General features: G+C 42.9%; 7 protein-coding genes across 9 annotated transcripts; 3 read left to right on the top strand and 4 right to left on the bottom strand.

The window, feature by feature from the left end:
• Nucleotides 1–555: 555 nt before the first annotated feature.
• On the bottom strand, nucleotides 556–22709 carry smoc2 (SPARC related modular calcium binding 2). Of its 3 annotated transcripts, none has more exons than XM_070978340.1 (13): nucleotides 21998–22709; nucleotides 16345–16507; nucleotides 14059–14165; nucleotides 13752–13851; nucleotides 12882–12926; nucleotides 10600–10647; nucleotides 8933–9007; nucleotides 7137–7323; nucleotides 6066–6148; nucleotides 2368–2467; nucleotides 2018–2265; nucleotides 1293–1330; nucleotides 556–1110 (listed from the first exon to the last, which is right to left on the bottom strand). In XM_070978340.1, the coding sequence occupies exons 1-13, from the start codon at nucleotides 22070–22072 to the stop codon at nucleotides 1087–1089; spliced, it is 1293 nt and encodes a 430-aa protein (XP_070834441.1). In that variant the 5' UTR covers nucleotides 22073–22709; the 3' UTR covers nucleotides 556–1086. The 3 variants fall into 3 exon arrangements, with proteins under 3 accessions (XP_070834441.1, XP_070834440.1, XP_070834442.1); XM_070978339.1 differs by having other exon boundaries at nucleotides 10600–10680; nucleotides 21998–22279; XM_070978341.1 differs by having other exon boundaries at nucleotides 12891–12926; nucleotides 21998–22207.
• Nucleotides 22710–24016: 1307 nt separating this feature from the next.
• Nucleotides 24017–29187, top strand: eif3s6ip (eukaryotic translation initiation factor 3, subunit 6 interacting protein). The gene is made up of 15 exons (XM_070977013.1): nucleotides 24017–24157; nucleotides 24504–24546; nucleotides 24736–24946; nucleotides 25070–25149; nucleotides 25502–25563; nucleotides 25682–25751; nucleotides 25861–25934; nucleotides 26226–26397; nucleotides 26654–26808; nucleotides 26977–27147; nucleotides 27372–27505; nucleotides 27857–28030; nucleotides 28410–28599; nucleotides 28693–28773; nucleotides 29015–29187. Exons 1-15 carry the CDS (start codon nucleotides 24134–24136, stop codon nucleotides 29090–29092), a joined length of 1719 nt encoding a protein of 572 aa, XP_070833114.1. The 5' UTR covers nucleotides 24017–24133; the 3' UTR covers nucleotides 29093–29187.
• A 357-nt stretch (nucleotides 29188–29544) lies between these two features.
• Nucleotides 29545–43560, bottom strand: LOC139340894 (cadherin-23-like). The gene is made up of 26 exons (XM_070977011.1): nucleotides 43536–43560; nucleotides 42905–43030; nucleotides 42613–42816; nucleotides 41905–42363; nucleotides 41659–41775; nucleotides 41332–41556; nucleotides 40902–41071; nucleotides 40325–40462; nucleotides 39948–40067; nucleotides 38965–39142; nucleotides 38494–38705; nucleotides 37449–37643; nucleotides 37245–37358; nucleotides 36973–37102; nucleotides 36379–36642; nucleotides 36137–36298; nucleotides 34923–35179; nucleotides 34731–34828; nucleotides 34425–34545; nucleotides 34264–34343; nucleotides 34042–34082; nucleotides 33500–33560; nucleotides 32739–32868; nucleotides 32431–32550; nucleotides 31981–32091; nucleotides 29545–31424 (listed from the first exon to the last, which is right to left on the bottom strand). The coding sequence occupies exons 3-26, from the start codon at nucleotides 42809–42811 to the stop codon at nucleotides 31083–31085; spliced, it is 4044 nt and encodes a 1347-aa protein (XP_070833112.1). The 5' UTR covers nucleotides 42812–42816; nucleotides 42905–43030; nucleotides 43536–43560; the 3' UTR covers nucleotides 29545–31082.
• On the bottom strand, nucleotides 42885–46314 carry LOC139341504 (cadherin-23-like). The gene is made up of 7 exons (XM_070978058.1): nucleotides 46291–46314; nucleotides 45987–46167; nucleotides 45765–45898; nucleotides 44919–45128; nucleotides 44478–44585; nucleotides 43551–43653; nucleotides 42885–43030 (listed from the first exon to the last, which is right to left on the bottom strand). The coding sequence occupies exons 1-7, from the start codon at nucleotides 46312–46314 to the stop codon at nucleotides 42885–42887; spliced, it is 906 nt and encodes a 301-aa protein (XP_070834159.1).
• Nucleotides 46315–48379: 2065 nt separating this feature from the next.
• On the top strand, nucleotides 48380–61235 carry vsir (V-set immunoregulatory receptor). The gene is made up of 7 exons (XM_070978384.1): nucleotides 48380–48647; nucleotides 55568–55984; nucleotides 56194–56244; nucleotides 56330–56440; nucleotides 56705–56732; nucleotides 57378–57553; nucleotides 59250–61235. Exons 1-7 carry the CDS (start codon nucleotides 48560–48562, stop codon nucleotides 59285–59287), a joined length of 909 nt encoding a protein of 302 aa, XP_070834485.1. The 5' UTR covers nucleotides 48380–48559; the 3' UTR covers nucleotides 59288–61235.
• Nucleotides 61236–63763: 2528 nt separating this feature from the next.
• LOC139340895 (cadherin-23-like) lies at nucleotides 63764–175242 on the bottom strand. Its single transcript, XM_070977012.1, has 33 exons — nucleotides 175191–175242; nucleotides 150908–151050; nucleotides 150567–150614; nucleotides 150086–150178; nucleotides 123261–123455; nucleotides 123023–123151; nucleotides 119727–119805; nucleotides 106784–106896; nucleotides 101397–101585; nucleotides 97408–97413; nucleotides 97019–97168; nucleotides 96052–96210; nucleotides 83653–83717; nucleotides 82825–83062; nucleotides 80784–80889; nucleotides 80356–80483; nucleotides 77196–77268; nucleotides 76131–76247; nucleotides 75638–75750; nucleotides 75413–75520; nucleotides 73476–73665; nucleotides 73006–73151; nucleotides 72472–72691; nucleotides 71755–71907; nucleotides 71393–71506; nucleotides 70729–70877; nucleotides 66615–66675; nucleotides 65913–66061; nucleotides 65476–65611; nucleotides 64570–64958; nucleotides 64075–64176; nucleotides 63928–63983; nucleotides 63764–63782 (listed from the first exon to the last, which is right to left on the bottom strand). The coding sequence occupies exons 1-32, from the start codon at nucleotides 175198–175200 to the stop codon at nucleotides 63975–63977; spliced, it is 4080 nt and encodes a 1359-aa protein (XP_070833113.1). The 5' UTR covers nucleotides 175201–175242; the 3' UTR covers nucleotides 63764–63782; nucleotides 63928–63974.
• Nucleotides 175243–208219: 32977 nt separating this feature from the next.
• Nucleotides 208220–252159, top strand: plpp4 (phospholipid phosphatase 4). Its single transcript, XM_070978313.1, has 7 exons — nucleotides 208220–208776; nucleotides 229923–230031; nucleotides 234216–234306; nucleotides 239499–239562; nucleotides 239754–239878; nucleotides 247192–247362; nucleotides 248967–252159. The coding sequence occupies exons 1-7, from the start codon at nucleotides 208688–208690 to the stop codon at nucleotides 249173–249175; spliced, it is 858 nt and encodes a 285-aa protein (XP_070834414.1). The 5' UTR covers nucleotides 208220–208687; the 3' UTR covers nucleotides 249176–252159.
• The last annotated feature ends 26071 nt before the right edge of the window (nucleotides 252160–278230 follow it).

Consider the following 278230-nt stretch of genomic DNA (forward strand, 5'->3'; position numbering starts at 1 on the left):
TGTGTGAAAAGCCATGGTTTAGCGTTTATTAGCCCCAACATAATCAGGCAGGAACAATGTACAGTACTGTAATGTATTGAGGCTGCCCTGAACTCAATGTTGTTCTTTAAGAAAGAATCCAGTCAAACGTCACTGATGGTTCAAGTGTACATTTACTGTATACGTGTAATGGGCACTCATGGTGCACACAGCCGAGATTGGTCCATTTATCTGTCTTCAGTCTATGTGGGAAATCTATGACGAGAGCAGAAATAAGTACCATCCGTTTTTCCAATTCTAAAGTGTTGCCTCGGGGGAATTGGCAAGCTGTCTGAAAATGGGATGATACACGACCTTTGCTATGTATGACTAATGCTTGGCTCCTAAAGACTGTGTCAACAAGGTGTTTTATTGAAGACACAGCAAGAAAACACAAAAAGGCAGAGACATTACAAGATTTATATAAGGAGAGGGAAAACATAGACGACTAATTGGATTAGAGAGAAAGAAAGAAAGGCATTTGCTCACCCAATTGACCTTATTTGACGCATTAAGCCTGACAGAACCATGGAGAACAAAATGTATAAAAGAGTTCTTTATTTCTAATAAACATGGATACATGTGAACATGTAGGACGTTTTTTATGATCTATGTTTAAAACATTCTTGCAAACTGCTGTACAAAGCCCAAGAAGAGATGCTATAGGTCAATACATGGGAGGCGGTATGGTCTAAGTTAGTGTAGCCGTATAGCAAACCATCCATCCATCCGCTTTAACATCATCAACGTGAGAGGAACAGTACGCTGAGGGAGGGGGCACAAAATGCAACATCAGACATGAAAACTTGTACAACTCTGAAAAGTATACGTTTTAGACACACAAAGACACACATACATTGTATGTGTTAAATAATTTTTGTTTGTCAGGACATAAAAAGCTAACTACATCATTCACAGATTCAGCAGTCTGTTTAAATACCTTATCTCTACAAAGTGAATTTACATTTTTTTTTTTTTAAAGTACAAAGTGCAAATACTATGGTTTCCATTATTGCCGATTGGTGAGGGCAGATTCTCCATGCGGGAGGGGAAATCTCAGCTGCTGGCTTAGCCTTGCTTCTTCGAGGGATTCTGAGGAGAGAAAACCGAAGTGAGTTTGACACGTTTCCTTGTTTCTTTGCACTCAGTCTAACAACATTTTTAAAGGCTGTACGTTCCTGCCTCAGTCCACGCTTTCAGAGATGAAACAATATCACAGTCAGACTGCCACTAATTTCTTCTATTCACTAGTATGGAGGGAGTAGTTTACTTACTAATTTACTGGAAGATAAGCCTTCTCCTGGTTTGGCCCCTGTGAGACAAAAAGTGATACAAATCTCAAGAACCATAATATGAGGAATACTGTGGGTCAGTTCAAGCATCAGATCCTCGTCTCCACTAAGTACACTTGTCTCAACCTAGCACTGTATGCAAGTCACAATGACACCAGTGGCAGTTTTACTGCTTGAAAATCTCACTATTTTTTAAAACAATGGGTCCTTGACTTCAGACATACTGTTGTTTTGTCGTCTGAAGTGACAACTGTTGCTAGCAGATTGTATTAGCTGTAGTTAGCGAGCTCATCACTGTTAGCTGCATCAGTTTGTTGTCCCAGGATTTTTTGCGTTTCTGGCTGACTTTGTACATGATCTCATGCACATCCAGTGCTGTAATGATGAAATACTGTTTAATCCATTACTTACATGTTGCTCTTGTATTTTTGGTGATGCAAAAAACTCCCTCCAACCTTTTTATGAGGCCTCAAATGCATCGCTTCCAAATCTCGACTCTGCCTCTTTACCTCCCCTAAGCTATGATTGGACAATTACTGTTTGGTGGGAGGGATTAGTGAATGCAATCACGTAAATCATGTAGCACTTATTCTAATTTACCATCTGACTGCCATGATCATTATATTTTATCCATCAATAAGCTAGTCCGAAGGCTGATTTGGTGCAGGAGAACACATTCGGACATCAGGCTGTGTTGTTTAGCTCACCCTCTTCTTTGGTCACCCCAAGGCAACCCATCAGCTCCTGCAGAGATAGCGCCTTGTCGTTGCTGATGTCGCAGTATTCCACAAACTTCTTCACACACTTCTTTGGCTTGGATTTCTTGCGCAGGAAGCGTTTGAAAGGCTTGATCTCCTTCTTTCCTATGTCCCCACTGGAGTTTTTGTCCAGCTGACTGAAATACCAGTGGACCACCCGTTCCTCCAGGGTGTGGCTGGGGTCGGGCTCAGCCATCCTAAATAACAGATATCAGTTCAGCAGCTACAAATTGCACCCACATCACTTGATCATTTTCCAATAATGTTAAGACGAACAGATCCACTTCTGAATGTCATACCTTCCGGCGGATGCTGGATCTGTGACGGCGTGCACCATGTCTGTCGACAGTGCATCAAGAACACTTGTCAGGAACTCTGTTTTCTTTGCCCCGGGACAGCCTGGAAAACAAACCACAGACACTTGAATGAGTATGTGTGAGCATTCATATACAGTTCATATGGAAGTAAGTCTGCAAATAGGTCAGCAAACACAGAAAAATTATCCCCCAGTCAACAGCATTACAACAACATGGAATGCTGCCATCATAGGTGGCCCAATAAATGTTTGGGGAGGGACGTCATAACAGGCAGTGTAGTTTTAACATACAGTAAAGACGGCAGAGGAGAGAATAAACCCAAACAAGACTCTCATAGTTGTCTTTTCCTCCCTCTCATAAAGTCTCAGACCTCCCCTCATCTGGAGAAGGAAGAGGGTACCTGCCAATCATCCTGAGGCCCCTGAGTGGTTTTGACAGCTGGAGCACAGAAGATGTTACTGAATATTGTATGTACGGACAAGAGGCTCCATACAGCACCTGAGACTCACCTGAGACATCAAGGGGACTAAATTCAGTCCTGACAGACACACTGTTACTCAGGATTTGGTCTGAAGGATGCCTGATTTTAAGATATGCATCCAGTGACCGACACAGCTCAACACCTGATCTTCAGCATTACTATTACATTAAATTACTATTTGAAATTTCATCCAGGAAAGAGATTAGTCCATAAAGCTTTAAGGTAAGCATTGTTATATGCAGAATGACGGGAAAAAAATAAAACGAGGGACAACTGGGGTGGAATGACCCTAATGATAGTAATTGTCTGTTAGGCCATATAGTTTTAAGAGTAAGGAGGCCAAGGTTGTTCTGGAAGAGCTGAAGGCTACGGAGGCCTGAGAGATTCCTGGATTCCCCTCCCGGCTCTCCTCTGCTTTCTCACAGTCCGGCTTCTCTCTGCTATTCAGCCTGTGGAGAGGGAGAAATTCTCCACAGTTTGCTACTCTTTTTATGGCCCAGGCCTGCGGGGCCAGATTCTCCTGTGCTGGAGATAATAGTATGCTTCGCTCCCCTCTAACAGGTGGCGACCAGCATCGGCATAAACACCCAACTTCCACTCCACCTTTCCCCAAGCAGCGCAAGGCTTTAGCACTGAGCTGAGTTCAAACTCTTCCACAGTCTCCTTTGCACGCTGAACAGACTTGCACTTAAGTTTTAGTATGCCCTTTCTGGCTCTAGCCCAGTAAAATATCTGACCCACCTGTTAATGGCCAAACCAGTGCCTTGTGGAGCCTCCTGTGGTAAATTAGTCTAGACAGTCACACAATTTCAACCACAGAAGGCAAAGTGTTTTTATCTGGCTTCTGACTGAAGAGAGATTTGTGGGATGCAGTTGGACTTGTTTGAGGCTTAGTGTTTTTCATGGAGTGCACACGTCCTCTCCGTAATGCTGCAGGAATCTGAGCGTGTCTGCAGTTCATTCAAACGGGAAGCCATCAGGTGAGGCTCCAGCCCCTTCCTCCTGGCAGCAAAGGTTTTCCTGGTGGGGGCGGGACAGATCACCTTCTGTCTGTCTGTCTGGACACCATTTAGCTGAGGGGCAGGACACAAATGTTCCTGCTGTCGTTTAAAGGAAATTGAGTCTGGCCATTTTCCGTTCAGTTCAAGGCTGCAGCAGTGAACGACTGCTGTCTTATTCCACTCGTGATAATGAAAATGCCCAAGTTTGACAGATGCAGGATGGGATCAAGTTGAGCCTCAAATCATTACATTTTTTTCATGTTGAAAAGAGTTGCAGCACTATTGATATGCCTCCATATATGTGCTGCTTGTAAAAAGTTGGCCAGCAAATGCATGTTTGAATGTGTGTGCCCGTGTGTTACTGTCAATAAGAAGCAGTGTTTGTCTATGGAGCCACATGGGGCAGAGCCCTGTCAGCACTCACAGCCGCAGCTCCCAGTGGCTGCCCCAACGCTATCCCATGATCCCGCTCTGGGGAGAGAGCTGGCCAAATACTCCGCTTTCCTCTCCTGCCCCTTTCAGGGCAAAGTTCTCCTTTCTCGCATCTCGCCCCATAAACCTCTCAACACCAGCGCTTCAACAGCAAACGGACTGCAGCAATGTGAAGGCAACATTTATAATTATCCCTGGTTCGTACAGTAACAGGGTTTACAGCCGTTGACGCAATAGCTCATAAAGAAAACATGATGCTGTGTTTTTTGACTGCGTCCCGGTGTATTTTATAATTGGAGACCTGGCTGATACGGTGCAGGTTTTCTCGACAGGTTTAGAATGAAGCCTGTGTACGCGTGTCAGCGTCTGCGCTCGGTGATTGCATGGCTGAATAAGTATATTGTTTTCTGTCCCACCACTATATGTTTAAGAGGTGTTTGGTTGGGCTTGAAGTCTTTCTCATGGGATAGTTGGGGCTGTTTTCTACCCCATCGCCACCTCACACTCTCTGCTGACAGGTACACACTGTAATTACTCCTGCTTAATATCTTAGCAATAATATATACCAGCGGTGCCACTGAAAGGCAGAGATGAGTAACATTTGTTGGTCTACCCTCACTGTTTTATACATACTGTGCAAGAATCCTTAATGTGGAGCAGAGACAGAGTTAGCTGCTCTGCTGCTAAATGCAGCACCTGCGAGCAGAGAGCACAGCTCTGGCCTGGCACGCTGTTACATAAACAGTTGTGGATGGGACGGGAACAGTGGCAGCTCTGTTCATATGCTGCTGGATTATTAACGTGTTTACCAAACCACCAAAAAAATAAAAAGGAAGCTAATTTGCTGAGGACCGTTCAGTGAGATGGTTGTATGCAACACCTGAAAGCTATGTCTGGACTTTGCCATCATTGGTTTTATGATGAGGACAAGTCGTGAAATTACCGATGAAACTAACTATCACATTTATCATCTAGTATTCAGAAATGCAATGAAAACAAAGGTGAATGCGCTTAATCCACTGTAGTGTAAAACTGTGTCTATGCAATACTATGGTAAGAAGATTAGGCCAAAGTTAAAACTGGAAGAAGATCAAGAAGATCAAGAGGACATTTGTAACAGTCATTCCTTTCATTTTCACAAAAATAAGTACTTTAAAGGACTGCATTAAGTCATAGTTGGCTCTATTGTACAGCTGAGGGTAATTCGATCAGTAGGGCACTCAGTTCTGTCATTTTTCATTTATAGACATTTTAATTCTGCACTTCTGAAGCTAAAAATCCAGACTGGCAAACATCCACCTAACACAGCAAACACAGCCTCACCTGTAACTAAGCCCACCCATGGCCACCACCTCCAAATTCCTCTCCCGACCTCAATTTAGTTATCTACACTGTTGTCAGTCTTCCTATCACTACCTGTCTCTGGCATCCTATCATCCATCATCTCTCCCTCTCCTGCCTGCTGTTTCTTCTCCGTGCTATCATCACACTATCCTCCATCTTCCATGTCAGCTGAAGATTAATCCCACCCCCGATCCGTCTCTGTCTCCTTCCTTATTGACCAGTGAGGGGCAGTATCTGGCAATCCTCAAGCCTTTATCAAGCATTTCCTCGACCAACAGTACTAATGATGTCAAAAAACACACGCTCTGTTATCACAACCTTGGAAGCGCGGCAGCAGTTGGAAGCCGACTGCTGAAGAACTTCACCATGTGGTCTGAACAGAGAGGAAAAGCAGAGAGTGAGTTCAGTCTTTAGAGTCCTACCCTGGAGATGTCTGCTTCTGTAATGGTCCTTAGGTTTCGTTGGGTGAGCCCTGGCATTGCCGTCACACTTTGGCTGCTCATACCTGTGACAGAGAATACACCCTGTGAGAAAATGGCAGTTCATTCAAAGTGAAATGGGTGAAAGGGATTGTTTTTAACAGGAAAACGACCCTCATTGTAAAGTCAGAGAGGAATCCCATGTTTTGCAATTACCCCATACAGTTAAATCTCAGGGATTCAAATAATTATTCTGTGGCAAACCAGAGGCTGTGAAACACATCCAAAAAGAGGGGAGGGATTTGGGGCTGGTATGAGGACAGAGAGGGGGAGGGAGGGGGAGAAAGAGAGAGATAGAGGGAGACAGGCAGACAGGGAGCGTGGGACACAAGGAAGCTTTCACGGACTCCCCTGGAGAGCCGGTGGAGCCCCGATTGCTGCTGTGCGACCGCGCCAAAAGCTGGCCTGGGACAAGGAGAGAGAAGAGGGAAAATCCACGCTTCCATATGTGTGCTAATGTGCTGTTTGGCACGCTGCCTGAAGCCTTGTTAATCTGATACCCAGCCTCTCTGCTCAATAAGAGCGCACTGGTGCCCCGCTCTGCCAGCCTGACTGACCTCTGACCTGCCGCTCACCAGACCACTGAGTCACTCCGTCTCATCTGCAATGGAGATGACTGTCTGCCTGCTTATGTCAGACTTATGTGCAGTCTCAAATAGAGGAGCGTCTTTTTGTTCTCTGAAGGTTTATTTCTAACAATTTCCAGTAAATCGAGAGCATTCTATCAAGTAAGCAGACATGCAGATGTTCAGACCTGAGGAAAGACAATGATCAGAATAGTTCTTGGACATTTTTCGTGCAGAAGATATTTGTCAACAAAGAGCATGAGGCAGGGTCATCCAGTTGGACAGCTTGTCTCTCAGCTGGCCACTCTGCTGTAACAGCTGTCTGGGTTGTTTGCTACAAATAATAATCAATAAATTGCAAGAATCTTTGTAAATTACGGGGAAAGTACCAGAAGCTCCAGAATGGTCATATAACATTTGAGTTTTTTATAGGTGAAGTCTCTCCCACCTGGTGGAGGTCCCAGGTATGGGACGTCCAGTGTCCACCAGCACACACCAGCAGTAGCCGGTGGAGGGGTGACACTGGACCGGCTTGTACAGTCCTCCTTGGGCACAATCTGGTACGAATACAGCATCGTTCTTGTGTTGCCTCGCCTCTTCCTGGGCAGACTGCTGCTCCTGGTCACATGATGAGGCTGGAAAGAGGGGCCAGAGGTTATAAAAGAATCAGCAGAGGTGTCAGTGGAGTGGTCAACACATACACACATACCGCCCCTAAAGACAGCGTTCACTTAGGTGGTCTAGGTTGTGTGACTCGGCAAATACACGCCCCAGGCACACACACTCAATGTGAAGAAGAAGGGGGTTTGTTTAAAGTTAAGAGTAAGAGTCACTCCTCATCAACACATTTTGGATTTACACAACATGCAGTATGTTTGAATTCATTTCTGTTTAAAAGCCAAATGCATGCACTGCTGTCTCATTACACTATAAGCATTGCTGAAGAGGAGGAGGAGGTTGGAGCCGGAGAAGACAAAGGGGTGGAGGATGAGTGCTCGGAGACAGTGTGTGTAGACTGCTATATCAGCCCCCCGTGGCACTGTTTACGGACATTAACGGGCTAATGACTAAGTACAGCTCCCTATGCCCCAAGTTAAGTAAATATTTGGACACTCAACTGCCCTCTGTGGATGTGTGTGACAGAGAGAGAAACAGACAAGACAAAGGCAGAAACAGTGGTCAGTCGAGCCTTCGCCTTCACACACCCACACACACTGACACACTGCTGCAGGCAGGGTACTGTAAAGTACCAGGGATCTGCGTGTTTACATGTTCAAAGTTCCCAGGGAAAAATGCAACGCTTGGTGAGCCTTTCTTTTATCCATATGTATAGAGAACGCAGTGGCCTCGATGGGAGAAAGATGGGCTTTTGCAGAGCCTCAGCAGGATCTAATCAGACTTTTTTTTCCTGTGCAGCAGCCTCCCTCTCTGCCGTGCAGCTCTCCAACAGAGATTTGAGCATTAAACTCAGGGATGAAAGTAGAGCTCTTCTGGCCATGAGGGCTTTCTTTCCTCCCTTCGCTGCTCGCCTCAAGGCTCGGAAGCTACTGCGGGATTATGGATATCCCTTTTCTTTGTTTATTTTCATTAGAGATCTTTACCCACACAAAAGAGACCAAATGAAATGCCTCCCCACTTTCTCAACCGACTCTTTTCGCTCCAGTTCCTCCGTATGGGCTCTCTTTGTTGGGGCGGGTGTTTTTTTTTTTCACCCCAATACCCCAAAGAGCACATGGTAATCAAAACCATCAATGCTGCATTTCTCAGACTTTTTTTATTGGTTGTAAATTATGATAATGAGATTCACACACAAATGCACACATGCTCGCAGGGTTCTCATCTCTATGCAGGCCTCAAAATACCATTGTTTTATGCAGAAAGCAACACATTTCCCCCAAAGGCAAATAAGCAACTGATCTGTACAATAAGATAAACTGCATATATGTAAGAGGAGAGCACAACGGGCGAGCCACAAGAATAGGAGATCCTCTGTTTGTGCCATGTGCTGATAATTACAGATGCGCTGCAATGCAAAGAACCACAGAGAAGCAGATCCTCAAAGCTTGACGCACTCCAACACCAAGATGTATTGGTTTCACAAGCCACCATCTGTCCTTAAAAGACAGGAACAGCCCCAAACCATGATTGCTCACACAAGCAGGAAAAACACAGAGCGTGCTTTCAGTTGAGGTTTGCAAACACCCGATCGTCGTCATTAAAGAAAAAGTGGTCTTTGAAACTCACATGGTGCTTTGGTTCTATTGTTCTGTCGGCTGCGAACCTGCTCCGTCCACAGAGTGGGGTACTGGGAAATGATGTCTGAAAGAAATCACCACGACAGCTTTATTAGCTTCAATTGAAAACACACTCGTATATCATGTGAGCCAAACCTGGTGGTTCCAAAAATCACAGACTGTAAAATGCACATCAAGGTTATCATATCTCAAACTGCTGGAGTGGAGGTGGAAAGTAAGTTGCACACGACAGCTGTGGCCAGAAATATATCAGCAGAAAGAGAGGTAGGTAAACTCTGACTGAGTCTCCTCCTGTCTTGTCGAATGATCACATTGACATGGAATCAGAAAACACTACTTTGCAACATGTGATTGCGTCCCATTCACAGTGATGGATTATCTTTGTTGCCATTTTGCCATTTAGACTTTAAATGAATAAATATACAAATACTCCATTACAACTAAAAGTACTGCATTCAAACTTTAGAGCACAGATGTCTTAGAAGGAAAACGTACTTAAATTATCAAAAGTAAAAGTGCTTAGTATGCAGATTTCACCCTTTCAAAGGTTTAAATCACCATGTATCTGGGTTGTCATGATGGATGCAATAACATAAGTAGCATTTCAGTGTTGCAGCTGCAGTAAAAAGCACATCATATTTACTACAAAATGAAGTGGTGTAGAAGTATGCATTAGCATAAAAAGGAAGTATCTCAAAACTGTACTTTAGTAAAGGTACTTTTGAAAGAAGAAAATCTTCAAGGGAAAAGTTACATTTTTACACAATAAAGCACAAACTTGCTCAAGTTCAAAACACTTATGCACTTTGTTTCTTACTCATTTGATCTGACCAGAAGCTAATGGTGGCTAGCTAATGTAGCAAACTTATATATTGCTCATTTACTCATTATATGCAAACTTAATCATTCCTCTCTACTTGTGCAATTGTTTCACTACGTTTTAGCACTTACTAGGATCCTGTATTTGTTCCTTGTGGTGTCAAATCAGCTTTTTAGCTTTTCCTTTACATTTACAATTTATCAATTTAAAGATGTTCTTCTACAACTCTTATTCCAAAAAAAGTTGGGCCGCTGTGTAAAACATAAATAAAAACAGGATGCAATCATTTGTAAACAGACAGTGTTTACAGACTGAGTTTTACTGAAGTGCTCCTGAGTCCATTTGGTCATATCCTTTATACAGTCATGTGTTCACAAAGTAGTGAACCTCGCTCCATCCTTGCTTGTGTTTGAGGATGCCCCTTTCATACCCAATCATGATACTCTCACCTGTTACCAATGAACCTGTTCACCAGTTCTGGGGCATTCCACATCGTTCCCAGTCTTTAGTTGCTCCTGTCCCGACTTGTTTGAAACGTGTTGCTGACATCAAATTCAGACCAAAAATTTATGAAATGAGTGTATGTCAAAAAGCATTAGCAAATTATTACATTCTGATTTATTTATGTTTCACACAGCATCCAAACTTTGCTGGAATAGGGGTTGTATCACATTTTCCCCAATGACCTTTTTGAAGCAGGCTGCTGTCGCTGCCTCGTCCTTTTCCCTTTTAAGGATGTTTTGAAGCTATGCTTTTGAGTCACTCAGCGGTGTCTCAGTAAACACGGGCGCAGCATCAACCATTTTTTACTCACAGTCTGACGGATAAAAACTCACCTTCTTCATCGGCAGCAGGCTGTGGATCCACCACTAGGCCAGTCTCATCTGCATTTAGAATGGAGAATATTTGCAAGGAGACTACAATTACGAGAGTAAGCTAGATTAGAGAACAATTAACTATGTGAGGTTTGCACGTTGCCCGGCCAAGAGGGATGGAGGCAGGAATAGAGGTGAGAATTAGAAAGAGAGAACGGTGTGTGTGTTTGTGTGTTGAAAACTGAAAAAGGTGATTTACAGTAAGAGAACAGAAAAGGAAAATCAGGAGTATAGTGGTCATATATTCCCAGGGTTTCACTTCATGCAACAAGGGGGATCATTATGCTATGGAGGACAGATTGAGGTCAGTTAAAATGAATGAGGAGAGGATGAGGACCAGTTGTCCCTGATGTTCCTCCCCATCCTTCCATTGCCTGCATTTGAGTTATGAGAGCTGTGTGAAGGTGGGAGAGACACAAGAGGTGAACAATGCAGCAGCCAATAAGTCTGAGACAAGCCAATTAACAGTGTGAGAATCAGCTCAGTGTTTGTTTGGTCTCTGTTTGTTTGTTTGATGTGCGGTAGGAGGGAGACGGGGATGGAGGTTTTGAGCCGCTTAGGGTGAAACCACGGCCGTAGGTGTGGTTAACCTCAGCGTGGGTCACTCATTCTGCTCAAAGTAAAGCTTTGTTAATGCATGAGCCAGGGCATTTCTAATGGTCGGCTCCACAAACAGGGAAACTTCTTTTCTTTCACGATGATTTCTCCATTGCAAAATCAGGATTTCACATTTAATGCGAGTTGGTTATGCCAGCCATTCATCTCCTCGAGCATGCTTGGTGGATAAAAATACATACAGTCAGTGTGACTGACTGAGGCAGACATGTTATTACTTAGCTCACTTAACGGATGGAAATGCCATTTCAAAAAGTGTATTTATGATTCGGATTTACGATAAACCACTAATGACCTATCTTTACTTTGTGGCCTTTTACATGACTGTAACACCTCTTTTAGCATCTGCCAGGAAACCCCCGCGCTATTTGTGGTCATACAGCATTAGTTTAACTGCTGTTTGTCAGTCGTCAGCTGCATATGATTCCAGCATGTGAATGAATTTGTCAAGTCAAGCATCAGAAATGGGTTTATGGTAAAGCATTCGGTGTTAAACATTACCAATACTGTGACAATAAAAGTGCAGCAATGGCTGCTGTGGAATGCTTAGGCGCTGATGGGCTTCTGCTGAATCAAAATATTGATGCAATCACTGCTATTTTCAGTGCTGGCACACCACAAATCTACAGTTTATTCTGCTTTTCACCACCCTGTTTATCCAACCAGTTCAGATTGAACCACAACCCCCCCCCCCCACCTCCTTTCCCTCTCCCACCATCCCTCCTCCTCTCTCAAATTTTTCATTCCCACTTGATCTATGTGTAATGAGTTGGCTGGGCTCAGACAGACACTATACCCAAGACTGTTTACAGAGAGAGAGGCGCAGACATAAATGTCACACTGACAGGAATAACCCATGTGACAAACACAAGTGGATGCATACGCACTTTCTCTCTCCCACGCACTCATACACACATCCATGCATGCAAACACACACACGCACAAACACACACATAAGGAATCGATCGGAGTTGACCCAAATTACACTTTTTCTTTGTGAACCTTCAAATCACATCAGTTAAACAAATCATCTGTTAGAAGATGTGAGCAGGATATACAGTATCTGGAGTGGAGCTGGAGGGAAACTTAGTGGTTCTATATCTGGAGGAGGGTAGATGCTGATGAGAGACAGAGTGAAAGTAGGGTGGAGGATAACGCGTGAACATTTCCTGGTATCTTATGACACTGTTTGCTGAAAAAGAACCAAGACCGAGGGAGAGAAGTTAGAGAAGAAGAGCTTATGATAAGTCCGTTTTCCTCCACTCTGGCTGCTCCTTGGCCGTTTGGCTGCCTGGTAAAGACAGCAGGCGGTTATAAGCGCTGCAGCTGCAGGTGGTGTGCATTAAAGCTCACCGCAGCTCTCTCCTTTGACTTGTTACTCAGTAACAGACTGCTTTTATATCAGCCTTCAGGCTGCTCACACTCTCCAAATTGACAAAATATTAGAAAGGCAAGCCTTAACAGGAGACCCACCCTGCACATCTTCGACACAGATACAGGCAAACAGAGATACAAATGAATACACACACATGTACATGCATGCTTAGATAGGTACACACATGCACATGGACAAACGTGACAGTACACATGCACGTAAAGAGTCAATTTTTCTTGAGTTAAGGTCTCACCTGCTTTACCTGGTTCTCTTGTGGTAGCTCTCTCTTGTTTAGAACCTGAAAAGCAACAGGTCCAAATGAATTCAAATTCATCACCACAGGACTTTTTCGTGCAATCCTCAATAATGAAAAAATCTTTGGCATACTTCAAGAATTTGGACTCATTTTGTGGCACAGGAACAAACAGCCACCAGTCTTAATAAAAGAGCGAACCACAGCTGAAAACTGTTTTCTGCCTTTTATATTTTCAAGTGTTATTAATTCATTTGAACTGGCTCACTTCATCACTTACTCGATGCATGTTGATGGAGCTGTGATCAAAGCACAGCTGGCAGTTACAATACAACTACTGCTGCTGCTACTGCTACTTCTGGAGCTTTCTCACTATTGAGACGCACACTTCCGAGGCAGCCCACAGAGACGCACAGGGAGGACATGTGGCATTGGTTATTTGATTGTTTGGCAGACGCCATCCTCCTTACATTCCTTACAGTTTAACTTTGTTGCTCAACTCTGCAGCAGGGATTTTGTATTTGGCTTATTTACACCGCAGCCCCATGCCTTGAGCAACGCTCAGCCCTCGGGTGGCTCTCAAACCATGTGGCCATCAGTCCAGACACTGACCACTTTCCCACAGGGCTGAGGATTACACCCCCCACAAACATGGAATGTCATGCTTTGCTGCATTGAATTCAATCTATCATCATTGCTTCATAAAATTACAGAAACCACATTCTAGAACAAATCAGCCATTTTAAATGGCACACATCTGGCTTATCACAACATGAGATGCCTGTACTAGTGCACTGTAAATACAGTATCCGTGACTTTGTCCTATTGAAAGTTGCCCATTGTAAGACAGGTTGCTGGGGTTTTACCAACCTTGGCATCGAGGTTTTTTGTTGGCCACTGCTGAGCCACTAATGGGTCGGCCATTGGGGGTGACACACCAACAGTATCCGGTGTAGCTGTGGCACTGAACCTGTAATCACAATGGCAATGAAACGGAGTCAGCTAAAAGTAAACCAGGAGTGGCATCAGTGAGAATGAAATGTGAAGGCACAGTGTTAAAATCTCATTAGCAACTAAATTCATACATGAGAAAAGAGCAGTTCTTGCAAAAAGTGGCCTCCCTCGTCTAATGCCTCATATTGAAAACAAGTATTATTCATGTTGTGCTTTTTGTTACCTCACTATATGTGCCGTCAGGGTTGCACACAGGCACAAAGACCTGCGGGAAGAGCTTCTTGGCCTGCTGCTCTGTGTACTTCTTCTCTGCTACACATCTGGATGTATCTGAGGAGCACCACAAATCACCAGAATCACGACACATCACAGAGACCAGTGATTCAGCCCACAGCTCAGCTATTTTCTTATGCTCCACAACTATGAAACCAACATGCTTAAAAAGTCAGCGGAGGATGTTGAATCTCACAGTTGATAAAGAATGAAAGAAAAATGCAGGGAGAGGAGAGACGCAGGGGAAACAATCCAAGACATTTCGGAAGCGGCAGATACTCGTGCGGCTGGGAATAGAACCAACACCCCCGATCTTATGAGGAACAAGTCAGGCAAGCCTGCACAGTGCCTGGTGGTAAAGCCATTACTGAGCGAGGCAGCTCGTGCTGTAGAACATTCCAGTCACCCAAGAAAAGGGCTGATGCACAGGGAAAACCTGACCCTTCCTTAATGTTTCTGAATCTGCCTCACTCTCCCCCGAAACCTTGGCCGTCTCCTCCGTTCAGCCCGAGTCGTCCTCTAACTATTTCTCGATATAAATGTGGTCAGCAACTTTTCACCTATGTGCACCTCGAGTCTTTTCACATCTCTGTGTCAGAGCCATGGCTCATCCTGTCATTCCCCAGCTGCTTCATCTCACCTGGCCAACAGCAGCAGCTGTGCAAACTCTCAGGAAATTTTGGATAGCGATGGGTTTGATGGTAACTTGGTATGACACATTAGCGACCATGCAGTGCCTGTCTGGCTGGCAGGTTCAAATCACATTAAAACAATGACTCATGCAAGGTTTAAAAACGATCACCAGTTTGGGCAGGAGGTTGTGCTTTGCTGGCATGGCTTACAGTAGATTGCCCATTAGACACATGCAGGGAATGTGCACTGGTTTCTCTCTGCCTGGTGTATGTGTGTGTGTGTGTGTGTGTGTGTGTGTGTGTGTGTGTGTGTGTGTGTGTGTGTGTGTGCGCGCGTGTCACTGTCACTGGCGAGGAGAGGGGGCAAGACGCTGGATGTTCCGGATGGAGGAAAACAGCAAGTTGAGGAGCTCTAAAGTTAGCTCCAGTGGAAAAACCCAAAACCATCGTCCTTCTCCAGGGGGCTCCAACCAAAAAGCTGACTGGAAAAAATGACAGGACACTTGAATCATCTGAGCGCAGTGATAGAAAACAAATGTGGTGCCAGTCTCACCATCCTTAAACACAATCCCATCTCTGTGCTTTTAGGCCCTCTGGTTTCTTTCGGCTGCTGACTCTGCTGCTGCTGCTGTGTCTTTCACCCCGGCCGTCCAGAAACAGAGGGGGGTCCGAACTCTTATAGACCCGATGTTATTGACGCATACAATACGACTTTCATGGACTCTCGTCCCTTTCAGCTTCTTAGCTGGAATCCTCTATTCTGTGTCCCGGCGCTGTCCGCCACATCCAGATGTCCGCTTAGAGACGTTGCCATAGAGACCCAGCACGGGCATAAAATCGTGGAATGCTTTTCCATCATATGAGACTTCTTTTTGAGCAAACCCTTTCGCTCACACTCCTTGCATTAGTGATCTAATATTGTAATGTGTAAGAATGGGGCATTGTCCCCAGTCTGCAGAGCGATGAACTGGCAGTATAGAGTAAGTGAGTGGGGCGGGGGTGAGAGGGTTCGGAGCTGCAGCTTTGGGGTGTATGGGTGCTTCCTTCCAACAACGGCTAACAATGAGGGAGTCTGTGAGCCGCCTGACCTTACTGGCTCTCCTTCCCCTTTTGCTTTTCATCACCAGTCTTCCATCGGTCACATACGTACAGCTTTACATCTAGTATGATGAAAATGAGATCATTAATTCTTGTCAAGACATTTCATTCTAATGCCCTCGTCTCTGCGTGATAATTTGATTCTAGAAAGCTGCACTCATTTCGAACCAATGAGGAAGCTGCTGGTTCCATAATGCTGTTGTGTATTTCTGTTGTAACAAAGCATGAAACCCTTCACTGAACAAAAACATGTTCCACTGAAAATGAAATAATTGAGCATTATGACAAATTAATGTACATTTCATCAGTACAAATGGCGTGCCTTATGAAACCAGCCAGGCAGCAACAACCCCCTCGGCCATTCTCACTGTGTCAACCTGACTCGTCCTCCCAGCACTCAAAGAATCAATTATGCTGAAATGAATTTAACCCACAAGTTTCTACTGTGACCCCCTCCGCGCGTTTGAGAGCGTCAGGCGGCGCTGAAGCGTGACTCATGACCTGACCTTTGCACGGCCCTCGGATGACCTCCAGCTGGGGGTCGCGGCATTTAGCTCGGAGGAACTCGCAGCGAGATGTGAAGGTTCTGCCGTCGGAGGCGCACAGGGGCTTGCGAGGAGTTCCGCTGCATTCCATGTTGCACTCCTTATCCTGATCCACCCGCAGGAACTGCACAAGTGAGAAAGCAGGAGATAAGCAGAGAAAACATTTGCTTAAATGATCCATTTTTTGGGGTTATGTCTGAACCAAAACATTTTTAATCTCCACAACAACAGGTGTGATTCTGTGGAGGGATTTATGAGGACTAGGGTTGGAGCTTGTGAAGGGGGCAAAAAACAGGCTGCTACACCAAAAAGTCAGTCACAGGACAGGTGTCCATTGCCAAAGCCACCCAAATTGTTCATTATGTTGCAAAACTTTTGTGCAAGTGCAACATCCTTAGCACTGATACACATTACGACACAGACAGCGATGAGGCTGTCACTACAAGCCTGTCAGGGTACAGCCATGCTTTGTCTTTGTCTCAGGGGCTGGAGAGGACTTGACTGACGCTTCCTCTTTTCTTTGTCTGTGCCAACACCTGCACGGGTATTCACCTGGAATCACTCCTGAGGATGTTTTACTCAGCCATGAAAAGGGAAACAAGGACGGAGACTCCTGGCTGAACGCATCGGATCACCTGTGTCAATGCCACCATTGTATCTGCCATCGTGCTATGAAACCCCCTCGCCAGGCCACACAATGGGGCGGCGGCGGCGGTGAGGGGGTTGGCAACAAGCTGTGACTGCTACAATGAATGAAAAGACAGTGAATGATAGAGAGGCTGAATAAACTAAATGTCAGGGAGCTTTGCGCTGCTACAGTGTGAGGTGTTCAGAAAGGTTGCGTGATTCATTCAGTTTGGTGAAATAATGAGCTGGTCTGAGTGGAAAAAAACAAACTCCATGCCTATGCAGGTGCTGTTTTCACTCATATCCCAAGATAAACACCTCTCTGAGCTCTTCTTGTCTTCTCTTATAATAAAAAATATTTGCGCCTATGCCACTGTAATGGTTCATTCAGGTCTACTCTTTTGTTTTATGACAGTTTTGTTCAGTATTCTGTCTGAATGCCCGCTCTGTCAACTATTCACAGCAGACACAGACAGACAGACACTTTCTCTCTTTCACTCACACACACACAGACACACACTCTTATCACACACATCAAAGCCCTCACTTAAAGGTAAGCCATAAAAATCTGTTATGAGTTATTAAAAGAAGGGGTATGGTGACATACAGACAGGGAAGAAAAGAGTGGGATGATCGCCTATAAAAAAATTTGTTGTGTCTGACGTCTTACAAATGAAGTGAGAGATGATCTTTGGTGGCAGCCCTCTGCCTTCAGACGAGCAGGGCTGCAGGGCTGCATGCACCTGGAAGAAGGTTGGCAGGGAAGGCAGCCTCGCCGTGGGCCGGGGGGGGAGATACAGCCCACTCTGTCAACCCTGCTCATAAATCTTCCTGGGGGGGGGATCAGAGATGAGAGGCCCGTTCAAACACATCGGAAGAGGAGCCGCGAGGGAGGGAAGTCGAGTCTTTTGCTCTGAATGAAATTTTTCAAAAACAAAATTTTTTTCACAAGCCCTTTCTTCCAAGGCTGTTGAAGATCCTGTCAGTGCAGAGCTGTGTAGAGCCTGTGTCCCATACTCTCAACACCCATCCTTTATCTATCTAGACAGAAATATGGAGAGCAATACCACGCCCTCCTTCGGGAATAACAGAATATGTGCGAATGTTTGTCTATTTTCAGGGATTCAGGGGAATTAATGAAGTATTTTCATTCATTTGTCCAAGGCAGCTCTTACAGTGTAGTCTACAGAGGTGGACTGCATATTTATCTTGGATCCCCTGAACAGGTTTTAAGGTAAGTCTGAGGAGTCACAAGATAAAGAAAAAAATTGATTTTTGGCCATTTGAAGCCATCATTTGCAGTAGTGAGATGACAGGAAATGGCAGAGAGAAAGGATTTTCATGTAAAAAATGGTCCCCAGCCGGACATCAGAGGTTCATGGTTGGTCCCTAGGGCCTCCAGAGCACCCCAGATACCAGATATTTTTAGGTCTTGGGACCACTAAAATCTTCAAATTGAACAATCTTTGAAGGAAAAATCCCTTTCACGTCCACATGTATAGGGCTGTAATGTGTAATGATGGGTCATGAGTACTGCTGTTATACTTTGATAGGATACAATATAATATCTACTATGATAGATGGCATAGGAGATCAGCACTACTTGAGTGGGATACTCTCGTTCTCTTTCTAGCTACTCATTTCTGTGCCCATTTCTCTGTAGGTACCGGGGGTCTAACATCGGCGTGCCCCTCCTTGTTGGTGTCTCTGAGTTTCTTGGATTTGCATCACTGAATCTAACTGACAGTCTCCCGTCGGTACCCTCCCTCTCTCTCCCCGTCCTCCCACACCAGTTAGGACATCCTTCTCCGGTGGTGACCTCCTCTCACCCTCCACTCTCTCTTTCACAGGTCACCCCTTCACATAAAGTCCAGCCGGCGTGACAGGCTGGTCTGAGGATGTTTTTGCAAACAGTGCAACCTTCCAAAGCCAGTAACAGCTCTGATGGTGTCTGAGTGCATCCAGCCGTGCTTGGTGGTGGACCGCCAGCCTCGCCACAGCTCATGCTGGCCACCCCAGCGCTCACACTACACCAGCATTATCAGCACCAGCCCCTGCAGGCCAGCGGACTGACAACCCAAACAGAGTTATTCAACAGCCCAGCATCCTGCTAGATGTCCACTGTACAGCACACAGCAGAGTGCCAAGTGCGAATTTACGATACAGCTCCAAGAACGCAGCATGGAAAAACACAGCTCGCCATGAAATCAGCCACCCATGAAATCAGCCACCCAGATTCACAATCAGACATCCAAGTGTTTATTTCAAAGCCACAGTTGGCCACACTGAAGGAGGAGAACAAATAAGACGTGAAAGCAGTGAGAGGAAGAAGCGTCAGAGACTAATGGTGTGTTGAGGACCTCTTCCTCCTGTGTACTCCTAATGGTAGTTAGCTGTCTACTGCAGATCTCTGTGTGTTTGGCCTGTGGTGATGGATGGGCGAGGCTGAGGCAGAGCCCTGACACTCCCCTGATGTCTCATTCCAGTTACTCCAAGCCTGCACCATTGCCATTCGCAGCAAAACGGTGGAGAGTGATGGATGGCCTCCGCCTCACATGCACAAGCTTCCACCCCGATTTATCATAAAAGGAGACTCATACAAGACAGAACACATATTGTGACTCAAATCCATTTATTGCTCAAATCCTTTTCTTGTCTACTTCCAGACAGTTGGCTCTCACTATCTCTGTTTGTCTTTATGTCGCTCTTTCCTTTCATGATTCCTTTTTTTCCTTCCGTGATCGGTCTTGGAAGATGCTTTTGCATCTGCTCAAATAATATGAGAGGTTGGCAAAGGAACAAGAGACAGGCGAGAGGGCGAGGAGGAGTGTAAGGGAAATTTTTTTTTTCCAAGACCAACCAGCAAAAAAATCAAATCCTATTACCTCCCCCTGGCTCTGCGGCATTGTGGGATTGAATGGAGAATGGAGGAGGCGAGACTCCAGCAGAGAGCACATTGTAGGCTGATAAGGGCCTTCTGGACTGGGAGGCCCCCATTTCCAGCACCCTAAGAGGCCCCTCACACCACGGCCCCGCAGGGTCAATGGGGGCCCCAGCTGAGAGCCGTGGCAAACGTGTTAAATGGCCTTGGCGGGAGTTTCCTGCGTGGACGCTAGGATGCAAAGGGGATCATTAGTTTCCAGCATGGTGGAAAGGGAAGAAAGTGACAGCCTTTAACCAGGCTACTAACTCAATCAAAGGAAAAGGCGTTTAATTGCTGTGAAAGATGTTTAAAAGAAAGAGAGGCGGTGTGAAAAGCCTCTGATAGTGGTAAGAAAAAAATCTCTCTGGGCAGGTGCACAAATTTATGAAATCACAGGGGGCAAAGGAGGCCATATTTCATGCTAAAATGGCTTTCTCCAGGTTTGCAAAAGAGGGAGCCAATGTTCTATGCTCCCTCATCTTTTCACACACTATTTCATACTTCCATAAACCATGGAAAAAGTCTGCCTGGTGAATAACCTGGGCAAATATCCCATATATTTTACTGCCTGTCCGACCTCAAACATGCACAAAATATCACATGGAGACATTTTCTTGAAACCAACAGTAACCTCTCTTGTGTCATTCAAACAATAAGCCATTAATCACTCTCAAAGTCCTGCAAAAGTACAAGTCCAGTGCTCCATGCGCTATTCCAATAAAGAAGGTGTAATGAACCACAGCGGAAAGGTCTGACACAGACACAGTTACCACTGAAGCACAAAATGACATAGATATGTTTCTCATTCTTACAGTCATATCCTGAGTACATTGGATGCTGTGTCACATCCAGAAACACTACACAGCTACATCTGTGTCACCTTTACATCAGCTGCTGGGTTCATATGAAACATTAATAAAGGAACACACATTATTTGTACTCTTTAAGTATTTGTATACTTTGTGTGTGTAAATGTGTGTATAATAATTCAGGGGAGCATCTGCTCAGTGCCACACTTCCTCCCACATTCCACAACTCCATAATGCCGTCAGGGAGAAAGGATCTCCGACCCTTCACCTGCAGGTTAACGACTCATGGCCATTTGTTTCCAATTGGATATTAAGGCATCTTCACGCGGACCATAAATAACGGTGCTGAGGGAGGCGGCTGTCACATAAACCTGTAAATCAGGGGGTGAATCCTGTGACAGTACACATTCCGCTCTCTATTATTCCTCCTTCAGCACTGTACCTGCACTTGATCGTGGCCATGAAATTCCCCTCATTTCAGAAGCACTTTCTCATGCAGCTTAAGATTAAATAGACAGGATGCACTGCTCTGCTGCGGCTGTAAACAATGCCATGTGCTCTGGAGCAGCAGACCTGCTGACACTGGCAGAGTAGCCTCTGCACAGCCGCTGGCACAACAAGAGCGAACAGGACAGAGAGGCCGACACGCTGAGAAACTGGCAGGCAGGTGAAGGCACTAAAGGCAAAAAACCACCGTACACCATTCAGCTCTTCACAGGCAAGCCAGAATCTCTAGCATCTCAGACACACTGTGCAGAGACTCTGAAACACAGTGACATGGAGTTTACACAACTGATGGTGAACACAGAGACCTTTTTATCCAATGTAAACCTCTCAAGTTGATGATCTATTGAGTTTTGAATCCCTTCTTACTGTATATTCAGCCTGAATCTGCCAGATGTGAAACACATTGAAATAGTCAAACTCTTGTTTTGGTGAGATAATCTAAAAATCCTAGTGTCAGCATGGGCCATAACGTCCTTTAAAGGGATTTGAAATGTATCTTCATGCTAATTATTTCCACATGTCGCTGATAATTAGAGGAAAAACCTCACAAGAAGAAGTCTTGTGAACTTAATGACTTTTTAAAAAAGACCTGTTTCAGAGCTACATTTCTGCCATGAAAAATGAATTTGCCAGATTTGTCTTTCCAAATATTACGCACGGAATGTATAATCATATCCTTGACTTAAAACCATGTTTTATCCATGGATACGAAAGAGACGTATTCTGGCAGTTGTGTGGCTCTTCCTACCGTGAGAGCGGAGAACTTCTGAGCGCGTCCAGCGCACAGCAGACCGAGGAAGACCAGCAGCGGACAGACGCGCATCCTGACGCAGCGTGGCAATAAACTCTCCAAATTACGCACGGTCCAAAATTCTCTCCTCGGTTATTGCCCGGACTTAACCGAAGCACACAAGCTGCCTCTGGAAGAAGTCGAAAATGTTTAAAACTCCACAGTAGTCCTTGCGCAAAAAATGCTGGTGGTGGAGACGGGGTTGCTGGTTTATTTCACTTCGTCTCCTTGGTTTCGTCTGCCAAACCGTTTGTGTAGACACTCTCCTTATTTCTGGCAGTGCGATAAACCCCCCCGTGTCCCTGACCTTTTCCCCTCCCTCGGTGTCTCTTCTCCCTTTCTCCCTCTCTCCAATTCGACTTCTTTGCTCCACACCCCCTCCCTCCACACTTGATTTTGTCGACTAGATCCCTTATCGGATGCAGGCAGTTCCCTAGGCGGTCGGTACGTAGGAAGGTGTAGGTAGGTGTAGGTTTAGAGGGACTCCGTCTGCTGCTGGTAGCTGAGGCACGTCAGGTATTCTTTTCTTTCACCCTTTCTTCTTCTCCTTCTCCACCAAAACCCACAAAAATATATATATATTTTTTCCCTGAGGACCTTGTAGTGATGTTGGCAAAGAGAGGAGAGGATCAGACAGGCTACTGTCTGCTGGGAGGGTCAGCAAAAAGACGACAGGCAGTGTGCGCTCAACAAATTCTAACACACACACACACACACACACACACACACACACACACACACACACACACACACACACACACACACACACACAAAGTCCTTCGCGTTAACACAACACAGGAATGATACAACCTGGTAGCTCCATGTTAAAAAACTTAAACAATTAAGCAAACTGCCCTTTTGATTGATTCAAATCACACACTGCGCGCAAAGCAGTGCGCGTCATTGATGTAAAAATAGCGTTATCAACACTGAAACCAGATTTGCAGGGACATGATTAGTCTGGCGTTTATTCCTCCTGTTCCTCTTGTGATAACTTCTGTCAAATCTGAGCCTTTTTTATTAATGGAGGAAACGGCACCTTGCGACTATAACGCCACCTAACGGTATTTACAAGTAGTTACAAGTCATCACAGCCCACTCACCATGCAGGCGTGTCATAAAATCATCCATTTTCACTTTTTTGTGCATTTACTGCTGCACTACATCATGAACTGCATTTTTTTCCCACTTTTTTTTAATTGGATTTTTTGAACTAATCACAATTGTGAGACTGTAAGAATTTTCTCACACGTTTATTTTAATAATTTATGATTCAAATGCTGCAAATAAAGCACGAGTTTTTAATCCATGGAACATACGATGACGGTAAAACTAAACAAGCATCTTGCTCCATAAATATAATATCATCTCTGTTTGTGTGATTGGTTATCATCCAACAGTGGTTCCCAAAACTTGGGACATTTTGGCCTGTCAAACAGTGATGAAGATTATGAATTGCTGTAAGGAGACCATCGTTGACGTTATTATTTAAAACAAGTCAAAATATCTGCAGTCAAAGCCGGATTTAGAGAGCAAAACAACATGCTTAGTATCTTAAAGACATGGAAGACAAGAAAAACACACAAGGTGCACACAGGAAAACACATCAGTGAAATCGAAAATATAAAAATGCCTACCTTTGCTCTGGACTTCTGCAGCAATATATCGTGCATTTTGTGGCAGTTTGGAGAAAATTGCACTGCACGAGTGAACAAGAAACATTCATTAAAGGTAATTTCATACATGTTATTGATAATGTTCTCTCAACACAAATATTGTTACTGGTTGATGAACAAACACATAAATAAAATAAATAAAAACAAAAATAAAAAAAATTCGACCCTAGAACCGGGCCATGAAAGTTTAGGGACCAGCTGTCCTCTACTTGTGAGCGTCCATGCTAAAAACCATGCTAATTACAAACACTCAGTTTCCCATAATGCTTCAACGCCACTGTGTTTCACTCGGATGTTTCAGCTTCTTCCTTCCGGTCTCTCCAGCGCCAGCTGCGTGGTTTAGCGGCGTTAGCTAGCCGAGCACACCTTCTAATTTTTCATTCCAGCATCTTATGCGCTTGGACTTATTACTAGCACCATGTCATACCACGACGAGGAAGATGTAAGGACGCATTTTTTCTTTCAGACATTTGAACGCTTTCGTGATAATAACAATGACTCGCCCGGTAGCTTTAGCCGATTAGCCAGATAGCTGTACAGCTACACCGGCACAACAGTAGGTCGTGATGAGCTAGCATGGTATTAATGATCCTTGTATCCTTCTTTCCGATGAGATTGTAACCATAACATCACTGCCTCTGTGATGCCTATGTTACTTTATGTGGTTTTGTGGGGGACTAGCAGATAACCATTCAGCCAGTGCAAGCTAACGTTAATGATGACTGCCTGTTTGACAGACGTTAACGTTGCATCAGTTACAAATGTCTGTCTGCTCTGTCTCCTCACAGTACGATCCTTACACCTACCCAAACGACTGCGACCTGCACACCGGTTAGTATACACACCTCTATTTATCTTAATATATAAGATCTTTCACGTATAAACTCCCCCTGTATACTGTTATATACAATCCATCAGGTATAAAGTCAGTATATGAATAGCTTTACACATTTGAAGTACTTCATGTTGTGGTATTACAGTGCGTTAGTGTCTCCTCCTCATTCTCCCATCTCCTTGCAGGTGACCCCAAAGCAGACCTGGCCTATGAGAGGCAGTATGAACAGCAGACCTACCATGTCATCCCAGAGGTGATCAAGAACTTCCTGCAGTATTTCCACAAAACCATCTCTGACCTGATCGACCAGAAGGTTTATGAGCTGCAGTCCAACCGCGTGTCCAGCGAGAGCATTGAGCAGAAGATCTATGAGATCCAGGACGTCTATGAAAACAGGTAAACTTGACTGCCTGTGTGTAAACCTCTCCATGGTGACGATGTTGCCTCTATAACAGGGACATTAGAGCTGTATGTTGTGTGCAATGAGTACCTTACCTTGCGTATTTTGTTCCTGTTCAGCTGGAATAAGTTGACTGACCGTTTCTTCAAGACCTCTCCCTGGCCAGAGGCTGAGGCCATCGCGTCACTTGTTGGCAATGGTGAGTGTATCATCCATCATCTGTTCTGATTTTGCCTTTTCACAGACGTCATCATTTGTTTTGCACTGAGGAAATTCTTTCGTTCTTGAATTGGTTTCTGGTATGTGATCAATAAAATACACATTTAGGTGTACAATAGCTACTGATAGTTGCTGATACTTGTTTATGTAATTGGAAAAGCAGCTCTAAAGGCAAGATATTTACATGGTTATTAATTATGTTTTGTTAGTGTTTACAGTTGTATTCACTGATAGACCAGCAGCTTTTACAATCTACTGATAAATGAGTTTATCCCTGTGTAGTTCAGCAGTGGGAATGTTTCATGCCACTGTTCGCCTGTTATCTCCTGCAGACGCTGTCTTCCTCATCCTCTATAAGGAGCTGTACTACCGACACATCTATGCCAAAGTCAGCGTGAGTAAATGTTCAATATCAGCACTTATCAGTCTCGCTCTCAGTTACTGAGGAACCTGCAAAATGTGTGAAAACCTTTCTGGCTTTTTGTTGTAAAAAATGTTTTGTTGATAATCAGGGAGGACCCACTCTGGACCAGAGGTTTGAGTCTTACTACAATTACTGCAACCTCTTCAACTACATTCTCAGTGAGTTACCAGAACCATCTTTACATTTTTCTCTCGCTTATACTCATCTTGAAATTAAAACTAATGAAAAATGAGTTATTTGAGAATGTTTGTTTGTTGTTGTAAACAGATGCTGATGGCCCCGCCCCCCTGGAGCTGCCAAACCAGTGGCTCTGGGACATCATTGATGAGTTCATCTACCAGGTACAGTGCATTTTATTCTTTTTTTAAACGTGTCCTTTGTTCACAAGAGACAAACATGAGTAAGAACAGGTTATAAAATGAAGACCAGGTCATATAGTAGTCGTCAGTAATTTCTAGGTTTGTATTAATCAACGAGTACCAGATGGATGGTACATTTAACATGCTTTTCACATACTTCTCTACAGTTTATTTTTTAATGTTACCTAATAAGGCCCATGTGGCTAACCTCAGCTATCTTGCTCCTACTTAATGCCCCGTAGCAAGTATGTTTAAATGCTCTTTCCTCTCCAGTTCCAGTCCTTTAGTCAGTACCGCTGTAAGACGGCCAAAAAGTCAGAGGAGGAGATCGAATTCCTGAGGAACAACCCGAAGATCTGGAATGTCCACAGCGTCCTAAATGTTCTCCACTCCCTGGTGGACAAAAGCAACATTAACCGCCAGCTTGAGGTCTACACCAGCGGAGGTACAGAAGAATGTTTTGGAAACATTTGTTGTTGGGTTGTAAAATATTGGGAACCTTAATGTTTTTAAGACCTTGTGTGATATAAATGAAAGGCCTTTCACCTCGTTAAAGTTACGCAAATACGGTAGATTTCTAGTCCTGTACAACTGTACTTTTAGGTTGTTTTTTTCTTTTCTGGTGAAAAAGTAACTTTAGTGGATTCAGTTTAGGTGTTGTAGAGGCAGCTAACATGTTATTATTTGTTGGCGTGTTGCAGGAGACCCAGAGAGTGTGGCCGGAGAATATGGGCGCCACTCCCTGTACAAGATGTTGGGTTACTTCAGCTTGGTGGGGCTCCTGAGGCTGCACTCACTGCTTGGCGACTATTACCAGGCCATCAAAGTCCTGGAGAACATCGAGCTCAACAAGAAGGTAAGACTTTAATTAGAGCACCTGATCGACAGAGTGACCTGCTTAAGTACTGCCAAGGATGATACTTCTGAGTGTGCTATTTATTTCTCTGTATTCACAGGCTGCACCTTCTTGCCTTTTCTTCTGTCTAGTCCACACCCTCACATCTGTGTGTTTCCTGTCTTTCAGAGCATGTACTCTCGTGTGCCGGAGTGCCAGATCACCACATATTACTATGTGGGTTTTGCCTACTTGATGATGAGGCGCTACCAGGATGCCATTCGAGTCTTTGCCAACATCCTGCTGTACATCCAGAGGACGAGAAACATGTTCCAGAGGTCGACATATAAATATGAGATGGTCAGTCTGAGCAGTGCTTCGTAGACAACTTGGGATGGGTCTTTTATTTCTTTATTTTTAATCTTAAACTATGGATTCCCAATTTTGGATCCTCCCAATTAGTATATGAGGTTTTTGTTTTGAAAGTTTTCTAAAAAAAAATTCAGATATATGTGATGCATAAATAATAAATATCAGGCATGTTCATTAAGGCATATATCACACCTGTATCTGTTGTTTTTCAGATTAACAAACAAAACGAGCAGATGCATGGTCTGCTGGCCATCGCTCTCACCATGTACCCAATGCGCATCGATGAGAGCATTCACACCCAGCTGAGGGAGAAGTACGGAGACAAGATGCTGCGAATGCAGAAAGGGTAAGAAAGAAACTCACCACAGTATGTTGGAACCACTGTCTTTGATGATCAGTCTTTGTTTCATTTTATTGTCATTCTTTATTGCCTTTATTTTATTTATGTGTGTTCCATTACCGCTTAAAAGATCTTTGATGTTTTACTGTTATGATTCTGAAATGTACAATAAAGCACATGCATCTTCCTGCCTGTGAGTCTGAGCACTGCCAGCTATAGCTCCATTAAGTTGTTAGGGATTTAGTACTGGTATGTATGCCTGTAGTGCACTGTTATTGTCACTGTTACTGTCTGTAACTGTGGCACCCAGCAGCAATACTGTCTTAAATGATACAAATGTTCCCTTCTCCGTCTCAGAGACCTGCAGGTATTTGAGGAGCTGTTCAGCTTTGCCTGTCCCAAGTTTCTGTCGCCTGTGGTGCCAAACTACGACAATGTCCATCCCAACTACCACAAAGAGCCTTTTCAGCAGCAGCTGAAGGTGTTTGCTGAGGAGGTGCAGCAGCAGGCCCAGCTCTCCACCATTCGCAGGTAGAGCAGATGAACGTGTGTGTGGCATTGCAGCATATCCTGCTGTATTACCACAACCTGTTGATTAGAGGAATACTGTGACACCATGGTTAGAACTGAGATGACCAGTAATATAATAATAATATAATAATAATAACCAACCAACCAACCGTTGAAAACAGCCCCATACTGCTACTAGAGGTCTGAAACTCCACAGGGACCCTTTTAATGTACCTGCCTGCATGGAGGGGTACTCAGACAAAGAAATTCTGGATGAAGTGTTTCTCCAAACTTTTTTTTTTCATCCATCTGGTCCTTGAGAAACACTTTCTAGGAACCTGCTGACTCAGTTGTGGTTAGGTGTCATACATGTCATCTAAGTCACAGTGTGTCCTTGCAGCTTCCTGAAGCTGTACACCACCATGCCAGTAGCCAAGCTGGCAGGCTTCCTGGACATGACCGAGCAGGAGTTCCGTATTCAGCTGCTCGTCTTCAAACACAAGATGAAGAACCTGGTCTGGACCAGCGGCATCTCAGCTCTGGACGGAGAGTTCCAGTCTGCTTCTGAGGTTGACTTCTACATTGACAAGGTGTGTTGAGGATGATGAGAGAGTAATGTTAGGGGATGATATGGCTCACTGTTGCTCTGTATGTTTGATGAGCTTTTTTTCTGAAACACACAGGACATGATCCACATTGCCGACACAAAAGTTGCTCGTCGCTACGGAGACTTTTTCATCAGACAGATCCACAAGTTTGAGGAGGTGAGTAGTGATTCATCACGCCTCTGGCAAAGAATGGGGAAAGGTCCAGAATTTTGGGGTCGCTATTTATTTAAAGGCATCAGAAGAAAGTATTTAGTCAATGACTCAGAACTACAGAAAAAATCTCTGCTCTTCAGTGATTGGTTCCACTACTCTCCCAAACACCTTTGTTTTAAACATAAGCCTTCCAGTTATATCTTGTGTGTCAAAGACAACAACAATGCCCTCTGTCTCCCTGCAGTTGAACAAGACACTGAAGAAGATGCCAGCCACCGGCACAACTGCAGCATCCGGGAGCGCCGCAAGCCGAGGAGTCTGAGTCCTCTGCCCTCTCAGTCTCAAAATTTTTCGATGATGAAAGCTTTTCTATGTAACCTGGTTATAATAATAAACAGATGGAGTGGTGTGCTTAAACTTTTCGCAGTTTTCTCTAAACATCCACTAGATGGCAGTATTTACCAAACGGTCACACTGCCTCAGATGCTGAAAAACTGAATTATGTAGCACAAAGTAAAAGGAAATGACACATATAGACATGCAGGGGGACAATACTGACATTATTATTAGAGATGGCCAGTTATGCTTTTGTCTGTTCAAATTGTACCTGTGAGTACAACCAAAGGCAACCTATTGATAGTCACAAATATTTAGTATCAGGAGTCATTAAGGTTTCTCACATTGCCAGACATTTCTTAGCATCCTCCAGACTTTTTAATATCCTGCTTAAGCTCGTTCTGCTGCATCGGTTGCAATGTTGTTGTTCTTCGCTGCTCTCCCATCATCCCAGTGACTGAGGTCAAAAGCCGTTGCATATTTCTTTTATTATCACAGATCATCCAACATTTCCCAACACAGATCTCGTAGACTGGTGACAATAATGACAAATAAAAACTTACAAAATGGGAAATATAAAAAAATAACCTTAAAAACACACCACTCATCAGAAACAGTGCCAGTCATCATATAAAGGAAAACAGAACGACGTGTCACCATAGCACAATATACACATACTCCAAACATCCAAAATGATCCCCTACCTATTTGGTAAGCCAGCATTTTTCTTCAAAAATATCTTTTAATTCCATCACATTTTCTATAAAATAAAAAAATAAAGCAAACATGGCTCATTTTGAGCATAACTCTTTTAGTCCCTTGGGTGGCAGTGTAAAGTCTGTGGGCACAACGCCATCTTAACATTTATAAAAACTGGATAATTTTATTTTTTATTCCATCTATTAGGTCAAGGTGTTCTTTGACTGCCTTGTATATCAAAGTTCTCATAAAAGATGCAAAGTTTTTTTTTCCTGCATGTGGCTCCAGTCTTGTTCATCTGTCTTCCATCTTCATTCATCATTTGACAGCTCTTTCGGTTATTACTGAGGACTCTCCTTGTACATGACTAAGTCCAGGCCTAAAATCAAGAGCAGGATCAGGGTCTGAATGTTCACTGTTGCCCTGCAGACTGGGAGTGTTTTGTCTTTTTGCCATTGATCCATAAAAGCTCTTCATCAAACTACTGTAGTACTATTTGTGCAATGGCGAGGACCTCTCTTGCTCTTGGTGTCAAATGAAGACGTCGCTATATAAGCATCTCTGGGGAAGATATTTGAAGTGCTCCTGTCTGCATTAAATGTCCATCTATAATTTTCCAACAACAAAATTAACCTAATATCGGAAAGAAAAGTCTTACTTTTCCGCCGTCACTCCTTCAACACTGATTGCATTGCCTTGCAAAAAGAAAAAACATCAGAACATGATAAGGAATTGCGTCATTTTCTCAATGTCCCATTGATGGCCATCCGCTGGTCTGAGTTTGTGTTGCTTTGTTTTCTTTAGTGTGTGTATTTGTGTTCGTGTGAGTGTATGCAGTCCAGGTATGACTTCAAAAGGATTAGTGAGAGTGAGGCACCTTTTTGACGATTATAAGGTCAGAGTTCAACAAGCTTCTCCCACAGGGAGACTTAGTCTCTCCCGCTCTTTGGATGAAAGTCGATGACACCGGATGGTCTTGTCTTGCTGAAGACAAGTGTCCTGCTTATGATTTTCCATCTCCTAAAGGCCATTTGAATAAACCTTTTCTTGAAGCCTCCAACATGAGACCTTCAACATAAGATCCACTCAAACCAACCCAGTGGTGAGGAAGTCCTCTTGCAGGCTGTCTCACTGATGCACTGAGGTTGGCAGATGGGGTTCCCTAGACTACACACACTCCTCCTCCAGTCCTCCCCAACCTTGTCAGGGTGGCGGTGTGGAGGCACAAGGACACACACGAGTCATGGTTGCGCTCAGACCAGCGAGGCCTCGGCTAGTCATAACTCTGTAATCTCCAGGGGGCTCTCCGACAGGTTGTCCCCGTCCTTGTGACGGTGCATTGGAGTGGACTTGGCCGACTCTGTGCGGGCGTTGCGCTCAGAGTAAAGCCCCCCGTCAGCGTTCAGGGCCTCCAGAGAACGTGCCAGGGCCCGCTGGTCGTCCTCTGGCAGGCTGTTGAGGTCAGAGGTCAGGAGGGTACCTGTGCTGCCGTGGACCACGTGCACACCTTCAGGGCCCTTCAACTCCACAGGAAGCTTGTGCTTGAACCGCAGAGTGCCGCGACCTCCACCCATGCCCAGACGCTCGTCCTCATCATCATCCAGATCACTCTGGATGAGCTGTTGAAGGAGGGCAGGAGAGGAGAGGCAGGGAAGAATGAGAAGATGAGAGTGAAGAATGCTACAGATTAATAACATGTTTATACAACGCATGGGGTTGACAACAAAGCAGCTTTGCAAGCTTCGACAGACAGCTGGAACCAGTGGAAGAAAAAGTTAGAAAATGAGTAGATCCCTTGAGTAGAAGTAGACCAGAGTAGACCAAAGAGTTTTTTTTTTGGAGGGCTATGGATGGGGCTTTCCACATCAGAGCAATTCTGAAGTTTGGGGAAGTGTAGAAATTGTTCTATTACCAGTGAATGTCTCAACTTTCTGGCAATTTCTGTGTGGTAAACTCCATCCTTGGCTGAATGCTGACAAGCAAGTACAAGCTCTATTTCACCCAAAGCCTGGTTCAAGGCAGCAGAGACAGCAGAAGTAGTGAGTAGGTGCCACGTCAGGGCAGCAGACAGAACGGCAGAATGGGAAAGTAAAGGAATGCAGGGTCACTCTCCAGCGGCGTCACACAGGAAGAGCACAGCAGCAGGCGCAGAGCACCAGATTTTCCCAAGCCCACCTCAGTAACTGATGAGTGATCCCCCTGGCTGGTGGATACAGTGACGAGTCGAGCCGCAAAGAGCTTTTTCAGCCTCAGGTAGTCGTCCAGGACCACCTTGAGCAAGGAACCCTGACAGGATGGCAGTCAGGATCAAACAGTGTCTGTAACTCCATCCACCTTATACACACTCACTGTAATCATAAACGAGAATCCACAGCGGGAATGTCTAGCCCTTTATCAAAACTGCTGGGTCTCAAAAGCCTGTCTTCCCATCCTTGGGGTCTCTCTTTGTTTTCTTCTCAGGACATACTGGAGGAGGTCTTAGGTCCCGTCCTCTGACCTCGTCCCCCAATACGTTTTGGGAAGGATGGAAGGAGAGAATACATGACCAGCAAAAAAGAAGCTTTTGAGATTGGACTTGTTTGTGTGTGTGTGTCTCCCTGGATTATCATACATCAGGTGTCTCACCTTGATAGGCCCCTCCCTCATGATCTGGCCCAGTTTAGCTATGTTGTCGTACTCCTGAATAGCTGCTCTCAAGTAACGATCGTCGTCAGGCTTCGCTTGAGGCTCGCGACCAAATGTGCCCTGTGGGGATGGCACACACACAAACACACAGTGAAATGGTGTTGACTTTGAGTGCAATATCTTAGTAACAGATCAAACTTGTGAAATCCTGAGACAGCTTTACTATCTACCTCTCAGCATTGAAGTTTGGGGCAAAATATCATATTGTAATGAAACATAAGCAAAGTCAGATGAGCGTTGGTACTGACATGGGTGCGTGCAGGGCTGTTCCACAGGTCAGTGATCTCACTCAGGTTCTCAGGCAGGTCGTCCTCGTGGTCAGCCTGAGTGGCCAGCTCCAGGTTGCGACAGAATGGATCCAGCCACACTGGATTAGCCCTGCAGAGGCAAACAGCATTATACACAGCATCCAAAAAATGCAAAGGTGTGAGGATCAACAAAAGTAACTAAAATGTGGTTTTGGCTGGCGATTTTGGTTGTTTTATGAGATTAGTGTCATGGGCTCTGCAGTAGATCTGCAGGATTATCTGATGAAGATGAGTGAACTCTTTAGATGATGGAGTAGAATAGTGCAACGTTTTGGGAATTGTGCTTATTTGTATTCTTGCTAAGACCTGAAGAGAAGATTGATACCACTCATGTACTTGTATGCTAAATATGAAGCAAAGCCAAAGCACACATTGAGGTTAAATGGGGAGTTACATACTGAAAATATTTCTTCACTGTGACTTCCTGGAGTCTCGACTGGTTGCTTGGCAACCTCATAGTGACAGCCCAAAATGTTGAACTATTCCTTTAACATATAACATCATTTCTTGAAGTGTGTCTTTGATTTTCATAACTAATAACTCATAACTACTAAAACACTACTGAGGGAGACTTTAGAGAAAACTATACTTGTGCAATGCAAAACAATATTCAGTGTACAATTCCTGTAAGCAATGTGTGCCAAAAAGGTGTAAAATGAAGGAAGGAAAGGAAAGGAAGGAAAATGAAGCTATTATCTTACCCCTCAAATGAGTACTTGTTAGTGTTAGGCATGTCCAGGATATCCATCAGACCCTGGTTTCCTGGACGGTAGAGGACAGATAATTAAAAAGACAGCAGCCTCAAGCATTAAACTGATATCCATCCTCTATACTGCTTATCCCTTTTGGGGTTGGGGGGGGGGGGGGGGGGGGGGGGGCTAGAGCCTATCCCAGCTGTCAACGGGTGGTCACCAGTCGATCACAGGGCAACACACAAGACAACCATTCACGCTCATACTCACACCTAAGGACAACTTAGAGTCACCAATTAACCTAATGCATGTCTTTGGGAGGAAGCCAGAGTGCCCAGAGAGAACCCACGCATGCACATGAAGAACATGCAAACCAGAAAGGCCCGACCCGGGAATCGAACCGGCGACCTTTTTGCTGTGAGGCACGCGCACTACCCGCTGTGCCACCGTGCAGCCCATAAACTTATATGTTGTATATTGACAGGTGATAAAAACCACATCCTGATGTTTCACAGCAGGCGGGACGTCCCCTCAGCGAAGCTGCTTCTCACCTGTCGATCCTGCAACGATCGCTTTCAGCTTCCTCTGGTGTCTGCAACACAGCAAAAGGTGCAAGTCACAAGTAGGTAAACATGTTGATATCGCTGCTCAGACTGACTGCACAAAAACACGGTCCATGACTGAGCATATTTCAGATGACTACACTCAAAATTCAAAATGAATCCACATCAATACCAAATCGCCTGTTTTATAAACTGCTGAAGGATTCTTACACTCTGCGATAGTGCCAGTTCATTGTGACAAACAAAATTCCTGCCAAGCACAGCAGCACAGCCAGGATAATGATGACCAGCTGTGAAAGAGAAAAAGAAGTTTAAATGCACCGAAACACAAAACACCGACAACAGCCTCAGGGTTTCCCGGCCTGGCAAACCTGTAGTGTGGTGATGTCGTCGGGCAGTTTGTCACTGACAGCAGGCTGAACATCCACAACGTTGTATTTCCTGAAAAGGTTTCTCAGTTGCTCCTTATTTTCGTCGATCATCTGAATCACCCTGCAAAACATGAAACACCCACACACAGGTTAACTCATGTCAGGGCGCAGTGTATAAGCTTATTATGAAATGTTTCTATAAGCCAGCGTGAAAGGACTGACAGGCTTTACTACTCATACACTATGTGCATGACTGTTACGATTGTGATTTGGAGTGAAAGATTTATTTCATTAAGGAAGGTGCACCTTTCAACATCTAGGATGGTGTTGGTCTGATTGTTGACAACGTGGATGAGCATGTCTGTCTGAGCATAATTCACCCTGCCCTTCTTATCCACATGGAACTATAGAACAGGAGACAAAGCGGTCGTATATTTAGACAGCACAAACAAAAATACAAAAGTTACAAAAAAAAATATCACAGACAAAAAGCCTAACCTGTATGTCATCTAAATTGACAATGGCTCCAGTGATGTTGGACAGCAGGTTGATGAAATCTTCCTGGTTTTCGCGGACCAAATCGGGGATCTCATTGAAGACTATCTTCACCCTCTGATCATCTCGGAGAATATAAATATTCACATTGGTGGTTGTACTGTGTCCAGCAAAGTCGCACGCCAGGATCTCTAGCTGGAAGTAGCCTGGATTGTAGGCCGTGAAGAGGTCGTACGTTCGGATGATGCCATCTGTCAAGCCTGCAGAAATTATGGGATAGAATATTGTTTCTAATTAAGAGGAACCATGGCTGACTGGGACAACTGGAACTGTATGCACCAGAAGATCAAAGTGTCTGCAGGAAGCTAATACATGTCTACAGGAAGTGTGAGATTCAAGTCATGCTGAAAGTCAATTTTGTTGCATTAAATTCTGATTCATAAACATTTCATTCAGATTCAGATTCAGAGTTCCTTTATTGATCCCTGAGGGGAAATTGTTTTTTGTAGCAGTGCTCCATACAAAATAGAATTATAAATTAGAATAAAATTAGAAAGAAAAAACGAGAAGGAATACATATATAAAGGCAATATAAGAAAAACAGAATATTGATGCTAAGGATATATGTAAATAAGAAATATGCAACACAATAAAATAAAATGTACAGCAATAAAACAAATATATATACATATACTAAGCAATTGGATGTGCAAAAATTGAAGTAGGATGTGCAAAATTTAAATGGAAAATATATATTAGAATTACTATATATACTGAATATTGAATGTGCAAAATTGAATTAGATGTGCAGATACTGAAATTGGAAAATATGGTGCTGATCAGGAAATTAAAGGATAAGTCTGGTGATATTCTGTTATGAGAAACACAAAACCAACAATGAATATATCCTAGCAATAAGTATTGCCTGTGTATCCACAGCCTGATATATCTTGTTCCTCTGTGACACAGAGCTCCATTATTGTCCAAAGGTAGTGAAGGTAGTGAGGCTTTTGAACTTGCCTTGCGTGTCTTTCATGTTCCTAAAATACAGTTTTTATTGTCCAAGCCTATTTTAAAACCTTGTTATAAGGAGTGAAAATGTATCCGAGCCCATACATGTAACAGGTAGATCTGAGCAGTACGTTGAACTGAACAGGCCACGTCTATAAACTGTGTATGAATGTTTCAGCCTGAATGTTGGACATAAGGAAGCTCACCGATGGTGAAGATGCTGCCCACATCCTCACTGCCATTGCTCTGTGACTGGAAGTAGCGGATTGTAACGATATGGTATTGAACCAAGCTGTTGTTGCCAATGTCGTTATCTATAGCCACCACCTTGATCAGGTCTGAGCCCACTTTGGCATTTGCTGCAACTCCTGAAAACAAGGAAGCAAAGGGAAGGTTATGGCGGCTTTACACAGACCAGCATACACATAGGTGAAAGAACGCAGATTACCTGCAGTGTACTCTGCCTTAGTGAAGCGTGGTTTCTGGTCATTGATATCTTCCAGTTCAATGCGGACTTCCAGCAGGCTGGGGTCTCGGGCAGGGTCCAGGGCTTTGGCCCGTGCTGCCCTCTGACCCCGGGGAGGAGTCCAGCTCCTGTTGCTGGAAGCCTTGACAATGATGGAGTAAACCGGGGTCTCCTCCCGGTCCAGATCCCTATGCAACTTCAGCTCTCCATCCAGACTCAAGCCAAAGTTTCCATCACTGTTTCCCCCTGCAGGAAGAGATAGAAAGGATGCGTGTTCAGTCATCTCAAGAGCTAAAGGACTTAGCTTTAAATAGAAGAAAAAGACAGATGGATCTATACAATTGTCCTCATCATTCCTAGGCTTTTGAAGTAAAATGACTTTCATCTGACGACACAAAGGACACAAGAGCTTCCAGACAAACTGCATGGATATAAATTAGCCTCTCCTCTTGATCTCAACTTTGGATGGGTTAACATAAATAATTTAATCGGTGAAGACAATCTTTGTATTACATTTTTAACATGCACTGCAGTATCAAACAACATGCTGCTGTGTCAGTGGGACACCGTTATCACCTGCAATAAAGTAGTAGACGATGGCATTGGTGCCCTCATCTGCGTCCACAGCCCTGGTTATGTTCCCCACCACAGTACCTGGACGGGAGTGCTCAGGCACTGTCAGCTTCTGGTAAGGCAAGCTGCCACGCTGAGGTGCATAAATGTTCAAATTCACCAACACGCACGCACACACGCACACACGCACACACACACTCAGAGTTTAGCAGTTCTTGTGAACAAATAACCAAATTATGAAGTATTGAAGCGTATTCAAGGAGTTTCATACTCACAGGCGGTTTGAGGAAGACAGGTTCATTGTCATCAATGTCCAACAGCGCCACCTGAAGAGGCTGTGTGGTCTCGTAAGGCACTGGCTGGCCCATGTCACGGGCCACAATGATAAGCTGAGAAAGTTGTTTGCACTCAGTTAGAGACACACATACCTACACACTGAAGTACATCAACTGCACATACAGCACACACAGCTGACTCACGCTGTGGAGGGCCTGCTTTTCTCGGTCCAGCTTCACAGTGGTTGTGATGACTCCAGACATGGCATCGATGTGGAAGTTTTCCCAGTCTCTGTTACCCGCTCCAGTCTGCAGGAAGGCATAGCGGACCTCTCCGTTCACCCCCTCGTCGGAGTCTGTTGCGTGCACCTCATACACTGGCAGGCCTGGGGGCTGCTCCTAAGTGCAGGACAAAGAGGGTCAGTGTGTGCTTGTGTGAACTTCTGAAAGTGGATCTTAATCCAACATTTGAGGGAAAAGCACAGGAAAAGCATAGAATTCATATAATTAAACCTGTGATAACTGATTTTTTGGCTACCTGCAGGCATACCATGAACTTGTTGGAAAACAGTTGCTATTTCACAAATCCAGTGGACACGGAGTCCTGTTATCATCCCACTGTAGTGTATTTGTGTCCATCTGATGAAGGTAAGTCCAATATTCATTCTACTTTTAGTACCGTTTTGTTCTCCACCAACTCGTGAGGGACGTGCCTGGTTCTTTATCCCCTATAGTAAATGCTCCATTATCTTCACTAGCTAGTCGCTGTTGCGATGTGTAAATCCAACACTAGAACTTTTAGTTTTTTTGTTTCTCTGTCGTGGTTTGTGGTAATTAGTGTAACTCCATGTCAATCAAGCCTTTTTATTAATGCACCTTGGATCCAATATGCTGTATTCGTATCGGCCCTGATACAGACCTTACGAAGCTGACTGGATGTCAGCCAGATGTGACTGATCTACCTTAAATACAATTTCATTGTCAATGTCCTTTTACAATTTCCTGTTTCATTCAAATAGTCCCAGAGGGCCACTGGCTCATTTTTATTGCCCCACGACACTTATTGGTGTCAGATTTGTTCCAATGAGTCCCACATGTGAGGTAGATGTTATGAAGATTGTGATTAGGAGTAAAAAAGAGCAACAGCGTCCAAAGCAAAAATTGAATCATTGACAATACAATTTGAAAAATGAAGAAAAGCACACAGATGTACACAATGACATGCATAGAGACAAGTGAACGCAGCTACCTCTGAGATATGAATGATAGTTCCATTGGCGGGCCTGATGAACACTGGTCTGTTGTCATTGACATCTATGACTGTGATGATCAGGTCTGCAGTGCCCCACAGGGGAGGACGCCCCTGGTCTGTAGCCACCACAGTCAGATTGAAACGCTCAGAAGACTGAAGCAGACGGCGAGAACGCACCAGCCCTGTGTTTGGATCCAGGGAGAACGCTTCTAAAACCCAGAGAGAGATCAGGGACTAAGAATAGATATGAATGCTGAAGCATACTGTGCATGCCTTTTTGCAACTTTCTCTTCACTAACTGAATAGGTAATAAATAAGAACCACAAGGGGGGATATTTACTGCACAACTTAAGGAGGTTTTTAAGATTCTATTGTGTCAAAAGCAAAGAGTTACATGTAGACCAGTTCAATCAGAATATTCAGTAATGCAACCCTACTGAGGCTTTTATTAATATATTCATACAGTACCTGAGTGGGGCCCCAGCATACTGTAGAGTACTGCTCCATTTTCTCCTTCGTCCAGGTCAGTGGCCTTCACTGTGATCACAGATGTTCCACTGGGCTCATTCTCAAACACACTGGTGTTGAACACTCGCTCCGTAAAGCGCGGCCGATAGTCGTTGACATCGAGAACTGTCACCAGGACCTGACATGGTCATGATTTAGAAAGGGTCATGCAGAGTGAGACCAATACATCAACATGGCCACTATCATCTGCATATTTTTACTTATCACATCTTACAAGCACAGTACATGTCAGCCAGTAAAATACTTTATTTTTCCTGGTTACAATAATCAAAGACAACCAAATTTAAGGATTCTTGAAATTTAAGGTTAATTCAAGAGATGTTTGTTTATATTGTGCTCTGTTAACCCTCTATGGTACAGCGTTGCCACATGACAACAACCCCATTTTAAGCCTTCTACACACAGATAATACAGCCCAAGGTATGATGCAATGCATTAAAAAAGAGGTGGGGTTCTAAGTAAACCATTAGCAGTGTTTAAATTTGTCACATGACTTTCTGGAGGCCATTTTGAAACCCTTTTCTGCAGACATCATCGACAGGAGGAGCCTCACCATTTGACTCCTAAAAATTCACCAAAAAAGTGTTTTCTCGAAGTTTTTCAACGGGGAAAAAAATATACACTCAATAATAGGTGAGTTAAGTTCATTATTATGTAGTTTCTTACCCTGTACTTGATTAATAAATAATAGAAAATGTTAAAAATGTGTACGTTGCCATATGGCAACACCGTACCATTATGGATTGCTAGCCTGGCATGTTGATAACATGTTGTATTTAGTTAGAGGCCTACTTTGCAATTGCATTGGTGTACACTGATCTTCTATAGTCTATAAACTATAATAATGCACTTTGTGAGTCCTTTCCACATTGCATATGATGATATTTGACACATCTTTCTTCACTGTGGTCAGTGATCTCTACCTGGACAGAGTTCTCTCGTCTGTTGTTGGAGCTGCCACCAGGGTTGTCACGCGCAACAGCCGTTAAAGTGTAGTGATCCTTTGTCTCTCTGTCCAGAGGTGAGAGGATGTAGATCTCTCCCTGACACAGAAGAGAGGGGAGGATTAGGAAGGAAGTACAGGCGCTGACTGGGAGCGGTGGAGGCATCAAGGCATTTATATGAGCGTGTGACAGAAATGGAGCATGGAGGTCAAATATGTAGATTGTCTTGAGGTCATTCATTTAGGTCATTGTTTGAACTTTACTTCCCAGGCGGGATGACACCTAGCTCTTACAGGGAGTAGGGTGTAGGTGTGAATGCTGATCGTGCTGATGTGCTAGTGTGTAGGTTCACTCACAGTGGATGGTTTGATGGCAAACTTGCCTTCCCCGTCTACCAGGCTGTACTCAATGACTGCAAAGAGGCCAGAGTCAGCGTCTGTAGCGCTGACACGAACGATGGTGGTGCCCAGGTTCACATTCTCAAACACAGGCTCCTACCAACACAGATAAACACACTTTGGCTGGATTGATAAACCAAATAATATGACAATCAGTATTATGTATTTCAGATATTTTACTGAGATCTCTTGTGTTGTTTAACACCAAGATGTGACTCAACTCAATATTTTTTCATGAAAAACAATTTTAAGAAGAATACTTGGCCAGAAATTAACTAGCGACATGAGTGAAACCACACAAACTATGTGGTTTGTTTTTGATTTCATTCGTGTGGTCATCAATCTTATTAGTTACACCTGTGATTTTCCTGCAGCGACAAGCCAAAATGAAGCCTTGAAAGCCTCTTATAATACAACATATCTCAAGGCACAGACATAGCCACTCAAAAACAGTAAATGGTTATACCCTTTTTAACAGCGCTCTTCAATTCTGCTTTGGTGGGTGCAATTTGTTTCTTAATATTCCGTTCAGTACCTGATATGAGGGTTGTAGGAAGACAGGGTTGTTGTCATTCACATCCACAATACGTAGAAAAACTGGCAGCTCGGCTATCCTGGGAGGAGTGCCATGGTCCTGTGCCCGAATCGTGAAATTCAGCCATTGTACTTGCTCGAAATCCACCGTCTGGTTGGCTACAATCTTGCCTGAAAAATTTGTAACACAGTGATAGTTTCAGATCTATTCGAGCAATACCATTATTATAAATTTATAAGAAAACAAGCAAGAAATGACATTATAAGTAACACATCACTTGTGAAACATTCGAAACTTTGGAAACACGTTAAATGAAAGAGAATTCTACTTTACATTTAGGCCTCTGCAGCATTGGTGAATTTGAACATTTGTGCACTGCTGTTAATGTTTTAATCTGCATCAGCTTGTTGGAATGTGCTGGTGGTCATACCAGTGGAAGGGTCCTCCAGTCTAACGTATCCCCCTCGGGGCAGGTGAAGCAGCTGGTAGATGACCTGTCCGTTGGGACCTTTATCCGGGTCTACAGCTGTTACTGATAGCAGTATTGTGCCCGGCTGAGCTCCTTCTAAAATCTTCTCGGTGAAATTGGACACTCCGAAGGGCCGGAAACGAGGGGCATTATCGTTTACATCCAACACATTTATGGTTAGCCTTGCTACAGAGGAGAAGGTCATAATGATAAGAGACATACAGAGTGAAAATTAGATGTGTAGAAAATTGAATGAAGATGCGGTTTCATGTCAGAAAATGGACTTACCGTTGGGAACGCTGCCTGACTTGTCAATAACATCACTGGCATTGTCATGGACAGACACAATGATCTCAAATGTAGCTACCAGCTCCCTGTTGAGCGGGTTGCGTACAAACACTGCACCTGAAAATTCACAAACACATTTTCTCAAAAGTAAGACAGTTTATTCTGTATATTGACAATCTACCATCATCTGTCAAAATTCAACTTTGTAGATCAAGATAGTGAATTGGGCTGATATCCATGTCTCACCAGTGTGTAAATCAATGCCAAAAGACTCCTGCAGGCCATCCACTGGGTTGTTCCCGTCATCTTTTGCCTCCACTGAGATGATGTAATACTCCAGCCGGGGATGCAGATCAGGGTCCTCAGCAGTAAGAGTAGCCACCACCACACCAGGTGGTGTGGACTCATTGACGTTGATCATGGTTAGGGGTTCTATAAAACGGGGTCGAGAGTCATTTACATCATCCAGGATGACTGTCAGGGTGGCTGTGCCCGACATTGGGGGTGTGCCACGATCAGTTGCCATAACGACCAGGCGGTAGGATCCCCGCTCTTCTCTATCGAGGGTAGTGTTGCCCACCAGGACGGCGCCAGAGAGTGGGTCGACCACAAAGCGGTCCTGAGCGCCGCTTTCTAGACGATACACCAGCCAGCCGTTAGCACCAGAATCAGCATCAGTGGCAGACAGCTGAGTCACCACGACACCTGGAAGAGACAAAGTAATGATGAGGACGCAAACACATTTATATTCTTGTGGTCATCCCCAAGCCTAACCGTCACACAGGGGAATTCAATGAAAGTGTGATAATCACAGGAAGGAACTTTAAATTGTTCAGTTAATGAACTATCCCGTCAGTGACAACTTAAACCCAGTGAATGTAGATTATATGCAAGTCAATTTCCTCCCAGCCCACTCATATACACAGATCATAATGCACAAGCCAATCCACAGACCAGTGGGGCTGTTCTCAGGGAGTCGAACACTGAAACTGGATGGACTGAAGACGGGAGGGTTGTCATTCTCATCCAGGATGGTAACTGTGAGAGGGACGCTGCTGTTTAAACCTCCTATGTCCTCCCCAACCAGAAACAGCTCTACCCGTGGCTCCTGAAACGCCTCACGGTCCAACCTGGCCCCCTGACGCACATGCATCACACCTGGTGGGACAAACAGACACATTAACATCTGCATCGCAGGTTTTTCCATTATTCTCTCTGTCGACTTGCTAGGGAGTTTCAATGTTACCAGTATCAGCATCCACAGTAAACAGGTCCACCCTGGCTCCCAGCAGGCGGTACTTCACCACAGCATTGGGTCCAATGTCTTTGTCCTCAGCCAGAACTGGCCCATTTAACACTGTTACAGTGCTGCCTAAAGGATGGAAAGAGATAAAGAGAGGGACAGGTGGAGAAGCAAAATGATCACAGTCAGGTTACATTTTTTTATACTTAGCCAGCAAGCCCCCTGCTGATGAAGCTGCTACAAATACAGTTGATTTGAGAGTGTTCTTGCCAAATGCAAGGTCTGGCTTTCTGTCAGCAATGAAGGCCAAGAGACACAAGTAAAGTGTTACTGCCACCTCTCTGATAACCATGATAAACTAGGACTCATACTCTGCATTCAAATAATCGAACTGACTGCTCTTGTGAGTCATTTTTTTTACAGATTGGTCCACGCTGTGACCAAATCCATTCGAAAATGCAAAGTTGTCAGACCTTCTATCTCACTTATAACTTTCAAAGTGGAAAGAAAATCACTGAATACAGTAAACAAAGGCAGGAAGTGGGTGAGACAGTGTTAAAGTGTTCTGCAAGGATGCCCTGTGCTGCAGTTACAGGTTGCCCCCACTCAAGGGAAAAAAGAAAGATAGACACACCAGCTTGAGTGCTACCTGCTGCAGAGTTCTCGGTGATCTCAGCCCTGTAGCTGGTCCTGGTGAATGTAGGCCTGTTGTCATTCTCATCCAGAATGGTGATCACCAAGAGGTCTGAATCCTGGTGGTGTGAGACAGAAGATGGGTTTGAATGACAATGACATGAGGATTATGATGTATAAAGTAAAAATGAGAATAAAAGTGAGAGGAAGAGAAATGTAAGTTAATCAGCGCTCAAAGAAGTAAACAACTATGAAGTGCTTCACTTAGAGATAGATATAGAGATACGGTTTTTCTGTTGTTGAGCTGTGCACAAAGCGACAGGCTGCTTTCACAGTGCTGGTGGCTGAGTTTTTTTACATCTCTGTTAGTACAGTTTCTCACCTTTCCCACAGAGGCAACACTAAGCATGCTACGTTATTTTTATATGAAAAACCTTGCAGTTGCACATAGAAACGTGCTCACATGCTTGCTTTCAGCAAATAGTGTCCATGAGATTCTTACTATTGATTGAGTAAGATACAAGATGTATGCCAGTAAAACCAAAACAAAAACTACAATAGTGCTTAAGAGCAGGAGATGTTATCGGCCGCAAAAGCCCTGCATAAAGAAAGGTGTCTTATCGCTCTACTTTTGCAATTTCCTGAAATGGACTTCTGGTAGAGAAATATGTTGCTGCGTATTTCACAACTTAAAGCAATGACGTGTGCTTGTGTGCTAGTGATTCACATTTGGGGAAGACTGTACAGTTTCTGAGTTCCAAACTGTTAAATTTTATTATTTGGGGTTGCCGCAAAACTGGTACCAAAATATTCCTGATTGTCTGATTTGAAAAGGTTCCACGTCAGTGGCGGTGATTTGATTGTTTCAGTGATCCCTCCGTGAAACTGGAAACATGTGTGAACACTTGCAGTGCTATGTGAGCTGGAGAGTGAGGTTACCTACCCTGCGAGCGATGCGGTGGTTCTCAGGGTTGTCTTTGACGGTGATGGTGAGTCTGTACTCAGCCACTCGCTCTCTGTCCAGTGGCCTGTTCACCTGCACCACACCTGTCTGACAGATACAGACAGGAAGAGGAAAAAACATGTGTTTGTTTAGAGATTCATTCTAAATTCTTAATCACATATTACTGCTGTGAACCCTGGTAGCAATGCAGTATTTGTATACTTGGTAAATATATTGAATCCACAAATGTGTACGCTGCCAACATCTGCTAATGTGTTAATATATCTGGAACAAGGTTGCACAAGCTTTAAGACTGTCGATGAAAGGGAGCAGGAACACGTCCCAAGTCGGGGTACACTGACAGCCTACTGCTTGATCAAACACCTGCACGTCACGGGTTCAGGTGCTGTTCGGTTCCTCCACACCACCCCTTTATCTCACCGTGTCATTGATGTAGAAGGCTCCATCCTGGTTGCCAGCAGTGATGTTGTAAGTGAGCAGCGCGTTGCGTCCACTGTCGGCATCTCGCGCTCGGACTCTGGCCACAGAAGTGTGTATGGACGCGCCTTCGCTCACACTGGTGTTGTAAGGCAGGTTGAGGATGACTGGATCATTGTCGTTGATGTCTCGGACATGGACCCCCACCACCACCTGAAGAATAAAATAAAAACTTAACATGCCTGTTCACAGTGGCTCTTATTTAGATTGTCTGTCTACATTGAATGTTGAAAAAACATCACATCTGTGTCACATAACTGCTTAGAATTCCATCAAAGATATTCAGTCAGTAGCTGTTATGAAATGTTGGATGCAGACTTTGCTAAATGCTTCATTTGGATCTCATAAGGCAGGAATGATCCACGGGTCTTTTCCTCCCCAGTCTCCTCCCAGTACCTGCAGTAGCACTTCTTTTTTTTTCTCACCTGGTCCCTCCGTAAATATTTTTACATGATCATTCAGTAACATCATAGCTATCCATCGCCGTTGCAAGCTGTTTAGCGATTTGTGGCATTGCTGTACACAGATAAATAAACACTACAGCAGCTAGAATTCATGGAGGTTACAGACTTTTACATTTTAAAGGCTGCCCTGCAGTCCTGCTGTAACCATTGGAGAGTCGGAGCAGTGTCCGTCTGTGGGCAGCACCAGAAGAATACTTCATAAGGATCAGTGTTTAATGCTGTATTGGGCTTTACTGTCCATGCAAGCCAAATTACAGCACAGATGTGAAACTTGCAAGAACGTGATTGTTCAAGAGGATATGGTCTGTCTGCTTGCGTGTGTTACCGAGCTGTTGTGAGATGGGGTTCCCAGGTCTCGGGCTGTGACGGTGATGTTATAGAAGGCCGTTGTCTCTCTGTCCAGCTCTACATCCTTCCTCACCCGAAGCTCACCCTCCACTGGAGAAACCATGAACTCATCTGATGAGGGACAGAGAAAGAGGCTCAGAGACACATGGTGAGGATTTAGCAATACATCACTCTCTCGACAGAACAATCTGGAACTAACTCTGGTGATCTCCTCCAGTGATGCTGTACTCCACTTTGCCGTTGAGCCCAGAGTCTTCATCGCTCGCTCGGAGAGTCCAAACTCTGGGTCCTGGCTGACCCTCAGTCACCTCAAAGGGTCCCTCATAGGCTCTTGGGAAAGTGGGTGTCACATCGTTCACATCTAGAACATTTACCAGCACCTGAGGAGGAAGGGAGTTTTTATCACGTCTGACATGCTCAGTATGTGTGGCAGAAAGAGGATGAACACACTCACAGTAATGTCATTTTCCACATGCAGCTTTAACATGTATGGCTGTCTCTACCGTAATGTCATAGCATAGATACATTCCTGAACTTGTTCGACGTTCAATTTAAACTGACTTTCAAGGGTCTTTCCACAAACACACATCACAGGGTTTTACTCTACGCATGACGCAGGGACACTAGGACGCAGGAATTACGACAGAGCTGACGTTCATGTGTAATCGACCAGTAAAACTGAGAAGTGCTTTTCTGTCAATCAACCAGTCGTTTCAGCTCTAAAATGTTAGATCTTATTTCTGTTTTAAAAACAGGGTAGAGGAGTGCGTCTCATTTGCATAATTACCGTTGTGCTAGATGTCAGGCGAAGAGCAGGATTTGGGCACTGGTCCGTGGCTGTGACGACCAGTGCATAGTGCCCGTTGCTGATCTCGAAGTCCAGCTCCTTTACGGCCGTAATCCTCCCCTAAATGCACACACATGCACATCACACACAGAAAGTTCATGTATTCTTTTTTTTTTTTTTTTTTTTTTTGCAGTTGCTTGAAACACTGCAGTAGAACAGCTCTCACCGTGATGCTGTTTATATGAAAGGTCTGGATCAGGTTGCCGTGAGCGATGGCATATCGCAGGGTGCCATTCAGACCCTCATCTGGGTCGATTGCTGTTACTGTGGCGATGGTGGCACCCACTGTGTCTGGCCCCTCGCTCAACACTGTGACATACTCCTCCTCAGGAAACTCTGGAGCGTTATCATTCTCATCCACTATGTGAACGTAGATGGTGGTTGAGGACTGCGTGAGAAAGAGAGAGATATGGGAAAACTTTGCTGACGACGTGTGCTTCACTTCCTGCATATGTGTCAGCTGGGCCTGCCAGCGAGTCTCAATTTGATCTTGCTGTCCTTCCATCATTATAATGTAGAAAGACGTATCATCACACAGTGATCTTCACTACAGTATGGCTAATAAGGCTTCTGCAAGACAGGAAACATATAGGTTTTGCTGTCTTCACTGATCAGAATCAGAAAAGCCTTTATTGCCACGTACGGTTTTACACATACGTATTTGCTTTGGTGAAGTTGGTGCATGACACATCTAGTAAAAAATAAGCTGTTAAAGTAGTAAAAAATATAACAATATAAATATATATACACAAGTTTTTCTTATTCTTTTTTTGGTCAGGGGCTTACAGTACGTGACATTATCAGCATCTGATATTCACGATTCTTTTAACATGGGAGAAGACAGTAGGAGCGTATTTTGTTACAGACAGAAAGAAAAATATCTCGCGTAAGTGATGTGGAAAGAAGACGCAGCAAGGTAGCCAAATTTCACTCACAAATTGCACTCTGGGAAAAAGTTCATCTCTCATGTGGGTGAAGAGGAAGAGAGACAGCAGTGCATCCTAAAAGAAACCACTTCACCTGACAGAGAAGCAAAAGTATCACTGTTGAGAATAAAGGTTGAGAGTTGAGTTCAGTTCCTGCTCCACCAGTCTGACCTCCCTGCTCCCCTCCATGAAAACATGGACCAACCGAAAGGCACCCTCAGGCTGAAGCCATTAAAGAGGCCGTTACAATTTCACAATATCATTTCTGCTGTATGAGGTGTGTGTGTGGGTGAAGAAAAAAAAAAGCTTTCACAGATTTTGGACATGAACATCAGTTTACTTGGTCATGGTTAGAGCTACGCAGCCTGTTAAACCGCTTTCATAATGTCATCTGTAGCTGTAATAATAAGCAGAAGTCTTTGTTACAAACTCTGTGCTTGGTGTTTACAAGATAAGGGCATTTAGCTGACTGGACAGAACATTAGCTTTGATCAGTTTTGAACATCCTTTTTAAAAATCCTTGCATGCAATGTCGTTATGGAGGTACACTAACTGGAGCATCCCTTTAACACTTTGTGCCTGCTTTATAAGAATATATGCAGACTTTTTTTATTCTTTTGTTCTTTTTGTACCTACATGTTTTGGGGACTGATACTTCATCAGTGGTCCACTCATGGGGTGGGGCAGAGAGAGAGAGAGAGAGAGAGAGAGAGAGAGAGAGAGAGAGAGAGAGAGAGAGAGAGAGAGAGAGAGAGGGGCTGACAGCAGGGGGAGGAGCGTTTCACCTCCGTATCATGTTGCTTTTGCGCTGCAAAGTTCAGACCAAATCAACTTGGAGACAAAGTAACGAGGATCTGTCAACCACCTCTGTGTTTTGGTAGGAAGTGGGGAGACTTTGTAAAGTTTAAAGGACTGAAGGGGAAAAAAAAGTTTACCAAAAGCTACTTTAAGAATTAGTTGACAGTCAAACATTGTGCTGCAGTCAACATCCAGACGGCCATGGAGTGGGGATTTCCCTGTCGGACATCACTTTGGGGAAAGAAGCTCAGGCTTTGGCTTTGCTCTGTTCTCTTGTACATGGCTGGAGGTAAGAGAGAAAAAGCACTCTACCATCCCTCCTCTTCAGCGTTGCTGTTTCACTGATTCATCCAGCTGGTCGGGCGTGTGTGAACTCGTTGACAGCTTTCTTTTAGTGACAAACCAATTGACTGAGGTCATTGATGGGGATCAATAGTGTGTGTTTTCACAGTTTAAATCCTGCAGTTTGGACGTTCAAAGCGTTCAGCTTATCAGTGGGAAGTGAATGTCTGGGTGAAGGTTTATCTGACAGGTCTGATACAGCCTTGAACCTCAGACTGTTTTACAGCCCGTCATTTTGTGTCATGTCTCCAAACACAGGCAGCCTAAAGCTTTTGTTATTTTTAAATAATATCCCACAATATGTGCGTCTGTTTGGACAAAAAGCTTCCATGCAGAGACTGTGTGCGTCTGCTGCTTTCTAGAAACAGCTGCAGCCATTGCTTGATTTCATTTTGCTTTTACGGCGCACACGCATGCTGTCTATGTAAACACTTCAGGAGTGAACGCGGTTTAAAGCCTCTCAGACTTGCCTTGTCACTGCTGTTGTTTTGACACAAAACATCTGGCGTGAAACTGTTTTGAAGCCCCTCCCAGGGGATGCAGCGGAGTGTAAAACCACCTTAAACTAACTTTATAACTTGACCGCAAACTGAACAGCGGACGTTTTTGGACCGACGAGTCTTGAAATGTGCAGAAATGTGCCCAACTTGGAAAACATTCCTGCGCTGTGCGCGCCTGTGCGCCACGACTTTGGTGACCTGAGCGTTCAGTAACTTGCCTCATGACTGAAATCAGTTGGTGATGCATTTTCACAGAAATTCCTTGGGAACTATATAATCAAAATGCGGGGAGTTTTTCTTCCAGGGACTTGGCATTGCTGGAAGTTTAGGTAACTGACTCTTGGTAGAAGCAGCTGTTGCCTCCGGGGCGCAGACTGATTCACTTCAAACGCCAGTGAGACCTTGCAGAGGTTATCAGTTTTCGGCTTTAGGATTCGGTCTTTTTAGATAAGCTCACATGATAAGTCCGTCAAAGGAAACCAGAGCTGTTTGCTGAACCTTTAGGCTGATCCACCGCAGACAAACACATTTCTATTTGAAATGTTTTAAGACAATATTAAAACTAATCCAAAGCACATTTTGTAGCCCATGTTCTTTTATATTCTTTATGCAGGGCCATAAAACTCAACAGGCTCCAATAAAAGACCTACAAGGCCTAACTTTAGGACTCCATGGTGCCCTCCTTTCAGCTCTGTTATGTTGTCTTTGTTTGGAAGTTTCCTTCCTTTCAGCCTATGATGAAAACAGCTGTTTGTGCCACTGCCAGTAATGGCTTTCTCCTCCACAAAACATGACTCGAGATAAACAGGGCAATAATCAGTGCCTCTTTTCCTCTCCGTCTAGATAAGCATTTAGCTCCCTGTGCAGGACAATGGCACAGTCAAAAATGGTCAATAAACCCCACAGGATGTGAGCGCTCACAGTTTCTCTGTCTCAGATGCTTTCTTCTCCTGTTGTGACAGAGCTTGTCTGGTACATTGATCCCCTGTCCCGGATGAATAAGTCATTATTAGGGTGCAACGATGAACAAAAATGGTTTCCTGTGTTGATCTTGAGGATAGGAACTGGCCTGATCTGGGACTCGCAGTCAGCAGCGAGCATGTCGGCGTGCAGCAGATGTGTGGGCAGATGCATGTGCATGAGTAAAAAGAAGACAATGGAGGAGGAGGGTGCTCTCTCATTGGTCTGTGATTTTTGTGGGTATCACAAAAGCCTGTCGGGCATTTGTAGATGACATTTTGGTTTCTGATGATTAATATGCAGTGAGTATGACACGTGAAAAAATCCCAAACACCAGTGACCTTCATACTTCTAGTAAAGATGTTTCTCCCACAGTGGTGATTCTCTGAACAGTCCGGGGACACAGCATTGACCGTCACTGATGGAGCCTTGACTCTGCTTCCAGTCACAGCAACAAAAACAGCCTCCTAATGTGTTGGTGGTTAAAACTTGAAAACTATAATCGAAACAATAAAACAATATAATCACTATGAAAAGCAGAAAGGACCCAAAAAGAGAGAAAAAGCAGACAAACTATTTGATAATAATTAAGTCACTTTTGCTGTTTCTGAAGTACAAGAGGCTCATTAATGCTTGCAAAATGAGATTTCAGCTGCATCATTGCTGCAGTTAAATGAAGAAATGATGTTGTAATGATGTTGTAAACATGTTTCCGAAACTCTTATTACACAAACCTCTGGTAACGTAGCTAAGTGTGTGCAGTATATTTAGAGGAAGTGTATTATTATGTAGCACTTGGGCAAACAAGTTTATCACAAATTAGTCATGGATCTCTGAACATGGTGACCCACGTCACTGACCCATAACCACTTCCTTTTATGGCTGCCATATTTGAATTCTTGTTGCTAAAAAGGTACTTAATGCATCTGTTTGTTATGCTTGAAGCTTCAACTGAAACTATTCTGTCTGTGTGTGTGAGGAGGGAATAATCTGGGACCCCCCCGCTGGTTTCATTAACACCCTGTAATGGGTTGGACATTCATTACCATTACTGTAGGTGTGAGAAAGGGTGGCGTTTGAGGTGTATGTGTTGGGGGCAGGGAGGCAGCCGCTGTACATAGACAGAGAACTTGTGCCAGTGAAAGGTTACTAGATTTACCAGTATGTTCAGTAACCTGTGTTGTCTTAGCAACTCTTAAATGCAGAAGTTGAAATTGGGGTAATTTGGGCAGATTTGACGACACGTTTAATGAATTCACTAAGGCAGTGCTGCATGTCTGAATGTAAGAAAGCTGTCAGAGGCAACATGTCCTAAACAGGTGGCATTCAGGCTCAAAACAAAGGAGGGCCTGTTTCTGGGCCCTGAGGGGCTATCAGGATCCTGAGAACAGAGATCAGAGAGGGAAACTTAGATGTATAACAGAGCCAAAACACAGATGTCTAGTGGATACAAGTGACAGAAATCCTGTCTGTACCCGACACGGGCAAAACTCACCGCCTGTATTTACCTGGTTGGAACCACATCAAGACAGCTCAAATGGAGCTGACACTGTGGTAACTCCATCCAGATGGCACCTAACGTGCTTTCAAAAATGAAATTCATTGTTTCTAAAACTACTTTCAAAAGGTCTGGTCTTGTCGGTAAGCCATACCTGAAATATAGCTGATATGTATGATAGTGTTTCCTAGCTGGCAACCTTGTGTTAATCATGCTTTGGGTTTCAATCAGGCAAAAGTTAAGTAAAATATATTAAACACATTTTACAATATAAACGCTCACTCCTTTGCCAGAAATCTTTCTCTGCTAGCATAAATGGGGTCAGAGTTGTCAAAAAGAAGGGCAGGGAGGAAGGAGGGTGGGTGTGAAACAGGAGAGGAGAAGGGCTTCCCCTCCCATTGTCCCATCATGCAGGCAGGAACAGCCGTGGGGGCAATAGTTTCACTTTAATCACCCTCCCTGGTCTTCCTATTGCTTTTCCTAGCACACAATGGCTAGTGCACAGGTCAGTTGCACATACAGGAACATGGCACGTACCTCACAGTCTGTGACAATTATACAGGATGCGCACATACTGAATATACAAACATGCACTGCTAATCAAAAAGAAAAGGTCATTGGCTGGTCAGCTACTGTATTTCCACTCCAGCAGAGTATAAACCAGCCATTTAAAACTGGGATTGACATTTAGACTGAGACAAATCATATGCTTCCTCAGTAAAGGCTCTTGCCTCTCTGCTGCCCCCTCAGGAAAGTAGTGGTAGTGCATAAAAAACTGCCAACTGCCAATTTAGACCATAGTTTAATCCAGGGGTTCCCAAACTTTTCCATGCCACGGCCCCCCAAACAGCATTAGCTTCTGGCCGGGGACCCCCTTTGCAAACCCACCGACAATGCTACAAAATATGTAAAGAAACATCAACTTTTAGAATGATTTTCTTACTTTTATTCACTATTCAATAATTATTAAATTTGTTTAGCATAAGAATATTAACTAACATGTTTTCAACACTATTATATTCCCACTGAATAATGAACTTTTCAACAAACTGTTGACAGACAAGAAGAGCACAAAAGAAATCAAACCTCTTAAGTGTGTGTGTGTGTGTGTGTGTGTGTGCGTGCGTGTGTGTGTGTGTGTACGTGTGTGTGTGTGTGTGTGTGTGTGTGTGTGTGTGTGTGTGTGTGTGTGTGTGTGTGTGTGTGTGTGTGTGTGTGACAGACAGAGATTACACCAGTGGGAGGGATGGGCTTGATGGTGAATTATATTTTATAATGATGATTTTTGCCCTGGCGGCCCCCACTTTGAAAACCACTGGTTTAATCCATACCGAATCACACAAAGCTGCTGCTCCACTGCTGGGTTTAAACTTTCAAGCATGCTGCAGTCCAATCTGTGATGGAACAGTGTGTGCTTTGTCTTCAGCAGCAGATGAAGATGAGCCTGCAGTGACATCATTACTAATTGGGGTGTGGGCAGAGGTGCAACCTGCTTGAAATTTTCAGGCCACGAAGAGCAGAGCAGTGCAGCAGCAGCAGCAGCAGCAGCAGCAGCAGCAGCAGCAGCAGCAGCAGCAGCAGCAGCAGCAGCAGCAGCAGCTGTTGCCCTTCAAATTCAGTTGAAGTATTAAGGAGTCAAACAGGAGGAGTGGGAGGAGTGTTCGTGTGCCTGAACAATTCAGGAAGGAAGTCCACTCCTCAGATCCCGGCACAAACCAGTCCAGTGTGTGTGTGTGTGTGTGTGTGTGTGTGTGTGTGTGTGTGTGTGTGTGTGTGTGTGTGTGTGTGTGTGTGTGTGTATGTGTGTGTCTGATCCATGGTGCAACTGCAGAAATCACACTTGAATGCATGCTTTTCTTTCACTGCAGTCCACTCCCACACATAAGTGTAATTCACATGCACTCACACGCAGGCTTCCTGTCTTCTTTGCAGCGCTGAGCATTCCGGGATGCGTAACCACACCACAGTCTGTTACAGACAAAGGAGGGTAATGATCTATTTAAGCAGAGAGAGCCAGAGAGTGACAGAGATGCTCTGTTGTTTAAATGCTTTATATATGGGAGTTATTCATTATGTGTGCTGATGCTGCACTATGGATGTGTGGTGTGGGCGCATAGCAGGGCTGCCCAAATTGGGGCCTGTGGGCCAAGGTTGCCCTGCCAGATGTTTCTAGGGGGGGGGGAAATAAATGAATTTTAAAAATTTAAATAGAAATCACTAATTATGTTGTGAGCACGGTGGGCAGTGACACTTAATGTAGGAAGCCAGTGGAATGTGGGAACCGTTATGGGAACCTGGGAGCCATTTTCCATCTTAACAATTCAATACAATAGGTTTGCTTTTGGCCAGTGGCCCACCATTAAGTTTCTGTGGCTTTGTAAGTTGCTTTGGCCCATCGAGGGAAAAGGCTTGCGCACCCCTGGCATAGAGAGTGGTATTGTATAGCAAGGTTTACTGATGGTCTTCAGTCTGCTTAGTCTGAGGATATGTTCATTATGTTGTGTTATATCAGTGACAAAAATCATTGAGGGCAAACCTTACAGAGTTGCTCTATTTGTGCATTCCACTGCTGCACTACAGAAGTCAGCACAGGATGTGGTTGAGAGCAGTATGTGAGAGGGAGAAGCATTCATGCTATATGTAAAGAAACGCCTCACAGCTGTCTGTTTTGTTTCCTGAATGTACCTAAAAGCAACGTGCTGAGTGTTCTGACAAAAAAAGGGGCTATTTCACTGCAATCTCTGGGTATTGCAACCACACAGCAATGGTTAGAGTATAATGTAGAAACAGACCATAGCAGAACATCAGTGAGATTTCTTCACTTTCCCTACTTTGATGGGGAAACAGACGTCACATGGGGTCTTATATATATCTCTCTCTGTAGTTGTCTGAGAAGAACAGCAATTTAACTCCCACAGGAGGTTAGTATTATGTGTTTTAGCCAGCATAGTATTTTGAAGCACAGTACAAATATATAGAACAGGAAACAAAGTGTGCTAACCCCAAATGCACAAAAACCAGGAAGCAAGTAGAGTGCAGAAATAGGGCTTCGAAATGACTTAAATCCATGTTTAGATTGGTAGTTTCTATAAATAGTTTTTGCACTGTGGTAATCTGTGTTGGGACTTTTGGTACCAGGCAGGAATTTCATCCCATTTAACTACAGCTATGAAATAATTTGAACAGAACTGTGATTTACCAAGCAATTTCCTGTGTGAATATATGGTCTTATTATATCAGGGCTATACCTTTGCAAAACTTCACTCTCCTATATTCCTGAAAGCATGAATTTTGTGAGGAACATCATGATGTACGTGCATTACCATAAATGATCTATATTACTATTTAAATGTTTATACTGTTATTTATGGTTCATTCTTTAAATGTTTCCTCCAGTTTCTGAATATAAATCCCCTGGATGTACTTTGGAAAAACTAGCTGTCAGTGCCCTCAAAGTAAACTTATGACAAACATGTGACTGTTCATATGTTTTTCTAAATATACTCCCCTCTTTCCTCAGGTTTTTCTTTGTCATCTGTAATATATATATATATATATATATATATACACACACACACACACACACACACACACACACACACACACACACACACACACACACACACACACTGTATGGGGGATTTGTTATCCCTGGGTTGAGCTTCTTAGGCACCTCCTGTAAATTCTACTGCATACAAATCCTGGATTAGCAGACTTTAACCCAAAACTTTATCATGTCTAACCTAAAGCTTTTGACTGGTAGAGCTGGTTTACTGTATTTCATAGCTAAGGAGGGAGGGACTAAAAGGTCTATCTCAGAGATCTTAATAAATATGTGCAAGTTACCAAAGTTGATTAAACAGTTCTACAAGTTACCTACATTCTTCCATACTTGTCTTTTCTCTCCAGCTAAAGGCGAGATGTCCCACTCCCACTCCACACTGAGTGTTTCAGCCCCCCACCTGTACTATACCTGTCCAGAGGGTGCAACTGCCAAACTGGTGTGTAGCCAGAGAGGTGCCGCCTTGCACCCCACTGATGTCTTGAAGCACAGCTGGCTTTTCACACCCCACAGTGACCAGCACTGTACGGCACGGGTGTTACCACGCTATATTACCTTCAACGGTCATTCCCCTCACAACCACAGCCTGCCACCAGGATTGCAATTTGGATCTGCAGAGCATAGCTTCTGGGTGGTTCTGCAGAATGTGACACGTGCTGACCAGGGTCGCTACTGCTGTATGGTCCTAGACTTCCAGAAGGAACATATGCACAATTCCATCGTGCAGAGACCCCACAGCCACATTGTTCTCCAAGTTACACCACGTAAGGACATCAAATGTATGGGTGTGAATGTGTAGTAAGTTAGTTGAGGTGCACTGGCGGGGGAAGAAGCTTAGATCAAGCATAGAATCTTTTGCAAAGCTACTAACTAGGAAAAGGAACGTATATTACTTACAGAAAATACAGAAACCCAAACCACTGCTGCACTGTGATATACTGTACGTGAGAAACAATGTGGTCTCTCTTTCTAGGGAGAAATGGATCTCAAGAGTGCACTGTCTGGGATCCCACCCCACCTGAAGGTATGTCACCTTTTTCAAGCCTTCATAGCCAATGGAAGACTGGCCAGTTATTCTGTTTATTTAACTCTCTCCGTTGCCTCCCCAGGCTCTGTGCCAGTGGCCTTGGCCGTAGCAGCCTGCATCTTGGCTCTGCTGTCTCTGCCTCTCATTCTGGTGCTTGTGTACAAACAGAGGCAGAGCGCCCAGTCGAGCAGACGTATGTATTACTGATATGCACAAACAAGCACGCGCGTACACACACATACACATAAACAGACAATCATTTCCATGTCCATGCCGTGCTAAGGATAAATCTCTCACACTGGACTCCCCATAGTGTTTTGTCCAACCCATATTTCCTGTCAGTGAGGTGAATTAACTGTATTTCACACAGTAGGAAGCACGTTCACACTTTATCTGTAGTGTTCCGCTCTGTTTCAGTTCGCTCACAATGGCCCATTTCCCATTTCCTCTTTCCCAGGTGCACAAGAGCTGGTGAGAATGGACAGGTAAGTGTTCCCACAGTGTGTCAGGCAGCTGGTTACATTTACCACCTTCAAAACACAGCTGTTCTTCAGAATAATAATACTTTGTACATTGGATGTGGCACAACACTTCTTACACAAAAGGTACTTTCAGACAAACAACCCAATTAGACCAAAGCCTGTTACATAATTCCCGCACATAATTCCTGTGACCTTTTGTGTGGTTAAGATCTTCGTAGCTTTAAAGCATCAGTACACCTTCACTTCATTCATTTGGAGACATAAACTTAATTACTGTACCACAAAAAGGACACTCATTACTTGCCTTCACACTGTACGCTGTGTTGTACGCCACTGGAGCGTATTTTTATAGGAAATCTATTGGATTACTTTGTGGTATAAAGGGACACAGTTTTATGGACTGTACCACCATTAATTCATGCAGCTGTAGTGCACAGCATACTGTAAACCATGTTGGTGTAGTATGTCATGTTCATTTAAGAAATAAAGCCATGATTACTGCTATAATAGTAAGTGACAGACATAAAGCCTCTAATAGTGCAACAGCTGAGCGTTGAAACAGATTATTGGTTATCATGTAGGCAACATCTTGCTCATCTGGAATCTTCTCTTTCTTATATGTGTATCTGTTTGTATGTGTGTGTACAGTGAGGCTCTTGGCCATGAGAACCCTGTGTTTCTTGGGGGATCACCACAGATTAAGACCCGTACTGTGTCTCAGATCATGACCAGACAGTCCTCAGAAACAGGACGCCACCTGTTGTCTGAGCCAGGAACGCCCCTCTCTCCTCCTGCACATGGCGACGTATTCTTCCCAATAGAAGGTAGGACGCACACACAGAACCATGCAGTACATTCTTACTACACGACAGCAATTCACACTACAGACCACACAGTATTCAGGCCAAGACAGAGAAATTGATACAAGTGACACACAGTTCAGTAGGATAGGACACCATCTAGTGATTAAAGATACTTATTTAACAAGATGATAAGTATTAAATCACTCAGCACAGGCTGGGACATGCCATTATCCAACCCATTCTTCTTCTATTCTTATTAACTATATTCTGAACGCATACACCTGAGCCCCTTCTCATTAAATTCTGTTTAATAATACCTAAGTATTGGCACCTAAGAGTATTGCAAAAGGACACAATTCTGGGAATACCTATTTCATAATGTAGAGTCAGTATGGCAAAAGACTGATGCAATCAGAGAACAGCTTTTTTTTTTTTTTAAAACATCCTGTGTTGGCGGAAAGATGCTCACATTTTTGTGCAAAATTGCACGCTCACACTCAGAACAGCTGGGCCTGATGTGAAAAAAAATCCACGGCGTAGGGAGTTTAATTTCTCTCCCCCGCACAACCGAAACCAGCTCCTAATGCTGTCATCATCTGAATTCTTCTCTTGCTTCGCTCGCAAGTCATTCTCCACCCATCAGCACTCTCATTTAACACTAATGGCCCCTTCAACCGTTCTCTCCGACTCAACTTGAAATAATACTGAAACATTAGTTACGGTAAAGAGGTTCAATCCTGAGTGTTTTTCTACCGATTCCTTGGGCACCTGCGCAGACATTCCAAGCATACTGAGGTGGATTGCCCCATTTCCTGGCAGCACGGTCTGTGATGGTACAAGGGAAAGGACAGAAGCAGCCCAGACTGAAAATCCACCCTGAACCCATCACTGTATTTCATTTCTATGACCTTGAACAGTTAAGTGTGAAAACATGGGCGAACAGAAACATAAGATCAAACTGGGCCACCGCCTCCAAGTGACTCCTGATTTAGATGCTGCAGTTTTGCCCCATGTGCTTAAATAGAATTCTGGTAATGGGTAAAAATGCTGAGAGTGGGAAAACCTCTGCTTACAGTAAGCGAGATTGAAACTTCCACTGCTTGATTGCATGTCAGATTACAGCTATGTTCCTGAGAGAGAAAGCCTCAAATATTGATAAAACTATCAAAAAAAAACATATTCTACACATTTTCAAGGTGGACTTTCCCTGCCTGAGCACATTTTCCTCAGTGTTCTCCAAACGTTATGCAGAAAACACAGCCTGGTTGGAGGTTTGGTGTTACGTGGATAAAAGCCACACTTCAGCTTTCTTCTTCATCTTTTTTGGCCCGCTGACCTTCAGCTGAGCGGAATTTAACTAGCAGCAGTTCCCTCTTATCTTCCATATGTCGCAACTCGGACTTAAGGCCTCTTTGTTCCCTTTTTTAATGTGTTTCCTGCAAAACACATCTCATTCTGAGAAACCAGCCTCTCTATGTGTTTGCGCTGCTCTATGGAGTAGGAGGTTTGGAAAAAGAAATGCTGTCGTGTGTCTTTTGATAAGATCTTTTCCATGTTTTGGGCAGGAAGTGCAATTCTAAATGCGTAAACTCCCTCATATCTACATTTCCACGTGTCAGCACACAGACGTAAAATGTGCAGTTGTACAGGGTGATACATGTGGAGTAGCTGCTATCGTTTTCATGCTCTCACTGACCTGCACTGTTCTTTATTCCAGACATCATCCCTGAGTCTCCAGAGTTCCTGCAGGTTTAAAGGGGGTTGAAATCTCATTCATTGCTCTAACTGCTGATCTGGAGACAGTCCTGCAACTCTCTTCCTCTTCTGTCTGCCTCCAGAGCGATGTTGCCCTTACAAGCTGTCTCACAATAACCTCTGCTGGGACTGTCGTCTGTACATTGTCTGGACCGCAGGAGGGAACGAACTCCATTTTTTTTTGGTTAAAAACTATTTCCACCTGCAACAACAACTGGAAGCCAAAAGCAAACTTTTGCTTGTGAGCACTTGTGTGGTTGCAGGTGTTGGGTATATGTGTGATGTTCCCTCTTAACGCTGACAGTGGTTTGTGGACCAACAGGTGCTTGAAATGAGCGTTGAGGGTGGGGGTCCTGCAATGTTGGATGAGGTGGCACATTAAGAGGGATAAAACCGTTTCTGTGGCCTCTAAGGCTGCTTTCACACCTAGCATGTGTGCTGCAGTTCAAACTGTGTATCAGAGAGTGAAAGAGGGTTTAAACCTCGTGTGTGTTGCTTGCATCCTACTCTGTATAATTTGGCAGGTCATAGCGTAGCAGCCAGGATATAAATACAAGACTTCTTGTTTCGGTTCAGTTTCCTGCCATTCCATCATTTATGACAGAAGTGATCAATATTATTTATCACTTGCCGTCAGTTCCTGGAGTAAACGTTAAGGTAGCGCCGATGAAGGATGAGAACAACCAAAACTGTCCAGTGAATGAGTTATTTGTCTGTCCACGTGACATCATGTCAACATGTCTCACTTCATTTGTAAAGGCAGTTTGAACTGAAACTGGACTGGAACTAAAGGAGGTTTTAACCAAACCACAGGTGTGAAAGGGCCCTAAGGCTCTCTCGCATCATTGTAATAAAGTGCTCAAATAGCTCCATACCAAAAGAGGCTCAGCCGTCAGCGATGTTCCAGTATTCTTGTACAAGTTGACAGTCATTTGTTTTTATGGCATTACACTGTTTTTCCACTAGGCCTCGGCTTCATTTCTCCTCCGTCTTTCCTACCTCAGTTACTGTCTGTTGCTCTGTAATACTCTCCTTCCTCTTGTTCTCTCAGACACGCAGCACTTCACAGTGGCCTTAAATATATTCAGAAAGTGCTGAAACGTGATAAGTACGTAGAAAAAAGTTGTCACTTCTTCATGATGATAGTCGTTCATGACTGCTCTTCATGCTCATGTACAGATTAATAATTCAATGGGTTTTCTTTTGAATGTAGCCTAACTGATTCTTAATTGAAATCACCATAACTGCCAGCAGTTTTTTTTTTTTCTTCATGTTTCTTGATTGAACTGTCGGGATATTGTATGTTAAAGTTCATTTGTATTTTTGACTGTGCAATGGGATGCTAAGAAGTAAATACTATTAATCACAGGTGTGGAGGAATGGCATTGAAATGTTAACCAAATCATATTAATGCACACTGAGAGAAAATGACAAGCAATTGCAATGATATTATGACTTAGTCTGTGTTTGTGCGTGATTGTGAGAAACCACTGGTGGTTTTTTCATGTCGAGGTGAGATGTGTGCAGCAGGTGCTCAGCGGAAATCACCTCCAAATGATGTGTAGCAGGTGTGTAGGACAGGGTATTATGTACTGCAGGTATGTTTTTTTTTTTTTAAGATTTGAGTACTTTGATAAGTAGTCAAACCGAGATCATAAGTTTGCATATTTGTGATTTGTAATTGTGATATGTGTGGTTTGTGTGTGTGTGTGTGTGCGCGCGTGCATGTTTGCAAATATTGGGTTATACTTTCAAGAATAACTTTGTGGTCAGGTATGAGTATGTGTGCATACTTGCATCCTTTTTTTTTCTGTATGTGTTTTGTACTGTATAAACTTGTATTAAACACACACAGAGCAATGCTGTAAAAGTGTGTTCGTTCTGTATATTACATTTAAATCGTCCTGGTTGTAGCTTGTAGAATAAAGTGGAGCTCTTAAACCTTAAAGCCAATGTGTCTAGTCTTTGAAATCATTGTTCCTTTGAACTGGCAGGTCTCCAAAACTATCACTACACAAGAAGAAGCACTTGCTGCCTAGGGAGCCATTACAGACGGAACAAGGTTGTTCCACTTGTGTGCTTCTAAGATGGTGCACACCAGAGGGAGCCTGGCATTGAGGAGAGAAAATGATAAAACAATATTAGTATCTTGTTTTATGAGAAGAGACAGAGAAGTGGACGGGAGGAGGGGATGCCTGTTGCTGGCCATTTCCTCTCGCCAGTGCTTTTTTTCTGCAGTCTCACATTAGTGTTTGCCTCTTGTATTAGCAGGAGCTAGTTAAAAATCCAAAATACACACCCAAGACAAGCAACGGTCACGTAATGCATGTGTCTCATTCTGTCTGTGTACATGAACACATTTTTAAAAAGCCTTTTATACGTTACAGACATTTCGAAACAGGAAAAGCAACAACACTTCCTCTTTTTTGAAATTTGAGTTGTGGCTTTCCTGTTTACAAAGGTGTATCCTGCACTGTCACAGTTGATCAGCTCATACAGAACACCAACCAGCCACTGACCAGCTATTCAATTTACTGTGCAGGCAATGCGAACACATTCTTATTGTGCTTCATATCTGATTTGTAGTTTGGCTTCAGGCAGGTGGAAACAGAGGCAGAAAACAGATGCCAAGGATACTCAGACTGAACACACCTTTCAGGTATTATTGTTTCTGACCCATAAGGGCTGCACAGTAAGTAATCCACCAAATGACAACCCCTTGTATCTTACCGACAGCGGAGGCGTGCCATCATCCTCCACAGTGACAGTGAGCCGGTACTCCTGCTGGCGTTCTCGGTCGGGTGGGGCCGGCCGCGTCACCATCTCTCCGGTCACACGGTCCATGCGGAAGGTCAGGTCCTGGTTTCCGGCAGTGATGTAGTAAAACAGCATGGCGTTGGGACCGATGTCTCGGTCGGTGGCCATCACACGAAGGACTGATGTACCGCCTCCAACATTCTACAATTTGCATTACAAAACAACTTCATTATTGATTGGTAACAGTAGAATGATCACAAACCTGTGACCAAATATCTAAAAATCATTATTGTGCAAGCTGAAAATCTTCACTTATAGCAGTGCTTATGACAACGTTCAGTTCAAGAATGAGATACAAAAAACTACAGAAACACCATGCTCCATGTGGTGCGTGACAGCATCCCTACCTCGCTTATGCTGACATTGTAGCCCCTCTGACTTTCAATCACAGGTGCATTGTCATTGACGTCCAGGATGTTGATGGTGAGGGAGTGGTCTGTGTGTCTGGGAGGTGAGCCATTGTCGATGGCACGCACCTGTAACAACATACACATGTGCTGCTGTGCACTAGCATTTAAGTCTGACCATGTGTTTGGACACATAGGGAACAAAGAGATTGAGTGTACTTCTCTGTTTTGTTACTGACGAGAATAAAATTCTGATATGATCAGATCAGTTAAAAGCCTGAAAAAATGGTCACATGTCATTTGGATGGTCCAATGCCGCAATCAATTTATTTTGTGCTGAGGTTAAAAATCGATTGCCGTCTGACCTTCAGTAAGTAGCGGTCTACTGACTCTCTGTCCAGAGGAGCATTGACATAAACCTCCCCATAGGTGTGGTTCACTGTCTTGATCTTGAACACATCCTCCATGTTGCCTGCCACCAGAGTGAAATTGACCTGAGAGAGAGCGCAATGAGTCAGAATGAGGCAAGGAGAAAGTGTGTGAGACAGAAAGAGACAGTGAAAGAGAGGAAATATCCCACTATGACAACAGCTTAGCTTCAGTCAGAAACCCAATCATAAAGTTAGCCATGGCGTATCAATAGTTTAATAATTGTACTTCCCTGTGCATAAATCACAGCGTATGCGAAAGAATCAATGGCACAACTGAGACCCCCGTGGAGTAATATACCCAAACACGAACAAATGTGCAAGAAAAGAAGAAGAAAGCATGAAAAAGAAAATGGAGAAATCATAACAATGTGTAGCAGTCTGCAGCAAGTATAGAAGCAGTAATGAGCAGAAAAATGCTTTGCTTGCAACTTCAGTGGACCACTATGCTGAGATGTCAAAATCAGAGTGAGCTGACGTGAAACTGAGGCAAGCCTCATTTGCACTTAGTGCACTGTAATCTGCTGAAGTAATCATTTATAGCGCGCACGTCATATGAACAGACACACTAACCAAAATGAGTCAAACTCGGAAATGTTATGCTCACTGTTCTGATGCCTGGTAAGACATGGGTGATACTGATTGATTAATGTATAAGAGCCACACATACGATCTTTAAACTTTAATCTGAGATTATGTTTTTCATCCGTCTGAGTGAGTCCTCGTTTTTCCAGTTTCCTTCTTTATCCTCACCAGCCCGTTTAGTCCAGCATCTTTGTCCCTTCCCAGCACAACGGCCACTTTTTTCCCCATCGGTGTGTCTTCTGCGATGTCCACTGAAGTATCAGATGTGATGTCAAACTCTGGACTGTTGTCGTTCTCATCCAGAATGGTGATTGAAACCTGTCAAGAGATATGCTCAACTTTAATCTGGCAACCCATCACTGGCCAGACTGATGTAATACTTACCTCTGAGACGGATCCAATGACCAAAACCTAAAAATACAAGTGACTTCATGCTGCCTTTAAAAGGAACAGCAAGTCTTACCTTCTGCACTTCCCATGAGAGATGCAATGAATAAAAGAGGAATGCCATTAAGTTTTCTACAACAGAACAGACACGACACACACTGTAATAAATAGAATGTTGTACACAATAGATAGCTCAAAAAACCCAATTCAGAATGAAGCATACCACAGTGGAGTCCTTTTTAGGTCCCCCATCATCAGCCACAACGGTCAAGGTGTACATGTCCCCCCTCTCCCGGTCCAGCAGGCCTGTCACTGTGATCCGGCCCTGAAACACCACACACTTCAGCATATATCTCCACCTCCATAAAAATTCCATACATGAGAGAAATCTCCCTAATGTGACATACAGGGAACAAGAAGAGAGATAGAGAAAGACTGATGCATCATAAAAATCAACAAAAAAAATCCCCATTTCTCATCCATCAAAGGAATCAAATGACTTCAAAGCAAACGAGCTGTTTGATCATCTTACAGTCATGCAGCAACTAGAGTGCTGGCTTAAATCACAGAGGAAGAGGTGTTATTGAATCCCGCTGCGGTTAATGGATGGAACATATTTGACAGAAGGTGGGTGTAGTCTTTGAAGTGCACAAAGAAAGAGACATGCACATTGTGTTCATATCATCAGCGACCTTTCCTCCACTGCTCCCCAGCTCACCGTGACGCTGTCTATCTTGAAGAGGGCCAGCGCGGCAGGGGACGTGTCAGGGTCGAAGCGGTAAGTCAACTGGTTCAAGTTGTCGGCCGACTGGGCCTGCACCTGGACCACCTCCGTCCCCGTGGCGATGTTCTCACGCAGCGAAGCCTCGTAACTGGCGGAGAAGAAGGCCACGGCCTCATCCAGCTCATTAAGTAATGTGACGTAGACGGTGCAGAAGCCTCGGTGGAACGGTGGAGCCTGGTCAGTGGCCGAGACGTTCATCAGATAGGTGGTCTTGGTCTCATAGTCCAGGTAGTCCACAGTGGTTACCAGCCCTGTGCTCACATCCACCTCAAACTTGCGGTCCGAGCCGGACACAAGGGCGTAAGCAACAGCTCCACCATCACCTGAGCAGGGATGAGAGTGATGAGAGTTTATAATAGTTACATGGACGATTACACTGAAGCTATAGCAACAATATGCAAAGAGCTCTGTCTTTTATTTCGCCCTGTCGTCAACACAATGTGCTGTTGGCTATGTTGTGTTATTTTCAGTTTCAGGTCTGCTGTAATGCTTTGGAAAATGTATCGCACAGCGTCATAAGGTGTCTAAGAGACAGCATGGGAAGTGAATAGAGGAAGTCTGTATTGTGGAGCAGAAGTAGCGATTTAAATGCCAGTTACAGTAATCTTTTTGTTAGTGTGAACTAACGCAGTTATAAAGTGTTGGTTAAGCGACTTGATATTGCCCATTGGAGTGGTACCCACTAGTGTAAGAGCTGGTGACCTGCAAACACCTGATTCGCACCAGCACCAGAGGAGCAGACGTTTGAAGTCAGTCAGCTAAATGTCTCTTTCTGTTTTGGATATGGAGGATAAAACCTGGTACTGAAGGGTTGACAACAAGTCAAACAAATGGACTCACCTGAGTCGGGGTCTGTGGCACGCACCACAATCACAGAGGTGCCAATGCCAGCGGTCTCCCTAAGGCCCAGACGGTTGTATTGTTGCTGGGTAAACACCGGCATCTCATCATTGGCATCATCCACATATATGATCACCTGCAGGGGAAGATGTTCCTGCATCAACTTTACATATTATCTTTGAGGAAAACCATCTTTGGGAAAGGCTCTTGACTATTTTATCTTGGGAATGCGATCACAGACATAAATAATGCATATCTGAGTCCAATTTCAGGGGCTGGATCCTCTGAAGTCCACATTTCTGGACTAAATATGTTACTGGTCAACAAGACTGTCCATTTTTAAGAAGACACTGCAACATATGGTAAGCTCCACATAGTGGTGTGCACATGTTACAGCGTCCTCCCCATCCCTCTCTAGCGACCCTCCTCCCCCTCACCCTCACGGAGCTCCTCATGCTGCCCTCGTCACTGTTGTAGGCCTCCACCTCCAACACATGGGAGCTGCTGGTTTCTCTGTCCAGAGCCCTGAGGCCTCTCGTCAGCAGCCCGCTCTGTCTGTCTATGCTGAACAGATTGTTGCTGTTCCCTGCATGCACGCATTCACAAGCATGAGAGCGCGCGCACACACACACACACACACACACACACACACACACACACACACACACACACACACACACACACACACACACACACACACACGCACAGAGCGAGAGAGAGTGAGAGTGAGAGGGTAAAGTGAGACAGACAGAAATTCACTTTTCAGCAAAACATTTAGTCTCTGCGTCTAGATAATTTCAGCTTTTTAGCATTTCAAGAACCTGTCATTACTGGTATTTTCACTGTGGTAAGAGCTGCCATATACACACTGACTGTTTCTAGACCAGAAAACTGCACTGGAATATCATACCAGCCCACTGGCAGAATTTTAACAAAAAAGCTTGAATCACTATAATTATGGAAACTCTTGCTTGGAGATCCTGTTTTTGTCACCCATTCTGCAACGACTGGATTAACCACATTTAATGATTCAATTAAGTGCATCTTGAGGGCCTGTTCTCTGAGTTTATTTGTTTGTGAGCGAGGAGACCATGTGCGAAGGCCATCTGTGAGGAAAATTAAAGTGCAGCAGCACTCACCAGTGACGATCCTGTACAGAACTCGGCCATTCTCCCCCTGGTCTGCATCTGTGGCTTGAACCTGTACAGACAAACACAAGCAGAAAGTTTGTGCTTATGCAGAAGATAAAAAAAAAGCCATCCACAAAGTGCAGCAAGGCCACGAATCTCCCTTTACAAGGCGCCCCTTTACAAAGTTAGAACCTTCTTTAACTTTACAGTCTGACAGTGGAGAGGGTGAAAATGAGAATGTGAGAATTGAGCAGTTGGATTTTGTTTCCCAATGTTCAGCTGAATGCTCAGTACTAACCTCTTTATTGTGTTTATCCACATTAAGTCACACGATAGAGAGTACATTTCATAGGTTTTTTTCCACAAACAGATGGATAAATCGGTATTCTTCCTCATTCACCACACATCCACTGCTGCCCAGTGTCTTGTTGCCACAACAACCCCAACATGGCTTGGCAGTAAGTCTGTTATGGCAGAACCTCACTCTCTCTCTCTCTCTCTCTGTGTCTGTCTCACTGTTTCAGGCCGATAGCCAAAAGCAGCCAAAAACCCAAACCCAGCACAGACAGCATGGCTCCACAGCATACACAGATAAATAGAGGAGCATGCTGGGCGGCTGGTGAATGGGCCATGTCATAAGAGTGACTTCTGAATCCAGAGAGGCACAGAGCCGCTGGCACTGGATGAGGCTGACTTCATGTCACACCCCGCTCCTCTGTGGATGTGTCAAAACCTGTGGAGGTGCCTACAAAGTGCATATTCAAGTGCAATACAGAGACACACACTCAAGACACTTGAGCACATGTACGTGCACTCACTTACGCACAAATACAGACACACACTCTCGCAGTCTCTCTCTCCCTTGCCCTGTGTGTCCTGCTTTGCTCTTTCTCGCTCCCCCTGTGAAGAGGGGCCCAACTTCAGTCTCATTAGCTTTATAAAGAGATGTGGAGAGAAGAGGAGAAAGAGGAGGAAAGGGGAGGGGGAGACGGGAGAAAACAGAGGCTGGGGGGTCAGATTGGTGAGTGATGAATAGGGTATTACACAGCGGACTGCACCACTTAGGCCATAAAAGGGGTGTATAAAGTGTAAGACGACATTGCAGAGCCAGATGTTGTAAGTGTAAGCATGTGGAGTGAAAGCACTGAGAGATTATTCACTAAGCCTCTGCATGGCTCAGAAAATACACCATTGTCTTAAGATCCTTGGGATTAAAACAACAGTGAGATATTTCAATTGCGATGCTGTCCCCAACATTTTACCCCCTTTTCCTCCTCAGTCCCCTCTTCCTCCCCAGCGTTTTCGCCTCTGTCTCTGGGAAAGCAGCAGTTTAAGGGGGGAAAAACAAGTGTGTGGAGCCAAGAAACAGGTCTGACCTCAGTTACTGGAATTAAGCGAGGTGCTGCTTTAAAGAGTTTCTAATCTGTGGGTGTGAGTATACATTTTTGACAGGTTTTATTCCAAATGATTTAAGGTTGAGTCTGAAGAGGAAATGTTAATTGCTTAGCAAAGAGTGCATAAACATAATCAAACTCTTTCAAATCTTAATGTTTCATCTCAGATTGCTAACAATCTCATTAATATCTCTTATACTACGTATAGTGTCAGTTGTTATGTCTGCCATGGAGTCTCATTTCAGAGTGAAACTCCTCAAGGCAAGTGAGCCCCTTGACATGTGCTTGAGTAACTGCACATTGTCTAAGTGAGTATGTGGAGACTGTTGCATGCATTGGTTTTAGTATGATTAGGACTTATCTGGAAGGTAGATTCGAATATTAGCGAACAGAGGCTGCACATCTGACATCTACGATCTGTCACTGCATTCCTCGTTCATTTTTTTCTTCCATTATGCAGATAATATAGAGAATATACAGCAGGTTGAAAAATACCATAAATCAGACAGCAATCAAAAGGCAATAAAAGGGGAAAAAAATCTAATAAACATTTGCAAGTATGCTACTAAGAAACTGGAGAACTTGCAAGTGCATAATTGGACAAACTTTACAAATGTGAATAGGTTAGACAAAGTGTGCTTGTAAAGCAGCTAAGAAATGAGTTTGTTTCCAAACTAGCTGAGCAGTCAGATCTGCAACAATGTGGGGTGATAGAGGGGGAGAGCACCTTACAGCTAAGCTGCCAAGCTTAAGAGCAGCGTGCCTAATCATGAATATGTGCTGTACAGTCTACAGTAAGTGCGGGTGGGAAAGAAAGTTTGTGTTTGAATAGTTGTGTGCGTGTGCGTGTGTGCGTGTGTGTGTGGCATATGTGCTTGGAGGCGCTGACTAATGAACTGACTCTCTAACGAGCCATCCTGCTCCACTGGCCTTTTCACAGCTTTCCTGGCATTTGGTCTTAAAAATAATTTCACGTCCCAATGTGTTTCCCTTAAACCGATAAGCCATGCTTTGTCTCCGCTGAATTAAGGACGATGACATTTACAAATGTTACTATGCTGAAGATGGGGGTGTGCAGAATGAGGGGGGGATAATTGGAGACTGGGGTAGAAGAGGTGGGTGCCTTGCATTTTACAAGGGGCATTTTAATAAACCCAATTTGTTTTACATTGAAGAAAGCCTGTCAAGCATTGACTGTTTTGTAGTCCTTGATTTAATAGCTACATAATTGCTGCAAATGCCAAACACTCACCACATCTGCATGTGCATGCAGGCGTTTCTGAACATATTTGTGCATGTGTGTACGTTTATCATAAGCCTTTCAGTGTATGATCCCAGTGAAGTGAAAATGAACCTGCTCAGCTTGGTTAGGCTTGGTTAGTGAGGCAAGAACCTGCTGAGGCAGGGGCTGACCACATGTGCACACACACACACACGTACACAAGCAGACAAACTCAGCAACGCGCACACACAACATCCTGAGACAGACCTCTAATCTAATATTGTTTTCTCTATCCAGGGCCGAGACAATATGAACACCACTGAACCAGGCTCCAACTTCACCTTCACCTCAGAAAATGTCTCTCTGTCCAACCAAACAGCCACCACCATCCCTCCCACCGTCTTACAGCCCCCATCCTATTCTTCAGATAACTATGACCCTGAATTCACCATCATGGTGGTCCTGGGATTATCACTGCTGCTGGCAGGGTTAGCGGCCTTTCTGGCTGTGTGCCGGCCTTCGGAACAGGATGGGGACTCGGAGGCGAGCTGTGGACCAGGGGACAGCTTGACCTGCGGAAGCAGCCGGAACAGTGAGCCCCAGCTCAAGGTGTGGAAGAGGCTGGGCTCCTATCGGCGATCATACAACCTCTCCTTCAGACGACCGCCCTATCGCAGGCCGCATGAGCGTGAGAGCATACATGTTTCACAGTCTGCAGCCCGACAGACACCACAGCAAGAGGTCAACATGGAGCCCCACCTCACGATGCCTTGTCTATTTGACTATGTCACTGAAATCTGACTGGAGAGACATGCAGAGGGCCGACTGACTGCTCCCCGATACAAGCAATACAAGTGTGTATTTTATGGCTGGAGGGTTTGGGTGGTTTACATGTTACGTGGATTAGGTTTACAACAAAGCGAGTGCTTGAAATTTAGGCAGTCAAAAAGCCATTATGGCAGGGTTTACACATTTTACACAGCTCTGCACTACATTGACGAGACAACAACTCATTTTGATTACAATTATCTCAGTACGGATTTGATGCATCATCATCATTCTGCAAAGAAATAAACTGGACCTGATTTGATTACATTTAAGTTTTGCAAAGGAGTATAAAAGCAACTGAACGAACACTGTGAACAACAATTCAACAGACAAAAACCTCACAGCAAGGCACCAGTTCAAAGAATGACTTTTATTCTGAAGGCCAAACTTAAGTTTTAAAGATACTATCCAAACACATTCGAAGTGTGGGTGAAATCATCCCATTCATGTACTTTAAGACAGATACAGGGCATTATTTTAGAGTATGATTTCATGTAGGTCTCAACACATGAGGAATTACCAACACTGACAAATGCAACCTGCCAAAAAGCCAAAAAGGGACCACTCTGTAACCGATTCTTTGTGTTTTGTGACCGTTAAGCAATAAAGTGATGTTTTAAGTTTGACTGCCGAAAGTGCAATTTGTTGCTGGATGTGTTTAGCGGAGTGTGTTTTCTACCTGGAGGACGCTGGTTCCTCGGGGCACGCTCTCCAGTACGCTGGTCTCATAGCTGTTTTGCAGGAAGATGGGTCTGTTGTCGTTAACATCCTGCACCTCAACAATCACAGTGGCTGTGCCTGTCCTGCGGCTGCCTGCTGGGCCATTGTCTGTGAACAGAAACAGACACATTCACAAACACATCAGCTGCAATCAGTCAGGTTAATGCTAATTTTATAGTTGACGCCAGGACAACTGTAAAACTTGGGTCATTTTCAGCTGCTAAATTGGGACAGTGTGTGTAATTCTGTGCTCTTGCACAGTTTTACATTATCTCTGCCTCTTCTCCCCTCTCGTGTGTCTCTGGCCCCCTCTGCAGATAAGCCAGTCTGACTCAGTGGTTTCCAAAACAGGAAAACCTCAGAGTTTTTGTTCTTTCTTTTCAAACAGGAACAAAGGCAGTTGAGCAATAGACTGAAATCACTGCAGATGTGCAGGCATCGCTTTTTTTCATAATTGTCGCACAAAAGTACAAAGGAGCAGCTTTGAAGATCACAAACAAAACAAGTCAGAAAACAAGTCCTATTATGACAAATACACACACACATATCCTCAGTGTAATGAGGATGATAAAAGATGATAAAGGTTTTCCATCATTATGCAAAGGTATGAATTCATGGCACACCTATAGCTTCTACGACCAGAGTGTATGCCGCCTGGGTCTCTCTGTCGAGGCCAACCACTGTCCGAACAATCCCGTCTCTGAAGCCCACACTGAATTTACCGTCCTGATTACCACCTAAAAATACACAATACAAACACATTTCCAAATTAATTTACAGCATATTAGCTAAACACACTATTCACATACACGCAATGCAGCTATAACACTAAAACAAGCATGCAAGAGGAGCTTGCCTCATACACACAGTCGCACAGCGATGGATGGATGGACAAAGGTACTGTACTTGCACACACTGTAGTCCCCATAACTGTGCAACACTGTAGCCCACACACACAAAAACAACCCGCACTGTGACCTCTGACCTGTGATGAAGTAGCTAAGTTCGGCGTTGAGGCCAGCGTCGTTGTCAGAGCAGCTGAGGCGCACTACAATGTGGTCTCTAGGGACACTCTCCTTCAGGGAAACATTGTACACGCGAGGGTTGAAGGTGGGCGTCTCATCATTTACATCCAGAACTGACCCACGCACACAAACACACAGACAGAAAGACATGAGGACACACAAATAGATGTACATGAGGACAAATAAGGCAGCAGGGTGGTGCAGCAAGTGTTTTTTATTGTTACATCAGATTCGGAGATGAGTAAAAGCTTGCAGTTCTTGCTCAGGTGTGCTGTTCTACAGCTGGTCCTTGCTTCTCTGTGAAGTTAAGGGATGTGAAACAGATCTCGACAAAAAAGTTGAAAATATTTTGACGCCTCTGACTCATCTGATCGAGAGAAATTTCTGGCATTGAGAAATGCTAGAAAATCCTATTCAGCTTTTCCATTCCTTTTTTCTGAAGTTCACAGCATTCAGACGGCTTGTCTACATATTGAGGTTTTTCACATCCCACCAGCAGGTGGCAGCATCCTTCTCAGCAGATTCCTGAGAAGTCAGTGATTAACCACTAATGAAGTAGCTCTTGATGTCACGCAAATCCAATCATACCATGGCTTGGCAGGTTCCTACGTGGAGTCATTTCAGAAATCAAACCCTTTTCTTTTTTTTTCGTCATTGTCAGCCATGCAGACTCTCACCTGTGACAGTAAGGGTTGATGTGGACGTGCGAGGGAACCTCCCTGCATCGTATGCGATTATTCTCAAATGGTACTGTCCAATCTGCTCACGATCCAGGACTGCCGTGGAGGTGAGGATGCCAGTGGAGGTGTTCAGGTAGAAGTCGAGGCGAGGCATTCCCATTTGTAACGCCATAGTAATTAAGCCATTCTTGTCCTCATCTGGGTCCTCCACCTGGACCTGGAGCAGAGAGGGAGAGGAGACAGAGGGAGGGAGAGAAAGACCAAGAACGAACACAGGAGGTTATTGAAAGGGTAAAAGAATGCAGATGGTAAAAAGATAAATTTGTTAACAGAAAGTTTTATTTTAATGAGAGAGCAATTATCATGAAGTATTGCCAGGAGTCATATTTTAGAAATGTCCCATCATAAAATAACTTATGGCCAGTGTTCACCTAAAACTGCTCTTAAAAGGAAAATTTCAAAATTTTGAATCTTTATCTTATCCTTGAATTTTTTGATGCGAGCATCCTTGAATATGGTCTAATATTTTACCCTAAAAACTGAGGATCCAATGGACAGTCCCTCTGGCACTTCAGCCACAAAAGGCAGGTTGGTGAAAGTTGGGTCGTTGTCATTGAGATCCAGCAGGTTGACAAACACTGTGGTGCTAGCTGATGCACGCAGTGCAGGGGTACCACCTAAAGAGGGAGCCAGAGGGACACATAAAGACACACACACACACACACACACACACACACACACACACACACACCATAGCTCACGGTCAGAGGAGTTTATTAGCCACAGTAAAAAGTTTCATGGTCAACATAAAACTTGAGGAATGAGGCTTGAAGAAAGAGACCAATCACTCAGAATTGAAAGCTCTCTGCTGAGAATGATATAAAGCTATTTAAACTTGCTTACAGATGGTTTAGGTGTTTCATGAGTCAGGCAAATTTACTCAGTGAAAGGCAAATACAAATGTAAACTGACATCCCACTGCACACATACACATTACTCACGGTCGACGACTGAGATGATAATGGTCCTCATGAGGACAGCGTCTCTGGGGTTGGAGCTCTCCCTGTCCAGGGTTACCCCACTGGTGCGGATCTTCCCTGTACTGCTGTTGATGGTGTAGAAGGGATTTTCTGGACTGATACTGTACATCACTGTCCCATTTTGCCCATTGTCAGGGTCCACTGCCAACACCTGGACAGGGGAGAGAGAAGAAAAACTTTCTGAATATCCTTTGGCCAGAACTTAAAGAAGTGGGGACATGAAGACAGAAAATGTCAGGAGACATGAGGGAAAGAATGAAGGAATGAATTAACAGCAAAAGAATAACAGTAATTGTAAAATTAATGATAATAGCATTAACAACATCCATCTCACGGCCAGAGCATCTTTGCACCCAACGTATTCCAACTGCTCTAACACATCAGTCAGCTAAAAGAAAAATGGTGACGTCTCTTTTCTGACACAAAGTGGCGATGGTTGATGAATGCGTGAAGCCGGGAGCTCAACTAAAACTCGGGCCGATTTTTAAAGAGCTGATCAATTATTCAGTAGGCTGACTAAAAATGCTAGAAACTGGTTAATTGGCCATTAGAGGAACAAAGGTTTTGCAGGTACTTAATTATTAAGGAGACATGGTAGGCAGCATCTCAGAGGCCCATTGATTAGCAACTGCACAGACAAAGGTAGGTGATATAAGATGTGGAGAAGTGTCTAGCTGGGGCCAGTTGAACTAATCAATTCTGGCCTGAGCGGAGCACATTAAGAGATGGTGAGCAAATACATTAGCCTTGTCTATTGAACTGCAGCTCTGGTCTGACTGCAGAGTGGCAGAAAAGAGAATATTGTTTTGAAATGAGTTATCAGAGGCCCTCAGTGTGTATGCATAGGTGCTGAGTGTAAAACGCTGCAGGGGCGATGGGGGGGTGCTCTGAGATTTGAGTGGGCTGATCCTCGCACTGGGTGCCGCAGCCAAATTCATCGGCTCGCTGGACAGCTCCAGCAGGACGCAGCAGGTGGCCTCTTGTCACCATGGAAACGCCGTTTGGACCAAGGCTACACTGGGGCCAATTACAGGACTGCAAGCCTGGGTGGTCTGATTCATTGAAAAATGGTCAGAGGGGTAACAGTGTCTGTCCACTGAGCACAGAATCACATACAGTATGCATTGCATTGCTGGCTGCACCATGAATGAACTCAACTGAGGAATAGCTACAAGAGAGCAGGGATAAGTGGAAAACGCAGCAACATATTAGCAGTGCAGCGCTTGCGTCCTGCATTTCTCGTTCCTTATTATTTCTCCATCCCACTGTCTTGCTCTGCATGATGGCTTCTTGCTTCCTTTTCTGCCTAGCAGCTGAATAATTTGCTATGCGTATGACTGCAGGCTACATTTTAATTAGCAATCGGACTCCCTTAATTACACCCACTGACGCCTCTTTAATTAATGGACAATCAGGGCTTAATTAACAACACACTGCCAAAGACACCAGCAGGACAATGAGAGAGTTTGGGCTAACATTAGAGTGTTTACTTTGTGATGACCTATGCAGTGATGACAATTTGTTCATTAATAGAGGAAGAGTGTGCATGCGGATGCATCCTTCAACAAGGACTGCTTTTCATGTTCATTATGCCTGTGATCTTCACATAAACATTGTGTTGCAACAACCTTCAGTCTTCTCATTTTGATCACTCTGCTCTGAGACCAAGTATTTTTGTATTAAAACACACTTTTTGGGGGGAAAAACAACCACTCAAGGATACTGGACTGCTCTCTACATCACATTTGCATATTAAAATGTAGAGGCCAACATCTCAATAAACAAATCCCCGCTTCTTCAAAACTCCAGCCATCCCATAAGAATCATTATGTTCATTTGCGCTGTTCACATCATCATTTAGCTAACCATCTGCTAGTTAACCAGCGAGGTGCACTCACAGAGATAACATCGGTGTTTTTTGGGCTCATCTCCACTACGTTGGCATGGTATGGCTCGTCTCTCCACACAGGGGCGTTGTCATTGATATCCAGGATGGTGACGTTCACCTGAACACAGTGGGAGTGAGGAAGAACAAGATATACGTGTAATAGAATACACCCCAAATGATTATTGATTAAACATTGATTAAACAGGTGTAGGTTGGATCAGAAGGATGCGGTTACCGTGGCGATGCCAGTCTTCTGCTGAGGGCCCACCCCTCCATCCACAGCTCTCACGATCAGGATGTACTCTGACTTCAGCTCTCGGTCCAGCAGGGCTGTGGTGGTGATCTCTCCTGAAACACACATGATCAAAAGTATAAAAAGTGACATGTCACGTCAAAGCAGCTGCTAATGTGTCAGGATGAAATGAGTTCAAGAAAAAGTAAAAAAAAAAAAAAAAGACACATCCCAGTCACAGTGTGCATACAAGCAAAGTCATGGGCTTAAGGAGGCAACAGAAAAAGGCATTACAGACACAGATCTAAAGGAGTACAGATGCATGCAGTCATTTTCAGGCCAACTATGAAATGACAGCGGGATGATCCCCAAAAATTCTCATTTGAAATAAAAAATGGAATCAGAGCTCAAAAAATTCTGTCTCAATTACAAGTGTACTTTCAGAAAATACACACACTTGCACATGTGCCACACACACACACACACACGCACACACCTGAGCGCGAGTTGAGTCGGAACTGAGAGGAGCCCTCCAGGGAGTAGATGAGCGAGGCCTGGCCAAACTCCCTCGAGGCGTCCAAATCAGTAGCATTCACAAGCAGCACGGTCGCCCCTGTGGAGGAGAGGGAGGGATGAAGGGAGTAAGACAGAAAGAAAGTTACACCTCACGGAGAGGGAGAGAGAAGGAAAAAAAAATGAGCGGAGAGACAGAGTTATGGGGAAAATATGTGAAATCTAGTAAAAAGGAAAGACAGACATGGACAGACAAGCTGCAGAGACAGACTGAAATGGCATTCAGAAAGCTAATTTCTTCACCGCCCCCGTCCACAGCTCAACTGATGGCATGGCAGTGAGTGGGTTTATGGATTAGTGGATTATCAGCTTGTTTGGCACAGCCCATTCTTGGCACAGGCCTGATCAATACCCTGGCAGGCAGGGGGATGATAGGCTAGACAGAGCCGCAGGGCTAGCCCTGAGCTCAGCCTTGCAGCCCAAACCTTAGGCCCCTAGCTCAGGGCCAAGCACTTTAGCCACAGTCCCCTAAACCTCAGCCTTGGTCCAAGCCGCTCATCTGTGCGCTCCTTCAAATCGGGGCCGAGACACAAAAAGTGGCCAGCGTCTGCTGGAACTCAGAGAGAGAAAGGGGCGCTCAAACATTTCATTTCCCTCTAGCGACTGGAAACTAATCTATTGTCTGGGATAAAAGAGTCTTCTGAATGCATGCATGAGAATGAATATAGCAGCCAGTGATTTTGCCTTGAATAGTCAATATCCTGCATTCTGGCTGAGCATTTAAAAACATTATGCAAAATCAGAACAAATAAGACAGTAGAGGCCAGAGGACGCAAATAAAATAAAACATAAAAAAAAACATACCCCCAAGAAAGCAAAGCTATTTGTTGAGTATGCTAATAGCAAGGCAATTCAAGTGAGAGGTGACCGTATGTGCTACACACGGTGTTGGAGCTGTTTGGAGTGTTTAAGTGCTGTGCTGGTTGTGCAGTCTAGAAAATGCATTCTAGCAACTAAACTGTAACCCCAAATGTATAAATTGACTCACCGGCAATAATGTTCTCTGGGATTTTGACGATATAGGACGGCTTGCTGAACTCGGGTGGGTTGTCATTTTCATCCTGGAGGAGGTATAAACATCAACAACAGCTCAAACCAACGTGCCAAACAATGAGAAAATGCAAATGGTGCTAAAAAAAGGGGGACTGAAAAGGGTTTGAAGCTGCCATCACACATTAGCGCTGAGATTAACATTGGGAGTTAAGCCACTGAGCACAAAATATTTTGCTGATCAGCTGATTAAACTGAAATCTTCATGGACCACTTTGTTTTAAGGTTTGAAAACTGTTGTTAATTGCACTGGCTTCTGTTTCAGTCATCTCATTACATCAATATGTATATATACATAGATAAAGTAAATGCAGTAAACTAAACTAATCCCAGCCAGGCAGTGCAGTGCCGTTCATTGCATTCATTGCTTTAGAAGCGCAGGAGTGAGGAAATCTAGACCTGGAAAGAGCGGCATAATGCAAAAGCCGAGGTGGATATTAAAAAGAAGACGCATTTGCAGTGATAGGCGAGAAAATCATTTAAAACATTATTATTAATGACATTGCTTAAAACAAAGGGTAATCAAGTCCTGTGATTTGACAGGAATGAATGACTACAACATGGAGCCGCATCCACTGTCACGTGGGCTTTCCCAGAGCTTTTATATTTCTCACAACCTCCCACTCATTGAATTAGTCTCTATTTCACACCAACACATCCAGTTGTGTGGCTATTCGCAGAGAGGCTCCCCACTGTGTGAGCTGCTGAGAAATGTTAACACTTAAACAACAGTCACTGGCACCATTATCTATCTGGGCTCTGTGTTACACTGGTGCAAAGCATTGTGTGTGCGTGATGCTGCCAGCTACTGATAAACCCCTGTGGTGTGAGTCACGACACTGTGGAGGACAGAGAGAGAGCGACAGAGAGACATAGAGGAAATACAGCATTGTGCGTGTCTCTCCCTGCTGGTTTTTGCATTCCAGCATAGATTCCTTCATTCTTTACACAACATTTCTCCCTTGTGTAGGATGTGTATAGATTTGCTTACTGTCCTTGCGTATGCACGAATACTCCAGCCGGATTCATCCATTCTACTCTGTCATCTCCTCTTTTATGACAAAAAGTGATGTGTATAATGGATGCCTGTCAGGGGAAATGAGCTTAAGGGCCAGTGGGGATGGGAAGACACGAGTTCTAGTTCCTTATTATATTTTTACCGCCGTATTTATAGCATCTTAGCAAAATCTTTCATGTTTACTATTTAAATTTCAAGGGAAAAATGCAGAAACAGATTTTAAAGCTAACCTCTGACATAGTCTGTTATACAAAATAATACACTATGTGCACCACATTTACATTATGAATGGTTTAAATGAACTCCATCAGGACCTTAATAAAAACGCAGAGTAAGATTCTCACTATGCAACAGAGAAATATGACACCACACAGAAGCTAATGGTCTTATTATTTTTCAATTTCTAATATATTGTGAGTGAGGACTAGACTACTTAAATTTAGAGCCTTCAATAAGAGTGACAGGTGACAAAATCAGCAATATGTTATAGTGATACATGTTATTACTAATAGTGAAACATATAAGAAAGATGCAGTGTTGTAAGATCAAATTTATTTCAATTCCTTATCATATAAGGAAAAAAGATATTCATGTAAAAAATATTATGTAGCTTACTATGAACATGTCAACATGCTGTTGTTGACACAAATTGTGACTACAAACGAAACATCTCAGGCCGACTTGATCTCCTCACTGCCTTCGACTAAGTCATGAGACAAAATCAACGCAGTCAGACCCGAGTTTAGAAAGCTATAGCGAGCGCAGAAAACCTTCAAGAGCATGGAAAAGCATTATGCAAGTGACAAATGGAACCATGTAACAGGAGACTGCCGGTAGATGACAACATGACATGGTCTATTACACATGAGACAAGAGAAATGATGTGAATTAGAAAGATTTACAAAAAAAAAGAATACAATTAGTTCGCAGGAAGACATGCAGCAGAAACAGTGGGATAATCTTGTAGAATTAGGACCCAGAACCTTATGCAGAGTTTCTTATTTTCTCAAGTCTTTCTGATCCATTGTGTGTGCGAGTACATGGCTGTGACTTCCTCCAGTGCCTTAAAATAAGACGTTTAGTGATAAGACTGACAAAGGCAACAGAGCTGGAAGCTCAGATAGCTGCACAGGCTGTGATAAAACCACAAACAATGCCTTAGTCAGACATGCCACTCAGAATGTTTCATACAGTGAGAAAATACTGAAATCCAATATGTTAGTGAAGTCGAAGACATATGAAATGATCCACCATGAGCTGGCAGACACCTGTAACACACTGGATCAACATTTAGATAAATACAAGAGGGCTTAGTGTTCTTTCAGTGCACATGGTGTAACAGCTCCTCTCGCAAATTTCTGCATTTTTCAGAGCCACATCTGAGGGCAACTTAAATGAAAAGAGTTCTGCAAAAGTTTGGATATCGTGCCTTTGAACGTGGGGAGACTGTGAGGAATTTGTCACAGGGTGTGTCTGCCGCAGTACCGAGAGAGTCATTAAATACCGTCGGAAAAAATGCCACGCTTGAAGATATGTTAAAAAAGCGTGAATTAAAAAGATGCTCGGCTAAGAGAGGGAAGAAAAACAAACAAGTTTTTAACCGTTTAAGTACCTTTCTGGAGCCAAAAAACAAACACGCTGCCTGCCACATATGGAGGGAAGACACTGCAGAAGCTGTCACTGCAGTGATTGAACACATAAACCTTATACTGAACAGCAGCCCTGCTTACAGAGTTTACAAACTAGATGGACAACAGAAAACTGCAATACTAATGTACATGAAGAAGACCATTGCACACCAAGCTGAATAGTTGAATAGATAGAAAAGGATCAAGTTGCATCCTTCTTTTCACAATATTTGATGTTATTTTTTAATCTGTTTCTCAACCAGCTAATTTCACTGATCTTGTGACTGTTTCTGATGAAATCTTGAGGACAGTTAGATTTCCTCTGCACTTGGTTGAGGACCATGAACGTGGACTGCAGGATGTCTAGCAAAAAAGCTTGCGAGGTTCAGTGCGTGCAAGTAGTGACAGCTGCCACCTTTGGAAGAGTGTGCACTTTGCAGGGTTGTACTTACAATCACCTCCACTGTGACAGGGACGGTGCTGTTGAGGGCTGGGTTTCCCCCGTCTTTGGCCATCACTGTCAAGTAGATCATCCCATTGGGAACTTGCTCGTAGTCCAGAGGTCTGGTCACACTGATCACTGATGGAAGGAGGAGGGAGAGAGGAGGAAAGTGGAGTTTTGTGTTTTTACTTGGGACCAGCAGCAACATCATAGCTTAGGAAACTTGTGGGTTAAATGGAAACACTAAAATGTGTATGAGCATAAAGGGGTGTAGAAACCATTTTAATACTTAACAATGCAGGACTATTACTTGTAACAGAGTATTTTCACAGTGTGGTATTTGTACTTTACTTATATAAAGGATCTGAATACTTGCGCCACCACTGATAGAAACTGATACTATAGAGTGTGGCTTCATCCTCCTCAAGGTGAGCGTACCTGCGTAGCCCTCCACCATGATGATGCTGAAGTAATTGGGGAAGGCCGAGGCTGAAGTGATGGTGTATGTCAGGAAGTTGTTGGGTGGGGAGTCCTCATCTGTTGCCTGTGGGTGGGCGGACAGCGGTGCGAGAGTGGGAGACGGGAGTGCCTTTAACATATGCCTCAGTGACAGTCAAAAGTCCACAGAGAGAAGAAGTTCTGAGTGATTGAGACAAGGTGACAGACAGTGCAACAGGACAGATGCTGCGGTAGACAGTGCTAATATTTCTACGTGTATGTTTGCGCAGCATGGGTGCGTGTGAGTCTGTGCACGTGTGTGCAGCCAGGAAGCTGTCACTTAGTGATGGCATGTTATTGGACAGATTAAAGCTGATTCTGGCTATTAGTGGTGCGGGCGTCAATACTGGATGAACACCAACCGAGCCAAGACAAGCCAATCAGGAAGAGGACAGACGAAACTATACTTTGCAGGGCTAATCCACAAAAACATCAACAACAATGATGACACCCCCTCATTATTCTCAAGTTGGCAGGAACTTAAACATGAGTCCTCCGGCTGTGAGGAGAGTCTACTAGGCCTCACTGGCATCACTAGAGGCTGGACAGGTTGTCAAAAACACTTACTTGTATCTCTCCACAACACGCATATCTCTACTCTTTGATTTAATGCCAAAGTGTTGAGTAAGCAATACCTTTCTTCCCCCACAACTTCCTAAGCTGTGGCTGTTCTCTTCCAGACTGTCTTCCTATATCAAATTTCGACAAATAGTTTCATATTAGATCGTTCACCACTCAAAGGTAAGAGGAGTTGTGGGCAGCAAATCAAATAGATGAGTGGTTAAGGAAGCAAAGGAATAAGAAGTGTAGAGAATTTTTTTTAAAAAAGGTTTAGCTGTTAGAAAGCATAAGTGCTGTAGTAGGTGGCACAAACCTCCCAGGCGCTTTTGGAAAAAGGAAGAAGCAAACAGCAGAAAAGCCTCTCTTTTCTTAGTCTCAACACATCCTCTGCTACCATCTATTTCAGTCTTTGTCCTCTTTCCTCCTTCTCTCGCCGTTTTCCGGAGTAGCGCGTGTGTTTGTGTTTTTGGGTGTGTGTGTAGAGTAGGTTGCAGGGCAAATCGCTGACACACAGAATTGCGCGACTGGCTTCCCCGTTCCTCTCGGGCAGTGTATTAATATCAGCTGCGTTTAAGGTTAGCTCAGACTAATCAAACACAGTGAGCCAAGCGTTGAGCTCAGTCATCAGCTCAACTCCAACAATGGAAAGGCAAATCGCCCCACAGTGCACTGTGGCAGGGCAAGCCGCTGCTGTACCCACTGCCACAAGGGACGTAATAGCCTTTCTCTGGAGGGCGCAATCAAAGGAAACACCGAGCCAATAGCTACCATTGTGCCCATGTACTTCTGCCTTTTGTGTGGCAGTGACTGATGGCCAACACACCGGGCCGACCGGCTCCTCTTGGATACAGTGCGCACAAACACATAACTGCATGATTATAGTAACACAGAGGAAACAAGGAACAAAGAGGAGGAGGGCAGTGAAACCAAAGGCTAGTGAGCGTGAGGACTGGTGGTATTTGTGTCAGTATGAGATCTTCCTGTTGCAGGTTTTATGTGAATGTGCTGTATGTGTGCACACCGTATTATTGCAGGTATCTTTGCTTGAGTGCACAGGCTTGCTGCACCTACATGTGTGCATCTTTTAAATGAACCGCACCTCAGTTCACTGCGACTCTCTGCTGGCAACCTGAATTTTACAATTTACAAACGTGCTGTAGGAATAATTGAATTTTCAATCAATAATAAATAAATATTTTTTGGTCTAGCAATGTAGAACATTTACTGCAGCCATACAACTGCTATGCAACACTAAAATACCATTAAGAGTATTGATTTTGGTTTAGCCTATTAATATTTAAAATCAGTGATGGCCACAGGTGTATGTTTATAGGGTGTTTTACAGCAGCTATAAACAGGACAGTCTTGTACACTTGGCCTCATACGTCTCTTACTCTATACATGCGTGTTTTAAACACACCCTGATTCGTGCCACTGGCTGGACGGCCTGTTCGTTCTCTCTCAGCGAGCCCACGTACGCCTCCTTTTGGAACATCGGCACATTGTCGTTGACGTCCAACACATTGACGCGGATCCTGCCTGTCGTCTCTTCCCCGCCGCCGTCCCTCGCCAGCACTGTCAGCGTGAAGCGCCGCATCAACTCATAGTCCAGATTGGCCCGCAGAATGACCCAGCCCGTCTCATCGTCCAATGAAAACCTGCAAGAGACAAGCAGGTGGAATCATAGGCAAGATTTAATGGTTAAGGGTTTACGGTAAAAAGCACATTGCAATTTATCTCATGATGGCTGGTCAGGATTGTGTCATCCGAGTTAAGATAAGATAAAAAAAAGCTGCATTTCATGAATGTGCAAAAGCACTGAGAAAAGTCCCCTGTTTAAACAAAATAAGTTTGTATGTTGCTATAGGAATAAAAAAAACATTGTTGTAAAGAGAAAATCTTCTCAGTCTGCATGTTTTTCTTTCACAAACCTGCTGCTCTGTGAGAGTAGCAGAGAAACAAATTTAGTAGGAAGCCACACTAATTGTGTTCTTTGGATACTGAAGACAATGACTGAATGGATTATGTGTGTTTCTGTGTGTGTGTGACTCTGTAAATTTGTGGCCTGAAGAGAGCAGACCTAAAGAAAAGTGCCAAACATCATTGTAACTCAGCTGTCTCTGGCGAGGCTGTGTGGCAGAAAAAGTACAATCATTCAAAAGTGGCCAGATAGATGAAAAATGCATGTGATTCTGTGTTTGTGTGGACTATTTGAGTGTGTGTGTGTGTGTGTGTAGCTGCGTCTTACTGGTCTGGCTCATCACTGAAGTAGTAACGCACAATCCCAAATGTGCCTGCATCTCCGTCTGTAGCCTGGACAGAGGAAAAAGGAGTTTTCTTTTAAAATCAGCTTTACTTCCTTGTTAAGTTTTATTGCACATCGAGCTTCTGTTGTCCATCAGCTCGGTTTCTCATCTGGATTTTGTTTTTTTGTCTCTCAAATACTTTGGGTTTGGCTTCATGTGTACCTGTTGAATCTTTCATTCTCTTTCAAGACTCATTTATAAATGTGTTGATGAGGAAAAGGGACCCTTCCCCAACTCATATTCAAGTTTTAAAGTGCGGGATTATGTGTTGCAGCATTTTTTTAAACGCTATTGTGAAAACTGAAGGCAGGGAAGTTATGGCGTCCTTTTAGAGTACCAGAGGCACAATGAGCCAGGTACAAAGTGCTGTGACACCATCAGTGAATTAAATTGTAATTTTGTTACAATCAAAAATTCCTGACTGTGACTGAGTACAGTGTACAGAGTAATAATGATTTTTCCATTTCATGTTATTCGTGTTTGTGTATGTGTGTACGTTTGTGTGAGGTTAACAGCTCTTTTTAAGGACATGACGCATAAAATCATCGTTTCCAAAATGTCTCACTCTCACTCTAACAGCTGTCTATGACTGTATGACTTATGTTAAAACATGCAAGCCACACTTCAGAGGTGTTTATTGGATAAAGTCTGGGAAAACAGACATTTTCCTCATCCACATACCCATCACCACCACAAAAGCAACAACAACTGCCGTCATATGTTTTGCTAATAAAAGAAGTGTCAAGGAAATGCAACATAAAGATCAACACAATCGGGAATCTTGTACTTGATACAGCGCCACATTAACACAATCTGTCTTCGCAAGCACGGCCGCGCTTATGTGCACACACGCACCTACACACACAGGGTGTTGTGTCGGCACTGATGGATCGTGGCTGGAGAGGCTGTTGTAATAGAGTTTCACTTCAGTGGCTCTGCAGTCAGTTGAAGGGCCAAACTCGAACGTGTCTGCAGCCTGCTCTGTCAACCACGATGCTGGTCACTGTGATTCAGTGATGCCCCGATACCGACCCTATTTTGTAGGACTGCATGCGTGTGTGCGTGTGTGTGTGTGTGTGTGTGTGTGTGTGAGTGTGTGTGTGTGTTTAGGCTCCATGCTTTTTTGCATGAGCTTGTGCTTTATACTCTGTGAGGAAGTGAGTGTGTTCATGTGTGTTGAATGATATGAATCTGATGTCAGGATGTAAACACATGTCTGTTAGGCAATGCTGAACTTGGTTCTTCTTTTTTTAATGTGGATGTGTGTGCACATTTGACTATGTTAGGAAATATCTGTGCTTTTTTTAAATCCAATGCACTTATGTTTATGTATGTGTTTGTGTGCGTCTGTCCCATCCATGATGCCTCTCACAGATGGAACAGCGGCTGCAACAATCAATGTGCTTTTCATCCTTCTTCTAAAAATGACATCATGCTGTTCAGCTCAAGCCTGTAATTTCACAATTTCACAGAGAGCTTCCACCACATTGTCCTGGATGGTGAATCAATGTCTCTTTTTAATGTCCAAATGGTCCTTGCTTTGTTGTCAAGTGCACTGATGCGCATCCAGCTGAACGAGTAGAGAAGGAGATGCTAAATGCATGTGAGGTGTTTGGGACTCCAGTCAGGTTCTTGTATTAACCTTTGAGTTTTCATCTGTCGTGTTCGATGACCTCATCATTTAATGCCACTCAGCTGCTTCTCCTCCTCTCTCTTTTTGCATTCTTACCCATCCCTCCCTCCCTCTCCTCCCTTATCTTTCTTTCTCTTACCTCACTTTCCTCCCTGCTTCCTGAGCTCCGCCTCCATCGCCACTGTCTCCCTTCTCCTCTACATATCTCCCTCAGCACAGTCTTCCCTCCTTGATGCCTCCCTCCCCCTTCCTTTGCTCCCTCTCTCCCAGGTGAGTGACAGGCTCATAAGTGCTCCAATGATAGCGGTGGGGGTGTTAGCGTGACAGCTATCGCGGCAGTGACAGGAGCCGGGCTCAGCCTGGGAGCTAATACTGCCTCTGCCTCTGCAGCCCCTCTTGCCATGACGAGAGAGGGAGAGAGAGAGGGAAAGAGAGAGAGAGAGAGAGAGAGAGAAAGAGAGAGAGAGATGATAGCCATCACCCCGCATCATTCACCGAACCGCTCGCTTTCTCCCACCAAACAATCACCATGACTGTGAGGCCCAGTCACTTTGCCAGCCACTTGCCAAAGACTTTCAACTTTAGACGCAGAGGGCTTGCACCAGATGGACGGTAGAGATTGGCTTGTGCGGGGATTTGCTGTAACTTAACACCATGGGCCCGAATCCTTGACACCAGGGTATTATGCATTTGCCCTTCATTGCCATGGTAGTTTAAACTTTTTTGGTGGGGGAATTGGACATGATGGAAAAGTTGGTGAGGTGGGGCGCACTGGGAGAGAGTGCGAGTAAGATTTAATGAGGAACGAAATGACATGGAAATTAAGCTGGGCTGACTAATATGCCTAATAACCTCACTGACGATTACAACAAGCATCCTTAGCACTGTGAAGGTTCACAGGGATAAATAGTTCACATGCTGATGGATTCAAAAGACGTATGTTGGTACCACTGTATTTAAAGGGGTGTCAATAAGAATGACATGACTCCTGCTATGAACAGTGTCATTCTGTCAGTTTTGTCATTAGCAAATATAGTGAGCCTCCAAAATAACTGAAATAAGTTGCAGAAACCAAAAGAAGTATGAAGGATGCACATTGCTGTAAATACTTGCTATTGGCTAAGATGTAAAACCCTGCAGGTTGATTACCTGTTCTCTTTCTGTCAAGTTGTCCACAGATGATACAATGGCAGTGTGTGTGGTAGATGAAAACTGGGCCCAGGCTGCAGTGATATAAATCTCCCCTGTGCTAAGCAGCTGGGCACTGAGGTATCAGAGTCAGCGTTCTGATCAAAATCCAAACTAAGTTGTTAAGGAGTTTCTGCACAAAGAATCAGTATGCTGCTGATTGCCAATATAAACTCTGCAAACCCTTGGGTCCTCAGGCAGTAACTACAAAAGAGAAATTAGTTCTCAGTTGACCAGTTTGGTTAAATGATGTGTTTCTTCCCTTCAGAGGGGTGAAGCCAGCAGGCAAACACAGCTGTGTGTGTGTGTTGGTATGGATGTGGGTGTACCTGTGTACCGGTGCCCTCATTTGTGCGCCTGCATGCCTGTTAATGCAAGTGTGACAGTATGTGTGTGATGACGGGATGCGTGTACCGAGTGTTTTTGAAGGTAAAGAATAGTGTGTACATGGGCGCATATGTTTGTGTGCGCGTGAGGAGGAGACACATGGACAGAGATGCACTGTGTTTCCAGGTTCATTCAGTCTTGGGTTAAATATGCACCCCAACCATTTACAGTATAAACTCCTATTATCACACTCAATTGCTTTCAAGAGAAAGCGGAAATGAGAGCCTCCCCTCATGGGCGACAGACAGACAGGGGCAGTGTGTGTGTGTGTGTGTGTGTGTGTGTGTGTGTGTGTGTGTGTGTGTGTGTGTGTGTGTGTATGTGCGTGTGTGTAAACTGGGGCGGGGTTTGAGGGGGTACAGGAGCAGATTATCAGACCAGCTATCTCATGGACAGCAAAGGAGGTTAAAGCTGCACCGGCTTTTCTATCTTGAGTGAGCTGGAATTTGAATTGATTGGCTCCTAAAATTGCTTTTTCTGTGGGAGCTTTGAGAGGCATGGAAAAGGAAACCAATTACTGGCTGTCGAAGCCTGCTGTCAAAATAGAGATGACCCCCAGTACAAACACAGACAACCTCTTCTGTCTCAGTGTTGCACGCCTAAACACAACCACAAAGAGCAGATAACAAACATACACCCACACATGCACGCATACACCAACCCAACAGTGAAGATGTCCAGTTTTCTGACAATCATTGTCAGGGAGACAATGATGAAGACACGGTTGTCAGGTTATCTTTCTCAGCTTTGGTTCCTCAGCTCTGGTTAGTTCCACTCCTTTAAAGGCTCTGTGTCTCTCTTTCTCACATTTTCTGTATCCATAACAAGATCATAGATCAATCTTCACAAATGCTGTACAAGTGGGATACAGTGAACAGCTATTTTTAAATGAGCCCCCCTCCGTGTTAACACTTTGCATATTGCACTGTATGGGTGTGTGAGACAAAGCAGAATCTTGGTCACGTGACACATTCCACGCTGTATACTTCTGCACAGCAGTACTTCCTCTCAGCAAAATGAAGTGCCTGTGGATCATCAGCGTAGAAGTTCGCGGCTCCCACAGCACTCACAGGCACCATGGGAATCAAATGCAGCCTGCACATCAAGGCTTACAACAGTCAGGCATCGAGAATCACTTTCTCCAATTCATGTCTGCTTGATAATCATCAGTAAGAAAACATGCATGGGCAATGAAAAGAGCTTTGTTGTACTTTGAACGACAGGCTCACATTTTTCAAGTCAGTCTTTAAACAATACTCACACACCTGGTCGCTATAATTGTTCCTCTTCTTCATACTGGTCACGATTTCAGTGTAAGAGCTGGGGAACCAAATCCACAGTCCTTGTTCTGTGCAAAAATGCATTCTAAACCTTAACTAAAGCATAAAGGGGAATGGAGGCTTCAGCAGTCTGAGTTAGTCAAATCAAGAGGTGTAAACACTGCTCAAAACATGTTAGCTTTGACTGCACTTTAGAATGCATTTTTACGTAGTGTGGCAGATAACAAGTCAAATATGTCTGGTCACAGCAGGTATGGCTGAAAGGAGGATGTGAATGAAAGACTGAAAACTTTGTTTTTTGGTGTTTTTTGGTTTCTTGGTGTCTGTTTGTGTGTGCAGAAACTGCCATGGGACTGTGCAGAGCCTGTTTGTATCTCTGATCAATAGTACAGAACGAGACTCAGAGCAGAGCATTAACCTGGAAAAAGCACAGAAACTCTGGAGCTGGGGCGAGATGTGTCCAATTAATGATCACATGTTTTGAACAGCTTCTCGCTCAACAGTCCTGTGACTCAACTAATGAGGGATTTTCTATATTCTCCTCGATTTTGCGCATTCATGAGCAGCTGAAGCTGTGTGACGAAGTGACGTAAAACTAAGACCTCTTCAGCAGAGACAAGATGCAAAATGCTTCACCTGCTTGGAGCAAAACGAGGACCAACCACCCTCGCCAGTCCCCCAGCTGTGACCTGGTGCACCTGCGGGGGTTGATGGGAGCTCTGTGTGTTTTTACTGCGGACACTTTAGTGTAATGGTGATGGCGAGCGTGCGTTTACGACTGCTTTATTTCTCTAAAACATTAACGAGCAGGTGGGGGTGCTCACAGCAACTGCTGCCTGCCGACAGGATTGAACAGCCTGTTTCTATTATCTCCTGACCACCGAGATAACAGTGACACAGAGAGATACAACTGTAACACATCCTTTTAAGCAATGTATGCTTTTGTATAAGAAGACTCTGCTAAAGTGGAGTGGATGTCTTCAAAGGATACCATGTCAGCTTTCAAGATAAACTGTGCTGTTTGCATGCATACACCCAAAGCCACTATATAATGATTACAACCAAATGTGAACCGCTGGAAAAGGCAGCTGTTACCTCTGTACTAAGAAATAAAGAGAGTGAGAGAGAGAAAAAGAGAGGACTATATTGTGGGCATAAGCTGGAGACAGTTTGAGCTGCCAGTGAAAAGGCTTAATGCAGAGCTCTGTGGTTGGCAGCTTCACTTTGCCGACAGGCCTTGGTCCTCCCCCTCTCTTTCTATCTCTCTCTCCGTCTCTGTCCTCGATGAAAGAATGAGATTAGCACAAGCAAAGAGAGGATGTACAGAATGATAAAGAGTTAAAAGTATACCAGAGACGCACACTGATTATATGGGGAAGGAAACAGAAGGCACGTGTGGATGTGCACGGTATCTATGAATTGGAGGTCAGTAAATGACACAGAGTGGACAGGCAGTTGTGAAAACGTCTCATTTGAGGTTTTGAACTTCTGGTCACAAAAAAACAGCAATTTGACCTTGAAATCTTGGAAACTGTGATGGACATTTTCCTATTTTCCGACATTTTATGGACCAAAGGACTCATCAATTAACTGAGAAAATAATGTGTGCAATCAATAATAGTGACAATAAGGCAAGAAACAAAGAAAAAAGGCAGTTAAAAAACAATACAGCACAATAACTCAAGGTTAAGATTCCTGCAGTCCGGAAAGGTGTAGGCTGAAGCTAAAGCTTTACAACACAGATTAATTGATAGGGAAAACAATCAATAGTTGCAGCCCTTGTTGTTTAATCTGTAATTGTAGCACACACCTTTTGCAATTTTTTTAAACGCTGCAACAGTGGTGAAGTGCATTTTCTCAGTGTTTTTAGCAGTATTGTCCGTGAATGGATTAACAGATGACCAAAGAAGTGAGACTCCACTACTCTCCTCACCTTGATTCTCAGCTAAATTTGGCAATTTCTGGGAAAGTTCAGACTTTTCACTAACGTCAGCATTCATCCTCTGCCCTGCACACCCATTCACACCCCCTCTCACGATGTCGGAACACCCATGATAAGGGCCTCATTTCAACAGTGATGCTGTGAGCTACCACATGCAGGAGAGAGCCAAGCCTCACCCCCTTTATTACAATAATGAATTATAATTGCTGTTGTGACTATTACCCTATAAAAGCCTGTCCAAACAGTGGAGGTAGCGGAGCATCCTCCACTCTATAATTTATAACCTTCTGTGTGCAACATGTATCATTTTGCCTTAGCCCTCAAACACACAGCATCTGCATGGAGCCCATAATACACACAGCATGGCATTGGTGGAAGACATAGAAGACCCTAACCCAAGAAGAAGTTGCATCTGAAATATTCTATAAAAGCAAGACCAACTATAGGAAGAGGGGCTGCTGCAGGTTAACTCTACTTCTGTATGCAATTAGACCTGCACATATCCTCAACAAATATAAACATATCCTCGGGGTAGAGCCTGATGGGTAGGAAGAGCTAGAGAGAGTGTAATCTAAGCAGAAACAGACAGGGACCCATAGAGTGAATCAATGCGACACCTGAAAACCATTAGCAATTTAATGGTAAAACAGAGAAAGGGGAAAAACAACAATAACTGAGGGCATACAATAAATACAAAATGAAAGAAGGCAAATTCTCTGAAAGCCAGGGAGAGAAAATCAGAGTGATTCCACTGATACGAACAGCTGCTGGTGTCTTAAGTCTCCAGGGTAAGGAAGAGACAGGAAGAGAGAGTGAGAGAGAAAAGCACCCAGACAAAAGAGTAAATCACAATAAATATTTATAATGATAAGTAATGCTGCAGACCATAAATATTAAACAGCCACTGCCTGTGTGTGTGTGTGTGTGTGTGTGTGTGTGTGTGTGTGTGTGTGTGTGTGTGTGTGTGGTCCAATGTTAAGCACAAGCGTCCACAGGGAAGTGGGAGCGGGCACTGAGTAATGCATTGACTAACATTGTACATAAGCTTTGATCAGATAAGCTATGAATATTAACCAAAACAAAGCATTTCAATTATATTATCAGATTGCCAGTTTGGCGTTTTTTTTTTTGTTTTTTTTTTTAAAAAACAACTGGGAACCAACATGCATAATTTCAATTAGCATAGGTATAAAGTATTATCCAAACATCATCCGGATCCCACCCTGTTTACATACAACCCACATCCACCACATTATTGATACACTGCACAGGTGCAGAAACACTTTCACACTCTGGAAACAGAATGCGCCAGCACTTGAAAATAACTCGCTTCATTGTGGGACAAACTCATCACTCTCAGAGTCATTGTAATAGCAGTGGATACAACTTACTTTGATGATTCTTTCTGCTATTGCTGGTACTAAAAACATGGAGGTCCAGGCTGCCTTACGAGGGTAATTTACTCATCTGTTTGCACTTTAATTACTTGATCTATGGGTGCATAGTAGATGAGTTTTCATTACTGAAAATGCTCTCAAATAAAGCTGTTCTTCAAAACAGTAATGTACAAACAAATAGGCTGTTCCTTACCAAGTCAAAGGGGAAAATCCTTTAAGCTAATCCACAGATGTTACCATTGTGCTCTAAAGTTACCTCTTCAGTGCTGTTGAGTCACTGTGCAGAATGATATTCTCTCATCACTGTCATCAGAGCTATTCTGTGAGCTATCCCTGTCTCCTAAAAATCATAAAACATATCTTCTGTGCTACAATATTTTGGTGTACACATACACGACAATTCCAAAAGTTACCTCCAACCCTACTGAAAGGAAGAGTTCAACACAATTGCTTTCTTTCTCAGAGTAGATTGAGTTTGGTAGGGTCCTGTCATTTAATCCAGCATAGATGTTTCTGTATAGAGGGTGGTGAATGTCCAATAAGAGATTCATGGATAACAAGATATAATGCAGAATGTAATACTGAATGTCACAGGGATCTCTAGGCCATTATGGCTTATGATATCAACTGAGTCTCGGGGGTTGAGAGTGGAGGCAGCAGCATGTCTGTAGATTATAGCACCATAATCTAGGATTGACAGAAAAACTGCCTCAACTACACATTTCCTACAATTCAATTCAATTCCTGACGTCATAACTGTAAGGTTGTTTGTCCCCGCTTCTGGTCTTTATGCTAAAATTAGCTAATCTGCTCCTGGCTCTATCTCAATGCACAGACATGTCAGTGCTATCAGTCGTCTAATCTAACTCTCAGCAAAAAAAAGCAAATAAGCATATTTCCCAAAATGTCTGACTGTTCCTTTACTTAATTCAATGGTGTGTGAGAGGGTATATATATCGAGAAGCGCTGGCCAGCCACCTTGAGAGATTAAGAATAAAAGACTTGTTTTCCCTTTTGGTGCTAAAACATAATTTGACCACCATCTGTTGCACCTCACAGCCATCTGACAGAGAGCACCGAGAGGCTAGTCTCAGCCTAACAATCTGCTTATTTTCTAATGCCTTGAGTTGTTCATTGCACTGAGACAAGCACAGTTTGAGCTGCTGGAAGAGAATGAGTCAGACAGGTACGCAAGGAATCAGAAAAATGAAAAGGCGGCTGTATGGTGAGCAAATCAAATGATACTTAAAAGCACAGGTACAGAGAGCTGTAATATAAAGTTCAGAATAAAATGCGTTTGAGTTAAGTACAAAAGTAGTGTTCTGTAATAACAGAACCAGCTCTTAGGGGTCTCATGCATTCATTTTAGCACAATTAACATTTCAATTCAAAACGCTTTTCTGTGAGGTGATGGACAGATTAAGTTATTAAGTTACCTGGTACTGACTCATGGAGTGGGTTGAGAAGTGTTCTAGCACAAGGCTGTACGTAATCAGGGCTTGTTTTACATTTCTGCAGGTAAGCTACGCTTTAAATATAGTCCAAGAAATTCAACTATTACATTTAGGGACATCACCCCTTCATCATTTCTTCACTTCCAATCCCACTTCTGCCTGAACAACAGGCGGCAGGGAAAAAGTAGTTTAATGGATGTAACTTTTTTTTCTGTGCTACACTTTAGACTTTCTAACTTCCTTTATGCAATACACAGATGCAATGTCCATTCCAAAATAAATACCTCATTATTCACGCAAACAACAAGAGGGGCTTGTTTGATCAGACTGCAGCGTATAAATAAACCGTCTCCGCTATTTTAATTGGATTACAGCCGTTTGTCTAAATTACTAATGAACTAAATTATGACACTCACATATGTAAACAGTCTATGCAAACACATTACTGAGCACACACACAACCACACGTAGTAAATAGTAATCGGATGGGATAACAAATGGGAAAAGGCCTACAATGGCCAAAGACTTTGTCTGGTTTTAGCCAAGGGAAACCTTTAGTCTCTCTCTCTCTCTCTCTCTCTCTCTCTCTCTCTCTCTCTCTCTCTCTCTCTCTATATATATATATATATATATATATATATATATGTCATGTATTGGGTTGTTGGCAACATCTGTTTAATCTGTATGTGTGTTTTGTCTCCAGCGGTGCCTCAGACAGCTTGAATGCCATTAGTGTGTGTGTTTGTGTGTGTGAGGGCAGGTCAGAATATCGAAAACCTCATCTAACAGTGTATATATATATACGGGGGCTGCCATCCATGCCAGTGCAGTCCTCACAGAGAGCCGTCACATCTCATTCTATTTACAGCCTATTCACTCTACAGCCAGCAATCAGGATTCCACGGCGGGCCACACGCTCCAGCACGAGGCCAACATCAACCAGACTTATCGGGTATTAGACTGCCCCGGCAATCTCCATTTCATGAGCACCCAGTCTATAAACACTATTGATTTTCACACTGTGCTTTTTGCACTTGTATCTAGTGGATTGTGGGCGTTCTGTCACAGGAATGACTGGTAATGAATAATAATGCAGAGCTTTGGAGAGATAGTTAGGGATTTTTGGGGGATCTGGTTAATGTATATGCATGCATATGTACATGCATGCATCTTCGCGATGCCAACACGCTGGGTACTGTCCACCAAGGAGCGCTGAGATTTATTTCACATTTCAAAGCCCTTACTCATCATTATTCTTTGTATGTTTGGGTTGCGTCTACCATTTTTCCAGCCTAGTTTAGGTGAAACCACGCCCACTTCCATATGATGAAAGCCTTGATGGCTGTGTTCCCATGGAAACTGCTTGCTGGACCCAAACTAAGCTCCAGGTCTGGACTCATACTGCAAGGCCATTCGGCATTCTGCTGTCAAAACAAACTGCACCGTGCTGCCAATAATATCAGGTAACGTTTGTCATGGCTGCGTCTAATGCTTTTCCTGATTGAGTGTGTGGAGGGGCAGCCCGCCCTGCAGACACCCGGCCTGTTTGCTGTGCCTGGTCCAGAGACACAGCGAAAGCCAAGGAGGTCAACTCCTAAACTACAACTCACAATCCGCTGAGCATCACCGCCGGCCATGTGTTTTACAAACAAACCACAAGAAAAACACAGACACAACCAGAGAGCACAGCCTCTGTGCTTGACTCAAACTGTTAACTCATAGCGCTTCACAATTAACGTTTCCCGTTGCTCAACCCTCTGATAAACACTTAGTTTAAATTCATCAAATTCAGTGCACCGTGTATCCTTTACATTGTTTCCCATTACCTGAGTCTTTGTGAACTGGTCTCACTGGCTTCATTTAAAGCGATTCTAAATGACTTGGAAACAAACACATCTAGCTGTAGATGTTTTGTATTCTGGTGACGTTTTTTTTTTTTTTTAACTTTTTTAAGATTCTTCTTCTCAAATTGTTTTATTTGGTTTATATGTGCAATTGTGTAATTGTTCTGCTGCCAGTCTTGGTCAGGACACTATTGAGAAACAGATTGTTAATCCCAGTGAGACTTACTCCTGGTTAAATAACAGTTTAAAAGAGTAATGGCTGCTGGTCAGGTCAGCGGCTGAGGCTGAACTGTGCTGTGTAGCGGCAGTTGAAGAAGATGAGGCGGAGCAGCCTCAAGGACACTTCAGCTGTGAGAAACTAACGGAAGGCTAACAGACCTGGAGGGAATGAAACGTACAACATCATTTCTGAAAATAATTCTTAAAGTAATTGGATTAGTTTTAATGGAGGTGGTCCTGACATTATTATCGACACCTGTAATATTAATCCAGTATGAAAAGTAAGACATTTAAGATCCTCTGATAATAGCACTCCAGTTATCCAGACATTTCTGTAATGCTATAATGTATTTCATTTTTTACAACGAGCAAATAAGTTTGAGGGAAACTATGTCTGAGCTATGAGCAGTGAGTTGATGGCAATCTCTTGAATCCTGCAAAGGTGACTCTCTACACTTACACACAAAGCAAGCAATTAGGCTACTGGACTTTCCTAAAGAAATGGTATTAACCTTGAAAGGATGACATTTTGACTATATTGTGGTTGATTCAACCTTCATTACCTAAGTGGAAATCACTATTGGCAGCTAATATTTAAACCTACTTTTCAGCACATTTGCATGCTTATGTGATGAAACAGGGTTTAAGACCAAGCCACAGTTGAGTCACACCTTGTTCTGAACATCTAAACGATGCTATCAATACAGATGAGCAGGTTTTTCACTTGTGTTTATTTGTGCTTTTGTCTGAGGCAGTGTAGCTTCAGTCACCATGAATAACAAATCATATGGTGAAGTCTCAAGAGAGTACCGGGTCGCTTGGGGTACACAAACAAGCCAAGATTTCATTCCCTATAAAACATCCCCAATAAAAGCTACTTGTACAAGTCAGGTTTTATTGTAATCTATTTGGATTCCAGTTCAATTTCTCCTCAGGAATAAATCACAAGAATCCACTCTGCGAGTCGTTCTCAGCTGTGGTTTCCTATGATACTCACCAGGATGCGTAACAGTGAGGTGCCAGGCGGCGTGTTTTCAGGAAGGCTGATGTTGTAGAGCGGTCTGCTGAAGATGGGCCGGTTATCATTCTCATTGATCAGCTCAATAAAGACGCGAGCAAAACCCACGTGGTCGGACATGGACTCATTGGCATAAAGCTGAGGACAGACAGCAAGGAATATGTTTACACTGAAGATTCAAAGATAGCCTTAGATACTACAGTTCAGTTCAGGAACATACTGTACAGGTTCAACATTTGTTTCACTGATTTATCGCATATTTTGGTGCCATCCTAAAAAATCTGAGCAGAATTAGCTATTGTGCCAAAGTTAGAACTGACTTGTTTAAGATTCAGAGATCTTGGGTTGTACACAGAGCGAGGCACCCTCTGGTTCTGTAAACGGCTCAGAGGTAAATTGAGGTGACGAAATACCAATTTCACTGTTCAAACAAGTCTGCAGTGTTGAGAAACTGATACAGCCCCAGTCCAACTGAGCCTTGTGTCCAAACAAATAAAAACAAGTCGGAAGAAACATAATGAAGCTACATGCAGTCTTGTTGCCTAGAAATCAGTCCTGGTCCTGAGTTCAGTGAAGGGCATTCTCAAAGAGGGACAACGTAGCTGCTTTGTCTCCAACTGTTCAGTGTTAGGTCATCAAAGGAAGATTGCCTTCTCTTACTCCACTTTGTATCTCTTTACAAAACCAATCTGTTAGGCATTTGCAATGATTGGAAATCTCTTCAGCATGTTGAGCTTCTATGTAAGCATTCAACTTCTTTCGAAATATTAGGTGGAAAGCTGTACCCTGTGGGAGGGGGAGCTGCTCCTCCTGAGCCCTGTGCATTATTTGATTACAGTTATTCTCTTATACTGTATGATTCTCAGGGACTGGAGTTCATCCCAGACTTCACTCTCCCACGCAAACATTCACATGTAGGGATGCTCATAATAAGTTCAAAACTCACAGAGAAGCTGTAGCTGCGGATATGCTCGTAGTCCAGGGGCATGGCCACCCTCATTCTGATGTCAGCACGCCCCTGTACTGCCGTGGGGGAGATGGTGAAGTACTCTGAATTGTTTCCTGTCAGAAACACCTGGAACATGCTGTTCACCCCCTGCCAAGGGAAGGATAAGAGAGAGGTGAGTATAGAAAAAAGGGGATGCTGAGACAGAGCAAGGGCAGGTGTTGATATATAGTCTGTCCAGTGCCAGTGATGAATGGAGATGATTAAATCTATGCTGTGGTATATCCACTGAGCTGTTATTAATAATTACTTGACAAAAGATAGGATTTGTAACAACAGTAAAGATACTGTGTGTAAACAAAGACAAAGGCAGAACGGAGAATTCCCACTAAATTCTAACAAAAGTCAGGATATTGTATAAGCTGTTCATATGATGGATACGAGCTCAGAAAAGGAATAGTAAGGATATACTGAGGAATTGCTAACAGGCAAGCTAACTGTACTAAGCAAATACCTGAATCACTACTTTTTTTGTGTGAGTGTGTCTTAAACAAGATGTTGATAACAAATGTTCTCCATAATGATGCTGATCATGAGGCTTCACAAGCAGCATCAGCAGGGAAGCCGGCTCCGTTCTCTCTTATCAGTTCCGTTCGACATGCTTCATTTCTATCTCTGCATCTTCCTCCATCCTTCAATATCTTTATATACAGTAACCTGGTACTCTCTCTGTAATCTGTCTGTTTTCTGTTCGGTCAGTCTGCACAGCATAAAACACCTCCTATCTTCACATTCTCTCCCCCAAAAGGCTTTACCAGGGTAAAAAATGGAGAAAATCTCGGTCATAACAACAAGTCTTGAACTGTCAGTCATTTAGATCTTAATCTCAGAGGTCAGAGCTTTTGTGTGGGACCTAAACTTTCTGAGCTCTATGCACACACATCAACTGATGGTATAGATTATGAGTTCAACACATTATGAAGTGTTGAACACTTATGTGAGCCTGCTGCATGAAATCATTTGAAATAATAGCCAGCAAAAAAGAATCAAATGATAGTCCATAGCTACACGTTCATCTAGTCTCCTCATCTGAATTCTTCTTTATGTCCGCTACATAAAGCCTGCACTGTACTATCTCATGTTATGCAAATAGAAATTCACTGTATACACTGTCCACAGAGCTGAAGGTTGAAACCATGTGCTTTAATCATCATGGTGTGTGATTAGATGTTAGATGATGATCTCTCATGTTAACCAGGACTATCTACCTCAACACTCTGCTCTGTACAGCGAGGTTAGCATTGTTTTGTTTAGTGGTTATATGAAATTTTGAATAACCTATAAACTTTATCTTCTCAATCTCAGATAAATCCCAAAGTGCACAGGAATCCTGGGTAAATATAAACCAAGTCAGGGTCAAAATGACATCACAGCCCTGAGAGGCCTGTGGCTGTCTTGAGCTGAGAAAACATCTCTAGATCCCTCCTGTCTTGATATATAAAGCTGCAGGGCAGCCAATTGTGGCAGACAGAGGAAGACGGGTGCGGTGGTCGATTGGCATTACGCTGGCGGTTGAAATAGCCCCCTTGTTTTTGTTTTCATCTCTGGGAGAACCATTGTGGCTGATGACTCCTATTTAAAAGACCATCCAATATGCAGGGATGTCACCTCAAACTGCCCATAAACGTAATTGCCCGTCCATTTGCTTCTGCCTTTAGAAGCCCCCAATAAAAGCAGCCTGTCAGACGCGACTGCCACAAAGTTTAGTGACAAGTTCCAGCAGCAAAAGTTTTGTAGATGCTAACCGAGCAGAAGAGGATCTGAAGGCAGCGACAGACAGAGAGAGAGAGGTAACTACCACTTGTGTCATATTCTAAAGAAATGAAACGTCTGCCTATAATCCCTCACACTTGGAAAAAGTACGATTACAGCACAGGTGTAGCGGAGTGTGAGTGAGTATGCGTATCGGCACTGACATGCAGGTTTAAAGGATCAAAACAGCAATACAAAACGGCAGGACACAAAATGTCTCATAGATTTTCCTCCTTGGAATGGATGTATATGTGGCACTGTGGCAGCAGGGTCACAATGCAAGACTGGAAGAGTGCAGGCAATTTCTATGTCGCCAGCACACAACTTGAGAGCACAGCTGCATTTCACAGTTTTGTCTGAGCTTGCTGACGTTTTGTTATATGACAGCGAATAAGCAGTGAGATGTGGCTGCTAATGGACTTGATCTGAGGGAGTGCTTTTAATGCAAAAGCTCTGGTGAATCTGGTTAAAACCATCCCAGAAATACTATAGCGATTCTCCCATTTACGGTTAGCAATCTGAGCTGAGAGGAACTGGGATGTCAAGCAGCTGCTTTTGGTAGCAGTAAAACATTGGGTGCTAACCTACAGAAGGGTCTCTTATCACATGCCAGGTGTCTGGGTCCTCATCCCACCTGCGTGCAGCAACACATTGACGGTACTCCCCTTTCTGCCTTGCCATTGCAACAGACCATCCTTGGAATGGATAAACAGACTTGCTGCTAAATACTCCTGCTATCTCTCCTTCAAATGCTTCCTTACTCTCCTGGCTGCTGCTCCCGCTGTTTCTTCCTGCTCCGCCAATTATTTAGACTTCTGGTTTTGCTCCATTGCAGGCTACTTTTTTGTTCAACCATTTTTCCTCCTCTCCACTCCTCTCCTCATATGTATGTCTGTCTCTTTACTCTCTACCTTTTTCTCTATCCACTTGACTTGCAGTTATCTGTCAAATTCCACCCTGGCGGCTGCTGTGCCTGAATCAATCAGAGTTGACTAGCTTTCGGCTTATCTGCACCCTACGTGATTGATTTTCCTCGTTAGGTATAATTTGATGCTCTATCCCATCTCTTCCAGAGCAAATTAAATTGTAGTCGAGTCCAATGTGCTGGTGTGAAAGAGCATTTGCACATGTGAGGGAGGGAGAGAGAAAGTGTAGAGTGAAAAAGTGTTTGAGTTCTGAGTGTGTGTATGCTGGTGTCTGCGTGTCACTTGATAGATGCAGCTAATGGGAAGTGGCGGACACACTAAAGCACACTTAAGTGTGCTGTTATACACTGCTGCTGACAGTCCGTTCACACACACACACACACACACACACACACACACACACACACACGCACACACACGCACAGCTGCCATACAGGTAGTTTCACGGAGTGGCTGAATGCCTTTTTGCTGCATTTATAAACAAGATAAGTCTAAACCTTGAAATGAAAAAAACCAAAAAAAAAAACCAAAATACACTGTACTCACATGTCCTTGCTGTCTTTTTGAAGTGGCATCTTACCCAATAAAATCAAGAGGGAGGAAAGTCTTGCAAATGAGACTGCTTTTACTAATGAATCTTTTATTGATGCCTTGCGTCAGTTGTTTGTCTCTGAAGTACCTCTTTAGACACCACAAATGCCAGATTGTTCATGAATAGTAATAATAACTTAATCTGTACAAAGAGTTAGGGATGTCCTGATTGTGTTTTTTGGGCCCAGTCATGATCCAAGTCCTTTCGTATCGGGGATCTGCTGATATGGAGTCAGATCCTATATTTGTGTATTTTAGAATTCTTATTACCTGACACACTGAAATAACATCTCCAGCCTACCTCCATCTCCACCTTATTTTTCATGAGCTACTTGATCTACATACTGAAGGTCCAGGTTTAATGGCTAAAATGATTGATCTATAATGAATGGGAGATTAACTGGGGAATGTGACTCCTGAGATTGACGTGAAGCGATCATCTGGAGAGAAGATGTCTCACTCTGCTGGAGGTGGACACTTTAACCAGACAAAAGACAAGTTTAATTTTGGCCTGTCATCAAGTTAGTTGTGGCATTAATGTTATTTAGTCACAACTGACATGATCTTTTTTCATTTTAACCAGTGATAGCAATGGTCACTGCTGGCTGAAAATGAGAAACGGACAGCTGAATGTTTTGCACGCTGCTGTTTGCAAATGAGAGCGTGAGAGCAGAAATAAAACGTGTTTTAGCAGTGGAGCTCAGCAAATACATTTATTTTGCCAACACTGTCTGAACTCCAGAACACCCAGAACAGTTGTTCACATTCACACACTCATTCATTTGCACATTGTGAAATACTGCTCTGTAGAGGCTGGCTGTCGTGAAGGAGAAGAGCGCTGCAAGACGAGCACACTGATCAGCATTATTTGATCTGATTATGATCTATTAAAATATACCTGGATTGGCCCAATACTGATCTTCAGGATCGGCTTGAGACATTTCTAGTAACGACTGTTAGACGCCGAGGCAGCATGGTCTCACTGCAACCTCAGCTGGACAAGGGTATCAGCTTAATGTCTTAGAACACGGTGACTGTGATCCACGCACCTCGTCCTTGTCTTCAGCCTGGATGAAGAGGGGAAGGGCAAAGCCCACCTGGGCCAGTTCAGTGATGCGGACCCGATACTCAGAGCTGTTGAACTTCGGGGCGTTGTCATTTTTATCAATTAGCAGGATGGTAAAGGTGGTCATCACTGTTGCGTCTGATGGACTGCGATCATCTTTCAACTCTGTGGCCTTGTAGAGAGCAACAGAGGGAAGTGGTGAGAGAGGGAGAGAGTGAGAGAGAGCCATGAGATGCATTTGATTGCACCGAAAATGTCATTTTGGATGGTGGCGGTCAGCACGCAATCTCAGTCAGGTATTTATAGCTGTTCATTTATTGGATCAAAAGGTGGACGGACGGACTCGAGGCAATCATAGAAATAGGCTCAAAGTGAGACCAAGAGAGGGCCTGTGAGTGTACATCCACACATACATACACACAATGAGATTTAGGAGAAAGGAGTCCCATTGAGAAGACACAATTACACACTCTTTCTGTTTCTGGCTGTCAGCATCGAAGATGTGAGGTCTCTGAAATGAAAAAAATAGGTGAGAAAGATAGGAATGGGCAGCCGTGGTCTTTTATTGATGGAGGAGTGTCAAAAGCAATAGGAGAAGAGGCAGGAACAACATGCTGGTCGCTGGGTAATCAAGGTAGTTTAGCTTCTCTCGTCCCAATGCCAATGAATCATTTGACCTCCACCTCCACGCACTCAGCACTATCTAAGCCGCTTGAAGTTGAGAAATTAGTTGTATTACTATGGCACACCACAATCAATAGTAGCACCACCTAAGAAAGCACAAGTAGAGAGTGGGAGAGAAAATGTAGAGGGAAAAAATCCATATCTTATAAATACATTTTTGGGTGACATTTTTTCGTTTTCAGCACTTTCGCTTATTCTACTTTTCTATGTAATTATTGATTTCAATTAAACAGATAGACTGGAATATGTAAGCCAGAATCTTTTTTAGTATTAAATCACAGAGACAGCTGTATCTCAATGTGTCACTCATATAAAAATGTCATACAGTTTGTTTTTTATGACCAATAATTGCAGCTACATGAGCAAATGCATGAGTGACTGGTGAGGCCATTAGGTGCTCTCAAAGGCCTTTTATTGTGCCGTACAGGTGCAACCGATTTGACTTGACATGCTATCAAAATCCACAATGTAACAGTGCAGTTACATGGAAAAAACTAGGTCTTTGATTGCAAATCCTTCCATTTTCAGAAGCACTTGGAAACCCATTTCATGCACCCCCTCACACCCTGTGGGTGCCTCTTGGTGTACGACACTGGAAGAGAAGAAAGGACAACACATACAAAGTATTGGAGTGGACAAGTTGGGGAGGCTCCAGATGGGGAGGGAGTGGGGTGAAAGGGCAGGACTAACATTCTAAAAAGCCAAGTGAGATAGACTTCAGGCTCAGTGGGGGGACTGAGGGATTCAGAGACAGCACCTGCTTCAAACAGAAGGAAAAAGAAAGAGAGGGAGGAACAAAGGAGCCCTCAGCAGCGAGGACTCTAAATCCTGCTCCTTTATCTTTGTCCTCCTCTGCTCCCCCTGTCCTCTGTGGCTACTGGCAGTTCACTGAACAAGCCTCTGAAGGGAGGACATTATCATTGAATCACAAACACAGTGCCATCACTGACAAGCCCAATGAAGGTATTTGAATTTGTCAGGGTCACATCTGCGCAGAGACGTATTGACATAGCATCTGTAAACACATATGGTACTGTAGGATCTTGTGTTTAGTCAGTGTTAAGTGTAGTATTGACCTTGGAATCTTTCCTCATTATAGCAGTGTGTATTTACTTCATGTGTAGTACAAGCCTGGATGAAGAACTGTATTTAGCAAGTCTATTAGAGATTACTCCTCCTTGAACTGCCACCTTATCGTGGTGGAGGAGTTTGAGTACCCGAATGATCCTAGAGGCTATGTTGTCCGGGGCTTAATGCCCCTGGTAGGGTCTCCCAAGGCAAACAGGTTCTAGGTGACGGGTCAGACTAAGAGCAGTTCAAGAAGCCCCTTATGAAAGAAATTAAAGCAAGGAAGCGTACGTCGCCCGGATTGGCGTCACCGGGGCCCCGCCCTGGAGCCAGGCCTGGGGTTGGGGCTCGCAGGCGAGCGCCTGGTGGCCGGGTCTTTGCCCACGGGACCCGGCCGGGCACAGCCCGAAGGAGCGACGTGGGCCCGCCTTCCCGTAGGCCCACCACCCGCAGGAAGGATCAGAAGGGGCCGGTGCTATGTGGAATGGGTAGCAGTCGTGGGCGGGGGCCCCGACGACCCAAATCCTGGACAACGACTCTGGCTATGGGGACATGGAATGTCACCTCACTGTGGGGGAAAGAGCCTGAGCTAGTGCGGGAGGTTGAGCGGTACCGGCTAGAGATAGTCGGGCTCACCTCCACGCACAGTCTGGGCTCGGGAACCCAACTCCTTGAGAGAGGCTGGACTCTCTTCTACTCTGGAGTTGCCCGCGGTGAGAGGCGGCGAGCTGGTGTGGGCTTGCTTATAGCCCCCCAGCTCAGCCGCCATGTGTTGGAGTTCTCCCCGCTGAGCGAGAGGGTCGCTTCCCTGCGCCTTCGGGTTGGGGATAGGTCTCTCACTATTGTTTCGGCCTACGGGCCGAACAGTAGCGTAGAGTACCCGGCCTTCTTGGAGTCCCTGGGAGGGGTACTGGAAAGTGCTCCAACCGGGGACTCCATTGTTCTGCTGGGAGACTTCAATGCTCACGTGGGCAGCGACAGTGACACCTGGAGGGGAGTGATTGGGAGGAACGGCCTCCCCGATCTGAACCCGAGTGGTGTTCTGTTATTGGATTTCTGTGCTAGTCACAGTTTGTCCATAACGAACACCATGTTCGAGCATAAGGGTGTCCATCAGTGCACGTGGCACCAGGACACCCTAGGCCGGAGGTCAATGATCGACTTTGTAGTCGTATCATCTGACCTTCGGCGGTATGTCTTGGACACTCGGGTAAAGAGAGGGGCTGAGCTGTCAACTGATCACCACCTGGTGGTGAGTTGGATTCGCTGGCAGGGGAAGAAGCGGGACAGACTTGGCAGACCCAAACGTACCGTGAGGGTCTGTTGGGAACGTCTGGCGGAACCCGCTGTCAGGGAAGTTTTCAACTCCCACCTCCGGGAGAGCTTCAACCAGATCCCGAGGGAGGTTGGAGACATTGAGTCCGAATGGACCATGTTCTCCACTTCCATTGTTGATGCAGCCGTCCATAGCTGTGGCCGTAAAGTCGGCGGTGCCTGTCGTGGCGGCAACCCCCGAACCCGGTGGTGGACACCGGAAGTAAGGGATGCCGTCAAGCTGAAGAAGGAGTCCTATCGGGCCTGGTTGGCTCATAGGACTCCTGAGGCAGCTGATGGGTACCGGCAGACCAAGCGTGCGGCAGCTCGGGCGGTTGTAGAAGCAAAAACTCGGGTCTGGGAGGAGTTCGGGGAGGCCATGGAGGAGGACTACCGGTTGGCCTCGAGGAAATTCTGGCAAACCGTTCGGCGCCTCAGGAGGGGGAAGCAGCTTTCTGTCAACACTGTTTACAGTGGAGGTGGGGAGCTGTTGACCTCGACTGGGGATATTGTCGGGCGGTGGAAGGAATACTTCGAGGATCTCCTCAATCCCTCTGTCATGTCTTCCGTAGAGGAAGCAGAGACTGGGGACTTGGAGGTCGATTCATTCATCACCGGGGCTGAAGTCACTGAGGCAGTTCGCAAGCTCCTCGGTGGCAAAGCGCCGGGGGTGGATGAGATCCGCCCTGAGTACCTCAAGTCTCTGGATGTTGTAGGACTGTCTTGGTTGACACGCCTCTGCAGCATCGCGTGGCAGACGGGGACAGTGCCTCTGGACTGGCAGACTGGGGTGGTGGTCCCTCTTTTTAAAAAGGGGGACCGGAGGGTGTGTTCCAACTATCGGGGGATCACACTCCTCAGCCTCCCTGGTAAAGTCTATTCCAGGGTACTGGAGAGGAGAATCCGGCCGATAGTCGAACCCCGGATTCAAGAGGAACAATGCGGTTTTCGTCCTGGCCGTGGAACACTGGACCAGCTCTATACCCTCCACAGGGTGCTTGAGGGTTCATGGGAGTTTGCCCAAACAGTCCACATGTGCTTCGTGGACTTGGAGAAGGCATTCGACCGTGTCCCTCGCGTCATTCTGTGGGAGGTGCTCCAGGAGTATGGGGTTGGAGGCCCTCTGTTGAGGGCTGTACAGTCCCTGTACAACCGGAGCAGGAGCTTGGTCCGCATTGCCGGCAGTAAGTCGGACCTGTTCCCAGTGCATGTTGGACTCCGGCAGGGCTGCCCTATGTCACCGGTTCTGTTCATCATTTTTATGGACAGGATTTCTAGGCGCAGCCAGGGGCCGGAGGGGGTTCGGTTCGGGGGCCGGCAGATTTCGTCTCTGCTTTTCGCGGATGATGTTGTCTTGTTGGCTTCCTCGAGCCAGGACCTTCAGCATGCGCTGGGGCGGTTCGCAGCCGAGTGTGAAGCAGCTGGGATGAGAGTTAGCACCTCCAAGTCCGAGGCCATGGTTCTCGACCGGAAAAAGGTGGCTTGCTCCCTTCAGGTTGGAGGAGAGTTCCTGCCTCAAGTGGAGGAGTTTAAGTATCTTGGGATCCTGTTCACGAGTGAGGGAAGGATGGAACGTGAGATTGACAGGCGGATCGGTGCAGCGGCTGCAGTAATGCGGTCGCTGTATCGGTCTGTCGTGGTAAAGAAGGAGCTGAGCCGAAAGGCGAAGCTCTCGATTTACCGGTCAATCTACGTTCCTACCCTCACCTATGGTCATGAACTTTGGGTCATGACCGAAAGAACGAGGTCCCGGATACAAGCGGCTGAAATGAGTTTCCTCCGCAGGGTGGCGGAGCGCTCCCTTAGAGATAGGGTGAGGAGCTCTGTCACCCGGGAGGAGCTCAGAGTAGAGTCGCTGCTCCTCCGCATCGAGAGGAGTCAGCTGAGGTGGCTCGGGCATCTCTATCGGATGCCCCCTGGACGCCTCCCTAGGGAGGTGTTCCAGGCATGTCCCACCGGGAGGAGGCCCCGGGGAAGACCCAGGACACGCTGGGGTGACTACGTCACTCGGCTGGCCTGGGAACGCCTCGGGATCCCCCCGGAAGAGTTGGAGGAAGTGTCCGGGGAGAGGGAAGTCTGGGCGTCCCTGCTCAGACTGCTCCCCCCGCAACCCGGCCCCGGATAAGCGGAAGATAATGGATGGATGGATATTAGAGATTATCAAAGCCAGACACTGCATTGATTTCATACACTATCATATCAAAGCTCTCACTTGACCCCACCAGTGAAACATATTTTCGATTCCTTCTCTAAACAGCAACAGTCCCTCCACCCCCGCCAGCCACCTCCCATTCAGCAGCTCACCTTGACAGTGAGAGTGAATCCTGCTGAGTAGAGTGGGTTTTCTCTGTCCAGCTGGCCATTCACTGTCAGGGACCCGCTGATGTAGTCCAGGGCAAAAACGCTGTTGGTGTTCCCTGCATGGATGGATGGTGAGAGAGAGGCAGAGACAGACAGAGATAAGAGAGTCAGAGAGACAAACTCGACCGGTGTTGTGGATAATTCAACATAACCCCTGGGATGCAGCGAGGAGCCTCTGGAAGGGAAGACGGTGGATGACCTATGTGTGTGTCTCTATTTCATGCAATATGGATGCAGCTTTTGTCTCTTTTCCTGCCTTAGGCTGACCCAACACCTGCAACCTGTCCACAGCCTGCCTCTCCTGAATCCCTTTGTTTCATCCGTCACTGTCTGCCCTCCTTGTACTGCTTCTATTTCTTAGTCAGCCTCCCTTCTTCACTTCTTACCAAATGTATGCCGGAGCTATTGCCACTGAAGGTTCAACTTCAAGTTGCATTGTAAATCAACTACAGTTCAAATGTAATTCATGTCATGTAATACCGTGATGTCCTTAAACATGAATCGCGTGTTGTAATTCTTCCTTTCTACAGATTTTCTTTAAATTGTAGAAAAGAATAGATTATAGAAGTTTGACCTAATTGAAAAGAGACACATTTGCTCAACAGTATGCTGAACTGTCCAAGCGTGCTCTGCAGCATCTGTGCAATCACTGTCAGGTCCACAGCATGTCATTCTGAAACGTGATCAACAGAATGAGAGGACTTCATTCTCATTCCTTTTCACTTTCCAGACTGAAAATACTGAATGCTCATCGTATTACAAAACAACCCCATCCCGAATTCTGAAACACCAGCTCAAGACGCTACAAGACTAACTGACTGCTATGTTAGCACACTGCACACTCCTCCTGAAGTTCATCACTTCACATGGGCTGATGAATTGCATTAACTTACTTATAGTCTCTGCACTCCTTCAAACGGGGACATTTCAAATCATGAATGCTGCACTGTTCTCATTAAGAACTTTAAGTGTGCCTGCTGTTCTCTATTCACTTCAATTACACAGGTTAAAATATTAGACCCACTTGAGTCCTCCGCTCATATTTTCTTATTCCCTCTTTTCCTTTTCAAATTACCATCCTTCTCATTAACTTTCTCACCTCTCTTACACTCGTCTTTGACACTCTCAGTCTCAGGCATCTTGTGGTTGTGGTGCTTGCCTGCTAATTATACCCAGCAGATGGAGACAACAAACGAAAATACACCCAATCACCCTCACCTCTCTGCTGTTAATGTTCTCTCTCTTTCCCCCTGCTTTGCTCTCCACCCACTAAAATTTTTCTTCCAAATATGATTGGGATTCTTTGCGCCTTCTGCTTGTGTTGTACGAGACCCGAGGAAGCCCCCGTGCAATCTTCAGATGGTGGCAGTTCATATATGCGAATGCTGACAGAGGCTCAGCCATGTCCACCTGGAACTAACTCACTTATGTCTCGTTTATACGGTCCACTCTTACAGGCCGCTCATCTGTGCTGCCACACACTATCTTCTAACAGGATGATCTCTGGATGAAAAAGAGCAAATATGCTCGGAGAAATCAATTACCGTCAATGAATAAGTGCAAAAAATATGTGAACATATGTTGACAGCAGTGGCTCCTGAATATATAGAGAATGGAATGTCAGAAAATATGAAACAGCTTAACAAAAGCAGACACTGAGCACACATTACAGTTTGATACGCTGCTGCTCACACTACAAGCAGTGGAACCAAAGACTTGAAATTCATTAAAGCAGTACTCTACTGCTGGTGCTGCCATTACTCTGATTTATTAGTCAATATGTGACACAATGCTGTTCCCTTCAAGTCCCTTTTATGGCTTTGGTGGATTTTTTTCTTTTCTTTTTTCTTTTTTTTTCTTTTAAATTGTGACTACTGATGCTTTGCTTCATCACTACAAATTGATTATTGTTGTCTACCTGAAAAACACACATATTATCATCATTATCATAATACCAGCATTATTTTTATATTCAGATTTAAAAGGGAATTCTGCAGAGTAAGTCATGCCAGTCACTTATTCCTTCATGTGACCATGTTGTGTGTGAATTGTGAAAAACAAATCCAACATGCCTCCAAAAAGCATGTTTTTTGAATTCACATTACTTATTTGAAATACACTTTGAACCTTGAGCTGCACTTTGAGGGATTAAGAATCACTCACTCTCAGATAGTTTGTAGTAATAGCTGAGGTCTAGACTCCAGAGAAACATGGTCAGATGGTAAGTCTACAGTGCACAGCGGCGAAGGTCAACAGATTAACCCGTGCCTGTGTTCCCCACTCCCCGCTCGCTGCTCTATTATTGCCCTGTACCTAGCCTGGAATGGCTATGGAACAAAGCACACTGAGGGGGCGTAGAGGAGAAGAGGCTGGCCAGCAGAGAGAGCAAAGCTCTTGGGTAATTAGCCTGGATTGAGGCCAAAAGGTGGAGAATTGGAGGGAAGTGGAATTGACAAAAACTACTGATGATTACAGCCTGCTTCCATAGTCTATTTAATTGTGGGACTGGAGAACAGTGTAAGCAGGAATGCATTGTGATCCCTACATTACTTAAGTTCTCAATGGGATAAAACCACTTAAAATACACAGAAGCATTTACATTAAAACCATAGTATACACAGAAGAACACCTCAGAACCATTGGTTGAGAGGACACTGTTTCTCTTTGCCTTCCAAAATCATTACAAGTTGGTGTGTCACTCTCTGATTATACACCTATGGTTAAGGTTCGGTTAGGTTTCAGCACAAAAAGGACTTGGTTAGAGAAAGACTGGGTGGAAATTACTTTAAGTTTACAGGGATTTTGCCAGCATGTTGACAATAAGAAACACCTGGTTAAGGGTAGTCATGGTGAAAAGAAACCAATGTTAGCGTGACCGCTGGAAGGAAACGTGAAAAGAACAGTTGTTGAAGTCTGATAGTTTTTTTACTTGGTGGCTCTATTCCTATGAGAGAGCTTTGTCACTTGTACATGAACATATGTCATTTTTGGCCATCTGCTGAAATCACTGACGCTCAGTTTTTTTCAGTCTCACAGTCCCAGAAACAGGAAGATGCAGAGGATTAATCAGATTGAGTGTTACCTTGCAAAAAATGACCCTATGTAATGAATTTAATAATTCTACAGTAACCGTTTGGGAAAAGTTGCTTATTAGGAGTATCAGTGTAAGACTGAACCTGGAAAAAACAAAAAAATGCCAATCAATTTGTTTCACCAATGAGAAGAAGCTGATGCAACATTAATTGCAACACTTCCTTTCTGTCTGGATGGGAGGGGGGGCATGATGTTGATAGCGACTGGTGGTGGAGGCGGGTACGTGTATCGGGGTCTCAGACCCACTCACTGTGGGCATCATGCCTCTAAATTGGTTTGTCAGCTTCAGTGGCCTGACTAGCATGCCAATCTACTCCGACAGCCGCTCCTTACCCGGACGACTGGGCACTCACCTGACCAAGCAACGAGTGGCGTTTACACACAAACACACACACACCTGCACAAGTGGTGTGCTGTAATGTACACGTGCACAGCAGAGCGTTGCTTCAACTCTGTATGCATCTGGTAAAGAGGCTCTGACTCACTGCTTCAGGTTCCACAGAATGGCCTTCCAGCTCAGCTCCGCTGTGTGTCGAGTTTGACCGGAGAGACAGACTGAAATTACACAGAGTGACTCACGGGTCCCACTGAGAGGAAAATATAATCATATTCTAATTGCTGATAGAAAGTGTTCTCCAGTGATCTGCCAGGACACTATGATTAGACCCCCAAGGGGTGAAAATGGCTGCACACAGATACACACATGCTCAAATTCAGCACAAATAAATGCACGCTTCCTATTCACATTTCATATTCAGATTTAGTGGTGGTGTTCATGAGTTCCGCGTGTGTTAATGCGAAGGTATTTCAGCTCGGAATTCTTATGTAGATAGAGTGTGTGTGTGTGTGTGTGTGTGTGTGTGTGTGTGTGTGTGTGTGTGTGTGTGTGTGTGTGAGTGAGTGAGTGAAAGTGTGCATGTGGCAGTAACTGGCAGAGTTTGATTCTATGATGTGAGACTCCGGGGGATTAGCCATGCTCTCATATTACTGACAGTACTGGACTGGAAAATGAGAAACCATGCCATGATTTTGTCTAGTGTGGAGTACACACTCAAATGAACTCACACACGCACACCTAAATAAATGCCCACAAGCATGCACGCACTCACAACTCACACGAACAGCCATTATTTCCTTGTGCTGCACATTTAGTGTGTGTGCAATAGCTTCAATAGCTAGTTCTACAATTACAAGATAAAAGTAATCCAAATTATTTGCCACTTTGAATAATCTCAGCATTGCCAGAGCATAAAGAAAAACATGGATGCGGATTTCATATTATCTGTTGACAAACACATTTGAATTCTTGCATCACAAACAATGAAGTGAAGGCTCATTTACTGAGAACAGTTTCCTCATTGCATTTCTCTCCAATTACAAAGAGCAGAAGGGCGCGTGAGAGGGAAAACTAGGGAGGCTGCAAACGGGAGAGACGGGGTGTGTTGAGTCACAAAAGTGGAAAACATACATGTGTAGTTATTAGGGGGGATTGCCCAAGAGAACAGAACACATAAGGCATTTGATCTGATGGGTTCAATCGGACGCGTGACAGGCGGATGACAATGACTTTCTCCGAGCAATGAGCTTTTGAGGACAGCCAAAGCAGGAGTTCTCCAAGTGTAATCGCCATGACTAAGCCAGTGACAACTGTTTTCTCTAGTTTGTGACAACACCATGGGGGCGCTGGAACATTCTAGTAATGTGATATGGCATGCAGCCAGTCCTTAGTGTCTTGGGGCTAAGATTTTGTGTACTTTGCTAAATGTACACAAATTAGTGTCACTTTTAAGGATTACGCCTACAGGCAAATCATGTTGATGATGAGGTTTTAGTTATTGTCTTCAAACTGCACTCCATTTTAAATCTAAATGAACAGCTTCTCACATACCCTGACTGGCTTGTGCACGTGCTCATGTGCGCATCTGTCACACACACCCCTCTGTGTGTGACAGCTACCAGTGCATATGTATGTGTTTTTGTGTGTGTGATGCAGAGTGATAATGGCCCTGTGGGTGTCTTGCCATTGGCAGACATGCTGCATTTCATGAATACTCAATGAACTAGTTTCATCAAAAGTTTTGCTTCAAAATAGGTCCAAGGACAAATATTCTGAGACAATACAAGGCAGATGAAAGCGGCTTCTTTTTTCTTGCCCAGGTATCACACCGCTGTGTGGTTGACATCGCTGGATAGAAGTGCTTCCACTGTCACTGATTCCTCAGCTTTGACTAGCAGCTCCTCCTGCTGCATCTAGAGGAGTTCCCGTTGATCAGTCCTGTTCAGCTTGGAACGGAGAAGTGTCACTTTCAAGGCTACCTCCACCTTGTGACAAAATATCTGTCTGCTTTTTCAAATACCTACAGGGAGGGTCAGTGCAACATGATTCCAAAGGAGACTGTGGCCATAGTTGTGCCCACTGCCCAGAATATTATTTATTTATTATTGTTAGTTAAAATACACTGACCATGCATGAGCACTGACAGAAGGCTGGTGTTATGATGGCAACAATTTCATTGTAAGAATGGAGGAGAAATGAACTGAAAATGTTTTGTAATGTTTAGATTCCATTTGCATTCCTATGGGATGGGTGATGCCTGATTCAACGCTCTTCATCTGTGCTTCCAGCACACACACAGTGGGTATGTTTGTGCGTGTGAGGAGGTTCACGGTATCCCCTCGATTCTAACCCTCCGTCTGAAGACACCCTGTGAACCGGCAGAAGCTGCCTCTTCTGACATGAGCCCACACCTGATTCCCCCTATGGCAATAGGAACACCAGACCAAGCCGGAGGTACCTGCAACTGAACATGGATCTTGCCAGTGATGGGCGGGGATACGATTTTAAAGATTTATGTTTTTGGCCACATACATGCAGCTTAATATGTAAGCTCTTCTCTCTGAGTAATGGCCTACTCATCACAGTGCTTACTGAGAACGAACTGTACCGCAGATATCCTGAGTGTTTCCTCGGTTGACACCAGTTCCAGGAGCCACAGAAAAAGCTAAACTGATTCTCAACCCGGTCACAGCCAGAAGTATTGATCCACGGTCCTCAGGTCTCATGGAAAATAATCAAACTCAGAGCTATTGATTGCTGGCTTTGATCTGTCAGCTCAAGGTGTCACATCTTCTCCTTCCAACAGAGCATTGTGCTGGCAGTGTAGTCTTATCTCTCCACTTGTGTGTGTGTGTGTGTGTGTGTGTGTGTGTGTGTGTGTGTGTGTGTGTGTGTGTGTGTGTGTGTGTGTGTGTGTGTGTGTGAGAGAGAGAGAGAGAGAGAGAGAGAGAGAGAGAGAGAGAGAGAGCATATGTGTGAGAATTTTTGTCTGTGCATCTAAGAGTAGACTACAGTACTTGGGATTTATCCTCCTATCTGATATTTTTCTGCAGTTTGCTAGACGTTACAAAATCTGTTTTTGCACACTCTGTACAAAACAACAGCTGGCTGGAAGACAGCAGCAGAGGAAATTGGGTTTGACATCTGGAAATGTGCTTGTTCAGAATCAGATAGCTTAGGATAACATTTCTCAAAGCCAGCAGCATCCTCTTTATCCCGTAGATAAATGAACGTAAAGGAGAACCTCTAACACTGATAGTAAAGCTGAAATATATGTTAGGGACTTAAAAAATACATCTGGGTGAGTACAACAACCACAATCTAATGTTTTAATCTAAACTGTTTTCTTTTCAACATCTGACTTTGTGTCATTCTAAAATATTTCATCTGAATTTGCAGTATGAACCGTTAAGTGCATGTAGCTGCAGGACATGACTTTGGATTAAATTAAATGAATCAAGTGAAAAGGGAAGAGATCAAACGAGGAAACTCACTGTATGAGACTTACAGTATATCATAGCCCAGTGAGGTCTGCACTTGATACTGAACACAGCTGTGCCACTAGAGTCGACTACACTTTGGATTGTGCTGTGATCAGTTTCCCGCAGACTATCTGCCTTCTCTAAGAGATTACATAGCAACAGGCTGTGGAGAGCCTCCGAGCGTCTAATTGAAAACCCGGAGAAATCCCAGCGACGCAGCAGTCACAATAAGAGCTCCTCATAGAATAACAGGTATTAGCCTTGTCCATAATTCAGCATGCCTGCTGATATGAGTTAGGCAGTATAGAATCAGAGCATCGGGGTGTAGCAGCACTGAAGGATAGAGATTCGTGTGGAAAGGCAGACGAGGGGAAATAATCGCCTTTACGACTTATCAGTTTGTTCAGGCGGGAAATGGTGTGGCCATACCTGTCTGACCCAAATGCCAGAAAGAGGCTAGAAGACAAGGTCAGTCGTCTCCCTCAGACCCACTGCACTAGACGGGGTCACCTGTCTCACACCTGTGGCAGGGGCAGACAGGTGTTCACATGCTGCACTAGCCAAAGGCCATGGAAGTCAGTGGATGCCTGTGGCTGCACTGCGTCTGCAATACGTGGTCTCACTCCACGGCCTCTGACAAACTTCAAGATAGTGTAACATTTTTTAGCAAATAGAAAAATTGAGTTATCATCTTTTATCAGTTTAGACAATTATTCTGGTTGGGTTGCTGCAAATTAAAATCCAATGCGGTCAGGCAAGAGAATGTGAGAACTAGGAGTTGGCTGGCATTGTGTCAATTTCTTTGCTGCAGTTTCCCAACACAGAGACGACGCAACGAGAGAGGAAGAAACGTCCAAATGGACAGAAAAGGGTAGAGATGGAAAAAGGGCTTAAGATGGGATTAGTTGTGCTTGCGTGTGACAAAAGAGATAGAAACAAGCACACACAGATAAACAACAGGCTGATATGAAAGGCTTGGGGGATGTCCTTTCATTCTGTGAGACGCTAGGCTGGTTTTTATTCTGCTTGTTCTTACACTATCATTACAGCACAGTGGAGAGGCTACACAAGCTTTACATGAAGGCTTAACTATTATCCTAACGGACAGCAACACTCTCGGACAAGACTTGTTGGCCTCTAACGCTTTGTGATAGGAATCATAGATAGCCTAGCTCATTTTAGAGAGGCAGAGGTTACCCCCATTGGGCCAGATATGGAGTATTTTCATATTTCTTGAGAATCACACCCTGTTTTGAGCTTTTCTTTCCTTCCGTGTGTGTGAGTGCATGTGTGACGGCGGTCCATCCATGTATGCATGAATGCATGAGTGTGTATTGTGTGGACGTTGTGCCAGAGTGAGTCCGTCAGGGCTTCAGAGTGTCGGTCCCTCAGGTCGTTGATGTCAGTGAGACTGACCAAGGCTGTCTGTGCTCCAGCCTTGTTCGTCCTCAGGGGTGGGTCTGAGTGGATAATGGCTGACATTTTGGGATTTGTTTGTCGCTAGGGCTGAGGTGTAATACGCTGTGAATAAAAGCTCATAACGAAAGTTCATTGGTGAAATTGGTTTTGTCAGGAAACCCGCTCAGAGCCTATACATTATTTGTTCTTTACCTTTTGTAAAAACAGCTGCACACCTGCTCTAACCTTTGTGCCAGTCCGTCCAAGTCCGTCCAACATCATGTGGGAAGCATCAACTTTAATTATCCTTGTATTTTAATTATCCTTGTATTTTTTTCTTCAAACATTCACCAGTTTGACATATCTGTACAAAAAATTCATATTATCATTTTGGACACATGATTATTTACAGCTTTTTTTGTACCCTCAGGTGAGCTGTTAAATTTATTTCAGACTCTGTTCATTGCGCAAAAACATGTAACAACAGGGATCAAAATGGAGACCATGCAGGTGTAAGACTGTCATTTTATATTCCTGATAGTGACAAGAGTCATAGCAACCAGTGAAACAAGACTGATATTTGATTCCCTGAGCATGACTGCTACTACAAACAGATACCTGAACACCTGGTGCATTCTTCTGCTCCCTCTCTGCAGAATCTAATGGGCCAATTACCAGCATGAGAATGAATTCATTTATTTTTTTTTTTAACAGGACTAAAATGCACACTTAAATCACATGGAGCAAGTGTAAAAAGCATTACTTGATATAATATTGCCAGTGGCCAAATTTGACTCACATCCCATTTCTGTTACACAGGAAATTTAGAGTCATTTTAGGTGAAGGTTTCACATCAGGAGAAGTGCATTTGGATTTTATCACGCCTCAAATATTTGGCTGAACATTAGTAGTACCAGGAGAGAGCTAGTAGTGGTGATTATTGCCAGAGAACCTCCATAACTTTTGTCCGATCAATAATGATTTGTCAGTGACTCTGCACAGCTTTCTCAAATAAAAAGGCTTGCAGAAATTACAAATTCATTCATCACAAAAATCTCTCAGATCCATGATTTAATTCCAGTCCAGCATGCCTCTCAGCAATCGAAGGCGTACTAACATGATTACTGGTGGATTAGAACTGATGAAACTATTTTTTCTCTTTATCTTGTTTGTTTAAATGGTTCTGCAAACACACACCACATGGTTAATGCTGCTTTTAAGCTGGTCTCTGTAATAATACTGTAAATCACTATTGAGGCTAGCAGGGGTCTACATCATTAGTGCTACATGCACATTTGCATGTCATTGTATCACATAAGAAAAGAGGAAACATAAGGAGCAATTATAGCAGCATCTACTATGATAAGTATTAGGTCATTAAATCCAAATCACCTCTAAAAATGCCTGTTTGTTTAACTTTGTTAAGGGAAAGAACCACTAAGGACATGCAATAGAATCCTTAATGTCACTGTCAGTGGTAGGAATGTTTGTTATTGTTGAGGCATTTTGGCACAAAATACAAAATACAATCTTAGTAGCAAAAAGCCAAAAGAAAGGTTAGCTTAGTGGGCTTTGGTTAGAGCTTTTGAAATATAATGAGACCAGTAGGTCAAAGGTTCAATAAGGGATACATCACACCCTGTGGACAAGGGATTTACCATCAGAACCACCCCCCTGAATCTCCACCATCATAACAAACTGCAACATTGGCGGCAGAGCGCTGCTGTATCTTACTATCTCTTATACATATCAAATCCCAGATTCGCCCTCTGATTGGAGGAGGGAGAGGAAATCCTCATCTTGAGTCCCACAATCATTAGCATAAATCACAGCTGCAATTAAAACCTCGTTTATCTTAATTACTGAACTAATGAGACGAGTCCCGCAGGAGTGAGCCGCACTCTCCGAGGACACTCGGGGCGAGGAGCGGGAAGGCGAGGGAGGTGTTGTGCAGAGTCTCACTTAAGTCTGCAAACAAGTACGCCCTCACACTAATCTGACTGCAGCCGGTCACAGGAGTCTGGATAGGCAGAGACATATGTGCAAGTACACATGTACAAGCGTGCACACACACACACTCACACAAAACCACACTCATGCTTAGAAAATGCATAATCTGACAACCTCACCCTCCCACCTTTATCTCCTGGCACTGCATCACCCTTCAACTTCCATTATCTATCAAACTTATAATGATTTTATCAAGCCTACAGGCTCCATCTCCATAAGGGCTTAGTGCGGTGCTATAACTCTTGATTTTGCAACGACTGGGAATACATCGCACCACCTAATTAATGTCTTTTTAATGCTCTTCTCCTCTAGAGCTTAACTCAGCCCTTCAACTCTGCAACAAACACAACACACACAACAATACAACATGTGGCAGCAGACGGTAAGTAAGACTGAGTGGGTGTGTGCACTGAATGGGAGCGGAGTGTTTATGGAGAGCTCCATGGAGAAGTGGGCTGGACTGTGCGCACATGCATTTAAGCACTCGCAAATAATACATGGCTGCGCACATGCTGGCACGCATGGACACACACACTCAGGGTCAAATTCCTTCGTTCTGCTGTGAGGTCAGGCAGTGACTCAGCAGATGGCAGAACAATGAATATCTTCATCATCCAAAATTCCCATGGTGCGCCAGGCTTATCAAGCAGGGCCAGCCCTTATCAGCCAGCTGGCAATGGTGTAGGCACCAATGTCCTTCCATCCTGACCATCCTGGGCTCAGCGGGGGGCATGCAGAGTTTAAAGGATACGGTCCACACACGGCGGTAATCCTCCCAACTGGTGTTTACTTTCACCACACAGATCAATGTTTCACACCTGAAGGATCTCAGAGGGATTGTTCGTCCTTCAGGATCGAAACGTTGATTGTGGTGAAAATAAACACCCTACGGGATATTAAAGCGGTACTACATCAGCGCATGGACAGCAGAGTCAAAAGCATTTGTGTTTAACTTAATAGGAATATGGAGTTGATGAGGAGAGGTATGGAAAAAGGGAGGGCTGCATTTTACAGAAGCTCTTGCAGAAAAGAAGCCACCTCCTCATTTTTTAACAAGGACAAACAGCAAATTTGGAACAAATAAGAATGAGCAGTTCTTTTCGTGCAACACTCATATCAAGATCATGACAAGAAGGATGTGTGGTCGATAAAATATTAGCACCACAAAATAAAAGAAGGAAAACAGAAGGAAATACCTTCCATCCATTTCATCTTCTGACCTCTGCATGCCCAATTATGACACAAAAATAACCTGGATGGCGCCACATAGACAGCAGCAGGAGTAATAGGGACAGCTATTCTCGTCAAATCGCAGGGTGGCGTTAATTGAGCTGTGCTTACTCCATTACAAACTCACAGCGGGTAAGATAACCTGGTTAAGGTGTAAACATGACAGCTGCATTAATTGGAGCATTGACTTCGTTTAGTCATAATCACATCACCAGAGCGAGTGCATGAAATCTCAGTGCGTCCTTTTACATGGTTCGTTCATCTCTCACTTTTTGCTTATTGCAGCTTCTCTCAGGTTATAAACAGGGACCATGGTCAGTGCAGCGGAGAGTACCCCAAGGTTTTCACTTCAAACTCTGTGTCATTAAGCAAACAAGCTAAACCTTCAGCATGTAACATTCCTCAAAGGTCGAGAGTAAAACATGGTGTGAACATGAATGTACAGCACGGACAGGTTGTTAGTCCCAAAAACATCTTTTCTGCCGTTGACAGTTAATGTTAAGTGGATTTCTTCACCCTGTAAACTTACCAAAGGGATTTGGAATCATTTCTGTGTTTTCACGTCAATTACACAGATAAGGCTAAATAACAAGATACCTGTCTAATAGTGACAACCCAAGGTATGGACCAATACCAAAATCTATCTCAGAGCTCCTTGCCTCAAGGTAAATCTGTCCACCAAGTTTCATGGGAATCTGTTCATGAGTTTTTGAGATATCCTCCTGGCAGACAGACAGACAAAGTAACTGGCAGGCACAAACATCACATCCTTGGCAGAGGTAAGAAAACTAAGTTCAGGAGTATTAAAGCAGGATCACTGCTATAGCCTTATCAGCACCGCGCAAACTGTAGCTTCCTCTCGTCTTCTTAAAAGTAAAACTCTCAGGTAAAGTAACACAAGTTAAGGATTGTAGGAGGAGGCCCAATACGGCGGTCATTAGCAATCCCAGCACATTTCACCCAAACTGCTTGTGTGACATATCTAATTAAACAATCGCAGCAACACAAGTAGGCGACAACAGAAAATCATGAGATCACCCTCTTCTGCCGAAAGTCAAATTTGTCACTCTGACAAACCGTAATCCTGTTTTGATGGCACGGGCCAACTTGTGAATGATAACACTAAATGATGGCTGACTTTCACACAACTGCACCAAACAGTGATTAATAACTGCTTACAGGCAAGCCTATTCTCCAATTCTGAGGCGCTGCTCTCTGCCGTTATTGACTGTTGTGCTTGATGAGACTTGTCTATTATTGCTGTGGGATTATGATAAGAAGTGATCGATTCCACCCCTCTGTGCTGAGGATGTCAGATTGATTATGTGACTCAGACCTGAGATGATGGTGTAGCCGATGCCTCTCGGTCGGCCAAGATCCTGGTCAATGGCCGTTATCTTCCGCACTTCGTATCCCTGCAGAGACACACACAAAGCATCCTGCGTAAGATGCATGTAAGCTTTCACAGTTGCATTTTCGACATTTTCTACAGTAGTTTCCACTTTAATCTGACCTGTTACCACCTGGTATCGCAGTAAAAAGGCAAATCGCAAATGAAATAAATTCATATTCTATGTTTTCTTTCCTTTGCTATGAACACCAAATTATATTAGTGCCTTACACTGCTGTATATACTAGTGGCTTTTGTTATATTGTAAAAAATATATCGATTTTTGTCTTTTGAAGTCTGTGACTGGAGACATTTTCCACTAAGATAGCCATCATCCAGTGAAGACCATGAGTGAGCACTTCCCACAAATATATCTTGAAACATAAAAACATTGTATTTCCACGCTGGAACAGAAAAAAATAGCACAACCATAACCAAATGTCAAAAAACATCACAGCACGCAAAGCAAATATTTGTTTGTATGTGTGCTTTTGGCATTTCATTGGGGTTTATTTTTCCTTTCAATGTTTAAAAACTCTCCAGCGGAGCCAATGAGTCCGCAACTCAACAAACCACAGTATGACAGTTGAAAAAAAAAAAAAAAACTGAAAAAGAAAGAGAGAGAGAAAGCCGTTTGAAAAGTCTTTGATCCACTGAGCTTTCTCAGCCTTCGTGCCTTCAATCGGACACGGTGATACTTAAAAACACCAGTGCTGCAGTGAGAGATGGTAAGACCCTCCCTACTTTCCAATTTCCTTCCTTCTCTCCTCCTCCCACCCTCCTTCCCTCCCTTCCCTCTCACCCTCTCCCGCTCTCTCCCTCTCACCATGCAAGCTGCCTCCCATTGATCCTGCAAATTGTGTCTAAGGCGTGTTTATGCTCCATTTCTGCCAAAGCATCTCCTGTCATTGACCAATTACAGAAGAATCAATTACAAGCCTTTTAGAGAGACTGATTCACACCAATCACTAGCTGAGAGGGAAATAAACTCACACACACACACACACACGGGCGCAGGCACACACACACACACACACACACACACACACACACACACAGACAAGATTTAGGGACAGTCTAAGAGAGAAATAAGGGATGGAAAGAAAGCGACTGAGGAGGAGAAGTGATGCTGAAGTAATATGAGCAATATTCTCGAGCTGTCCACACAAGTGGAATATGTTCAATCAGCCATCAAAGATACGATCCTCCCTCCTGCAAATACATACACACGCACATACACACTCACACACCAGCACATCTCCCCAAACCAAAGTCACCCCCCTCCCTCATTTCTAGCTATACAGTGCATTACCCCCCAACCCATTCTCCTTTTCTCTCTTTCTCCTCATTGATTTGACAGCCAAATTGTGTTTGTCCTAGAAGGGGCTTAAACGTCAGTCCAAGCAGCATGGATTCACAGCTATAACAGCCGAAAACCCTGCCCTGTGATTTCATCTGAAAAAAGAAAAAATTTTTCTTCTACTCCTTTGTCAAAGTTTTCTACGGATGACGGGTTGATTGGCTGGAGAAAAAGAGAAAGACAGACACAGAGAAACAAACAGGAACGGAGAGAGACAGAGGCAGAAATAGACAGGGAGTTTTTTTGTATGTGTGCGAGTGTGTGTGCACTCACACCTTTGAGAAATGACCTATGACAGGGATCCGAGTTTGATTTCCCTTTACGTGTAAATGTCATGGGCCTTGAGAACAGTTGACACTCGTTCCGTCACTGTACGCCCTCGGCTTATCACCGCCCAACACTGCCTAATGGAAATGACACATGCCTGTTAGAATAGCACATGAGGGCATCGGAAGTGTTTGCGTGTGCGTGTGTGCGTACGAGCGCAGTGGCACCGTTGGCCTGCATCTCACTTTAAGTACTGTTGTTATGCTGTCTGTATCTGCTGTGGGGTCAAAGGGGCTCGGTAACAGATTTTGGTTTGCACGCCTGCCGTGACCTCCTCCTACAGCGTGGCAGTAATAGGATTACACACTGCCCCCTACTGTCAGAGGCAAGAGCTGCAACCCTCCAAGGCAGTATTACTGAGGCTTAACCCTGCTCAGCCGCTGTGAGAAATCTGGAATCCACTGCTCGATGTCAACTTTGTGATCCAACGCTCTTCTTAAACATCGCTCCCCTTTATTCCGTCAACTTACTTTTCCCCTCTTTCCTTTCACCTTTTTTCAGTTCACCCCAGCATTCTCTTCCTACCCCCCCCTCACACCTCCCACTGCTCTCCCTCCTGTTGTGACCTTCCTGGTGACAGTTGATGAATCAGAGAGTCAGGGAGACACCGGGCGTCGACTCCGTCACGCCCCGTTAATATGCATGCAAATGTAGCACTTGACATTTCTACTACGGCGCATGCAGGCCGGGGACGAGGGATGTGCGGGTGGGTGTTTGAGTGGGGGGTTGGGTGAGGCGGGAAGAGACTTCAGGAGAGGCAGAATGAAAACTGATAGAGAGAGAGAGAGAGAGAGAGAGAGAGAGAGAGAGAGAGAGAGAGAGAACAGAAATAAGGACGGACAGTATTATGCCCCTGTGTGTAATTCCCCCTCTATGAGTGGAAACATCAATAGCTGGACCATTAGCCACCTGGGAACCGTGTTTAGAGGGCTGAGTCAGGGGAGTGAACATAATGGTGTACAGGGAAAAAGACACTCAGTGTATTAGATACCCATTACAAACCTACTTTCAATGAAGACAAAGGTAAGGTCATTGTGAGACTCCACTGTTTGGTGCTTCATGCAACATACTGACTTCATACTTCACACACATGCAGCGCATGAGGTAGCATGGTGAGATAAATCCTATAGCCCCAGTGACCTTTGCTAGAGGCCTCACATCCCTGAAGCTGGACTGTAAATCTCCCACAGTAATTACAGTCTCCAACACCTGCAGTGCTGTATGTAGTGTCCCCAGGCTGAGTTTGGGTGTGTGTGTGTGTGTGGGGGGGCTTCACAATGAGGATGAGAGGTGAGACATCTTGCCCTGATAATAACTCAAGTGTGTTTTAACCATATTTCTCTTCTTCCTGCTTCAAACACCTCCTGAATAATCAAAGAGCAGGATGAAGATGGGACAGGAGGAGCTGGGATGAGCAATGCGATGGGAGATAAGTGGGACAACAGGGAAGAATGGGGCAGAAAGGAATGGACAGATTACAGGGTTTCACATAAAAGCTGCATCAAAAGGATGCAAGCTAAGGCAGCGGGACGTCAGGTGTGATTGTATTACTCACCAGGGGAACGTCCTCCTCTATGTTGGTACTGTAGGGCAGGTTGGTGAAAATGGGGTCCATGTCCTGGACATCAGTGATGCTGATGGCTAAGTTGGCAAGCCGGGACAGAGGTCTCAGTTTGTCTTGATCCTGATAGAAACAGAAGCAAAAGTTGCGAATACGCATGTGAATTAATCTGAGTGAGCAAGCTGCGTCTGTGCTAATGCAGACTGAAAATGCCTGCTGTGTGTGTGCTGACCGTGGCGTTGACGGTGAGCTGGTACGCTGAAGTTATTTCATAGTCCAGAGGTCTGATGACAGTGACGGTGCCTCGGGCCCCGTCGATGGCGAAGAAGGGAGAAGACGGCTGGAATGAGAAGAGAACACTGCCTCCAGTGCCCTGATCTGGATCTGTGGCGTTCACCATGAACACTGATCTGCCCACCGGTGTGTTCTGAAAGACACATTTGAGCAGACACACACGTGTGGCCAATGAGTACAAACAAACAGCAACATACACATGTTTTCTGTTGTTACAGTCAGAAATGATCACGATGGATATCGAAGCATTACTGAAGTAGAGACTGAACTTATGACCTTCATGTGGTTTACATAGAAAAGCCACAGTGGAAAATTTAATTTAGTCATAATTTTTGGAACACAATGTTCTAGTTGTGACTGTGACTCTGTATATTCTTCCCCTCCAGCTACTCCTCCAAATTATGACCGCAAATAACAGTGCATTCATGGTGAAACTGGTTAAATAAAGGCAATGATTAACAAACGGTAAGAGCACTAAAACAATTCTACACTTGGCCGTTAGAGAAACAGGTTCCCATGAAATGACAGTTCAGCCATCATTCACTCACATCAACACATCCAGTGAGGCTTTAAGACGACAGTGTCAAGCTGGGCTGTGTGTCAGAACGGCCACATTGCAGATAATGAGACAAATGTTGAAGCCAACTAGCGACTGGTTTACTACAAAACCCCTGGACTATGCTGCGTGATTTGCTCCAAAAGACTGTCTCATTGGCATTTCTGCTGAAATGTTTTAAAGAGGGCTGAGAAGAAACTATCTCAGTGGTGGGGTCCTGCAAAGTTCACTGGAACTTCAACTGATAGGGCGTTGAGGAAAGGTAATGACTTACATTTTCATTTACAACTTTTCTCATCACCACCTATGCACAGAAACAGGTTCAGAAGAGTGACCACACTCAGAGTTTCATATGGGCACACAGAACACATTTACTGTATGGCATCTCAGCCATACAGAATGACACACTCTGCTAAAACAGATTTTACTTTCACACAACTTCATCTGTGTAGGGATGTCCCACTCTCAGAAAAAAATTTGTAAAGATAAGCCTTGCATATCTTTTTTGCCCCCCCAGAATTGCCGTGGATATCTAGAAGCTGAGGGTTAAGAAATATCGACTGAGCAGGAAAGCTGCACAATGCCACATCAGAGTATACTATTTGTGTCAGTCATGGTCATTGTCCAAACCTGGCAAAAAGAGGCAGCCGTACAAAGATGCACAGTCCCCAGGTACTGCAGAGCAACGTGTCTGTAAGTTTGAGGAGCATCCCCATTAATTGGAATTTTATCTCAAAACAGCCACACACATGCACAGACACACAATTAATAAGAAATGAGAATGCCTACAGATACGAGAATAAGAAGGTTGTGCGGGAGGACGGGAGGTATTCCAGGTATATTACTGGGAAGAATTGCCTGCAAATGCCCCTCTTCTCTCCTTCTCGTTGTCACTCACGCTCACCTGCGCCCACACACACGGTCCAGAGTGTGTGGCCTTGTTTACTGCAGGGGGAGAGCGTGACCACATGGGGAGGTCGTGGTGTTGAACTGAGCTGGGCCCTGAGCCAAAGCGAAAGTGACACAGTAAGAGAGCAGTTGACCCCACAGTCTGTCTGCACTGGTGCCAGGGGAGTGTGGAGGTGTATTTGCATGTGCGTGTGTATGTGTGTGTGTGTGTGTGTGTGTGTGTGTGTGTGTGTGTGTACATGGTACCTTGTGCCTTTTATAAAATGTGTTAATGTGTGAATGCTTTGGTTAGAACATGTGTATGTTTGTTTGGATAGTATGAACATGTGGGTGAGACTGTGTCTGTTTATTTGTAATTTGTGTAGCCAAATGTGTGTGTGACTTGTTGTTGTTGTGACCTGCTGACCCACTGTCTTACTCTCAAGGACAGGGGGCCATCACCCAGGTAACACGACAACATAACAGCCAGGTAAGGCTGCCTGCCTCTGTCTACATGACTTAACATTACAGCTGCTGCACGTACACTTCCTCTCTCTGCTTCTGGCATTCTTCTCGCTTGATTTCCCTGCTTTAACTTTGTCCCATTGGTCTCTGCTAATGCATGAGCAGTGCTGGAAACTGGTCTGTCTAACCAGATTAAGGCAGATTGCCACATGGGAATTGAGGGACAGAAAGAGGAGAGAGATCTGAGTAGTGTAGCTGCAGGGGAAGTTGAGGAGAGCAACAGATGCCAGAGAGGGCGACAGATATCACAGCGCTCAGTTTCTCAACCTCGGAGATGGATCTCCCCGATGTATGCAGACAGAGTCGCAGGTCATTTCTGAGACTGAGGTATTGAAAGTTAATGTATTTTAGATCGAAACAAGCAGATGTGAAAGTCAGAATTGCTACTAAATCAGAATTTTCCTTTCTTGTTTAGATCTTAAATGAGTGAACCTCAAACCTCCAACACCCATTCTCAAGTGATGTTTTTTCAGTGCTGTTGACGAAAAGCAAAAGCACTGTGGCTCTCAGTGTGAGAGAGGAAGTCAAGCGAGTAGGAAGCCCCTCTTATTGTCAAAGTAAAACATCTCTCTCAGGAAAAGAAAGGCATAACAAGAACAACAACTAACAGCCTCTTTGGAGAGTCGTCAGTTTGTCGTACTTTGCTATACTCTCCATACTGCAGCACTCAAAAGTGCGCCAGACCTCATCAATAGTTACTCGGTGAAGGAACAGAGTTACTAATCCACTCCCCCACAACAATAACGGCATTTGAATAAACATCTAAGCTGTGTTTCTCTGATATATTTATTATGCTTGTCAAGTTGTCTGCTTACCAGAGAACTGGAAACACCTGTGAAAGGTACTCCACAGCCTGCAGCGTGACACGGGAGCACAGGCGCAAATTAAATGGATAAAAAAAAACAAACTGCAGGTGAATGAATTGAATATTCCTGCTTGGGCTTGTTTATGTGTGTGCACACTTGTATACCTCTATGTGTGTCTGGCATGGGTGTCTGCTTTATCAACTTTGCTTTGATGTCAAGGAGGCAGTTTGACAGTTGAGCATTAGGTGAGCGTGTGTGTGCCTCTTTTAGGAAAGACGAAGCATGTGTGTGGATGAGATCTGGATGTGCGTGAGGAAAGTGTGCGATCTGACGTATCCTTTTCCTCCCCTGAAGCACGCCAGTTTCTATCTCTCTCTACACAGCAGCCTGTGGAACAATGACTCATTAACACCGCCCAGTGTCAAATGCCACAAGGTTCTGTAAATAACGTCACATTCCAATAAGTAAACACACACTCGCAAACACCAGTTTTGATCTCCCAGATTTGACAGTGCCATGGTGTTCAAAGCAGTTCAAGCAACAACAGTTCAAAGCTTTGCTGAGATGCACAGATGACCAGCTCTCAGCAGTGTGTGTCAGTGTGCCAGTGTGCTACTTCAGAGGTTAGCAGGCTTGGCCGTGCACAGGTGAAGATCATCTATGTGCTGCTATTAGACTCTAGAGGCTCTGAGGCCCGCTGACAGAATCCCAATGTAGCCATTACCCATTCACCTTATTCACTCCTATCTTCTAGTTCTCCCTTTATCGCCCCTGGAAGGCTTTCAAGGTCAAAATGTGCCTTTTACATAAGTGCTGCATTCCTGTGAGAAAAACAATAAAACCACCTTTTCGAAACAGTTGCTGTGTGATCATGAGCTCCACCTGATGGATTTCTCTGCATTCCAGCAGTCCACCCACCACACCACGTCTGCTAATCACTGCAGCTCACTGTGGAGCTCATCGGAGAGTAAAGAGCCATCAGATATATAGTCTTCGGCTTGGCCTTTTGTACCTTCCACTGGGTCTCAATAGCCTCGCCATCAGGCCATTGATTGGTCCCGTGTGATTCCAATTACAAGTCAATGTGGGTGACAAGGCGCAAAATGCTAGGCAGTGAATCCCTCTTTTTATTAACCTATAAGACTGTCAAGATACTTCTTCATAAACAAGGCACACAATAAAGAATGCCCAGCAAGGACTGGCGAGACCAGTGGCTGCTAAACTGGGTACCACTGCAAGCTAGCTGAGAAGCACTGCATGTGTCACCACCTACTCCTTCAAGAGCAAAAGCCAATTGGCTCATATTCCCGCGTATGTGCCTTGACAGCGCTTTGTAGCTTTTAAATAAATGGGGGCTATTTCCTATGGGAAGCAGAATGTTAAGTGGAGACAGTTGAGGGATGAAGCGAGTTCCCTGCTGTGTCTTATCTGAAGTGCACTGCAGGAATCGCCCTCTTCTCCATCTGAGAGCTGCTACTTATGGAAGGAGAGGAGGAGGAGGAGAGCCAGTCTGTACAGTATACAGAGAGAGAGAGAGAGAGAGAGAGAGAGAGAGAGAGAGAGAGAGGTCTAAAAGGAAGAGCATTCAGGCCTCACTGGGAACTCACTCAAATTTCCATTCAGTTTACTCTTCATAAATTATAATGGTGTAACATAGATTTTCAATTTTTTTTTTTTTTTTTTTTTAAATTCTGAAATACAAAAAAATTCTGTATTTAATATAATATATTTAGTATTCTGTGCTATTTGCCAGTTTTTGTATGATCCTCTTTGGTCTACATTTAAACGTGTCCAGAGTTTGATTAAAAGCCACCTTTGAGAAACTACATCCAGCAAGAAAACCCTGAAAGACCTGAAGTCCAAGAAAGCCTCAGTAGAGGTCCAGAATGGAGTTGCGTTGAAGCTCAGATCCATGGAGGAGTATAAAGGAATTAATTAAAGGTCTCAGGAGCACGGTGGGCATCATTGTGTAAAGGAAGGAGTCTGGAAACACCATGATTCTTCACAGTCCGTAAACGGGAACAGATTGGTCAGGCAGGTGACCAAAAACCCAATGGCTCTAACAGGGCTTCAAAGTTTCTCTGCAAAGATGGCAGAGCCCATCAGAGGGGCTGGCATCACTGCAGCATTTCATCAATCATATCTTTGCAGCAGTGGAAGCAGATGGAAGTCAGTCCAGACATAACACATAAAAGCCTCAGAGAAGTTTGTCAAACAGCATTTAAGGGGAGACAATATAGGTCAAAATGCTGCCTTTTCTCTCATTTCTTTTGATGCACTGTTCAATTTTGAAATTTTGGGCCATGTCTCTGTTCAGACCAGTGGAAAGAAAACATCCAAAACACACTTTTAGGTGTTTATTTTAGTTCAGATTTTTTGTTCTGTTCCTCTATGTATTTATTCGCATATTTATACAAATAAACATTCAATTGTACTCAAAAAAAATAACTTCACAGAAGTAATCAACTGTGGGGGTTTCAAAGTGATATCTATTAGTTAATATTTTTACCCTATTCACCTGTACTGTGCTTAAAAATGTTACAGAATCTTTAAAGGCCATTTTCTCAAAATGAGTTTTTTTCTGGCCAGAAATCCCCCACTTTAGTCACACTTTCATGCAGCAAAATTTGTATTTTTATTCCAACTGCATGTTCCAATTACAACTCTATAGTCTGAAGGATTTTCCAGAGGGGTTTGTTTATAGGTTATTCATAGCCTGATTTAACATTTTTTACTGAAAACATGGTGAAAATTGGATTTTTTATAAGGCTCTCAGTATTTTCTGATTTATGGAGTGATAAAAAGAGATATCTTAATTTCCCTCTATAAAAACCTTTGACTCTAATAAGTCAGCAAAATGAAACAAGAATTTTGAGCCTAGCTTTATCCAATGTTTAGATTTCTGCTCTGCTAATGAACACATGCTTAATTAGATAATGTCTCAAGTGTATCATTAAAAATAATATTTCAGACTAATACTGTAATGCAAAGTGTGTCTTAATGTAAGTAATCAACTACTCAAGTTTCGCTGTGATATCCTACCTACCCTATTAAGCTGTAGTGTCATCCCTTAACAGACTGATGGCATGAGAGAAAAGATTCTGATGAAACCAAACATGTCCGTTTTTGGCCTGACTGCCACATTCCACATGAAACATCTGCTGAAAGCCACAGCAGAGTTCATCGATTGGTTAATACAGTCCTGTTACACTGACTATGGTGCTTTGTGTATGCTGTGGGGGTGGATTCTTCTTCAGGCAGAGACAGAAGACAACTTGAAACATGAAATAACACAAGAAAGACAATGCTGGATTGGCTGCAGAAACAGTCTGAATGTCCTTGAGTGGCCTCCACAGTGAACCTTGTGAATACAGCTGGAGACACCTGAGGATCACTAATGCACTTATGGATTTGCCAGGAAGAATGGGGGACACTAATTAACAGGAAACATTGCAAGACCAACATAAAACTTGGAATTGCTTCCAATGGTGGTTGTACAAAATAATAAATACAGGGTTTGAACACTGTAGATGTAGTATTTCAGTTGTCCATTTGAACTTGGATAAGTTAAGATGGGGAAGAAAAGAGCGACTGATTTAGTCCCAAACCCAGAGCAGGCACAAAGGGAGGAACAACAATGTCTGAAATGAAAGAGGAAATGACAGACTACAAGTTGTAAGGAGATTGAGAAAAACAAAGACTAAGAGTTAGACAGTGAGAGGGGAGAGAGAATGTTAGAGCATATATGTGAAAACATGAAATTCAAAGCCTGTCACTAACAGCCATGAGACATCTCTAATAAAAAAGGGAGACCCTATTCGCCTTTAAGTGTGCCTCTGCTGTATAATATGGTGGTGTTCGCACGGCTGTCTCTGCTGCCTCGGTTGAAGGCAGCAGTGGAGTGCTCCTCTCCTGTGGGCCAAATTTCAGGTTCAACATGACAGGGAGACCTCTGGGGCCCCAGAGAGTTAAGGCTGGCTAGAACTCGGCACTACGTGGCCCGGCTTCTCTCTGGGACCTTGAAGGCTGACAGGGGCTGAAGTCCACTGGGGGCTGGAGCTTTAAGTATAATGGATTCCAGTGGTTAATGTCAGCTCTCTCTCCTCTAGGGAGTCCTTGAGGGAGTAGTCAACACAGAGTGTGCAGTGTTCAACAACAACCTAGTTTAATTCATTTATACATCAATCTAGTAATGGAAGGACTGAAGCCAGATTCACTCAGACTGCAGAATAAAGTCAAATTATGCTCTTCAGGTGCACAAGCTAAAAGCTCCAAATTAGAGTACAATTTGTTCCAAAAATTATGCAAATCACCCAAACACAACTCTTGCAATGGAGTAAGTACCAGTGCTAATGATAGGATAGGAGGAGACTGCAAGAAATTACTAGTATTCTCCATAACATTTTTCTTAAAAATAATAGTCAATATGAACCTGAATATGAAACAGAAATAAATTAGAAACATCTTGCATTAGTAGAATATCACAGTCACTCATTAAAAACGGACCGCAGAAGTAACACCCCTACTCTAATCTGCACTTCCCCTTCTCTCTAAAAAAAAGATTAGTTTCTATCAGCTATGGATTTATGCCTTGGTGGCAGCATGGAGAACAAACATGGCTCCATCACAGCTTGTACATGTTCTTCTTTTCATCTACTATGTGCATTTTGGATGCATTCATTGCCATTCTTGACAATCAAACTCTGAGTCATGGTAATTAATAACCCAAAAAATGCCCTGAAACAGCCCTAAGTGCTATTTTGGATCCATACCAGCATCCCTCTCCATGCTCAGTACTTAATTTGCACAGGATTTGCTTATCTATGATATAACACTGCATTGATTTCTGGCTCAGAAAACGTTGTGTATTCAACCTGAGGTTTTCAAACCAAATGGTCTACGGATCTTTGATGATAAGCAAAAGATGCTCCTCTTTAAATACTGTAATGTTCTATTGACTGTGCCTGTGACAGAGTGAGCTCATTTACTGATAAATGCAAATTAAACATTTTTCATTGGCAAAAGCATAACGGTTAATGCGATGGGCTGATTTGAAAAGATATGTTGGCTCAAGTCTCACCGACAAAAGTGTCCACAGAGCCTCAATGAACCACACTCTTCCCTCACACAACCTGTGTAAAACTGGTCTTAAGTTGCATCAGTGTTCAGGCTTGAATGTGTTTGGCTCCTGCTGATGGAAGGGGCTATTTAATCATTTGTTTTTGGCTGTTCGGAGGGCCGGACGTCAGAGAGAAACTGTGTGAGTTGAGTTTTGTTCAGTTAAGTGGACTGCCCTGGTCTATAAGCATGTTGTGCTGATGCAAGTAGCCCATTTCTACTAAAATAATTTGATTAAAATGATCTTCTCAAACAGCTTACTCTGCACAGAAAGTAAACTGAGAAGTTTACAGTTGGAGGTTGTAAAACCAGCTTTTCAATCTTTGGGTAAAGATATGATTTTAGATTCCTTCCAGAGCACCATAAATGTCCCACTGAGTAACCATCTACTAAAAATATGACACATTAGTTTGGAAAGCTAGCCAGTTTAAAAAGAAAATACATCCAGGTATTACCAGGGGATGTTTCATCTGACAGGGAGCGCAACATCTCCTCAACTCTGGGTAACCTTATCAAATGCAAAACAACATGTTTCATCATTCATGATGGTGTAAACAATGTTGCAAGTGAAGTTAGTGTCATGCAATTGCATGCACGACCTTTAACTGTCTACTTTGTTAATTAAAAAGTTGTTAAAATAATTAGCTATATGACCTGGTTATAAACTGACTTGCGCGTTGCACATATTTTTTTTTAGATTTCCCTTATTTCTAACCCAATGTTACATTCAATTGTGGCACATTAAAACTATAATTTAGTGCATATAGACAATGATATGGCTCTCAATGTCAGATCAACTGCTACTAGTACGCCAAGCTATGTTGATTCAGTAAGAAAAGGCATTCAAAAGTCAGTTTCATTAATGTTATTTTAAGTCAAGTCAATGTTTTGTTCTATCTGGTAAAGGCCACTGCCAACCCACAGACTTATGAGTGCCACGTTCTGCTCTTATATTGTCAGAAATGTTAAAGACGTGGTGATTTGCAGGGGCAGTGCCTGAGCCCCGGCCCCCTGCTGCTCACAGCTCCAGAGGCCCAGCTGTTCACTACAATAGAGCCATGATTACACCTACACCACTCACAAGGTTCTCAGTTCCTCCCTGGCTGTCTGCTCTCCGCTTCCAACCCAGCAGGCATGTGATTGTACCAGCTCCGCTCACCCTTTCACTGCCTGCCTTTGACAACCTCTGTCCCTCCATCAATGCCCCCCACATGTGGCGCCTTGTCACACTGCCGCTGGCATTATTCTGACCTATGTGAGAGAATGTATTGCAAATGTGGAGATAAAGAAGCAAAGTAATTATATGACACGCAAGGGAAGAAAAAGAAGTCGACTATAAAGACTTTCTTGCATGCAAAATGTTTTTGGTTTTTGATTTGCAGGTGTCTGTTAACATCAGATAAGAAGATACCGAAAGCAAGAGTCCAGTCAATTGTTTAATAGTTATATAAATAACTATAGCTATAACCTATAACTTGAGTCTGGAGAATACTGCATTCATGAAAACTAAAACTTTTTATGTTTAAAAACAGCTCAACAAATGAAACAATGGACAAAATATATAAAATTCTGCTATTTAAATTGGAAATAAACTGCCAAATAATTTACAAGTATTTAAGAAAACACAGAATATCAATGAAATGCTTGTCCATATAACAAGATTTTAATTAAAACAATCCCCACTGATGTCTGACCTAATCCAGGCAGGCTAATCAAAGCCATTTGGAGCACTGTGACATTATGAACTACAGTAAATGTGGACATAAATTACTTGCTACCTCCAACAAGGAGGTCATTCAGTTTGGTTTCTTTGTCTTTTACTTTATTTATTTGTCTGTCAGCAGGATAACGGGAAAACTACTGGCCTGATTTGCATTACACTTGGTAGAAGGATGAAGCATGGACCAAGGAAGAAGCCATTAAATTTTGCAGCTGATCCAAATCTCGGGGTGAAAACACAAATTATTTTCAACTTTTGATAACAATGGAAACAAATACACAAATATAATATCACTAATTCTACTCTTCCTCACATCCAAAGTGAAATTCTTATACTTCTGGAAATATACCCAGACATATAGTGGCTGTATTCGCACATTTGCATATCATGGAAGAGTGGACTATTGGCCTTGGTGGTGGTCTGCGCCCTCTGACTGCCCCTCTAGTTGCCTATAGAATGCATCTCTCCTTACTATTGCTTCTGAAAGCATACACCATGCAGCCCTTTCTTTGAGGAACAATTCAACATTCTGCTTCACGACTTACTCTTTGCCATTTAGTACCGAAATCTTAAGACAGGAGAACCTACTGTATGGATGAACAAATGGAGAATCTAAAGATTTTGAATCTTAAGTGCCACTATTTTTAAAAAACAGTTCTGTGCCCTAATGGGTCAGGTTCCATACTTAATTTTTGCTCAAAGTTGGATGATGATGCTCTGATCATCCCCAGTGCCTGCCAAGTGCAACTCCGGTCAGCCCAACTGTATGGCAAAGCAGTATTATGTGGCCTCAGGGCAAACAAAAGCCCAACATAACCAAAAAAAAACAAAACAAAAAACCCCTAACCATAACTCTGTGCACAGCTGAGTTTCCCCTGGTCTTTCACTCATCTTTGAAAGTCGGTGCACGCTACACCACCTACAGGCTTAAGCAAGAACCTGCATTGATCCTTTGAAAAGAAGAATGTTGATCACAAATGTAATGCCAGAAGTCGAAAAGACTTGAATCACAATACCCCAGGGTCATCTAAATCTATCAATATACAGTATATATTCAGAAAATATATGAACTACTTGATGGATATATAACACAAGACTCTAGCATATAAATAGGTCAGGCCAGGGCGCCGGTAATGACTTAACGGTGTGCAGCTTTGGCAGAGATGCTGAAGCAGGTGAATCGTGAGAACACTTAAATTAATCATCGAGGTGACACACAAAGCCATATTTCACATTTGAAATTAGCTTATCAATAATTCACTGGTATTGAAACAAGACTAAGTGTCCTTCATCTGCAAGGCTCCAACAGTAAATGGGGAAAATTATACAAAAATGATTTATTTTCCATTTCAGAAGGAAACCAAACCACACATATAGTACATATAGAGTTTGTGTTTGTGTGTGTTTCATATGACGACTTCTGGATGCATATTACTCCAATTTATGCTTGCAGTTAGGGTTTTAGGACACGCAAGAGTTTACAGATGTTCTGCCAAATATTGAGCTGTTCAGTTGTTCTTTTCAATGGTGCCAAACAGATTAGAGAGGACCCAAGAAATACTCCAAAGGAATGTGATCTCACCCCCATAACTGTGTGTACCATAATCTCAATAAGATAAGATAAGATAAGATAAGATAAGATAAGATAAGATAACATAAGATAACATAAGATAGACTTCATTTATCCCACAATGTTGGAAATTCACATGTTACAGCAGCAACAAGACAGAGTGCAAGTCAGAGGACAAGAAGACAAAAAAATTGCACGTATTATATACCCTATGGTAATATACAATGTACAATACATACACACTTAGGTAATTTAAAAATGACCATTGCACATGAAAACAGAGGAAAAAGGTGAGATGTGATCGGGTTATCAGTTGCATCTGAGTGGAACATCTAGACAGCTGAATCAGTCAGGTGTGCTGTACAGCATAATGCAAAAGTGCAGCTTCTGGCTCAAGATACAGTATTTCTTGCAAGGAACTGGCTCCTGGATGCAGCCATGTCCCTTGAAAAACGAGCCACCTGGACCATGGGGGGTAGTAACACCTTTAAATCATATGTCATAGCAATAACATCCACAAACCAATAAGACAGCCCTGCCTATAAAATGATATCTGCCATTACAATTCCACTCATGGCAAGAGTTGTGACAGGGGCTCCTTTCAAGTCCATGCTTTCCCAGTGGAACTGAGCAGCAGTGCTCCTGCATGATACCTGAGATACCGCAATGGACACCGTGCTTGGACCTGAGGTGGAGGTATGAAACCCGCCTCATAAAGACCTTTAATCTTAGCAGTCCCAGTGGTAAAGCCTAGGCGGCTGATGCCATCATTGCAGCCGAAGTGTTGAGTGGTATCTTGAGCTCAGTTTGAGCCAGAGACAGACTGCTTGAGTGACAACATGCAATCTGCTGATGGGTGTGCCTATCGGTTGTTTTACTCCAATTCCAGGAATGATGCATTCTTGGAGCAGAGAGCTGTAAAGGAGCTCTGCTCTGAAACTGAGGGATGACAGCTGTGCAAGCAACTCATTGAATTTGCAATAAGCCAGGGGTCTATTTCTGACTAAAGTGTCAGTCGTCCAGTTAAGGTGGAAATGAAACTTGTACAAAATTACATTTGTGTTAAACAGCTAGTAAACATGGTGCTGAAGGACCTACGTATCTGGATATTTGCAAACTGAGGTCACTTAATGGAAGTTCGAGCCAGGTAGTAAAGGAAGATAGTGGAAAATACTTGTATTTATTCTGCCCCTGCTTGTCTCAGTGCATATATTCTCACATAACCTTATCAAGTTTACCTCAAACTACTACAGTATAATTTGAGATGAACAGAGGAAAGAGTGCACAGAGGGAAAAATGGTGAAGCTATACAGAAAAAAAGTGATAAATGCAAATATGCTATAGGCTACATACAAGTACAAACGGTGGAGTTTGTGCATGTCTGTCCTATTTACACCATGCAGTGGCTTTTTTATAGCTTCTGTCTAACATTTTTAAATTAGTGCAAATACCAGGTAGCTCTAATATGGTCCCTTGATGTTTCTTGACTTCACTATTTGACAAGGAATCGCCTTTGCTGTGATCTTCCCCCAAGAGTTTCTGGGTTGTTATTGCTCTTCTATGTCTCTGAAAGCTAATTCAGTAGTGCTGCAGTGGGCGCATCATTCACAAAAAGCCCCCCAGTTCTCCAAACCCTTTCTTCTCTCATCTGAGGATTCCAGTGGCAACAAAGCAGTGAAAGAATGAGGAGAGCTTATCTTAAATGAAGTGAAAGGGTCCCGCCCACTCTTTAAGGGGACTAATAGAAATGCCCCAACAAATGACAGTAAGTGAGCGCAGGTTAGAGCCATCCGTATTTCCAATCTGATGTGTGTACAAGTGTGTGTTTTATCCTGTACAGGCCAAGCTCTTTTTATTGGATTATGATTGGTCTTGTCAGAAAATCAATTGCTCTGCTGACTGAATTGGCAATATTGTTTGTATGCACTTCCCTCACCTAGTGGCCATTTGTTTTCTCCTTCCCTTCTCTAACAGCTGTTAGCCTTTCCCTGGATATTCACTTGACCTCCTGTACCCAATGAATTTCTGTTAAACTGGTCAGGAACACATAGTGCAGCACATAATATGGAGCGAGTCTTTGTGTGCTGTTCAAAAACTGATGGCAAAAAATGTCTCACATTATAACCTCCCTTGCATTCCATCTTACTCTTGCACTGCTTTCTTCTGTGTCCACTCTGTGGCCCAGCTGAGCGATGGGCGATTTTCTAGAGAAGCACTTAGCCGAAGAAAATGATTCCACACCAACAGACAGCGAGAGAAGCCACTTTTAAAAGGCAAGGACAGTGTGTGTGTGTGTGTGTGTGTGTGTGTGTGTGTGTGTGGTAGTGCATGCATTTATTATGTGATGTGTTCTTATGCTTTCCGTTTCAGACTTTTTGTTAAGAGTGGACATTTTGTCTGGTACTCATTTCCTTAACGGCCTTAAGGCTCGGAGTTTGAGTTGATACCTTTAGAATAAAATAGGTTACGATTGGGATTTCTAAAATTTTGGGTAGTAGTGATGGTTGATGTAAGGGGTTAGCAGATAGAGAATCATTGCAGCGGAAGGGTCCTCACAAGGACAAGTAGAAGGATGACCGTGTGTGTGTGTGTGTGTGTGTGTGTGTGTGTGTGTGTGTGTGTGTGGACAGGGCATTTCATCAGTAGAGAAGAGAAACAAATAATGTCTTTATCTCCTGATCAGTCTTCTCCCCCAACCTCCCTGTCAGATCTCATGCGGACTGTCTCCAAAGAGCGGACACTGTGTGTTTAAATGTAAAGGTAATCAGGTCCGGCATGCTGCAGGGATCCACGGGGCCAGAAAGAGACAGAGAGAGGCAGATGGGTTGATCCCAGGGGAGGGGTACAAGGACAGGTCAGGTCGACTAATCCCACACCTTCTTTGTAGCGGTTGTGGAAGTTACCCATCTCAATCCAGAAGACAGTTCATTTGTTTTCAGCCTTAATTTAAAGCCTCCACAGACAAACCAGTAGATGGAACTTGAGCGATGTCCTCTCGCTTTTTGGTGTCACGAAGGAACCTCCTTTCAGAGAATTTCCAACACAAAACAGGCTTTAAAACAGAATGAAAACATGGAGGCTGAATGAAAAATGCATTCAGTGGCTAAGTAGAGACTCAGTCTCCTCAGGGATGGCCTTGTTTTTGCTTTTGTTTTTTTTTACAGTAAGTAAACATGATTGTGTCTCTAAAATGATGTAGTGATATTGACAAGGACATGTTATACTGTGCACTCACAACGGGGAGACGCACAATACTACTACTACTACTACTACTACTACTACTACTACTGCTGCTGCTCTGGCCCTTCCTGCAGCATTTCACTCACATATGCACGTGAAAATTATAGTGAGCAATTGTGAAGAATTATTAGAAAACGGTTTAAAGTTCTGACAGGTTTATTAGCAAAGCTCAGTGTTCCAAACATTCAGGAGGCAGAATCTAACTTTTAGCCTGTGCTAATTGTTGCTAATATAGGTAATATCAGCTGTCCCAAATTAATGTTAATTCCATGACAACGCGATGAAGAAAATTAAACTTTGCTGTTGAGTTTGTGTGTCTGCAAACAGGTCTTTATAACAGGCATTATAATCTGGCATCCTTCAAATAACATTTCCAGTTGGCTTAAGTTGTGGTTTGGTGTCATGCGATTAATGGTTAGGCTAGGATACATTGAGCTGATTGTGCCACATCATTTCAGGAGTCAGAATCTTCCATTTGAAATTTGAACATACAATAACGATAGACTGGAAATGAATGGTCTGACTATGAACTGGGTGGCACTAGAAGAAGAATCACTTCGCCATAAACCAAAGAAAATGAGTTACCTGATGAAAGACAGTGAAAGGTAGATGATAACAGGGCCTGTTTGCTTTTCCTCCTACATATCTTGTTCTCATACACATTTTTTCCTGTTCTTCTCTGCTTCTTCTCTTTTTCAAAAAGTCATTTTTTAAAATAGAATTAAATGCAAATTAGAGTAGAGCTGATTATCATATAAACGTCTGTTGCCTAGAGGGGCAAGGCGCTCTTGCTTTATTTATTTATTTAGTCATATTTTTCATAGTTCCCCATAAAACTCTGACTTTAATCAGTCCGCACTTTCTTTTAAAGACATAGGGGAATCAGGGACCAGTTCACGCGTTGTGTGTGTTTGCGTATGCAGCCTGTGAGTTATGTGGCCAAGCTCAGTGCAAGAGGCAGAGAGATCCAGCGGCAGCATCCATAGATCTGTACAGCTTCATGAGCATCATGTAAACTGGTGCTGTTCAATTAGCCAGGCGCCACACGCTCTTGTTGCCCCATGTTCATAATCTAATCTTTTCATACTGAGGGCAATCACCTGTAAAGGAACACATCTGGAACAGCATTACAAAAGGTCCATAATCAACTACTGGCTGGTAACTTTAGTGGTGGAGAGGCTTTTTAGAGCAGCTGGATTATGTTTGCAGTCACTCCCCAGTACAAGTGGTCTGATTTGGATTCAGTGAGTGAAACACTGATCAGGCAATTACCCGGCACTAACATGGAGCGGAGAGACGAGGTGAAGCAGTGAGAAGAAATTTAGATATCGAGGGAAGCAGAGGCTGAGCAACACAAAATCAACATAAGAGTCAAAAAGTTACTTCCAGAAGGGCAGTTTGTGTTTGATGCAAACACTTGAAAAAGGGGCTGACTATATCTTTATTAACCTGTGAGAGGTTGACATTTCCCTTGAAGCGAGTCACCTTAGCCAAGGCAGCTAATCTCTGCTCAAAATGTGACTCCTGGTAGTACTTTGAGGTTTGACAAACAGATTTTGTCAGATGTATCATCAAGGCTTTTCTGCCCTTTGACATGGATAGTCATTGATGCACTCTTTCCTTGCCATCTCAACTACTGTAATCTGCAACGTCCCAGAACAGTTTGCCCAGAACACAGACTCCACAGATCCCCAAAGACACCATATTGCTCCTTTTTTGTCTTGTAAACGGTTGCACGATCCACACAACCCCACTGAGCACATCAAGCTAACACATCTTGTTTTGTATTGCAGTGGAGTTTGCATGTTTTTGCCTACAAGTTTCTTGTTGCTCTGGTCTCTCCTTGCTTTTAATGAGACAGAATCACAGATTTTGTACTGACTTTATTATTTGGTCTGACATTGTGTTCATATTTGTTGTTTACTATGTGGGGGCTTTGGAGTATTTTTCCACAACACGTTAGTAGTGACAGAAATATCCATCTCATCAGCACAGAGGATTTGCAGATGCTGGGGTCAGCTGACTTAATGATTCTCACTTTTTTTTTTTTTTTTTTTTTTAATATAAGTCAACAGCCTACAGTATACAGCAGTGTTGATCTCATCTACTCGTGTTGCTATTTGGACCTTTCTATTACATTTTTTTCTGCTGTTTGGACAGAAAGACATGATTCTCGGGTCTGGAACCAGGTTAGTTCCCCCACAAAGTCCAAAGACATGCAGGTTAGTATTATTTGGGAGCCATAGGACTGACTGAATGCTGTTTATATGTACTAGCCCTGTGGCAGACTGGCAAACTGTTGTTCATTCACAGTAACTTCTTAGTTTTCCTGGTTGGTCCCCCATGGTCTGCCTCTATTCTGTCTTGAACATCATATCTAAACAAACATGACTTGACATGGCTTGCCTTTCCTTGCTAACTATGGCATTTCTTTATGTAACGGCGCCAAGTGTTTGGGGGGGCTGATGACTGAGAACCTGCACTTTGTACAGTATATTCTCAAATGAACGATGCTGCCCAAGATGGTGTTGAAGCCACCTCGTCTCTGCAACATCACATGGGAATCAGTGCACTCTGCTGTTTTTCAATAGATATCCTGCTCTCCTTTTGCCATTGCCTTTCTCCCCCCTCTCTCTCTCCTTGTATCCCTGTGTGTGCTTGTTTTAAAGCCTTTTGTGTGTTTTCACTTCATCGTGAACTCTGTACCCCTGAATCTCTCCATTCTGCAGTCTGGTCCTATAGGTACACTGCACTCTATATCAGCATCTCTTTCTATCTGTAGCCTGGGGCATGGGGTATCATGAGGGCAGACGAGGCTCTACTTCCATGAGTCTTAATGTCTCAAGTGTCTCTCCACAGACACACACACACACACACACACACACACACACACACACACACACACACACACACACACACACACACACACACACACACACACACACACACACACACACACACAAAAGCAGAAATATACATGCTTCCCATCAAATGCATAATTCACAGACTTCAAGCAATTGCAGACACATCTTAGTACATATATCCAGGCTGTATTTCTCTTGCACTATGACTAAGGTGTCTACAATTTCCAATGCATTTCCTGTACTGTAGAATGCCACGGTTACTCCCAACTAGTGTGTGTGAGCGTGCATGTGGTTAAATTACACATGGCCAGAGCATTAATATGCCTCTGCTTACCAGCAAAGGAACTCTAATAGGACACGGGGTGTTTGATGGGCAAAATAACATGGAACACTGAGTTATGCATTAGCATGTCGGCTTTGTATTTTCAATAGCTAAGCAGGAGAGAGAGAGGAATAAAGAGAGGTGGTGTGCAGACATAACAGCCTGCTATAAATTATGAGCAATTAGAATAAAAATGTGTAATTTTAATACTCACACATCAATCTGCCAAAACGCTTGAATCTACTCCTGAGGAAGTTTGTCTTTACAGCATTTAAAGAGCCATCTGTTCTGATCAATAGTATTACCTCAGCTGATAAACTACGATGACTCGCTTCAACACAGAAAACATTTTGCTATGCCAGTAAAGCACGTATTGCCTCTCTGTACTGTACTGCATATGACTACATAGGCTGGATTGTGTCACTTCATGACACAATGTCAACAGCAAGTCAAACACTCAGACAAGAAACTCATTAGTTGCAGCTTTAAAATGAGGTCCAGAGTTTTGACATCAGTCTGGCAAGTGATGAATAACAAACAATGACCTAAAGTGAAGTAAATATTAAAGTCACATACAGAAAGACAAACAGATCTGAACAGACTGAGTCTCTGTGCAGAAAAAACGAGGCACTGCTGGGGTCCGTTTGCAATCACTTCATGTAGCTCTGCAGCAGAGAAGAGTGGGGACAGACAGACAAGCAAGCAAGCAAAGGAAAATACTGCATGATGGAAGAAGATGGACGTGAACGAGACAAAAACACTTGCACTTTCCGTTTATCACAGCTAAAGTCACCAAAGGTTTACACGTTTCAGCTGGTTATCATATGATGGTAGAGCTCTAAAAACCTAAAAACTAAAAACCTCTGGCGGCACTAATGACTCAAATGCAGAATGGCAATGTGTAATCATCTCCTGTGCAAAGTCATGATTACATGGCAGTTGGTACTTCCTACATCAAAGCAAACATCCCAACCTGTTATTTCCATCATTGCATTCCCCTTTCATCTCCCACTTTATCTCAATTAGTAGAATGTGACGTTGTCAAATTAACTCACATCTTGTTGTTATGAGCTGTTATGACAGTTATAGAGCTCTCAACAAGAGGAGCGTTGAGGACTGTCTGTGTCTTCCACTGTCTCAATCCCTTTTGCCAATGCAACAACATTTCGTAATAGCATTTTATTGATTCATTTGTAGCGACTCCTGAAATTTCGCCTAAGGTTTGTATTAGTATTGGCTCTTAGGTGCCTCACGCTTTTCTTATAAAGTAGTGGTATTACAATCCAATAGCCTCTCCCCTGCCAAAACCACTCTTATAAGCGATGTCTCAATTTCCTTTCCTCTCTTGCTTGCTTTCTCCTCTCCCCTTTAACTTACCTTTCCCATAAGCCAGGTCCTTGGGGGGAGAGGGGTGGGGGGTTGAGAAAAGAGTGGGAAAAAGTGGGAGAGGAGCGGTCGAGCACACAACTCAATTATACATCAAAGCATTTATGTTGGGGACTCCACACAAGGGAGGTAAGAAGGAGTTGGAGGGGAAGACGGTTGAGGGTGAAGAGGGTTTCACTTGCATGAGAAGGGACCTCGGTGACAGTTGCTGCTATCAGTGTAAGTCGGTGACTACAGGGAAAGCTGACTTTGCTGAATTAAGAGGAAGAACTGAGATATAACGCTTATGTTTCTGTCCAATAAAATGAAAGGCTAGAACACAAAATACTCTCATCTCATGTATCTTGCAGTCCATAGTTTTAGTGCTTGAACAAAATTAAATATCTACCAAACACCTGCAGTTGATCATAGAATTACAGTCTTTGCATGCTCTGCTGTGCTCCGGTAAATATCTTTTTGGCTTGGCTTTGCTGTGTTTTTCTGTAAGCATTAGAATAAAATTCACTCTGAAAATTGTGTACACTAAACACTGATGTAAAACCTGCACACTGCCATAGTAAGATAGAGAGTTGTGATGGAAAACAAGAGACACATGTGGACCAATTTAAGAGAAAGCTTTGAAGTTATTTTGTAACAGGACAGGTCATTGCAGTGTTATTTATGTCTAAAAAATACGTGAATCATCAAATGTCATTATGTTGTCAAAAATAAGAAAATAACTCGGCATTATATTTTGGTCACTGCTTCTTCTAGAAACTAAGAGGATCTCAAAGTCCTTGCAATGAAAGAAGATTTCTGCGTACCTTGTACTGTCTGTTCAAAGATTTAGTCAGAAAATCCTACAGAGAACTACGCTGAAAGCTGAAAGCCCTGCTTGCAGCCACTATGGTGCTGGACCATAGTGAAGTCATGATACATGATGAATTGCTCTTCTAGTCTTAGCAGTGGTTGACGTAATGTAAAATTTGACGATGGTGCTAAATAAAACTGGTTCAGCCCCTGAGGAGCATAAATGTGCAGGGTGCATCACTTTGCAATCAGCCTGTTAAATCATCAGATGTGTGTCTCATTCAAAGCTAACATTTTGGGCTTAGAGCCACACTAGAAGAAAAGTTTGTTAAAAAAACTCTGGGGGGGCATGAATGCCTCAGTAAATACCACTGACCCCCATTTGATTTTGATTCCTGTGTATGTGTGTGGGCTTGAGGTCGCACTAGAGTACAGTTCAGAAACATCAAGTGGTTGTGATGTCTTCCTGAGAACCATAATGTCAGAAAGACTGACCAATATTGGCGTCCTCTGTCCCCTCAGCTAGTGAGGTGAGAAGGCTGGTTTGTTCTACAAGAGGAAGTGTCAAACGAGACACCGCCAGACACCATCAGACTGACAAAAATGACAACCTGAAATACGGCAGAGATTCCACAACGATGGGCTGTAGGTTGGAGCTTAAACATCTGTTTGTCATCTTAATTAGTTTGAGAGGTGTTGGTTGTGGTTGTCATGTGTGCTGTAACATAGCTCTGTAAAACCTGGGATCTGAGGTGTAAACTGAACAGGAAAGAAGTGATTGTAGAAACTTCACATTTTAACAAGAAGCGTTGCGTTGTCTACAAGTCAGGCACACTAGATTTTACTCTACAGCAAGCTTTTGCATGTGTATCTCTTGCTATACATGCTTAAAAGAACAGTGCTCACTAATACTATGGTTTTATCCAACTAGACTGCACGTAAAAAAAAAAATCAACAAGAAAGAGGGGAAACTGTCGATAGCAACTGTTTCTTTTTCTTCCATGCTTCTCTATAATGCATCATTTTTTTAATGCTTCTCTCCCTACCTCCTCAATTGTGGAAGTGACAGCCAAAACAGATTTGAGCAAATTGGAAAGGCAATAAAGCTCTATTAAGGAAAATCTTGCGACGGTCGGAGGAGCAGTGAGGGGAAAAAACAGACGAATGGGAAGGGAGGTGCATATTGAGACACAGCAGAAGACAGAGGGAATCGTTGAGGAATTTGCATAATGCCAAATGGAGCCCTGGTGAGGCTGAAGGCACGACTTGTAGCTGAGTATTGTTCCCATAACCGCGGTATCATTCACACCGCAGAGAGCCACGAGAGCGAGCACCCTGCCTTTCTCTCTCTCTCCCCCACACAAACAAACTTAAACACAAACACACGAGCAGCTCCGGCATATGAAGGGACTGACAAGATGCACGACTGTCTTCCATGTTAGCAAAACCTTGTCGGAATTCACAATTCTGCCGAGTGAGTGTTGGAGGGAAGGAGAGCCAAAAGCAAGGTGGGGGTGGGGATGGAGGGGTGGGACCCACGCGCTTGAAAGAAAGGGAGAGAGGGAACGACAGGTTGATTTATTCAAAGAGCGGGGAGTGGGTGAATCAAACTTTAATGGCTTTTGGGAGTGCAAGCGTTCTCTCTCCCCCTTCAATCTTGCCCCTCACTCAGTCTTTCCTTCTGTTCTCCCACCTTACTTCCCTTACTTCTGTCTCTCTCTCTCTCCCCCATCTCTCTCTCTCTCTTAGAAACACACTTTTCGATGGTCACTCACAAACACGAGCCTTCCCTTTTTTTGACAGACAAATCTGCGCCCATCGCTCAATAGAACGCAAATCAAGGTGCTCTTCATGCTCAGCGGGATAAAGTAAATGACAGAAAGATAAAGAGAGGAAGAGGAGGTGATTTACCTTCACGAGTGGCAGCGTATGTGATGCCAAGGCAGTATTTGTTCCGTTAACCCCTGGACTGGAAAGGATGCGCGTAAAAATGGTTCCACAGGCACGACATCCTCTCTGACAACTCACTTAAGCGACCATTTGCCCTGAAAGGCTTACTGAAGTCTACAAATGAATCATCGTTCATGGAAGTGAATGACTGCACTCTCTCCTTTAAGAATGCGCCATGCACACACAGGATTGCATAGTGTGAATATCTGCACATGGAAAATTACACCCCCCGACACGCACTAAACAAACCTCATCAGTGAAATGCAGACTGAAATTAGGGGACTCTTTCTGCATGAAATATGTGAACAAACAGCTGGTAAAACATCCTGGGTCTGTAGATAAACTGGCCATATGTACTGAATTTGTGCTGTATAAGAAACAGGAGCTAGTGTTGGAGTTAGATTAGTTTGTAGAGGATGATCATGTGCTGCGTTCTAATCAGTGCTGTCAGACATAATCATATGGACAGATGGAGAAAGATCTAAAAAAAACTCCCAAGAGTTTACTGTATCAACACTTTCTTTTTAAGCGTATCCATGAGCTCATTCTTCAGTATAACAGATCTGATACAGAGGAACAACAGAGTGAGGATACGATTTTGAGAAAGCACAACTTTTGCTTGGAATCTGTGTGGGAGAAAGTTATAAAAAGGAGCTTGAGGTGAGTAAAATATTGACTGCTTCCCATTTAACCTTCTCACTTTATCCATTTTTTTCTCGTTCTCCCTAAATCCTCCCATCCCTCCCCACGGGGCTCAGGGTCTTAGTGTCAGGCAGAATTCTCTTTGAGGCCTGCGCCTGTCAACCAGCCACCACTCAGCTCAGTAACCACTAGATTCAATTACACTACAGGAGAGACCAGGAGCGATGATACTGAAATCATTATGGGCTAAATCCAACTTCGATGCGGCAGCATGGGTGTTTGTGTGTGTGTTGCTTAATAAACAATGCATGTGTTTGTTGGCTTGTGTGCATGCTATGCGTGTGAAAGTTAAGTCACACATATTTTATGAGCGTAATTTCAAAATGAATGTATTCCACTACAAGTAAGACTCATTTCTTTTAAGTTACCAGAGAACCTAGCAACTGCAAAGACATTAGTCATCCGCATACTGAAGGTGCTGCTTTCGAGCTGAAATATTTGTCTGTAACCTGGTAAACAAATTACCTTTGGATGCTGTCACCTGAAAAAGGTACAGGGCAGAAGGCGATAAAAGATTAGGGATTGAATTTCAGCTTTCAGAAGTGAACAAAGGCAAAGAAGAAAGGAATATAACAGATTCATCTATGTTCTACCTGACAGCGACAGAGGGCACATCAAATAACAGGTGCCTCTGTTTTGCTGCCAGAGCCCACATCAAGCACTAAACAGCTCATTCACAGGCGTAATAGGAGCTCTCAAACACCCTCTGCCAATATTATCTAAAATGTGAGTGCATGTGTGTGTGTGTGTGTGTGTGTGTGTGTGTGTGTGTGTGTGTGTGTGTGTGTGTGTGTGTGTGTGTGTGTGTGTGTGTTTCGTGCGTGAAATGCTGTCACGCTATTCAACTCGAAATTGTTTGGAGGAAGTAGGAGCCAAAAGTTGGGGGCTGAAATGGTGCTGGTTTGAATTCCTCTCCTCCACACAACTGTTATCATAATGCCTTTGAGCAACGGACCTGCTTCCCAAACACACAATTATCACAACTTAAAGAAGTCACTGATTAATCAACAATTAGAATAAAACAGAGCCTAAGAGCCTCGCTTCTGTTCTGGGCATTTTACTGAACATTGGTTTCTTAAATAATTGGTTTAGGAACAAATAACCTCAGGTTTCTGATTCAGCTTCGACTGAGGAATTCTGTTAAAAAACAAACCAAATGCAGAGAGCAGACTGAAGGGCTTCTTCGTCTTCAGATGTCTGACTTTCACCTGAGAGGTTTCCACCTTGGGCAGATGGGTTCTATAACATCAGCCTTAGTTCATCAGAGCTTACTGTAGGTTAGAGAGGGACATTGAGATATGGCTGATAGAAAATAGAGGATGAGGAGGGATTTGTTCACCTGCCTGACATACCTGAGAGACAGTAAACAGATAAAGTTTGGATATCTATCACCTGGAGCCTCTTGCTTGTCTGCCTGCTTGCCAATACATTTAATCCATCCATGTGCCGCATTACTGCAGCCGTCTGAAGTCGGCTATACAATCTTGTGTGCATCATTGCTGTGTTATCGGAGGCAGGATTCCACTGCAGTGAGCATTAGCAAGAGGAAGGAAAAGAAATGGTATTTAAATTCTGAAATCCCAAAAGTGGAAGGGCTAAACCAAAAAAGAAAATAAAATAAACCAAACTTTAAAAAAAATTAGACATTACTATGGTTATTGGAAACTAAGTGGGGATAATATCTGGAAACTATGAATAGGTACATGTGAGGTGGATGTGTATGACCCAATATTGGCATGAAGATGACATGTTTTGTGCATATTTATGTGTGAAGGACAGACCATCAGCTGAGAAACAGGCATTTAAGGCAGAAAAAGTAGCAGACTAGCGCAGGTGACAAGAGAAAACTGTGTGTGGTCAGGGGCAGCGTATGGAGCCGCAGGAGATGGCACACAGTGGGCACAGTTAGAGAAGTTGTTAGTGCTGGCATTTGATATTATCACAGTGGCACTGACAGAGAGAGAGACCGACTCCCAGTGGGGGAGTGTGAGGGTCACACAGCTGGTGGGAGGTGTTTGTGAGTGTTTTTGGAGAAGGTTGACAGACATGGACAGTCCCACGGTCACTCAGACGGCAGCTCTGTACTCCACAGATGCACACTTGGCAAAATATTTGGAGTTTGTCAACAGAGGCTTTGCTGTATAGGGGACTACCTGTCGCGCTTGGGGAATGTGAAAAACACTTCTCAGTATGTTGTGGGCTCACTCCATCATCTCATCCAATAATGGATTTGGGTTGTGGCCCATCTGCTGTTCTATCAAAACATTATTTCTGGTGATCGCGGTCGCTCCTTGTATCCAGTCTCTGCTGCTGGCTGTCTGAGCGTGCGGATGCTGTAAATCTGGCCAGCTCATTAGCACTGACAGAGGGAATGCTAGCAGCCCACCTGCTCCCCTTCACCCTCTTTATGGCTCTACAAATTAAAACGACATTTACACACACTCTCCCTACTGCACTGCTCACCTTGCCACTCACATTGCTTCATCTGCTCACCGCTGAGCTGCGTCAGGCCCACCTCATTATACCTCCCTCCCTAACTATTCTTCTGTTTCAACAACCCTGAAGCACTTTGCATTGTTTTCTTTTGGCTTCTGTTTGGTATTCTGTGTCACTTGCCTGTGTTAAATCTCACCATTTGAAGCCTTTGTGCTTCTGCCATCACTTCTCTTTTCCCTTTACTTCTACTGTCATCCTCCACATCCGTGTCCCTCTCTCATCCTTTTCTACGAAAGTTCAACGGCACTATCTAGTAGTACTGATGGTACTCTAACCTGGCATGTCCACTGAGTGACAGCATGATGGAGTGGTGTCGCAGCATGTTTGCTTCGCCTGCTAGAGGTCAGTTAGGATCTCAGAGGTAATGAGGCCATAAAGATGCAGGTAACGAAAGTTGTGGAAAACAAGATAGGGTGGAAAAGGGGCAGAGGAAGGGGAAACGGGGTGCAACGACGAAGAAACACATTTCCCAAAACTCTCACTTCCAGGTGGAAGAGGTGGAAGGCTTTAATGAGGAGCTCTCTGGACTTAGGGCTTTATTATTATATTATTATTATTATTCTACTATAGACTAATTTATGTCTCATTATTACAGGCTTCAGCTATTTTCAATGGCACAAAATGCCGGTGAATTAGACTCACTGCTGTGTCTGTTTTAAGGAATTTAATCTATCATCACATCCCACTGCCTCAAATAAAAAAAGTTTCAATTTTGTCTACACTAGGACGGCAGGACTGGCATAAGCAGTAATTCACTGAGTGATGCAAGGGAGTGAACAATATGTGAGCGACGGAGGGTCAAACACAGCTCTGTTTAATGGCTTTCCGGAGGCTAAACTGAAGCCTATTGTTTGCAGAGCTTGGAAAGTCTGTATGTGGACTATAAGTGAGTCCCACACAACTGAGCAGTGGTTACATTGGCCTGAGAGAACCTTCCCCTGGTGGGTGGTCTAAACAGCCTCGTCTAAACAGTCCTTCTTTCTCCCATTTATTTGCCTGACTTTATGGATTGGGGAGAGAAAAAGCCAGTGGCTTTGAAGATTTGGTGAAGACTCAGAAAGGGGTATGTGCTCAATATCAACACAACAAGATATGTGGCTGTGCGTGTGTGTGTGTTTGCGTGTGTGGATTTCAGCCCCTGTTTGAAGTCCTCCACTCCACTCTGGCAATTACTTCTATCAAGGATTAGATGAGGGAGAGGGCAAAGAGGAGGGAGAAAGATGGAAAGAAGTGAGAGCTGAGAAGGGAGGTATATAGCAGATTCAGGGAGAGGACAGAGAAGCGAGAGGAGAAAAGAGATTGAGGTCTCCACTGCAGTGAGTGTTTTTCTTCCCAACAAAGGAGGCTCTGCATACTCTCTAAACATGAGCTAGAGGACAACTCCTCAAATCTTGGGAAGATCACAGGTGCGGCAAAACACAGCTATTTCCAGGGCAGCAGCGACCGAAAAGCACTATGAATAGCCGATGATCACCAAAAGTTGGATGTGGACACCATGCAGATACCACTGTTATAGTACACATACACACATAACACTGCGATGAATTTCATACATGTTTTCTTACCTTTTTCTTAAATTCCAGACATTCCAGACATTTGTTGGATAAAACACTTTGTATATGTGAAGAAGCTGCCCTTTGGAAGCTTTTTCTACTGGCATCATTGTTTTGATGTTCATAAAATAATATATCAGATGAGAATTGTCCACATATTTTCATATTTATTTTCATGTTATTTCAATCTTCTGCAGGAAAAGGGTGGACCTTTTCGGAGTCACTGCTACCTTGGTTGCAATAAGTTAATAGGTGACATGACTTTCTGTCAGCCTTACCTCTGGGATGTGAACGGTGTAAGGTTGCCCATGGAAGATTGGCGCATTATCATTCACGTCTCCAATCTGGATGTTTACTGTGTCTTTGACCACCTGAGGGAGGAAACACCTTGGTAAAACTGTTCCAAAGCCACCTCCACACTTTACTTGTCAGAGAGCCGGAGTCACTGAAAATGTGCATTAGCCACACCAAGCCAAGATTCAGAGTGAAAGAAAACAGGACAAGTGTGTGATAGATTACCCGCGAGGCAGAGTAGGTTGAACGTCAGTATGTTTCGGCAACTAAACTGCGTTGAGACAGGTGTCACAATGATTACATGTGAGAAAGGGAGAAATAAGGGTGAGAATGAAAGCTTGAGACTGAAAGGGAGACAGATTGAGAGAGAGGGTCTCTGTGTGCCATGTGGTCAGGCTATATCCAGGTGTCAGCGTGTGACGGGAGGTGTCATAACTGTGATCACAGCGTAAATCTGTCTCTTACCTCTTGAATGTCACTGACGTAGAATTCGACCTGCATCTCTGACTTGGTCTGGTGGAGACAGAGGCAGACGTCAGCATTAACTTTGCATGGACATGCAATGCAGAAGAGTGTACAAAAGCACGATGAGACGACTCTGAACTCACAACCTTTCTTTTTCATCCCTCCTTGCTGAACAGAATTGCACTTTTCACTGCTCTTTCATCATTTGATAATTTATGCTCCATCTCCTATTTTCAAAATTGCCCTGAGTGTCTTTTCATGGCTATAGTGCATTTGATTTGGTAATGTATCAGCCTGTGTGCCGCACTTAGTCGGTATGTGTGTTTGTTTGGGGATCGTACCTCGCGGTCGAGCTGCTGTCGAAGCCAGACCACGCCAGTGTCTTTGTTCACAGAAAAATACTTCATGGCCTCTTCTCCTGAAACTCCATACAGGAGGGGTTCCCCCTCAGGATCAGTTGCCTTGAGCTGGGCCACCGATGAACCTGCCAGGCAGAGATTCAAAGGTCAGAAGTCCCACAGGGTCGCACGCCAGGCTGTGTTACAAGAATTTGGATTGGTCATGTGACCATGTTTTCACACATTTGAGAGAAATAAAAAACTTGAAAGCTGCATTTTCATATTAAGGATAAAGATACACACACACACACACACACACACACACACACACACACACGCACACACACACGCACACACGCACACACGGAGCACACATAAACGCATTAGCATGTGTAAGGCTAAAAGAGCAAAGGGTTTTTAATTGGAGCTGCAGTGGTTCACAAGCTTCATTCATCACAGACACCAGAGCTCAGACAGGCTGGCTAATCAAACCCAGAGGTGGAGCGCCATCAGGCCGGGTAATCCACCATACTGGACAGACAGGTCAAGAAGGGCAAGGGTGAAGTTCTGAGGGGCATGGAGGACAGCATCCGGACCCCATTAGTGTCCAGGGTAAAACTGCATGGGCAGGCTGAGGGTCCACACACAGTGGACCCCAGTGGCTATGAATATGTGTAATGTTCAAATAGACATTTACACACAGAGCATACACACAGCTCAAATAATGGCCACACATTCACAAGTACATCCAAGTCAAGAAAAACTGCATTGATCTCCAAAGTTTGACCCATTGTTGTGGAATCTGACAGCCCAGAAGCAGATATTGTTGCCCTTAGCTCTACATCCAGTAGGGATTAGACGCTGTCCATGGTGCTGAACTGTGGTCCTGAATGGCTGGGCTCAAAAAGTTACACCACTCGTACAACTGAATACCTTCACTTGCTCCAGCACCGAGTGACTCAGTAAGTACACTCATTCACTCTTGTTCCTTTAATAAATCCAAAACTCAATAACAAAACCTTCCTCACTGAGGTCCAAGGATGTACTTTACAAAGCTTTTTTCTGTGTTTGCACTGTGGTCCTGACCTCACTCAATGCATGCTGGGATAAGCTTCAACTCCACCTTTCACCATAAACAGAAATAAGAGGGTATTGAATATGAGTGCATGGATGGGAGAGTAAATAAACAGATCAAACACACACACACACACACACACACACACACACACACACACACACTCATCCTCTCTCCCACCCTGCAGGTGCTCTGTCAGACAATAAAGGTGAAGCCAAACTAAATCAAGCCTGTCACTTGCGCACCAAAATGCTTAACACAACGACCAATTAGGCTTCACAATCACACACCCCTCTCGTTTTATTAATACACCCCATTTTCCTATGAAAGGGTGGCAAAAATGACTAATTAATATAACGATTTATGAACCCCTCTCATTGCGTCTAATGAGATTTATGCAAATTCAGCTGCTTTCAATGTGAGTTATAATTTGGTTGAAGACGGTGCAAATTAAGCATTTTACCTCGTAGTCATCAATAATAACGGGTTTTTTTTTTTCCTTCTCCCAGCCCTCTCAACTGTGGAGGAATTGTCTGCTCCATGTGGGTAGACGTACGCTCGAGTGAAGGATAACAAATGACTGATAACAAATCATTTGAGAGTAAGACTATGTATGAGAGTCACAGTCTGGAAGATTAACTCTTTCTCTGGATAAAAGAAGGAAACTGGGACCAACCCAGTGAGATTGTGGGTTAGATTCTTTGCTCAGATTAAGAGCAAGTATGAAGAACTGGCACATGTATTGAACTAGAGGCTAGAATATGTCCAAATCCACTGAATCACTGTGAAGTTGTATATCTTAAGATAAAGATTTGGAACTGCAGTAAATGTATGATTTCGCTTTAACTTCTCTTCATTTTCTCAGATTGTGCTTCATTATAATTATTGGTTTTTAAGCTTTCCCTCAGTAGCATACATTGGCAAAGCGAAATGGATGCAATTACAAGAAGATCTCACTTTGTATTCCAAGATGGAGATATGGAACAAGTTAAACATTTCAGTCAGTGGCCACAGTGTAAAAATATGCTATGGTCCTCAACAGCATGAAATTTTAACGCCATTATAAAACGTGGATTTGAATCTGGTTTGGACTCTGCAGAAGTTCAGGCCGGGGTCAAGTTAAAACAGAATCCACAATGGTTTGAGGAGGGTGAGAGCAACATTTTTAGAGCCAACAGAAAATTCAGCGCACATGCTTTCACATCTGTACAGGCTTGTGTGACTTTGTTTTTTGACTGTATGTATGTATGTATGTATGTATGTATGTATGTATGTAGATAGATAGATAGATAGATAGATAGATAGATAGATAGATAGATAGATAGATAGATAGATAGATAGATAGATAGATAGATAGATAGATAGATAGATAGATAGATAGATAGATAGATAGATAGATATTCAGTGTCCTCCCTCAGATGAATAATGGAAAGATGAAGAAAATCTAACATTTCATTACCTCTTACTGGGATGTATTTGGAGTTAATGATTGAATCTCACCATTAGGTCGGGTTACGGGTAAATTTTGGTGTTAGGTTTTGAGTTCAGGGAAGATTAAAAAAAGATTAGAATAAAAGTGAGGACACAAAGTGTTGAGGGTCAAGGTTTGGTAAGAACATTGCTGTAATCACAACCATTCCTCACAAGTATAGTATACAGTATGGTGTGTGCATGTGTGCATAGTGTAGGTATCCTTCTGGTGCTTATCTGTAACACTGTGGCACCAAGCCCTTTCATTGACAAATGATGCTATTTAGCAGCAAGTGATGCCAGTATTACTGTTATGAATGATACAGTGCACATTAACATTGGCCCTCCCCTTCTCCTCTACTCTGCAACATTGCTCTCATGACAAGAGCGATGGGCTGGGGAAATCATCCCTCTACTTCACCTTTCTCTCCCGCATTGTCCCCTGAACCTCTCACTCTCTCTGCAAACACTGACTCCCCAGTTTCCCTTCTGCATTCAGACAGCGAGGTCAAAGCAGACCAATCAAATAGGAGCGAAACGCAACAAACCATGTGGGGGCTCAACCTGAACGTTTGCCTATCATGCTGACCTGGTAGATTGAGAGATATGCATGTCCTCCTGTGGGCTTTTACAAAAGTATAAGAAATCCTACAAGACAGCAGCATAACAGAATGCATGTTACAGTACATGACTGATGTTGTGCAAATACTGAAATGAACTAAATGCATGTGAAATAATGCATCAGGAAATTTCCAAGTATGATGTTAAATATTTCACTGAAAGAAGCACATTTATAATACACAGGTAATGCCATGGCTTCATTTTAAAGCTACTTGATGGAAAATTGAAAATATTGAAAGGGTTTAGGTTTAAATGGTTAGAGGTGGAGAGTAGAGAATGTGTGAGCCAAAAGTGTGAACCAATAAAGAAGCACACCGGAATGAGAGTAAATAAAAGAACAGAAGAGGAAACTGCAGAGGTGAGATCTGTTGGAGTAACAAATAGACTCCATTACCATACTTCTCCCAAAGTTACAATAAGACTTTCTGCACAGAGACAAAGCACTTTTCCTTCACTGTGGCAGGGCTGAAAAACGCACTGCCATAAAACATACAAAATGACAAAGCCTGGAGAGGCACGAGACTGAAAGTGAGGGGGAGGAGAGGAAGAAAAGTAGGAAGACTAGCTACCTATACAGAGCAGCAGCCGCATGCTTTGCTCAGCCCAACCTTTTAGGAAAGGCAAGGGGGCCGATGGGGGCGCTAAATCAGCCACTGGAGAACATCAATCCCTTGCTGGATCAATAGGAGTCGTGCGTGTTAGACAGGGACTAGGCTCGGCCCTGCCCTGGGGCCTCAGGCTTGTGGAAGAATAGGGGCTATAGGCCAAAGCCCTGTTTATTATGTTGGTGACATCTGGAGACCTCTCGTTCATCTGAGCGCTGATTCAGTGGGACAGGCACTGTCAGGGCTGCAATTTCAGGCATGTTGTGAATTATAGCTTTGAATTTTGTGGTGGGCAGAGGCTTAATGGGTTTATGGACAATGTTCAGTAGGCTTTCTACCAAAGCAGCTGCAAACAAAGGAAAAGGTGAAACCACCTCAAGACAAAGTGGAGGGATGACTGACTGCGGAGGACAGGGCTGAGAGAATCTTGATCTTTACCTGCTTTGTATAAATACTTGATGAACTGTCTTGAGGCAGGGCGAGTGAGCCTCAGGGCTGGAGTCATACAATCAGTAGGCTGAGTCAGTATGATGCCACTCATGTTACCACACTGCTTATCCACTGACAAAGAGAGCCTTCAAAACACATCAGCAACACCAAGCTGAAGACGCGCTGCCTCACATCAATCACACCCATCAAAAATTCACACAGGCATATACTGTCTTCAGCTTACTGGCAGCATGAGCTCATTCTGTATTGTGTTCCCTGCTTTATAAAGCGGCATTTGGCCCTTTATGGATTAGCATGTGAAGAGAAATTGACCTGTGTGCTCTGTGGAGAGAAGCAGTAATGGAAAGCCTTTGCATCTGTCATATAGATAAGTTGTGATTATGAGATTTTGACTCTAAGCCACAATGTTTTATGCTTTTCAGCACCAGATCCATCAGGTCTGGGATAACAGGGAGAGCATGCTAAACCACATCCTGCTAATTGACTGTGTGAGATTATAAAAAGGGGGTCTTTTTCTTGCATGACACTATTACAGAAAGTGTGTGTCAGCATCTGTTTGAATCCCAGATCTATACAGTCTACAGCTGTCTACAGCTGTGGTCTGCACTGCTGGAAGTGGCTACTAGTAGTCATTTTTGTTAAAGTGAGAAACAGGAATATAGTTGTTAACTGTGCTCATTACAGTAAAAACACCATATGACCACTGCTTTTAACAGACGGGATGTGAACTTTACACAGTGGGTAATGACTGAAGAGAGGGACCACAGTATAATGCAGCATATTTGTGTTGACAAAACCCGCTGCAATCATACCACTGCACTGTTTCAGTCTATTTGGCTCATATGAAGCACGTTAAGGGTAATTTACAAGTCCAATTCCATCAGGGGATTTAAGTCTTTGTTTCAGGCTTTTAAGAAACCTCTTGGGGGCACATGCATTAACTTGCTCTCACCTCCAGTCAAACACACATAAATGAAACTAATTTTTTCTTCAGAAATACGATGGAAATGAGTTGAAATTAACTCAATGCTGCTTTCTCTGCCCATGGTGCTGTGTGCTGCGTTAATGTCTATAGATTCAGGCTCATTCTGGGAGGCCAGTTGGACGTGGAAATAAACTAAGCAGATCTACCTGGAATGACAATACTGTGGTGGCCAGAAACTGCATGCTTGGACCTCTATTTCCATACAAAGGGAGGCGTATGTGTTCAGAGGGCATCTTTAATAGCGGAAAAGAGGATGCACGTAGATAGTTTATTTCCCTGTAGGATGAAGACAGCCATGGAGAGCGACTGTAAAGCTTTTACCCCTGGGAGGTCAATTAGACAGCTAGCAATAAAAAAAGGATGGAAAGAAAGAAAATGCTCTCTGATTATGTTTACAAGCCTTCGCGCCACAGAATAAACAAATGCAGCACATTCTCAAATTGATACAACTGCTACAAATGAGTAAAAGTTATATATTATATAATGGGTATGAATTACAACTGTATTTCTTCAAAGGAGGGTAGATTTGTCCACTGGAAAAAGCAAATGTATCACACAGAAATCCTTACATTTTCAAAGCTCCTTTGAAACAAGACATTTACCATATTCTGTCTCATTTTCCACTCATTTACCCTTTCTCCATTTTTCACTCTCCTATGTGTGCGTGTGTGTATGTGCGTGCATGATCGCGTGTGTGTTTGTGACATCAATAACCGTGATGGGGAAGAGAGCCGAAGACAAATAGTGCCTAGAGTCTGGCTTTAAGTGACTCCTGTGTTTCAACAACACACACCACGAGAGTCCTTGGGAGGCTGTGTATTAATCCAGCAGATTTATGACTAAATCTGTCACGGATGGGAGGAGAACACCCTTTGCCTTTCCTTTAGCCATTCCTGAGAGAAATACACACCTCCCCGGCCACACATCCTAAATGTGCTTGTGTGTATACGCAGCTTTTAAGTGAAAAGACTGCATATACACCCATTTTAAAAGTGTGAAAAACACTGGTACATGAGCATGAGCATACACAAAAAAGATTCCTGAAGGTCATAAAACATCTTGGAGGAGCGCAAAGGGAATACTAAATCTTTTGATCAGTGAGCTTTTGTTTTGTGTGAGGGAGAGTGACGTCAAGTAACTATAATCAGCCCAGACTACATTTGAAAAAAATGTTTTGATTAAGTCTTTAAAATATGGCAATTTCAAAATTCAGAAACTTTTTTCATGATAATCGATGCTCTTCTAACTCATGAAAAGTGCATCCCACATACGGGGTTTGACTCGACTTGAGTGTAAATGCTGAATATGCTAAATGCATTTTTAAAAAGGAGGAAAAAAAAAAAAGAATGTTTGTGGATTTTTTGTGGCTGCATCCATTTTTTATCATAAAGTGGAATATTTTCTATGTTTGATTCTGAAGTCATCCAAAAGTACTGAGATTAGATTACATTTTTTGCAATGGATTATGTTACTAATTGCAAAAATTGCCATCTAATTTGTATTCAGCGACTGAGTGTGTTTCACAGTAATCTGACCCAAACTGGAGGAGCAAAATGTTAACAGCATAGGGTTTATGTATCTTAAACTTTACTGTGATTTAACCTTGTGAGGAAAAAGAACAAAGCGAAGACTGCAGTCTGTGTTGTTTTACTCTCTAAGGTTACAGAAAGGAGGCGCCGGGGGATTTCTACATAACGTATGCCATCAAAAAATATACTATGAATACCTTAAGTAAATGTATAATTTAAAGGTAAAACAATTCACCTCAAGACTATTAAGCACTTATGGAAATCCTGCAGAATAAATGTTAGTCTTTGCATGGAATACATCAGTACATTTGATTATCAGAGTGTATTTGAAGTTGACGCTGCTGTTCAGATATGAATCATTCATTTGCCCTGCACACGACGAGAGCGATTCAGCTCAGCCCAAAGTGAACTGAGGAGGACGAGGCGTACGATTGGATGGCCAGGATTGGCTTTCTAATACACCCAAATGGTGAAATGATGAGAACAGTGAGTGACAAGGCTGTGACTAACCAATCACATTGCGAAAGTCGGAGGACAGTGAAGGACATTAGTGGACAGTCATCCCACGTATTGGTGAGGAGAGGCAGGCCTGTCACTGCAAATTCACACGCAGCGCCGTTCACTCTCCCATTGCACGGGAAAGCTCTTTGCTCTTGCTATTTTCTAGTCCATCCCATCACAGTCTTGCTGTTCCCCCGCTCCCCCTCCTCAGTTTTTGTCATCCTCTCGTCACGCTCCGTCCTGCTTGTGGAGGCCAGGCAGAGGGACACAGGCAATGCTGATAGGAGCAGACAGGTGGCTGTGTGCTACTGAGGCTGCCGGAGTGACGGCTGGGCCAGTCTGGCCTGTCGCTGTCACAAAAGCAAACGCCCGCCCCAAACACGCATGCATCCACCCTAAACCGCACCACTGCTGCCAAGATGCCAAAATGTCCATCAACACCGGCACCGTAACGCCTGCCCAATTCTCTCCTTTTGTTTCTGTCTTTCCATCTTGCTCTTTTCATCCAGTTTTGCAGCTCACCTTGGGTTTTTAATCCCGTTCTTATTCTGTTATTTACCGCCTTCTTTAACCCTCCCTCCACTCCCTCTCTCCTCCGCTGGCCCTCTGCTGACCTCACCAGCGCTGACTATTACCTGAGAGTGAGCTAAATCATGGTCGGGTAATGGAACATGCCACCTTCATTGTGAAGCACACAAACGCACACACACACAAACACACTCGCACTGAAACAAAAGCCTCTCACTTTTGGCCTTTCCCCTTTTCTCTCCTGTTTACATGTTTATCATTTGGCCCGTGTGTTACTGAAATATGAGGCTGAAGTTGTTTCTGTCAGCCCTGCGGATGTAGATGGGAATGTTGTGGAATGGCAGGAGCCGAGGTCAAGAATGAGGCTGAGGCAACTCAGAGCTGACCTCCGGCCCCGGCTGTCACTGGAAGGGAGAGCGTGGAGTATTGCCTCAGAAAACAAGGGCTCCGTTTCTTGACAAATATGACAAATACGTGAAAACTCGGAGAAGCAGCAGCGTTTTCCCTGTTTTGGATGTGGAATCCATGAGGAAGAAAAGGGCAGGGATGTATCTGCAAGGCACAAAGGGAATCAATGTGACTATACCTTTAGATTTATCTCGTATTTAAGTGTTTGTCAATTATTGGCTATAAGTCATTCAGCCTCACTGAATACTGGAGAGAAGAAGCAAGGATTCAGTTTATTATTCAAGGATTACAGCTAGTGCGCCATTTTAATATACTGTACCCATAAAACAAAAACAAAGTGCTGACTAGTCTGTACACTCAAACAGTAATAAAGTAATGAAGAATCATTAAAAATGAATACAAGTGAAAGCCAAGTGAAATCTCTGCTCTGACCGACCAACGTTTTCATTGTGTTCTTTTCTATTTAGGAGCTCAAAGCAGCATAAAATATCAGGGCCCTGTGACTGGCACATGCACTTTGAAAGCAGCCATTACTAATGTTTTTCGTTCCAGCTGTGATCAGGCAAAATGTCCACTGTGAGAAATCCTGACATTCAATGTGACCATTCCCGGGCCAAACCTAAATGATTCATGTCAAAGAGGCCTATTGCAAAATCATTAGGCAAATCATACAAATAGAAAAAAAAACTCCAATGTTATTCCAGGGGAAGCCTCTGACAAAGCCAGAGTTTGGCTCACAGGCTGTGTGAAGCTGTCAAACAGGTGTATGCAGCAGGAGGGGACCCCCTGCCTGGTATTAGACCACAGAGCCTTATCCTCCTCCACAGCTCGATCTCCTCAAAGGGATGGCTGGGTAAGACATATGTACAGCAGTTTTCTCTAACTCATTCAGTGTTGAACATGCTTGACGCCCAGCGGCACACTGTCTGGTCTGGGTGTGTTAGGCACACCCAGTCATCACTGTAGAGAGCCCACATCCGCTGCAAGCTGTCACCTGCCTATGCTGTCTTCGAACTTATTTGTACGAGGTTTTGGGACTGGCACCGTGCAGAGTATTCGTCCCTACAGCTAACATGCCATGTGCTATCCTGGTCTGTTCAAACCTTCATGTTTCAGTCAATTATTTTGTCCTACTCCGCTTGTGTTTTGGGACTTTAACAGTGCGTAATTATCGGCCATGCTAACTCACAGCAGCAGGTATGTTATGTGAGTGGCGTGTGATGCTTTCATCAGTCATGCAGGGTTTGGAGGAGGCGAGAGCCATGGCACAGCTTACTGTTCGTTTCCCTTTAAACAGCCTATTAAAGGGGAGTGATATCACAACCCCTGCACCCCTACTTCCAGTGTCTCTGGTGGTGGTAGTAGTAGTAGAAGTGGTAGTAGCGTTCATAGAAGTAGTTCTTGTCACCATATGCTAATGAGCTGAAAAACTCACTTAAAATTTGTGAAGTTGATTAGTAATTAGGAGATAATAATTAACTTTCAGCCCATTGTAATATTCATATTTACAAGACCTATTTCAGGGCTTATTCATGAGTTCATATGACTTGAAACTGTATGACTTCACTGTGTGTTCAATGAACTCTCTTATGATTTTGGGCACCGTTTTTCCAGAAAGTCTTCTTGTAGTTTGATAACAAAAAAAAAAAAGCCGCTTAATGGAGAATTGTGTGTCTTTTTATACTAGTTGAGATAAGATATAATATTTTATTGCTAATTTCTTAATGTGCAAATTTAATCAACTGGTGGTACAGAGGACTAAACTTCAGAAACACTGAGTCACATAAAGTACCTCCTCGCCTACATACTAGCCAATGTGGTACACTAGATACACTAGTATTGCATATGTTTTGCTGGTACTACACTACATTCTGCAGCAGAAATGGCTCATATTAAGATCAGGACTTCCTATATTATTGTTAGCAGCTACAGACTGTGCTGAACTTACATTACTGGCATGCTAACATTGAAAAGTCACTTTTTAAAAATGTCTCACTCTTACTGCAGCGCATTGTTTTTTTGGAAAAAGAAAAAAAGAAACAAAAACTGCCGAGCTTTCATTTATTTGAATTGACAGGAAAAACCCTGTTGTTGCAGCAGCCTGTTCTCAAAGAGCAGATGTTACAGCTTTACACAGGCATCTGAAAGCCTCATACAACACCACAATCTAATTTCTGTGGTCAAACCTAGCACTGAAGTTGACTTTCCACCTTGAGCGAGAGAGAGGCAAAATTCAGCAGCCCTACAACAAGATCACCTTCCACTGACAAGTGGATGCAGATTAGCATCAAGCTGTCGCTGCTCCTTTATTTCCCATTTACTTTTTGGTGGCGTGCAGGCTTGGTGATCTCCACTGGAACGTAGCAGTAATAAGTGTTTTCTCACCAGTCCATATGGTGTAACAGTTGTAGAATTGCACTGTGCTCCAGATGCCACACTAGCATGTCTGATCCTGGTCTGGTCCAGCTCAGCTCAGTATAGCTGCCTGACTGGCCAGGCCAAGGCCAAGGCCAGCTGGACTTTATCTATATGGGCAGAGTCACTAGTGCATCTCCATCTTCTTCATATCTGCGTGTGTGTGTGTGTGTGTGTGTGTGTGTGTGTGTGTGTGTGTGTGTCTCTCATGTCCATCTGCTGTGAACCCCCCCACCCTCATCTCCCCCTCTGCTAATATTCCCATCTCTCCATGTGTGTTTCCCTTCCACTTCACATCTACAGTTCCTGCCAGCTCCCAATTCATTTATCTTGCCTCTTTACTTGTATCTATCCTTCTTGCCTTCTTGCCCTCTCTCCTTCAACCTTTTTCTTGCTATATTCCCTCCACCCCTTCCCCCTACCTTCTCAACAATTCCTCCTTTCATTTCTCCCTCTCTTTCTCTGTCTCCCTCTTCCAGTTCTTTCCATATCCCATCTCCTTTCTTGTCTTTTGCATTCTCACTGCTATATCTCTTCTGCTGTTATCAGAACTGATCGACTTTTCCCCTATGAGAAAGACATATGACGGCAGGGAGATAAAGAGAAAGAGAGACAATGAGACACAGGGGTAAAGAGAGGGAGAGGGAGAGAAAAGACAGGACAGAGATACATCGAGAAGGGGGTGGGATGGTCACTGTCCGAAAAGCTCAGCTGAAAATGTGCTCAAGCTGACCAGCAAAGGACTGCAATGCAGACAAGCCAGCGTCTATGTGTGTGCGTGTGTATCCAAAAGCGTGTGTCCAGATTGTCTGCTACGCTGCTGCCTAAATCTGATGTCCGCTGCCGCCATTGCAGCTTTTTTCATCGCATAACACGCCACACTTGTTTTATGGTCTATAAATGAACTCATTATCTGTAGCGCTCATTAGCTTCAGGTCCTAATTAGCCAAAATTAATATTGTTTCCTGACAAAGACATTGGCACTGGCAAATTGGCAATTGACCTCCTTGGTCAATCTGGAGAGAGGGACAGAGTGACGAGGGAAAGTATTAAAAAAAACAGGAGAGGTGAGTAGGAGAGCTGGGCAGTGACAGCTGCTCTGGTTGATCAGTTTTGGGCGTGTTTCGCCCTGACACTCTCTGTCTGTCCTCCCACCAAAAAGCAGCTCCTTAAGCAGACATGCTGTGGTCCCGTCACTACGACCAAAGAAGCATGACAGGTTTAGGTTACAGTATAAGCAACTAGGTATTTTCTATGTTAAGTGTGTAAGTTTGTGTGGGCATGAATCAATGGAAAGTGAACAGCGAGAAAAAATCACACGCACAATGGCTGACAGCAGAAAAGCCCGGGATTTGTTAGCGAGTGGAACTTCTCACTGGAGACAAACTGCCGCACAGAGAAACAAATAGGAGAGAGGAAGAGACAAAGAACAAGAATGTATGCTCGGCAGAGAAAGAGGCGAGATAACAGATTGCCTGCCTTATTCCTTACAAAAAAATGTAAAAAAAATCCATGCTTCTAAGGCGGCCTGCTAAATGTCAAACACCTTCTCGGCTGTGCGATAAGAGAGGAGTTCAATTATACTGCACTCTCTCCAGCCCACACGCACATAAGCACATACGAATGTACACACGACACACACATGCCTATCACAGCCAGCAAGCATAGATTTAGGAGACCCGTACTTTAGGTATCAAAAGATAGTAAGTGTAAACACCAAATTGCCAACGTATTTATATGCACTGAAAAGGCTGCAGTTGCATCACCTCATAGTGAACAGTGGCATACTGAGAGCATAATCACAGCATAACCAGGGTGAGAGAGAGTAAATACAAGTGAGTGAGATCATTCTCCACCGGTGGAGAAGACAGAGATCGAGACATCAGCAAACAAAAGCAAGCAGATTTGAGCCAGAGACCGGTCTGTAAATGGGGGGCATAGAGTGCAGGCACCCCACTTGTCAATTAATCCTATCTGGCACCAGCACGCTGGCCTTTATGAGAACAAATGTCAGCTTTCAAGACAAGGACGATATAACCTTTCTTCACAGAATGCACACCAGCCTCAGACGACCGACGTTGATATTACACCGCAGGCGTCTAATATAAGCTGATCCAGCATGTCGTCCAAACAATAATTCAAAGGGTTTAGCAAATTTGCTGTTTTGGTACTGAAACTTATGAAAATGGCCACAAGCTACATCCCAGCTCTTGCTAATGCAAAGGGAAAGAAGGACATACTGAGCTAGTCTGACCAGTGGTCTTACACAAATAAGAAAATGGGTTGCATGTGAAGTGGAAATGCCTGGCAACAAGAGGGCTGTGTGAAATATGGTGATTAAAGAGCTCTAAACACAGGTTCCTTTTCTCAGCAGGAGCTCATATTCCAAGTAATACTCACAAAATTATGCACATCCCAGTAAGAGATTTTTTTCCCATCTTTGAAATCATCTCTAGTGGTCTTTGAGACCTGTAACCTTCTGATTTTCAAAGACCATTAAGAGTTTATCATGACATTTCATTTGCTTGTCATTTTCCCCTAATGTCTCAGATCTTCTCTGTAATTGGGAAAGTGGGCTTTTTGTATGCATAAAGACACGTTCTAAGGAATAGAGATCTGTGTAACATATGAACAGCAACAATATATTTGCACATGAGTCACAACACGAACTGCTGCATGGGTGTACATCTCCAAAGAGGCACAGAGGAACAGAAAAAAAACAAACAAAAAAAACAGATACATTCATACAAACACACACACACACACACACACACACACACACACACACACACACACACACACACACACACACACACACACAAACAAGCAATGCCCCTCCTCGCTCCTACTGCTTCCCTGCAATGGAGCAGGGAGAGGTGGTCGCTGATGTGAAACATCAATTTCCAGGTTAGCTGCTCTGCGTGGCTCAGGCAGGTATCAGCCGTGACCCACCTGGGCCAGATAAGCAGCTGCAAGAAGCTGATCTGCCACCCGGCAATGCTCCTCTCAGTACTGGAGAATGGAGTATCGTGCGCACACACACGCGCGCACACACATACACACCCATACATTAATATAAGTAAACAAGTACTAAAACCTGAGACAATGAATTAAAGAGGGGAAAATAGAAAGATAGAAATACAACAACGGCCATATTACATTTCCACTAAATACTGCAGTGGGGGGGGGGGATATGCATCCGTGCATAAACACACACATACAAAATGCATGAGCAATGCTCAGGTAGAGAGTTCACCCTCCTGATACTTTGATCATTTGAGTTGCTGGGACTGCTGGGATTAAACTGGGTTTAAACCTGAGGCATTCCAGATAGGAGTTTGACATACAAATACATACAAACATACGCAAACTGAGCTGTGTGACGATACTGATAATTTGGGGAAATGAAAAAAAGGAAAGCTGGAATCACCATCACACATATTGTGGTGTTCTCTTTGATGATTCTGCATGTCTCAGATCTCTCTCGCTCTCACAGAGACACAGAGAGAGAACCTGAGCAGTAATGGTTAAGTGTCTTGCCCAGTGATGATGCTTCTACATGCAACACACTAAAGATAGCGTGTGAGAGTCCATCCAGGTCAGGTAATCTAACCACTGCCACCATCGCAGCGATGCCTGTCAGCTCGGTGCTGGGCGTCTTGGCATTGCTGCTCAACCTGGTGTTGTGCCATATTCCCACAGACAATTTCAATTAACTTTTACAAGCCAGAGAAATATCACCCACACACAGCCCGCAGCTACTCTCCGTCACCCTCTCTCTGGTCATAACACAGGGAAACTTCGATAAAATAGGCAACACCGCTGAAGTAGTATGTATTTTTAAAGATGAAGAGGGAGATAAGATAGCATCTGAAGAAACACTAAACGATTCTTACATAAGACGCTGGGCCATGCAGCAGGAACTGAAGACCACGCTGAACACTGAAATATCACCTCCTTGAGGTGCTGTTTCAAAGTTTGACTTCAATCACCCAAAAATGACTCACGTAAACACTAAACTGACTGTTGAGTGAAGGAAACATGAGGATGTGAGGTCAGAGTTGGGGGCGCGCTGTCTTTTTTTTTTTTTTTTTTGTCTTACCTGTAATTTACACCGAAGTGACGTCAGAGGCATGTAAGCACATCTTAAGTGTCCATTTGTGCAACTCATGCCAGATCAGATCTCTGTCACACCGGTCACCTTTCAGCTTCTGAGGTGATGAAACGACAGCAGCAAGCATTCTTCCACAGACAGTCAGCTGAAGATGTGGGTTTTACTGTGACACACCTGCAGAGGACTGTTGGCATTCAGTAGTGGAGAAAGAGTAAGTACAGTATAGTGTAGCATGGAGGGTTGCTGCGAGGCGCCGTAATGTGGCTGCGTGCATGCCCCCCCCCAAACCCTCACCCGCTCCCACATGTGCAAGTCTTTGAGTTTTGTTGTAATGTCTTATTATGTTGCTTGTGTGTTGAGGTGTTTTTTCCCCTAATCCCACACTTGCCCCCCCCCCCCCCCCCCCTAGTTTGGGGGGGGGGCTAAAAAGCAAATCTAGTTTGGGATTTGCTTTTTTCTTTTTTTGCCTCTTCCTCCCTCTTGTTCTCCTTTTTCTTATCTAAGTAAACGGGGCGCTGATCGCTGGATTGTGCAGACCCACAGTTCTCCTGCTCCTGTACTCCCCATGTTATGTGTCATTGTTTTTTCATGTCTCTTGGACGGGATGTAACTGAAATGAAATTTCCCCTCCGGGGGACTAATAAAGGCTTTCTGATTCTGATTCTGATTCAGTACGAGTCAAGGACAGTACTTGATTGTACTTACTGAGCATGAGTTAGTTAACTCAACTTTATTCTTCACTTATGCTATTTTATTGTACTTTTAACTTCACTACATTTCTTTGACAGCTATAGTTACTACCTCCCAATCAGATTTAAAAAAAATCTAGACACAATGCAAATGCACCACAACAAATACGATGCAATTGGTTGGCCATTGATTCAGCCACACAGCAATGTAGTAGTTAAAATTAGGGCCACCCTGCTGAGTCCTTTTACTTTAAATATTTATATTTCCCTGCTAATATGTAATTAACTGAGATTAATGTTGGCCTGAAACATTTGATCTCTTCTTGTCATGAAATTTTGGAAGAAAGCCCTGCTTTGCACTGTTACTGTGATGGTTGTGGTCTCAGGTCACTGTGTTTCTTTCTTTTTCTGATACTGCGTTTTTCCTTCACTCTGTCTCAGCAGGTTGGAGCGGGAGAGAGGCGGGGCCGAATTGCTCTGGGAGCGAGCTTCATGAGGCACACCTGCATTTCATCTGTTTAATCAACTCGGCTTCTTAAGGCACCTCACGCTCAGCTCCTGTGCCGGGCTATTCTCTTTGTCTCCCAGTCGTATGCAGCTCGCTACCAAGCTATTTCGCTCGTCTCTAGTCTCAGTGTTTTTCTGCTTGTACTAATGTCTTGTTCACTGTGAGTTTTCATAGTCGCCTTTTGTTCTGCATTTTGATGGTAGTTTTTTCCCAGCAGTCTGGTGATTTTAAGTTTGACTTATTTTGCTACTTTGTTTCTTCTCTCGTTTGCATTTTCTGACGGTTTTGGTTTTGATACTTTTTCCCCGTTGTGGTGATTTTGTGTTTTTCTGCTGTTGAGCATTATCCCTGGTTCAGGTGATTTTTATTTGTACTTTGTTCAATAAATCCTGGTTTTCTTGGTCTCTGCAACTGGGACCTGGCCTTCCTTACTACGAGCCATAACAGTTACACCAGCCTTATGTTAGATCAGGGAAAAATGTACACCTGTTTAAATTCAATATATTAAATTGTGCAAATGTGATGTGTCCCCTTCCTGGTACCTCTTCTTTGGTTTTCATCCCATCCCTGAAAATGTTTCTGTGTGCTAATGGTAACAGCAATAATGTTTGAGGCTTCTTAAACCCACTGTTACTATGTGCCATGTGAAATTATCCATCTTAAGCCATTAAGTCTCATTACTTCATTTTCAAGTTCTTCTCTTTTTTTCCCGAAGCAGGTAAAATTTTAAATTTGACACTGGAATAAATCAAATGCAAATAAAGTTGCGTAAACCTCAGTTACAAAAGATGAAATGTCTTTTTCCTGTTAGCACATGAGTAATCTGACTTGTTCTGCCTAATTTTATTCAGAAAATTTGTGAAACATGGGAGGCTGAGCTGGAAATATGCATCATTTCCTTAGAGCACTGCCAGAGCTGTACATAATTTAAGACTGCATATGGGACAAAATTATTTGTTAAAATAAACATTTTCCACAGTGCTTTCAGAAAAGCGAGACTGAAAGTCAGATAGCTAGAAAAAAAAAGGGAAAAGAGAGGAAATTAAAATTATGTATCAGTGTGAGGGGGATGCTTTCGTGGAAACTCAGAGGCAGTGTTGCAATGAGAGGCCAGAGTGTTGTGAGTGTTTGCATGGGCCATAATAACACTAACACATCACGTGCTGGGTAAGTGCAGACAATATAGCGCAGAGCAGCGTCATGATGGATGGTGTGTTTGCAGACACCACTGAACCATGGACCCCATTATTTCCTGGGGGAGGAAGGGGGGAGCAAGCCACCACGGGGGAGAGATAAGGGATGATTGACTAAACCAAAACAGAGGTCCCTCATGGATGGCAGTGTGCTGGCATTATTGGGAAGCCATTGTGGGAGTCAATGCTCCAGCTCAATGACAGCCGAGAGCTGTCACAGGAAGTAAGAAGATCAAGTGCATCCCCTTCTTAAAGTGAGGTAGGGGAGGCATCTTCATGCGGAGAGAAAAACTTCCAGTCATTAAGAATATCTCCCGGACATGTTGGGACTCATCTCCTGCTGAGATCAGGTGGTCCAAACCTCAACAGGGAGGGATACTTCACTGCTGCAGCTGGTAGATAGGATTTCTAAAACTGAAACACACACACACACACACACACACACACACGAACAGACAGACACACAGTCACGCTCATGCACACAGCGCAGCCACCAACTCAAACTCACAAACAGTGACAGATACAATAGCAGTTGCCAGAGATGCAGAAAGGACACACACGTTGCATTCCAAACTGGCTAAATGAGGGCTGAAAGCAGGAGCAGAAACAGACCCCTGTGTAGCCCTGCTCACAGTCAGACAGTAACAAATATCTAGAGCACGTATTCCTGCAAGAAGAGACAGCCCTGGACACCAGCCAACAGCTCCAAAACACTGAATCAACTCTCTGAGGAACTTGCCCCCTCTTCTTCTTCCTCTTCCTCTGACAGTACCCTGATAGTTCTTTCATTTTACCACCACTCATCGTTCTTTATTTCTCTTTTTATGCTTCTGTTTCTGCTCTAGATTATCTGGTCTGTAGAGGCAAAAGACAGACAAAATATTCTTGGATGTCTTCTAGTCGTCTGCAAAACAATCTGCCAGCATGATTTCATATATTTAGAATGTTAAAAAAGAAATTGAGGGTTCACACTTCTTGGAAGGGTTTCAGACAACGCAGCCCAGAACAGAAACAAACACTGGCTCTACAGAGAGCATTTAGCAGTTTTTTGCAGCCACAGTAGATTCTCTTACACGCTTGGAGGGGGCAGGTGGAGCGAGGGGTGTTCAGTTGGTTGCAATCTACAACCTCACCACTAGAAGCCATTAATTTCTGCATTCACTGATCCTTGAATGCAAATTAACCTCACTAAAAGATTTATGGAGAAATACCAAAACATCCCCAGTTTTTATTAATAATTGGTTTGTTGGAGAGTTACACTGTTCAAGTGAAACCCTAATTCCACAAAAAGCTGTTTACCTGTGGAATGTTCCAAACAGGTGTTTCTGGAGCATCCCACATCTTTCCCAGTCTTTTGTTGTTCCTGTCCCAACTTGTTTGAAACATGTTGCTGCATCAGATTCAGAATAATCATACATTTACAAAAATCAATGAAGCTAATGGTCAAACACTAAATATATTGTTTTTGTTTTCAATCAAGTGTATGTCAAATCGGGCTTCAAATTCAGAATTAGCATATATTTACAAAATCAATAACACATTTTTGCACTGTTTTCAACTGAATTTACTCCATGTCAAAACAAATTAGCAAATTATTGCATTCTGTTTTATTTGTGTTTTACACGACATCCCGACTTTTTTAGAGTTGGGGTTGACACAATGGGAAGAAGAGCATTATTCAACCACAACAAATTTTTTAAAAGTATTTTTGATTAATTGTGGCGGGAGAGGCTGCACGGTGGCGCAGCAGGTAGTGCGTGTGCCTCACAGCAAGAAGGTTGCCGGTTCGATCCCCGGGTCAGACGGGGCCTTTCTGTGTGAAGTTTGCATGTTCTTCCCGTGCATGCGTGGGTTCTCTCCGGGTACTCCGGCTTCCTCCCACAGACCAAAAACATGCTCATTAGGTTAATTGATGACTCTAAATTGTCCGTAGGTGTGAGTGTGAATGTTTGTTTGTCCTTGCATGTGGCCCTGCAATCGGCTGGTGACCGGTTCAGGGTGTACCCCGCCTCTCGCCCACCGTAGCTGGGATAGGCTCCAGCCCCCCGCAACCCCAAAAGGGATAGGCGATATAGATAATGGATGGATGGATGTGGCAGGAGATGCAGGTGATGTTCAGACATAGCACCCTATAAAAATCATTGCATATAAATGCTAATGTTGTAAGTGTGCACAACAAAGCAATGTGCACTGATGTCAGAGCATTTCATTTTGGTTTTCATGTTGGCTGGTGTACTGTAGGTGTATGACTGTGGCAGACTCGACAGTGACTAATTGTTGGTTATACAAGCGTGCATCGCTTTTTCTTTGTTGTTCTACACTAATTTATTCAGGGTTGATTTAATGTGCATGGATATTCTTTTGCAGATGCACACATGCATGAGTACATGCTTGGGTCTCCTCCACAGTAAATCAGCTGATCACTCAGTGATATGCATTGAGAGTCAGCCATGTGAGGAGGCCATTCTCTCCAACCAGGTAATGGTCTGGCCAGTCATTTGATCAGCACCAGAAAAAAAAAACAAAAACAAAGGGCTTATCTTCAGCCAAATGTCACTAAGGGGAAGTCAAATATGGATTGCCCATTCCCAAACACAAGAGCCTCTTGAACAGGAGAAAAGCCTCAGCCTCAAAGCAGCGTGCGTGTTCTTCCTGACGTCTTTAACATAACATGAAAACGGTAATGTTTGCTGAGTTCATGGCACAATAACCTACACAGTATATTCTTCTGTGTTAAGGCGTGGAAAACCCTGAACCAGAAAATCTTGAGGTTCACTCAAATTTTAAAAATACCCAAACCAGAGAGCAAAGGCAGCCTTTAATGCCAAGAAAAAAGGAGATGAAAAGGAACTGACCTTGTTTCTTCCAAACAAAGTTGAACAAAACAGAAATTTGCGCACCTAAACATTCATATTTCATCCACAATGCTGTCAAATATTCAGTAAGATAATGACTTCATGCTTATCATATTATGAACAAATCCTTAAGAGAACTGATGAAGCTTCTGATAAAGCTTCTACATCAGCAAGATAAAGGAGTGCTAACACCACCATGTCATCAATCTACGCTAGCTAGCAATAGTTACGAATGCTGCTGTGTTTATGGCTGCATCTAACACAGTCGATACGCTGAATCAGACAGAGAGGAAGAGAGACAGTGTCCGGAGGAGGGAGTGTTGATGTAGAGCGCGAGAGGCAGCCGACAGCGGGGAATTGGCTGGGGAGAAAGTACACAGACATTATCAACATGTTTAGGGGAAGGCTTTAATAAGTCGTTCCTTGAGGCTACTTTCTGCTCCTTAATTATTATTGAATTAGGAATGCCACAGAGTTAATTAAAAGTGCGAGGTATTTACTGTGGCAGTGGAAGAATGTGAGGGAGCAGAGGAGGCCAAGTGAAAAGAAAAGGCATCCTCATGCTGGTACATAGAGTTAAGATTTGATGCACAGGACTTAAACATCAAAAAATGGCCTCGTGGCTGAAGAATCTTGCCTCTGGAGCAACGTTTCCCTGTTGGCGTTGTCAGAGAAAAGAATATATATAACCAAGAAAATATGCTGTCAGAAAAAAAGGTCTATTTGGGCTTTGAAATAAGAGCTGGTATACTGCAAATCCAATGCTGGAGCATAAGTATGCTGCTTTGGATGTCTAATTTGGTGTGATGTAGGGGGAATAGAAAAGGAAGATCATTTTGTTTTTATAGTCCCTTTCTATTGGAAATGTAATGCTCTTTTGTTTAATGACAAGGGATACAAGTGTGCTGATGGATATTAATAAGTCACAATGACTCAAATGGTTGCTTGAAAAAGAGACCTTCAGTTCAGTTCATTCACTTACATAATGAATGGTGCCAGAAGCTTCTTTCCTGTCTTACTCCCTTGCCCTCTGAGGCTTCTTACTTCCTCAGTGAAAATAATTGAATTTGAATGTATACAATAACTCATCTCGTACGAATGAACACGTGTTTTAATAACGTTAGCCTGAGCCAGATTCGAAGCCTTATGCTCAATTGGCATACACTACAAGACGTGCACAAACCATCCCAGCAGAGTGTGGAAGTTTCTTATTTTGAACAAATGTTGTGTTCTTTCCACAAGTTAATTACTCAGTAGAGAGCTTAATCTGCCGAATCAGGGCAAAGTGGATTAGGAGATGAGAGCGTTTAATCAAAGTGTTCTCTCACTCTAATTACGCATCCCATTTCCTGACACAACACACACACTGTTATCTGCCACTGCATTTAAACATCAGCTCCTCTGTTTAGCTGCAACCCCCGCCCCCTTAAGAGTGAATGATCCCAGTGCCTCAATGTGACAAAAAACGCATGAAATGTAAACACATGCGTGATTATTCACACTAAATGGACGTGGACATATGCACAAGAGAACACACAGACATGCAGAGAATGAACATGAATAGTGAGGATTTTGTTCTAAACACCATAAAATATTCCTCTTGAAATTATTTAAATAAATCCTCTGATGCATCGTATCACTGCAGTGTACAGCAAACCACTAATGCAACCTAATCACGCATCACAGGCATCATTCATACCAGTGGGGACTAAAGAGTCCTCCTGAGTTCAGTTTCAGCCACGAATCAAGCTGAGGGTGTTGTGTTTGCATGAAAGACAATGAAAATTGGACACGAATGTAAAGGACGGTTTACATGTCAGAGGTTTGAGTTCACAGCGAGCGACAGCCGTCTCCCGTGGTGTTACACGTGCCTCTGCCGCACACATCTGTGCATCGTCTTTCAAACACCTTGTGCTGGTTCCCGAACCAAACCCCTTGCTGGTGAGAGGGGGAGAGGAGCGAGTGTAGTCTCAGATCAAATATCCATGGTGTTTGGATGTGTTCCCTCATCTCTCTGATAAATAATCATGTGCTCCTGCCTGCCATACGGAGCTGAGGCTACTGGCCATGAGCTGAAGTCACTGATGTGCTGCCTAGACAAGGCCAGATAGAGCTGTGAGTGTTTGCACATGCATTCAAACCAGTTTTAACTGGAGAAAGTCTGCTTTGACGAGCTCTGTAATACAGCATCACCGGTGCTAATGTGCATGTGGCAGTCAAGACAATAACTGCTCGCATGAACCCTATGGCCTTACGTCATGACCAAGACTAAGGCCTCACACCCCCATGGTAACTGAATGCGACCAATCTGAGTGGCTGTGGAAACCTGATCATTGGGCTCAAGTTGTGGAGTTTGGCTTCAGCCAGACAGGTGCTCATTTATGTTCATCAAATTTGTGGTGAAATGATGGCCTAATGAAGTATAGAGGAATGTATGAAGGTCTGAATATGATTATGCCGCCTCCATTGTGCCCTGAAAGACCAATTTAACAATTCTTTATTCTTTGCACAATCTTCCCACTGAACCTTGAGATGAGAAAATATGTATTTTCAATCTACCCTTTATTCAAATCAAGAGTAAGAGCGGTGTCAGCATTGAAATTGCTGCCGGGCTTCTCTATTAAGCCAGTGTGCTGGATGATAAGTAATGAGTTCGTGTGTGAGGAAATATGTGGGTGTTTGTGGTGAACACGATCTTATGCTATTCTCCACTCACAATACACACATGTATGTTTCAATCTCTATCCCCGTGAGGACACTCGACTGACATAATTCATTCCCTAGCTCCTTACCCTAATCTATTTCAAAGCCTAACCCTAAAACCAGGCCTTAACCCTCTAAAAGCAGCCTGGACCTGTGGAGACCTCATGGGGACATGAAGTTCCCGTGGGTTGGAGTGCAGTCAGTTTAAAGTCCCCATCAGGCCATAAACACACACACACACACACGACTCTGTGGCTTGTGTGTGCGTGTTCATGTGTTTATGAACTGGAGGGCCTCCTAGACGAGGACATCTGCTGAGCTAATAAACAATAATCCTGACAAATTGTCACTGTTCGATCACTCAGGCCGCCCTCATAATCGCACCGCTGAAGAAGCCATCACAGGCTGAGCCAGACACATGACTGACAGCTTTCTGGACCAGTGGAAGGCACCGCTGGACCGAATCCAGCTGCCTGAGGAGAGGACACAGTGATTCATGGCCAGAGGGCAACCTGGACAGAGTGGTTAGGGAAATTAGCAACGAAATGGCCTTCTGCCAGAAACTGCTTAGTACTGTTGGACAAAGATGCCACACCAGGCAGCTATGAGGGTAATGGTGTTTGGGGTCATGGTGATTTACTGTAGGCTCAGTGGGATACAGTAACCTTTCCTGGCTGCAGTGCAAACACTCAACTCAGATGATAATGATGGAGATGATGCTGAATTCACTGTGACTGGGATAGTGGTGATGATGGAGGCTTAGTGATGCATTTGAACTTTTACAGTACAACAAGAAAAAAAATGCGAAAGAGAGAAAAAAAATTTCTAGGTTGTTTGTGCCTGTGATACGTAACCACTTACACAAAGCAACTCTGAGGGTGTAGATATGGCTAAGCGAGCACTCCGTGACTCAGACTAGGAGTGTTGACAGACTGGCAGAGTGTAAAGGTCATGTGATATATATAGGAAAAAAAACAAACTCCTGGAAAATCAATCCAATATAAAGGATTTTAATTCCAAGCCACTGACACCCTCAGAGATGATGAAAAGCTAGACATCTCCAAATTGCCCTGTCAATCACTGCAACCAACAAAAATAACCAAAAAAATAAATAAATAAATAAGAGGGGCATAACAGATCCAGGAGGAATCGGACTCAACCGTGCCTGGTGTTAACACCATAACCCCCAATCACCCCCCAAAGATAGAGGGGCGCAACATATGAGCAAGCTTAATAAAATGGAGGTATCTAATCTGGATAAACCCTTTCATCCAGAAATAAACACCAGGAATGGGGAATATCCAAAGCATCCCAGCTTTCTTTTGTGCCACCTAAATATCACTCAGCCGACTGGGCTCTTCCTTCTCATCACACAGACAAACACACACACACATACAAGCACATACAGTACACGCGTCCTGATAGAGGACATCCATTGCCATCACTGTCAGCGCCTTTTATGACATCTCTTTGCTTGTTGTTTTCTCTTTCTCAGTTTATATTCAGGGGGTACAGAGGACAGACCATTTCTGTGCAGTAAACAAGTTGACAAAGCAATCCACAGAGAGCTTTACTGTACTTTGTTTAGCCAGAGTAGATACATGAAAAGACAATGTTTGCACCCCACAGACACTCACCGACGGGCATGTCTTCATAGATGAGAAGGTAGGTTGAGAAGAAGTAGTTCAGGAAGCGTGGCGGCTGGTTGGAGCCTGTGGAAAAGGAACAATGGTAATTCAAATAAGGTGCAAACAAATCTATTGAGATTCATGTTTTTATTATGTTGTTGATAGGCCAAAAAATGTTAGAATGCCATATAAATAATTCCCATTATGTCAATTTATGTCAACAAGTATAGCCTGATGGCTTACTACTAACTTGCTTACTACTTACAGTTCTGCTAGGCTGGAAGCTTTTAGAAATGTTCTTGTGTCTGGCAGTGATGCACTGAACATCAGCATTTGTCAAGTGATCTTAATCATAGGTGCAAAAACACCATTGCAATTAACACGTGAACTGAGAAATTTAACATCAAATTGGTGCGACAGATGCCAGTGCACACGCTTGTTGTACTGTTTAATTCACAAAGCATGGCCCGTCCCTCCAAAAGCGGGCTAAGGCAGATATACAGTATATAGATATTTTTAGCATATGACAATGTGTGAGTAGCTGGAGCAAACACTCAGCATGAGACAGTGAATGATATCCAGGTGATTGTACTGACAATGACATTTTTTCAAAGGCAAAAATGTCAACTCTTCAGTAATGACAGAGGTAAATAAAGAGGATCTGACATCAACCTGTTTACTTTCAGTCCTCCAACTCTAACCCAGAATGCACTGCTTCCCAAATATTTCTTTCACAGATATATATCCAGCTTCTAAATTGAAGTGAACAAGAGCTGATCTGACCCAGAGATAACATTAGTCTAGACAAGTCTTCATAGGAGCAGCTAAATGGAAGCTGTAAAAACTTTATTTGATAAGAATACCTAGCTTAGTGCATTTTCCCGCTTGGTACCACTGATCTTGGTCTTCTGGCAACGCAGGCAATCCTTTAATTCCCCTGTAGTCAGCCGTTCAAGCTGGCATGTATCTAGTGCAGCCTGTGTACCACTGAATGCAATACAAGCATTGTAATGGAAAATGGGTCAATGGCTCCGCCTTTGTCTTATGAAACTGCCTAAATCCTGGGGTTAAGAAGCAGCTAATTGTTCTCCTCTATATAAAATCCATCCTAACGTTCTCTTTAATCTGTTGGTTTGGAAGTCTTAGTGTAAAATATAGAATTGGACCAAATATGAATGAGCAGCAAGATTACAGGATCAAGCAGAGATGCCTGTGCTACATGCATCTACTCACATCAGGTGGTGATGAAGGGCATCACCTCCTGCTCCTCAAGGTTACTGCCCTCTGTTACAGGTTTTTGAAGTTCTCTACCATTCAATAAAAACATCCCTTGCTTTAACCAGATGTTATTGTTTTACCTGACGGACACTTTGTATGCTGGTGACTTCTACTGCGAAACTCTGTGACCGTGGTGTCTACTCTATATGTCTTCAACCCATTTGAGACTTCTGTCTGTGTTCATCTGTTCACTGTATTGACTGTGTCTATGTCAGACATACCAATGCAGCACATCAATCACTCAGCAAAGGGACAAATAAATAGACGTGACCTTGAACAACAACCCCAACAACCCTCCCGCAGGTCTATTCTGGTTAAACTCAGCTATGGGACCGTAAACATCTTACACAGTGCCTCTGATTTCTATATTTCAAAAAGGCTTAACTGACATCCACTTTCAGCAGCACAGTGTAAAAACAGGGTGAGCAGAGAACATCAGTTACACACAGAGCATTATACTGCTGTCAGTTTTGGTCATTATTGTCATGCTTTAACTTGAATAAAACGTTTACATGGTCTGTCTGTAGGTAGAGTCATTCGTGCCTCAAGGGTCCATGAAAATCAATTGACACTCAATTTGTGAAACTGCATCAGCCTGAAAATTAATGTCGAAATTTCTGAAAATCTCACTTTTCCCAAGTTAAAGCTTTAAATATGAATGTTGGGATAAAAAGGGATAAACACAATGTATAAAATGTTGAACACGCATCATGACTTGCACATGCTTGGAGAGCGAGTGAATTTATAACAATAACAACTTTATATTCAGTTCAAAACTGCATTTATCTCATATTGATTTCTCTATTTAGGACGGAATAACTTTCCATTGCAACATTTCAGGGGTCTGTTCAAGGGTTAATATTCTGCCGTGTTTGGGCAGGGTTCTGTGGTGTCAGAAGGCAGTGTGTTACAAGCTGCTTTGTTGGGAAGATCAGGGAACAAAGCTTATGGTCTTTGATCAGCTGAGCTGGGCGGGAGACCACAGAGACACTGAAGGGAGGGAAGGGGAGGCCAGCCCGTTTGAAGTGAGAACGCTTGATAGAGTGAATCGGTGCTTTGAAAGTGGAAGCTTCACGTTCAGTCATGTGCCCGCCTGTGCGGAAGACGACGCTTATCTCTGGCTTGCCAGCGTGGCTTTTAGTGGGTGCCAAGAACACGGAGCGTGCTTCACGGGTAGGGGGTGGTGAGGAAGAGGGTTAACAAGCTTCCGTCAACACCTGTGGCTTAATTACTACGAGGCACTGCGTCAGGCTTGGATAGTGGGATGCAGATAAATTACAGGCGCAAAATAATCACAGCAGTGATCATCAATCCAATTTGCTGGATCTGGGAGGTAATGCTCAGGAGGAGCGCAGGGTCAGTGTGCTAATGGGCTAGTTAGAGAGAGCAAGGGAGAGGGAGGGAGAGGAAGACAGAGGTAACAGAAACTCAAGGTCCGCCAGCCTCTCACACTCACCTCTCAAGTGTGAGGGGCGAGAGGCTGGAGGACTCCAGAGATGTGAAAAAAGGTCTTGATAAACTCATTGTGCTTGATGGAAAGAGGTTGTGGCATTCACTTAATAATTTTCCCCGCTGCGTCAGCGCTGTGTGTGATTGGACGTGTCTCCTGCCTGCCACTGGGAGACGTTACCGTGACTTTCGCGCAACGTTGAAGCTCCCTGTCTCTGTATCTGTTTCCATCTCAGGTTCTCACAGAGACACGCTCAGCAAGGAGGCAAATACTGTGAGGTAGTTCCTAAGCCGAACAGCAATGTGACAGGAGGGCGTGCAAGAGTGACTTAATGGCAGTGATAGAATGTGAAAAAATAAATAGGCCATGTGCAGGGCTGAAAAGAGAAGATGCACAAGTCAAGAACAGGTAGGGGGATGCATCGTTGGAGAAGGTAAGCAACAGCTCGTCCTTTCAGACAAGAGCTGAGGAGGTAGATATGCACTATAAAACTCCTAACATTAAAATTCTGTCATCAAACCTTTCAAACCAAATTTAAAAAAAAAATATGACACTGTGTAAAACAAATAAAAGCTAAATGCTGAATGCAGGGTTATTTTTACACCTTCATTCCTTCATTCAGGAAACACTGACTGAACAAAATCTTTTCCAATTATTCAGCTTCAAATTCACACTGTTGCATAAAAATAGCTGCCAAGTAAAACCAGTGTCTTCTGCTTTTTGCCACTCAGAAGCGACACTACATTAAATTGAAATATATGCACAGTGCAAGGAATTTGGGGTCATTGCATAAATGATACAGCATAAATGCCTTCCCCTCACAATCACCACTCATTAAAGTCTCGTCTTTGCAGAGTTACACATATTCAGTCTTTGTAGCGAAGAGGACTCACCTTCACAGAAAGAGTGGAGAATGAGGAAGGGAAGAAGGAGCCTGGCAAATGTCATCCTGCCGCCTAAACCCACACTCCACGACATCACCTGCACCTGATGGAGCACACACAAACATAGAACACTGCACAGTCACAATCATTTGGTGAGCTGATTATTCACGTTGCAGTTTCAGTCTAACCACATAATGTCTAAAGACATTCCAGCTCCTTTATGTTCGCAGACTACCATGTAAGTGAGTAGGAGGTGTGATCAGAGCGACTGGAGGACGGGAAAAAAAAGATTCATGGCACGTTCAAGCAGGTGTTTTCTTGTTTTCTTTTCTTGTTGTGTGTGTTGGCTTGAGGAGCTTGGTTTTGATCAAGGCAAATTCACAGCAACAGCTCATTTACAGTACACACTGTTAAATGGCCATAATTAAGACGTTGCATCTGTCAGTGCTGCTGGAAAAAGCGCACTGACACACTTCTAATTAACTGTAAATTGCTGCACAACTGTCTATACTTTAAACTTACAGATTCTAAAAAGTTTTGCTCATGTTTGCTTTAATAAGTTTCCTCTAAGTCCACGTTGTCAATCATGTATTGGACCTTTGCAGCTTTCTGTCAGGGGACAGCTCAGGCGGGGGTGGCCCATTGTGCCGACGGCCCATTATTCCCAAACCCCAATAGTCCAAAAATGTCTGAAAAGATCCGCCCAGCGTCCCTCTGATTTGACTGCTGTTCATTGCTTGGCTTGGGTTGGATGGCTGGTTAGATGCTAAGGCTTAGAAAAAAATATCAGGGCCAATCAGAGGCAGAGGAATAATGGGCAGCTGGAACAATGGTATTGCACCGCTTAGGCGACGCTGTCTTCACTCCCACTCCCTCCCTCAGCCTCACCTGCCTCTCTTTCCCCTCCCTCCGATTTGTTCCCTTTCTTTATACTGTCATCACTTGTCCCAGCGAGGCCTCACTGGTCGGCAAACTCATTCAGTGACAATTTAATTTTGAAGGGTTATCTTTCTAAATTCTCCCTCTCCCCAAAGCCCACTGTGTTTCAGCTCACAGTAAAACTCATGTTCAGAGACAGCACTGCCTGTCCTTCAGGTATCTGATGGCAAAGCTAAAAAAAAAAAAAACACACAAAAAAATCTGTAGAAGCCAGTGTGAGAAGCAATAAATTACAATACAGACGCTGCTTTGTGTTGCTGCTTGCTGTCCTGTCGCTGTGGTGCTATTAAAGATATACACTATGTGGTGGATTCAATTCCGACAAAGCAACTAAAATTTACAGGTGAGTGAGAAAGAGACACAAGGTAAAGAATGGTCTGTCGTGTTTATTGTGTATAAAATATATATGCATGTGTGTGTGTGTGTGTGGGTGTGTGCATGCTTATCATAGCTGTGCATGTGTGTCAGTTTGAATGGGCACATTTGTTTTCATTTGGATTCTTGTTTCCGCAGCATTACTGCATTTCACTTTCTGTAACAATGCATCCAGCATGGCTATGTCTTCTTTTTTTTCTACCTCATTCCTTCCTCATTTCCCTTCCTTCCTTCCTCATACAAAGCCATTCGTCTGTCTTGCCGGCTGCCTGAAGACCTCGTCTCCCTCTTCATACCCTTTCCTCCCTCCTCGCCCTCTCCCATACAGCTGTGGTCCTCTAGTAGAGGACGTTATCTCGACTCAGTGGGAAGCTCAGGTAGAAAGCCGACGACAAAAGCCTAAACAGATTACACATTTACACAACTTGTCCTTTCCTGGACACAAAGTCACTTCCCACTGTTTGTATCGCAAACACACCTGAGGTAGCATGACTCGGACATTAATGCGGCTCTTTAAGTGGCCTCATGTACTGACATACAAAGTTGATCAAACCCAGTAACCACAACACAGAAAACTACAAGACCTAAGGGCTGAATCTAGTGTTTCCTGTGTTCCTCTTTGATGCTTGGTCAGGGTTGATCAGTCTGGATGAGGACAATCAATAAAGCCCATTCCCAGCGCCCCACACTGAAAAAAATAAAATAATTGTACACAGAGTGGCGAACAAGCTTTGAGACTCAGTTTTTTGTCAATTTTTTTTTAAAAATCCCCCTTGCAGAATGAAAACATTTCATTGAAAAAGTTGTTTTCTCTGTATCATCTCTACATGTTTTCTGCTTTGCTAAATACAATCAGAGCGTGCTCTATTGATTTCCTTAGTAGACATGGAATGCCCACAAACTGAAAATATCAGATCTACTACAATTTGGTGTCTTTAAATTGATAGTGGCACCACTGTACTGTCATTTTTCATTTCCTTGGTCTAGTATATAATACAGGAAAGTGGTTGACTTTTGCATGATCTCTATTTTACTGTCTGCCCCACAACTGATCACTTTTTTCTCTACACTGCATCACCCCCCCACACACACACACCTTATCCAGCCTCTTCACTAATCCTTCCCCCAAATGTTTCAGGACATTTCTGAGATGACGAATGGCTGAATATGAGTGATGGATATTGCTAGAGACAGACATGTTGTCTTTGAAAAAGCTGAGGCAGCCATGGAAAATAGGAGCAGTCCTCCTGCAGCAGCATCCGGCTCTCTGCTCCCACCAGGACTCCATATTAAACATTCTCACAAAGAAAGCACCCCCACCAAGTTACAGATGCACTATGCTATGACTCGAGTGCTAGATGGCCACACTCGTCTCGTCAGTGTGTGTAACCTGGATTGTGGGCATTACTCTGTGCTGCTGCCTGCCTGAGGCAAAGTAAGCAGCTGCTAAGGACCCGCTCTGAGCGAATTATGAACATGAAGGTTATTGATCATAACTTATGCATTAATGTGGCTAATAGCTGATGCATTTCAGATTGTTTTGTTATTTGAAATGGTACCGTATGCAGTTTAAATTGAAGAAGGTCATTTATTGTCTTGTCTGTCTTCTGATCTCTGCTCACTTGAAAGTCCTGAAGTTAATTTTAAAGCTGCTGACCACCTGTTTTTTTGGGGGAAAAAACCATCACAGTTCACTCAAATCCCAGTCGTTTTCCAACATACCCCTTGGTTTATGACAATGGAGATACATTCAGTTTTGCACAGATTTTTAGATATATGCTTTCTGCCACCACACTAGTACAATTAAGGTAACCTGAAGTTAATGTGTGATGCTCATTGCATTGAAATTTGGAGAAATTCAAACAGCAACATATCTTTCCAGATAGACTTCACATAACTCCTGGTCAACACTTTTTACTGGAAACTATCTTGTAGGATAAAGAGTGGTGAACACTGTCCACAGTGGGTTAATACCTGAGTAACATTGTTACTCAGGTATTAAAACCCAATTTGCTGACAGTGGACTTTGTACGAAACGAGCAGCATTTTTTTTTAAATATTCAAGTAACTTCTAACCAAAGGAATTAAAGGCAGAGTCAATGATATAATCGAACATATGAATGATCATTTCATGTGTTGCTCAGTTGATCACAATTGAAAATACAAGCCTGTTTAACTACTTTCAAAACTTCACTGATGTCATCATTTTGGACTTTATGGATTTTATTTAAATAAAAAGACCTCGTAATCTATTTTGAAGAGTGGTGGCAGGTTCTGATGTTTCGACCACAGACTATGCCTTTAAGAAGGTCTTTAAGAAATGGTGAAGGAATGTCATTGAGCACAGAGCAATCAAATTAAATTAAATGAAAGCGGGGCCCCTTGAGGTGGAGGTAGGTTAGTAATTAGTGCAAAAGCATGATCTAGCTTTAGATTTAGTGGAGTCCCAGATTGACATGTTCCAATCAGTCGGCTATGCATGGGCAATTACGCTGCAGAGGACAAAGCCGGGATGTGGTCCTCACTGCACGCTGGGTCTCGCTGTGGCACGGTCCCACTCCATTGGCTGTACTGTCACCATCTATCAATCCCTCACTTTCTTCACTCTGTCAGAGTCACTGCTCATCTTGTGATCACCCCCCTAACCCATAACATGTCCTACCAATCTCTCACTCTCCCCAAGCCTGCCTTTTCTGTCTGTTTTCCTTTGTGTTTTGCTCTTTTTAGTCATGTCTCCTTCCACTTTCTCCTCATGGTCTAATCTACATTGATTCACGTCCCTTCCTTTTTTGATTTACCATGGCTCATCTAATTATTTATGTATTTTATAGTCATTTCAAATTGTTCTTCTTTGCGCTAAGCTTTGGCAGATAATTGTGTCTCCTGTGTCCAGATGTAAAATGTCAACAGAACAAATACATGTCTTCTGTGGGCCATGTATTTGTTGTGTTGTCATGTTTAGTGTGGGTCCCTGTTCCCAAAGCAGAATGAAAAGTATATCTAATGATATGAAGCATTTTCCTTTAAAAAGCGTAGGATAACCTTTGACTGCTCTCGAGGCCGTTTTGTTTTGGTTACCATTCACCTGTGATTAATGAATCATCAGTTTCTCACTGTGATGCAGCAGAGCTTTTGAAAGCTGAAACTATTTTGAGTCCATTAAATCACGTCCAATGTTTACACCTCTAAGACTTGCCAACATGCCAGAGATCCTGCCCTGAATCCCAATTTAAAGGCAGACTATTTTAAGGCCTAGAATGACTATTAGGAACACACACAGCTCCCACTGGGCAAAGCTTAGGGTGGCGGAGATCCAGGTCTGTTTAATGAGTTGTGGTCCTATAGCTTATCTGACAGTAATGTGTGATTAAGGCAGTGTAAAGTGAAGAGTAATATCTGGACCCACTGTGCTCTCTCCGGAGAGGTCCGCCTGCCCACATGGCTGTATCTCCGGGCTTACAGCACTCGATATTATTGATTACATGGCAATTGTGTCTGACTTGCCTTAACCTCTAAGGAACCCTTCTCAGAGGGAGTGGTGGGCCTCAGCCAGCAGCTAAATCTGGATTATCACAGCAAATCAATGGCAGATTTCTGCCCGCCCTCAGTCCTCATGAAAAAGCCATCACTCATTAGCACAGTGATCACAGACAGATTAGCAGACATTTGGCCTCATCAGGGAGGGGGGAGGGATGGCGGCGTTCTGATGAGCTGAGTAATGTCTTCCTTCCCGCCCCCCTGATCTCTTCATCTCCAACATGACATGACTTTCTGAAAGCCTTGCTCAGCACACCTCACTCACATGACAGGAGTGCAGTGTAAACGGGCTGGCATTTGGACTGCAGAGCATGTAGTGCTGCCTGAGTAATAGTGATAATCAAACTGGCATGGCACACGGAGGCTGAGTGAACTGTTCACTTTGGCCGGGTCCTACGTCAGACGGCTGGAGCTGATCTTCAACTTTGTTAGCAAATTAGAAGCCAAGGTCTTTGGAAAAGAAGTTCAAGACAACGGGCAACACAATGATATCTGCAGGACAACAACACATAAGCTCAGCTTCCATAGCGGTTAGCACATTTCATTTGGATCGGCCTTAGCAGACAGAGGTGTGGCATACTGTGTAAGCACCAGTGGAGGTTTACTTCCACATCAGTGACCAAACCTAATTTTTCCCTAGAGGTGTGAGTCCTCTTCCATCTTTGCAAATTTTTACAAACCTCCCGAAAATCACTAAATGAGTCAGATGACTGTGAAATGTGACGCGAACAGCTTCCATCTCAGCAGAGTTGAAGTAGGACCCTGCTCCTTCACAATGCAGCTGGACCGTTCTGTCCACACATCAGTTGCATGTCTGTACATCCTGGAAAAGGGATCCCTCCTCTGTTGAACTTCCTGAGGTTTTGCCCATTTTGTCCCCATTAAAAGTGATTTTTTGGGGGAGTTTTCCTTTTCCACATCCAGGGTCTAATGACAGAGGGTGTACAGATTGTAAAATGCCTTGTGGCAAATTTGTCATATTGGGCTATATACAGTAAATAAAACTGACTTTACTTGACTTAACTGGAGTCTCTGCTCAATAAAAGATCACTAACTCCCTGCTAGGCAAACAGAAGATAGGGCACTATAGGACATATGCCAAGTCAAACTCTGTTCTTCCAGTGGAGAAGCTGCCTGCAACTTCTTTGATCCTGTATGGACTGACAGTAAAGCTAAACACTGTGGGAGAGACGAGGGAAGCTTACACAGGACCTAGGGAGATGGTAATTATCAGGAACAGGATGGGAGCGCTGCAAGGCGCCGCATTACAGCACCCTGTCACAAAACGCTTGAGCAGGCACAACTAATACACACCCTGTGCTCTGGTGACCAGCGCCATGATGTATGTGTGTGCGCATGTGTGTATGTGCGCATGTGTGTGTGTGTGCGCATGTGTGTATGTGCGCATGTGTGTGTGTGCATGTGTGTGTACGTGTGTGTGTGGAGGTGACATGGGGCCAGAGGGAGGGGTGGGGGTTGATTAGTGTTCACTTGGAGTAAATAGTGGGAGTGAAGCCTCCTCCTGCGCCGCACGCTGAGACACAGTCGGGTGAGAGAGTGTACTGCATATTTCTCCTGTGAATGCTGAGGAGCTGTGTGCACAATGGCAGCATTAAAACTTGATTTAAGACTGATTCAGCCGTGATGGAGGATACATGCTGATGATGACACTCCATCTTATAGACAAGTTAGCGACTGTACTCTGCCCGTGGTGTCTGTGCATACCGCTGAGGTGACATGGTGAAACAGAGACAGCAAAAATGAAACCGATAAATTCCTGTTTAGACATTCAATACTTCAACAATGGCCAATATACTGCAGGCCTTGAGGTTATTTGTGCCATCCGTAGCTGATGTTCTAAGCATATATGTAAAGAGCAATACGAGCAAGATTAGATGTATCACTCATAACCGAGTTGTCTTAATATCAGTAGAGTACTTAAAGTTAAGTTTTACTTAAATGTATTTAAGTGAAAATACTTATTCTGCAATACTTAAAGTGGTATTTCAAAGTACTTAAAAAAATGTACTTAATTGTAAGTGCATTATAAATTGTACTTGGGTGTTTCACTTTACACTATAAGCACGCTTTACTCAAGCGTACTTTAGTTTTACCTCATTTTAAGTATATATGAATCCTGATTTTCACTGCTGTACTTCAGTCGACTTAAAGTTTGTAAAAAAGTTGTACCAATTTAGCAACTACTTACACTTCATATTCTTCAAAAAGTTTGACTTACGTATAATAATAATAATAATAATAATATAATAAGTATAATTAACATTCATCAAACTGGTTCAAATGACAGCAGTTTAGACAATTAAATTCCAAAAATAAATAATTTCCTAATCCTCAATTATTTATTCTCTCATTACGTGACAGATGACAGAGAATTGTGTGAGATCTCAATTTCAGGGGAGAGAATTACAGAGGCAGACAATAAGAGATGAATTATTCTTCAACGCTGTAGGCTTCACTTTTACTGTTGTTCAAACCGTTCACCCCCTCGCCAGACAACACTGATCCCTGCATACCTCCACTCTGCTGTTTGACCTGCTCAACTCAAGGTGATGACTGAGCAGGTAAGATATCACATTACGTATTATTAAAACCAGTATTTGTAGAAAACTCAAACAGACTTCTGCGAAAACACTGCAGACAGTCTCATCAGATACAAGATTCAAAATGAACCATGCTCAAAAAAATGTGTGTAGGAAGCAAGCAACCATGTCTGCTGCTGCCACCTCCTTTTTGCCTGAGTGCGGACTGACATGACAATCTTAGCTCTCTGATTTTAGGCTTTTAGTGTTCTTGCAGACAAATTGTAGCGAGAACATAATGATACACTCCATGACTGTTTTCCTCTCATCCATCTACTGATAAAAACAGCACAGATCAATACTCTGTCATGCCCCCCTTGTCCTCTGCTCTACTTTTATTCTCCTGAATCACAATGTTTTCAGCCTCATCTGTTTCGACATGCAGACAGCCTACAACTGTTTTTATGAGACAATGAGATGTATTGTTAATGAGCCTCCGTTGTTTTATACTGTAATCACGGCATTAGCAAGCTCTTCATCTCAGTGTTTATTTGCCTCAGCTCTCCTCCGCCTGTGATTTTTCTTTCTTCCTCTCTCAAACAATATGCCAGTAAACAAACTCAAAGCTTCAATAATGTGAACTGATTGCCTCTTCCCCAAATTTTGATGTCAGTCTTAAAATGCCCGTTTCTTAGTCAGGCTTTCTTTTGATTTGCCCATTATTCCCTGCAATGAGCTCGGCAAAGCTGTCCCAGCAGAGCCCTGTGTGTATATCAGACAACATAAACACAGACAGCTGTGTCAGAGGGCAGCCGATAGTCTGTAGAGACTCATTCATCTCCTTTTGTCTCTCTCTTTGTTAGAGCGCAGTCATTCCATCCCGCCAACAGCTGACTGTTTCTATCCCAGTTGAAAGATCAGAACACACCATTTAGTAGCTCCTCTCCAGCACAGATGACCTTTGCATCTTAACACTTCACCTCTCTCCTTGCTCAGCCCTGCCTCCCATCTCCCTTCATCCTCATTGTCTCTCCTCCGGTCCCGTCTCTCTCCGTGCTGTCTCAGCCCCACTTCAGGGCAGCATTCCATGCGTAAATACCAACAACAAGGATTTGTCACACAACAAAGCTGCCATTAAATTGCTGTTTTGTTTGTTTTACATGGCATGGTTTATTTTCAGGGGAGACTATGACTCGATATGGTGAATGCTACCGGCTTAGATATGAATCCCAAATGTTTTTAACTGTGAGAAATGAAAGGGCTCCATCCCTTCCTTCAGGAAATTTCAATTTCCAAATACCCTCATAATGGTTTCACACTTGGACAGTAATGAATCAATACAGGGATACAGGGATTAACAGCAATAGGCTACAAGAAGATTATTGTGCATGGTTGGCTTTACAACAAACTATTTAAGCAATTGTCCTCTCTTAAAAGGCACTACAAATGATGAGATCTATTGTGAACCTTTTGCCCAACACCACAAATTTGGAAAAACATGGTTTCACATCCAAAAGAACAGCAGCATGCAGGATCTGACGGCTCACCTGCAACAAAACAGGGTGAGCAAAATCATCTTCTCAGCCCTCCCCTCCTCTCTTCTCCAACCTGTTTTCTGCCTTTCTGCCCGACTGCCTTGGCTGATTTAATGACCACCACAGCTGGACCAGGAGAGAGGAGGGTGTGGAAATGGGAAAAGTGGGAAGCGTGCAAGGATCATAATTGCAAGTTCCAGGAATTTTGAGTAGACGGCGAAAGCAGCTGGGAAAAAGGCGGAAAGTTGACATTTAATGTCTGCTGGTTGTTTCAGAAGCTGTCATACAGAGACCACTGTGCTCAAACGCCAACAGTGCATTATTCTGTCAGCAAAAGCACACCACAGAATACTTACAGTTACAATACAAATCAATTCCTGTCAACTGCAACCCCATGTGCTCATTGTGCCAAAGCCAACGATGAAATGTTGAAACAAATGATATTTTGAATATATGTAAATCACCATAACTTAAAAACTTACATTCATGAGCCATCATCTAATAGAGCAGTTATGGTATATAGACTATTCAGATGCTTTCACACTTGGTAATCAATGACAAACCTCCCCCAGTGGTTCCACTCCCATTTTCCACAGACTGGCTAAGCTAAAAGAATTATATCAACACCATGAAAAAAAAAAACAACTGAGATGCTTCATTTGAATATCTGCCACTTTTCCATCCTCCACATTGCCTCGTCTCCTTGTCCTCTTCCACGGGTTTACCATTCTTCAATTTTACAATACTTCCATCCTTTCTCGTCCTCATACCTTGCTCTGCTCCCTCTCTGAGACCTCATACGACAGTCCAGTAAAGTCACTGTATCTGCAATTCATTCCTCCATCCCTCATATTGGGTTTCATTTGAGCCTGTCAGTCAAGGTGTCTGTCAGATATGGACTCTCCAGTTAACTGTTTTTTTTTCTTCCTTCTCATATTTTGAATGAATTCAGGGAGAGTGACAGACACTCACAAAGGGAAACTGTCAGAGGCAAGCTTCCCCCTCATAATGCTTGAAAAACAGCAGCAGTTTCTCCTGAGTTTATCTTATACATAATATTAAATATCTGATTCTTCTTACGGTAAGGGTTTTAAAAAAAAAATCGAGATAAAGTTTTGTTTTTTTTCCAGGTTTGAGTGCATCTTCCACATGCTCAGGTGCTCTAGCAGGGGGCCTGGGAGTCTGACAAGTATCTTAGCTGTTCCTACCAGGACTAGGACTCTTCTGGACAGAGAATCTACTGGAGCCACTCTACCAGTTTGGGGGTCACAGCCCCCAGGTGCTACAATTTCCACTGGGACAACTGTGAATTTCACATTCCACATTTGTCCATCTATTTAATTCTTCCTTCAGTCCTTGTTATTTTTCTAGCTTCTCACGCTTTCTTCCTGACGTTGCCATCACTCGGAATCAGTCATTACTGCTGCCTTCTGTTCTTTGTCGCTCACCAAAATGTCTGATTAGCCAGAAATGCACATTTCCACATACTTTGACTTTGTAGCAGGGGTTACAACATCAGCAGTAATATTCTGGTGGACGACGGTGAGGATGAGTGAACCTTCAGCCACGATAACTGAGGCCAAAACGTCCATCATATTTTCATATTTCAGCAGGAGCGGAGACAGCATATTTCCTCAGAGACAGAGCAAGCTTGTTCACCCCTTTTATGTCATGCTATTAGGATTTTGTATAACCCACCTGGAGCACATCATTGGACATACTGTATAATCTGACAGGTTGAGGCAATATAATATCAGCTTTACTCTGGGCTGCTCGCAGTGTGTCATATGTCGCACTGCTGGTGAGCATATAAAAAAGTAATTCAGTCGACTGTGGAAACATTTTCAGAAATGACAGAATTCAAAACATTATTCAAAGGTCATTTGCAGGTTGAAGTTTTGATACACTTTAAAGGTTTTTGCTTAGTCAATCAGCAGTGGTCCAATGCAGTAAATGTGCCTTGCTGGGAAACATATCACAAACATTATGATCCACATAATATCACACAGACTTATTGATGAGGTGTTTTCAATAATGAACCTATTTTTGCATTAAACTGTGAATTGACTACGAGCAAAAATATTAATATATATATATATAAATAAATATTAACAAAATCATCTGGCTGAAAAGTGTGAGCAGTCAGACCAAGAAAAAAATCTGCATGGCATTGCTCTGCAAAGTCATTGTTGCATCAGCCGTCTATAGCAATTCCTGAATGAAGACCCCATTACATAAAATATTTAACATTATCTGCAACTACAATGATGAGATATAAAAAGGAAAAAAAAAAAGTACTGACCAGGCCGCAGGACTAATAGATACTCAAACTGAGCGGCGTTCCCCTTTAACCTGGCGTTGCGTCGCTGCCGCGTTCAGGTGACACATGAATAAATAAGTGGGCACAAAGGCGCTTCCCAGCCGCCACTTTGGGACTCTCCAGGGCTACCTGAGATAACACTGTGCACCTGACACCTCTGCAGGCATGCACGCTGCCTCGCACTCACTGACTGCTTAATTAGTCTGATAACGTAACCCGTGGTGAAAAAGAGCAACAGTTGGAGTGGACCACCGCAAAAGATAACTTGATGAAGAGGTCGCAGACGCGTTGTTGTATTGCCGATGATCTAACCGGTCCCGCCACCGAAGTGACAGCTCATCAAAACTACTTACACTATCAATCAACTACTTGTAAAACTCGCGCACATTCAGAAGCCACTACATAACCATGAGCCAAAGTAGGAGAACTATTAGTGAGCGTAAAACTCGTGAATTACGCACGACAATAGTGGGTAGGACATGTTACTCAACATTATGAAAGAAACACAGTTATTATGTGAAGACCTCTTGTCTGTCGCAGTCACCCCTCTGACCGTCTCATGACTATCAGCTCATAGCAGGATGATCATGTCATTATCATATTGTCCTACCTTCCTCGTCCGTGTCCGTCGCTGGCTGAGCGCCTTTGGATTCGATTGCCTGTCCTGCTGTGATGCGTTACCAAGTATCTGCTACCCTCTCTCTCTCTCTCCCTCTCTCTCTCCCGCTCCCCCTCCCTCCCCTCTCCCCCCTCTCTCTCTCTCTCTCTCTCTCTCCCCTTAGCTTTATTCTATCACCATCAACGCCCTGGTCACTGCAAATTTCACTTCACTACCAGTGCAAAAACCCACCAAGCCTAAAATAGACCTTCACTTGTTGGGAGCTCCTACATAATGTCCTGTCTCACACCCACTCCTCCCACAGCAGGGTTATGCTCCAGCAATTCCAGCACTGACAGGTACTGCCCCACAGGTTTTAAATGTTGCTCCAAAGCAATATGATTCTATTTTTCTCAGTTAAGAAATTCAAGCACAATGCTCGTGCATGCAAACTTATATGCTTTCTATAGTTTGCATTTGATGTAGGTTATTGCCTTTTTTCTGTTTTGTTTTTGCAAATAGCAATAAAAAAAAGCATGGCCCTGCTGCATTATGTCAGTGTAAAATGTAGAATAATTACGCTCAGATGTGCTTGCAAATAATTTACAAGCTTTACGGAAGAGGGCTGAATTCACAGAGATTAAAGGGATCTATTTATGAGTCTCCAAAATAAGCTCAAGAGCTAATATATGACACAGATTAAAACTGAAATCCATTACTTAACCACAGAGGTCATGGAGCTGATCTGCGCAATAGCCAGTGTGACAGCACCACCTAGTGTATAAAATAAGACTTACACTTACAGCAGCTGTCAAGGTATCCGATGTGACAACTTCTGAAGACACGTACAGACGTGAATGCCTTTGCACGGGTATGCTCTAATGTGCACAACTCTAAACTCCTAGACTCTGTCTTCTAATCTTAACAGGCTGGCTTAAACAGCCACCTGAAATTTAGTTTTACATAGGCAGTGTTGCATAACAGTATACATCACAAATTATGTACAAATTATCTGCAGCAGTACTTAGACAATTAATTTTACATCTCAGTAGTCACTGTGTAATTATATATACTTATACTGTTGTTCATCGTCAGGTCTACTCAGAGACTACTCATCTATGACATTTATTTCTATCAGAGCCCCTCTTATCTAAGCTCGACAAATCTGTTGCTTGGTTTCATATTAAGACTGTAAATCTGCACAGTGTGCTGATTTACCTGTCTCAATCAGGTAATAACCAGTCTTTACCTCTTCTGACATGGTTGTTCATGTGTGTTTAAGGGTCTTTGGAAATCCTTGCAGAAGAGGTGACAGACCTGGCTTACAGATGCAGGTTAGCAGGTGGCAAGGGGTGCAGGAAACCACTACAGGATACCCTGGCAGCTGTTTGAGGGGAGCTACTGATCACAGGGCAAACAGCACCTGCCATGCATTTATTTAATACAGTGAGATGTTTTAACACAATTTAACATGGTCATACATTATTTTATGTGTGTGCAGTGTGTGAGTGAGAGAACCTTTCCTTAAGATGCAGAAGTGGAAGAAAATGCATGAACCCTCCTTTTATACGCCACCAAGATCTGCTAACTTTGTTTCCCATTCTGTTCAGTCCTTTTTTTGCAGTCCGGAAAATGTCCTGTTTCTGAGGATCAGTCTGTGCTGTGGAGTAATATGGTCCATTTTCCTCCCTATTTTCTTCATACTGTAATGGTATAGAGTGCATTTAAGCTTTTTTCCTGCAATTCACTGCAACGTGATAGTGCTGTAAGTGCTATGGCGAGCAAACCTATATACTGTATGGAAATATGTATGCCAGCTGACATTTGAATTTAAGACAAAAACTTACTGTTGCTTTTATTTCTAATGCTCCACTGGAGTCAAGTTCTTGACAAACAACCTTAAGCAGGTTTATTGTTTTAATAAGGCAAAGATTGCTATGGCAACAGGTCCGTTTGTTGTTCATTGAGTGCATTCAGCTTCAGTTAGTTCATCCCCGTCCACTGCTGAGGATGAGCTGCGTCTCTTCTTGTACGTTACATATTCCATCACTAAGAGAGAGACTCACTGGAGGGCGATATTAAAGAAAGACAATGTGCTAATGTGGAACCGAATGCAGCTCTGAGTGAGGGAGCAGACATGCTGTCAAATAAAAACAGTCTGAAGTGAGATGGTCTTGTTTTTTGTTTTGTTTTGTTTTGTTTTGTTTTGTTTTGTTTTGTTTTCAGGCAAACAGAAAAAATATTTAATTCACACGCTGCTGTTCTGATGACAGTTTTTCTTCCCGGGTGTAAGAGGCACAGCTAAAAGCTAAAAACAGGAAACAAACAAAAATGTGTCAGTTGTCAGAAAATGTGTAGCACTGCTTTGTTCCAGTGTTTATCTTCACTGAGAGCACACATTTTGATTTCACAGACTCTTTTTTGACTATTACTGCGGTTCGAGTAACAACAATATACACGACACTGTGTTAAATGCAGAATGTAGTATTTTAGTAAATATGTTGTTCACACCTATTCTTTGGCAGAGAGTCACTCAAGTTGAAAACAACAGTTCCAAGTCAAGCCGAATTCTCCTCCTATCACCTCGTGCTACTTAACCAATGGCCCCTCTGAGAACAAAATAAAGTTCTACCTCACCTGACTTACCGCCACCCTCCTCCTTGCCTTCATGATGCACAGGGTATTGTGATGCCTCAAAGTGATATTTTGCTGCTCTCTGGTGGATATTCCACTCAACTACAGTTCCTAAAAGTGGTGCAGTGCCTCTTCAAAAGCATTCAAGTTTGAAACTGCTTTGTTTTAAGCCCCAAGAAAAGGTCACAGAGGCACACGTTTTTAATCATAATGTCGAGAGCAAGCTAATATGATGTTAATGCAAGGAATGGCGTACGCAGTAGAAGCCAATAGGAGCAGCACCAGCACTTGAATAAGTCACAGATATGTGAACCTTGTGTTCTTAAGTAGCTACTGATATAGGAGGGTGGCATTTGTACTTTTGAGCCTATATGATGTGTATTAATCAATTTTTGGCTTTGCTGACCTCTTTCTGCTTGGCTGCCAGAGGGAAATACACTATTATTTTTCTCCTACTACACAAAGCGCTTGTTCAAAGACAGTGTCTGGAGTTTTGAAAGACAGAACGCCTTAGGCCACCCACTGGTATTAATCAATGTCACTGTATTGAAAAACCTTTTTACTCTTACTTAAATTCCCTTCAATATAAAAAATGTTAACGGTTTGTGCAAATGTTACTGAGTTCAAGAGTAGCTGTTTTCAGTTAACTTACCCAGTTAAAAGTGTAAACTACAGGGATGAATACTGGACTCAGCAGGTCTTTATCATGTGAAGAACACGGGCTCAATGCGGTTAAGCATTAGCTGTTAGCTTCACCAGCATTTCTGCTCCATCCTTTTAAAGACTTTCTTTTCACTGAAATTATAACATACCCTTTCTTCTGCAGTTGGCAAAGCCTTGCGAGCATGTGGCTGTGTTGTGCCTTGTGCCCCCTTCATAGTAGAAATTTTGGGTTGTCACAGCAGGATATGCACAGGTATAATTAATAACATTAATTAAGATGTGTAAATCCTACCAGTGAGCCGTTCAAAGTACTGAGACCCTGGAACTAATTATCATAAATGGGATGCAACCATTAAAAATGTTATCAATTAGCTACACTGGTGGTTTTCCTGCCCTTCGCTGGCAAGTCTGCACTGAAAAAGGCCAGTTGCAACTATGAAATGTAGATGTGTACAGTTCTGCGCTGACCATGTAAAATCTAACATTTCACAAAAAGATATTCTCGCAGCACCAATTATCTTTGGTCATGAGCTTGACTCACTAGACAAAACATTACAGTGAGCCACTGTTTCTCAATTCCGGTCCTCGGGCCCCCCCGCCCTGCATCTTTTAGATGTTTCCTGCTCCAACACACCTGATTCAAATGAGCGGCTCGTTATCAGGTCACTGCAGAGCTTGATGACGAGCTGATCATTTGAATCAGGTGTGGTGGAGGAGGGAAACATCTAAAACATGCAGGGCAGTGGGGCCCGAGGACCGGAATTGAGAAACACTGCAGTAAGCGCTTAGTGTGAAACTATATAAATCACAACTTTTGTTCCTTGTAATATATGTAAGGCATATTTGTGTATTTATCTCCACACATGCATCGTGGATAAACATTCTGCTGTTCATTTACTTTAAGACTTTGTCCTCAATACCTTTTTTGAAATTTAGTGGCAGAGTGAGAAAGCTGCTGTAATGCCACTTGACAGTAACCATGCAAACCATGACAGTGAAGATTTGTACTAAATTCCAGAGTATAAATGATTTGGTGTTTTTGACTGCAAGGAAAATTTAATCATAACCAAAAATTCCTTTGTGAGACGGTTCTGCATGTGCACAAATAATATTTGGCCTGTGACAAACCTTTGAAATAATCAAAAACTGATGCACCCACATTTAAACTGATATGCATTTATCTTTCAAATAATAAGGCCTTGACTGGTCATGCAGAAAAACCTCATCATTTTTCACACTGTTTGAGCCAACCATTTGTCCCCTGAAACCCCCTCTGACATCGAACAGTTGCATCTTTACACACCGAGTGAGATAGGTCCTTCTGTGTTTTGAGCAATGTGGTCTTTTGCTAATGACTTTCCAGCTGTCATCTGGAAGAAGCTGCTGCCAAAATGGGCAGAAGGATGAAGAAAGCTCAGCCTATTACACTGGCACTGCCACGGCAGCTTCCCTTGGCAGTCATGAATACCTAGACAATTGCTGGCCTAGGTTAATGTGCAGCCCTATTAGTGACAGTTACCTAACACCTTTGGAAGAACTCACCACAGGACAATGCCAAGCAGCACCAGGGTTCCAGTATTGCTCCCGGTGTCCCATTATTCTCCTCCGCTGAAGGCGTGTCTCCTGTCTGCTCCACAGAGCCGCTCATGCACTGCTGTGCTCTTTTCAGTTCACTGCCAGGGATAGGATGAAAGCTCATTGACGAGAGACAATGGAACTATTTCTGATGACAAGATATGACACAGAGCACAGCAGGACTGATTGGAGGGACGAGCGGGGACAGGACTCCCCTGTGTTGGCGCATGGGGTTCAGACTCAGACAGACTGTGTTCAATGGGCATTAACATGGTTAGAATATTGATTTGAGCATAATAGGCCATTTTCATTAAAGACATTCTGACATGTCACAGCAGGCAAATCACAGGTGTAATTGATGAAATTAAGGATGACTGAATACCAATTAGCTGCTTCAGTGTGTGTTGTGCATGCTGCCTCACTGTTAGCTTACTGGGGCACTTAAATAGAGCATGATTAATAGCGTTAGCAACATATATGCTTTTTCTATGACAAGTCAAAATTACTGTGAATAGGCCTGATGTGTCGGGCGTGATGTAAGCTCCCTGCAGGTCATTGCAATTTATTGTCTAAGAAGGAAAAACACAGACAGGATAGTTTAGTTGAAATATTTGTTTTATATTATTGTATTGTTTTATTTTTAGCAGAAAAAACAACCCACCATTATTGTGTATTTTAGGTTCAAGTCCAATTTAGTAGAGATGCACAATATTGATATCTTTCGGGTGATATGATACGATAACCAACAACCTGCTTCTCATGGCCGATACTGATAAGGTAACTGATAATTTCACATTTTCTGTTTTAAAAAGAAGCTTATGACCAGTGGTTTATCCACACCTGAGGGTAAGAAAGGCTTAAAGATGTAGTGAGCAAAGATGGATGATTTAATATTCTACAGTGCTGATCTAATCAAATCTAGCTGACATTTCTATGTAAGATTTGTTGTGATTAAAGTCGTAGACCCTCCTCTTGGAACGCTTGCGGAACATGAATCGCAAATTGCAACCATGCTGTCTTCCTCTGAAACTGTCACAGCACGTCCACACCAGTGACTACATGTTTGGTTCTTTAGTTTACTGCGTGGTTCTGCCCAGGTGCAGCAGTTTGACGTCATGACCGCGACAACATTGTGCTTCGCTCCTCCTCCTCGTTTATTGACGGCCACCTACTGTGTGTGTAGATGCACTGCATGTTAAGCCAATGAAAGCAATTGAGCTTTGTATTTACCAACGAGAATGACATTATCAGAATAATAAACAAAATAAAATAATGGGGATTATTTTATTTTGGGGGATGGGGGATGACTAGCTGATGCAGTGACTGACTGTGAGAAGAAGGGAGAGAAGAAGTTGCCTCTGGGCAGACTGGGCAGACTGGGCAGACTGGGCTGTACAGTCAGACAGTGCTGGAAAACTTACTGTCTCAAAGGCCTTTGCTCAGTGAACCGTGAGCATGACCCTTGAAAAACATCCTGATACACAATGACACAGTGGAAGTGTGAGGAGACTGGGATTTTACAAAATTATACAAAACCTTATACTCTTATGATCATGTCTCATACATATATACATATATATACTGCATGTACACAGTATGTATAAACATGAGGTAGAGACAGCTTAAAAATTTGAGCCACCTTATTTTCACTTCTGTGTCTCTTACTTTATGTTAATAACCTACACTTTGGATCTCTACTTATGCTAAAATATGTGCACAGTATTCAGATATTGGACAAGGGTTTAACCAAAGGCAAGCAGCACTCTTTAATGTGCAAAATTCAAAAGCCTTCTTTGCTATGACAACCTCATGTGTGAGCAAAGCTGCCTAAATGATGAAACGTACCTCAAACACTCTCACCTCTTAATCTAAAGAGCCACTTTTTGGCAAGAAATTGCGAGAACGAGCAGGATGGTGAGGCATGAAATGATGAAATCCATATCAGAGTGTGGACAACTAATTTCTGACATCAAAGGGTTTATAATAGAAATGGAATAACCAAAAAGGCTTCTCGTATTTATTTGTTAATTGCACTTGTCCTGCCTGTCACACATCCTGTAAACCAATTCAGATTTTTAAGTATATTATGTGCAGCTGATGAGGCTTGTATGAGCATGTTGGACATACGTCACTTAAAAAGCATAAAAGGCAGTAACATAATGCTGATTTGGATTTCTATGTCTGCCGCCATGCAGCGGGGGGAGTAATACATCTTGATTGGTTTTTGACAGACTTAGCTGCGATAACAGATGGCAGGTTGGGTTCTCATGAAAAACAAGGAGCAGGGTAGACCCTGGCTCCTTCCTCTTAGAATCCTATTAAAATGAAATTACTGGGAGCAGTTTGGCATGAAAGGAGAGAGCATAATTTGCTCAAGGAGAGAAGACACACAGGCAGGATAGTAGTCTGCGTTTGATACTCACCCTGCTTCTCTTTCTCTTTTAGTTAATTACAGATGCTCAGGCATGCCATTATTAATGCAGTTTCACTTTCGCCAGGGAGTTGAAATGAGAAACGCACTTCTGTGATAGCATCTCCACAAACATGATACTGCTTTTTTACTTTTTTTTTTCCCTCTATCCCTATGTTTTCATTTGAATTTCAGTTTTAAGGAGCAGCAATTAAGAAGAAACACAGGGAGACAGAGGGAGTGTGATGCAGCAGAGATAAAACTGAAGACCACCAAGCACAACACTATTTATTACCACCTCACCATGTGGAAATGTGTTAGCTATCTTCTTGATTAAGTTCACACTTGTTTCATTAGTTTGCCTGCGGCATCTGCTGTACGTATGACAGAGCTCATAGATCCATGCAGATAACTATAGCACTTTAAGTCAGCGCACAAAGTGTCAGACATTACTCTTTACAGATAAATTCTCAGAGCTTAAAGGAGCAATCTGGCTGGCTGAAGCTCGTTTCATGAGTGACCTTTACCAAAGGAACTGAGATAGGATTTAGTACTTGCATTGTTCACTTAATTAGAGAATCATATCTTTTTCCTCCACAGCAGCTCTGCTCCTATACATTTTGCAGCTCATAACCAAATGTGAGAACGGAGGACAATGGCCTCGTCACTGCGGTGTTCTGTATTTATGCCCCTGTCTTTCCGATCCCCCAAATTTGTCATTGCGTGAGAACACTGAGCAATTGTTGACATTTTACATAGACTCTGTAAATTTGGAATATCTGTTTGATGCTCAGTGGTGGAGATTCAGGTCCATGAGAGTGTTTGAGAGCCCATTCTAAACGTCTTGCACACCCACTCAGGTGTTTTCTGTTACTCTGTCTGATTAGACCTCTGCTTAAGTTGATGTTAGATCCATACATCAATTAGAATGACAACTGTGTTAGTTGTTTCTCCCTTGCAGAAAACACAACACTAAGCCCAAGTTTACATGTAGCAGGGTGTTTTGGAAAACAGATATCTTGGCCCCTCCGTTTTCAAAAATAACATTGTGCACACAACATGGTTTTCAAAAATGTTGTTGTTTACATGAGCCCGGATAAAAACGCCGTCGAGCGCATCATAACTATACCAAACCTATGGGCACGAGTGTAAACATAGGTCGCTCACATGATGTTAAGTATTCAGTCGCATGCTGTGACATTTCAGAACCTAAAATGCCGTGTAACCCAGTTCACACGCCGACAAATAGCCGGCGTTTTCAGAAATCTCCACTTTGGCCGGAGTTTTTACAAATGATCGTTTTCCGTGAAAAAAAACTCTGTTTCCGTGTAAACGAGAGGCATATGTGTTTTCCCTAAGTGTAAACAGGGTCTAAGAGTCAGGTCAACCCTGTCTCCTACAAATTCCATTTCAATGCTACAGATTTTTTGGTTTTCCAAAAGACTTTGGACGATTTAACACATTTATGTACTGCCCACAAATCGTAGGGGGGTAGTCGGGTAAATGGTGGGTGCACAAAGCACAGGACACATGACTAGAGACTGGGATTCCTAATCATGAGTCCTTTGTGCTTAGATTTAGTCACAAAAGCACATTGCTTAAGCTTAGGGGAAGATGGTGGTGGTCAAAGTCACTTATGTATTTCTGTAGCCTACAGGAAGTTATCAGAAAAGGCTCTGGTCACCAAACGACGAGTGTCCTGCTGCAAGAACTAATCCCCCTTTAATGAACAAACGTAGATGAAGAAGAAGACATTGTCCACAGGGTGGAGGTCAGGTTAGTGGAGGTTGCCCACATGAGTCTATCAGCTGAGGAAGAGTCAAAAGCATCAGGTTATAGCCAGGGGTGGGGCTTGCAGAAAAGTAAGCCAGGCAGTTGCTTGGAGCCCCCGGGCACTAGGGGGCCCTGGCCACTTATTTACAACTGAGATTATTGATAAGACTGTGCTTTCAGGGACATCTGTTGGTCCCTGGACCTGAGAACCAGTAATATATTTTTTCAGTATTCATCTCAAATGTCCTGGAAATTTTGCATTTATGTGTGCAAAAACCAAATTTTGGTGGTGTGCACGGGTGGGGTGGGGGCCCTAGGGATTTTTTGCTTGGAGCCCCAAGACACCCTAGCAACGCCACTGGTTATACTGTAGCAGTACACTTGCATGAATGTGATTGGAGACTACTAGTCATGTCGTAGCCAAGCAACTGGTGAATGAGCCAGTGACGGTGAAGTAAGTAGCTAAAGCGAAACCAACTTCATTGCTCTTCATTGTCACAGTCAGCCAGCTCCTGAACTGCTGCCACTCTCTGCCTCATCTGCACACCTGCTCAGCCAGCACACACCTGAGACTAATCACTATCAGTGCAATACTTAAGCTGCTCCCTCACGCTCACTCTCTGCCAGATTGTTCTTAGCCCTGATGCAATGGATATCCCGTTACCAACCCTGCCTGCCTTTGACCTCACCTGCGCTCCAATCTAGTATAGACCCCTGCTCTGTGACCCCAACTATGACTTTCGCCTTGCCCCCTCTGCACCAGATTATCAGTGAACTCATGTGCTTCTCTGTGCTGCACTTGGATCCTGGTTTCCCTGTTATAGTCATTGCATTTATTTGAATAATATATCCTTTGGATTGTTTTCAACATTTGTAATTTGGTGCATCACATGTGGTTCATTTGTCACATTTGAAATTTGACAATTTATGTGACAATAAAGCATTTCCCTGTTGTCTTGTCGTGTATCAAAAATGCGGTTGAATATACAGGAACTGAGTGTAGATGCTCACTATATATAAGACATACAGCATGTGGTTGCAGCAAGTCCCACAGAGAGTAGCAGAGGGGTGAAATGGCTATGGAGTCATGGAAAACAGGTGTGGAATCACCAGCAAATAGGAGACTGTGTACTCAACAACAAAGTACAGCCCTCGGTAAATCAATACATTTTCTTACTTAACAAGAAACTAACTACATCTCAGAGGTGAATCAATATATTTTTTCTTGCCCTTGTTTAAAGAAAGAATTTTAGATCCACTCTAAAATCCCAATGATTTTTTTTTTCTTGCTTTAGGTGTTTAACAGAATAATCAATGACAAGATTCTCATTCCAAGCAATTCTTGGCTTATCTGTGAAGCCACAGTATCTGATAGAATTACGAGCAGAAGCAATAGAGGATTTCTCAGTCGTGCTCTGTATGCACACACTGTGTGTAAATGCAGTCTGTGAGGAAAACTGAAAATATACACATATAGAAACATATATACATTATTGGTGTTTTTCATAAACATCATCATAAAGTGGCACTCTGATTTAATTTCAGCTCTGAACAGCAGTTTATCCACCCAGAAGTAAAGTCTTTCCTTGCCGTAGCTTTCCAAGAACTTGCATTACAATAAAGCAAATGGATGGCAGCGTGACAGAGTTACAAATCAAATAAAACCACAGTAAGCCCCAACCAGACGAAAAGAGCTGCATGAATATTCCTCTTCTTGTTGCAGTTTAATATTTCATCACTGTGTGTCATTGTCAAAGGCAGAACTAACTGCTGACATTAATTACTAATTTCACTGATGGCATTAGCACTGATAAGTGTGATAATGATTGGATTAGTCAAGCTGTATTATGCTTAAAGACCCAGAGCAAGATTGTGAGTATACGCAAATAGGGGATAGTAAAAGGAAAGAGACTTTTCCCTCCCTTTATCCTGTTCACAACACCCTACCTCTGCTCAATACACAGGTTCAATACAAACTTAGTATTTACAGCTTCAGAGCCATTCATTTGTTTAAAGCTATAGCTGCTTTTGCGGCACTGAATTGGGCACATAAAGTAATACATTTAACCTGAATGAAGTCAGGAATAAGAAACTATTATTGGAAATTATCATCCATTTTATTATGTATTACTGATTACACATGTAGAAATAAGTGTTGGCCTGGTATTCAGACTAAATTGTCATGCAGTCTCAACAACACTGCTCTAGGACCTAGCTCACAGCACAGCATAATACTGTAGCAAAGCTTAGATGAAAGATTTTTAAAATGATGTTGTGGGGACCCTGCATAACGTTCCCGAAACACTGAACCAATTTAAATGATGTATTTTACCAAACACATTTAGATCACAGATGTAACCATTGATCAGTTCAATAAAACTGGAACAATAATCCCCAGATTTAGTCCATACACACTATTAACGCAATCTGAACAAACATTACAGTATGACATTTATGGTCTATAAATGCAGAAGAAAAACAAAAGATCACGCAGGAACGTTTTTTTCCTTTTTGTTCATTGTGGACATAATGGTTATTATTGGCAGCAAAGATCTAAACTGCTGATATTGTGGGTGACAAGATCTGTAAAGTGATATAATCATAAACGGTGGGTTTGGTTTTCTGCTTTAATTTTGTTTAAGAGCTCTGTTTCTTTCAACAATTCAAGCGTATTGTGAAGGCTTTGGGAGGATTGTCACATAATTTACATAATAATGCCACTTCAGTGAATAATGGAGATGAAATGGGAAGAGTGTAATAATGACTTTATGATTGTTTCTGTTACGTACAGAAGTAGAATTAAAAGGGAATGCATCATGTATAATTTATGTCTGGTACTCATAATGTCTGATTAACTGTCTTTTCTGTTTCGCTTTGTTCTGATTCATAATAGTGTACAGTAGGACACTGGGTTTGGACAGAAGTTACAGTGCATTCAGTGCTATGTAGGTAGGGTGTTTTATTACCAGGGCCTCAATCAAAATAAGGGTCACATTCGTAAGGTGTAGGAGTACGCTTGTTACTCTGACTCAAAATATGTATTCCATCCTGCTTGTATAGACATGTCTAAATGTCTAATTACCAGTGTGTTAATCAGACATGTTGATTGTTATATAAATGTCTTTTTTTTTGAGGATGAGTAGATATACTATTAAAGAAAACATGAAAATATTCAGTTTCTGTGGTCTTGTTTTCGTTTTTTTATTGAATCTGAACTAGGATAAGGCTTCATGCTGCGGTCCCATTGTGTTTTCCAGCGAATAAGTCCCAGATATAGTCATCTGCAAACGTCTATTCACAAGAAAAAAACAAAACAAAAACACACTAAACTTCTACTTTAGTGTGTTCAAACTTTTCCTCAATGCCAGTAGCACTTAAAGTGATTCTGACTGCTGGGGATAAATGTTCAGAGTGTTATCTTTCAAAAGAGACTAAAACCATGCATGTATTCCAGATGGTTCAAGAATTACTCTGGGTATGCCTTGGAAAGGCATTTTACGCTAATTTTACTAGATGGTATGGATAGTGTTGAGACCCAGAGCCAACATCCTATATTAATGATCCCCTTAACGTACCCAGAAGGTTCTCAGTGTCCCCTTCCTGTAGTTACAGACCACAGTCGAATAGCTATAGCTGAAGAAATCGCAAATGACTTCTTGATCGCTGATGAAGTTGAAGCAGAAGAGATCCCCCTACTTATAGCCTAAATAACTTTTGTTATCATTATTATATTTTTACTATTAGTATTATTATTATCATCATCACTGATACTAATAGCCTTATCTAATCTAATCACAGAAAAAAAAAAAAAAATCTATTTTTTTGTGGCTCAAGAGGTAGAGCGGTCATCTACCAATCAGGAGGTTGGTGGTTCGATCCCTGGCCTTGGCAGTCCATGTGCTGAAGTACCCATGGGCAAGATTTCCATTGGTGTACGTATGTGTTGTGTGTAATGTTATGGGATATGTGCGATATTGTTGTGTAATTGTTGTTGAGATGGTATGCCTGGTGATGTATTGTTTGTTGTCATTGTGGCTGTCAAGGCATTTATGGCACAGTTGCTGAGTCCAAGACAAATTTCCCTAAGTGGGACAATAAAGTATATTGTATTGTATTGTATTGTATTGTATTGTATTGTATTGTATTGTATTGTATTGTAAGATATTGAACCCCAAAACTTCCCCGGATACTGTGCCATCAGTGTGTGAATTCATGCTTTGGATAAAAGCGTCTGCAAATGACTAATTGTAATTGTAATTGTAATTGTAATTGTAATTCTATAAAATGTGATGTGATGTGATGGTCAGAACTAAGAGCCAATCAGCTCTTTGATCAGGTGACAGCCAGGCATTTCTTATCATGCCCTTGGTCTTGCAGTCAGTGGAGAGCAGCTGCAGCGTGTGGATCTAAAAACTGTGACCACCTTTATCTCATGAGTTCTCATTGCCCAAGTGTGCACGAATGTCACAGCAGAGCAAGTCAGGATCAAGTAGGTGATCGATTCTTCACAGGCCGGACTCATCTCAAATGAGCCGATTGATAATGCAGAGCAACAAAAATGGCAGAGCTGTTGTTTTGTTTGAATGGTATTAACAAGCTTATGCTGTTTATCTTAATGCATTAATAGCAGAGGACATACATCATTAGCTGTGGTTTGAAAACAATTGGTTTTGTTCATCAGGACAGCTCAAACAGATTAGTTTTGATAGTTGTGGCATATGCAGAGTGAATTTTCTATGGTTACATAAAAATTCAGAACACATACAACTGTCAAGACTGGGGAAATTAGCTATAGAGTACCGGGCTGTAAATACTTCTGCTGTTAAATTGGGTAATTTAATATGGGGGGTCTATGGGAATTGACTTGGTTTTGGAACCAGTTGCAAGAGGCCATTTGAGGAACTGCAGTTTTTGACACTTCCACGTTGCCTTTATTATTCAGCACCAGAGGCTCATTTTTCTGTCTCCACATTTTGATGCACTTTTTAAAAATACTTAAAAGAAGTCCATGATGAAGATGCACAAAAGAAACAAGACATATTCCCATATCCTCGATCACATGATTAGCTACAGTAGGTCAAATATGCATCCCTAATTGGCAACAGCATCTGGAAAATGATACATGATACATCCTCTTTTTTTGGTAACAGCTGACAACTGACAAAAAAGATGGTGCAGCATGCAGGAGCCAATCAGAACCAAGATGACTTTTACCTGGACAGGTATTTTGTCTTACTGCTGCCATCAATTAACTATATGTTAGACCCGGAGAGAAATCTGGCCTCAGCTTGCATTATAAGTGCTCCATTTAAATTTTGACAGCCGACATTTTAATATCAACACGGTTTGGTCCACTGACGCTGTTTCTCATCTTAAACTAAACCACTTTATCTCATTACAGGCAATTAATGTTTTGGTGAGACGAAATGGAGGAAAATGATATTTTAGCAGAATAGATCACTGCTTTCATTCCTCTTTACAGATGCCGCATGCAAATGAAGAGTAATATGTATTGGAAGAATTCTGAGAATTTGTGAGCAAGATGAAAAGCTGCCTCGAGTCTCACTACCTGTGTGTGTTAAATATGAATAAGTCTGATTATCATATGCTATTGATCCATTGTCTACCACAGACAGTACAGTATGCTCCTCAACTCTTTAATATGGTATCAACCAAGATCCTACAGACTACAAACTTTTGCCCCAATTAAAATGTGAATATCAACAGCTCACAGGAAGTACACTTGAACTTCAGCTGCTGTGAAGCCGTGCAGTCGCAGTGAAATGGACTATTGATCTCTCTCTACTCTGTGTATTGGGTGGTTAAAAAATTCCAGTCACAGGCAGTGATTAAATCAGAGCCTGATGCCAAAATAAATTGTATTTAACATATACTCTGGCTGAAATTAGTTGGCACAGCTCCTTGTCAGCCTACCTCAAAACAGCTTCAGTGGCTCAGCAGTATTCCTTTAGAGCAGTTATTCCCAACCTTTTAAGGTGTGATCGCTTCATATGGAGCCATGTCTACTTTTGGCTCCTCATCTCAGAATACGTGATGGTGGGTTGTGAGCAGTTTGAGGAGTGATTTCCCTCCTTTACTGTTTCTTCTGAATAGTTTTTAGAGGCCTCAAGAGGTAAAACTACACAGTGTTTACAAAAAAGATTCAGAAATATAAAAGAGAGGTTATTGATGGTGGCTAATGTAAGCAACAATGGCTCAAGTGAGCTATGTTAGCAAGTTTTAGGTAATTATTGCTGTATGATGGACATTACTGAATCACACACAGCACACATTCTAAGCAGATGACAGAAATGTGACAATATGGACAGGGACATTTTCAAAAAGAATGGCTAAATACTGGCGCAGATGTGACTCTTGAACTCAGCAGCATTTGCTTGGCTTTAAATCCCTCCTTTTATGCTGCTTTTTGAAACCATTTAATGGTCAGTTTTTGGCTCATTAGGCTTATTTGAAGTTGCCATGAACACTAAACACCAAGTTGATGAAGGTTAGCTAACACACATCACACAATTTAATTTCTGGATGACTAATTCCTTTACTGGGGAATTTCCACATTGTCACTGATCAGGGATGCCAACCGTTCTGAGTGGTGAAACATGTCTCTCTCCACTTTGGGGACTAGTTGAATTGACTGACACAGTTGGTGATTGAAATTTTTTGGGAATAATTATAGAACCCCAAGAATAAAACTGGCCTGTTTTCCCCTTTACACCACTCTACAACTTCATTTTCCCTGCTCTTACACATCACTTTTTTTCAGATTTAATCATGGATACAGTGCTCAGCGAGGGAGTGTTTTATCACATAGAAGCAGTATACAACAGTATTACCTTTGGTGGATCAGCGAGTAAAAACGCTGCGCACATACTCGTATAACTCTGTATAAACCATGAATGAGGGATGTTTTCCAATAAAACCTTGCCCAAGTGCCATGAGCAGAGATGTCCAATAAAACTTAGAACCCAGGGAGCGATGGACCAATCCCTGTGCAGCACGATGAATCACGCTGTCGCAGAGATTATCCCAAAGAGTGAACCAATACCATGGAGGCGATTAGGAGCTCTTTATAATGATGCATTCAACATTGATTTATTGAAGAATGACCTATTTTAGAGTTTGCCATATGTCTAACCTTGCAGTGTAACCACAACCTCAGGGTGTGTGACTCATGGTCTACACTGCAGAGAAAGAACTCAAGAGGTGGGTCAAGGAAACAGAAATATTCAAGATGCTGATTGCAAAAGAACAAAATAAAAGACCAAAGATGAAAAGGGAAGATGTGTCTTTTCATATGGCTCTTACACGTTTTCTTTTTGACAGCAAAAAATAAGACTGGATGGTTTTAACCAGAAAGAGCCTGTATTGAGTGTTTATGCGGTCCTGTGCTGATGCTGAGAGGTTGGGAAAGGCCTCCTGACGGGAGTGAATCATCTGAATCACCGGTGCTGTGATACTGTGAGGTAAAATCACATTGATAGCTCGTAATAAACATGCCACAGTCTCTAAAAGCTGAGGAGTCTGATGGCTGCCAGAAAGCTTTGAAGTTAGATCTCACCTCCTAACCTACCACCATTTCACGTCTCCCTCTTTTGTTCTTATTAGCGCAGGCTTCCGGCGCATCACCTCAAACTCGACAGTGAGAAAAGAAACGGAATGCAAGGAATACATCAAAACCCCAACTGTGTACCTGAGTGTGTGCGTGTGTGTACGCTCATTTATCTTAGCTGTGTGGAGCTAACAGAGATGCCTTGTTAACTGGCAAGAATGCAGAATTTCTTAATTGCATCTGTGGAGTCAGTTTCCAGCTTGTGAAGCTTGTGACCTAGAAAGGCAACAGAAAAGTTTTTGGGTCAGGGGCTTTTTCCACGATGGTCTCTCCCTCACTCACACACACACATGCATTCATACACACACAGAGCCTCATCTTGGACTGGCAGGTAATGCAGGAGGGCCAGTTTTAGAAGGCATCAAATATTCATGTGTGCCTATGAAGTGTTGGCCAGGTTTCCTGGCCTGCAGGTATGCTGCTGCTTGTGCTCCTTTATCACTGTCTGGCTGCAGGGACCCCGAGGTGCTACACTCTTCCTGGTGGTTTGGTTGGAATATGGTGAAGAGCCAAGAGAGAGCAGGGCTCCCCTGAACCAGCCGTCTTATGGCACAGTAATGTGAGATCATATGTCAGGCTGACTGCTGAGCCTAATGCCTTCTAACAGCTGTTGTGACAGCGTTCTGATAATGAACGTCTTCGTAGACTGCGCTGCCACGGTGGTCATATTTAATGTGAGTGCTTCATTATTCAAGAGGAGCTGTTTGTTCAGGAGGGATGTCACTTGGTGTCTGACAAGACGAGAAGAAATTCAGCTCATCGCAACAACTTTACTGGACAGGAGTGCTGAACTTATTCATCTGGCCTCCTGTGAAGTCCTGAGTGGTGTTCCAGAAACCTCTGATTCTCCAAAGCGAAGCCAAGGGGTGTTAGAGAGAGAGAGAGAGAGAGAGAGAGAGAGAGAGAGAGAGAGAGAGATACTCTGACTCCACACACAGTCGATGCTCAGTCTCTCTCTTTACTTTGCTGTCTCCCATCACTTTCACTCTCAGCACTAACCCACACCTCTAATGTTTTCTCATATTTGCGCTCTTATTCTGCTCTGCTCCCAAAACTCCAGCCCAGTTTAAGTAATTGATGGAGTGGAGGAGGGAGACTTTGACTCGATAGAGAAGCAGCTGTCAGCAACAGAGTTGCAATAAAGAAAATCGCCCGAGGGAGACCAACGGAGACAGGCGAAGGCGAGGAAAACCGGGGAAGGCTGCTTCAGGTGACCGAGCCGCGATGGAGGCGCACGGCGTGTGTGAGGACTAGGGAGCACCGCGGCTGGAAGCGCTCGCTTTGTTGAGGTGGATTACAAAGTGAGCAGCAGTCAGAACTGATCGGGGCCGCCTTTGCCCATTTCACTTGACGGATTATCTCAGAATCATGAACGTGTCGCCTCCAGACCGCAGGAAAAACATGCGAGAACTGGCTTTGGAGATTGGCATCCGAGTTCTGCTTTTCGGAGTTTTTGTGTAAGTAAAGCGTAAAAAGCAGCCGAGTTCCCTTTGTGTGAAAGAAATCTAGTCTGGCATTATGTGGGCTGGCGGTGACATTGGGTTTCATGGCTGGCGGTATCCATGTGTCCTTCCATGCTTTAGACACTGAACTGCTGTAATCAGGTTCGCTTGCCGCGGTGTGGTGCTGGACGGACAGGTCCCTATGCTGAGCCGCAGCGCATGGACAGATCGCTGCGAAACCACTCCAGACGCTGCGTTAACAGGTTGCAAAAAATAAAAAATAAAAAAAACAATAACTTTCTGAATTGATTGTCACCCGTCTTTGATCACATCTGGGAAATAAACGAGTGGCATATGTTTGTCTGGAGGTGTTTAGAGAGAGGCAGACGCAGCTTCTTTGACTACTTTTACAAGAAATAGAGAGTGATCCCGGGAAGTCCACCACTGGGGTGATGTCTGTGACACTTTGCATGAAGGGTGTCTCACAAGCAGCCCTCAAAACTAACATTAATATGAATTATTAGTCTGTCTAGCCTGTGGGCACTATGCCTTGTTTGCATCATAATTGTGTCATTTTTTGATTTTCAGTTTGATATGATCAAAAAAAGAAAGAAAGAAAAAAATAAAGCCCTAGGTCCTGTTATATGAAAAGCTGCGGCTCTGCTTTCATTCCACTTCAGTCAAAAGTCAAAAATCAGCTCATGATTTGGAGTACGCCGCCTGCATAGGCTGTGTACATTACCATTAATATCTGTCCTTGGGCTAAGTGGTCTAGCTGTATGTGTCACCCTGAAAGGATGATGCAGCCAAGTGGAGCCTGCACCCTTCCCAGTGTTTGACATGGGAAGTCTCAACAGGAGGGATCGCTCCAAAGAATGGAACATTTCAGAGAGGAGGCGTCAGACTTTAACACTGAAGCCTGGTGGTGCAGCCTTTTGTTTGTGTGAGTCTGAGGGATTCGCTGATGTGTTATTGTGTTTCGGTGCCTGAGGCCACATAAGAAAACTATTTCACACAATATCATCATCACCATCATCAACTAGCTCCTGAATCCAACTGCAGAAGCCCCAGTCAAGTGCTTGATCACTGTAATGAATTGAGTTTTACTCCCTATTCCCTCTTCACCACAAAGAAAACAAGCGAAGGCAAATAAACTGTGCTTGTAATGGGGCCCCGTCAGTAAACTGGATCTGCTTTGTGCTTACAGCAGTGCCTCTGAACTGAGTATAAAACATTCATTTGGTTACACAGCCAAGTTTACTGCTTCTGTGTGACAGTGCACAAGCACAGACATGTATCATCAAATCCTTTAACACATCTCATCTTCAACCCTGCTGTATATTGTGAAGCTTTGGGAGATTTGTGACATTTTAGCACGACCTCAGGGGCAGCTGTGATTGGATAGGGATAAATACTGGTGTAATAAGGTCATTATTTAGTTTAATTAGAATTCCAAAGATAACGGACATTAAACGTATCCGATTGTGCTCTGTACTTCAGATTGAGAGCACAAAAGCAATAGCAAAAGAGCAAGTTTCGATCATGTATATCATAGCATTTGATCTAATGCATTTCTTTGGGAGCAGCAGTAATTGTTGTATTGAACTAGCTTTTTGCCTGGCAGATCAGAGAAAGCTGCCCTCTGGCCCTGTGGAGCAGCAGGTCCCTGTTCTTGTTTCACCCCGAAGCCCGAGATGACGGCGGGATAATTGGGGTCAACTGAAATGTGTTTTTTTCTTCACTTCAGGTGCACAGGATGGTTTTTAGCTAGCGCCGTTTGTGTCTGCTGCACAGTGTAGGTAGGTATAGTTTTATCTTGGAAAAAAAGGAAGCCATATCTGTGTATATTTACCAAGAAGATTAAGCAGCTGTGTATTTCCTTGCGTCATTGCTCAGTTAGAATTAGAATTTCATTTTATTGTTTCCTACCTTTGCAGCTCAGTATTAAATTTGACTCACAGGAAGAAAAAAAAAGAACCGATTTTCTCATTTGCTGTTCATTTTCCTTCGTAAGTGGGAACATGTGCCAAGGGATGCTGAAAAATGAATTAATGAATCCTTTAGTTTGGGCTCATAAGCAGATATGAATGCATCAGAGATGTCTTTAATCAGAGATCACACATGCAAGTTCTGTCATTCCTCTTGTCTTTGATTCTAATTAAATAATGCTGACTGTAACACCAATAGACATAAAACTTATTCTCTGTGCTTGGCTGGTCACCCACACAAACTTGTTCCAGTTTTTCTCCACCACACAGTAAACCACATGTCTGTAATCTCTGAGGACTGTTCCTGTACTGTGCAGGATTTTGAACCTATGAGCTCTGAATTCCCTGCATTGTTCACATCCAAATTTTGTCAAAGATGACCTGCCTTCAAGGGAATATTACTTTTTATTTGCCCTTGCTTGCCAAGCTGCCTGTGTGTTCCAAGCCTCAGGGGGTACACTGACCTTAGCCATGTGCCAAGTGTGTGACGTTAGGTCGACCCTGTGCTATCAAACTGCTAATGCCAGGCCGTTATCGTAGCTTAGTGGGTACCCCAGGAGTCACACATCTCCTGAGTGTGAAGCAAAAAGTTCCATCTAAATGGAAATGGATCTTTGACATTTAACAAAGTGGAAAAAACAAAAACTGAATCTGAAAAAGATAAAGTTTTTTTTTTGTTTTTTTTTTAACCACACGGCACAGAAAGAGAGGAAAATAAGATTGGTGCTATTTCACATTCTTTGTAATCTGGAGCAAAACAAGCAAGAGCTTAGACAAATACCAATAAGTGATTTCTTCCTTGAGTGGTTGTGCAGCAGAGCTCATGTCCTCAATCAATCACCACAAGCTCAGAGTTTAAGTTTCTGTGTTTGCTCCTCAGCTCATAGTTGGACACTTGAATAAGCAGATAAATTCCAGCAAATGTCACACAAGGAAAGGCAAGAAGGGCACACGGCCAAAAGGAAGAGACAGAGGTTGATGAGAGGAGATAGTCAGTTAGGAAGATCAAGATTGTTTGGAGATTTTACTCAGAGCATAGAGAGGTACGAAAACCACTCTCCTATCAGTGCAATATAAAAGCTTGGTGATGGAGCGAGTGGCCAGAGAAGAGGGCATTTTTATGGGCTAATGTACGCAACAAAGTACATTAGTTAGTTTGTGCTGTGGAGAACAATTTGGATTTAAGATGAATGGACTCTTTGCTGCAGAGAATGCTGATGATCGAAGAGGAACTTTGTTTATATATGTATTTTCCAGACATGCCAGACTGGCCAATACGAGATGAGCTAAATATATTCTAACACTGATAATGATCTTGGAATTTTAAGGATTATACCGTAGTTGTTGTCATATTATTTTAACAGTGTGTGCCCAAAAACAACACCAGTCATCCTTCAAAATAGTGTTCGGCACTGCATATCATCCTCCCCTCTCAGAGGGAGGCTTAGGAGCAGCCCTGGGATCCAGCCCAGAGCCTTGGCAAGTCTCAGAAAGCCCTGTGAGACCGGGAAGAGTAGAGTGTCAGGCCTTAGACCGTTTAAGAATAAGCGGATTGTTTGGCTTGCATGTTAAGGATGGAGGCTCGTGCGCTCTGGTTTTAGGAGAAAATCTCTTTGCAGAAGATTTGCTGCAGTGTCATCAGAGCATATATTATCTCTGAGTAGTTGATGTAAACAGAAAAGTATTTTTAATCGAGGAGAATGTTACAGTCTGTTTTTGTTTTTGGATTAATGATGGAAAATACAGCAAATACCTGTTACGCTGCTACTTTGTTAGAAATACACCAGAAGAGCTGTTTACAGCACAGCCAAACAAGCTCATGTTCAGTGGCACCCCCAGATATTTCTTATCGGGTTGGCACACCAAAACCAAAAGCCAGAACTGAATTTCAGGAATTCTATTATGTTTTTCTTCTATATAGACTGGTTGAAAACTCTGTTACTATAATAGTGAAGGAATCACATACAGATATACTTCTGTAAATTTTCTCATGTGCATAAACTCATTCTTGTAACATTTGGAGGACCACAACAATCCTGCAAGTGGGGGCCAGGGATTGCACCAGGACGGCTGTGGCCCCCCCAGCCACCTCTTGATGGTGCCATTGCTCAAATGGTATTGATGAAGAAATCAGTCCAAAATAATTGCTAAAAAATATCTGTGATCTGATTTCTAGGTGCATGTGGCACAAGTCATTTTCCACACAACAGGACACAGTTAATTTGGTTACCTTGCTGAGGAGTTGGAGGTCTGCAGCAGTTCAGTGTGGCCCCACTTTTGCAAAAATAAAGGAATAATCGGCTAACGAAAAGATGCCAAAAACGATGGCTGTCTTGTTTAATAGATGCATTTTTGAAGTCGGATCCTGGTCAGCAGCATGCACAATGACAAACACATCACTTCACAATAAAAGCCACCCTGTGTTTTGGCACCTCAATGCTTTTAATGTGAAGCAACAGCAGGATGTCATGTTTGCATTAACAGTAACTTCATACAGTTCTGATTGAGTGTAAAGAGCAAACAATAATCAGAGAGGCTGTTATGAAGAGATAAATTGTTTTGGATTACATTAACTGTTTTCTTATATGAACTCCTAATCAATACTTCTGGTGTGGGCAAGGGGTTCTGCCTGAGTAGCACGCAATGACCTGCTCTGTTCAAACATGGGCTCAATCGGGCATTAAACAGACTTTGTACTCAGGAGCTGGCAGGGTAATGTCCATTTAATGTCCGGTCCTCAGCTAATTGGACCGACATTTGTGTTCTCACATACTGCTCCTCTGGGTAATGTCTACGTTTAGGGTTGCACTGCATGTGTGAAAGGGACTACGCATAGTTTTTCTGTACAAGTCAATCCCTAGTGCTAAGGTAGGCTCAGTCACCACAGATAAAAAAAACTACAATATATCAAGAAGAAACTGCAGAATGTAAATATACATTCAATGGCTATGGCAGAAAAAAACGTAGCTCATAAATAGAATCAAAAATGGGCTTTGATTTTATGAAAAGCTTAAGGATTATAACTTTAAAGGGGACAATTTTATGGTAATTTACTGACCCTAAAATATTCATTAGAACATATATAAAAATGATGAAATTGTAATTTAAGATGTAGATTTCCTGGTTGAAAATGTTCAGCCAAAGGCCATAGGTGTGAGTGCCACTTTAAAGCTCTATTTAATGGTTTTTAATATTAATCCTATACACTGAAAAGGATTAAGCACTCCTCTCTGCAGCTTTGAAGTTTTCAGCTCTTTGTTTTTTATCTCCAGTCTGTGTGGTTCAGTCCAAATGGCTCGTCCCATGGGCAAAATCTCCAAGCAAACAAGCTCACTCAAGCTGATTTTACGATACCTGCACAGTGGGTATTGGCAGAGAGCTGAAGTAAAAGATCTGCTGACAAAGAAATTTCACTATCTAGCTTTTAGAACCAGGCATTTTTCTCAGAAGCTGGGTTGGCTTTAAAAGGCACGTGAGCATTAGAGTGATATTCATCAGGTGGTGAGATACCTGTGTTGCTCTGTTTCTGACATATGTCGAGGCAATTGTTTGCTCATATACACGCCCTTGTTGCTTTTAGTTTGTTTCGTCTGCTGCTACTACTTCCCTGTCTGCATTATTAATACAGTGTATGCTCTTGCTGCATTTCTTATTTTTGGCAGCCAACATCTGAGGCGTTGAATCGCAGGTCATCCAATCTGTAACCCTCATTATCTTGTAGAAGAAGCAAAAAATTGAGATCGCAGGCTTGACAACTGATTGAGGATAGAAGGACGTGGAAACACTTTCAATTCACACTTGATGCTGTTGACACAAATTGACCAGAGATCGGGGGGGGGGACAATGAGCGAAAAGAGTGTGAATCTCTCTGAGATTTCATTTATCGATCTTTGTCTGAAACAGTGCAGACAGAACATCCATTGTTGTACTTGGTTATGTAAAATCTACCTGATTAATTACTTAGTTCTTAAAGGGGTAACTTTTGAAAAGTGGCGGTGTGTTCAGGGACACCCAATTAAAGCAAACAAAAGAAAGATAATTCGACAAGCACAGGTGAAAGCCTGAGTGAAGAAGCAAAGATGGGACACAATGCCAGAGGCATGAGGTTTTTAAAAAGGATTTGTGTGTTGTATGCCAAATTTGATTAGCAACCACGGGGAAAAGATGGAATAATGGAGGATAGATGAATGGAAAAATGGACTTACAGAAAAGACCTTGGCAGACAGAAGACGATTTATGTAATGAAAGGAGGGACTGAGGATGGACAGAATGGGGCTGCTTGTGTTTACCAGAAGGATCGAGGCGAGGAAAGAGAAGGTAGACAAGTGTGGATCAGCAGATTCTGCAGGTGCTGTGGCAGAAATAACTGTGATTCCAATGAGAGCAGAGGCAGCTGACTGTCACACCAAGACCAGGAATTCCCTGACAGCTCAGTCTGTCACCGCTCTAAGCCACTCTGGCATTTCACTCTGCACAATCGTTTGATCAGCTCATTATGCGAGCCATCCCTGCTGTCATCTATCCAACCTCATCTCTTTATCCCTCCCTGAGTATCAGATCCCTCAGTTACTCTTCATGTGTCCCTTTCACCGTTTCTTCTTGAAGGAACATACCTGCCCTGTGGGTTAACTTATCCATTAGATGATGGATATTTACTGTTGGCAGGAAAATGACAGGATCGCAGAAGAAGAAAAAATCTCGACACCTATAGGATGGATTGTCATGAAACTTTGTGCAGACATTCATGGTTCTCAGATGATGAATCCCACTGACTCGTCTTGCGCCACCATGAGGTTGACATTTGCGTTTTTTAAGCGCAATGTCTCGCTTTGGAATTTTGTTCAGCAAGATCTGCTTGCTAGCATTTTATGGAGCTTTCAACTACATGTAACAGTTCTAATGTTATAATATTGCCCTATTTTTCTTCAGCCCATCACTTCAATGAGGACAGACAGTTGTGTTAGACACAGCTTTCATTCAACACCACAATAAAGTTAAGCCTCTGAAATGACTATAAAGTTGAATCAAGACCTTTGCATAAATGTTTCAGCAAAAACTGAGCTTTCTCTCACCGCCATGACGGTGGAGCTGTTGCAGCAGGCTGCTTTAGTTTTACCCAAGTGTGCCGAATAAACTGGCAACTGAGTGCGTAGATGCACAGAAAATAACCCATTTGCTTGGTAGACAGATTCAGGTCAACATGAAGTTAATCAGAGCAGACATTTTTGCATAATTTTGCCGTGAATTCATTACATCATATCTGAAGAAGATTTAAGTGTTTTCTCTTCGGTTACATCCAGCCTGCACTTGTGTCATTAAGAGTTTGGGAGAAATCAGGAGTACTTTTTTTTACTTAATGGCATAGTCATTAGTGACATGGATTTAAAAACTTGTAGAATGAATCATTTTTTTCACATATTGTAGAGTTGCAGTTGCTTCATCCCAGATCTGTTTAAATTTCCAGCCCACCCCTATAGCTCTTAATATAAAGTGAAAAATAAGAAAATGAATCAGACGCCACCATGTTCACAGAGGACATTTAATCAAAAACGCACTCATTAAGACTGCAGTCATAGTTAGGATTGTGCGTGTGCTGCTGGGCATTTCATAAATGGCATCTTCAGCTGGAAATTTGTATTCTGGAATTTAACTGCTAATTTGACATTGCTGATCCTGATGACGAAGATCATACTGCAATACAGTATTCAGTTAAAGGATTATTCAGTGTTTGGACAACCTTTGTGATTCAGTGTTCTCATCATTATCACACTGGATCCAGCACACCCATTTCTTTTAGCCCTCCATCAATAAGTACAAATTCCTGACTTTGAAAATGAAAATCATGTCAAAGGTTCAATCTGCTACATGATTACTAGCTGTGCTTAAACTAAATGATACTTAAACCTTGATTGTCTGTTTTAGGTGTTCTAGACAAGCTGGGAATTACACTGTAAGGTGATAACAGAGCTGTTTTATGATGAGGAGATGTGTCATTTTTATCACAAGTGTAAGGAAATCCATAGTCAAAACTCAATTAATTTGAAAGAGAGAAAGGCTTAAGTTTGAAATAAAACCACATCAATTCCACATTATATTGACATATTAGAATATTAGAGAGAAATACTGTATGATGTGCATAGTATGTGCTGTAGTCACTCAGGTTGTCTAGAAGTGTACTGTAAAAACGTCCCCATTAGTCTTATAGATGAAGAAATATTTGAACTGTGCTCAGTAGGTGGAGGCTGATCTGGAGACCTCAGAGGTGTGGACGGAGTGTGGAAGTGACAGCTTCTGGCGGAGCAGAGAGAAAGTTCCCGGCACTGCTTTACACTTCCTCCCATTGTTATATTTCTATTCTTATACATTCTTCGTCTCTCACCTTCTCTCTCTGTCACTTCTTCCCTGCACTGCCCTTTTCTCAGGTATTTTCTTAGATCTGCTCCATTACTGTCATTCCCAGCTTCATATTCTTATCTGTACAAAGACAGATGAGGGGCTGAGGAGATGAAAGAGCCTTCCTCCAACACACACACTCACACATGCGCCAGTCTCCTGGCTCAAATCCCCAAATATATAACAAGCAAGCCCCTCTCCTTCTGGAGAAGCTTTCATCGCATCTGTGTGTGTGGGGGTGTGTGTGTCCCTCTCAGGCCCCTGAGTTTTGCTGTCAGGCCAGACTCTTTCCTTGATGACTCCTCCGTGGTTTCCTTCAGACAATGCACAGCAGAGTGATCGCTCACTTTATGCCACAACAAGGTGAATCACATGCAGTCGAAGGGAAGAAAAAGGTAGTCTCTGACAACTTTTACAACTTTAAGGTAAACTACCACTGTAAACTTCCCTTGTGTTACTGAAACAAACAAAAAATACTGCCAAAGAAAACAAACTTTTTTGACGAGCATTAAATGTATATCAGTTTTACAAGTTTGCGAAAGCTGGGAACAGTTGTGGGTATTATTGGAAAAAGTCAAGAACCTCCACACGCAACAACTCGTTATATTTCCACCCACATACACAGTTTAGTCTTGACAGCAAGAAGAAGCACGCATTAAACACTGGACGGCACACTGAAAAATAAAAATATATTAAAAACTCTTCTGCTTTCTCATTTATGCTACAAGACCAGTGAAAACAAATGAAAAAGCCAAAGTTGGATGACATTGTTGAGGGAGGAACATGAACTGTAATACATTCAAGATGTTGGTGGTGAGTGAAGTTTGTGAGAGTGAGTTAAACTTGCGCTGAGCTGTGGCTCTCCACTGACATCTGACCTTCTGATGAAATCGGATGATTATGAAATAATACTCTCTCTAATTATGCTTTCACCAACTTACATCTGTGCTGTCAGCGGGCCACATTTCAGTTGAAAGGCCTGAACAAACAGTAATCACAGTAGGACTGACTGATAGGGGCTGAATCAGGCTTACAGTCGGAGTCATCAAACACCACACACTTCAAGAGGCTGGTCCAGACTGACGTGGACGCCGTCACCTTTTATTCTGCAAATGCGCATGCAGTTGAAAACCCCAACACACGTTAATGCTGCGCTCACACAGGTGTTTTCACTTAAATTAAACAGGCCAATTAGATCTCATCTCAGGGCTGTTGGTTAAGGACTTCATTAAATTGTTCTTAACTCACTTATATGTAAGGCTGGGGACAAATGAGCCCTCTCTGATTCTTTGGCAACCTCACTGAAATGAAACACATCCATCACTTATGCTATGTGTCGTTACATCTGTACTTCAAACACATACAACGAATGTGACAACCTGTCAGGGACGACCAGTCGTGCGGAAGACGTTCATTCGTAAGGCGTTTTGAGAAATTACCGTTAATAAGATAAATATGTTCACCAAACACGAGTTTTTCATAGCTCATTTAATGGTTTCACTTTACTGTAAGCAGTTAAAAGCCCTGCACGCACAAATAAACCCACTCGGGATTTTATTTACTTTGGCTGGTTAGAGCTCTTCTAAACACTGTGTGGGTTTGATTGACATCTCCCTCAGTCCTGCTAGTTTTGTCCTTATTAGTGCGTGGGGTTTGGCGACTTCACCTATTTCCAGCATAGCTTCACTCACCTTCAACCTGAGCGGATGTCTAGTCAGACAATACCTGAAAATATGTGGGGTCTACAGGGCCTTTTAGCTATACCATGTAAGCTGTACTATATGTAACGCACATTATTATTATTGTTCTGCCCCATACGATTGACATAAGAATAGGGGGCACCTGAACTGGCAGCATGGCAGCTTTTCTTGAAGATCTTAATCAGCCAGAATGAAATAAAACACCTGTTTGAATGTGCAGGGCTTTAAGTGGGATTTATCTTTACGTCCCTGTATGTTGGTTGCAGGGGCAGTGGATGAGCTGCTGTACACAGATATTGTTTATGTGCACATGTGGATTGTGGAAGCAGAAAAAAAGGGGGTTGAGGTCATTTAATTTTCTTGCAGATGAAACAAACAAATCTCTTAAGTCTTCTGAGACAACATCACCATCCCTCCTCCTCAAGACAATTAGAAAAAAGGACAGGCTGACAGAGTGTGATTTTCTGGATAGAAAATCCAAGCGATATCAAAACTCATCCCAGAGATGAGTGGCGGAAACAAAACAATAACCAGGAAGGGAAATAAAATAAATTCAAGCTGTAGCCATAAAACTTGACTAGCCTGAGGCAAGGAAAGTGGGTGCAACAGTGGGAGAACATTCAGTATAGACTCTTTACAGATCAGTAGATATGAAATAAGTGATTATGGATGCATGAAAGCATAACATCACCATGTGTGCTTGTGTTCGTGTTTGTAAGAAAAAGCAAGAGTGTTTGTGCATTGGAAGCTCTCTCTCTGTGCGTGTGTTTGTCTATAGGTTAAGTGTGTATATGTTTCTGGACATCTATTAGTGAACCTTGGCTTCTGATGCGGCTAATGACTGGCTTTAACACTCCGTGGGTGTTGTTGATGGGTGTCCATGTTCACTCTTTGTTTAAATGGCCAAAGAGGTACAAGGCTGGAATCTCTCTCTTGTTGCTGTCGACTTTGACATTTGCCAGGATGAACGATGAGCATGACAACACTGATAAATGTCAGCCTTATGTCCCAGTCCCATATCTGTGTCCAACATCACAGCCAGTGTGAGTGATCAGGATGCATCTGTCGAATTCCTTCCACTTCACTCCTTTCCCTCCCTTCTGTCTTTTTCTCTCCAAGCATGGTTACCTTAATGCCCAAGTTAATAAACTCCACATGCCAGCTAAATCACACATACACACCCACCCAAGTGCCTTTACGTATATACATTCTCCAGAGACACTAGGTGTTTGCTTTGATCTGAAAACAGATTCCTGAACCTCTGAGGTGACCACAGATGTCAGTTATTCTGCCTGTAGAATTCATAATCTGAGCCTGAGCAGGCCTGTTTTCATCTTTTGACAATCATCTCTTTGAAATCAGGGGAATGCAGCGAAGCTCAAATTTTACCTTCATACTGTAGACATTTCAAGGTTAACTGATAAATACATATTTCCAATATGCATTCATCCTTCTGTGGTTTAACTTCAGGGCTGTTACAGAGCACCAGGGTGAGTGCCGCTTCAATAAACTCTTAAATGTAGAGCCGGTGCAAATAGTTTAATTTTACACTAGTTCTTATGGGAGAAAACAAATCGGCACTGTTAATAAACTGTTATTACATGTTATTACAGGTGTAAATAATAAAATTAATACATTCGTAAACTGCCTCAGCTTCACAGTTCTGTAGGCTGTTGCATCCTGCTGTATGTAAGCTCTCTCTTAAGTTAGGGTAGTCCATGCTAAATGATGTTGAAATGTTAGATGTTTGATGCTAAAGCTGTGTCAATGGTTGGTGTGCGACCAATCATGGAGACGCAAGGTTCATCTTAACTAGTGTAAATTCCAAACAAAACAAAATACTGTTGCAGAAAATGGCGTTTTTACTTCCTGTGGCCAATCAGTGAAAAGCTCTCATATTATAGCGTTGTCTGTCCAGTCATCTTTGAACACTTTGTGTGCTGTCATGGAGAATGCGTTACCGACACAATAGAATTTGCTCCTCCTCATCCTCCAAGTTATACCACCTTTCAAAACGATGCTCCATGCCAACTGCTATTTTGTGGAAGACTAAGGGCTAGTTGCAACCCTTAGCATATTAGTAGCATGTAGACTCTGTCCTAAATTATAAATTACATTCAAACTAAACTATGTTTGAACTTACCAGCCAGCTAGCCCTGCTAGCCTGGGCAAAAATATGCCTAACAACACCTCTAAAGACTAATTAGAGGTAAACACAGTACATCTTGTTTATGTAATCTGTACACTCAGAAATGTAAAAACAATTTGTGCCCCTTTGAGAACCAGAGCTGGGCATACTAACTCCTTGGTGTGTTGTCTATAACTGGAGATGTGCTGCACAAGGTGGATGGATAAAGTGCTGTTTGGCAGGAAATAATCCAGTTAAAACACAAAACTTCCCTGAACCCAAGTGTTTTCCCATTTCTGTTTCTTTCTGAGTTAAACAAATATAAAGTGAGTTGATTAGTGAGGTTTAGTGTATTTTTGAACTTTGAGGAGAGCCAGGGTAGCCGTTCCCTCCTGGTCCCAGCGTTAACGCTCAGCGGAACTAATTGCCTCCCAGGTCAAACTCTGCACTTAATGTGCACAGATGCGAGAATGGTACGATCATCTCACATAACTCTGTGAAAGAAGCGTATTTGGTGTAGTGTTTTACTGTGTTCTTAAATGCAGAATGACAGACTCCTCCATTGAGTGCAAAAGAGAAAGCGCAAGCTCAACAAATCTGATGAGCCGACGCCAATGGCCCAGTAAAGTCCGTGCATTTACTCAGCAAGCCTGATGAATATAAGCCATGGACCTGTGGAGCATTTGTAAAGCCTGCTGGCAAATCATCTGTGCATGGCAGCCTCGCTCCTTTCTTTCCTGCTGGGTTGAAAACTTATCTCGCCATGCACCGCCCTCCACACCATGCTTACTCTATTCCCCAATCCCTCTGTGTCCCTTTTGCCGTGTCTTGCCAGCTTCAGACCACTGCTCTTCCTAATGCCTGTCTCAAATGCAGGCCTCTGACCTTTCTCAAAGTGTCTCTGGGGCTTTTATCGTGGACAGACACCTGTAGCCAACCCTCATTTTGCTTCTCATTATACTGTGTCCTCTTTAATACATCCCCTTGAATTGGCAAATGTGAATGGGTAATTAAAATTAAAAGAATGACCCTGCATTTTGCACTGCATCTCCCACAGGGGTTTTGCATGACAAGCGAAGGATGGTGTTTTCTTTTTTCTTTCCCCTTTAGCCAACTTGTGAAGGCATACATATCTCTGGGGAAGCCAGAGCTGGCTGAGTGTCACTCAGCATCTATCCCGCTCTGCTCCTCTCTCCTCTGTCTCTGACAGGACCGGTGCTGTGCATTCTTGACACGTTCAGCCAAGGCCCTGACTGTAACCGCTAACACGAACAGAGACAGAGAGAGACGGGATGTGACATTTATTGCACTCGCAGAGTTCTGACTTATATAGCAGACTATAGTATATGAAGCCCCTAGGAAAATACATAATCGATGCTTTTAACACATCTGAGTAATTATTTTGATTTAAATATGATTATATTAGCTATGCAGTTTGCTGTATGGGGAATTCAGATGAGGTTGTTAATATTATGAGTGTAGTGTTCCCCGGAGCAGGTGTATGATTTCATTTGTTGGCTAACAATGGAATTCATCCATCTGTTTCTTTTTTAAGTCAGGTTGTGACTGATGATGTTGGCACAATAAACCAGCTCAAAGCCCATCTCCAGGCCTCAGTTCTGTTTCCAGACTTCAGCCTTTAAACCCATCGCCATAACCAGCCACACGTTCCCCTGCAGTCTGGTCCCTTTCCAGCCAAAACAATGCAGCCTCAAATATCATTCTTTTAGGTTTCTGGAAATCTACCTGGTAGATTGTTACTAGCTTACAAGTATTTAGAAGCCTTGCCCCTGAAAAGCGCTGTTATTCCTGGTCCTGTGAATTCAACACCACACATCAAGCACATATTAGTTGTCAAGGCAGCAGCACCGTGTTCTGGTCTCTGAGTCCAATAATGAATGAAATAAAGTGCGATAATTAAATCAAGAACGTATCCAAAGTCTGACAGTCAGTTTCCCTCTTTCTCCACTGCGACCCACCCCTAATTGAATTGCAGCAGTGGGGCTTTATTAAATCACAGATACCCAGTTGTCTGTATTTTAATCCAGCCGTGCTAGAGGAGTTAGATTTGATTTTGCTGGGATAGCAAATGCAGGATTTTTTGTCTGCATGGAGTAAGAAATGGAGACTTAAGCAAAACCTATGCTGTACTTTTTCCCCCAGCGTTGTTTGCTGTGTAAGTTGTGGATTTGTGATAAACCGAGGTTTACCTGAGGTGAATCGCATCCAGTCATTACACATTTCTCTTTGTTGGTTGGAACACTGTGACAGCACATTTCATAGATGCACAACTGTAGAAAAGCTGATGTGAACTGAAAATATCCATTCGTGCCAAATAGACTTAAGTAAAAATTATAGTTCTGACCCACTTTACCAGGTACACTTGCTCATTGTAATAGAACCCAATACGTTACTCTGGCCATTAATATTGCCTTTGCGATGCTTATAATGGTCAGGTTTTTTTGACACTGTAATAATTGTTAAATAGCATAATACAGTACATGCCAGGAAGCTTATTCAAAGGAATAGTTCAACATTTTGGTGAATATGCTTATTTGTTTTCTTGCTATGAGTTCCTTAAGAAGATCAAAACCACTTTCATGCCTGTGCAGTAAATTTGAAGATACAGCCAGCAGTTGGTTAGCAGCTTACAGCATTTCAGTCCTTCTGCTGATATGTATCCTGCCTCTCTGGTCCTTCATGCAAATTGAAACATTAATGGCCTGTGTAAAGTCAAGCCATCAGCTTTAGAATATAGCGCCTTTAACACAAACATTTGTTCCAGTGGTCTTCACCAAATCAAAAACAGATTACAGAAACCAAACCTGACAGACTGAGAATTAACACTTTGATAAAGCACGTCTGAAAGGCCCAAAAGAAAAAGTGCACTTTATTCTGCAAGGTTTTATTCTACAGTCTGAGCATGATCACCCTTTTCATTGGAGACTGGTCTGTGCAACAACTCAGAGAGCTTAGAGGTGTGAAGTGGAAGTCCAAGCAGTATGTTGGTGATTTGTCCACTCCAGAACAGCCTGACTGTGTGCCAGCCACCACTGGGATAAAACTCGGCCAGGAATCAGAAGCCAGCACATAATCTGCTCCAACATTCTCTTACTTCAAACTGTATCTCCTATTATTTCTCCTTGAATCTCTCCAATGTCAATATACATTTTTAGATATAAACCATATTGAGACCAAAGCTCTCAACATTCCACCTCTGACCATTTAGCTTTATTGAACAGCCCAATGCTCCAGTTGGGTTTGATGGCGTGTAAGAAGAGGAATGGGAATTTACCAGTAGTAAATGAACCAGAAGATGCACTCAACAGAGAAGGATGGAAATTTCCCTCCGGGCTCTTATACAACCCCTGAGCCTAATAGCTTGTAGATCTCATAAGTCACTTTTGCAAAGCTCCCTGCTATATGATTAAATGATTGGTATCATAAGCAGGGAGTGACATGTGGGTGCCATCAGACTGAGAGAAAAGCAGTGATGATTGCCCACCTCTGATTTGGTCTGAAAAGTCATTTTAAATTTCATCCCAGATCTGGCAGATGGTCAGCTCCAGTTTCTTTCCCCTCAGTCCCTTCACTACACAAACAGCTCGCTCCTAGCTCAGCTGATTGCCAAATGTGCACCTTGTGAGCGAAAATGCAATCAAATGTGAGCGGACACAATGCCCTCCATCCTTTTGAATGTGTCTCTGGGTTGCGTCAGGCGCTCTAGCAGTCATACCTGTGAACAGCGCTGGTGAGAAGTGCGACAAAGTTAGGAAAATGTCTTAGTCCTCGCCACTTAAGGACAAGACTTGCCCTGAGCGAACTCTGAGACATCCGCACAGACCTCTGCGTGGGGCTTTGCACCTCTGTGTCGCGGACATTGTAAGACTGCCTGATACTTTCCATTTCTCTTGAGAGGGGAAGGTCACACACTCTGTCTGCTGAGCGAGCTACGCAGTGCTGGAGCTGCTCCGCGGCCTCCTGCACCTGTAGATAAATGCTGTGCAGCTATAGTTTAATAATGGCTCTCAGCATTTGGCTCCTGCTCAGCCAACCCCTGCAAGCAGATATAATGTCATCAATATTGATGAGAATGCTCAGCCTCTGTTTGGATATATCTGCGATAGGCTGATGCACGAAAACAGATAGACAGCAACACACAAACAAACAGTCAGCCAAAAAAAATACTTTCAGACTTAACTCTGTGGAAGCGGTAGCTCGCCTGAAGTTAATACAACTAAGCTATTCCACTCTTCTGTGTGCATCATTGCTTGACAGCATATCCAACTAATTAAGGAGGAACTTCCTGACTCTTTTTTTTTTAACTTTCTGTCAAGGTGGCATAGTAGATATGTATTCCCGAGGCCATAGCCACATATCCTGCCCACAGTGCATTGTAAATCAAGAGCTTTCAAATTAGCTGCTCATATTGTTCTTGATGCTGTTGTGTGCTAAATCTCCAAGGCGTTTCAGCAGGGGAAGAAAGCGAGAGGAGAACTTGAGAAATAATTCAGTTTTATTTCCTTGGCTGTGGCTTGTCAGATTTAGAATATGCATCTAACAGAGATGGATAGGAATTGGTGATGATAAATTGTCCCAATTGCAGAGCTTTATTGAAGAGGAACCGAGAGCAGGCAAAAAGCTGCAAACTTCCTGAGTTAGATAAGGTCAAATGTAAAGATTTAACACCAAAGCTATAGGGTACTCACGGTGTGCTCTTCCTGGATTGTATTGTGAATGTTTGTGGCTTCCTTGTGTCCACAGAGCATGAACGTACAAGCCTCTCACCACTATGAATCTCCAGATTTTCAAAAGTTTGATGCCAACATTGGTTTTCACATATTCACCATAAAACTTCCCAGGTTGTCAGTTAATCTGTCATGCTGTAGTTTGGCCCCGACAGATGCCATTATGTCTTTGCTCAATCATGTCTCTACACAGAGCAAACAACCCAGGCGGCCAGCAGGCGGTGCTGAGTTCAGGGCCTTTTGTATGCCGCCTGTTTATGGGCATTTAGAGAGCTCATCTAGTTGAGCCACAGTTCATGTCAGAGGGCCTTGGGTCGAACTGGAGCACCGATGAGAGTCTGCCATTGTGGAAAAATGGTTTAGATTTCTTTAACACTGCTATGTTTGCGTCTCGAGAGACTTCTACATGGTTGATCTTTCAGACTGTTTCTCTATATTCTTGCCTTTGTCCCTTCTCAGTGTCTGTGTAGCTGCTGCTAAGATGGTCTTTTACATGAGAGCAATCTTCTGTCAGGCCTTTAAGCTTGGAAATGAACAGAAAGAGGAGCAACCTTAACAGGAAATGAGCCACAAACAAAAGCCATAAATGACATGACATTTAAAATATAACTCTTTTGGCTGTTAACTAGACATTTTGCTTGCCTGAATGTGCTGACTCTCTTTGAATCAGTGGGATTACAATTATTTCCCAGCAGGGTAAAGTGGGATGCCTGCTGTGTATGTCATTACCTCTCCAAGCTCTGACATTAGCTCTACTTATGTGACCGTAATCAACATTGTCCTTCGTTCCTCACACAGACAAATGCATCGTCTGTCACCAGCTTGTGAATGATGCACTTCCCGCTGCTTTCATCTGAGCCTGTAAATTACAATAAAAGTGAAATTAATTTCCACAAAGGCTTGGCTCTTCTGTCCATAGAATCAAGGATGAAGTCTTGATTAATTCCATCTGTGTTTGACGTTTGGAGCCTGGAGCCCTTAAAATGTGCCCAAACCATAGTGGCGTCTTTCTTTTAATAAAGTTTATTGTTGGAAAAGAGAAGATGAGGCCAAAAACTCAATCTGAATCTTGAGCCAAGGGAAATCCTTTGAGGGCGGTATTGATTTGTGGAGGAGATTGGATACAAATTCTCCAAAGGAAAGAGGAATATAACTACATGTCCAAAAGGCATTTTAATTTTCAGCTTATTAAAGTAATCATCCCCAGCAAACAAGGTGCTGCTGAAAATACAGTACCATATGAAATTCGAGGCATTTATTGCCATCTATAGCTGCACCCTTTTATTAAATTTCTCAGGTCGGCCCAAATTATTTTACCTTTGCTTACCATGACAAACATGATTGTATGAGTTGAGGTTGAACAAAGTTAAACATGTACAGAGACATAATTGCACAACGTACATGCATTGAAAATAGCATCAAAAACAGGGTTTAATTTCATGAAAATCCTTTAAACCTTGATTAAATGGCCCATCCATCCATCCATTTTCTATACCACCTATCCCTTTCGGGGTTGCGGGGGGTGCTGGAGCCTATCTCAGCCGTCAACGGGCGAGAGGCGGGGTACACCCTGGACCAGTCGCCAGTCAATCCAGGGCACAAGCACACAACCATTCACACTCACACCTAGGGGCAATTTTACAGTCACCAATCAACCTAATGAGCATGTTTTTGGTCTGTGGGAGGAAGTACCCGGAAAGAACCCACGCATGCACTGGAAGAACATGCAAACTTCACACAGAAAGGCCCAACCCGGGAATTGAACCAGCAACCTTCTTGCTGTGAGGCACGCGCACTACCTGCTGCGCCACCGTGCAGCCCCGATTAAATGGCCCATTTTAAATAATAGTCATGATTCTTTTCCCACTGCAGCAGGTCTGTGTACACTATATGCATTTTAATGTGAGCCCATGCAAGCAAATATTGTGAAGATGAATTTTATCTATGTTGTTACCTTAGGGGGGAGCGTGTGCCTCAAACTCATTAAGACATTAAAGGTTGGATGCAAGATAAGCCTTGCAGAGTGACAGGTAGACCGCTGTGGTATTTAATGACCAGAGAACATCAGTGTTTACAAGAAGGAGGTGGGGGTGGGGGGTTCTTTGTCTGGCTTGAGGTGGGGTCTGCCTTGAGTGACTCTGTCTATGCTCTGCCCGCTTTTAATCCCTGCATTCCCTGTCAGTGATATCTGAACAAGAGAGCTTAACAAAGGACAAGCTGGCAAAGTAGAGTAATTCATGAGGCATGGTGTGTATCATTAGCACTGTGTAATTTATTGTGGACCACATACCGTAAATGTAATGCAGCTGAAGTGAATCATGCGCCCAGGCTCAGCAAGGTGTAAAATTAGGTAGTACTGATTAGGCTTCTCTCTTGCAAAAACCTCATGACACAGCCATAAGCGGACCCACAAACAGACTTTCCACAGTGTGTGCTAGGCTGCATGTCTTTCAGAGAGATTAAAAACATATAATTGATTTTCCCGTAGTTTGGAGAGAGGCAAAATAAGACAATTTGTTGTACATGAATCAATTTTTATCTTAAAAAGGTTTGCAGAAGATGGGCGTGCCTTTTAGCCAACAATTCCACAGTTAGATTCACTCTGAGGAGCTGCTCATGATCCAGGACATCCTCACGCTTCTGCCGCTGGCCAGCGAGTGGCTCTAGTGGAGCGGATGCGTGATAAATGCCTTGCTGAAGGGCATGTAGCTGTTTGGGAGAGCATTACTCAATCGCTATTTCCACTGAGAGTGAAGCAGTACATCTGGAGAATGACCTGCTGGACCGAAAAATCTTCCCACAAACTTTGGGCAACTTTCTCACCTGCTATTGTTTATTTATTTGTTGCAAGGATTTTTCTGATTTTAAGTTAAGGCATGTTTAATAACTTGCAATATATCTTTTGTTAAAGTAGCAGTACCTCTACAGTATATGTATATATGAGCTGCTTTCAAGCTGCTAACCTTAACTAGCAGGCCGAGCAGCCTAATTATCCTGCATTTATAGAACATATGCTACTCACCAACATTAATGGTTAATGTACACTAACAAACCTGTCAGTTGAGCTCAAGTACCATTTCATCCACACCTCCTACCCTGTTCCAAATACGTTCTTTTAAGTGGATTTTACACTGAATGGGATTTAATGCTATTTAATCATAATAAAGTGGATATTGTGACAGGTGTCTACGCTGATTTAATCAGACCACAGCTGCTTTGTGTAGCCGAAGCTTTAAGCTTCAACTATTTGAACATTAACTTCCTTTTTTCAACAGTTCCATTAGTCTCAATGAATGGAATCACTGATGTAGATAGTTAAAGAAATTATTAGGCGTATATGTTGTCAGAATGAATGTGCCGTGGGCAGGGGAGATGAATGGTGGGAAAAAGTTAAGACCCCTGGGACCCAGAGCTCTGGAGCACACAGGCCCTGCAGATATTTACTATTCTGCGGTCTTAAGTAAGGATCTCGGGTTGTTTTCAGGGGTCTTAGAGTTTTTACTGGCACCCCTGAGCGCACAGCACTTCTGATTTATTTTTTAATTTATATGGGCCAGTTTTTCACACACAGAGCGAGATTAGAAGACAAGTAATGCCTTCCTCTATTTTAATAGCTAATTTCCCCAATGACAGAAGTTCTGTAATCATTTTCTTTCTTCTCTTTGTTAGAAGACAATGCCCCAGCAATACTGTCCCAGCAACACTGCTCAAAAAATCTATTTCTGCTGTGGTTGGTGTTTTGAATATTGGGAGCTGTCTGTGGCCCTGGGATGTACAGTATCTCACAGCCCAACTGTGGAACAGAGCAGCCTATTGAATTGTTTTAGAGTGCAGTGACAAAAAGACTTTGTTGAGACGACAGAGAACAAGGTCGTGTCTGACAGATCACTGGGCGGCCTGGCAGGGCTGGAGGAAGCAGGAGCATGCTAATTTGTTCAGCATGAAACAGCGGGACTCTTCACCGTAGGTGATCTTGGCTGAAGTCGCTCCGCTTACATGGGCTCACTTATATTTATCCTTGTGGAAGAACCAACAGGTCCTTCCAGAAATGCCAAAATGTAAGCATAATCAGACTGTGCACACATTAAAAAGACGTGACATCATAATAATAGTCATACGGTACATGGTAAAATCATGCTGCTCTGTGTAAAAACATCTGCTGAATGACAAAAAATGAGTAACTGATCTGTTTGTTCTGCCACAGATTTACAGAGTTTCTGGAGCCCTTTGAGAGAGTGATTCAACCAGAGGAGCTTTGGCTCTACAAGAATCCTCTAGTTGAGTCAGACCACATTCCCAAGAGGGTCATGTTTGTAAGTACCTGCTGTCTATTTATGCATTCCTCTTATTACAAACTTGAATGCTGTTAAATAGGTGGTCAGTAATGTGATCTACGTGTACTACATCCTTGGCTTAATTCTTAGTAATCTTAGTGTTGCAGAAATCCTTCATTTAAGACAATCAATGCTATAAAGCCTCTTCTTTCCAGTGTTCAAGTGCAGCCTGAATTGTCTTGATAGATATGAGAAGAGCTTTAACAGACCTGTGGTGATTAGCGCGTCCAATGTAAATATCATCTCTGCTTGGACAGAAGTGGGTGGTGCAGGGTTAAGATGCATTTCTAACCTTCAACTACAGCGAGGACTGAACATCTTTTTTTTTTCCTCCGGCTCATGCTGTAAACACTGAGCAAATAACCCAACGAATCTTGTGGCAAACACTTCCACCCAGCACATATTGGAGCTGATTTTGTTCCCAGTGCAGTTCTCAGAGACAATCACTGGCTTCAATACATTTAGAATACATCATACTGGTCATTATGGAGCTCATTCTCAAGCAGTTGTGAGTCATACATTGCTTCCAGACTCAGATGGCAGAGACTAGATAGTCCTATTTTCAGAGAGTGATTATGGTGAAATATGACAACAGTGATGCCAAAACAAACAAGCTGTTGTTAAACCTGACACTGCTATACTTCCACAATTTCCATCTGCCACCAACATAGACTTTCTAATGACCAGAAATGTTTGGGAGACAATTTTCATTAAAAAAATATGTTGTCAGCGTGGGGTTTGCCATGCACCCAGCAGAGACTGCAGGAGGTCACAGCACCCGAACCAAGAAAATATACAGCATCTGCAACAGTTCTGTAACTGTAAAGAGAAAAACCTGAACTCTCAGCAAGATGAGCTTTTTAAAGCAGAGAGGGTTATACCTTCTAAATGTGTTTTCCAGACTGATGCTCACGGCCAGAAATTTGGTCCTCCTTTTGATTGCATTTTGCACCCTATTCTCTTATATAATAAACTCTTTTTCTGCCACATCCAACAGGGATCAAGACATTTTTCACAGGTTTAATACAAAGTTGTTAGATGGGAAATGATCAGGGCTGCTGCCCTGATCCAGCAGGGTTTGTACGAGTTTGTAGCAGCAGTGGCCGCTTTTGTGAGAAGTGTAGCTTCATAATGGCATTAGAAAAATGGACTTACTGTGATTATAGAAGAAATATCTATAAAATATTTTGTGAATTAGCTGGACAGACTGCAGTTTCAGTGAACCATTTCTTTGACAGGCTGACATGTTTAATTCTGTACAGCTTTGACTGCAAATATCAAATGAACTTAACAGGCAAAGACTTGCCTGCCCATTGCTTGTTTAGCTCACCTCTCAGTGAACTGACAGCCTTCCACTGACTGGCCGTCCACGCTGTCTCATGTACCTCCACACACATCAATCATCCCATTATGGGCAGAAACAGCTGCAGAGTAGGCAGAGAGGGCTAATTGTGAGTCATTTCAAGCTCAAAATAATGGCAGTAAAGTTTGCTGTCTTACTTTGCCATACCCTGGCCCCATCTAAAAAAATGGCCCAATAGATTGAAAATCAACAGTAGATACTTGAAGATACTGTATGTTGAGGATTAGCTTGGCTCCACTTAACAGTGTTTTGAAGATTTTGAGTAATTTAACCAATGATTAACATAAAAGGGTTAACACATTAACAGAAGTGGTTTGGCTCATGAATAAAAAACTGAACTTCAAATTATTCATCAACATATTATTTGTGGGGTATCTATTATAAGCACTTAAAAAGTGCATTAGTCATAGAAAGCCTCTACCAATCAGGCAGAAAACACACAAAACACACACACACACACACACACACACACACACACACACACACACACACACACACACACACACACACACACACACACGCACACACACACACACACACACACACACACACACACACACACACGCCCTCCAGCAAAAAGAAATAGATAAACCTTTTGGCTAGAGCTTATCTGCACTTTATTATTTCTATTTCCCTTTTCCACATCCTTTCTAAAAATGTTGACAGTTTGTATTAACTTCAGACTCCATGGGTCTTTGCTTAAGGCAGGCCACTATATAATGAGTGGAAGAGAAAGCCCCCCCACACCCACATGCCTCTTTTGGAAAAAACACCCAGTGCTGAAACCCAACAGTCAGGCTTCTTCAATGTCATCGCACTGACAGAAGCCCTGAAGGCGTGGAGAGTTTATCTGGCCATTAAAAATAGTCCATGGAGGAGACTTACATGAAGACATTATGACTCCTTGCGACCTTCATTAATATATATGCCGTATATGCCAGCGTGCAGCCTCAAGAGTCAATCTTGGGATCATGGGAGGGGTAGGAATTTTCTCAGTGCGTGTTATTTATTGTTGGCCTAATGATCTCAGAATACAAATCTCCTATCAGTACAGCCGAAGTCCACATTTCTGTGGACTGTAGAATCTGTCTGTATTTCTGAATGTGTAAACAGGCTAAAACTGTAAAATACAGCCCTCAGATCAGTTCCTGATGAGGAAATCTTTCCTCTTCCCATCTTCATGTGATTAACGGCTAAAACAAATAATATGCCACAAGAGATATATAGAAACCAAGTATTAATATAACTTAAAATTGATAAATGAGAATAATGCGTCCTCAGCTATGGACATTTTGGAATCTTCCTGAGAGCTGCAAATAAAGTCTACCCTCCAGGCAGGCACTAGGTGAAAGCTACAGATCAATTTTATTGAGATTTACACAAGATGTGGATTTAGTTTGTTCACCTACATGAAAGACATAACAGCTACTCACACACCATCAGACATATGATGCACATACAGTTTCTTCATGGCAACTTAAATCCTCATAAATACTCATCTGCATATGACTCTTCACATCTCTGACAGCTGTATTAGACTCCAGGATAGCCAGGCTATAGTTTTAGGTTATACTGTGAGTAAAATACTGTCAGGAATTGTAAGAGAAAATGTCACAAGCTGCCAAATCAGCCACCAAAGTCGGGGCACCTTTGCCACTGGTGCTTTTCAGGACAGTTGTCTCACCCTGCATAAATTCACAGGGTATGTGGAAATCTCCACTGAACAGAGAAATATGTGTTTCTTTTTCTCTGGATTCCCTCACAGCCTCAGTGACAAAGTGATGGGAGCCGCTGTGACAGAAAGGGCGCTCATACGCAGGGTGCATTTTGGGCAAACATGATGGATGCCACCAGCTGCTGAGTTGCCACAGATTTGTTGCTTTAATCCATTTTTGACAGGAAACAGTGATTGAATCTTTTTTTCTCTCTCTTGAACACTGTTCATCTATTTAGCCAGTGTGATATGTACAAGCCACTCATTCTTCTAATGCAGCCTCATTGCAACAAGACACAGTTAGATATGTTTCCATCTGCAGGTACAAACATCTTGTATCCCACAGACATATAGTGTGATACTTTCCATGTACAGTATACAGCACAATGCAAAATATACTGTTTTACCCAGTTTTAGCACTATATTGTTCATGATTACAGTGTGAGCAGTAGGATGTATGTAAGTTGCAAAGCAACATTTTGACTCTACCTCTGCCTGTGCCCATGTCACGATCACATAAATACACCGTGGCTGATGTTAGGTCTAGCTCAGGTAGTTACTGTTAGTGCACTTAAGAGCATGAATCAAAGTGTGATTACAAGCCTGAATCTACCTACTTCAAAGGGGATAGTGAGGCACAAAATAAGTTCATAATTGGCAGAGTTACACAGATGTACACACAGCTGAACTGATGAAGAGCACTCAAGAGGGAATTCAATGTGCACGTTATAATAATGGAACTAGAAATGTTTTCACTACCTCTGTTGCAAAGAAAATACATTGAATTTGGCCAGAAAGTAATGAATACAGTCTGAATAATTACCTACTTGCTGAGGAGGCTGAAATCTCTTATCAAGTGAGAAGCAAACCTCTTTTCTGTGCAGGCAAGAAACCCCACTGAACAATAAAGAAGCTTGTTTGGCTCCTCCGTTTGCCTTGTTAAAATGAACTCTGAATAATGGATACGTTCATGTCAGTCCCCGAGGCAAAAGTCATTTTACGATTAACCTACAAAACTGACCCTGTGGAACTCCACGGTGCATCTCTAACAATAACTCTATGCTTTTTGACTTTATTTCCTCACAGGCAATTTCATTCCTTACACCACTTGCCGTGATATTTGTGGTGAAGATCATTCAGAGGACGGACAAGACAGAGATCAAAGAGGCATGTTTAGGTACGTGGAAGCAATTACTTGAAGTGGCACAAATTTGTTGCTGTTAGTCACAATATAGCCCTTGAGGTGTTTAAATGACAGCATATATATTATAGTTGCTGCAAATACTGCATTTGTTGAAGTTTTTTAATAACCTCCCCGCTCTACCTGGAAGCCTGGTCTAACCTAGAAGTGTTTTGTCGTGCTCAGTGTTGCAAATGTTTCAACTCTGTGACCCAGTGTTACAGTCAGCACAGCACATAAGTTAATCTTCATTACTGAAACCGCAAGTACAACCTTAATTCCAAAAAAGTTGGCTCTCTGTAAAACATAAAACAATTGAATACAGTACAAAGACAATATATTTCATGTCCGACCTCACCAGCTTCATTTATTTTTGTAAATATCTGCTTATTCTGAATTTGATGCAGCAACATGTTTCAAACAAGTTGGGACAGGAGAAACTAAAGTCTGGGAAAGTTGTGGAATGCTCCAAAAACACCTGTTTGGAACATTCCACAGGTAAACAGGCTCATAGGTAACAGGTGATAGTATCATGACTGGGTATGAAAGGGGCGTCCTGGAAAGGCTCAGTCGCTCACCAGCGAGGATCGGGCAAATAGTCCAACAGTTTTCTCAAAGCACAATTGCAAAGAAGTTATGGATTTCACCTTCTCCAATCCATAATATCGAATCTGGAGAAACATCAGCATGTCAGGGGCAAAAGGCTGACAACCAACAATGAATGCCTGACCTTCGATCCCTCAGGGGACACTGAATGAAAAACTGGTGCGACTGTATAAAGGATACTACCACATGGGCTCGGATCCACTTTAGAAAACCGTTGGCGGTAAACACTGTTGCTCCATCTACAGAAAGTTAAGACTCTGCTATGCAAAGAAATGCAGCCGACTTCTCTGGGCCTGAGCTCGTGAGATGGACTGAGGCAACGTGGAAAAGTGTGCTGTGGTCTGATGAGTCCACATTTCAGATTGTTTTTAGAAATCGTGGATGTTGTGTCATGTGGGACAAAGAGGAAAATAACCATCCAGATTGTTACGAGAGCAAAGTTCAAAAGCCAGCATCTGTGATGGTATGAGGGTGTGTTAGTGCCCATGGCATGGGTAACTTACACATCTGTCAAGGCACCACTAATGCTGAAGGGTGCATACAGGTTCTGGAGCAACATATGTTGCCATCCAGACGACGTCTTTTTTGAGAGAGAGAGAGAGAGAGAGAGAGAGAGAGAGAGAGTCCCTGCTTATTCCAGCAAGACAATGCAAAGCCACATTCTGCACGTTTCAACAGTGTAACAGTGCAGGTACTCTTAAAAATGTGTGGTTCATTAGGAAACACATAATGACCCATTGTTGAGCAGCTGAAGTCGTATATCAAGCAAGACAAAGTGATGTAAGACAGTGGTAAACATGCCCGTGTTTCAACTTCTTATGTGTTCTTGTCTTTGTTCTGTATTTAATTAATTATGGGTCGAAAAGGATTTGCAAATCGCTTGTATTTATTCTATAAATAGTTTGAGAGGCCTGGAGAATCTTTGGCACATCAGACCGCATGAAGAAAGTTTAACACAAATCCAATTAAAGAGACACTGAGATGAATCAGGTGGATAGAGGGTGGCTCAGTTCATCAGTAGAGATTACACTGCTGTGTAGAACTTAACAGGCCCATTACCGCCCGCAGTGAAGCACTTCTACAAGGGTTATATCTGCACAGGAAAACAACATCAGTCAGAAGAACAACGAATAAAAAGGGGTCCATGATTCTGACAAGTTTCTACATGATCACAGTTCTGAGCATGGCTTTGAACCAGAGCTATCTCTAGACCTAATGAGAAAGAAAGATCATAAAAGCATTTTTCGGTTGGGTGTGCAGTCTAAAAGCAGCTTCTTTTTAACTACCTACAGACCTATTTATTTTTCATCCCAAGCTAAAAATCACAGAAAAGCAGCTGTCCCTATGTTCCTAATTTGTTGAGTTCAAAGTTGTCCCTGAAGGTCTCTAATTCTGAATTCATGAATCAAAATTTCAAACAGATATAATTGAGCCGGCATAAATTAAGGGTGTGAGATTTTCACCCTTGGAATACCAGTGGGACTTGGTTTTGCTAATGCTGTGTATTTTTTGTTTGATACAGTATTTTCTGCATATCGCCTCTTTCTCTTTTAAAGAACACGCTGTTCCCTTTGTGCAATTGTCCAATAACTAATATCATTCCAAACCCCTGCAGCTTAATTGTGTGATTATCTATCAGTCAAGATATGATGCAGCGATTTTGGAAGTTGGACTTTTCTCAGACGACACTCTGAGAGTGACACAAAGCACAAGGGATGTTATTCATCATCTGATTGTGTGATCCTGTTGCATGCAAAGGCATTATTGTTTGGTTGCTGTAGAGGGATTAATCTTCCAGTTAGTGAGACATCACTAATAGGAGTTATTGTGATACCTCCTAATGTGGCCCCTGAGTTTAACTTTAAACCATCCCAGTATGTTCACTACAATATAAATACTATACTGGGCCGTCCTGCTGCTGAATGAGAGGGGCTTTGGTGAAGTGATGGCCTTTCCAGGATGCCCCTTTCATACCCAATCATGATACTATCAACTGTTACTAATGAACCTGTTTTACCTGTGGAATGTTTCAAACTGGTGTTTTTGGAACATTCCACAAATTATTGATTATGCTGACTTCAATCTCAGACTTGGCAGTGACAGATAAGCAGCAGCACAGTTTTTACACTTTGGATTGTGTATATTTGATACTGCAAAACACCAAATGAGCAGAGGAAGCTCGCTCAGTTCAGACTGGTTGGATTCAGAATCTCCTGAAGCATTTGTTGAAGCAAACACCAATTACAAGTGCAGGGCAAAACTCGTAGTCAGAGACAGAATACTGATGTATTTACCGGGGAACAGAAGAGCAGACATAGTCAAAGGCAGGCAGGATCAATAACAAGAGATCGGTCCGATAATGAAAGCTGAAGAGTCTCGCTTGGATACCAAAAAAGAGGCTGAAAGAACTGTGACACTCTCCCAGTCTTTCGTTGCCCTGAAACATGTTGCTGCCATCAAATTAAGAATAAGCATATATTTACAAAAATCAATGAAGTGGATGAGGTAATTCAATATATTGTCTTTGTACTATTTTCATTTGAGTATATTTCACAAACTCCATTCCTCTGTTATTTATGTTTACATTTAATAATATTCATTACATCTGTTGATCTGCAATTTTAGTACTTACTCTTACTGTGTAATACATTTTCCTACTCGCATTCTGTTTTATGGCAGTATCACAACTTTTTTGGAATTGACATTGTACTATGTAGCACCCAAAAAATGCTTCAAGTGTCAGAGGACGTCTCCTCTATGAGTTACTACGCTCAGCGATGCTACTCCAGGCTGGCTCATCTGGTGCCAGGGGTTTCACAAACAGCCGAAAGAGAAAATAAATAGACTGCCAAAACTATGTCAGTGCTGCTGCCAGTGCAAAACTAATTAATACTCATATAACCATCAGCAAAGTAACAAGTCTAGACTGTATGTGAGAGAATTTAAGTTTTAAACACGAAGTGCTCGCCCTGCACATATGGAGGCCAATCTGATAAAGATAACCTTTTGACCTTTGACCTTTTTCAACTGGTCAAACAAAGCATGTTTCATTTTGAGCTTTCGTGTGATCTGCACATAGTTTGCCCAAATTAACAACCTGTTAAATAACACTGACACTGTCCTCCTCTCAGCAGCTCAGGGAGATAATACGTTTGAGCTCCGACGGCATGGGGTGAATTCAATTGACCTGCAGACTGCTGGGATTAACCTGTGCAGGCAGGAACTCGGGCTAATGATGAGCCCCAGTGGACTGCTTCATAGCTAATCGAATGAATGTACAGTTACAGTGCAATGCCTACCCGTCAGCTGACAGCAGTCTTCCTGTTTCCCATTACAGAAGTAGAGCTGGAGCAGTAATTGCTTCACAGTCAGATTGGCTCTAAGTACAGTAGGTGTGATCATTCTACCACCACCTTTGTTGGGATACTCTCTGGACTTTTTTCTCCCAGTTGAATACCTGATACTGCCAGCATTAATCTCCACACTGCTTAGCTTTTTCAAAATTTTGGCGACTTTTTTTTTTTTTTCTTGCTAGCATGGCTGCCGTATGGCAATGTCAGCACATCTACCACTGGTCAGGAATGAAATACCTTGCCATGACTTTGCTGATATCCTGACTTTTCCTCTGGTGCCACCATGAGGTTTGCATTTGAAGCTTTGAGTGAAAGGTCTCAATAACTATTGGATGAATTGCCATGAAATTTGGTGCAGGCATGCATCCCTCAGGATGAACTGTAATAACTTTGGTGATCCCCTGACATTTCTTCAAAGCCGAGCAGGTCCAAATGTCAATTTGTTCAGTACTTTGATTAATGACCGAATAATTGTTCCCATCAGCCTCAGCTTTACTTTGTTTTTAATTGAGCTAGCATTAACATGGAAGTACACCAAGCTCTGATGGTGAATATGTTGAAAATGGACCTTCTAAACACAGCATGTTAGCATTTTTCATTATGAGTGTGTTAGCATGCTGATTATAGCATTCAGCTCAAAGCACCACTGTGCCTAAGTGGCCTCAGAGTCTCAACCTTGTTGAGTCATCATTCACATTAAACTGGATCTATTACTGGGAGGGAATAGAGTGTGTGCACCATGGCAGCAGTAATATGCACAATCAGAGTTTCATTTGGCTACTCAAAGGACTGCCCAGGCATTAATATATGTGTTTCTCTCTCTCTGTCTCTCCCTCTCTCTTTGTGTGTGTGTGTGTGTGTGTGTGTGTGTGTGTGTGTGTGTGTGTGTGTGTGTGTGTGTGTGTGTGTGTGTGTGTGTGTGTGTGTGTGAAGCTTGCTCTGTGTTTAAAACTTGCTTGCTGCTGTTCTGCAAACCATCTGTCCAGCTGCCAGGGAAATTCCCATGAACCTAATTGGCTGTTTTATTTCTACATTATGTCAGAAGAGCGGGCCACCTGCCAGAACCTGTATTGCACTGATAATAAAATGAATTATTTTGTCACAGTATCACAGTTTCTATTAATGTTACTTTGATTGAAAATTCTGTGTCAACCTCGTCTGTTATCGCCTTTCAACAAAAACCTCTGTAAGATGCCTGTTTGACTGTGTGTGTCAATCTTCCTACTTCAGCTGTGTCCCTGGCTCTCGCCCTGAATGGAGTCTTCACAAATACTATCAAGCTGATTGTTGGCAGGTACGCCAAACAAACTGCAGCATTTTACAGGCTCAATTAGTGATGCTAAATGTTAAGCTGTAGTCTCTGAAGATCACATTTTTCAGTGTTGACTTACAAGATATACGGCCAATGAATTGTTTGACGGAGTAAATGGAATTCTCTCTACTGACGAAACAGAAACCGTCTTTTGGGTTGTGTGTGATTTTCAGACCCAGGCCCGATTATTTCCAACGGTGTTTCCCAGACGGACAAGTAAATGCGAAGATGCTGTGCACCGGGGAGCCAGATCTAGTCTCCGAGGGACGGAAGAGCTTCCCCAGCAGTCATTCCTCCTGTGAGTGCCAGTTATCAGTCCATGCAGATCACTGCCAGCACTTGCAACACAATGCCAAAAGAAATCAGAACTCATACACGGACTCATTTAAACTGCATACAACTGTAGCTGTTTACTCACTTTGATCTTGATGCTCTGAGAAGCATTTTGCTAAGTAGAAAATGTTCATGTCTGCTGGCTGGGTGTGTGCTGTACAAGGTGATGCTTCAAATTACGACATGTAGCAGTGAGTTATTGTTCAGTTTGCACATACCCATGCTGCTTGTGGAGATGCGCAGGGGTTTGGTTGATTGATGGGTAAAGCATATTCAGTGTAATTCACCTGGTGCACGACTGATTGTTGACTGTTTCAGCTTCATCTGACTTCCTGCTGGGTTCAGCTGTGCAGACCCATGCGGGACACTGGACATATTTTCACCCATATTGCTTTCCAAGCTGTTTTCACTTCAGAGGAGTGTTAAATAATTCACATGTTTTTCTGTTGTCCAGCAGATGAATGTTCAGTGGTATGCAAGGAGTGTTTGCCGTAGGCCACAAAGATGTTGGCTAAACCCTCGGCTTTATATGGTGCATCTCACAAAGACTGCATTTAAAAAGATACGTCTTAATGCCATTGAGCACAAAACATACTTGTTTCTTATGGCTTTTTAAAGTTTCCTTTCTTTCATGGATGGTGTGCCTCAGAAAAACAGCCAGAAAATGCTTACTTTGTAATTACAGTGAACCTCCTGCTATCTGTGATGCAAAATGAAAAATATATCTGTACATCTTCCAGTGAACTGTAACCCCCAACTGTGGCATGCTTGATTGTTATGTTGCTTCTTTTTGTTCAAATCTGTATTACATCTCCACTCTAGATGTATACACGCACAAGGTAATTTCAAAAAGTACTGCAGGAATGTACAAATAAGCAATGGGTGCACCAACTGAAGCATTTAATGTGACAAGTTGAAAAGAGAGAAAAATCCTTGGTGCCATCTCATATATATATATATATTTGTATTTCATATTCTTACTAAACTGAAAATGTTAAATGTGAGTTCAGGAAGACGCATTCTTGTGGGGGAGAATGCGTATGTCTGCTCAGGAAACAAAATGCTTCTGAAATGTGAATGTTAAATTGCCATCCTGCTGTGAGTGTGACTGCCTTAAACCTCTATAAAAGGCTTCAAATCAAACATGGGATTAACTGATCTTAATTGGATAGTAAAATACAGCAGACAGTCTTTTTTATGCTAAAGATGGCTGTAATTTCATGGCCCAGTCTGATTTCAAATTGATGTTTTAGTATAATGTTACAGTACTTTTTTACAGCTTCTTCTCAGACACCTGCTATAAGAAAGAAATGCTTTGAAGTGCTGGCTGCATCCCATAAGAAATGGCAGAGGGGGACATTGCTCTGTGATTCACCGCAGCGCTGTGTATGGATTACATTCATCTGTGCAACAGCTCTAATAGCCTTATGTTGTTGCACTGTGAGTGAGAAAGTGATTGAGCGAACCGTGCGACAGGGACACAGGGAGCACCCATGTGCCAGCACGTCCAGAGAGCGGAAGAAATTCAATTTCCTGTCTGTGTCCCTTTTCACCACAGCCACGCAGAAGTTAGAGAGCTTTTACCCAGACAAATGTGGCAATGGTCAGGGTGTCAGGGCAGGCAAATGGCAAGAGCAAGCGTTTCAAGGTGGCATCTGGACGTAACATCACTTCTGGCTGGTTTGAAGCCTGAGACACAGACTGTAGGTAAAAGAAACCATTTTGTAACCAGAGACTCTTGCCTCTCCCAAAAGGATGCTACATAATTTGCTTGTTACATTGTAAAAATAAAACCAAAGCTAATCCATCAGAAACAGCCAGGACAAAAATATAAATATACACTAGGCTTCAGTGTTTGATGACAGCTATTTTTTAAAGCACACAAACTATTATTGCATTTCAAAGTTTTTTAAAGCCGCTCAGGGTTCTCTGTGTTTTGATTTACTTTCTTCACCTCAAAGCAAAGTAACATGGTAAAAGTGGAAATTGGAGGAGACAGGTCCCAGAAAGACAAAAACAAACAGATAAGTACCAACTCCCCTGAACCCACTGCACCAATATATACAGCAGTAAAGCAAGCAGGCCCGAAAGCATTGGCTGTAAATTGTCTCCTTCTTATTCATATTCATCTCACCACCTCTCCTTGTGCCTATTAAGCCATTAAATATGATCAATTAATATGCACTTTCAAAAAATAATGAATCCTATGAGGGACCTAATCATGTCTTTGTGTCCTCACATAGCTTCTTTCACTTACGCACAACCACCTATATTAAATCAACCATAGCTTGGAATGTCCACATGTGAAATGTGCCCTCCTGTGTTTACTGTAACTCACTCGAGCACACATCAGCCTTACTGGAGAATCTGAGGAACAGCTTATGTGGGACTGCAGCGATGATTACACAGAGCTGACAATGAGTTCCTGTTGGAATTTGCATGTTAATGGTGGAATCTGATTCAGCGCCTAAGGGCTTGGTTAATATGCGCCGCTTCTGACGCTTGTCCCTGCAGGGGTGGAAGGTCAGAACAGAAATGAAAGCGATGACTGGGAGATAGAAAATCGAGCTGTTACCGTCAGTGATCGGTTAGACAGGTGATATGTGTGTGCGGTCACAGTTCAATGATAATTGTTTCAACAGAAATAAAGGCGAGAAGGGTAAAGAGACCAAAATCATTAGACTTTGCAGAGGCTTTGACCAGAACACGACACTGCCCTTCAAAGCCACAGCCAAACGCTTTAGTTTGAAAGAATACTTATCTGCCACTTGTCAAAAACAGGCTTAACAGAACAATCCTAATTTACTGTGGCTTCTTTCTACCATGCAGACTGTGGTGCTTCTCCTCTTATCGCCCGGTCCTTCATGCTTCGTTCCTCATCTCATTTAGAACTCTTAGATCTGCCCAGTTGTCGCCCAGCCAACCTCCCTCACCACTGACCCCTGCCACTCCCACATACTCACAGACAAAACTAGATCATACGGTGCTTAGATACTTTCACAGTGGAAAATGGCTCAATGGAGTGTGCTGAGAATGAAAATATGCATTCTACAATTTCTCTATTCTGGAGTGTTCTGTTGACCGAGGCGACTGTCCCTCAAACCAACACATCATCACCACGGTTATTTTGAAGCTACCGACGGCTTGAAAATAGAGAAAATTTTATTTAGTTTTAGAATGGCTCAAAAAAAAAAAAAAAAAACATTTGCTAATTAGTATCAAGCAGAAAGTAGAAGTTAATGGGAATGTCATTAGTTTTGCGAGGATTTCTACATAAACCAGAATATTGGACAAATTTAAATTTTGACCTGATGATGGCACTAAATGAAAATTTAGAGGATGACCAAAGTTATGGTAATTTATCCTGAAGAAGCACAAATGTCTGTCCCAAATGAATGCAGGGTTATTAGTTGGACATAGGAGTGGATTTGCAAATGTATATGAGACAAGTTATACTTAGATCCAGACTGAGTGATGTTCCACTTATGATGCCGCTCTGCCCAAGTGACCTTGACATCCATCATCCTTTTTGTTACCGCTCCTTCTCAGTTCTGCCGTGTTTACTGAAATCACCCCCATTTGCTTTTGGAAAGTGCATTCACACTTCTACCTGTGAACAAGATGTGTGCTTGTTCCAAGATGGAAAAAAGCGTCACCCTGCATTCATCACTGTCATTAGAAATCTTCGTTATGTCTCAGAGGAATTGCAGTCACAGGCTTTTTAAATGCATGAAGCTGATTCAGTGCTGAGATGTTTTTCCCTTTGTTGACCACCTCTCTGTCCTCTGGCCTGTCAAGGACTCCCGCTGCCTCTTGGAAAGCATCCTTCAAAGGTTCTTGAGTACACCTAGTATTCATTGTCTCACCCTGCAGCTGCACATATACTGGCTTAGTTAATTATGCTAATTTACATGTAGAAATGTGTTCGTGTGTGTTTGTCTTTGAGAGGAACACCCATTCCCATTTTCAAGCTTTAGTCTTACTGATTTAGTGGTTTCCTTCAGTGCAGAGACACATAAATTAGTATTGAACTTTAAGTTTTCTGCTCCGAATCCATAGGTGAATAAATGCGTTCACCCTCTGAGGATGGTGTTTCCCTGCCTTCCTCTCAAGGCATGCTTGGATAAGCTCCAGCCCTCGTCACTCTGACTGAATAATGATAACAAGTAATCATGACAAACTGCGTCCCTGCTGGATCCTAAGCCATGTTTTGTGCATTGTCTGCACAATGAAATGGAATTTGGGAGGTGAATTTAATTAGCATACAGAACAAGAGAAGAGGCAAAGAAAAACCACATTAAGCAATGCATTATTATGTATTTATCCCTGCGTTCGACAATTCCAGTTCATTGGTGGATCAGCTCAAGAGAAACTGTGCTACCGGAGGTGAGGTGTTTGGGAAATGTGTGATTTTGTTATGTAAAACTGCTGTGAGTTCTCCCAGCTTAAAGCGTTCAGTCAGCAGACTGAATCACTAGTTCATGGATAATTTAGTTGTCTATCCAAATGAGTAATGCAATCGTCTTAGCTTTGGTTAAAAGCTATTAAAATGAATGGTGCGAGTAGCTGTGTGAATGGAAATGTGCAGAGGTCATCCAGAAGTGAGATGAATGGGCATTGGGGGATGCTGAGGCTGAGGATCTCAGGAGGCTTCTTCATAAGCTCCGGACAGAAGGACCAGACAGATGCCAGGAATTAATATGTTGTTTTCTGTTAAACCAGTGTGGTACACTTTGTGGGTGGTGATGATGACTACGTGTAGGATTGTATATACCACAGGGTGTCAATTAATTCTGTAGCATATTTTATATTTCCCCCTGCTCTCCATATGGATAGACTTAACTGGCTGAATTCATTAACTTGATTAATGTAGCCATTTGCTGAATTCAGTTCCAAAAGGCTATCAACTACTGGCTGGCTTTAAAAGCTTAAGCTATTAAATGGGACCCACTGGCCAAATTTAGTATCGCAACCTAAACCACCATATGGTCTCTAGTAGGTGAGGTTGTGAAGCCCATCAGCAGTATGAGCTTGCCATATGGGTTGCACTTGATTAACATCAGCTGTAGCCTGTTCTAGGCCATGTTAACTGTACAGGTGTTGCTCAGAAATGTTGGCATACTGTTTTTAGTCACTGTTATTGTTTTTGGCCATATGGATAGTCCACCATTTTGGTCCAGAATAAAAATGTCTCAACAACTACTGGATGAAATGACATGAAAAATGTGTACAGACACTGGTCTGGTCGCCAGAGGACGACCCCTATAGACTTTGGCAATCACTTTTTGTCCAGCACCACGATCAGGTTGACATTTGAATGAATGTCTATTGGATGGATTTCCTTGAAATTTGCCACATGTATTTAAGGTCCCAAAAGGATTAACTCAAATAATCTCCTACCTTTTAGCTTAGCGATGTCGTCAGATAAATATTTCAGTTCCTTGACCAAATACCTACAATACTAATACAATAGGATTTCTAATAGCATGGCTGTAGACTCTTTGTCTTATCTTTTAAATGGGGCAGATGGTGTTTTTTATTCATCTATGTTGTGTTAACTCACACTGCACATGTTAATGGGCCTCCCTGCATGGCCAGAACATGCAGCTTTATGCTCATACTTCACAGATCAGCTGAATGGCCACAACATGGGTACTCAGTACTCACACTGGATGTAAGCATAGAACACCTGGTTGGTTTTGTCCACTGACATTTCTAATACAGTTTATTCAAACAATGTGGGTTAATTCTAAAATTAGTGGGGTTTTGATTTTTGTTTTTTGTACCAACCTGATGACAGTGTGTCTACTTCAATTGCTGTGTTTCGCCTCTACATCCTATACTGTACAGTTACCCAAAACACCATTTTTTGTACATGCAAGTAGAAATGCTTACATGTATCCTCCCAGAAACATAATTCCTGCATTTACAGGGCTCACTTTTCAAGCCCATGCCCACTTGTTGCCCATTTTGCCGACATTTAACCCACACACGCCTACATTAGCATGTAAGCTGGGTCACAACAGCAAGAAAACTGGTAAATCATACATATTCTTGTGGAATCCAGCCAAAACCCCATATTAGATTCAGTCCTGCTAAAGTGTTCAATATCAGTTTTAAAGTAGAGATGCAATCAAATGAACTACATTATGTCCATCATTTCTGGGTATTTCCATAGCCATTTTTTAATAAAAACCTAATATCAGCCTATAGCAGCTGTCCAATATATTGGTCTAAATTGCCTCATGCAAAGTGTTCTGAAGTTCTTAATAGAGTCAACTCCTTCTCCCCGACAGCAGGACAGCCACTGAGACAGCTGGACTTTCTACCTCTGCATTTTCTTCCCGTCATCCTTCCCCTCTTTCTACAGGCTGCACACGTGTCCTGACGTCCTTAGTATTCTTGGCCAGTTTGTGGGTTGAGGGACAAATGGGCAGCTGATGGGTGTTGATGGGTGCTGTTTGGCCTGCTGCAGCACTAAACTAATGACCCTGATTCAGTGCCACCTTTTACAGCTCCATCACACAACCTATGATTCATAGAGTTAGACCACCACTGTTTTTCTGTCACTATGTACCACCAGCTAAGACACAGACCTTGTTGAGCACAGCATGGCCTGAAGCTCAGTCATTTGTTTCTCATACAAGGTTTTGGCTTTCACTTTGACCTCAGGCTATCAGGTCATTGGTGTGCCTGTGAATATATTTCATCAACTACTGTATGTGTTAATGTACCAGCTCTATACTAATCTTGACATTGTCTCTCTCTTATCTCAGTCAGGCAGTGATTGCATATAACCAGTCATTGAGAATCTAATTTTGTCCTGTGGATTGGCTCAGGGATGCACAAAGATGCTACATACAACAGTATGCAAGAGTATGCACATTGCTAAATATGTCTCCTGCAGTGTGTGGGTTGTGCTTAGTACAGCTGTATAGATCTGGAGGTCTGTTTGCCTTCGCCTGCTCTTAGGCACCTGTCACACACAATGATCTAGTACAGAGGCAGCGAGTTTACCTACAAACATCCAATTTGCTTTCCTCATTATGTTTTAAAATGCTTTGTTATCACGCTGTAGTTATCCTGGTCACTGTTTATTTTGTTGTTCTGCATCTGTCACCTGTTGCACACTTTAGAGACAGTCCCTTGAGAGATGGTCACAGTTTGATTCCACAGCCGCAGAGGAGATGAGATTTTCAATCTGAATGCTGTATATAATGTTTAATCTTGACTGCCTTCGCTTCTTTCTCTTTGTCTGTCCACTTCTCTGCCTGCTAGTTGCATTCTCCGGTCTTGGCTTCACATCCTTCTACCTGGCGGGCAAGCTGCAGTGTTTTACAGATCAGGGTCGAGGGCGTAGCTGGCGTCTCTGTGCTATGGTGCTGCCTCTCTACAGCGCGATGATGATTGCCTTGTCTCGGACCTGTGACTACAAACACCACTGGCAAGGTCCGCCTAACAGCTCAGACACAGGACATGTGAATATGAATTTCCTACATCAATCAAAGCTACTTTCAACTAAATGCTGTGTCGTCTGAAATTACATAGTGTGAAATCAGCCTGAGAAGGATTGCTGGGCAGAAGACTCTTTCAATCGCACCTGGCTCAAGGCACTTTTATAATCATTATGCAGATCATTTATAAGGCAAACTGGGGGTGATGCTCATTTCAAACAGCTGCACTGCTGTTATCACATTTTTTATCTGAATCAGCATGGCTGACAAATCAAGGAAAGGCTGAAAAAAATGAAAATGAAAAAAAAAAAAACTTGTTATTTGTCCAACAGAATTGCATCTTATAATGCTGTTTTCTGTCTATCTATAGCATAATGTCTCATATGACAGTGAGGATGCATTTAATTTAGCAGCCTGGGAAGAAAATTATAATTACAAGCTTCAGTTTTTCATATCTGCTCTGAAAGAGCTGGAGAGACTTGGAGGGACAGAGGGAAGGGAATGCATACAGTATGTGGGTGGGGTGCAGGAGAGAATATGTGGTAATATGATGACTGCTCTGTCATATGGTGTTAATTAGTTTTAGTACAGCCATATGTTCCTGGGGAGCAGGACTACAAAACAGACAAGTCTTTTAACAACCAGGATTTATTAACATCAAAAGTACAACACATACTTGGTAGTTACATAGTAACATGCATCCAACCACTTTCTGTGTTCTCTTGGTATTCCTTAGCTCTACAAATAGTTTTTCACCTCCCTCTCCCCAGCAGACTGTACATGAGCAACAGTGGTGCAGCCCATTAAACTTGAGGGTCCCCAATCTGCACTCAGTGTAAACACAAGCTAGGAGCCCCCATTAGCCTGGCTGCTGAGCCATGCTTGATGGATACTAATGTTCCCACCACCCCTTTGCATTTTGGAGGTGCGCTCTGTCCTCAAGGGAAAGGCTGGGCTTCCAATCGCTTTCTCAATGAGACACCAAACTAATATATTGCATCAAGTCACAGGCTATTAAATTCAGCTGACAGGAGTCGATGAAACATTCACAGAGCAAGCTCATGCATTGTATGCTCTCTGAATGGTAGAAATCGATGTTGTATTATATTTCATTTCTCCCAGGAGGAGAAAATAAAGGGAGTTTGGTGATACCTATGGAAAAATAGAATTTTGATATTATGGAAACCTCTACATCAGCTGCTTCAGCCACCAGCTGGCAATGTCATTTTGATCTATACCCAGCAACACAAGCATAATATCCACCGCAGCAGTATGATATTAGATGATGTATTGTAGCTTAAAGGGGACCAAGTATAATACGAAACTGCTCAGCACAGATGACAAAGTGACAGAGACAGCCTGTCCAGAGGCGAGTGAGCCCGGTGTTCAATAGAACAGATCCATCGTTTGCTTTTCAGTTTACTTTCATCACTCTCTAAACTAGCCAGGCACGATGAATAATGGCCGAGACACTCTTACACATGAAGCAGTGCCTAATTGATTGTGCTCATTTTCAGAGCAGGTGTTATTTGTCTTCCTGCATGTAGGCTTAAATTAAGATGCAAGCCTTAAAATATATTTGTTTGTGTGATTTTACAGACGCCTTTGTCGGAGGAGTGATCGGGTTGCTGTTTGCGTACATCTGCTATCGCCAGCACTACCCACCCTTTCTGCACATGGACTGCCACCTGCCTTATGCCAGTCTGGCTGCTGCCCCCCATGCACCCTCACATCCCCAGGACGACCCGCAGCCCACCGACAATGCCACCACCCTTCCCCTGGAGGGCTTGACTGAAGGGCCAGTATGACTAGTGGCCACCCCCGAGACTTCCGCCAACACTCTTACCAAGCCACCAAGCCCACCCCCCCATTCCCAGTGACTGACTGGCACTTGTATACATTCCAGTGGACAGTAATGCGCCTCATTCCGTCTCCATACTGCTAGATCCCTGTCTCGGTGACACCTACATTCTTTTGTGTTTATTTTTTTATATCTAGCTCTTGCTCAGCCGTTAAGGTCTATATTTAGATGTGATGTATGAGAGGAACCTACGAATATGGGACATCACCGCTGAGAGGAAAGAGAGAAAAACATGTTGAAAACCTGAGGAAACAAGGCTTACTAATGGGTGTGAAGGGAGATGAAAATTTAACCAGTTTATGCTGGATTTTTTTGCTTAATGAGAAATATGTTTGGCAGGTTGTTTAATGCTAGAGTGCATTTAATGTTTGGCTGTTAAAGGATTGGGACAGCAAGCTGGGGGGACCCCGAGAAATCCCATGAAATGTCACAGCAATTAAACCATGAAATCAAACCAGTTAAATTATTAGAATACTGTATATTTCAGACTGGGATTTGACAACAACTAGTGGCAGATATACAACAACATTATGTGTGTTTCAGTTGGGCTTTTAGATGCATCAGCGTGTTGGTTTAAAACTTAAGGTCTTGGGGCGCTGCTCTAGAGTCACATCTGCTTGTTTTTAATGTTTGGTTGTCCATAGCAACATAATGATACATTTAGAGCCAGTACACTCTTGAGAGAAGCACTGGTCCGTGCCAAGGACAATATTAAATTGTCCCCAAACATACTTTTATATTCCAATCTCTCCCCGCTCTCTTGAGTTTATATCATTTTCCAGTGCAATCCTGCATATATCACCCTTTCCCTGTTCCTCCTCCTCTCCTTGTCACCATCTAACTTTTTTCTTTCACATGATTCCAGAGGCTGCACAGGGACATGAACCCAAATTGTAGCTCAGTGAGTGCAATCAATAACAGGCAGGTGGGAATGTCGCTGCGGAAGTGTGTCTGGACAGGCACAAACTCTAATCTGATCCTGCATTAATCCTCATTAAGGGAGGTCAGCCACCGCTGCTTATGAGCACATTAGGACTATATGAGGTGCCCCACGGACTGCCCGAGCATTACAAATGGCTTTCAGCCGTACTGTAGCCCCACAAATAGACTGGAGGAAGGAGTGCACCAAAGATTTGTAGCTTTTTTTCTGCTTGGGTTGTATGTGCCCTGTTATGCTTTATTAACAGGGATGACACACAGCCAGATTACTGGGTCCCTATCATCAACAAAGCAATTTGTAGCCTCTTACAAGTCTTGTTAGAAATTGAGGATAATTTTGTTGCCTTGGTTACTGTGTCTTTTTTTTTTTTTGCCATTGCTGTGACATTAATGGGAAGGTGCAATCTCACTTTACCTTATTTGCACTGAAAAGATGAAAGGTGAAAAACACATCAAAACAGCATGATATAAAATGAGCCGCAAGCCAAATGTAGAGGGTTATTTTGTAATTTTATTATCTTGTCAGTGTGTTACTCAAGCTTGTTCACGCATTTGTCCGTCTCCAGCGACAAAGACCACATGTTTTTGTGTAGAAAGCAACAGTTGACACAGCCGCACCCTCAGCTGCTGTTTGCTTGATTATGGATACAGTGTGGTTCCTTGCAGAAGTCTAACTTCTTCAAAATTCTTTGAAACATAATTTCCTCAAATCAGCCACAATCAAGCCTCTATCACCAATGCAGCACATTGGCAGCTTCTTAAAACAGTTTGTGCGTGTGCAGATTTCCCACACTGATGCAATACAGAATGAAACTTTGCGAAGGATGGGTCTTTCACCAGAGGGCCAGAGGTGCTCGACTCTGCACATCAGACTCTGTGACGGGACTTGACCAGACTCTGAGAGTTGATTCCTTCTGGCTGGGGTCTTTCTGCACAGGCCTGGACATCTGTGACTTTTGACATCCTGAGGCAGATTTGAAGATGAAGTGATTGTGACACAAATTCATGATGATCTATAGACCCGCATTGGCCTGACTTGGCGGCCTGATGTTTATACTTTGTCATTTAGTTTTTCTTCATTAGATGGTACAGTGTATATTGGAAAAAAAAGTTGTTCAGAAGTTCTGTCTGTAAAAGTATTTTCGCTTTGATCAACAAAGGATTTTTTTCTCCTCTTTCCTTCAAACCATTCCCTGATTAGTTTTCCTTTGGTGCTATAGATAGTTTTGTAGCAGTAGGTGTCACTTTTTTCAAACGGTGGATGTGTCATTTTGAGATGAAAGTTCAATAATTTTCTACGAAGAAAAAAAAAAAAGATTAGCATACATACGTCTTAATCAGATGCACAAGGGCGACCAGTGCTGGATATTCTGTGATTTCTTTCTTAATCATTTCACTTTCCCAAGGACTGATGGGATAAATCTATACAGAAAATATTAAAGAATAATAAAATTATCAATTATAATGAATAGATGTCTGAAGAAAAAAAGAGTGTGAGAACTTTTGTTCATGGCATGCCAGTTCCACTTGTGAGAAAAGACTGTTTCTTCTGAAAAAGCATGTCTGGCCTTGAGAACTATGTGAGCTATGTTTTGCTGTTTATATACTTTATGTACAATAAAGGACTGCAGCTGTGTGAAATCTGTCAATGAAGAAAACAAAGGAGCCAAATGTATCATTGGAGGGAACTTGCTGCTTCACTGGCACCGAACACCAATGGAAACCAATTAAGGTTTGAGGAGGTTTATGTGGAAAATGTCCCCCCCCACTCCCTGTACTTCAGTATTACAAAATTATTCTTTATATGCAAAAGAACAATCCTACATTATACAGCAGCAGACGTTTGTATGAGCTATATTCCACGTTCAGTTCAATGAGGTTATGCGAGCGTAAGTGCGTGAATGTAACCCTGTTCTAAGTGTGTGTTGTGCTTATCTGCCTCACTTGTGTTGCACTCTTGGTTAGGGACTTTCCAATAAATGTGTGTATGCTTAAGACCGCCTGTTGCTTTTCATATCAGGAGGTTTGAATTGGGCTCCTGTGGAGGGCTCCACAAAAACGTTCCCATTGATATTGCTACTTATTATGTTGCATGTTAGCTGCAGTTACGTGCTTTAGAAACAAATTTTTTCAAAGTCATGCTAGTGCTGACAGTCTTAACACACTATTGGACGGGTTGCTATTCATTGTTTTTTTAATTAACACATTAACATAGCGACATAACAACTTAGTGACTTGATTTTTTTTTTGCAGTGAAATATCACAATTGGATGGATTGCCTTTGAATTTGCTACAGATGGCATCTTCAGCGTCCCTGGAGAATAAATTGAACACTAGTGATCCCCAGACTTTTCACCTAGTGCCATCTTCTGGTCAAAACTTCACTTTACCAAAGACTTTTATTTATGACCAAATATATTCAAAACTAAAGGGCTCCCCATCAGCCTCAGCTGTACTTTGTGTCAAGTGCTAAATGCTATGCTAGATGTTAGCATGCTAAAACACTAAACTGACAGAGTTAACATAGTACGCATTATGCCTGCTGTAACTGTAAGCATCAGAAACATTCTAGCACGCTAATGTTAGCATTTAGCCAATACATGGCAGAGCTTCATGTCACAGAGCTGCTGGCATGGCTACAGACTCTAAGTCATGTTAGCTGACGTATTACGTATCATCAGGCACTTTAAGAACTTTTAGAAACATTATTTTCTTTTTTAATTTAACAACTTCAACAAGAGATTTTTTTTTTATTATTTTTTCTTTTTTAAATAAGATTATTGCTTTGGCTCAGTCAGTCTCAATTACATGAAGCTTGAAATTGTGGTTTCATTTAAATTGTCAGTTGCCAAAATGTTTTTGGAATTTTACACGCTGTCTCCAAAAAAAGTTGGAACAATGTGTAAAACGTAAATAGAGACAGAATGTGATGATTTGCAAAACACTGACACCCCATATTTAGTTGAAAATAGCACAAAGGCAACATATTAAATGTTGAGAGTGAGGAAAATGTTATCCTCATTTAGAATTTGATGCCAGCAACACATTTTAAAAAAAGTTTGGACAGTGGCAACAAAAGACTGGAAAAGCTGTGAAATGCTAAAAGAAAACAGATGGTGGAACATCTCACAATGAATTAGGTTAACTGGCTACAGGTTAGTCACATGACTGGGTAGAAAATGAACCTCACAGAGAGGCTGAGGCTTTCTGAAGTAAAGATTTCATTGTCTATAGCACAAAATGACTTGAGACTTGATTCTGTCGATTCTGACATCACTGCATAGACTCAGGAACACATCCAAAAACCATGGTCTGTGAACACAGTTTATCTCTGCATCCACAAATGCAAGATGAAACTCTACCATGCAATGAGCAAACCAAATATAAACCAGATCCAGACGTGCCACCTTCTGTGGTCCTGAGCTCATTTAAGATGGACTGAGGTGAAGTGGAAAACTGTCCTGTGGTCTGACGAGTCAACATTTGAAATTCTTTTTGGAAATCATGGACGCTTAGGAGGAGTAGATGGGCCACCTGCACATGATTCAACAGCCACGTAAAATACAACAAAGGAGACCCCAATCTGCTGACCAGCTGAAATCTCACGTCAAGCAAGACTGGGAAAACTTTTCACTTTCAAAATTAGTATTGTTAAAAGAAAAGGTGATGCAGCAAAGGGGTAAACAAGATCCAGTCCCTATATATAAACAATGATATTTCTTACTTTCAGCCTTTGATATGTTATCTTTCTGCTATTTTCAATTAAAAATGAGGTTTCAGTGGGAATGGGGGCGTACATTCAAAACTGCAAATAATATAGCTTTAAGTATATTGAGTAATTCAGTTATTTTGAAAGGCTGATGGTGTGATAACTGGATGTTTTCATGCAGGCTCTCCCATTGTGGCCTTGTAATTCACAGAAATGGTTCCTGCTGAATAATAAGACAAAGGCACCACAGATCAATAAGGTTGTTGCTTCAGACATCTGCCCACTTCAGCTGATAGAAAACTTCCGCTTGATGTGAGATGTGTGGTAACAAGCCTTTCAAAGAGACCCAGAAGTGCTGCAGCAGCCACTTGTAGCAAGTTTCCCCGCTGAGAGAGCCTTGTGCAACCTGAAATATCCTCGTTTCAGCTCACACTTGAGAATACATGGCTCTAATTATCTGATCCATCAGGTGGTATAATTCATAAACTGAATTACAGTCTGTGATCTCATTTTGAAAACTGTTCATTCATTTCAATTTGGTCTGTGTTTCCAAATATTTGTCATTAAGTCTTCCTGCACCTGCATCCTGCAAATTCTATTTTATTCAGATTTGACAGCAAATTGTTAAAATGGAATAATATTTGCTGAGAGCTTCCTGTTAGGTATTGCAGATATTGTCGTTTCAAGGCACAAGGAGCATTCACACAGTAAAACACCCACGTCGCAGCAATCAGCTGCACAGACGGCCATTGTTGCCGTTCTCACATTGAAAGCTTGTAAGGAACCATGTGCTGCAAGATGTGTGATGAGATGAGATATGAGTGCTACAGAAGAAAACGATGCACAAAGAACAGCCTTCCTTTAGCATTGCAGGAGATTAACATTGGACGCAGCAGCAAAGAGCGGCCTGCCAGTTGCATATTTGTTTGCCTTGGAAATGGAAGAGATGGATGTCCTTTCAGCATGTGAAAGATTACAGTGCTCTGCCAAAGACAGGTGTGTCATCCCTGAAAACATCCATATTGTTTACCTGTCAAGGGCATCTCCCCGCATCTGGATGAGCAGCCATTATGGCAGTCAAATCAACCTGAATCTAATGCATCAACAGTCAGCTGGCGTCTAATATCACTTAACATTGCAGTACCCTTCAAGACGCTGCAGATAATACTCTGTCACACTCAGTGTCATGAAAGGGGTATTTAGATAGAGATTTCATGAAGCTGTGGTTACATTAATTTGCAGCATGAGGAAATCGTTAACATGGTAATTAGATGTTGACAAAATACAGCGAACATCAGATCAAATATGATCAGATCATATCAGAAAATGATGCATCCCCTAACCCGCATACATTTTTCAAGAGCAATAACACAAACTAGATTTGATAAGAATGTTATTCCATAAAAGGGAACCTAAATCAGATATATGTCAGTCTCATCAACACTGATAGTGACATTCATCAGGTGCACCTGCTTTCAAATAAAACTCCTGTTATGCAAGAAGCCTGCCAATCACACAAAGTGCAAAACCGCATCCGCTCTTCACTTGGAATCTGCAGGACAGAACAGATGTGTTCATGTAGAAGACGTAGCATGAAACAAACCGGTAAGACTGGAACAAATATGTGAAAAGCAGCAAACTGCCTCTCTGATGTGTCACAGTATTATTCATTAAGAGAGAAAGTGGGCTGGCTGAGGCTGTAGAGCTGAACGGAGCTCGACGTCTTTTGTCAGTTGTTGCTTTGTTGCAGTTGCTTATCTGTGCTTACAAATGTTTCGCTGGTAAATTCAATTTAGCGTTGTGGTTCCATAAAGTTTGGGGAGTCAAGAGAAATGTGATGACGCAAACTGATGATGATTCATGAGTGTCTGAAATCTCAATTTACCACTCATGACTGAGTGAACTGTAAAGTGGCTGTTATATAAGGAGCAGTGAATTAGTGAAACAGGAGCGACTTCGGACGCAGCATCAGACTTTCTGAGAAGGCTCTCTGCTATTGTTTTCACAGGGCTGAGTAGTGACCCTCCCACGATGAATAAACTGATCCTGATGTGTGAAATGAGTGCGGCTTTACGTTTTGCATGAAAGAGTCTGATTTACTTTCCCAGTGCTGGAGCAGCTCTCAGAAAAAAAGTGGAGGCAACCTTTTGTCTCTCTCTCTCTGTGTGTCTGTGAGTGTTTGTGTAATGGCTGATTTATACTGACAAAGTTTTCCTGCAACGTGTTTTGGTTTCACCTAGACTGTGTTAACAAAGCCACATTTTTAAATGACATTTTTATGATTGATAAAGTTTGTCCCCACAAACCTCAGACCCATTTAATAGTAGGTACAGATAACGGAGCCACTGTAAGGAATTGTTTAATTACAGCTTAAGCTTTAAATAATGAATGCTTTTTTCTCCCCTGCTCATCTAATTTGGTATCTTTGTCGACATTTCTGAATAATGAATGAATCTGGATTCTGAAGCTTGTGGCAAATAAAGAAGTCATCAGATTGGTTCATGACTAATGGATCAGCTAATGTGAGACTCAGCCTCCTCTGTCGAGTTGTATCCGATATCTGCAAAACTGAAAAAGAAATGTTTCTGCTGAGCTCACTGGGCCAGAAGTCAAAAGGCATAATAAAACTTCTTGTGAAGTGGATGTGCCATTGACATACTTAGATTACTCAAGGCATATTAATGATTCTTTTGAACTGTGAAGAGCTTTTGTGTTCATGAATCTATGACTTGGTCTGACTTCATTACAGGCTTTTAAAGGACTAGATGTCCACCAGGAGGTACAGGTCTGCAGGTTAACTGACAGCAATAAGAAGCCAATACACTGTTATCAGTGTTATCTGGGTGGAATAAATTCCTTATCTTAGATTATCCTAAAAACTGTCTATGTGCAGGGTAGCATGCACAATAAACCTCCAACTCTGCTTGAATCACAAACAAAGTGGAACCTGACATTCATAATAGATCAATAGCAATGAGCAGACAGCTGTAGATGTACCTTTCATGCTCCTGTAAATTCCTCAGGGTACTGTGCTATATCGCAGAACTCAGTGATATTCTGCCATGTCTGCCTCATTAATACACAAACCACAATTCTGTCAAAGTGCAACATTCAGAATAAACCCATAAGGAAGGGTCTGGGGAATAGTTGGCAAAGTGAGTGGCAGGCTTGCTCTCTTGTTTCTTAAATGCTAAATCCTGATTGCGCTCTTGTTTGGCTCACTCAGTGGGAGAAATTGATCCACAGAGTTCAGACACGACACAGGACAAACATGGAAGACTGGATGCGTTTTCACAAGGGAGTCTCGTCAAACAGTTATGAGAAGGGCTTTGAGAAACTTCATGAACGATTCTTTCCTTGTCAACTTTAAGTACGAATGAAAAGGAGCTTTCTTGCACTCTACTGTGTAAAGATAGATTCGTTAACATCTGCTGCGTGGTGTATGCTGCGTGTCGATACTTGACCTGAGAAATATCAGCTCAAGTCTTGTGAATGTCAGTCAAGATATGTTTCTGTGTGGAAGGTCAAAATTGCTGCTCTATTGCCTGTGGAAGGCTGGTCAGTGAGAAGGCTGTGTATCCACTGAAAAATCAAATAAAATCAATTAAATTAACACTAAAACACTGTTAAATACTGTTTTGATTTAGTAATTATCATGAGCATTAACTGTCAGGAATATCTGGACTGGTAAGAGTTGAGGAGACCTTTTGCCTGCTACTAACACATACATTGCTCACTGCATTGTACATTGCCTTACCCACATCACCGCTGGAAAGTGTTGTTTGTTTATGCTGCTGAACAGAAAGTTTGTATACTCCTACTTAAAACTGCGATCCTTGCATCTCTGCTCTCCCCTTTGACGCTGTGATTTGTAAGCTAATCTGCCTAAAGTACCATCAGAAGAAACGTGCTTGTATTCTATTTCATTCTATTGCTTTCACATTCCTAGCTGTCTGTTTTACTCCCACTAGATCGCATCTGTTGTTGACTTTACTCCCACGTGTTTCCTTCAGAGGAGAATGCAGACCTGTATCTGAGTTAATGTGAAAACATGAAACTGAAATGTCTTTTCATGTTGCATTAGTAACTACTCTATTAGAAAATACTGTGTTTTCCTCACACATGTGTTGTTCTGTCATCTTTTGCAGTGAAAAGTTTGAAATCACAGTACAAACAGTGCTGCTGAAGTTCAGAAGTTTAAATCTCAGCTCGAGTTGTCTGGCACAGAGCTGGTATTCCCTGTTGAATTGGCAGGCTTAGGCTCACTCTGGAGGACACTGTTATATCCTCTTCTTTGCTGCTGCTGTTTCATGGGGTGTTATTGATGGCTGAGGTGTGAGGAGAGCTGAGTGACACACTGAGACAACAAACCTGCCCTGTCAGCACGGCTGAACTTTAATGTTTGCCACCTCTAACTTGTCACAAAACTTTCTAAAGTGCAAAAATTTCCAACAACTTTAACACTTAGCTTTTCCATCATGCAGGAAATGCATTAATGTGGTTGTAACCAGTGATATAATGGAAAGATAACTCATCCTCAGCACTGTAAACTTGCTGGAAATGTTCCCTTTTTTCACAAACTGGTGTTAAATTAGTTTTAACATGGCACAAACAGGAAGACTTTTACAAAGAGGTCAGTGTGCAGAAGAGGAGTCACTCATTAAAAATAGTGAAAATCAATAAACAGACCCTCTGTGGCAGCGCTGTGATGCACCACTGCCGTGAACGCCACGGACAGCGTTCTCTCCCACAGCTGAGGAACCGGGAGCTTTCCTGGAGGAGAGCTAAAGGATTACCCAAATTATCTGCTCTGCAGGTGCAGCGGCCACAGGTGAGCTGCATTATGCTAACAGCCACTGACCTAGTTGTGAGCACTTTTAAGAAGTGACAGACTGGAAGTGGCTGAGCCCGCTTGTACGCTGAACACAAAGCACTCATAATGACCTGAAGTCAATACAGTAATGCAACTGAAAAATGTGGGATTTTTTATTTTTTTTTAAATGTTGGAAAAGTCCTGAATGGTAATAATGTTTGTTGAGTAACTTTTTCTCTGTTTCTGTCCCTCGTGCTGGAGGTCAAACAACATTTCTGCTGAAAAATAATCTTCATTTTTATAACTGTTCATTTTGCAAACACTGATGATTTATTTCAGGAACCACATTTGGAAATTACATATCTGCCAATGTGATACCAACTCAGCCGACAGCACAAAATTGAAAATTATGAGTCTAGGGAGAGAAAATGATAGCAGGTAATTTCTGTCTGCACTTGACACATGGGTGGCACTTTCACAGGCTGGACCACCTGCTGCATATTTCTGAGATACTGAGTGATACACATCAGGTAAATTATTTCAGAATAGATGTAAGAAGAGTCATTTTTACGGACATGATCTCTCCCAGATCAGTTTCTTTAAATCTATGTTGGGGGTAAAACACCACTGAAGTTCAATATTGACTTATCTGCTATCTGCAGACCTGTGAGATGAAGGTGCCAAAGAGAGGTGGAGGGGTTTATCTCAGCTTCTCCGACCCCAGCCGTCCAAACACCGTGACTGATGACGGTTTGCATGCATGTGAGTATGTGTGTGTGGGTGTGTGTGTTTTCATGTAAATTCACCAAATTCTGCACAAATTCATTCTCCCTGGCCTCCTCTGAGCATCCACAGCTATTCTTTCTAGCACTGTAACTTTGTGGGCTCTCCTCACATGAGGGTACTGCAAGTCCCCTTCCTACGCCTCTATCTCCAACATGTGTGTTCATACTTCTGTGTGCATTAGAGAATGAAAAGAGCTGGAGTGAGCAGGAGAAAAGCCCAGTGTGGAATTAATAAATATTTCATGATAGCCAAGTGCGATGGCCCAACAGGAAGCAGGCTGGCAGACCTGACTGTTAATGCTGGTGGAGTCCATACAAGCCCGTACAAGCCATCCCATCCTCAACACCTATTGATTGTGGTGACACTGCGTGCTCCATTAAAATTCAAATAATCAAGCCTGAGATAGCAGAACTGGCTGTCAGATGTATCTCTTTTGCATTCACTACACCTGCTGAGACAACATCTGCAGTCATGCATATTTGGTACATTAACTGTAGGGAAAAATGATCTCTCCAACATCAGCTCAGAATGAAAGAGCTGGATTTTCTATGTGCCACGAGTTAATGCTGTAAAATATTTGTGCTAATTTGATGTTCACATCAGAGGGGAAGCACAGTTTTTTCAATTCTGTCTTCAAACAATATACCCACATTCCAATATAGACAGTCCATGGCATGTGTGAGTTAATGGTTGCTGTAAATGCTGTTTCTGCTTGCACTGGCTGTAAATAAGACCCATCCTAACTGAAGATAATATGAAGTTAGTATGATTTTTCAGCAGTCGGAGTTAGACAAAAAAAAAAGTGGGTATACAGTATTTTAGCATGAAATTCCTTCTCTGTGTTATTATCCCTGCACTGCAGCTCAGCTATCTTTGGAAGGTAATTAGTTGATTTTCCAGACTGCTGAGGCTTCATATTACCTTTGGCTGACCTAAGGTGTGGAGTGAATTTGCACCTTGTGCCATACACCTGAATTTGACCAGTGGACTGTTTGTGCGGTCCATGTTGATTCACCCCAAAACTCCAATATACTGACCACACAGATGTTAGCTGTATGCAAGCTGGAAACACGCATACCAACCAAATTCAAACATTTTCACCGTGCATGGACAAATCCTTCTCCGCAGTTTGTGCTGCTGAGATCAAATTCACATCTATTCCCAGCCAGTTGCATCTTTCCATTGACATGGGCGTGCAGCCTCTATCACCTTCTGTCTGAACAAACAGTGAGGAATGCATTTTTTACACAGAATGAGGACTGTGAGAGTTGTCTGCCATCTCTTACACTGAATTCATGTTAGGAAGGCCAGATAAACAGCAATTATAGCAACCAATAACTTCATACAGTACATACTGTACGATGAGTTTAAATGTAAATCTAAAATGAAACTGTCCTTTAAACTTGGTGAACATCGCTACCAGCATTGCACTGAAGATTCCTGTTTTTACCAAGTTCGGTATTAGCCATTGTGACACATCAACTTATATATTCATTGAAGATTTACAACCCGTCTGAGGTTTTCATTCATCCCTCTATGACAATCACAGGGCAAAGTGAAATTACAGATCCCCAAAACACACAAGTGCCCGTGTGTGGGAAACTGTGTGGCAAAACCCCTGAAATTCAATCTGTTCCAGCTGACTGACTCGAGGAACATTAGAAACCACAGGATTACCTGTCAACCTATTTACAGACACGCTGACTCTGGGGATACAGCGTGCCCGTCTCTGTGCATGCTCACGCATATGCATATACCGATATGGATGAATGTGCACTCGTGTATGTCTGCACAACTTTCCATCCACCTGTCTGCCACCGGTCTGCCAGTGAGGAGGACAACCCACAAAGAATGAGAAAATGCAGCTGTAAAGAATAACTAGTGTGTCATGAGTAGCACTACCTGGCTCTTAAAAGCAGAGAAGCATCAATAATTCAACTGATACAATAGCTCATCGCGGGCTACAAACTTGTGCCTGGTTATATCTCTGCTTTACAACATCCTGCCTCTGTGTCTTCCACCGTCACACTGAGCCTGCAGTCAAACAAACATCCTGCATGGAGATCTGACAGTTCTCACTGAACACAATAAGTCATGCACTGGCTCATACTGTACTGCTATCATAGGTAAGATTTGTGTGTCTAAAGCTGGTAAATTCCCAGGACCAGGCAGCAGACACAAATGTCTCTAACGTTATGATGACTGCTGCGTCTTCTTACATCAAGGCCATTCTCAAGCAGCTGTCACTATTTCCTCCTCTATCCTCTTCAAGGATAGAAGGTGCCGGTCATAAATTCATTTAATCTAAGGCACAGTTGAGCTCAGAGGTTAAAAAACTCCACCATGATGGAGAATCTATTGTGCATGTAATGGTCCACGCTGATGAAGCATGACTAGAAAGAGCATATAAAGAGATTTCTTTTGATTTGTGCTCTATTATAATAAACCAAAAAATGTTTTTGCTTACTATAAAGGCTCATATTGCCCATGGCACAAAAATTGTCTCAAAAATATGTCCCTGGAAAAAAAAAAAAAAAAAAAAAAAAAAAAGCCTTGTCATTTCAGTCTGGCAGCTCCACCGCCCCAAGGCACCCTGAAGCTCTCTCTCACAAAGGTTAAGGTAAATATCACACTGAGGAATGCACCTATACATTCATCAGGTATTATGAAAATGAATTATAGATACACAGCGTTTGTTGTTGTCATTTTCTGTTACTGCTGATGTGTACCGTTGGAAACAAAGCAGCAAAAGAGAGAAGCAAAGAAGCTCTTCAAGAAATATGTTTTAAGATCATGGATGGAAGCTGCACATCAGTACTAAACAGTGCGAGCAAAGAGACTCAACAGACAGGATAAATATTTAAGCTGTCTCTCCTCTTTCCTTATTTATTCATTTTATCTAACTAATTGGCTTTCAGTCCTTTTGCCTTGTTCCACTTGATGAATCACAGATGAATCGCAGTCTGTACTTTTTTTCTCTGAAGAGCTATTGAAGGTAAGCTTGCCAAATAATTGACAGTATTTTCTGTCACTTAACTCAATTGTTTGCTAGATTTTCATGTCTTCTCATGTGCACATACTGTCAGCCTCAATCTGTGATTTCAATCACTTAATAGCTGTGGTTCTTCTATATAACTTTCACTTAAAGGAAATTATTTTCCATCATTTCTGTCTGTGTGATAGAAACAATGTCTTGGACAATTCAGAACTGCCAGCGGCCTCATTAGCTCTGTGTAATTTGTGTGTTTGTGTCCAAACTGAGACAAACAGGAAGTGGATGTTTATGGACCAGCAGCAGTATGAGCGGCCATTTGTCTGTGTCGGGCCTTTTTCATGTAAAAAATCTATTTGTGAAATCTCTAATTGCCTCGGTTTGTTACTTTTGTGCACACAGACACACGCAGACGCTCACACACACAGACATGCAAGTGGTCGGCCAGCCCTCTGAAGTGGAGATGATGTGTGAATCTGGGGCATGCAGTGACTGATGTTCAGCACTGATGGGCATTGGCACCACCACTCTGCCAAACCTATGAGACGCCCAGCAGAGGAGAGGGGCTACAGCTGGCCTGGATAAGATTCGCCATCACGAGCGACAGTAACCTGGCTGTAGTGGGAGTCTGAACATATGGGCCATCCAGGGACATTTCAGTACTGATGCTGCTGTTGTTCTCTGCTCTGTGAAATACTTTGTGAAAAATTACAACCTGTGGAAGGGGTAGGACATGAAGTGAAGGAATGCCCACTGTAAGTTAAGTAAGATTCTACTTTTGAAACACTATAAAGATCAAAGATCAGCAAAGATTAGGCTACTGCAAGGAAGTTTACAGATTCAAACTTAACCTCCCCAGCAGACATCTGAGCCAATCTGACACTGTCTGATATTGATTAAACATCTGAGAACAACTCAAGTGGTGTGTGGGGATCATGGATGTATGCCAAGAATGGAAAAATGCTAATGAGAGATGAGTTCACAGTGAGGTGATGTGGCTGTCTGGCTCAGTGTTTTGATGGATTTCAGCCATGTTGCACTGTGTAAAGGATTTCAGGAATGTGAATGTATCAGTCAACAACAACTTTTAACATCCTATCACCTGCCCCAGCATTCAGGATGTTGCATTTGAGGTGGGTATTCTCGCCCTACACTCCCCCAACTCTTTGTACTGCCTGTATCCCCTCTGTTAAAGCAATATGCAGGGCAGCACAATAGGATTCATCTGTTGTGAGTCTCTTCTTTTCTCTCTTGTTCACCGCTGTCATGCCTGTCCTGTTTGCTGCTGATGTGCACTCAAAGGTTCTTGCAGAACTGTTGCTCTTCCAGACCCTCGCTTGGATGGTAAGAGACTAAAATTCTGGGACAATGCATCACCTCACATCACCTGCCTGGCTGCCTACAAGAGCTCATGGAATGGCAATAGTCAGGAGCAAGCAGGTTTTCATCTTAAACCTCTACAGATTTGTTGTCCATTTGCAGGCAGTGGTAAAAGATACAAAAATAACACTGAGTTATTATCACCTTTTGAGATGAAATGGAAGACAATGCAATGCAGTGTTTTCCTGGAAAGGTTAGAAAGTTAGAAAATCATTCTTTCCATCCACTGGAGTGACTTGACCCCTCTCCCTCTCTACGTCCCCTGGGGGATTAAAACACACTGTCATGCTGTTGATTTACAAAGTCAGAAAACCTTAGCTCCTACAATCACCCAACAAGTCAAAATAAAAAGGCTTAACAAGCTCTGCCTCCCACGCAGCAAGGTCAATTGGCATGAAACTACAGTGCTCCTAACAAGCTATACTCGCTCAACAAATTTACCTCAGACTGCAGCAATGTACACAACACTGGATTTTAATTCCACATTTCACACTATAGTTTGAACACACACTAACAAAATATGTTATTGATTATTTGTGCATTAATTGTGGGATGCAGCATGTCCACTTGTTGCCTTGGTTATTACTGTATTACTCGTAATGAGGTGCAGTTTAACAACATCGACTTCCCTATTGCTGCTCTGCTATGATGGCAATCCTTAAAATAGTGTTCAGAAAAAAGTCTGTTTCCACTGTGTTTAACATTTAAGACTGTGACTGCAGAGTAATAGGCAATGAGACGTCAGACCTGCTCTGAATGAATTTCTTTTAATTTGCTCGCCTCAGTCCATTTCCTAATGGAGAGGGCTTTGTCAGCTGGAGAAGAATCCAGAAGGATGCACACATGAAGAGATAGGTTTGTTTATCCAGTCATTTCTATTTAGGCCAGCCTGCCTCTCATCCATCTGAAGGGCTTTGTGAAGAACGAGTGAAAGATGATGCCTTCAGGCTGGTTGATGGGGTGCTGGCTGCTGAGAGTACCTATGTTCATTATCAAATCAAGCAGAAGATGTATTGGCTCTCCACTCTGGCTCAGGGTTTTTACTGCTTATGAGATTTCATTAAATATGCATGAATCATTATAGTGATTTAGATGATTTCCTGTATATGAATCTTTAATGCTTTGTACTATGTCATCTGGCAAGTGATACAACTCCCCTGCTAATCAGGATGAAAAACATGTTACTTTTTTCAGCATGCTTTAGCCCCACTGTCTTCTTTGTCACATCTCACATATGCATCCTCAAAGGTTCCTGTTTAAGAATGTACCAGATATTTTTGCAAGCTCAGATGTCAAGGTTTCCTTTTTTTCCATCTTTTAGTCACCAGTCTTTGAAATGATGCATGTATGAATACAACATCTGCGTTTATTTAATAATTAAAGATCCACTGAAGTTACTCCAACCCGTCAGTTTCACTATCACAAAATGAAACCAATTAGAGGTTGAATAGGTGCACAGATGTAAACACATTTAAACATCCAAGCACAAGTAAACAACAGGGTGACCTACGGCTAACAGGGCTAAAGGCTAATACAGTCTTATGTCAACACGCAGCTGCAGACACACTGTAACATGCATTTGATTGAAGCACATTTAGCAAACAATTAAAAGAAGCTTTCCAATAAAAGCACTTAAGGGTTAAATATGCAGCAAAGGTTTATTGATGCGTGTTTTCAAATACGCCTTAATGACATGCAGCAACATGTGAAAACACATACTGTAAGGAGTTCTGAAATTTTGTGAAACCAAGCTCTCTGGCTGCCAACTCTCCATCCTGTAATGTCAAGTCCCAGACACAAAGTAAATCCGTAGTGCAGAACCTGTGCAGGATCACAGCTAAACTCAGCACAGACACCTCAGCAATATTTCTTGTGAGTTCACACTCATCAGTGTGTATTTGTTAATCTTCTTATTCCACTGCCGGTCGGATTACCTGACTGCTGATATGTTGAAACCGTCGTGTGTTTTCCCTCTCCGTCTTCCCTCAAGCTCTCTCATCTCATGAGTGTGTCCAGGCGGAAGATGCAGTCAGTAATCATTTGGTTGCAGCTGGTGGCGCAAATTGCACCATAACCAGGGATCCCATCTTAAACCCATCATGAATACTATCAGAAGACATTCACAGACATGCTCCGCTCATTCTCTTGTCTGCTAAATGCTTTGTTTGTTCATCTATTGAGTGAAGCATTCCTGCAGAAACTGATAATGCGTAACAATTATACGTATTTAGTCGGGTTGGATAATCTCCTACATCGTACAGCGCTGTCTTTGTCAGTTCTTTAAACTAAGCATGCCTGCATAATTTGGACTGGTTGCATAATTTTGGGTGACTGTAACCTTGTAGTGTTAATTAGCAGACTTCTTGAGTGCTATATAGCTGCTCTGTAGGGCCTGTCTTTGTGTCTGCTTGGTGAGCTGCCAGTAGCTGATGGAACGCAGGTGTCAGACTGTGTTGTATACTGTGAGGACACATTTAGCCCTTCATCGGTGGTCTCAGTCAGTGACCCTGGGATGCATCTCTCCCAGTCTTCTATTCATTTTTTATTCTTCTTTCTTTCACACAAATACTTTTACAGAAATGTTCATGCACCAACTTACACTTATGCACAAAAGGCACGCAGGCTTTGCTCTTTCATCTCCCTCTGCGCCTCGTGTCAGCACTGAAAATACAGAGATTTGGCACTGAACCCTGCAACTGTAAAACAAAGTGAGTTTTTTTGTTAATTTTCTCTTTTTTTTCTGCTTTAGTTGGTGCAGTGGCAAAAAAATGCTGCTCATTAGGAGAGACGTAGCCACAGAGTGTCCTAGGTTCATACTGTTCCCCTATGTATGGGAAACGACTCCACTATTAAGAGGAAAAGCATTAAGAATGGCCATTAGTGAGCCTACAGTGGAGACACATAAAAAGCAAACTAGCAGCACACATTCTGGCGGGGGGGGGGGGGGGGGGGGGGGGTTTCCAGCATTACATTCATTCCTTTAGCATCTGGATAATGGAACTTTTTTTGCTTTTCACTGGTGGACACCAGCTGTATCACAAACACAAAGTTCTGGAAGTGGTACTCAAAAGTAAGGACTTCCCCATACGCATAAGTGATGACAGATAAATGTGCTTTTTTTAAGCAGCAATTACAGCAACAGCAAAACTGAGCTGGCAGGTATTTAGTTTTTTAATTATTACACCCCATGACAATGACATATTGGACTACTTTAAAGTAATGTGTGCATCAATAGCAAAAGGAAGATTTTTAGCCTGACACTGGCTAATAAAGAAGACTGAGTTTACAGCCATGCCAGCAGCACTGTGAGGCTGTGTTTTGAGCTAAATGGCAATGCTAACATACTGATATTATGCATGTATAGCGCTGAACCATGGACACTATCTTAGTTTGTGCAGCTGTACAGCCGAGGTGGATGGGAATGTCATTATTTTTGCAGTTATTTGGCAGCAAGTGCTGGACAGCTTGACAGCCTGACGGTGGCGCCAGATGAAAAGTGGGGGGCTTGAGGGGGGCTTGAATGTGTGCAGCAAATCAATCATGACAATCTATCCAACAGTTCTGCAGACATTTCACTCAAAGATGTCAACCTCGTGGTCGCGCTGGAGAAAAAATCATTAGGATTCGTCATCTGGGCACCATGAATGTCTGAGTAGTAGTCTAGCCTTGTTGCTAGCATGGCTAAAAACACATTATATTGGTATAAGCATTTTATTTTCTTTTTAATCACTTACTAATATGTCTTTTTCACCAGCTGCAGTGAGCAGGCCCATGTCTTGTGTGAACTTTAAAGGATCCCACCCACTGACAGGCTAAAAGATCAGTGCTGCTTCTCCCATTTACACCAGTTAAGCATCCGACTCTGGGGTCACCGTGGAACCACGCTGCTGTGAAATGTTTTTTCATGCTGCAACCTGGTTCTTAATAAGTTCCCAAGTTCACTCTAACAAGCACTCTGCTGAGATGAAAGACAAATATGTATTTGCTGATGCATACTTCACAGGCAGCATGAGGGAAAATGTTTTCTGAGGCTTAAGAGGTTATCATCAGTCCTGGCCAGCATGCACATTTAAACAGCACTGCTTCACATTTGTCCATCTAAATGTTCAGTTTATTCATCTCGCCATGACAGCTATTTAAAATTGCAAGCTTTCTTGAATGACAGCGGTTGTTCAATAAATTATTCATATGAAATTGCTATTTTTCCATATTTTAGGACATCGTTGTTGGCACTAACTGCAGCACAGCATTCGGGGCGAAAATATGGCTTGTTTGTGTTAATTTCTGCTGACAGTTTCAGCCCACACCCTGTCTTAATGTGTTTTCATACAATCACCATGTTTGGGATGCTATTTACTCTTGATTTTAATATGCCGCCTATACAAACAACACAAATTTAGTACAACTAACAATCTGATCGAATCTCGAGCTGTCGAAGATATTCTGATTCACAGGAAGTTTTTCTTTGAAGAACTCATTAATTATTTCAGTGATATTTTCTTCAAAGTCAGCTTCAGACAGACCAGAAGGTGGTGACCTCTTGAGGCGCACACAAGAACAAATTTGAATGTACTTCAGCACCAACATACAGCAAACTGTATAGAAAGTACATCAGCAACAACACGGCTGAGTTGGGTCTCATGTTTTATTCAACATTCTCCTGAAAAGAAAAGACCTTGAAATAAAAACATTTTTGTCAGTGGAGCGATGGGACGAAGGAGGGAGGAGGAGGAGTCAGCAGAAATTTGCCTCTTTTTGACAGCACAGAGTCCGAGCTGAAAGTAATCTGATTGTGCTCCTTTGTTGTCCAGTATACTTCTTCTGGGCAGCCAATATGATGAATTGACAGTCTGTTCATTTTCTACAAGACTGTTGCTCTTGGCCACAAACTGAGCTATTTCCCATTTTGCTTCAACCTCTTTCACTTCAGAGTTTCTCCTCAGATATTCTGCACATTTCCAGGTTTTGGTATATTATCCTGGGTCAGAAGCCTTTATAGTTGTTCCAGTTGGTCACTATAGAGCTGCCTCAGCGCACATTTATATAAGAATGTTAGCACTGTCCATTTGTAGATTTATTGGACATGGGCAGCCTTCACACGAACACCAAATCAACCACACAATTAAAGGCCACTTACAGTAAATACCTACCCCATATTTTGCATTCATTTGTCATTTCAACTCCCACCTTATCACAAAGTCATCAAGCTCCCGAAGTGTGACAAGTGATGAATGGCTGCAGGGCACAAATCGCTTCCTAAATAGCTGTAACTGACAAAAGCTGTAGACAAACAGTTTGCTAAATAAAGATAACATCTGTTCAGGGAATAGCACACAATCCCATTTCCTTCACATCTGATAAAAATGCAGCTTTGTTAAGCAGGAAAAAATGGTCTGGTGTTTTAATACTGTTGGGCTGCCTGCGACTCATTTGGGGATCCCCACAGCCCTCAAACCTTGTTGGGAGCCACTATGTTTTGTTTTCTATTAATATCTGATACAGCGTTGAGGTTTAAAGTTTGAGGTCAGAGTTAAAATCAAGATCTTGCTCTACTAAGTTCCTCGCCCCGTCAGTGCTCCCTGTCTGTGGGTCAGCGACATGATCAAACTTTGTCTTTTCCACTCTGCTGCACTTTATCTCACTAACCTCCTCTGTCCTGCCACCCCGGTGTCTCTTCCCTTCTCTTCCCTCCTCATCACTGCCTAAGGATCACTGCAGTGGAACCTGCTCTCATCTCAGCAGTGACGGTGATTGATTACCTATCAGCACCCAGACTCATCTACTCTTACCATCACCGCTGCGCTGTCACTGGTCGTTTTTAAGGGCTGGCAGTGGTCAGAGCCAAAAACAAGGGTGTGACAGACTTTGATACTATTCCAGTGATCTAAAAAACCTCCAAGCTTGGTTGTTACTCGGACCAATTTAAGTTCTTGGCTCCCCAAGAGTTGAATGACCTTCACACTCCAGTTAGAAAGATCAAAGTCACTTCTCATCTCCCATAACAAGCAAGTAAGTCATCTTTTAGTCATGACTGCATCACATTGTCTTATGCCATTGAAATTTCACTTCTGTTCTGACTCTCTTACTCCCTAATCGAGTATTCTGTTTCTTTTGGCAGTACTTACTCCATTGTGACAGCTTTAGGGATTTCATAACAAAGCCTTTTAAAAACATTTTCCATCATATATCCTTGTTCTGCAGGATATCAAGACAAAGGAACATCAACAGCAACAAACAGAATGACCAATAGCAGAGCAGCATCAGGAGAGGGTGGGCATGTGTGTGATGGGTGGTGTATGTGAAGTGCTTCAGTCAGTGGTTGCATTATGTCCTTGAAGCTGTAGTTGTTTATGTGTGGTGCTGATGTGTGGGAGGGAGAAATTAGCAATGATGTGATTCAGATCTTGAAAATATTTGTACGAGTGTTTGAGGGATAGAAGCGTTTTGTTGTGTTGGAAGTGGCTGTTTGGGAGCTGAATGGAATGTTTGATGACTGAATTACTGGTGTAATTGTGGAGGATCGAGGCATTATGCTGTGGTGGGCAGAGGGAGGATGTTTGACATTAATCTGGGAAGCTCTATTGTAAAGCTTAACCATTAGTTCAGTGATTTACATGGTCGTAAACGCTGAATGGGGGGGTGGGGGTGGGGGGGTTGTAGAGAGAATGTGACTGACGATTAAGCAAAGCCTCACATTCAGCAACAAAGCTTTTTGTTCCTGCTAGTGTCAGATTACAAAGTGCTCCTGTTAATTTGTGAATTTGGGCTCGACATGTCGATGACAGTCCAGATAAATAATAATGTAATGTTAATGTCCAATTGTACGTTTGTGTAACAAACATTTCAAGAATTCCATTATTGCCAGTGAAGTTTGAGTCACATGAAAAAAAGCACTGTCATCAGCATATAGAGATTGCCTGACTGTATTGAGCACTGAGGTCTCATCTGGTCAGGGGTCAAATGCACAATCGTCCAGAGCAGTTCAAAACATCATTTATTTTCTATCTGTCCATACTGCAACACATTCAGTTAACTTCCCAGCTCAGACAAGAAAAGACAAGACTTCTGCTCTGATAGGGGAGCACATAAGACAGAGGGGTTACACAAACAGCCAGAGGTGAAGGTTTACTTTTACTTAAGAGACTGCAAACAAACTATATTTGCTGTTTTTTTCTTTGTTAATCTTTATTTATTCCTGGTTGCCTTTGCCCATCTTCGCCAAATATATTCTTCTCCCTTCTCCTTCACTCACTCACTGGCACACACTCACATCACACTTATGCTAAGGCAGTGGTCAATTAATATTGAGCTGCCACGCATCCTTGCTTTTGGAAAGTAATCTAGCTTAATTGAAACTGGGGTAATTAGCACATAACCTGTCCCTGGACCAAGATGGAGTGTTTCTAATTCAAGCCCATACATGCACCAGTTAACACACGAGTGCACATGTAATTTGCACAGATATACCCACAATTAAGAGGCGTTCAGGTAAACTCTGCTGTAATTCTGTAATTATGGTCTGCAGGTTGGATAAATTTACACTGGAGGAGGATGAGGGTGGAGAGTAGAGAGTGCAGCAGTTTCTTGCTGTGCAGCTTAGTTGTAATAATGAGCGTCTGAGCTTACTGTGGATTCCTGGCATTTTTTCCTCTTTTGCAGGCAGCAGCCTTGAGTTTGCTTTATTCTCTGGATGCTTCTCCTTGACTTTCTCCCTTCCAACTCTCTTTCACTCACTCCATTATATTCAGTCTCCATTCAATTTTGCATCAAATCGATATTCTTTGTTATTATAAAGCCTACATGATCAATACTACCAGAGTGTACGAATGCAGCGAGATGTCACTGAGATAATGAAAAACATAATTTCTCTCTTTTTCTTTATGTCCCTCTCTTTCTCTTTGCTCTCCGTCTTTCTATTCCAGCGTATCTGGCCATGATTTAAGTGTATCCCTGGCAACTGGGTCTTCATTGTTGCCATTACCAACAACTGTATGTATCCACTTTCTTTTAGGTGTATAAGACAAGCTATAACTCTACAGTATAAATGTCCCTTCGTATAAGATCACAGGGGCAAATAACATTGTAAGATGAACTCATATTAGTGTCAGTATATTAATCAGTCTGTAATTGAATGTATCACAGCTGTACGTTCTGCCTTAGGAAACCAAGTATGCAGGGTTTGGATCATAGGAACATATGTTAGTGATTAACAAAAATGATTTGCATGAGTATAAGACTTCCAAAGCTTATCATGATGTTTGAGATTTATAGGCTTCGTCATTGCATTAAGCTGGTGAAATACTTTCACTGTACTTATACCATCCCCACACTGCTCTTCCTCAGTGTAACTAATAGGCTGTGAAGTCTCGTCTGCCCCACATGTTGAATACAGCCTTACTGTTTTATTGAAACATCACACATCTGAGGTTTAATTCATTTTGTTTATGTTCCTCTCTGGAGAGGCTCGTTCCCCTAAAGGCATTTCATGTCTGCCCGTCCGTCATCTTGTCATTTATTAGACGTTCATAAAACATCAAGGAGGAGCCCACAGCAAAAATAAGCAATACATTATGCTGACAGTCACATCAGCATATGTGGTTTGTGTTAATGAGGCCAAGAGACCTAAAGCACCAGTATTGGTTTACGGTAAATGTAAGAGACATACATAGTCATTATTTGTCCGTTTTTCTTGGCACTTTGGTCAATTTCTGGTAATTCATTTTAATCATACAGCTTCTCATCGCAGTCTTTGCTGAGTGTTTAGTGGTTTATTGAGTCATTCCCTATAATGTCTGAGTCTGTAGATAATGGTTCAGAGAGGGCTTAATGACCAGAATTATGCATAGTCTAACAAAGCTCCATCCTATTCATATCTCCACTAATAGAAAAGAGAAAGTGTGCATAGTGAAAAACCTGAAGGCTTCTCCAATGTCAATTAATGATAATCCCCAATTGCCACCATGCTTGTTCACACACATTGCAAAGATACAGTTACAGATGGGTGAAAAATCAAAGGAAAAGCCAGCCAATTAAGACCAAGCATGCTGCAGGTTTACAGGGAATTACACGTGACAAATTGTATACGTCTCTGCAGGGGTGCAGACCAATCTTACAAACAATGGCCCTGCAATTGACATTTTGATGATGCTGTTAGGGTACGCTGTCTTACCAACTGGCAAAACTTTACTTGAAGGTGTACATTTGAGTAGAGATCATGGAAATGTAGATGTGCAAATCTGCCTTTTTTTTCTACTGTACAGACTTCTCCTCCATTTTGGCTGGAAAGTTAAAACTCCAAGAAAAAAAAAAACCCTACATTTCCATGACAACTGGGCAGACCTGTGGGATGATTGAAAGCTGAAGAACAGTTTCTAAATGACCTTTAAGTGTGATTGTCTTGTCAGCTTTCAGTTTCTTGAGGTCAAGAATGAGCTCGAATGAACTCGACATTCAAATGCGTATTTCTTTCCTGACAAAAAAAAACACCATAACGTTAATCCATTGCCACTATCCTGCAAAGCCCTCTCATTTTCATCTACTACTACTTTGCACTCAGATGTGGCACTTTTATCATCTACAGAGATATCATACAAATCCATGGCCTGCATTTGCACTCAGCGGAGGAACATTACCTTTCAGTGTGGGTCATTTTGGACAATTCAGAGGGTGGAAAACATGTACTCATGCACAATATAGGGGCAGCATATTCTCTTTTGGGTTTAATGAAATGGTAATGCTCAACAATGATGATCATTTTATGTGTACATTATGAGCCAAAAGCTATGCTCAGGCTTGTTTCTCTGCAGTGAGGGTGAAAGGGTTGTTGGTATCCAGATGCAATCAAATGGTAATTCCCTGAGGTTATCATTTCCTGCCCCTTTGTATTATAAACTTTATGGTTATGTCATTATGCCATTTGTGTCCTCCCTGTCACTCCTGATTCTGCTGTATTTATGATAAAAAAAAAAAAAAATGTGTCCATTGTGCATCATTTTCCCAGTGTGAAGAAATTATGCACCCTGAGCATAAAATGATGACTCATTTTGCTGTTACAAGCCAGCAATTTAGAATCAATTTCATGCCAGCAAAAGTAATAGGAACAGTGCTGCCAATTACACAGTTGACAGTGCCTTCACTATACGACTCATTCAGGCTTTCATTAATATACATATGGCAGATGTTCAATTGCCTGATGGTAAAAGTAAATCAGGGATATCTTCTCAAAGTGTGACATCATAACTCATTCTGACATGTAGTGCTGTAACCATCGAGCGAAACTGTTTGAAATATGGAAGAGAGCTGTTAACACATTCTGTGGGCAATGTTTCAAAGAGCTGGTCCATTCATGTGGATCTGACACGCTTCTTGAGCAACCGAAAGTGATGAGAATGCTGAAAGAAAAAAACATTTCACCTTTTTCTCAGCAACCTCAAACTTTTCAAGTGAACCAACGTGTGATCTCGTAAAAGATTAACTTCCCATATGGACCGCTATGGTTTTAGAGAATTCAGTGAGAATCTCGTGGCCCCACTTCCTCTGTTTCTGTTTCCCGATGTCCAGTGTGCTCGCAGAGGGAACTCTGCTGCCGTGAGGATCAGGAGGATGCAGACAGGATGGCAGAAAGGTTACAGACTCTGTAGAGGATCTTCAGCTTGGCATTAATTCTCTGAGAAACACACACACACACACACACACACACACACACACACACACACACACACACACACACACACACATATATATATATATTTGTCATGTATTGTTTTTTGTGGGGTTTTTGGGGTCTCTGACAGCACAGTTGTAACTGCATGACTTGCTGTATGACATATGATGATGTATTTTTTTTTCCAAAGTTTGAATTCAGAAATATTTATGGAGGCCAGTTTCTTTAAAACATGACAGTAACGTATGTTTAAGTGTATTTGTTGGATCTGAAGGATCTTGAAATGTTTACAGACAATCATTTACACTTGAAATATCTCAGGCCTTAAAGGGAACCTATGTGTTTCTTGCAGCAACTAGGAATGATACAAGCTAAACTTAGTGTAACAGTTTCACAATGATCTTAGACACACTGGTTACTAACATGGTGTGTGTGATGTTCTGCTGTGTGTGTAATGTTGTACTGCTTGTCCTGTCTTTGTCTACTGTTGCTGTGTGCATGTTCCAACTCGGACCTGCAAAGAGACTGCAGATGAAAATTAGCTGAATGTCAACTCTGGCACAGTACATGAAATTATAACACACAGGCCTATGTTTAACATGGTCCCTTCCAAATAAAACAAGTTAGATAAGTAGAAATGAAAAGCAAACTAAATCAGTTATGAGAGCTATCTACAGTTTGCTGATGTTAGCTAATGTTAGCCACCTTAAGCTACAGTAGCAGAAGCAAAACCCCTGACTGTGTTGAATTGCATAATTGTTGTTACTCCTGAATATTTAAATGTTACACAATCACACAAGTAATATGTGACTCCTTAAATGGAGCTTAAGTGTGGGAATCCCCAAAAGTGACGATATTTACTTGATTATCTCATATTTGTCATGAGCAAATGCATGTATATTATTCATTGGAAGGCACTTCATAGAGCCAGGAGGCGAGAGGCGAGAAGCATTCGAGTGAATAAACATCATTAACATTTTTCTATATGCTCATAAACACATCTAAAATAAAGGTGGACTATGAGGCTGGATATACAGATGGGTAGCAGAAATCATGGGGACATTTCACATGGCTGACAGCCAGTAGTCAAGCTCACTCAGAGTGCTCGAGCTCTAATCAGGTTTTTACGTGACCCTAAGTGTGATTATCCCTGCTCTCCATTTTCATTACAGAGCCTTCATTACACATCGCTGCCCAGGCCCCTTGGCCAACACTGCCACAGAAACTTTAAAGGATTTAGGGAAAAAAACAAGACAGAAATAAAAGATTGATTTATTAGCTTTCATTCTGACAAATAATGCCTGTCCAGAGAGGGTTACCTGAATAAACGCCTTTCTGCCATGAAACAGGAGAAGCTGAGGTAAATGACTGCTGGAGAAATTTATGCAAGCTTAAGACCCCAGTATTTTTTTCTCTGGAGTTTCTAAAGACCAGAACAGACCTTAATGGACAGTGCATATTTGCAAGTGACCAGAAGAGACTGTCCTCCTGAGAAAAATACGTCAGCCTTTTCATCAAAAGCCCAAAACGGACAAATCAAACACTGGCTCTGTAAAGGGCCTGTTGTGTTTTTAGCGGCCACCGTAGGTTCTCCAATACACCTTGAAGGGCAAGAGGTTAGGGGTATTCAGTTGGTTGCAGCTGGTAACCTCACTGCTAGATGTCAATGAATCAATCACATTTAGACAGAACCAGAATGGCTGTTTTCCCCAGCTGCTCGTCTTTATGCTAAGCTAAGCTAACTGGTTCCTAGCTGAAGCCTCATGTTGACTGGTGTCATTTGTCTTTTCACCTGTTTCTCAGTTAGAGAGTGACTAAACATATATTACCAAAATGTCAGACTTATTTTATTCCTTCAACTAAATGGCTATTTTAACCCAAATTTCAATATTTCCTGAACCATAAACAGGTCCTTTAGATTCCTAAATCTAACCAAACTGTAACTGCAGTGGTATCAGAGAGTGATTTTCATTTTGCGACTGTGATTTGCAGCGCTTTCGGAAGGCACTGACAAGTAATGTCATTCTGCCTAAAAATGTGTCTGTATGTGTTACTGTGGAGGGTAATTACTAACACTATATTTTGTTGTCTATTTGGCAGATTTATTGAGCTGGAAAGACAACTCTGATTTGATGCTCTTGTCACACTGTGTTAACATACTGGTCTTAACTACTTATTAACATAATGGTATGTCAGGCCTTAGGTTTTGGGTGACAGATTCTGGGAGTGTACATTGTACAGTGTACAACAAGATGAGTTTGACAGACAGTCAAACATCCAGGATGTAAAGGGAGATGCAATCCTGAGTCAACCGACTGACAATGAACATGCAAATCAGAAAACATCTGCAGGGCTGCCAACAAAATCCAATAACCATGAGACAAAGATGGTGATGGAACATGTTAATTTAGTCTGTTTGCCACAAAGGAAATATAAGAAGATTAGAATTATTTTTCCTTATTCCTGGATCTTGTGTATTGGACTTGTTTCACAATATATCTAGAGAATGAGAGTCATTTTGAAAAATGAGATATATTATGATTAATAATGGTGCCGTGAGCCATTCTGGAGGGAGACTATTGATATTTGAACCACAGCTGTGTACAAAAAACAGATTTTTTTTGTTAGCACTCACACACAGAGCAGACAGCTAGTGCACAGGAGGAGATACTTGCTGAATTTTCCAAGATGTGTGTTGGATTATAAGCTTGTTGTTGTGATCGTATGGCCCTATGGCTGAAACACACGCATGTGAATGTCTGACAACTCTCTAAAGAAGATAGCTCTAAATAACAATGTGGTTCTCTTACATTTTGAAAACATCATCAAAAGTGCTGCATTTACAACCAATGAACCATGAGCGAAGGAACTGTTAACCCGTCATCTTGTAAGTCACAAGCTTATATGAGCTTATATAAGCTTGTGACATTTTTCACATTCCGGTCAGTGTCTCTACAAGGCTTCTACATCATTGTAAGTAGCCTATTGTATTCTATTGAATATGTCACAGTCAGTGGAGGAAAGAGATCTTTCTCAAAGGTTATCTCGAGGTTTCATGAGAATCAGTCACATGCTGCCATCTACCAGTTATTGGAAAACTGATTTGTAACAGATAAACTGTCTGTCCATGTTGCAATTTTTTCCTGTTTTTCTGCACTTCCAGTTCCTCATTATAATGTGTCATCTGACTATATATATTTTTCTTTATGTTGAACAGTGAGAATATGCCAGGAATTACAGATGTTGTGTGTGTCAGAGCTGTTAATAAACTGAGAGTAAACTGTATTGGATGTCAGTCAAACCGGTTATATTTCCCTTATAAGAATCACCCAGGGCAGGTGCTCTTCCCCTGGGGTCATGGTTGTGCATTCCGCATTACCTAATGTACCAGCTTGGGTCACTGCAGGGAGGAAGAGCCACCAAACTAATGGCAGAAAGATTTTGATGGTTCGAACTGTCAACACTTATTTGAGGTAGTTTAGATTTAATTTGCACAGCTGTGGTGGCCAAAAGCCATTCACTACTCTTCTTCTGTGTGTTGCTTCCAAGACCATCAGACTAGACTGTGATGCCATCACCTTCCTGTGGGATACTGATCCAAGCAGCATACCCACTCTGAACTGTGTGGGGTCTCTCCAGTACTTCAGACTCTTAGTGGGCATAAGATCATCAGTCTCACAGGGGCAAATTATAATGAAGGCTTCAGTAAGTTGCTGGGAC

This window comes from Chaetodon trifascialis, chromosome 13 (genome assembly GCF_039877785.1).
Source record: "Chaetodon trifascialis isolate fChaTrf1 chromosome 13, fChaTrf1.hap1, whole genome shotgun sequence".
In the NCBI taxonomy this organism is placed as follows: domain Eukaryota; kingdom Metazoa; phylum Chordata; class Actinopteri; order Chaetodontiformes; family Chaetodontidae; genus Chaetodon; species Chaetodon trifascialis.

What these genes read in the sequence shown, in the direction of transcription:
- vsir (XM_070978384.1), top strand. Translation starts at nt 48,560, where the DNA reads ATGGAGTGGGGATTTCCCTGTCGGACATCACTTTGGGGAAAGAAGCTC. An exon ending in GAGCGCCCAGTCGAGCAGAC is followed by an intron (nt 56,441 to 56,704) that starts GTATGTATTACT and finishes CCTCTTTCCCAG; the next exon opens with GTGCACAAGAGCTGGTGAGA. An exon ending in CGTATTCTTCCCAATAGAAG is followed by an intron (nt 57,554 to 59,249) that starts GTAGGACGCACA and finishes TCTTTATTCCAG; the next exon opens with ACATCATCCCTGAGTCTCCA.
- smoc2 (XM_070978339.1), bottom strand. Translation starts at nt 22,072, where the DNA reads ATGCGCGTCTGTCCGCTGCTGGTCTTCCTCGGTCTGCTGTGCGCTGGA. An exon ending in AGAAGTTCTCCGCTCTCACG is followed by an intron (nt 16,508 to 21,997) that starts GTAGGAAGAGCC and finishes TCACTTGTGCAG; the next exon opens with TTCCTGCGGGTGGATCAGGA. An exon ending in CAAAAAACCTCGATGCCAAG is followed by an intron (nt 12,927 to 13,751) that starts GTTGGTAAAACC and finishes GTTGCTTTTCAG; the next exon opens with GTTCTAAACAAGAGAGAGCT.
- LOC139340895 (XM_070977012.1), bottom strand. An exon ending in TTGGATCCTCAGTTTTTAGG is followed by an intron (nt 72,692 to 73,005) that starts GTAAAATATTAG and finishes TCTCTGCTCCAG; the next exon opens with GTCCAGGTGGAGGACCCAGA. An exon ending in TCAAGATAGACAGCGTCACG is followed by an intron (nt 64,177 to 64,569) that starts GTGAGCTGGGGA and finishes GTGGTGTTTCAG; the next exon opens with GGCCGGATCACAGTGACAGG.
- eif3s6ip (XM_070977013.1), top strand. Translation starts at nt 24,134, where the DNA reads ATGTCATACCACGACGAGGAAGAT. An exon ending in CGCGTCACTTGTTGGCAATG is followed by an intron (nt 25,150 to 25,501) that starts GTGAGTGTATCA and finishes TATCTCCTGCAG; the next exon opens with ACGCTGTCTTCCTCATCCTC. An exon ending in TTGACTTCTACATTGACAAG is followed by an intron (nt 28,600 to 28,692) that starts GTGTGTTGAGGA and finishes TGAAACACACAG; the next exon opens with GACATGATCCACATTGCCGA.
- plpp4 (XM_070978313.1), top strand. Translation starts at nt 208,688, where the DNA reads ATGAACGTGTCGCCTCCAGACCGCAGGAAAAACATGCGAGAACTGGCT. An exon ending in CTGCTTTTCGGAGTTTTTGT is followed by an intron (nt 208,777 to 229,922) that starts GTAAGTAAAGCG and finishes GTTCTGCCACAG; the next exon opens with ATTTACAGAGTTTCTGGAGC. An exon ending in CCCCAGCAGTCATTCCTCCT is followed by an intron (nt 239,879 to 247,191) that starts GTGAGTGCCAGT and finishes TCTGCCTGCTAG; the next exon opens with TTGCATTCTCCGGTCTTGGC.
- LOC139340894 (XM_070977011.1), bottom strand. Translation starts at nt 42,811, where the DNA reads ATGCATGTGCGTCAGGGGGCCAGGTTGGACCGTGAGGCGTTTCAGGAG. An exon ending in ACTGGAGGACCCTTCCACTG is followed by an intron (nt 41,072 to 41,331) that starts GTATGACCACCA and finishes CAAATTTTTCAG; the next exon opens with GCAAGATTGTAGCCAACCAG. An exon ending in GATCGTTGCAGGATCGACAG is followed by an intron (nt 33,561 to 34,041) that starts GTGAGAAGCAGC and finishes TCTACCGTCCAG; the next exon opens with GAAACCAGGGTCTGATGGAT.
- LOC139341504 (XM_070978058.1), bottom strand. Translation starts at nt 46,314, where the DNA reads ATGTATCTATGCTATGACATTACG. An exon ending in CACTGGAGGAGATCACCAGA is followed by an intron (nt 45,899 to 45,986) that starts GTTAGTTCCAGA and finishes GTCCCTCATCAG; the next exon opens with ATGAGTTCATGGTTTCTCCA. An exon ending in ACCACCGCATCGCTCGCAGG is followed by an intron (nt 43,654 to 44,477) that starts GTAGGTAACCTC and finishes TCACACCACCAG; the next exon opens with GATTCAGACCTCTTGGTGAT.